General features: G+C 34.4%; 1 protein-coding gene across 1 annotated transcript; it reads right to left on the reverse strand.

The window, feature by feature from the left end:
- Positions 1-31,299: 31,299 nt before the first annotated feature.
- Positions 31,300-179,905, reverse strand: EYS (eyes shut homolog; the record flags this gene model as incomplete). The annotated part of the gene is made up of 8 exons (XM_080700069.1): positions 31,300-31,516; positions 34,767-34,927; positions 47,116-47,255; positions 91,809-91,927; positions 104,934-105,058; positions 107,543-107,712; positions 176,240-176,353; positions 179,158-179,905. 8 exons carry the CDS (start codon positions 179,903-179,905, stop codon positions 31,300-31,302), a joined length of 1,794 nt encoding a protein of 597 aa, XP_080556195.1.
- Positions 179,906-288,358: the final 108,453 nt, after the last annotated feature.

Consider the following 288,358-nt stretch of genomic DNA (forward strand, 5'->3'; position numbering starts at 1 on the left):
TGTTCATCTGTGATTTCTTAATTACTATCCTTAAAATGGTAAAATATATAGTAATAATTATCAGAATTGACAATTATTTAGTAGATTATAAAATTGACTTGTAATCTAAATACTCATCAAAGATTTTCAAATAATTCTGGATTTAAAGTTGAAATCAATAAAGATCATTTGTCTCTTTAAAATATGGACTTACATGCACCTTTCTTTAGTAATGTAACATCATGAAAATTTGTAATATGTTATCATTTTATAAAAAAGAGATAGTTTATTTTCTTATTAATAAAAATTAAATTTTATGATTTTGACCTTTAGTAACCTGAGAAATAGAGGCAGGTTCTTCAGACCATTTTATTTTCTTAGAAAGAAAACCTTTAAATAATAATTATCTAAGGCAAGGAGTTTTTCTTTGAGCATTTTGAGTAAAACTGAAAACAAACTCAGTCCAACAACAAATTAGCATCCTCCTATAATATATTTTAATAAAGCACTGAATAAAACAACCCAATTCACATTCATTCCTGCTGCTCTTACAGCATCCAAGTTTTAAAGAGACTTAACTCTGACTTTTCCTACCTATTAAACAGCCAGTCTCAAAAGAAATCTTGGTAAGTTTCAAGTTGTCAGTAACTTATTAACCCTGCCCTTCATCCTGCTACTGCTGTGTTTTCTCAGAATGAGGCCTGTGTGCTCTCAAAATACATGCTCACAGCATGAAAGGACCTGATTTCAAATTATAGTACAGAGTTTTTGTAACAAAATTAGGATGATATTAGCACAAAAACAGACACACAGACCAATCAGATAAAAGATATAGAAACAAATCCCCACATGTATAGACAGTAATTTTTTTTCTTAAAGGAGCCAAAAATATACACTGGGAAAAGGACATTCGTTTATGCAAAAAAATGAAACTAGATCCCAATCTCTTACCCTGCACAAGAATCAGCTCAAGATGCATCAAAAACTTGGAAATAAGACAAAAAAACCTTGTAATTACAAAACTGCACAACAAGAGGGCATGGGACCAACTCTCCAACATTTAGGTAGCGGTAGATATTTCCTTAATAAGACCCACAAAGCTCAGGAAACAAACCTGACAATTAATAAGTGGGATGACATTAAATTAAAACTCTTTTGAGCAATGAATGAAACCACCAAGGGTCTGAAGAGTGAGACTGTAGAATACTAGAAAATATTTGTCAACTACATTTTTGAGAGAGGTCTAATAGCTAAAATATCTTTAAAAAAAGCTTAAAATCATTTAAAAAAAACAACAAATAACCTCATCAAAAATGGACAATTAGTTGTCTCTCAACAGATGAATAAATAACAAGAATGTAGTGTATATAAATAATGGGACTTTATACAGCCATAAAGAACAACAAAATCATGTCATTTGAGGGAAAATAGATGGAGCTAGAGAATATTTTGTTAATTGAGATCAGCCAGTAGCAGAAAGTAAAAAGATGAATGTTTTATTTGTAGAAGCTAAGAAAAAATAGGAAACAAATGTAACTCTAGATAATTTGAGCAGAGTGGCCAGAAGAATAGTGGAAGAGGATAAAGGTGGGAAAGGGGTGGGGGAGACTGGTGAATGAAACAGTTCAATGAAGACAGAAGGAACACAGGTTCACAGCCAGTTTCAGCAACCTAGTGAGGCCTAAAAGTGTGACCCTGTTTCAAAAAAAAAAAAAAAAACTAAAATAATGTCCATGTGTTCATTCCCCAGTACCACATATACAAAAAGTATACAAAAAAGTATACAAAAGTATACCACATATACAAAAAGTATATATTTATGTATTCTATTCCCAAAGATGAAGGTATCAGTTCCAATTATGCAATTGTGTGTGGGGAAAGGTGGGTAGCCTAGTAGGATCTGAAGAACACTCCAAGATCTGTGTGCATATTTGCTTGTATAACTTGATCCTCACTAGAGTGATGTGGACATGTATGTTTCTACTATTTTTTTTTTATTTTTTGGTGGTACTGGGTTCCTGGAAACCCTTCTACCTCCGGGCTACACTCCCAGACCTATTGTATACTTCTTTGTATTTGGAAACAGGGTCTCTTAAGCCAGCTCGGCTAGCTTCAAACCTGTGTGATCCTCCTGTCTCTGCCTCTCAAGCATGGGGATTACAAGCATGCGCCACCACACCCGGCTGTTTCTACAATCTTGTACTTAAGATGAATGACTAAAATGCACCAATAAAAACTGAAAAAAAGAAAAAAAATGCCATAGACAGCAGACAACTTGGATATATTATAAAGTTAATTTTTATGAGGAATTACATTTCTCACATACACTAGGTAGTTAGAAGCTGTTAATAATTCTACAGAAGGTACCTCTTTTAGGCAATGTTATACTTCTAGTGCTAGTTTAAAGCTATAAAATGAATTGTATAAATTTTTATCATATAGACCTAATATATATAACTGAAAAAAACTGTGTACACATTTTGTGAATATTTGTAAGCTATTTGTACATGACTATCATTTATGCTATTTGTTCATGAAAGTAAGTCTTTAGGGCGGTAATATTTTACATTCTTATAAAATCATAACCCCTAGTACTATTTTTAAAAATTTTTATACTATTGATTGATTTGATATTTTATTAATAACAGTTTTTGTTATATGTATACATATACATAAACATTTACATACAATATATATTATATATACATAAATACTATATATACATATATAATGTTTAAAACACTTGGATATATATATATATATATATATATATATATATATATATATATATAATCACCTTTTCTATGTTTGGAAAAAGTAAATAAAATTAATCTTTGGGCTATTTTAAAATGTTGAATACATTTATTTGATATTCAACCACTCTTATTAGAATCAGTTATCTATAAGTTCAACTAGAAATATTAAAGGTAAAGTTACATGCTTTTAACAAGCTCAGATACATTTTTGTTAATAACTAAACAAAGCTCCTTTAACAATTCAACAAGTACGTAGTTCTAAGTTTAGAATAATAAAAATTTTTGCTTAGTCACTGAAACTTAGGCTTTGAAATAAAGTTGTAAAAGTTGAAATAGTGTCACTATGCTATTTTCTTGTATTTCAGAAAGATCAGTCTAAATATAACTCAGTGAAAGCTCACAGCTGCACATTTTTGAAAGATCACATAAATGTACACTTGAATGTGTAATCATTTTTGCATTCTTGCATATGCCAGTATCACTTGAAATCTCAACTAAGAAAGGCTCGTGACTTGATCACATATAGCATCAAAGAAAAAAATCATGTACTTTCTCTAGGCACCATACGATAAGGGTAAGTATGAAATGGAATCAAGTGACATTGGGCATTTCTTCCTGTAGGCCCTAAAGAAGAGAATTCTGTTCCTTAAATAATAATAAACCCAGTTCTTATCTCTAAGATGGTGTTTCCAATTATATCTAGTGGTTTTTATAATTATAAATATTTAACTTATGCACCCATCTTAAAATTTCAGTTTTCTGAATGGCTAAAATACTAAAATGAAATGCAGTAAGTTGTCTCTCAAAATATTTAAAAGAAGAAAAATAGGAAATTGAAAAGTTAAACAAAATGTTATGATTATGTATACACAAATTTTTAAGTAAGCTCTTGTGTATGATCTTAAATTTTAATTTTACCAATTAACTAAGTAATAGAGAATGGACTTGTGGAATATAGTAATTTCTTTTTTATAAATAATATGTTTTCTTTATCTTCTGGGGCTAGATGAGTTATTACATTTTAAATATGAATAAGTGATTCCAGGGATATCAACAGCAAATCTCACTGATAGTGGCTTTTCATAAAGGCAGATTCATGTTACAGTGTTAAGTTTCAGGTAAGATTATCTATTTATTAAGTTATTTCTCTATGCCTGGCAGATATTTCTGAATAAATGCAATAGTATTTATATTACTGATTTTTGGTCTTATTTGTAGAGTTAAAATGGCTTCATCTGGAGAGTTTCTTAAACTACTGGGTTACTCAGTAAGTTTTATACAGTTTAGCTTATTTCCCCCCAAAACCATTGGCTTTAAAGGTAAAATATGTTTAAACTCAAGAGTATATTATGTGGCATTGCTTTTGTCCATATATTGATCTCTCAATTTATATATATATATATTCATTTGTACCGAACTACTCATGAAAATAGTCTGCTGTAACTCTCTTCTGTTACTTGTAGAGGATCTGAACTTCCGCTATGAAATGCTCTGTATACTGATGTTTTGTAGATGCCTACAAGCGATAGAATACATAAAATTCAGTACAATGACGATCAGAAGTCTTTCTTGGGAAAGACATATGCATTATATTTGGTATATTAACTAAATGATAATAAAAATATTTTACTCAGAAAGACTGGGAATATATAATATAAATATAATTTTTCTATATCTCTTTGCTTTTCCTATAAAAGGCATATTTTAATGATATATAGAATATTAGTAGTGTATTTTGATCCTAAAATATGTATTGATATTTTGTAGATGCCTACAAGTGACAGAATACATGAAATTCATATAAACTAAACTTGATAATAGAAATTATTTTACTTAGAAAAACTGGGAATGTATAATATAAATATAATTTTCTACATATCTTTACTATAAAAGGTATATGTTTAATTATGTATAGATTATTATTATTTTTTTTTACGTTACTGGGAATGGAACCCAGGGCCATTCTACCTCCAAGCTACACACCCAGAACTATTTTTTATTCTTTATTTTAAAACAGGGTCCCACTGAATTGCAAAGGGCCTCACTAAGTAGCCGAGGCTATCTGTGAACTGCGATCCTCTGGTCTCTGCCTCCTGAATGCTGGGATTATAAGCATGTGCCACCATGCCCGACAGATTAGATTATTAGTATTTTGATCCTAAAATATTTACAAAGTAAATTTTATATAAAATCATTAGAAAAGTACAATAAAATAAATTATAATTTTTTTTACAACTGTCAGTTTTTAAACTATGACAATTTGCAGGAGAAAGAAGTTATGAACTAAGTAGTATACACATGTATATGCTGCTTTTATAACTATTTAATTTTTTTCCCCAGTACTAGAAATGGAACCCCGGGGCATTCTACCTCCAAGCTACACCACCAACCCTAATTTTTATTCTTTATTTTGAAAAAGGGTCTCACTGAGTTGTAAAGGGCCTCACTAAGTAGCTGAAGCTTTCCTCAAACTGCGATTCTCCTGTCTCCCAATTGCTGGGATTACATTTGTGAGCCACCATGCCTGGCTCAAAAATATTTATAATTAATAGTTTTATGATCTATCATAATACACAACTGATTATAAAAAATAGTCCATTGCAGAAAAACAATGAGATGCATATTTCAGATACTCAATAATCCAGAGAAGCATAACATATTGTTCTTCTTGCTATAATAATTTAAATTATTAATATGATAAAATAACAAGAAGTAAAATTAAAATTAACATTCCAGAAACAAAAGCATTTTACATAATATCATTCTATAAAGGAAACATACTGGCACTCATAAATTTAAGATATATATTATAATTTTCAGTAAGTAAATAAATACATGCGTCCAAGACAAAATATTTATAGTAAAAAAGTATGTACATAGTCAATCTTTACAGGCAACAATTTCATAAATATTATTCTAAGGTCTTTTACTGCCAGCTGTTATAGCACAGGGGTGGAAAAACCTAAAACCCAGGGATCATATCCAGCCAATCATCTATGATTATAAATAAAGTTTAATGAAAACACACACCAAAAAAATCAATATTAATATTCTTATTAAATATATTTCATTAATGTATTTCATTAATATTAAATATTTCATTAGTTTCCATCTAGGAGACTATCTCAATGTATTAAAATAATTTATTCATCTTTCCTTTTCATTAATTCAAACCTATATAGACATAAAAAGAATATACACATGCAACTGAAAACATTTAAAGCATATATCATTAAATAATAGGTGTTTTCTATCAAAATTCTAATTTATTTGATAAAGATGATTTTATAACTAATATATGTGTTTATTTACTTAAGCACATGATCATCTAATAAATTCCACTATTATACATATTAGACATAGCCTCCTAATATTAAAGACAACTTCAATATTTTACTTCTGAATATAAATATTGTTCTTTTATTTTATTGCTACTAGGGTATCTATAATAAAATTTTTCTACAAATGAAACAAAATGTGAAAAATTTTCATCAAAAACTGAGTGTATATTTTATTTCGATAAAGTTTAATCATTCATTTGAAAGTATATACCATTTTTCCATTGTTATTTCCAACACTTGTCTTTAAGTGCTCTTTCTTTGTGGTAAGTGATGAAAACCCAAATAATATCAATATTGGTATGCAACATATATAAAAATTAGATGAATTTAATTTACATGTATATAAACAGAAACACTAAGTTTTACCATTTTAGTGACCTTATATATTATTTATCATGGTCTAATAATAAAATGTATAATTATAAAATCATTATTTGTTAATATATTGAACTTTCAACTACTCAGGTTGTGATCCTTCCATTTAAAAAGGCGAATTAAAGCATATACTATATTTTTACTTGTCTTTCTATGAATAAAATTATATAAATCAGCATTATTCATTAATCATTTATTTTATGATTAAATTAATTGTTCTACTTGCTTTTTCAGCATTAGAATTTGAAAAGTCCTATTCTTTTGTGGTCTTTATTTTTAAAAAATATTTTAAGCTAAGCTGGGCATGATGGCACATGCTTGTAATCACAGCATTTGGGAGGCTGAGACAGGAGGATCAAGGTTCCCAGACAGCCTCAGCTACTTAGTGAGGCCCTTTACAACACAATGAGACCCTGTTTCAAAATAAAGAATAAAAAGTAGGGACGGGGATGTAGCTCAGTGGTAGAATGCCCCTGGGTTCCATCCCCAGTACTGCCAAAAAATTATATATTTATATGCTCATAATATTCAATTGTGTATATTCATGTACAAGTCAAAAATTTAAATTATATTTTAGTTTTTTATTAGTAATAAAATTTTTAATATTTTAATGTATTTATTTATTTATTGCCATATTGGGGATGGAATCCAGGAGTATCATGCCTCTGAGGTACACTCCCAGACCTATTTTTTAATCTTTCTTCTTCTTCTTTTTTTTTTTTTTTTTTTGCAGGTCTTGGATGAAATACAGGAGCATTCGACCTCCAAGCTACATCCCCTGCCCTATTTTTTATTCTTTATAATGAAACGGGCTTACTAAATTGCAGAGGGCCTCACTAAGTAGATGAAGCTGTCAGTGAACCTTGATCCTCCAATCTCAGCCTCCCAAATGGTGGGATTATAAGCATGAGGCACGATGCCTGGCCTCTATTATTTTTTTCCTTTCAAAATTTTTATTTGTGCATTGTATTTATACATCATGATGAAGCAAAAAACTTGTATAGACATAAATGCACATATCACCCAGCCAGCACCCTTTGAATCCCCACCTCACTCCCTCCTCATCCCTCCCTCTCATTCTTAGCTTAGTGGTTGACTATGATATGAATTAGTACATCTTGCACTTTAAAGAGTTTCCTTCTCCCTTCCTCCCATCCCCACAGTTAGGTTGCCTTATTTGCTCCTCTATAGGATCTCCTTTTTCACCTGGAGTTCCTCCTATGGCTTCTTTCACCTTAGCTTTCACATATTAGGGAAAGCATTTGTTTCTTTACTTTTTGTGACTGACTAATAATGCTTTAAGAATGAAAGCATTCTTAAAATATGTGTTTTGCTTTCATTTATTAATATTAATTATCACTATATTAGAAGTTGTCTCATGTATTTTTTAATTTTTTATTGAACATAAATAGTATACATTTAAACTATATTTGGTGCCCTCTCCCCCCCCCGCCCCCGTTTTCCCTCCCCCCTCCCACCAATGGTTGTCTAGGTTAACCATGTCATGTTCAAATTTTACACATGTTCAGATGTAGACCCTCATTAATCAAGATCAGCCTTCCTCCTCTCCTATCTTTCCATTCAAGCTTTGCTGATATTTCCCCTCCATTATCTGGAGTCCCACTGGTATCCTTTGTGTTTCCTAGTTTGGGCATATTAGAGGAAACATATGTACCTTCTCCTTCTGTGCTTGGCTGATCTCACTTCAAACAACCCAATCAAGAAATGGGCAACTGAACTAAATAGACACTTCACTAAAGAAGAGATACAAAGGGCCAAAAGATACATGAAAAGATGTTCTTCATCACTGGCCATCAGGGAGATGCAAATCAAAACTACACTGAGATTCCATCTAACCCCAGTCAGAGTGGCAAACATAAAGAAGTCAAACAAGTGCTGGCAAGGATGTGGGGAAAGAGGAACTCTTTTACACTGTTGATGGGAATGCAAACTAGTTCAACCACTATGGAGATCTGTGTGGAGATTCCTAAGAAAGGTGGGAATAGATCCACCATATGATCCAGCTATACCACTCCTGGGTATCTTTCCAAAGGGGTTGAATTCAGAGAAATACAGCAACATATGCATACCTATGTTCATAGCAGCACAATTTGTAATAGCCAAAATATGGAACCAACCCAGACCTCCATCAACAGATGAATGGATAGCAAAACTGTGGGAAATACACACAATGGAATTCTATTCAGCCATAAAGAAGAACAAAATTATATCATTTGCAAGAAGATGGAAAGCCCTGGAGAACATTATGGTAAGTGAGTCTCATGTATTTTAATAGCATATCTGACTTTTCTATTTTCCTTATATTTACTAAAACCTTCATTTATTCCTCATATCAAGAATTTGACTTTTCTAGTACTAATCCCATTCTTCATTGCTCTTAATGATCACTCAATTTGGCCTCTGCACTCATGCCAGGTTCATATCATAGGCTGTTCCTTGCTATAACCAAACACTTCATGATGAATAATGCCTTCCAGTTAAATTGATAACCCATCTTCTCAAAAAGAAATCTAGTCTAATTTTATGCTTTTTATTCTACTAAAACTAGTCGTGTCAAATTGTAATTTTTGCTATTTTGCATTTAATATGTTTTAAGTAATTGTAGTTACAACACCAATAAAGATGGTGAAATTTTCTTGGAGTTAATAAAAATAAGTTGGAAGCCACCTATCAAGTAAACTTCAAGAAGAAGCAATATTTTATAAACTAAATTGTGCCAAGTGGGGTTATCAGTATTAAATGGATAAGTTAATGTGTATTAAAATCAGCATTATCAAATACTATGTAATGGAAAACTATCATTTATTATAAAACCCATAATAATTTTATAGATATTTACAGCTTGAATTTTGATAATATAATTATATTAATCTTTTGGTGTTTAACTGTGAAAGGCAAAAAATGACTAAGTAGTTTGAAATATATAACTATTCCTCATGACCTTGTTATATTTGATACCTTGTATCAAGCTAAATAAATATATGCATGAAACCATAAATAGGTTGTAGATAAATAAATGTATGCATGATAGATAATACACAATTTATGAAAGCACATTTTAAAATGCCTGATTACAAATTGTTTATGAAGTAATAATCTTTGATTACTCTGTAGCTCATCATAACATATCTGATTAATTCACATTTCTTTTTGTACTGTTCCTATAAAAATATTCTATACTTTGCTAAAAGAAAACAATGAAATATTTAAGAACAAAATAAACTTTAGTATATTTTATTTTTAAAATGTGCACAGTTATTGTAGATGTTGGTGTTTTCTGGCTATTTTCTTTCTTTTTTTTTTTTCTTTTTTTTTACTTCTGAGTGAATTTGAATAACGGCTTTCTGTCCTGTCTTCAGGTATAGTACAAATGGCTATTGTCATCTCCTTATATATTCAGGCTAAAGATCTCAATTAGCTTTAATATCCTCCTTAAAATAATTGCTTTAAAAAATCCCCACATTTATAATCAGTTGATTTTTGCCAAAGGTGTTGTAAACACATTCTAGATAAAAGACTCCCACTCAAAGCACAGAAAATTTAAAAGAAAATTAATACATGGGGTAACATTAAACTAAAAAAGATAATATACTGCAAAATAATCCATCAAGAATATAGAAACCTTACAGAAAACTTTTACCACTATTCCTTTGATAAAGGATTAATATCTAGAACACACAAAAAACTAATTTTTTTTTTTTTTTTGGTGGCGGTACTGGGGTTCCTGGAAGCCCTTCTACCTCTGGGCTACACTACCAGACCTATTTTTACATTTTTATTTGGAAACAGGGTCTCCTAAGCCAGCGTGCTCGGCTGGCTTCGAACCTGCACGATCCTCCTGTCTCTGCCTCCCAAGCGCGGGGATTACAAGCGTGCGCCACCACGCCCGGCAAAACTAAATATTTTTTAACAATGAAAAAACAACATAATCAAAAACAAGAAATTTAGCTTAGTAGACATTTCACAAAAGAAGAAATACAAATGACCAATAAATATATGAAAAATGTATTCAACAGCCTTATCAATCAGGGAAATGCAAATCAAATCTCTACTGAGTTTCTGACTCTGACATTCTATTAGAATTAAACCATCATAAAAGTAATAACAAAATCTGATGAGGATGTGAGGAAACAGAATCACGTACAAATTGTTAGTGGGATTGCAAGTTAGTACAGCCACTATGGACATCAGTGTAGATGCTCTTCAGAAGACTGGAAATGGAAGCAAATTATGACTCAACTATACCACTCCTGAATATTTTTTAAAAAAATTAAAGTTAGAATATTATAGTAATACATGCATATCCATGTTTATAGCAGCACAATCCACAATTGCCAAACTATGAAACCAAGCTAGATGTCCATCAACAGATGAATGAGTTATAAAACTGTGTCATGTGTACACAATGGGATTTTATTTATCTATAAAGAAGAACAGAATTATGTCATCTGTAAAGAAATGGATGGAACTGAAAATTATGCTAAATGAGATTGGCCAGTCTCAGACAGTCAAGGGTTATGTTTTTTCTCATAGACAAAAGAGAAAAATTGGGAAACAAAGGGACTTCAGATAAAATGAGGAAAAACTCCAGTGGAGCAATGGAAGAGATTTGGGGAAGGGAGACAATAGAAGGGAAGACTTGATGAAAAGAATAGTTCAAATCATTCTATGTACATATACAAAATTATCAATACCAATTTCAATAACATGTATGGGGAAGAGGAAGGAGAGGGATCTGGTAGGAACACAAGTGCTATGAACATGTATGCTCCTATCATTAGGATCCTCATTATGATGCAATGTACCCGTAAAAGTACATATCAATAATGTTGAAAATCTGTATTCATTTATAAAACTAAAATATAATTTATTGTTTTATAGCTATTGTTGATCCTGGAATACCTTTTCTAAAAATACAAAATATAGGTTAAATTTTAAAACATTAAATTTATCTTTGAAGGATAGTACTATAATTTCTGCTGCTTTTTGATAAATTTTATGGCATAATTCTTTGAAATTTTACTTTGCAAATACTGGTGTTATATTTACCATGGACAATTAGTTTATTTTTACATAGAATTTAAAGTATAACCCAATAATTTATTATTTGTTAGACTAGACTAGGATTATCATTACACTGCAGCCTAAACAACAGAAAATGCCAAAGTCACATTATTTTCTAAAAAATACAAAAATGCATCTTTCCTCTCTTATATTTTTGGCAACTACTTGCTTTGTACTATTTGATTTGGTCAGCATTTTTCAAGCTTGTTCAGATTAGAACTCTCTTAAGAATTGTCCTGAGAGCAATCATAGCCATGCTCTCATATATTCATAAAAATGTTCAGTTTGAAGAAGTACTTTCCCCTTGCCAGCATTTCAAATCTTGTTTATATAATGTTGTAACAGCAGAATTTCTGAAAAAAAATAGAACTCTACAAAAGTATTAAAGAAATTGTGTGGTGCCAGCAATTAGAACAGTTAACTGATTAAAAACCCAGATTGAGATCAATATTAGCATATTACATTGAGTTGTGAATGCAGAGGTAACTTGGGTTCTGACAGAAAGAGAATAAGATTTGACAAGTACATTAGTAACCCATAATGGTATGCAAAATCCAGGAGAAAAATGTTCCTAGTATTGCTGGAACTTATATATTTTGTATCAATGTTCTGGGTGATGATCAAATTAGTTATTAACTGACTACTTTGATCTTCACCAACAAATCAAGGTTACTTGGGCTAACAACTAATTCTTCCTGAAATAATAAAACCACCATTGATTTTATTATTCCAAATGATTTTGGCAATCAAATGATTTCCAAACTGACTGCCTTATAGAAGTTACAAACTAAAAAAATATTTGTTTTTCACCAGTAAATTCTGATTGAAGCAATATGATTTTTATACCCACATCTGTATTTCAGTCTTGTTTTCATTTATTTTTGTTTGTTGCTCAGTTGTTTAATAATTAAAATTATTACACAGTATGATTGCATCATACTCTTTGTTTTCCATTTATTTCATCATTTCTGTCATATTCTCCTGTTTTCAAAATATTATTTTAAATTATTTCATCATTTCACACAAACACCCCTATTAAATTGATATTCATACACACTAATACTACTTTTAAAAAATGTTTTCCCTGGGGATTTCAGCATTTATAAATAGTTTAACATATTTTATTATAAATTTATACTGGCAATACATCCCAGACAATGTAAGTACCTTGAATATTTTAAATACATTGAACAATTCTCAGACATGTGAAAAGGACTTTGTTTATGTTTTCCTGCATATAGTTTAGGTTGCTCAAAACATTTTTATTAACATTTTGTATAGTCAGTATTTATTTTGGCTAAGCCACATTGTGGACTTTTATTCTTGCTGATTTGAATTTGATTTCTCTGCCTTCAAGTTTTGACTATCTTTTATAATATGATAATAATCATTTAACATATAATTTTTACTTTCATGGTATATATTTAAGGTATACAAATGGTTTATATATTTTACTATGACATAAAATATAAAATTTGTATATTTAATGGGGTACCCTATAATGTTTTGATACATGTATTTATGTATAGTTTAAACCAGGTTAAAATAATTATTTCCTCAAATATACAGAATATCATTATCAATAATGATCTTACTGTGTAATAGCACACCAGAATATCTTTCATTTATCTAACTGAAAATTAGCTCTCAATTGTCAATGTTTCCCAAAATTGTTTCCCAACTTCTGATATATACCCTGTCTTCTCATCTTCTATGAGATTATTTAGATTTCACATGAAAGAAAGATAAAAGCATATCTTTCTAATAATTTTGTTATGATTAAGTTTCTAATCTTTGTTTTAATACTTTTGTTTCTCTCTAGTCTAAAAAGACATTTAAACTAGGCATGGTGGTATATGCTTGTAATGCCAGTACTTGGAAGGCTGAGACAGGATGATCACAGGTTCATCACTAGCCTTAGCTATATAGTAAGGCTCTTTGCAACTTAGTGAGACAATGTTTCAAAATAAAAAAAAAATATTTAAAAATTGAGCTGGGGTGTAGTTTGGAGGTCAAATGTCCCTGGATTCAATCCCCAGCACCACACACACACACACACACACACACACACACACACACACATTATTTATTTAATAAAATTATTTTTAATTAATTTTTTTTAATTTACTTAGCTGGGCGTGGTGGCCCACACTTGTAATCCCCGTGCTTGGGGGACAGAGATAGGAGGATCACACAAGTTTGAAGCCAGCCTTGCTGGCTTAAGAGACCCTTGTACTGGTATTGGGAAGAGAGTTTAAAAAGTATTAATGTATCAATCCTGGGAAAGATGTCCAACCTTGAAACAAATCTTCTTTACTAAGAAAGCCAGGGTTAGCCAACATGTCCTTGAATTCCTAAGGACAATTTGACACAGTTTGGGGGAGAAGACGAAATGTAAAAGCCTGTGTTTGAAGACAGAGATGCCTCCCCCCTCCGGCCATAAATCTGGGCCTGTGGTTGAAGATAGAGATGTTTCCCCCTTTCAGGCCATAAACCCAGCTGGAGAGATAACAGAAGCAGAGCAGGGGCTGGCGATAAGGTGTAACATGATCTCCAAAAATCAAAGGGACCTGCTGGACTTAAACAGGATAAAAACTCAGTAAACTGGAGTTCTTTGGCATTTTCACTCAAATTGCCCCCCTGTGCCCCGCTCCGGCACAGGGCTGTAACTATCTCTATATTTCTATCTTTTTAATAAACTTCTTTAAATCTTCAGAAGCTGTCCAAGCGATGAATACTTATTCTTAGCTTAGGACAAGAATCCACGGTTTTTCTGTTTGTCTCTGTGTGTCTGGTGGTGGGGGGGGGATTATTTCACATCACACACCTTTCCCCCCCCAACCTATCCCCTGCAACAACCCTGTTTCCAAATAAAAAGTATAAAAATAGGTCTGGGCGTGTAGCCCGGAGGCAGAAGGGTTTCCAGGAACCCCAGTACCACCAAAAAAAAAAAAAAATTACTTAATTAATAAATAAATAAAAATAAATGACATTTTATAATAAGATATTTCAGATAAATGAGGGGAGAAAGGATGGGTTGAAAGGGGAGATCTGATGTTGCAAACGGCTAAAATCATTCTCTGTTCATATATGAAGTTTTCTATGTCAATTCTAATATTATCTACTGGGAAGTGGGAAAGATTCTGAAGAAAACACAACAAATGTAGTGTGCATATATGTTCTTGTCACTCTGAACCTCACCGTGATGTATAAGTAAAATACACCTATAAAAGAGAAATGAATAAATTATTTAAATGAATGAAAGAGCTATATCTAAATATGAATGTACTACAATGTTAAGGACATCGTATATTAAGTGGTGAAAATATATTCATATTTCAAAGGTTACTGAGTCCTATTTTTACATTCAAAAATATAGAAAACATGTTTTAAAAATATTTAATCAATCATCTACCCTGAGCCCTATAGGGCTCTTTACAACTCTGGAAAGATAAAGAATATATAAAAGATAATAGCCCTTGCTGTTAATATGGGTTTGTCAGGCGTATGCTGGGTTTATTTTAAATAATAAAAGTATTTAGTAACCAGCTGGAAAGTTGGACCATATCAATTTTATACTATGTAATTTTTTTGAAACAGTCTTCATAGACTGCTGAGAGTCTTACTACATTACTGAGGCTGGTCTCAAGATTACATTCCTCCTGTCACAGCCTCCCAAGTCCTGGGATTAAAGACTTGTGTAGAAATATTTTTTTAATTTAATATTAAAAAGGCTATGGGGAAGTAAACTGCTTTTTTAACACTGGGAGGTTGATATTTTTTATCAACACTGGTAGGTTTGAATAATTAAAATTGATCATGCAAAAGTTTTTACAAAATTAAACTGAAATTATTATTTTAAAGGGGCAAAAGGACTGCAACCTCATCAAAAGTGGAGTGTGTTACTGTGATTGAATGATAACTCTTTAGCTATAGCACACCACATTTCTTTCAGATTATGACTTAATTCTAAATTGTCTTCCAACCTCATTAGAATGTAAAATTTAGCCAAAACATTGCTTACATGATTATAAAATAATTTACTAAATGCTTCATTTTAGGAAGAAAAAGGTTATGTGCAGGAATTTAATTAGTAATCTAGCAACAAACAATATTCAACAGTGGTTTTAATTGTATGTGCATCTGGGATTTTCTCCAAAAGAACTACATTTTGAAAGGTCAAACATTTATTCTAAAGTGTTATGAAACAAATATCTTATAATATGGAGGATGAACAGCTTTTCATCGGAGTATTATAAATTAACTTCCAAATGAGAATATCCAAATGTGTTAATCTTATACATGAGATATCTATATTGAGATATTTATAATGTATGCTGACTGTAGAGTATTTCAAAACAAATGCATGTGTTTACCACTGACTCTACATCAAAGTAGCAAAAGGAAATCTGGTTTCTGGTCCTGTATCAGTTAGAGAGGACTCTATCAACTGCCTTAGACGCTTTTCAGCTTCATCATTATATAGATTTGCATTTTATTTCCCTGCATTGCTCTCAGAAAAATGCTGGAAGTCTGAATTTCCTGAGGAAAATCCATTCATTAAAATAATATAATAACACTGGTAGAACATAAGTTTCCTTTAACTATACAGGCTTTTTGTAGTTTTATGCATATAAATCTTAAATACATAGGTAATATACTTGTATTAATGTTAAGGACATCATATATTAAGTTCTGAAAATATATTCATATTTTAAAGGTTACTGAGTCCTGTTTTTACATTGACAATACAGAAAACATGTTTTAAAAATATTTAATAAAGGATCTACCTTGAGCCTTATAGGCTCTTTACAACTCTGGAAAGATAAATAATATATAGAAGATAACAGCCCTTGCTGTTAATATGAGTTTGCCAGGCTTATGCTGGGTTTATTTTAAATAATAAATGTAAAATAATGTATATTTAGTAACCAGCTGGAAAATTGTATACTATGTATTAAGGTAAACAGTACACATTTTGTGCATTTATAGTATAACTATATATAATACATAGAAAATAATACTTTATTGCATAATTTATAATCATTATTATTTGACTATAGAAAAATGAACTATTCATTGATTTTATGTGTACAAACACATACATATGTAAGTGACATCACTTAATAATGGTATTAGAAAGAGTTAAACTTGTTCTTCTATTTTCCATATAATTGCTATTTTAATTTATGTGTTCAATGAATTTATAGAGTCTATGTTATGAAAGCAGAGACATATATATTTTTTCCCAAAGACAGACAACTGCATTTTAATAACACTAGAATTTTTATGCCAGTTTAAGTTTTTACTTAGAACATGTCTGAATGGGACCAATTTTTAGCAAGCTTACAGAAGTTATGCAGTCTAATATATTTTCAATTTTACAAATATTGATCCAAATGAACATAAATTTATTTCAATGATATCACCATTGTCATTTTTGGGACCTATCATTTTAAATTTCTTTCAACATCCTCAACATATTACTTTAAATATAAAATATCAAATATTTTAATCTTTAGATACAACAAATAACTAGAATTGGAACTTCTAAATGTGTTATTAGTCAGGAGAACACTTATTTCACTTAAGGTTGGTATGAATCAATAATGATAATTTTGTTTTCTTGTGCAGCAGCTTTCTTTTTATAAGGCAATGATAAACATTTGAAAGATATTTTGAACAATAACATCAATGTAACAATCATTTAAATAAATAATGTCATATTAAAAATTCTCTACTAATATAAACTTGAGTGCTTAATTTCTGACATTATTATGTTAAAATCTACCTCATTACCACTTAGTCACCATGAATTTTGTCCGTTCTTACTCTGGGAAGGATATAATGTGTATGTGATCTTTAAAATTTTAATCTAAGTACTATAATGTGAAACTATTATGCACCAATATGAGTATAAAAACTAAAGTTATTGCAAGTGAAAAAAAATGTATCTTATTTATTTAAGGGCATCAAAATGACCTAAACCAATACTGAAATATTTATTTTATTCTTAAAGAAAAAATTGGCACACATTGTTTTTATGCAGTCAAATAGGAAGTCAAAGTGCAGAACTGACCATGTTTAAGAAAAATTATTAGGAGTTGGGGGTTGCCGCAGATACACCATCATATTATCAGTAATTCAATCTGGCCTTCTTAGCCTCATTTGCATGAGCAATACTTTGTAGTCTGCAATGAAATTGCCTAAAGAAGAGTTCTCTTAGTCTACTCAAGTAATTTTTACTTTGACAAATTAGAATGCATACATTTGACAGATATGAGGCACTCCAAATAAATATATTAACAAAATTACCTGCTAGAGAAATTAGTTTCTCAGGGAGCACTTGCCTGTAAATCCTGGAACATAGCTGCATAAATGTGTACTGGTGGCTCCATTTTTGCAGGGCACAAGTTTGAAATCCTCATTTTCTGTTTCACAAATGTTTCTTTCACATCTTTGCCAACAGCTACAGCAATAGTTGTACAAATGGGCAAGGCAGAGGCCATGTCCTGAGGAATTATGGTTTTCTGAGAAATGTCCAATGCTGACAATACAGACCCTGCCAATGTGACCAGGAGAACACCTACATCTGAAAAAAGCAAAAGTGAAAATCCTAATTAGCATGTACTTTATTGGGTATTTAATTTGCACATTTATTTATATAAAGGAAGAATTGTTTAATAAAAAGTTTTAGGTGAACTTTAAAGCTTTTATGATAGAAAGTGTCCATTCTTGGCCAAGCAATTTTATTTATTGTGGAAAATTATGAGAAAAAAAAGAAGTTTGATGCCAAATAGGTCTAGCATTGAATACACATTCTGACACTTAAATACTATATGAGCAAGTATAATCTGAATTCAACTGATGCTAAATTATAGAATTGTGTGTATGTGTGTGTTAGATTATTCAAATTTAATTTGTTACTTGATACAATTATTCACTTAAAATGTAACCAAAGGGTAATGGTGTTGAGAGAACTGGCTATCCATTTGTAGAAAAATGAAACTAAATCTTTATCTCTCTCTCCCTGCTCAGGAATCAACTTGAAATGGATCAAAGACCTAGAAATCAGACCAGAGACTGTGAAGGTATTAGAACAGGACATAGGCTCAACACTCTAACATATAGGCACAGGTAGCAACTTCCTAAACAAGACCTCAAAAGTGCAGAACATTAAAACACGAATTAACAAGTGTGATGGAATCAAGCTAAAAGGTTTCTGATCATCAAATGAAATCATAAACTGGGCGTGGTGGCACACACTTGTAATCCCTGCACTTGAGAGGTGGAGACAAGAGGATCATGCAGGTTCGAAGTCAGCCGCGCTGGCTTAAGAGACCCTGTTTCCAAATAGAAAAAGTTTAAAAAGAGGTCTGGGAGTGTAGCCAGGAGGAAGGGTTTCCAGGAACCCCAGTACCACCAAAAAAAAAAAAAAATCATAAAGAATATAAAGAGAAAGCCCACAGAATGGAAGAAGATCTTTCCCAGCAATTCCTCTGATAGAGAACTAATATCTAGAATATACAAATAGCTTAAAAGACTTTACACTAGCAAAACAAATAACCTAATCAAGAAGTGGGCAACTAAATTGAATGGATACTTCAAAAAAGAAGAGATACAAATGCCCAATAAATACATGAAAAAATGTTCATCATTAGCAATTAGGGAGATGCAAATCAAAAGTACACTGAGATTCCATTTAACTCCATGCAGAATGGCAAGCATAAAGAAGTCAAATAACAAATGGTTGCGAGAATGTAGGGAAATAGGAACTCTTCAACACTGTTGGTAGGTGTGCAAACTACTCCAGCCACTATGGACATCAGTGTGGAGTGTCCTTAGAAAACTGGGAATGGATCCACCATATTATCCAGCTGGGTATTTTTCCAATGAGGTTGAAATCAGAGAATTACAGTAACATATGCATACCCATGTTCATAGCAATACAATTCACAACAGCTATAATAAGGAACCAACCTAGGTGTCCTTCAACAGATGAATGGATTACAAAATTGTGGGAATATATACACAATGGAATTCTACTTGGGAATAAAGAACAAAATTATGTTATTCATAAGAAGATAGAACGACCTGAAGAACATTGAGTGAGATTAGCCAAGCACAGAAAGAGAAGGAACATAGATTTCCTTTAATATGCTTAAGATACAGATATTGGGGAAGCTAGAGGACTCCAGATATCCTCAGTGGACTCAGGGAGGAATAATAGGAAGGAAGAAGGCTGAGTTTCATTAATGGAAATGCTACCTGTGACTATGTGTACACTTGTAAATATAACATTGTTAACATGGACACTCAATATTGGGATGAGGGAAAAGGGAAGGTGGGGGGAGAGAGCACCAAGTGTATTTACACATATATATGCAGTTGTCAACATGATCTACATTATAATGTGAGACTATAATGCAACAATAAAAACATGAAAAAATAAGACAAAAAATCTAAACCCTTGAATTCAATTGATGGTTTTATTATTTTACATTTTAAATATATAAATGATAATAAATGTATTTGAAAGTTGTGTAACTTTTTCTTAATAACATATACAGATTAATTCCTATAATAGTTTTAATTTACTCAATATATAGTGTTTTGGTGCTGTTGTCTATAATTCAACATAATTTTGAAATATAAACATATTTCATATGCATATATTTGAAATATTTTAGGTTTATTATTAAAAATCATGTTGGCTAACCACAAAGTAATAATGATTTTCTAAGTTAGAAAAAAAACCTTTGAATATTTTCCTTTATTTAGTAAACAGACACACAAACATGCCCACACACATAGATTTTCAATAACTCACTTATGTTTTCAAGTGTATATGGAACAAATATCCCTGATCCTCTCTTGTGGCACTACCTTAAGTGATATGGATTATGAGATACAATTTTAATATTGTTATACATTAAATAATATTCCCATATATTATATTTAATTACATATATACATACATAAATTGAAAAAAAAAACATTGAGGTAAAAAAAAATCTAAGTTATTGTGATAAAATTAGCTCCAAAGTAAATTATTGTGATTTTCAAGCATCATTATTAAGTATTGAAAGAGCACTTAAGAGCCATATAGAATGTCAGTGAGTGAAGATGAACAATCCCAAATCACTTCACTTGTTATTCTTAATGTAAGTTAGCCCAATGAACTTAAGTCATTACACCTATAAATCTATATGATGTTAAGTGTTTGGAGCTAACCAAAATGTTAAAGGTCAATTAGTTCAATTCTTTTTTTTCTGTGGTCATATAAACCTGGCCGCTTAGCAAAATTTTTTAAAGGTTGCTATGACTGTTCAAGGCAAGCAGCAACATATTTGGAATTATAGGTAATGGAAAGATAACCTTAGTGCTAATTCTATTCTAATTTTGTTGGTAAATAATATTTTGTGCCCTAGTTTCCTCGGTTGTAAAATTTTCAACTGTACATCTATTTCACAGAGGAGTGTGAGATGTAATTATTACTGGGCTAGCGGCTTCTTTGCTTCCTCTATCAAAATCCCAGCAACAGAATTACCAAAAATAAAGTTATGAAACATGTTATTTTTCTTTATTAACCCCTGAAAAGAGAAAAAGAAAAACTAGATTAAGTTGAGAAAAGTGTCACATGGCATTTAAGTTTGTCTGTTCCTGGCCCTGTTTAGATATTTGTGGATTACTTAATAATGCCCTTTTACTTTCAAAAGTGCTTGTACTGGGGTAGCAAATTACATGTTTTCCTACACATAAAGATAAGATAATAATCTATTTATGTATATCAGCTATATCAGTTTAAACCATAGTAAAATCATTCCATAGGAACAAAAAATAAATAAAAACAAGTATTTAAAAGTCCAAAACCAAAATACCTTCTTTAAATGGACATTTTATCTCATGCAAATAGCATGAAGATATACTGATACATGCTAATCATTTATTAAAGATTAATAACTTTTGAATAACTTTTTAATTAAACTCTTGAATAGCTTCTCCAGAACTCATGTTGAAATTGAATTGCCATGCTGGGCCTGGTGGCACACACTTGTAATCCCTGCGCTTGGGAAGCTGAGACAGGAAGATTGCACAGGTTCAAAGCCAGCCTCAGCTACTTACTTAGGCTCTCAGCAACTTAGTGAGACCCTGTATCCAAATAAAATAGAAAATAGGTCTGGGAGTATAGCCTGGAGGTAGAATGTCCCTGGGTTCCACCCCCAGTATCAACACCAAATAAATAAATAAATAAATACTAAGAAAATAGGGGTGGGGCTGTAGCTCAGAGGTAGAGTTCCCCTGGGCCCCATTCCCAGTACCACAAAAAAAAAAAAAAAAACGGAAAGAAAAAAGAAAATGAAATTGAATTGCCATGATGAGGTGGATCTTTAAGAAATGATTAGCATGAGGGTTCTGCCTCCTTTAATGGACTGATGACATCATTCTGGAAATGAGAATCTATCTCCAGTGTAGATTTGTTCTAAGGTAGACTCTTCTAGCCTTCTGTCTCATTCATGCTTAGGCCATGTCATGGTGCAATAACAAGACCATCACCAGATGCAGTACATCAGTCTTAGACATCGCAGGCTCCAGTGGTAAGTCAAATAAACATCTATTGTTTATGGTATACCCAGTGCAAATTTCCACTAGGAATTTACAGTATAAAACACCATCTGGTGTTCTATGATAGAAGCAGGAAACAGATTAACTATATTAAATTTTTTCTACATTGATCTTCATAAGTATATTGGTTAAATAAAAATACCAAAGTTTCAGAATTAGACATATTTCACATACAAAGGTAAATTTAAGGACTCTAAGATTTTTTAATTAAGAGTAATAGATGAACACAGTGGTACATACTTATAATCTCATTTACTAGGGAGGTTGAAGCAAGAGGATTGCATGTTGGAATCTCGCCTCAGAAACTTCTCAAGACCTACTCTCAAATTAAAGCTAAAGTAAAAAGTAGCAAGATATAGCTCACTACAGAACACTTCTGGGCTTAATTTTTAGAATCATAAAAAAGGTATTTGTAGGTGATAACCTAATTAGTGTTATAACAACTACTATTAATAACTAAAATAAAGTTTCTGAGTTATCAGGTGCTTATCATTAAGTCTCTAAAATCTCCAAACACTATAAAACACAGTTTGAATGTTTAGAAGTTTCAAAAATATATCTATAAGAAATTTGGTTCATAGCACACATGGAACTGATCATGTTTTTTCCTGTAGAAATCGAGTTTTATCCCACTTGCTTGAAACATAGTAAGAAATGGTAAATGCAAAAATTATGTTTTTATGTAAAATAACTAATGAATTAATTAACTAGAGAATACATGGAAGTGGTTAAACATTTCCAAATAATCTAAGAATTAGCATGTATGTGGCAGTTACAAAGCAGATTATAGTTTTATATTAGAAAATAGAAATTAGAAAGTAAAATGATGTGAACTTCCAATTTAGTTAAAAATTCTAGGAAATTGAAGCAAATGAAATATTTATTTGATTTACATGGAAGTTTCACTTCTGAAAAAATCTAATAATTATTAAAAGTTGTATAAAAGTAATTTGCCTGAATATGTAAAATAAAATGATGGGCTAGGCTTAAATATTTATAAAATATTTTACATACACACTAATATATAATGAGACTTTTGAAAATTGTGCCAACTATAGAAACTACTTCCTCTGCATAGAATTAGTCTGTCCTTAGAAAATTTATGACATTCATTTTTCACAACTCACCTACTAAATATTTGTTCTTCTAGCCAATTATTATAAATATCTGAAATCGTTTTAGTAGTAGCTAAAATGTCTCCCCAAATCCTGACTTTCCCCTTAAAAATGACTGCCCTAAAATATATTTATCCAATTTACATAGGTACTCACTCTTTCTGGCCATGTAATATTATGTTAAGCATCTTGTCACTGTAATCAATACTGCTCAATTTAACACTGTTGGATATGTGGATTTGGAAACTCAGTGCTAAGACAAATAGCTTTTAAATCAAAAGCTACACAGTGACAAGTGCATCAATATGTTGATAAATAAAATATTATTACAATCATAGTGTTCTACTGATTATTTTTATTATTATTATTATTATTATTATTATTATTATTATTTTGGTGGTAGTGGGGTTCCTGGAAACCTTTCTACCTCTGGGCTACACTCCCAGACCTAATATATATATATTTGGAAACAGGGTCTCTTAAGCCAGCGAGACTGGCTTCAAACCTGTGCGATTCTCCTGTCTCCCCGCCCAAGCGTAGGATTACAAGTGTGCTGCCACGTCCGGCAACTGATATTATTGATAATTTTTAAAAATTAAATAAACTCGCCGGGCGTTGTGGTGCACGCTTGTAATCCCGGTGCTTGGGAGGCAGAGACAGGAGGATTGCACAGGTTCAAAGCCAGCTGCGCTGGCTTAAGAGACCCTGTTTCCAAATTTTAAAAAAAAGTATAAAATAGGTCTGGGAGTGTAGCCCGGAGGTAGAAGGGCTTCAAAGAACCCCGGTATCACAAAAAAAAAATAAATAAATAAAAATAAAAGAAAAAAAAGAAAAAAAAAGAAAAGAAAAAGAAAAAAAAGAACCTCAAATAACTTTTTCACTTTGATAAAATTAATTGAATTGACTAATAGACATCATAAATATTACTAATTTTATTACATAAAGATTCAGAATTGTATTTAAATTTGAAATATACTATGAAAAAAGAAAAGAAGAATCTATTAGATGAGTCTATAATTTGAAAATATGATTTTTTAGATGTGATTAAGAGATTTTGTCATTTAAAATTTAATGAACAAATTTATTCTAAAGAAAAAATACTGACATTACTTGTCACCTTAAATTCTAAGATGGTATTTCATATATCTTATATACAGTTGATGTTCCATCAATACTGTTTGACAAAGTAATCATTAAATGCATTTTAAAATTGTGAGATATTTTCAAGAGAAAGGTCATCTTATAAGCACTACATAAACAGCTTCATGAAATTCAAAGTTTTAAAGATAATTTGAAAAGCAATGTAAAAAGGTTAGACCTATAAAATGCTATTTAGATATTATGAAGTAAAATAAAAATCAGTCCCAGGCAGCACAAAATCATATAACTTACATAAAAACCTTTTATTGTTTGAGATAGGAAATTTATTTATGAAAAGCCATAGAACGTGATGCTATAATCTAGGGAAACCTTGATTTAAATGCATAACTTATGTACTGGTTTGCACACAACTGAAAAAATATGGGAGATAATTGTGTATATATGAGCTCAGCTTCAACTCATACAACAGTTGAAAATTAATTATACAAAAATGCTTATTGTAATTAATCTTGGCATTCATACAGATGACAGAATGATATCTGTTTTTAATGTGGTTAAATGACTTAAGTAGTGACCTTTATATCATCTTATAGTAAAATTTAAGGAAGCAAGGTTATTTGGTTTTCCAGGGCATAATAAAAAGGAAAAATAAATCAGTGCATGCAAATCTAATACACCAAAGTACTCAGCCAATAGATAAAAGATGACTTAGTATAATCAAGACTATACAAAAGCATACACACAGAGACACACATATGCAGACACATATACAGTAATTCACTTTTATAGGGAATCTGGTTTCCATTTTTTTTCTCTACTTTTATGTTTTCAGAGGCAGGGGGAGGAAATATAAGCACATAAAACTTTTTCTTGGTATGTAGAAAAATTTACATGGTATAGCCTAAATGAAATAGAAACAGAAACAAATCAACTTATTAATAAGAAAAAGTTAGTTGGGTGTGGTGACACATTACTGTTATCCCATTATTTGGGAGACTGAAATAGGAGGATCACAGGTTCCAAATCACCCTCATCAACATAGTGAGACACTCAGCAACCTAGCAAAAACCTGTTTTTTTGTTTGTTTGTTTGTTTTTGTTTTTGTTTTTGTTTGGTGGTACTTGGGTTCCTGGAAGCCCTTCTACCTCCAGGCTATACTTCCAGACCTATTTTTACATTTTTATTTGGAAACAGGGTCTTCTAAGGCAGAGAGCGCATATGGCTTGGAACCTGCGCAATCTGCCTGTCTCTGCCTCCCAAGCCAGGGGATAACAAGCCTGCGCCACCGCCCGGCCAAAAACCTGTTTAAAAAAAAAAATGGCCGGGTGTGGTGGCGCATGGGAGGCAGAGACAGGAGGATTGCACTGGTTCCAAGCCAGCCATGCTGGCTTAAGAGACTTTGTTTCCAAATGAAAATATAAAAATAGGTCTTGGAGTGTAGACCGAAGGTAGAAGGGTTTCCAGGAACCCCAGTACCACCAAAAAAAAAAAAAAAAAAAAAAAAAAATGGTCTTGGTGGGATAGCTCAGTGGTAGAACACATCAGGTTTCAATCCCCAGAATCACATACACATAAAAAGTTGCTGATGTCATGACAGGAGCCACAATAGTCTTAGAAATAATAAATTATTGGAGTTCTTAGAGTTTCTAGTTCAGAAACGTTTAAGAAAACTTCAATTAAAGTATATTTATGTGGTAAATTCTCATAAAAGACAAATCTTCTGACTTTACAGAAATAGGTTTTGAAACTATACCTGATTTCTCATGGACTTTGAGATCTTACACTTGGAAATAAAATCTTGGTTATAACTGAAAAATAGAGTTTGCGTTACATTTAGCATGACATACAAAATGTGAAGCTTCTAAAATTACCTATAAAAAACGCAAGTTTGAAGTTTTCAGAAAGAAAGCCAAAAAATGCATTGCAATAGCACATAATACTTGTATGTTCAGAAAGTGAAATTAATAACAATATTTTAGAAAGATCTTTGATTTCTAAATAAAATAGAACATATAAAATTTTTTCTAGAGAGAATATAAATTTACTTAGGTAATATTTACCTGGGAACAGGTGTCAAGTTGCATTTCTAAATGTTGCACAATGTCTTTCAGTTGAGATAAACTTCAATAAATACTTGGTGATTGTATAAATCAATATTTTTAAATTGCTATAATTCTGGTAGCAGTTAGGAGTTACTAATTCAGTATAAATTAAATATGAAATAAATACGAAGCTTCAAATAAAAGTTGGAGTAATGAATACTTTTGTCTGTAACTGGTACAGAAAGTATGACCTTAAAAGCTTTCCTATGATCTCAATTTATAATATGCCTGTTAGGATTATTTTTATTTTATTCATATTTTACTCTAAAAATTTCCCAAATACTCGGAAACTGTCTTTTAATCATTTTAGGGCAAAATTTGGTAGTTCTCAATCTTGTGGGAAAAACTGTATTTACATTGTGCAATTTAAGCTGAACTCACATAAAATACACTTCAAAAGAAAAATATTGATGTGATATTTATCAATTATTTGTTAACATTATTATTACTAGTGTATTTAACTACACACAAAGCCTATCATTTAATGTCATGAAAATTCTATGAACATTCTGCTTTTGATATATACTTTGTGAATTTAGTTTAAAAATTTCATCCCAGCCAGGCGTGATGGCACACACTTATAATCCCAGCATTCAGGAGGCTGAGACCAGAGGATAACAGTTTGCAGACAGCCTCAGCTACTTAGTGAGGTCCTCCCCAACTCAGTGAGACCCGGTTTCAAAATAAAGAATAAAAAGTAGGGCGGGAGGTGTAGCTTAGAGGTCAAATGCCCCAGGGTTCCATCCAAGACCCCCCCCCCCAAAAAAAAAAAGAAAATTTCATCCCAAATCCACACGCATTTTTTTACATTTCTACATTTTTCTACATTTTCTTAAAAATAATATATATTGTACCTCTTTTAATATTAATATATAATGTATATCCTAATATATATCATATATCATTTATTATATATAGCATATATGTATATATATGTTAGTTTTAATTTTTTGGTACTGGAGATAAAACCAAGAGAAATTTTAACTCTGAACTTCAACTTCCAGTGCAAATGTTTGTTTGTATGTGAAAGGTTCCTATACAGGCAAAAATCATGAAGGAAACAATCAGCCAGCATTCTGTTTTATTCAGTGCCCTTTGGGATGTGTCCGGCAGCCATGGGAAAGGAACTTGTCCGAATCGGCCATTGGAGTCATCTGGGTTCCAGGGTGGAAGTAGTCCTTTTAAGCCAGTACTTTGGGTGGTGGGACTAATCATGGGAACACTGCTCCTCTCACGATATCTGTAATCTGCGGAACTGACTCTCTGCCTCCAGAGTTTCACCTCCTGCTCCCCTCCCCCCGCCACTGTGAGATCACATGGGTGAGGGACCTGACTTATCATACCAGCCTTTTGGTGATAATGGGCCAAGACCCAGTCTTAAGCTACTTCCTGCTATCAGGGAGCATCGTAGGGGATTCCTTGGTTGAGAAAGATTGGGTTCTCCAGAAGTGGGCAGGTGGGATTATGGCTGCAGCGGGAGTCAGAGGTTACCCTGGACAGCTTGATTATGTGTATTCTAGGTGACTTTAACAGATGAGGAGATTTTAAAAGAAAAGGCAAATTGTGAGAGCGGGTCCCAGTTTGGGCAGGAGCTCAACAGCTATTGGCCCTTTCCTGGAAGAGATGGAGCCCAGCAGAGATGGAGCCCTTTCAGATATGAGGTAGACTGTCACTAGATTTATTAATATGATAGCAGTATTTATTCTGAGAAAACATGTTATTGGGTCAGCAGCATCAGTAACCAATTTTAGAGAGTTTAATACTATGGCTGTCTGGCATCTGGAGAGGGAGAACACCTTACTATCTAAATGAGTGGACCTGCTAAAATAAAAAAAAAATTAAAGAGAATTATGCTGAGAAAAATGAAGCTTAGTTGGCCCCAACAATGTATAAGAGAATTTGTCATGAGGCTGTATAGGGGAGCCCTTTAAAGACTTGGCCTGAGCATCAGGCAGAGCAATTTTGTCCAGTAAAAGAGGACCTGTAGTGCATGGACAGGAGAGCTTGTCGTCAGTCCCCTGTACTGAGATCAGAAAAGGAATACTAGAATGGAAGGACTGAGCAGGCAACCAAAAAGGAGATTGGCTTACCCACTACCTGTAGAATTACCTTGGGGTGGCAATGAGGATGGAGGTTGAAGGATCCAGGAGCCCTCAGACTTTGGCCAGGCTGAGTAGGATCAACTACAGAGCCTGGTCTGGAAAGGTGATCCCCCCTATGTTGAGGCACCTGGTGCTCACCACTTTTCCAAGGGCACTCACTTTTCCAGTGTCCTTCCTGGCCACACGCCAGGCAGTCTGGTTGGTGGACACAGCTGGGGACAACTATGTGCCCAGTGGCCAGTAAGTCCACACTTTAAACAGGCTCCTGGAGGTGGTTGTTGTTGCTGTCCTACAACCCTAGGTGGCACTCGTTGCCCTGAGGGCTGAGCCTCCTCCACTGGCCTCAGGGAAGCTATCAGGGTTAGGGCTTGCAAATCTGGCTTCTGGCAAAGTCGAAGCATATGCTTCACTTCTGCCTGTTCATCTCTGGAATTACAAACTTTAAATGCCATGGTTACCAAATCTCAGATAGGGGTTTGAGGACCATCCTCAGCCTTTTTAAATTTTCTCAGAATATCAGGGGCTAATTTCTTAATAAAATGAGTTGCTAATACTACAGAGCCTGTCTCAGAAGATGGACCTAAGCGGGTACAGAGGGTAAAAGCCTCCTGCAGGAGATTAAGAAAAAGAGCTGAGTTTTCATCCAGACCTTCAGCTTATCATAATTGACCACTTTGTGGGAGGCATCTCACATGCCATTAAGAAGGCATAGTATCATGTGATTTCTGTTTTTTATTCCCTCACACCTATCTTTAATAATTCCAGTGAGGGTCCTCAGAAAGAACTGTAGCTGCTCCAGTAGGAAGCTGTGGGTTGGTTAGCTGAGCCTGGTCATCCTGCTCTTGGTCAGCCTTTACAATATGATCAAGTTCATCTGGAGTTAAAGCAGAAGTTAAAATATAATGAACCCACCAAGTTAAATTATATGCTTGCACAATATGTTGAAATTCTTTAATAAAACTAGATGGATTGGCAGAAAAGAACCCAGTTTCTTTTCAACCTGAGCAATGTCAGGGAGGGAAAAAGAAACATGGATGTGAACTATACCTTCTGTACCAGCCACCTCATGAAGCAGGGTCAAGAGAGAAGGGAGATCTCTGGAATGGTTAAGGTGACCTACAGGGGTATGTAAGGGGGAGGTAAGGGTTGGTCCCTTGAGAGAGGAAGGTGGGGGGGGAGGAGTGTGTTAGAGTGGGAGGCTGCCCAGAACAAGATGGTGCCATGGTGGTGAGGGAAGATCTTATGGGTCAAGGTCTTCAGAAAATGGGGCCTGTAACTCAGCCGGACCAGACTCCAGCATCCACATGTCACTAAAAATGATGATTGTGAGTCAGCAGAATTGCAGGCCTATGAACCAGAAAGACCACCAGGTGGTGCCTGTGAACTACCACATGGCGACCAAGATGGCAACTGTGACTGAGGAAATCCCCAGCCAGCATGGCATGGGCAGTAGAGCAGGGGTGGAAAGGGAAAGCCAGGAACCCTTGCAAAGAAAAGCCTGTATGTAAAAAACTTCAGACCATTTATGAGACTGTTTGCAAAAGTTACTGAGACCAGTCAACATTCTAATATTTAAAGTACCAAATTCCAGCCATCATAAACCATTACCCAGCTCATAAGTAGGCCAGATCTTGTGCAGAAAAACATTACCCACTTGGACACAATTTCCCAGATAAACCCAGAGTTTGGAGATTAACCAGGACATGACCTAGTGGGGTCTGGGAGTCGATCTTGAAGGGTTGGTCAGCAGGCTAGAACAAAACACAGGAGACAGGTGTCCCTGAAAATCCTGTCTAACATCCGGAAACAGGGGGTTGTGGTTGAGAAGGACATCTCCACTCTGTTTACATGACCAGAGGGCAGCCGAGCTGCCCCAGGGGACAATGGATACCAAACATTTGGATTTTTAACAGCTGTGAGCCCAAGTCTGAGAGAGGCAAGAAGCCAGGACCCACTGGCCCAGGGAAGGGGAAGAAGCTTACCGAAGTGAAGTGTTGCCATCTAGTGCCGGCTGCGGCAGAAGCGCTGAGAAACTGATGGGGGTGCAGTGGTGCCAGGCCAAATGGCACAGCTGCTGGACGGGCGGTGTGGGATTAAAATGGCCACTGGGCAAAATTAAAATTGTTGTGCATGGGTGGTGTGGCTGCTGGGCCTGTGGCATGGAAATAAAATGACTGCAAGGCACCCCCAGCAGATGCTGAAGCTGGGCCACATGGCGTGTGCACCCTCAAGCTTGGCTCGGATGGGTGGAAGGGCCTGTGGCTGGCGCCAAGTCTGGGCTGTGGAGAGCCTGGCTCAGAGTGGGCAGACAGGAGCTGCGGCAGCAGCAAGTGAAAGCAGGGGCACGGAGCAGGGCAGGGCTGGGGCTTGTGGGTGATAAGTTGGGTCCCTCCTCCATGTGATCTCACAGAGGAACAGGAAGCGGAAGCCAGAAGTGGAGATATCGCAAGACTCCAGGTACCTCGAGACTCCAAACATTTTGGAGACTCCAAAAGACTCGGGATGTCGCGAGAGAATAAAATATCAGTGCTTCTGATCTGCCACGTGACTCAACCAGCTGATCAGGACTGCATAGCTCTCCAGTTGGGTGTCCCGTCGGTCCCTTCCCCCATGGCTGGCTGACTCCGGAGAGTGCCGGGTCCAAATAAAACAGCAGTCTCTGATAACCCGGTTGGTGTTTTTGCCTCCCTCCTAAACCCCCTAACCCTATTTTCAACTTAACAGTGGGGAGCCGGGGACAGAGGCAGATGGCAGATGGAGCAGAGGCAAGCAATTTTCAGTTTTGGGGCAGATGCAAGGTAGTTGGCACTGGCGGCCTCAGGGCAGCAGTCAACAGCAGGGCAGCTAGCAGCTAGCAGGGAAGGTGTTCGCTGCGGCCAGGGAGTAATAGTGGACAGGTAGGTGGAGTTTTCGGCTGCACCTGTGCAGAGCATGCTGCAGCGTTGACAATGGGAAGTTTAAAAAATTAATAATAAAGTAAAAAATATATAAAAAAATAAAATAAAATAAAATAAAAAATAATCGTTCCAGGGTTGGCACCAGATTAAAGGTTCTGATAGAGGCAAAAATTATAAAGGAGACAATTATCCAGCGATCTGTTTTATTCAGCACCCTTCAGGATTGGTCCACCAGCCATGGGAAAGGGCCCAGTCCTAGGGCATTATTGGAGTCATCTGGGTTCCAGGGTGGAAGTAGTCCTTTTAAGCCGGTACTTTGGGGCTGGGAATAAGTGCAGGAATGCTGCTCCTCTCCCAATATCTGTAATCTGTGGAGTGGACTCTCAGCCTCCAGGGTTTAGTCTTCTGCCCCCTCCTTGAATTCACATGGGGGAGGGACCTGACTTATCAGTATGTTTGTTTTGAAACAGGATCTCACTAGGTTGATGAGAGTCTCACTATTTTCTGAAGTTGTCCTCAAACCTGTGATCCTTTTGTTTCAGCCTCCCAAGTACTGTGATCACAGTTGTGCAACATAATCACTTTTTCTGTTAGATAAAAATTTTGACTTTTTCAGTTCTCTAAACACATCTTGGATCTGTTTCTATTCAAAGTCCAAAGATGAAATCCAGTTGCATTTTGTCTCATATACAACTCATAACTCTAACAATTACTAAATCCCCTGTGCATTCACATCAAATTATGATCAAATTTCTTATATATTAAGATCTGAAGTGATATGTCTTCTCAGACCGCTAGGTTGTACCATTGGTGGCTCTTACAAAGTCTCCACATTGGTTTTATAGTCTCTTGTACCAGATGGAATATGAAGTTTTACCCTGCTATTCTTCCTTATCCAAAATGACTTAGCAATTTATATGACATTTGGATAGATTTTAGAATAAGATTGCTAAGCTCTACAATAACCTATAATATTTTTCTGGTTCAACTGAAGACATAATGCATATGAACATGGATAATATGTTCTTCTATTTAGAGTACACGTAATTTCTCCTCATTTTGAATTATTATATAGAAAGTTTTTATTACAGAGAACTTGAGTATATTTTATTCATTCTAAGATTCTGTATTAGAATGTGTCTTTTGAAATTATAGAAGCTAATATCACATTTTAAAAGTTAACATAAAGAACATTAATTTTATAAAAAGTACTTAAACCTAAAAACTTTGCTGGGATTCATTGTTGGTACTGATTTTGAGACACTAATAAGTCAAAAGTGCTGATATTTTTTGCTGCAAATTGTCAAGATTTTCTAGATATCAATAAAATATTACTATAAGCAAATACAGAATCATGAAAAAGTACTATTATATCACAAAATAAATGATTATTTCTTAAAAAAATAAAAAGATCCTGAAAATTATTGTTTCATTAAGAATATTTATTGGTATATATATATATATATATATATATATATATACACACACCAATAGTATACCAATAATATATATACAATACTATATATTATAAATTATAAATTATATATATAATATATATAATATACCAAATATATATATACATGTATATATACATATACATGTATATATATGTATACATATATATACATATATACATATATATGTATATATATACATATATATACATATATACATATATACATATATATACATATATACATATATATGTATATATACATATACACACACACACACACACACACACACACACATATATATATATATATATATATATATATATATATATATATATACTTTTTACTGACTTTTCCCTTATATAAATCCTTTCAAGATTAATCTATGTTGTGGCATGTATCAGTAATTCATTTCTTTCTAGGAATTACTCAAAATTAATTGTATTTATTTATTCCATATTTTTTTATTTTTTTATTTTTGGTGGTACTGGGGTTCATGGAAACCCTTCTACCTCTGGGCTACCCTCCCAGACTTATTTTTTTTTATATTTTTTTTAATTTTGAAACAGGGTCTCTTAAGCTAGCGAGGCTGGCTTCGAACCTGCACAATCTTCCTGTCTCTGCCTCCCAAGCACAGAGATTACAAGTGTGCGGCACCATGCTTGGCGTTTATTCCATAATTTTATGGACAGTTGATTGTTCCATTTATTTGTCTATTTTGAGTAAAACTGAAAAATTCATGTCCATGATTTTTTGTTATTTTCCTAAGTAAATAAAAAGTGGAATTACTGAGTCATTTACTATTCTACAAGTAAACTTTTGAGACACTGGCAGACTATTTCCAATACATTCCATAATTTTACAGTCTTACCAGAAGTGCATGAAAGTCAAATTTCTCCATATCTTTGCAAGAATTAATATTTGTTTTTAATCTATCTTATTTAATAGCACCAAAATTGTGGGTGGAAAGTGTTATATTTATGTTTTTGTTTAAATTTCCATTGCTTCATCAGTATCTATAATAATTTTAACTTAGCTTTTTTATATCCTAATGTAAATACTTTATCAGATTGTGAAACTTTTCCAAACTTTACTTTTTGGATGTTTTTATCATAGAACAATATGGAACTTGCAGGGTTTATTTTCTTCATCAAATAAATTATCATGTTTTGTGACTTCTTCAATTCTATTGCTAAGACATATTGCACCAATTGATTTTAGGTTCTTATAATTCTTTCTAAAATTACTTTAATAAAATTGTTTTATCTTCACATTTCAGAATATGCCACAGATTTTTACTAGCTTAATTCTAGAGTGATTTAGAAAAGTTTCACTTGTATGGATCTACTCCCTCTTTCCTTTCTTTGTTGTGCACAAAATATATCTTTAATGTAACAATATATTTGTAATTATGTATAAATATGTAAATGTATATTTACATATACGTTTGTATGTATATTGTATGTATATTGTATGTATATTTGTATGTATAATGTATATGTATGTATACATATACATTTATATGTATATTCCAAAAATGGTAAGCAAAACAATTATGTTGTAAAAATAAAAATGATTCAGAAATTATGTACATTCACAAACATATTAGTCAATTACTAAGCCAAACATGAGAGGGAAAGGGGAATGGAATAGGGTGGGAACTGGGTAAGAGTTAAAGGAGTTATGCATGCATTTATGCCTCTACCACACCGTACCTCATTAAGATGCATGATAACAATGAACCAATAAAAAATAAAATAAAACAAAAAATTAAATCTTTATTAGCATTTTTAAAGTTTAGAGATACTCTTTGCTTAAACAATGCATAAGTACCTTGATCTGTTAATCTGATCATTGAAAACTTCATTTTGGCTCACATTTTCTTGATGTTTAGTTGTATTTTCCAGATACATTTTGGCAGTCCATTTGAGAACACAAAGATGCCAATATTCCTGGCTATCTTCATTCAAACAACTGTACTCACTTGCAGAAATCTACAAAAAGTAAGAAATAAGAGTTTTCTCACTTCCCATCATATAGTAAAATATTGCAACTTATTCAAATTAAAATGTCAAGTTATTCTTTATTTTTTTCCAAGATTGGGGATGAAACCCAGGGGCATTTGACCTCCGAGCTAGACCCCACCCCTTGCCCTATTTTTTATTCTTTATTTTGAAAAATATCTCACTAAGTTGTTAAGAGCCTCACTAAGTAGCTGAGGCTGTCCCCGAACCCCAAGTCTCCAGTCTCAGCCTCCCAAATGCTAAAATTATAAGCATACGCCACCACACCCAGCTACAAGTTATTGTATATGATTTAAAATCATTTATTCCTTGAATGATTAAAAATTTTTGTATTTTATAATCATTTTCTTGAGCTACATCTAGTTAAAATCAAACATCAAATTATAAGACAAATGTAGATTTACAAAAGCAAAATAGGTAATCATTTATTAAACAAATATTTTCAATTAATTTTTATTTTATTTTTATTACATTTTATAGATATTTTCTAAATATTAAATGATACTGTAGAAATAACATAGTATTCAGAAATAGATAATGAAAATTACATTTTTGTTGTCAGAATTTTGTTCTCCTTGCAATTGTAATTTGAACTACTAGTAAAATTTTACTGGACCATTTATTGAATTATCTTTGATACATATTTATTTTATATTTTCTTGAGGTTATAATTTTATTTTTTTGAAAATTATTCTTTTGATAATATTGAAAGTATTCTAAATATATTCCAAATGCATTTTTCTAACATAGATAAATTTGTTTCCAGTAAACTACAACTCTTTAATAGATTTCTTAAAGTGAGGTATTGTCTTTTCTTATTTTTACAAATAACTGTAAAATAGCAATAGAATTTTAATAAATCTTTTTTGTAAAATTTCTACAGATTTTTCTATGTTTTATTTTTGGTTTGTTTACAGTAAATAAGTTACTTTTTATCAGTAAAAACAATGACTCAGTATTTGGTTTCATAATTTGATTCTTTGGTGATCTATCAAAAGGTTGTTGGCTTTTAGAAATCCAGTCTCTGAGTGTACTCATTCGAGTCATCCCTCTGTGCCAGTCTAGTATGGAGCTGTACGTATTCCCTGTATTTCTATCTTTTTAATAAACTTCTTTAAATATTCAAAAAAAAAAAGAAAAGAAATCCAGTCTCTGTTGGACCAGAGTAAACTGAAAATGTGTCTTTTTATAGTTATTTTGAATTAAAACCAAATAACAACATCAGCCCAACAGTAAAAAGAACATCTTATAGACATGGCCAGAATTTGATTCAAATGCTATTTACACTTGCCTCATAGCTAAAATATTTTAATTGAAACTAAAGCATATATACACACACACACACACACACACACACAAACACACACACACACACACACACACACATATATATATATATATATATATATATACATATATACATATATAAACATATATATGTCTGTATGTGTATGAGTTTGAGATTCAGAAAGTCCTTATTTGCAAGTATTTGTATACATTAATGATTTCTTAGATTAAGAGGACATTAATTATAAAGTTGTTTAAAAACAGTTATAAAATATTTCAAAATTACAAAAGTGCATGTAAAATTAATATTAGTATTTTATGAATCTTATTTATATGTTTATTTATTATTTTATTGTTTGTGGTTCTGGGCAGGGACATTCTACATCTGAACATCTGAGCTACACCCCCAGCCACCACATATACATATATATATATATATATATATATATATATATATATATATATATATAATTTTTTTTAAAAAAACAAGGTCTCACTAGGTTGATGAGAGTCTCAGTACTTGCTGAGGCTCTCCTTGAACTTGTGATCCTACAGTCTCAAGCCCTCCAAGTACTGGAATTATAGGGGTATGCCACCTTTCCAAGCTTATTCTGGCTTTCTGAAATTTGAAATTATATTGCATTTCATGCCCTCAAACTTTAGTGTGTATTTCTCAAACAAACAAAGATGTATATATTTAGATGTATGAATTAGCCTCTATTATGTAAGCTTGGACAATCCAGGTGAACTATCTATCACCAAGTCCCTCTTTCTTTCATTACTTTCTAAGGTGAGTGAGTCTATAAGAAAAAGTCAATTGGGAGTGGATAAGTGTAGGTCTCATGATCTTATCATTTGGATGGGCTAAATGAGTAATGAATTCAGATGTTCACTCTAGTCAGAAATACCTTATTCAACATTTTTCTTGCTACCTTTTAAAAATTTTATAAATAGTTTCTGTTGGGCCCACACTTGGAAATGACTGGCTTTTGGATGGTTCTGGCGACATGACTGGTGAAAGTTCTGGCTGATGAGAATTTTTTTGGATTCTCCTCAGACTCTTACAACTTAACACCACACATTCCTTTCTTTCTATTACAATTCATGAACACAGCTATTTAATTGGCATAATTTCTCAAAGGATAATCTAAAATTGCATTGACCACTCTGGGGAAATATTGACATGAATAAGATTGTTCATTTGACAGATTCAATTTAGAAAAAGGGAGAAATACTCATGAGAAGATTTTTGTTTCTGTTGGTCAAATAAAGCGATTAATCTACTTAATGCACAATACTTTTGTTTTCATACTTCTGAGATTAATAAACTCTAAGTTTTTAATTATATGTCTCTATGGAATTGTGAAATATGTGAGATATTGTTTAAACTGTCCATAGCAATTGTTCATTTATGTGTAAATGAATGTACACATCAGAATTCAATTTTTTTTTGTTTTTTTGAGGGAAAATTTTATTTTTATTTTGCATTTAATCATCTGCTTCTCTTCACAAAAGAAGAAAATGCATTTCTTACAATCATAATGGAAACATAATTATTGTGGGGTTTTTTTTTTTTTTGGTGGTACTGGGGATGTCACCCTTGTACCTCAGGGCTACACTTCCAGACCTATTTTTTATATTTTATTTGGAAACAGAGTCTCATAAGCCAGTGAGGCTGGCTTCGAACATGTGCGATCCTCTTGCCTCCGTTAAGTGTGTGCCACTAAGCCCGGCTTAATTGTGTTTATAAATATGTTTTGCTCTTTCAAAAACTTTAAGAAAACATAAAAATCATATTATTATGCAGGGTAAGATTATTAATCTTTCATATAGGAATGATACTAGGGCTCTTGGTTTAAAATTGAAGGTATTTATTTAACAATATATAAACATACAGAAAAATGAATTTAGTTATCTATATAAAAGTTTTATATTTATAAAAATCTCATATAATTTTTTTAAATTTTATATTGGTACATTGTAGTCATACATCTTAATGGGGAACAAGATAGTAGAGGCATACATGCACATACCACTCATTTAGCCCTTCCCGAATTTCCACTCCATTTCTTCTCCCTGCATTTTTCTCTATTTGGCTTAGTGATTGATTTTGTTATATTTATGAATGTACTTTGTGTACATTAGAGAATATTTCTTTTCCTTCATTTTATCTCCCTCAGTAAGGCCTTCTAATTTTCTCATTTATTGTTTCTTCTTATTACTTAAGAGTTCTTCCTGTGACTCCTTTTTCTCCCTAGTTTTCACATATTAAGAAGAGCATCCATTTTTTTTTTTTACTTTTTGTGACTGACTAATCTGAGTTAGCATAATGATCTCCAATTTCATCCATTTCTCTGCAAATGACATAATTTTGTTCTTCTTTATGGATGAGTTAAATTCCATAGCATACATTGCCCATAGTTTTGTAATCCATTTATTTGTTGATCCACATCTTGGCTGGTTCCATAGTTTGGCAATTGTGAATTGTGCTACTATGAAGATATATGCACATGAATTAGTTTGGTAGTTTGGTTTCCATTCTTTTGGGTAGACAACTAAAGTGTTATTGCTGGATCATATGGTAGGTTTGTTATCATTCTTCAGAAGATCCTCCAAACTGTTTTCCAAAATATTTGCACTAATTTGCAATACCACCAACAATGCATTAGTATTCTCACTTCTCCACATCTGCCTCAGCTTTTGTTGTTGTTTGTATTTTTAATGATTGCCATTGTGGTTGTAGTTAGGTAAAATCTCAGGATAGTTTTGATTTGCATGACTCTGATTGCTAATGATGTTGAACATTAGAATTTACTGACCATTTGAATTTCTTCTTTTGTGAAGTTTCTATTTATGCAGATACTTTTCTGAATTTGTTGTTCAGTTCTATAATCTGTTTGATTGAGTTTGTTGGATATTCTAAGTATTTTATCATATCATCTGCAAAAAGTGATAATTATAGTTCTACTTTTCTTATTTGTACGTCTATAATTTCATTCTCTTGCCTTATTGCTCTGGCTAGAGTTTCAAGTACTATATTGAAAAAAAGTGGTGATAGTGAACATCCTTGTTTTGTTCCTATTTTTAAGGAGAATTCTTGCAATTTTTCTGCCCTTAATTTTTTTGGTTCAGTTTAGGAAAGACTTATGTGTCTAGAATGTCAATTTTTTCTAGGTTTTCCATTTTGTTGGAATATAGTTTTGCAAAGTAGTTTCTGATAATCCTCTGGATTTCCACACTGTGAGTGGTATGTTCTTTTTTATGTTTTATTTTAGTAATTTAAATTGTTTTTCTCTTTTGGTTTGGTTGGCTAATGGTTTATTCATTATAATTATTTTATTCAAGAAACCAGCTTTAGATTTTTGTTGATTCTCTGAATTATTAATTTATTATGTACTTCATTCATTTCTGATCTGACTTTAATATTTTCCTATTTTCTACTGGCTTTGGGGTTAGATTGTTCCTGTTTTTTAAGTTTTTGAGGTGTGTCATTAGGTTATTGATTTGGTGATTTTTTTGTTCTTCTTATCTGGTCATTCAGTGCTATGAATTTTACTCTTAATACTGCCTTCTAGGTGTTCCAGAGGTTTTGATATGTTGTGTCTCTATTTTCATTTGTTTCTAGAAATTTCTTAATTTCATTCCTTACTTCTTCAATGACCCATTCCTTATTAGAAGTTCTGTGTTCAGTCTCCACATGTTCATGTGGCTACTCAGGGTCTTCTTATAGTGATTTCTGGTTTTAGTCCATTATGGTCTGAAAAAATTCAGGATAGTATGTCACGATTTTTAACTTTGCTAGTGCTCAAGTTGTAACCCAGGACTGGTCTATTCATTGGAGAGTTGAGATCATTTATGTTCAGCCCCATTATTGAGAGATGATTTTTAATTCCTAACATTTCAGGTTTTAACTTCTGTTTAAGGTATTGCTTTTCTTTGTCGTGTTATTTGTTTGATGTAAATTATTGTTTCTCTGGATCTGATATATATTGCTTACTTTTTCTTTAGACTTAATCTCTTTGAGTATTTTCTGTAGTGCTGGTTTGGAAGACATAAATTCTTTCAGCTTCTGTTTGTCATGGAAGATTTTTATTTCCATGTCAATTTGAGAGATATTTATAATGGTTGAAAATTTTTAGTTGAAAGTATTTTGTTTTCAGAGTTTGGAATATGTTGTTCCAGGTCCTCCTTGCTTTTTTTTACTTGGTTTGGGGAGTCAGGAATGATTATAATTGGTTTACCTCTGAATTTCACTTGGCCTTTTGCTTTTGTTGCCTTTAAATTTTTTTCTTTGGCTTCTTGTCAGTTTGACTATTATGTGCTTTGGCGACCCTTTTCTCTGATCTTGTCTAAAGGGGATTTTATAAGTTTTTTGTACTGTATACCCACTTATTTTTCTATATTTGAAATTTTTTCTAATATTAATTTTTGAAGATTGCTGATCCCTTTGGTTTCACCTTCTATTCCCTCTTCTATGCCCATTATTCTTAGGTTATCTCTCTTAAGATGGGACTATATCTCTTTGATGGCTAATCATGCTATTAAACTTTTTTAAATTATATACTATATGTTCATTTATTAAGTGGTCATCTTCTAAGAGTGAAACTCTATCTTCCATCTGGCTTAATATATTGTTTATAGTTTGTATTGATGCCTTCAATTCACTGATTGCATCCTTCAGATCTTCAGAGCTACATTCTGATTCCTGTTCAGGGCATCATATTTTTTTGTTTATTTGGCTCTTTATTTATTTCAGCTTCTTCACAATTCTTTTAAAAAATCCTGCCTGTATCATTTTTATTTTTAAAATTTTTATTTGTCCTTCTGGTGATCTCTACAATTCTATGTTGTTGAGTTCTTTTATTGTGGGATTGTGGGAGCTCATTGATTCCTTGCTCTTCCTCCTCATCATTTCAGGTTTCTTAAGTTTGTATCTTTGTTGCTTTTGATAGCTTTCCCTCACAGTGCAGCTATAAACAAGGGGAAGTTGTGTGCATTCAGTGATTTAGGTTGAGTGAGGAGGAAGTTGATGGAGTAGTAAATGCAAGATTTGATAAAGTAGCAGATAGGATCAAATATAATGAGAGTTTGGTAGATAATATATGGTAGAGATTAGAGATAGTGAATATGTAGTAGGATTTCAGTAACCAATGTAGTGTTTTGTAGTGATATAAAGTGGGTTTAATACAAAACAAAGAAAAAAATGAAAAAGATATGGATTGAAGAGAAGGAAAAAAGCTTTTATTTATTTTTATTTATTGCTTTTATTTATTTTTATTTATTTATTTATTTATTTATTTTACTGAGCATCTATTATTTATTTATTTATTGTATTTATTTATTTTTATTGGTGCACTGTATTCATACATCATAGTGGGATACAAACTTTTGTAGACATACATGCACACATCACCCAGTCAGCCCCCACACAATTCCCACCCCATTCCCTCCCCATCCCTCCTTCCCATGCTTGGCTTAGTGATTAACATCTAGTATTATAGCAATTTATCCAAAATTAAAAATGATAATTTCACATAACAGTTTCATTTGTCTGATACCAAGCTTTTGATGACTTAAAGATAACATTTCAATATTTCTTTTTGCTTTCTTTCTTACCAGAGAATATTTTTTTCTATTTTTTTAGGTGAAACTATCATGTATTTATATATTTATTTTTCAGGAAAAAAAATCTATCCTAATATGGAATATGGACTCTAGATACCCAAAACGATCTTGAAAAAGAACAAAGCTAGAAGATATATATTTTCTGATTTCAAACCATATAAAGCTACAATAATTGAAACAGTGTAGTACTGTTCTAAAGGCAGATATATAAACCATTGGAGTTAAATACAAGCCTAGAGCTAAATTCTTCCCTATATTGTCAAGTTATTTTTGACAATGTTTCCACGAACATTTGGTAGTAGAAATATTAATCTTTTAACTAAATATTGTTGAAGAATAATACTTACATGGAAAAGAATAAAATTGGACCCTTACCTAATCCCATATACAAATATTAACTCAAAATAGATAAAAGACCTAAATATAAATCTTAAGACTATAAACTTTTAGGAGAAAATCTGGGTCATAGAACCTCACAACACTGAAATTGGCAGTGATTTCTTGGATATGATTTCAATGGCACAGGCAACAGAAGAGTATGCAAACTCCCTAAAAAAAAAAAAAAATATTGTATATACAAAGACAATGTAAACAGAGTTAAAAGTTACTAATAGAATGGGATAAAATATTTCCAAATGCTATATCTTAAGGTATATTAATATTCCAACTAGAAATCCTAAAAATTAACAACAATAAAAGCAAACAATACAATTTAGAGATAGGTAAAAGACTAAAATAAATAATGAATCTCCACAGATAACCAATCTTAGTTGTCTGTTGGATGGAAAATCTTGTTTCTCTGGTTCTGGTGTGTGTTACCTATTTCTTCTTTGTAGTTAATCTCTTTGAGTATTTTCTCTAGTGCTGGTTTTGAAGACATAAATTCCTTCAGTTTCTGTTTGTCATGGAAGCTTCTTATTTCTCCATCTAATTTGATAGAAAGTTTTGCTGGGTAGGAAATTTTTGGCTGGAAGTTGTTTTCTTTCAGAGTTTGGAATATGTTACTCCAAGCCCTTCTGGCTCTCATGACTTGGTTTGGGAAATCTGGAGTGATTCTAAGTGGTTTGCCTCTGAATGTCACTTGGCCCTTTGTTTTTGTTGCCTTTAAGATTCTCTGCTTGGCTTCCACATTGGTCATTTTGACAATTATGTGGCGTGGGGATCCTCTTCTCCGATCCTGTCTAAAGGGAGTTCTATAAGTTTCCTGGACCTGTGTATCAACCTCTTGCTCTATGTTTGGAAAATTTTCTGCTATTACTTCCTTGAAGAGATTGTTGATCCCTTTGGTTTCACTTTCTTTTCCCTCCTCTATTCCAATTATTCTTAGGTTAGCTCTCTTAAAATGGGCCCATATTTCTTCAATGTCAGATTCCTACTGTCAGATATTTTTTTCTAGATTAGAAACTATGCATTTATTTTTGGAATGATAATCTTCTAAGAACAAGATTCCGTTCTTCATGTGTTCTAATCGGTTGTTCGTGCTTTGAAATGAGGCCTTTACTTCATTAATTTCATCCTTTATCTCTTTTTGGCTCTCTCTGAATTCTTTCAAAGCACCTCTATTATTTCTACAGTTATTTTCCTGATTTGATCTTCTAGAAATCTCTGATTTTCTATTTTAGCGGGTTCTGATGTTGTGGGCATTCATTGCTCCATTGTTATTCGTCTTTCCCATGATTTCGGAAGTTTGTGCCTTCTCTGGGTTCTTCCCATGGTCACTATGACTTCGCTTAAGGTGCTCTGGATCTCGAGTCTGTAGTATCTCTGACCCCACTACTCCTTTACTGGGTTGTATCATAGAGTCCCCGACCCAGGGAGTCGATAGAGGCTGCTTTAGACTATGGGGGGTGCCAGGTTGCACGTTCTCCTATGGTGTGATATTTCTGCCACCTCCACTCCCCCACTGGGTCAAGTCCCAGGGAGTACAGTACTGGGATTTCTCCTCTGTGGCCCACAATTTGACTCACTGTTCTTGAGTACGCAGATGTAGCTGTACTGGACTCGGTGAATTAACTGCTGCTGCTGCCGGTGGCAATATGGTGCCAGTGCCACGCCGTCGGCCGTGAGGCTGGCGTATTTTTTCTTCTCTGGTTTTGAGTTCCACTCTGAGTCCCTGCAGCATGTGCTGAGCTCAGCCACTGGGAGCTTTAGATGCTCCCTGCGCCGAAAGATCCTGCCTGGCTGTTCCGCAGCAGCTCACCTCGGCTTGCTGTAGCTGTCTGGTGAATTTGCCACTGCTGCTGGCAGTATGGCGCTGCTACCGCGTCCTCAGGCGTGAGGCTGGTGTATCTCCTCTGTGGCTCTGAGCTCTGTTCTCAGTCCGCTTTCTCTCTGGAGCCTGGTGATTTTTTTGTTTCTCTGGTGATGGTGTTTTCTGGCTATGAAAGGCACTGATTTTGTGGTAATGGAGATTGGTTGTTAGCGGGGCTCTTAAGCCCCGCTTTTCTCAGTCGCCATCTTCCCGAAAGTTCCCCGGAAAAAAGCTTTTAAAAGGGGTAAGGGAGAGCACAAACAAAGAAACACACACAGAAAACAAGCAAACAAAAAGCAAAACAAAAAAATAATAATAAAATAATACAACCTTACAAATATATAAACACTAAGTAGACTTGGCTTCTGCAGTCTTCCTGCATCTGCCTGGATTCTTTCAGGCACTTAAGGTTTACATTCTATAACAGGTTCTTGAGTATGTTCCAAGCACTCTTATTTACTTGTTACTTATAGTAATACTGTCAGTTTATAGCCTCTCTTTTTTGTCTCCTTCAATTATTGGAACCCTAGCCTGGTCTGTGCAGGCGCCAGGTGCTACTGGCTCCTTTCCCACTATAAATCACAAGTCTCCACACTTTCCTCCAGATGCTGAGCCTACATCTCCCCCTCTTGGGTAGAGGGTGGGTGCCCCTGGAACCAGAACCAGTGTATAAAAAGAAGTCCTCATTCTTCACAGCTAGGACTGGGTTAGTCTGACTTTCCCTGGACACCACAACTGGGTGGTCAGTGAAGATCTCTGGAGAACCCTGAGCCCTTCAGACTATAACCTTCTCTGCCTGGTTGGCCCAGGGGGCTGTCTGCTCTGCTGAGTCTAATAGCAGACTCCACTCCACTTCACTAGGGTAAGCAGCAAAGTCTCAAATGCTGAGTCTATTGTTTGCTGTGCAAATACTGTAGCTACCCTGGACAGTTTCCCTCAGGGAAGATAGGTTCACTTACAGTGTTGTTGAGCACCTCTATAGATCCTTTAAGAACTCAGTAAGATAGACTACCAGCATTGCAATCTTTTGCCAGGATCCATGCAGGAGGAGCCAATCACTTACAATTCCTATGAGCTGCAGCCACTTACTTTGTTTCAATTTGTTGGGTTTTTGCTGGGGTCTCTGGAGGATCAGTGCTGGCAGTTCTGGCCTTCTGAGTCAAACTGGTGCTGCTGTGACTTGTGAGCTTGCAGCCTTTGAAGGCAGTGGGATACTTTTCTCTCTGATCTGCCTTCTAGTCTTGTTTCTGCCACCTTTTAAAATTTTGGTGCTCTATTCAAATTAATGCTGGTTTCTTTATTTTGTCAAGATGCTGTCTTCACAGCCATAGAGATAGAGTGTCAGCAGAACTGATATGTGCTGCTATCCTTAGTGGCCAACTTTCCAGAAGTCTATAGATTTCTTAATAAATAAATGCTGCTTTAGGTAAGTTAGAACTATTTAATTTCACTCCAGAATAACTGGTCTGTTATTATTTACTCAAATTATATGATTATAAAAATATGATTTTGAAAATATTAAAATTTTAATGGATATAATTTTAAATAATCTTATTAATTTTTATTTATTCTAGTATATTTGTATACTAAAATTTCTAATAACTGCTTACACTGATGAAAATATTTACGATTTTCAAATTTTCATAAGAACATATGATGATTTACAATGAATTAATAAAATCATTCTTGAATACCTAAACATATTTTATTTAATAAAATGTAAAACTAATAGTCTTTAGGCATAGCTTTTAATTATCTCTATTTTTATAGAATGAAAATGAGATGTAGAAATGTCTTTAAGTGATATATGTTTGTTTTTTGGTATCATAAAAGTTGTTAAGGTTATATGATATGTGTGATCATGAACAACTAAAATAGGTAAGATACTCATGAATTGCTATGATTATAAATTTTCCTGATTAAAAAGAAAAGCCTTGTTCTCTTTAACTTGCTAATTATTATAAGACATACAGAGAAATACAGTAGGCTAATAAATATGATTTGCTTGTTTGTACAGCTGACTCAATGTTAACACATATATTCCTAAGAAAAACAGATTAGAGCTTTATTTAAAGTGTTATATAAATTATGTAAAAAACATAGTTAAAATATAGTTTTCTGTGTCATGACAATGTTGTTATATCTAAACCAGAAATGTTACATATATTTTATGATTTCTGAATTTTTTTAAAAAACCGTCAATTTTTTAACATGTCTCTAATTCATAAACGAATACTCTAAAATTTGTGTTACTTTCTTGTGTTTAGTATATAACCGTAATTTTTTATAAGATAGAAGTAAATGTATGGAAAAGATTGTCTTGCTTTTTATTCTTACCATAGTCCTCACAATCATTAGTGGTAAAGTGGTATAAAATTAGAAATGTTAGCCAGGGATGGTGACACAGGCATGTAATCTCAGAACCTGGGAGGCTGAGAGAAAAGTATTACAGGTTTGGGGATAACCTCGAGAATTTTATGAGCAACTTTGTGAGACCCTATTTCCAAGTTATAAAAAATTTTAAATGGTAAGGGTGATCACTTGGAGGTAGAACAGTCATGGGTTCAAACCCCAGCAATACACACACACACACACACACACACACACACACACACACACACACTATAGAAATACACTATAGAAATGTCTCAAATACTCAAAATACCTCTAATACTCAAATACCCAAAGTACCATGGCAGTTTATTATGATGTTCAACAAAACATTTGAAAAGAAAAAAGTAATGATCACAACTGTATTTAAAAGGTTGGTCATTCAACCAACAGTAACATGAACAGAGCAGAGAAACTTATCACCTTCTAAGCATAAATTAATATATATTTCAAGTATATTTTAATAATTTATTTTGTTATTACATTTAAACTATTCAAGTAATTAGAATTACAGAACTTATAACCTGAACATTTCTAGCTTTTTTTCAAATTAGATGATTAGAAGTTACCAAAACAAACAAATTCCTACATAAGTTTGCCATACCTCTGTAGGTCTTCCACATGGAAACACATGTGAAGGGTTGATGTCTTCAGATTTGTTGATATTGACTTCACCTACTAAGCCTTTAGTGGCCAGAATAAAATTGGCATCAATAGCCACTTTGCATTTTTTATCTTCAGATCCTTTTAAACAAAAATAAAAAAACCAAAATTCATAAACTTGAATGTGTTTGTGTGTGTGTGTGTGTGTGTGTGTGTGTGTGTGTGTGTGTGTGTGAGAGAGAGTCTGGTGATAGAACCCAGGGGCATTCTACCTCTGAGCTACACCCTCTGCCCTAAGATATTTTTTTTAATTTATTTTTATTGGTGCATTGTAATCATACACCACATTGGAATATAAGACTTGAGAGGATATATAAGCACACATCATCCAATTAGCCTTCATCCAGCTCCCATCCCATTCCCTCCCCCTCCCTTGATCCCATGCTTGTTTGGTGATTAACTTTGATACATATGTTTATGTACATCCTGCTTTTTAAAGAGGCTCCATCCTCCCCTATTCCATACCCTCTGATTGGTCACCTTAATTGCTTCACTATAGGGCCCTTTCTATAGCTCGACCACTTCCTATTGCCCATTTTCTCCTAGTTATTGCTGATTAGGGGAGGCATCTGGTTTTAATTTTCTGCAATATTTCTCTGTACATGCCACGTTGCAAATACCGATCCCACTCTTGAAGGCCCCAGTTGTGGCCTGGCTACCCGGTGGACTGATCAGACCTCACTGGCTCAAGCAGCGGCCTTGCCTCATGGGAGGTCTGGTTCTGGCCTCGCTGGCCCCAACACTGGCCTAACCCCTCAGCTGGCTCCGATCCCAGCCTCGGAGGCCCCAGCACCGGCCTTGCCTCACGGTAGGCTCTGATGTTAGCCGATGGCCCCGGCATCAGACTAACCCCTTGGCAGGCTACGATCCAGGCCTCAGAGGCCTCAATAATATCCTTGCCTCACAGAAGGCTCCGACGCTGGCCATTGGCCCCAGAACTGGCCTAACCCCTTGGCAGGCTCCGATCCTGGCCTCGCTGGCCCCAGCAATGGACTAACCTCTCGGCAGGCTCCGATCCCAGCCTCAGAAGCCTCAATAGCAGCTTTGCCTCACAGAAGGCTCCGATGCCGGCCATTGGCCCCAGCACCGGCCTAACCCCTCAGCAGGCATGATCCCGGCCTCGGAGGCCCCAGCATCAGCCTTGCCTAGCGGCAGGCTCAGATCCCGGCCTCGCTGGCCCCAGCAATGGCCTAACCTCTCAGCAGGCTCCGATCCCAGCCTCGGAGACCTCAATAACAGCCTTGCCTCATGGAAGGCTCCGATGCCAGCTGTTGGCCCCAGCACCGGCCTAACCCCTCGGCAGGCTCTGATCCCAGCCTCAGAGGTCCCAGCACTGCCCTTGCCTCACAGCAGGCTCTAATCCCGGCCATGCTGGCCCCAGCACCAGCCTGACCCCTTGGCAGGCTCCGATCCCGGCCTCGGAGGCCCCAGCACCGGCCTTGCCTCATGACAGGCTCTGATCCTGGCTTCGTTGGCCCCGGCACCGATCTTGCCTCACAGCAGGCTCTGATCCCGGCCTCGCTGGCCCCGGCACCAGCAAACCCCTTGGCAGGTCCGATACTGGCCTCGGAGGCCCCAGCACCTGCCTTGCCTCACGGCAGGCTCCGATCCCGGCCTCGCTGGCCCCAGCAATGGCCTAAACCCTCGGCAGGCTCCAATCCTGGCCTTGGAGGCCTCAATAACGGCCTTGCCTCACGGAAGGCTCCGATGCTGGCCAGTGGCTACAACACCGGCCTAAACCCTCGGCAGGCTCTGATCCCGGCCTCGGAGGCCCCAGCACTGGCCTTGCCTCATGGCAGGCTCCGATCCCAGCCTCGTTGGCCCCGGCACTGGCCTAGCCCCTTGGCAGGCTCCGATCCCGGCCTTAGAGGCCCCAGCACTGGCCTTGCCTCATGGCAGGCTCCGATCCCGGCCTCGCTGGCCCTGGCACCATCCTAACCCCTCGGCAGGCTCTGATCCTGGCCTCGGAGGCCTCAATAACAGCCTTGCCTCACGGAAGGCTCCGATGCCGGCTGTTGGCCCCGGTACCAGCCTATCACCTCGGCAGGCTCTGATCCCGGTCTCGGAGGCCCCAGCACCGGCCTTGCCTCACGGCAGGCTCCAATCCCAGCTTTGCTGTGTCCATCACTGGCCTCACCTCTCGGCAGGCTCTAATCCGAGCACCCTCTTTGTTCAACTATTTGTACCATGTTCTTGAGGGTGCATGGTGGTGGTAGCATTCTGCCTTCGGGGTCATTATTTCTAAAGTTCCAGGTGTAATGTATCAGATCTCTGTCTCCCCTAAGTACTGACCACTGCCATTGCCACTGCCTCCACCATTTCAAATCTTTCCCAAGCTCTTTTTCCACTCTGAATGTTGTCCAATCTTCCTAAGCACACGTAATGGTAGCTTTCAACCTTTGGTGTAATTTCTCCAAAAATTAAAAAAAACAATTAATAATAATAATAATAATAATAATAATAATAATAATAAGGTTTGTAGGCTCCGATTTCTGCTTCTCCTGAATACAATTCTCAACCGCCAACACGGAGACCGCTTTCAGCACCACCTTTCTCCTTGGTCTCCACTAAAGTCTCTCTCCTTACAGGTGATGTCCAAGATTCTTAACAATGTAGAGAAGAAGCAGTCCTCCTTAGCATGGAATTTTTCCAATAATTCCAGTTCATTTGGATAAGTTTTGTCTGCATCTCCAGTATCCTGGCATCCACCACCTCCTTGACCCCTCTCCGATATTTTCCTTTTTTCTTTTTTCTTTTTCTTTTTTACAGGGTCCTTCCAGGTGGAGAGGGGGGTTGCCTAGGGGCGCCCCGCCGGCGCCTGCCCACCCGCCCAGAGACTGGGGCCCGGGGTCTGCCCTAAGTTTTATACTTTATTTTGAAACAGAGTCTCACTAAGTTGGGGAGGGCCTCACTAAGTAGCTGAGGCTGCCTGCAAACCATGATCCTCCTGTCTCAGCCTCCCAAATGCTGGAATTACAGGCATGTGCTATCATACCCGGCTACAAACTTGAATTTATCATGAATTACTTAAGGTAATTGTCAAATTACTTGAAAAGACAAATTTGATAGTACCTGTCATAAAATAAGCTTCAATATAGATAGAAGCTGTGTGTGGTGGTGCATGCTTGTAATACCAGCATTTGGGAATTGGAGACATGAGGATTGTGGGTCACAAACAGCCTCAGCTACCTAAAGAGGTCCTTCACAACTCAGTGAGATTCTGTTTCAAAAATAATAATAAAAAAAAAAAAAACTAAAAACTAGGGCTCAGAGTGTAACTCAGAGGTAGAATGCCCCTGGGTTCCATCCCCTGTACTGAAAAAAAAAAAAAAAAAAGATAGCCAGAAGTGATATATTTGAATCATATTATGAATCCATTCTCAGTATTCTGAGGAATCTCCACACTGATGTCCATAGGGGCTACATTAATTTTTAGTCCCAACAAAAGTGTAGAAGAGTTCCTATTTTTTTCACATCCTGACCAGCATATTGTTGATTTCTAGATTATTTCAATTGTGATTTGGGTTAAATGAAATCTAAGTGTAGTTTGATTTGCATCTTCTTGATTGACCATTTTTTATGTATTTATTGGTCATTTGTATTTCTTCTATTGTGAAATGTCTATTTAGTTCAATTGCCCATTTCGTGATTGAGTTGTTTTTTCTATGCTTTTGTATAGGCAAAATAAATATGATCACAATGGCCATTGTACCAAAAGTGATCTTTAGGGTCAATACAATCCCTGTCAAAATACCAATGGCATTCTTCAGGGACCTAGAAAAATCAGCCCTAAATACCATATGGAGAAACAGAATAGCCAAATCAATGCTCAGCAATAAGAACCATGTAGAAGGAATCACAATTCCTGACTTCAAATTATACTACAGAGCTATGCTAATAAAACCAGCATGGTATTGGCACAAAACAGACACAAAACACAATAAAACAGAAAAGAAGACACAGAAAAAAAGCCTATACACTTGTAGCAAACTGATTTTGGACAAAAGTACCACATACTTTGGAGAAAAGACAGCCTTTTTAACAAATGGCGTTAGGAAAACTTGTTATGCATTTGTTCAAAAAAATAAGAAATAAATAAATTGATTTACTACTTCTTACTCCTCAGCTTGAGGAGGATGAAAGACCTGAAAATTAGACCAGTCTCTTAGACCCAAGACTAAGATCTCCAAAGCTTAAGAAATTAAAACAAAAATTAACAATTTAGATGGCATTAAACTAAAGTTTCTGCTCATTAAACTTGATAATTTCTATCAAATGTCTAAATAAGGACCCTACAGATGGGACATGTTTGACAATTTTTTTCTGATGGAGAATTAATATCTAGAATTAATATCTAGAATTCACCAAGTACTTTAAATTCTTAACACTTTAAAAATCACTTTTAAAAGTAATCATACAGTCAAATTTAAGATGGAATAAGTTTGTAATGGCAGTATGAAAATCAGTCATATATTTAGTATAAAGGTTGAAAAGCAAAACTTAAAAAATGATTAGTACAGATGGTATAGCTTTAGACTTTCTTTTTCAGATCTTGTATGCAAAATTAATAGAAAGAAAACATTGACTAGTTTTTCTGTCAAAAGAATGCATATACTTTCACAACAACAACAACAACAAAAAAGGAAGAAAAAGTGAAGGAGAGAGGCCAGAGTAAAGGAGTAACAAACTGCCCACCAAGAAAAGAAGGCCTAACATGTTATTGAGGGGCTGGGCTGAAAACATTGGTATTTTTATAATAGTTTCTTATAAAATATTCTTTTTTGTGGAAGAGACTCTTAACTATCTTGTTGTGGCCCTATACGTGGTATTTAGGGTTGCTTTAATTATTAATAGGATTAAAAAAAAGGTACATTCAAATCAGTGAAAGAATGAGGGAGAAGGAAGACTTTTAGCAGATAAACATTGTAAATTATAACCAGAAAATGTACCCACCATTTTATTTCTTGTTATGTTTCTTGTATCACCTATTAGTACAGCCACATTTAAAGTTATCTCCATTTAGAATTTGCATATTTTAGCTAATTTTAGTCTTATCTCTTTTAATATCTAATACATAAAATCTATTCTATTATACAATATAATTAGATTTAATTTGTGATAAACATTTATTTTAATTTGTGTATTAACAGACATTTCTTACTTTAAACTTCCTTTTTTTAAAATTTTTATTGGTGTATTGTAGTCATACATCTTAATGGGATACAAGATGGTGGAGACATACATGCATACATCACCCAATTAGCCCTTACCCAATTCCTGCCCCATTTCTTCCACATTCCTCCTTCTCATGTTTTGTTTGATAATTGACACTGATATGTTTGTTAAAATACATCATGTGTATTAAGAATTTTTCTCTCTCCCCTCCCATTCCCTCAGTTAGGTCACCTTATTTTCTTATCTATTTATTTTAAACTTTCTTTGAAGGCTACTATTAAACAGAATAATAGCTCTAAATAGCATTTGTTTATTAAATAAGTTTTCTTTTAATATCTTGAACTAAGGCACTAAAATCCTAAATGGATATTATCAATAACAGGCATTTTGTGTGTGTGTGTGTGTGTGTGTGTGTGTCTGTGTGTGTGTGTGTGTGGTACTGGGGTTCCTGGAAACCCTTCTACTTCCAGGCTATACTCCCAGACATATTTTATACTTTTTATTTGGAAACAGGGTCTCTTAAGCCAGCGAGGCTGGCTTCAAACCTGTGCAATACTCCTTTCTCTGCCTCCCAAGTGTGAGGATTACAATCTTGTGCCACCATGCCCAAAACTAGACATTTATAAAAAAAAAAAAAAAAAAGCTTGAAAGTGTGATGATAAGGTAAAAAAAAATTGGTTTTTGATAAACATTTCTTTGGAGATATGGAATTTCCTACTCACAATAATTATTACAAAGTCTCAAAAGTGATTAATAATGAATATATTTCAATAATAGCTTGCAAGATATTTTACCACAAGCAAAATCCATTAATTCATAAAGAAAAGTAAAAAGTTTAAATATTGATTTGCAACATCGATTCACAAAAGCAGCAATCATTATCCATTTAGAAGAAAACACCAATAGTAGTATGCATTAAATTATCTAAATATATGCATTTAATTTAGATAGGTAAACTGTAACAATAATATGCTAAAATGCATTCAGTGAAGTTATCTTTTTGGAGATGATTTCATCTTAAGTATGATATATTTTTTATTTCATTTTGCAGCTTATGAATAATTGCCAGTAGCTCTTTTTCTCAAAACCAATAAAACATATAATTAACATAGATAATGACATTGAAAAGAAACAGTGCGTGTCAGCTCTTCCTCAGGTTGTGCACTCTAGACCAATTGTCCTTGAAGGGCTTCTTCTAATTAACTGCCCCTCCTACCTTTGTAGAGTAATCACATTGGTAAGAATTGATTGGGTGTGTAAGACACTTCATTTAGTTGGTAGAAAAATACCTTAATTAAAATAATTCCACTGCTGGTAAAATTAATGCCACCCATGCAAAATCACCAGCTTGATTTTCAAGTTCATCTTCAATTATCTTTTATGTGGAAACAAAATACAATCTTAATGACAACTAAAACAAATAAAAAATCTTGCAGAACATAAAATGTATAATTCTATTTACATATTTTCACTTACTCATTATTCTATTTTGTCTTAAAAACTATAGAATGAGAAGTTTTATTGCAGAATCATAACACTGACATTCAAATTGTGTTTCAGTGACTTTGTAGTCATCAACTACTGAGATTTAGCAAACTGACTTCTTTCCCTTAGAGAGCCTGAGTCCTTAAGACACTCAGATCTAAGAGTTACATAATTCTTATTTTTGTCCTAATCAGATATATTCAGTAAACTCAGACCATAAATTTATGAAGGGAACATGATTGAGTATACTTAAATTACTTTGATGATAATTGCTAACCAGTGAGTTATCTGTAAGCAATTTGGAATTTTTATTATACCCCCATGTTCTGAAAAATATATTTATTATTTTACTAACATTCATAAAATTGACTATATTTACTCACAGCTGGTTCCTCCATGACCAAGTAGATTTTTTATTATTTTCACATTTTCTCTGAAAAACACATTTCTTATTACATCATTATGAGCATGTTCCCTTTGGCCATTTTTAGTTCTCAAAACAAGTTTGTGTTTAAAAATAACCAGACATGTACAAGAATTATTCCTACCTTAAGAAAAAATAAAATCAATTATAAAAATGATGTGTGCACTGAAGTCCCTGAACTGATTAGGAGTGTAACCTGAGATGGTGTTTCTCAATCTGTATTTGAGTATAGGCATTGGGGAAGTTTTTAAAGGTCTCCTGAATCCACCTCACTAGCAGTTCAATTTGGTTGTCTGTAGTAGAAATTCAGCATCAATATATTCCAAGAGGTCATCATGGCTCTCGCATGTTGCCAGGGTTTAAAATTACTACACTAATGAAATTCCTAAACAGTCCTGAGACCAGGTAATCTATTTTTCTCTTGTTTGTTCAGTTCATTTGTTCTTGTTTGTTTGTTTTGCTTGATTGAATCATTTGTAAAATAGTATTCATAACACAGTCTCTGAAGTTCCTTTTAGCACTCACATAGTATAATCAACAAGTCATTGCTCTCTTCTACCACTTCTGGTCTCGAGTGTGATTTGCTTAATGAACTGATAACTATTTCTGTCATTAGAGGTTGTTAACTCTACAGAATACTATTTTATGAGCATGATGAAATAAATTATCATGTCTTCTGCTTAAAAGGCTAATTGTTAGTTTATTTCAACACTGTTTAATGTAATAGTAATCTTATAAATGCAGCTGCTGTCTTGTTAAATAACAAGACTTTGTTGAGAACAGGCACATCAATTCTACTAATTTACTGATTGTTGATAAACTCTAATATTAAAATATCAATGTCAGAGAAAATATTCTTTAAAATAATTGAAGTACCATAGAGTTTGAAGAATGTGAATCAAATTTGCATTAGCTAAGTCATATAGTATTAAAAATGTAATCAAGAAAATTATGCTCATCAAAACAGACTCTAAGATAGAAATTGATATTCTATAAAACAATTAAAATATATTTAATGAAATATGTGTTGAAATGGTTTCCTTTGAGCTGTATAAATCACAAAACTAAGATTCCTATTGACCCCTGTATTTACTTTCTATTTACTAAGTGGTAAACAAGAACTTCCATTTATTTCAAGTTTTCATTACCTTAGATTATGACTTCAAACAATTTCTTACATTATATTTGGAAAATTAGAAGTCACTTGCAAAGTAGATTGCCTTTTTTGCTGACAATCTCTTTTTAATATGTTAAATTTTATAATGACTTACTATTATTCTTAGAATAAAAAATCAAAATATTTACCTGGCATTTTAGTTATAGTTCTGCTCTCCCCCACATCAAGCCTTACTTTACCTTTTTTTTTTTTTTCAAAGTCCTCTGAAGATTTCAAAAAATCTTTCTCTCTCCTCTTCTTTTTTTTAAATAGTTTTTTCAGTACTGAGAATTTAACTCAAGGGCATTCTACCTTTGAACATCACCCCCAGATTTTAAAATTTCTTTTCTGTTTTGAAACATGGACTCCCTAGTTTCTGAGAGTCTTTCTGCATTGCTGGGCTATACTGAAAACTTTGATCCTCTTATCTCAGCCTTCCAAGTACTGTGATGATAGGCATGGACCATCATTGTCCAACTAGAATGCATCATTTTTAGTGTAGCATTTTTACAATAAATCTCCCTCAATACAGAGTGCTTCCTTCCCAATTCTCCAACTCTGTTTTTTTCTCCATATCTGTTTTCAGTGCTCATTCTCTCTGGAGGACTTGTCTGACTGCCCAACATGCTATGCCACTCACCCAATAATTTTTCTAAGTACTTTATTAATATATATATATATATATATATATATATATATATATATATATATATATAATGTAATAATTTTTTTTCATGGAAAGCTGTTTCTTCTGAGTATTTGTCCAATAACCTCTAATAAGTAGATTCATAAGAGGAGGGAATAGCTTTAGTGTTCTTCACCTTCATATATCAGGCACCAGGCAGAATTTGTAGTATTTAATTGGTATTAAACATATAACTTAATGGAATAAATCAGAAGATAAGGTAATTAATTTTACTTTTACATTGCATTGTGTTTTGAGATATGAAATTCTTTGTGTGATCAGAAAATAGTTATTTAGTAAAGTTTAAACTGCCCCAGGCAGATTTTATAAAGTAAAATAAAATAATTACCTGTTAATCTCAGATGCCACACATATTCATATTGAAGACAGCCTTTAGTTTTGCAAATATTGTGGAACATTGCTTCACAGTAGCTGGGAAACTGAAGAATTAAGTAAACATTCTGCACAAACCAATAAAAATTTCTTGTGCAATCTAGAGTGCATACATTCTGAAAAAAAAAACAGTAATGAAAACAATGAGAATATCTAATTACATATAATCCTAAAATGCATTTAAACAATGTATTTAGATTTATATGAACTATATCTATGTACAAATGGCTAATTTTTAAGATGCATATTTTAAAAATATGATATACAATTTTATTTTACCATCCTTGGAACTTTTTTTTTATACTGAGGATTGAACCCATGGGCCTTCTACCTTTGACCTGTATGCCCAGCCCTATTTTATTTTTTAATTTGAAATAAGGTCTCATGACGTTGCAAAGGGTTGCACTAAGTTGTGACTGGCCTTAAACCTGTGATCCTCCTCTCTTAATCTCCCAGTACTGTGATTAATGCATGTACCACCATTTCAGGCTCAATCATGATTTAGTAGTCTTATTAATTTATTTTCTCTTTCTATGAAACCTTTTATCATTTTTTCAGGTTTGTAAAATAACTTTTATTTTTAAAGTTAATATATGCACTACAGGAAACAAAAATACAAGAAGCAAAGAACAAGTCATTCAGTCACAAGCAGTTTAGTTGGCTGTGGCCTTCCCACTCCTGTGTATACTGAAAAACATGCCATTTGTTTGATTAAGATCATAGTATGCTTTATGCTTTTCCACACACCAATATTCAATTCAAAATCCTAAAGTTACCAAAGTATTTTTAATAAGCAAGGATTATCAAAAAAGTGTTTCCAGGAACCCCAGTACCACATACATACATACATACATACATACATACATACACACACAAATACATAAATACATAAATACATAAATAAAATATCATTGTAATTTAATTATATGGAATGAGTTCTAAGAGAATACAATTTTGTGATATATTTTAAACTATTTAAAAATATTTTTTGTGGTACTGGGGATGGAACCTGAAATATTCTACATTTTAACTAGCCTCATAGCCCTATTTTATTTTAGTTTAGTTTAGTTTTTATTTTGAAACAAGATCTCATTATGTTGTAGAGGTCCTCACTCAATTGCTGAGGTCATACATGAACCTGCCATTCCCCTGTCTCAGCCTATATTTTAAACTTTTAAAATCACCAAAAGCACTGGGTGTGGTGGCACATGCTTGTAATCCCCGTGCTTGGGAGGCAGAGACCGGTTTGAAGCATATATATATATATATATATATATATATATATATATATATATATATATATATTCACCAAAAGCTGTAGCCCATTGCTTTTATTACAAGATATAAAATTTCAAAAGCTCTAAATGGCATTAATCTATCTTCACTGTCAAGGAACATTATCTCTATTAGATTTGTAATTTTCACTTTGATTGAATATGAAAGACTAATACATTCTGAATCTATGCCTATTTTAGTCAACTCTATTGTGCCAGTGACCGAAATACCTGACAAGCACCACTTGGAAGAAAAAAGGTTTATCTGGAGCTCATAATTTCAGAAGTTTCAGTCCATGGCTAACTACAACAGAGTACAAGGTTAGAGAAAAGCCACTCTCTGTCATGGTGGATATAAGAGAGAGTGACAGCAGACAGGTAGGAATATATACAGTCCCCAAGAACTGGCTTCCATTAGCTGCCTTCTTCAGCCATGTCTTGCCTCAGAAACTTGATCATTGGGAACACACTTTTGACAAATGGGGCCCTGGGACACTAACACAAACCATAATAGTGTCAGTACAAAATTAATTTAGGAAAGTATCATAATATTTATAGAATTTTATTGAATTATCTTTTCACTTAAGACAAAACAATAGCAATGAAAAAAACCTAAGCTTAAGCCAGTCATCTATTAGGCATTTTATTTTGTGTTGTTTTTGTGACTTTTTTTTAAAATTTATTTTATTTTTTTGGTGGTACTGGGGTTCCTGGAAGCCCTTCTTCCTCCGGGCTACACTCCCAGTCCTATTTTATATTTTTGAAATAGGGTCTCTTACGCCAGCACAGCTGGCTTCGAACCTGTGCGATACTCCTGTCTCCGCCTCCCAAGCGCGGGGATTACAAGCGTGCGCCACCACACCCGGCTGTTTTTGTGACTCTTTGTTTAAAGGAAGAATAATAAAAGCAACTACACCAAAGATATACAATTTCCATTTCTTTTTGTCAGGCTCAGGAATAAGAAAGTCATTTGAAAATAAGACTTCAGATTTTCTTGAATAACCTTGAGGGATATAATAGACCAGTAAGAAGCAAGTACCAATGAATAAGACATACAAGCAAGTTGATACTGGTAACATGGATGTGTGAGCACAAGACGTACTGTGGGTGCTCTTGCTGCTACCTGGAGGACAAATTAAACTTTCTGGTTTTCTGTATAGAAAATCTAGGTACTCCAAAAGAGATTTTAATGGGTATCGGAAAAATTGATTTTGCACTAGGCCCTTCTATCCTGAATAAACATATAAAAGTACCATGATTTAACTGTGGATATATAGGAAGGTATTTTGGAGGAAAGTTGGAGCTCTCATTGTTTTCTTTTTAATTATTAAAACAGCACTGTATTTCCTCTCAGAAAGAAAAAAGAAGAAACAAAAATATAGTATAGTTCTTTATATTAATTCGTTTATTCTGCAAGATGCATTTTAATTTATTGAGAAAATACTATATTTTCATATGATATTTTTGAGGATGAATTGTCATTTGTTTAAGAATATTGAATTATGGATAAAACTCTAATAATATTCTATAAAAGTATTAAATTTATTGTATATCCATTATGCATTTTCTTCATAGTGCTATAGTATTAGATGATCTTTACTAAGTTAATTATTTTTAGTATGAATTTTAAACAAAAAGTAATCATTCTGATTTCAATATGTAAATAATAATTAATATAATACGAAGTACTTATTAAATTACTATTTTCATAACTTTTGTAAACTTAGATAAAAAGAAAGTATAGCCAGGCATGGTGGCGCACGCTTGTAATCCCTGTGCTTGGGAGGCGAAGACAGGAGGATCACGCTGGTTTGAAGCCATCTGTTCTGGTTTAAGAGACCCTGTTTCCAAATAAAAAGTATAAAGTAAGTCTGGGAGTATAGCCTGGAGGGCTTCCAGGAACCCCAGTACCAATAAAAATAAATAAAGTATAATGGCTCAAGGTTTCTTGAATGACAAATAAATGTCATTGTAGAATTCAGCCATTCTAATGTAATCTATATGATAATTAATTTGAAACAGAAAGATGTTCCTCCCTGTCAGTATCTGAAATTCCACATCATCTTATATAACATGTTAATATTAATTTGTCTTTATAAATTTTATAATTTTATCATTTAATTTACCCAAAGGCATTAAACTATTTTACATAAAATATTTAATCTTATTTTTAAATCTACTCAATATTTTGAATTAGTGATCTAAAATAATTTTTAAACTGGGCTTGAATTAGTGATTTAAAATAATCTTTAAGCTGGGAAAAAAAATGGCGACTGAGGGACACAGCACTTCTCAGTAGCTGAAACAAATAAAGTTCAACTACTTAGATAGCAGTGTCTTAATCAACAAAATAAATACATCCCAGGAACCAAAACAGATCCAGGTACCTCAGCAGAAATTCTGAACTCAAAGAAGAAGAACAAAGATCGGGCACCAGACCTACTGCAGATACAATCAGGATCCCTGCCAGTGGGCTGCCAGCCCACCCAAACTGCATTGCCAAGCTCTGACTGAAACCACCGCGGCAGTAAGTGTGGGCATCCAGGAACCAGCAACCCTTTGCCCAGGGCACATCTTTGGACCACACCAGCTAGCCCAGTTAGAATTTCCAGAGACACAGGAAAATCCAACGAGACACAATATCTGCACAGTGCCACAGGGGGAGGTTCCAAGTATACTTTGGACACCCTCCACTCCTGCTGTAGGGAAGCACAGGCCAGAGTCTAGGGTGGTGAGTGCAGAGGTGCTAACTACAGGTTGGGATTACACAGTACCTGGAAATCATACAGAATCTAATAACAGTGACACCAGACATCCTGACACATAAACTCAAAGCAGTTAAAGGAAAGAAAGGTGTCCAAACACTCAGAGTGACGTAAGAAGATAAAAATAGAGTACAAAGAAAACTAAGAGACACTGGATTATATTCTGAAAACTACCAAAGCAATCAGATACGCAAATATTATATGGATCTGACCCCATATTCGTAAATAAGTAGAACTTTTGTTTTTTTGTTTTACTGTTACTGTGGATGTTTTGTTTTGCTTTTACAGTGCTTTTGTTTTGTTATGGTTATTGCTGTTTTATTTTTTTTCACATCCTTCTTTTACTTTAACTTGATATATATATATATATATATATATATATATATATATATATATTGATATATTGATATATATATATTGATATATATATATTGATATATTGATATATATATTGATATATTGATATATATATTGATATATTGATATATCAAGATAGCTTGTCTTGTTTTCTGATTTCACACAGCTGCTAGTTCCTTTTATTTTATTCTTGTCCTTTTTTCCTCTTTCACTCTTCTCCCCCAAAACTTATCCCCATAATATACCTCCTTGTTTAATGCTCAAAGTATTTCATATCTTCTTACTTACTATACTAACAACAAGAGTCCTACTAGTTAACTCTCTCTCATTCTCAGCAAGATATTACCTTATCATACTTAAAGTCTTTCTCAACCTAAACATATCCTCTACTTAATCCGACTCCTTTACCCATCACCCCAGCTCCTCCCACATCACCCACCCTCAACACTGGAAAAGCTCAGCTGACTTGCTGATACCCCTAAACTCCTAATATTAAGATTGCACTAAGAATAATACTCAGAAACATTGGGTAGAAATCAGAAAAACAGGAGAGAGAATGCTACAAATATGAGAACCAGGAATTATAAAGAGACAGCAGAAATCATGAATACTGACCTACTAGAAATGCAAGAAGGGGAGTTCAGAATCTTGATGTACAATATGATGAAAGGATTTAAAACAAGTATAGAGGAGGTGTAAGGTGAGTTAGAAACATTAAAAAAAGAATCAAAAGGAGGTCTGGAATGAAATGAAAGAGGCAATAAGTGAAATGAAGACAGCAATAGAAAGAAATTCTCGGGGATTAGATGAAATGGAAAACAGAATATCAATATTAGAAGACAGTACATTCCAAACCGAAAACACAGTCAGCGATATACAGAAATCTTTACAGCAACAAACCTAAACATCCAGCAAATATGAGATAACATGAAGCATCCTAATTTACGGATAATAGGTATTGAAGAAGGGATAGAGGTACAGACCAAGGGCATCTGTAATATCTTCAAGAAAATAATCTCAGAAAATTATCCAAATATGGAAAGAGACTTGGACCTTCATGTCCAGGAGGCATACAGAACTCCACTGAGACAGGACCAAAGAAAGACCACTCCACACCACATAATAACCAAAATGACCAATATAGAGGCTAAGGAAGGAATCTTAAAAGCAGTGAGAACAAAAGGATGGGTGACATATAGAGGCAAAACAATAAGAATCACCCCAGACTATACAACCCAGGTCATGAATGCTAGGAGAGACTGGTACGATGTGATTCAGACCCTGGAAGAAAATAACTTCCAGCCCAAGCTAATCTATCCAGCAAAACTACTATTCAAGATCAATGGTGAAACCAAAGTCTTTTAGGATAAACAGAATCTCAAAAAATTCATGAATTCAAAGCCAAAGCTAGAGAAAATTCTTAAAGAAATAAACCATAAGGAAGAAAAAAGAGGCAGACATCAGAATCAGAGAAGAGAGGAAGTTAATAAGTGGGACATTTAAGTAAAAAAGAAAGATCAAACCACCCAAGAGTAGACAGAACACAAAATGGCAGAAAACAAAAATTGTATTTCAATAATATCTCTTAATGTCAAAGGACTTAACTCATCAATCAAAAGACATAGACTAGCAATGTGGATTAGGAAACATAATCTAAATATATGCTGTCTGCAAGAAACTCACCTCACAGCCAAAGATATTCACAGGCTGAAAGTGAAAGGATGGAAAAAGATATACCATGCCAATGGTGACCAAAAAAGAGCAGGGGTAGCAACCCTGATAACAAACAAAACAGTCTTTAAAGTAAAACACATCAAAAGAGACAAATCAGGGCACTTCCTTTTATTAAAAGGAACAATACACCAAGAAGATATAATGATAGTAAATATTTATGCCCCAAATGTGGGTGCCACCACATTTGTAAAACAAACCCTTCTGGACATAAGATCCCAAGTAGACCCAAATACAATAATTCTGGGAGACTTTAATATGCCTCTCACACCACTGGATCAATCTTCAAGGCAAAGTATGAGTAAAGATGCTTTAGAACTAAAGGAAACCATAAACCAAAAGGACCAAATAGACATTTTCAGATTATTTCAACCAGGAACTACAGAATACACATTCTTCTCAGCAGCCCATGGAACCTTCTCCAAAATAGACCACATCCTGGGACACGAAGAAAATACCAGCAAATTCAAAAAAATGTAATATAATTCCTTGCATCTTTTCAGACCACAATGGAATAAAAGTAGAAATCAACAACAGGAAACTCGAAAGAAAGCATTCAAATTCATGGAGAATGAATGATACACTATTGAATGATGAATGGGTAAGAGCAGAAATTAGGAAAGAAATAAAGAAATTTATGGAAACAAATGAAAACAGAGATGCAACCTACCAAAATCTATGGGACACCATGAAGGCAGTATTAAGATGAAAGTTTATTGCATTGAGTGCCCACATAAAAAGGACAGAGAACCACCAAGTAAAGAACCTAATGACACAACTCAAGGACCTAGAAATTCTGCAACAGTCTACTCCCAAAGCCAGCAGAAGGCAAGAAATCATTAAAATTAGAGCAGAAATAAATGAAATAGAGAACAAAAAAACAATTCAGAGAATCAAGAAAACACAAAGTTGGTTCTTTGAAAAGATTAATAGAATTGATAAACCCCTGGCCAACCTAACCAAAAGAAAAAGAGAATCGACTCAAATTATCAAAATTAAAAATGAAAAAGGAGATATCACCACAGATAGTGAAGAAATTCAAAAGAGTATCAGAAACTACTTTAAAAATTTATACTCCAATAGACTTGAAAACCTGGAAGAAATTGATAGATTTCTAAGCACAGTTAACCTTCCTACACTCAGCCAAGAGGACATAGCAAGCCTAACCCAACCAATAACAACCAAAGAAATAGAAACGGCAATAAAAATGCTTCCACCAAAGAAAAGCCCAGGCCCAGATGGGTTCCCAGCTGAATTCTACAAAACCTTCAGTGAACAACTAATACCAATACTTCATAACATGTTCCAGGAAATTGAAATAGATGGATCTCTCCGAAATTCCTTCTATGAGGCCAGTATCACATTAATCCCCAAACCAAATAAAGAGACAAACCTTCAAGAAAGGAAAACTACAGACCAATATTCTTAATGAACATAGATGCAAAAATTCTAAACAAAATGCAGCTATATGCATTCAAAACTATATCAAGAGAATAATACATCATGACCAAGTTGGTTTCATCCCAGAAAAACAAGGCTGGTTCAACATACGCAAATCAATACATGTTATTCACCACATAAATAGAACCAAGAACAGAAACCACATCATCATAGCAATAGATACTGAAAAAGCATTCAACAAAATCCAACACCCATTTATGTTAAAAACACTGCAAAACATTAGGATAGAAGGAAAATACTTCAACATCATTAAGGCAATATACTGTAAACTCAAAGCCAACATTATATTGAATGGGGAAAACCTGCAAGAATTTCTGCTAAAGTCAGGAGCAAGACAAGGATGCCCACTATCACCACTCCTTTTCAATATAGTCCTTGAGACTCTTGCTGTAGCAATAAGACAAGAGAAGGAAATCAAAGGGATTCCCATAGGAAGAGAGGAATTAAAATTATCCTTATTCACAGATGACATGATCCTTTATATGGAAGACCCAAAGAACTCAACCAAAAGACGTCTGGAGCTGATTGACAAATTCAGCAAAGTCACAGGATACAAAATCAACCTAAAGAAATCAGTGGCTTTTCTTTATGCCAACAACAAATCCACAATGAAAGAAACAAAGAAAACAATTACATTCACTATAACCTCAAAACCAATAAAATACCTAGAAATAAACCTAACCCAAGATGTAAAAGACCTCTACAATAAAAACTATAAAACATTAAGGAAAGAAATTGAAGAAGACCTTGGAAGATGTAAAGATCTCCTGTGCTCATGGATAGGCAGAATAAATATCATCAAAATGGCCATTCTGCCAAAACTGATCTATATATTCAATGCAATCCCCATTAAAATACCAGTGACATTCTTCAGAGACCTAGAAAAATCAATCATGAACTTTATATGGAGAAAGAAAAGACCTAGTATAGCCAAAGCAATTCTCAACAATAAGAAACATGCAGGAGGCATTACAATCCCAGACTTCAAGCTATACTATAGAGCAATAGTAGTAAAAACAGCATGGTACTGGCACAATAACAGATATACTGACCAGTGGATTAGAATAGAAGATACAGAAACAAACCCACACATCTTTAGTCAATTAATCTTTGACAAAGGGGCCAAACTACATTCACTGGAGAAAAGACAGCCTTTTCAACAAGTGGTGCTGGGAGAACTGGCTAACCATTAATAAAAAGATGAATCTAAACCCCTATACCTCATCAAACACAGGAATCAACTCAAGATGGATCAAAGACTTAGACATTGGACCTGAGACTGTGAAGTTAGTAGAGGAGAGCATAGGTTCAACACTACAACATATTGGCACAGGCAGTAACTTTCTCAACAAAACCTCCAAAGCTCAGGAAATTTAAGCAAGAATAAACAAGTGGGATAACATCAAACTAAAAAGTTTCTTCTCATCCAAGGAAACTATCAATAACCTAAAGAGGAAGCCTACAGAATGGGAAAAAAGATCTTTACCAACCACCATTCTGATAGGGGGCTAATATCCAGAATATACAAAGAGCTCAAAAAACTCTACACTAGCAAAACAAACAACCCAATCAAGAAATGGACAAATGAACTAAATAGACACTTCACAAAAGAAGAGATACCAAGGGCCAATAGATACATGAAAAGATGTTCTACATCACTGGCCATCAGGGAGATGCAAATCAAAACTACACTGAGATTCCATCTAACCCCAGTCAGAGTGGCAAGCATAAAGAAATCAAACAACAACAAATGCTGGCGAGGATGTGGGGGGAAAGGAACTCTTTTACACTGTTGGTGGGAATGCAAACTAGTTCAGCCACTATGGAGATCTGTGTGGAGATCATCCAATCACAGAAGTGAGATCATCCAATCACAGAAGGAGAAGGTACATATGTTTCCTCTAATATGCACAAACTAGAAAACAGAGAGGATAGCAGTGGGACTCCAGATAAAGGAGGGGAAATATCAGCAAAGTTTGAATGGAAAGATAGGAGAGGAGGAAGGCTTATCTTGTGTAATGAGAGTCTACATCTGAATATGTGTAAAATTATGAATATGACATGGTTAACCTGAACAACCATTGGTGGGAGGGGGGAAGGGAAAATGGCAGTGGGGGGGGAGAGGGCACCAAATATAGTTTAAATGTGTACTATTTATGTTCAATAAAAAATTGTTAAATAAAAAAAAAGAAAGGATCCCATCAGTGGTTGAAAAAAGATTATGTACTTTTAATAAATTTTATTTAGAATCATGAAAAACAATAAATAAAATAAAATAATCTTTAAACTGGGCATTGTGGTGCATGCTTGTAATTTGAAGACGTGGGAGGCTGAGACAGGAGGATACCAGGTTTGTGACTTGCCTCAGCAACTTATTGAAGCCCTTTGCAACTTAGTGAAACCCTGTTTCAAAGTAAAGAATAAAAAATAGGGTTGGGGATGTAACTCAAAGATAGAATATCCCTATATTCAATCCTCAGTACTACAAAAAACTAAATTAATAAATCTTATCCTTAATGTTATTTTCCATTAAACTAATGAATTTAAAAAATATCAGAAAATCTGCTGTGATCTGGGAATGTATTTTAAAGTTCAATATTTTCAAATTTCTTCTATTAAATGGAAATGTGACTATGGAACATTGGTTCATTTTTCTTGTTAGAGTGTATCTTGATTGATCAGCAACTAATTTTTCCTGGAAATTTTTTTTTTTAAAGTACTCAAAGTCCTGTGTCTAGTGAAGGCCCTCAATCCCAGGCAAACTGGGTGTTTAATAGCTATAATTCACCTAAATTATTCTGAAATGAAGAATTAGGAAGAATGAGAAGAGTTGAAGATGGTATGTAATGAGAGAGAGAAATTAATCTCAGTATGTATAAAATTTATTAAAGTATCTAAACATATATATATATATATATATATATATATATTTTTTTTTTTTTAATTTCTTTAAAAAATATATATATTTTTTTTTTCCCTGAGGTAATGTGGATGGAAACCAGGGGCATTTTACCTCCGAGCTACATGTCCAGCCTTATTTTTTAGTCTTTTTAGTTTTGAGAGTCTCACTGAGATGCGTAGAGCCTTACTAAGTCTGAGGCTGTCTGCAAACCAAAATCCTCAGATCTCTGCCTCCCAAATGCTTTACCACTCCTGGCTGAAAAAAAAGTATATTAATTGTAGCAAACAAATGTTTATTAAATTGATAATACAAATATGCATTAACTATAATAATTGTATTGTCCATGACTTTCCACTTTATTCATAACAATTATAAAGAAGAATTAATTCTTCAGGCATGATGGTACATACCTATAATCCCAGTACTTCGGAGGCTAAGACAGGAGGATCACGAGTTTGTGGCTAGCTTCAGAAACTTCATGAGGCCATTTACAACTTAGTGAGACACTGTTTCAAAATAAAAATAAAATAGGGCTGGAGGTATAACTCAGAGGTAGAATGCCCCTGGGTTCCATCCTAAGTAACACACATGCACACACACACATACACACACACACACACACACACACACACACACAAAATGAAAAAGAATAATCAATTCAAGTCTATACTTATTGTGTTTTTTTTTTTTTTTTGGTAGGGAGTAAAGTGTCAGGCTATTGGAATATATAAACATATTTTGAAATGAACATCTATCTTATTGTTGGCAGTGAACTAATTAGGTGGAACATATTAAAAAATATAAACTTGAACTGACTTTGAACTTCAGTAAGATTGAGAGGCATAATTTGATAAGTAAACAGTGAAATTAAGACAGTGATGGAGTAGTTTTATAATGAAATTAAAAAGAAGCAAAAGAATAAAGAAAATTGTTCATAAACCTGTTTCTTGTAACCATGTCAGTATATGCTACATTAGAACAGAACAAATCTTTAAATAGCAAATTTCTGTTATTTTTATTTAATTGACATAAGATATACATTCATAACAATTTTAAACTTTATCAACTGATTTATCATATCATTTGCCAAATATATTTAATGCTTTCCTAAAGGATTTTTATAAAAAAATACTGATTTTGATTGATAACATAAAAAATATTTTAAAGCAACTCTAGATGCTTATTTTTTATTTCAGCAGCTAACTTTCTTAGGCAAAATAATGACTTCTTTTTGTAATCCTGTTTTTTATGATGTATTAAACAATGTAAACTTATCTCTTAAAAAACAACATCACAAAAGTAAGACATATTTACCTTTTGGTAATTCTGTTTATAGCCATTTTATGAATTTATTATTTTTTTGTGGGTCTGAGGTTGGAACCAAGGGGCATTTGACCTCCAAGCTACACCCCCTACCTTCTTTTTTATTATTTATTTGAAACAGGGTCTCACTAAGTTGTGGAGATCCTCACTAAGTAGTTGAGGCTATCCGCAAACCATGATCCTCTTGTCTCACCCTCCCAAATACTGGATTACAAGTGTGCATCACCATGCCCAGTTTGAATTTATTAAGTTTTTGTTTTTGTTTGTGTTTTTTGGTGGTACTGGGGTTCCTGGAAACCCTTCTACCTCAGGGCTACACTCCCTGACCTATCCTATTATATATATATATATATATATATATATATATATATATATATATATATTTTTTTTTTAAATTTGGAAACAGAGTCTCTTAAGCCAGCAAGGCTGGCTTCAAACCTGTGCAATCCTCCTGTCTCCGCCTGCTAAGTGCAGGAATTACAAGCATGCACCACCATGCCCAGCTGAATTTGAATTTATTAATTTTTAACAACTATATAGAAAAATATTTTTCATTTATATAATAAAATTTATATAGGGAGAATTTCACCACACCTTTACACTCTCCTGTCTATGTGGCCATTTTACAATATAATAATTCAACATTGTTCAAATGAATTCAAAACAATACTTCATTTAGTTTATTTCATTAGGTTATTTTTAGTTCAATTGCCTAGACAGGATATTTGAAGACCTTGTATTTGAAGGTAATTGAATCTATTTGAAGGCAAGGTACTAAAAATGTTGATCCTGCTGAGAGAGAAAGAATGTCTATGAAAAACACAGATTTACAAAAGACCTCTGTATGCAAATACTATGTTATTCCATTAGTTAATAATAATCACCTAGCTGATAGAAATAATGAGAGAAGATATTATTATAGAGAATATCATTATGATTTAAATGGATCTCTCAGATATAAAATCAATGGGATAGTGTTTAAATAAAGGAGTCAATTAAAGATGGATCAACGACTGACTGTTGCTGTCTTTTTTTGTCCTTGAGTTGTGTTATTAGGTTGTTTGCTTGGTGACTTTCTGTTCTTCTTATGTGGGCACTCAATGATATGAACTTTCTTCTCAACACTGCCTTCAAAGTGTCCCATAGATTTTGGTACGTTGTTTCTCTATTTTCATTTATTCCAGAAATTTCTTTATTTCTTCCCTAATTTCTGATCTTACCCACTCATCATAACCAAAGATGTAAAAGACCTCTACAGAGAAAACTACAAAACATTAAAGAAAGAAATTGAAGAAGACCTTAGAAGATGGAAGGATCTCTCTTGTTCATGGATATGCAGAATAAGTATCATCAAAATGGCCATTCTGCCAAAAGTGATCTATAGATTCAATGCAATCTCCCAATATACTTTTAATGGCTGTTGTTACAAATGATGACCAGGTGGCCAAACCTCCCTTCTCTATAGATTTGGTTGACCCTATAGTATGGGACACCACTCCCCCGATTGTGGCAACCCACCACACCCTGGTTTGGATTGTCCTTGTGTGTCCACTATTTTTCCTGCCCACTCCCAGTTTCCCATATCCCTCCTTCACCAATGTGGGCTTAAACTCATCATTTCTCATCTCTTGGCCCAGAGATTACTCATCCCTATCAATTCCCCTTACAATACAATTACAATTACAATTCTTTAAGTTAAAAAGCCTAATGCAACTTATCATTTAGTCCAGGATATCCACTTAATTAATGATGCAGTGGTCCCAATCTACCCAGTTGTCCCTAATTCCTATAGCCTCTTATCTCAAATCCCCCCTCTACCACTTATTTTTCTTTTTTTTTTTTTTTTGGCTTGAAGGATGCCTTCTACACTATCCCTCTGCATCCTGAGTCATTTCCCTTTTTGCCTTTATGTGGAAGGACCCTGACATGCAGGTTGCTCAACAATTAACCTGGTCCATTCTCCCTCAGGGTTTTTGAGATAGCACACACCTATTTGGCCAGGCTCTAGCACAGGACCTTCTCTAGTGCCCTTTAGATCCTAGTTCCCTTTTTACAATATGTAGATGATCTTTTACTTTGTAGCCCCTCCTTTGAAGCATCCAACTGGCACACTGCTCTTCTCTTTAATTTTATTGGAATCAGGAGTTAGAGGGTGGCCATGAAAAAAGCTCTTATCAGTGCCAGAGGTGCAGTATTTAGGCTTAAATCTCACCCCAAACAGCAGGGAACTAACTGTTGACTGGGTCAAGGCCTTAAGAGACCTGCAGCCACCCACCTTGGCTGATCAAATCCAATATTTCTTGGGCTTGGTGGGATTTTTCTGGCCTTGGATCCCCAAATTTTTCATTTTAGCTAAGCCACTACATGAGGCATTCAAGAAACCCTGATTGGCCCCTCACATCATCTTTGGTTATTCACTGAGCCTTCCTGGCTCTCCAGGAAGCCCTCCTTAAATCCTCTTCCCTGGCACTCCCCAATCCCAGTAAGACCTTCTTGTAATACACTGATTAGAGGCAAGGGATAGCCACAGGAGTGCTTACTCACCCTCTGGGACCAACCCAGGCACAAGTGGCCTACTTATCCAAACAGCTTGACACTACTTGGGGGAGGCCACTCTGCCTTAGCACTCTGGCGGCAGCCATCACACTCAAAAACGAGGCTCTCAAATTTGTCTACAGCTGCTCCTGCAAGTTTTTTTCCCAACATAGCCTCCAGGATTTACTCCCTCCTTGAGCACTTCCTCTTCTGTTTTTATTCTCTCATTTAGGAACTTTACTTGTTGTTCATAAAACATCCAGAGATTAAACTGTCTCACTCCCCAGCCCTTAACCCAGCCACTCTTCTACCAGCAGGCCAGGGTTCAGGTCGTGATTCTTAATCACCTAATGATTTTCACTCTAGTGTAGATATGATTGAGGCCTTAGCTAAGCATTGGGCAGACCTTCAGGACACCTCCCTTCTTAGTCCAGATGTTACTTATTTTGTTCATGGCAGCTCTGTTCTGGACGCCAGAAGTAAGAGAAGAGCAGCTATGCAGTGGTCACCTTAACTCAGGTTATTGAGGCTGCCAGGTTACTGGATGGCACTACCTCTCAAAAGACTAAACTGATTGCTCTAACTCTAGTCTACACCTAGCAAAAAAAAAACAAAAACAAAAACAAAAACCAAGCATTTGAACATATATACTTACTCTAAATATTCCTTTTTAATAGCACATTGCCATGCCTCAATTTGGAGAGAATGGGGATTTATCTCCACTAAGGGCTCACCCATTGTTAATGCCACCTTAATTAAGAAGCTCCTACACTCCCTCTCTTTATCATCTCAGCTGGCCATCATCCACTGTCGGGACCACCATGAAGAATCCTCCTTAGTGGCCAAAAGAAACAATAAAGCTTATTATACAGCAAGACAGCTGTCACAACAACCTCAACCAAGCCACCAGCTTATGTATTACTCAATGATGCCTAATTACAACCTGGCTGAAAAAAAAAACACCTGGCCAAACTTGGGGTATTCAGCACAAGAGATGAATGGCTCATGGTGCAGGATAAGATTGCTCTGCCTGAGGCTCAGGCCAAAGAGGTTATTAGCCTAATACATAACTCGCTACAAGTGGGGCTTATGGTGCTTAAACATTTACTAAGCCCCTTGTTTTATTTTCCATTCCTGGAACAGCTTAGTAAAGTCAGTGCCTCCTGTTCTACTTGCGTTACTGTTTCTCCCCGAGGAGAACTTCACCCCTCTTTTCCTACCCACTAAATGAGAGAACACATGCCAGGACAGGACTGGCAAATTGACTTTACCCATACCCTTTTCACAAAAACTAAAATATCTTCTTACCAATGAATAACACCCTAACAGGTTGGGTAGAAGCTTTTTCTTCAAAGGATGAGACAGGCAGCCCAGTGGCCAATGTTCTATGCTTGGACATCATCCCTCAGTTTGGACTCACTAATTCCTTATAATCTGATAATGGAAAGCTAGAAAAAAATGAATGGGTTTCTTAAAAACCACCTAACAAAATGTTCCTGGAACTCCTGAACTACCACTGTCTCTGGAGCACATACGAGCCACCCCTCAAAGCCCCACTTTACTGAGCCCCTTTGACTTGTTGTATGATTACACTATTTGCTTAATCTCTCTCTCTCTTTCTCTCTCTCTCTCTCTCTCTCTCTCTCTCTCTCTCTCTCTCTCTCTCTCGATCCCCCTCCTTTGTCTTCCTATCTCCCTTACTTGTCTTTTCTAAGGCATCTCCTTAGGGAACATGCTGAACAATATCTTCCCCAACCTCGTACTGAAGAAGCAGCTTCACACCTGGAAGTCAAGGCTCTTAAGCCAGGGGATCAAGTCCTCCTCAAGTTCTCAAGTTACGCCAACCAAAACATCTCAAACCAAAGTGATCCTCACCATACCAACTACAGCCAAACTGCTGGGGGACCCCAACTGGCATCACATTATTTGGCAAAAAAGGACTCCATTACAGAAACACCATGACAAATTCTCCTGTACAGTGGCAGGGCCCACTAAGCTCCATTTTTCTTGGCATAATTTTCTTTAATGCTTTTATTTCAGCAGGTCCACTTGTTTACATAGTATAGTGCTCTCCCCCTCTGGATGCCAGACAGTCATAAGTATTAAACTCTCTAATATTCGTTACTGATGCTCCTAACCCAATAGCATGTTTTCCATTTGACCAGACTGACCCATACTTACTGCTGAAAAGGGTTATATGTGTCTTTCTCAGGGAAAATGCTGCTATTACATTAATGAATTAGGTCTAAAGAAGAAAACTACTGAAAAAGATAGTGTATGTCTCTCAGGAAAAATGCCGCTATTATATTAATAAGCCTGGTCTAATGGAGGAAAGTGTCTAAACTCTGACCAGGTTAAGCAAGAATTTAAAAACATGATATTGACAATCTACCTCATATCTAGAAGGGCTCCAAGGGCCAGTAGCTACAGGGCTCCTTCCCTTTCTGGCAAGGGCCAGAAGCTGAGGGGCTCCTTTCCTTCCTGGGATCCATTCTCATGATTTGTATTTTCTTTTAATAGCTCCTCAACTGTTAAAGTTTATTCCCAGATAACCTCCAATCTACTCCCACTGCAGCCATACTCCCACTTGCCCACTTCCAAAGGACCCAACCTCTCCTGGCTTAGAGGCTCATTGGTCCATTCCCCCATGGTAGGCAGATATTGTCTGAAAGTGCCAGTAGTTTATTAAAGGGGCCTTTAATAACCTGGTTGGTGCTGGGGGTGGTGGCACACGCTTGTAATTCCCACGCTTGGGAGGAGGAGACAGGAGAATCGCACAGGTTCGAAGCCAGCTTCGCTGGCTTAAGAGACCTATTTCCAAATAAAAATATAAAATAGGTCTGGGAGTGTAGCCCTGAGGTAGAAGGGTTTCCAGGAACCCCAGTACCACAAAATAAATAAATAAATAAATACATAAATAAATAACCTGGTTGGTGTTTGCCTCCCTCACCACTCCCTTAACTCAATTTCAACATTACAAAAACAAACTGCCAAACTAATGCATGTGTATCTATTGTCATAGATGCACAACTCACAATTGCCAAAGTAGGGAATCAGCCAAGAGATCCATGAACAGATGAATGTTTTACAAAACTATGGGACATGTACACAATGGAATTTAACTCAGCCATAAATAAGAATAAAATTATGTCCTTTGTGTGGAAATGGATGTAATTAGAGAATATAATAGTGATAATCATTACAAAAATAAAAAATGTAACATTATGGTAAGTGGTAAGCATTCACAAAACGTTAAGAAAAAAATGGATGCTTTCCTTAATATGTGGAAGCCTGGGAGAAAAAAAGGTTATAGGATGAACTCTAGACAAGGAAGGAGAATCCATAAATGATCAAGTAAGGTGACCTAACTGAGAAAGAAGGGAGAGAAGAAGGAGGAAATTCTCTAATTTACATGAAGTACATTCATAAACATATCAAAGTCAATCAGTAAGCCAACCTTGAGAAGGAGAGAGGGGGAAATAAATGGTGTGGGAACTGGGGAAGGGCTAAATGAGTAATGTGTGCATGTATGTTTCTACCATCTTGTACCCCAGATGTATGACAACAATGTACCAGTAACAATAGAAATATAATAAATAAAACTTCTTTTATCATTTATGTCACAGAAGATAGCCCATCTTATTCATCAACTTTAGCTAATGAGTAGAAAAAGTGCTTTGGAGTTTAAGAAAATATCCATAATAATCACACAAAAATATAGTTTCCAGAGAAGATAATTTCAGAAAATTAATTTAAAAATTAATTATTAATTTTATTTTTATTTAGTTTAATTGTAAAATATGACAAGAAAAAATAACCTATTAAGCACAGAATTCTAAGTAAAAGGATGTTATATATGTAGCTAGTGTTGGGATGGGATTCAGCATAGGCAAAGTTACTGAGTTGGTAGAGTACATCAAAGACTCAGTCGAGACTCAATAGGGAAAAAATCAATTTCATAGGAATTATAAGAGGAAAAAATGAGATTATTCTGGAGAATTTCACAGAGAATATACAACAAATCCATACTAAAATGACTAAAAGAAAGAAATAAAGTAGTATAGATAATTACAATAATAATAATAAATTATGATAAAATGAAAGCAAATCTTTCCCCTCTTAGATAAAAAAAAAATTTCTTGAAATTAAGCTCATAAATTATCACAGTTTTATAGGTTGGTTTCTTAAAGAAAGGTAATGGATGTTTTTAAAGAATGTTTATTTCTTTTTGTTTGAGTTCTATGAAGTTCTAGTAAGAAAAAAAAAAAAAATAGTTACCAAAAGTTAAACAGGAAGCAACTAAAAAATCACCAAAATGAGTGTTTATTTGCTGCCACTGAATTTTTCTTTAAAGAAAAGCTTGAGAATTATTTATAAGTGAGAGTGAACTTATCAAATCATGTACAATGCATAGAACATTTTAAAGGTCCAAATATTTTACATCTTGTCTATTTTGATTTTTCCAATGTTCATGTTCAGATAGCACTCAGAGATTAGAATATAAAAGTTATGTACAATGCTATTACAAGAGTTATTTGAAATATGCAGAGATTAACATGGATGATGAGCAAGAAAATTCATGCATTCACCCAGTGCTGCAGATTTTACTTCCCTTTTCTAATTTTCACCATAGGAAAACAAAAACTGTAGTAAATGAAGTGACATCCTTTTGTGGCCCCTTTTGGATTTAAACCTCATCCAAAACTTCCTTCCCCTCTTCTTGTGTGTGTAATTATATTTTTATCTGTAATAACAACAATGTAAACAACATAAAGTGTACATATTTGTATACTAAAATAACTGTACTTTTTATCTCAATGGTTTGAGAGGTATATTGTTCTTTTGTATTATATGTAGATTTTAACAATTATATTATAAATATATTTAAATACAAAAAATGTTGAGTACATAAAAAGATTTGGTTGGAGTTCAATAAATGAGAGAGGTGCTTATAAATTATTTAATGTCCTGCCTTTTAACCAATGGCATCATATTGAACTGATTTACAAATACCCTGAAAGTGAAAATTAAAATATGTTTTCTTAGATACCAATGGCATATTAGCTGATGTTTCCATAAAAATAAAAACAGATGACAAAAAGCAAAACAAATATCTATCTTCATACTGTGATAATGACTAAAGAAATTGAGGAAATATAATTTTCACCATTATGGAGCCATATCTAGCATTCATTGAAATTATTTGAATAATTAAGTTGTTAGTGGCATCCTATAATAGTACATAATTGCTAATGGCCAGAAAGCTTGTTCTTCCCCTGTCTATTTTCCTTTATTTTCTTTCATGTTTTTGTCTTTGATTTTCAATAGTAATGCAAAAAGAACAAAACATAATTACCTAACTCATCACCACATATTTTGTTTTCACATTTTAAGATATAATAACACTTACTTTGCAGGATTGCTTCTCTATTCATTATATATTTATTGCATTTGCTCTAGTAAAGACAAAGTTAAATATACACATAGTGGGGAAAGGAACAAAATTTCCCTGGTTATCCTAGCTGTAACTTTACGATAAAGATGAACATCAAAATGTAATTTCTAAAGACAAAAAATTCTAGGACATTAATATATGGTGTAACAAAGTTGAATGACTGTTTGAAAATGTCTAGGCATATTTTACTATTTAATATAAAGTAAAATTATATATGTATATATTAATGTATGACCATGTATAATCTATCTGCTTAACTTATTACTTATTAGGAGACATTTTCTTCCTTTTCTTAAATATATGTACGTAAATATATATATATATATATATATATATATATGTATATATATACAGTTTAAAAAAATCAATGTGGATATTCTATTAAGTATAGAAAAAGTGCAAAAGAGAATAGAGATATCTTGTTCTGCGATATATTTATTCTTTCTCAAAGATATACTTTAAATCTAATATGTCTGCCATTAAACTCCTATTATTGTTTAAAATTAAAAGAAAATTAGAAAAAATGTGGAAATTTTTTGAGAGTGGAGTCAGTCACTCTTATTTTAATAGTGAAACAATCAACCTTAAAATTATGAAAATAATTTGATTGCATCTATTTTAAATCAGTTTCTGCTGCTGGCTACACATGTCATTGCCAAGGTACCAAAGTATAGTGGTTGCCTTACATATCTTTTGACCTTGTATTCCAAATGTAATTCAGCTTCTGATTTGATAATCTTTGATTTGTTCAATATCCAGTATCAAGAGCACAAAAAATTTATTACCTTAATCAATTACAGTAATAATAAAACTCTCTTTCTCTCATTCTCTCCATCTCTTCTCCCTCTTTCCCTCTACTGGTATAGAACCCAGGGGCAATCTACCTAGGAGTTATCCCCCAGAATTTTTTATTTTTTTTAATTTTGAAGTAAGGTTTTGCCAAGTTGCTGAGGTCTAATTTAATTGCTGAGTCTGCCCTTGAATTTGTGGCCCTCTTGTTTTAGCTTCCCAAATTGTTCTAGGTTTATAGGCACTTTTTTTTTTGTACTGAAAATCATCCTCTTTTCTAAAACATTCATTTTTTTTCTTATTCTCTTGTCAAACAATTGTGAAAACCCCAAGTTCCCCAAATTCCTAATTTCTTTTCTGGGATAATTTATGCTATAAACTTTCTATAATAGATTTATAACATTAAAAAAAATATTAAGATATTAATTGCTTTAGGATTAATATTGTGATGTGTCTTTTTCTTATTTAAATTTCATTATTTGAGAGAAAGAAAACTATCTCAACTTTTGTAAATGTAACATTTTTGTTTCAAAAGTTATTTTAATTTTCTAATTGATGTTTTTCATAATATAGAGACATATTTGATAAGGATGTCAGCACAAGAAGAAAACATCTTTAGTAGGTTAAAAGTCACTTCAATGTCTCTTTATTTTTATAAATAGCTTAAAAGATCAATACTTGATTATTCATCTTTTTTAAACTAAGTGAATTTGTTTCAGTAGCATGTTTAGATTACAGTGTTTGAGCAACTGATATTTTGTTGTTCAAATAATGATTTAAATATATGTGTTAAATGTTTTTCCATTAGTAGAATTGTATTTGAACTAAATTTTCTACTTCAAATGTCTTACTATATTTTAAATTTTATTTTTAAATAATAAATTATTACCTCATTGATTTTAGTTTCTACATCCAGAAAAATACCTTGACGATATTTTTGCATTTTGTTTTCTACATTTTTATTACTTTCATTTTCAATTTTATTTCAATGACACAATATTTTAATCATTCCTCATTTTTCCACTTGGACATCCACTTATATTCTTCAAGGTTGCATTACATATTATATATTATTTAACTAATTTTCTCAAATTTTTTTTTTTTGTGTGTGTGTGTGTAGTACTGGGGGTTGAAATCAGGTGCATTTGATCTCTGAGCTATACTTCCCATCCTATTTTATTATTTTATTTTGAAACATGATCTAACTAAATATCTGAAAGCTTTGCTAAGTTGCAGGGCCTTCAAACCTGTGATGTTCCTGTCTCAGCCTCTCAAGTAATGAGATTAAAGGTATGTGCCTTTAATTTAGCTCAAAATGACTTCTTGAATATTTATTGGGTGTGGATTTTATAAATCACTTTTTTTTTTGGTGGTATAGGGGTTCCTGGAAACCCTTCTACCTCCCGGCTGCGTTCCCAGACGTATTTTATATTTTTTTATTTGGAAACAAGGTCTCTTATACCAGCAAGGCTGGATTCGAACCTGTGCAATCAATCCTCCTGTCTCCTCTTCCCAAGCGCGTGGATTAAAGCGTGCACCACCATGTCTGGCCATCATTTTTCATTTTTTAGTACTTTAGGATGCTGATAAGAAAATTGTATTGTATAAAAAGTATTGAAATAAAAATCTGAGCATTCTATTATGCACTAAATAGAAAATAATCAGAATCCAGTTGTGCTGGCACACCCCTTTAATCACAGCTATTTGGAAATCTGAGGCAGGAGGATCTTGAATTAGAAGCCAACCTAGACAACACAGTGAGACTATCGAAAAATAAAGTATAAACTGCTGAAGATGTAACTCAGTGGTAGAGTATTTACATAGCAGGTGTGAGACCCTGGGTTCAATTTCCTACTATAGATTTACTAGAGCATTAAAACACAAGTAAAAATAAATAAAACTGTTAAATAATACTCTGGCATGAGTTGAAAAAGTTATTTTTCAAATAGTTCACTTTATTGCCAGGTATTATTTTAATATATATTTTATTCTTGGCCCTCATAAAGGTGGTCAAGATTTGAGTTAGACTGCAGTGAGATTAGTCAGTTACAAAAAGTAAAAGATCAGATGTTCTCTCTAATATGTAGAAGCTAGGGAAAAAATGGGTCATAGAAGGAACTCTAGATGAAGAAAGAGAAACTGCCATAGATAAGCAAATAAGGAAAGCCTAATTTAGAGTATGGAAGGGGGAAAAGGACATTTCCTATTGTACATGATGTACATTCACAAACATATCAATCACTAAGCCAAACATGAGAAGCAAGGATGGGGGAGGGAATGGAGGGGGACTGCAGAAGGGCTAAATGAATGATTATTTTAAACAGTTATATTAACTGTGAAGGACAGCTAGAAGAATAAGCAGAGATAGAACTTCAAGTGACCATTAGGCTGGGAATGTTTGGTAAATTAAAAAAGCATAAAGTAAATTACTTTCTCTACCCTTAAAAATAATGTCAGGAATTGATCTGGGTTTTCAAATAGTAAGCATATTCAAAAAATTTAGCAACAACCAACAAAACAACCTTTCATTCTTTTTCAATACCTAGAAAGATTCCTTTCTGGTCATCTATTTGCCTGTAATTCTTACTTCTGAAACATTTTCTGACTTATCCCAGATTTAAGTGGAAAAAATTATGAAGATTTTGAAAAGGAAATAGGAATATAGGCTTGTGAAAATTTTCATTAAAATTTATTGAAGAGGAATGACAAGTATTTAATCTTTGACCCCCTGAAATTTTTGTGATATATCTGGAATCAGGTTTTTAATTCTGTAGTAAATTATATTTGGTTTTCACTTTGCATTATGGATTGCCACAATTTTAACCAATGGTTTGTTAGTCTTTTAATGCAAAGTGAAAACATCACTCCAGAACTGTTAAAGATAACATTGGAATCATGTTAATCTAGTTTATAAATAGTGTATGTCCATGTTGAGAATAATATACCAGTTAACCAGTGTTCTATGTATATTCTAGACTGAGTGTAATGGCTTTTTATTCCATCCAAGTAGCTGATAAGACTCCATTTCATTCTCAAATGCTTATTAACAAGGATGACAGATTAGTAAAATATTGACCCAGTCAGGATTCTCACTCTCATAATCTAAGACAATTGACCACATAGTCTAGATGAAGGATGATTTATTTTGTCATTTTTTGGATATTCTAGGTTCAGTCCAAGGGAAGCAAGGGTCTGAAATTCAGGGCATGAGTGGTGGAAAGTGGAGCGAGAACACAAAAGCTCTATTTTTATATCATGGAGGCAGGAAGAAGCAAGAGCAAGGGCGTGGGAAGCCTATAATTTCCTGTAACATACACCCGGAGATTCCCTCTTATCAACAAACTCTGGCTTCCAAGATTGTTACCTGGTTTCCAAGAGGGCTTGTAGGACATTCTAAATCTAAACCACTAATTCTGCCCCTCCCTCCTTACACATCATACCCTCTTAAAATGCAAAATGCAGGCCTGGCATGGTGGCACGCTTGTAATCCCTGAGCTTGGGAGGCGGAGGCAGGAGTATCAGGTTCGAAGCCAGCCTTGCTGGCTTAAGAGACCCTGTTTCCAAATAAAAATATAAAAAATAGGTCTTGGAGGGTAGCCCAGGGGTATAATGGTATCCAGGAACCCCAGTACTACCAAAAAAAAAAAAGCAAAATGCATTTAATTTATTTATTTCCAAGAGTTTGCTTAGTCTTAATAGTTCCAGCATCACTTGAAAGTACCAGAATCACTCTGAAACTCAAGGTAAACTCTTGGCCCTGAGCCCTTGTAAAAACAAAAATCAAGTTACACACATCCAATATACAATGGCACAGAGTAAACATTTGCATTTCAAAAGGGAGAAATAGGTCCATTAATGGATCAAAACAGTATTGAAATCCAGCACAGGGAGCTTTTGATACTGCATATACATTTCTGGCATCAAGGGCAAATGGTGGTGAGATGTGATCTCCAAGGGATCTTGGCAGCCTTCCCCCCCACAACCTCATAGACTGCAATGGGTGGCATGCGTGAGTTTTCTCAATCACAAAAGCATTGACATTTTAGACAAATATTTGTGTGTTGTGTGAGGCTGTTAAATACATTGCAGGATGCAAAGTAGCAAACACGGCCTGTTTACCAAATACCAGTGGCAGCCCCATCTTTATTTGAGACAACCAAAAATGTCTCTATTGTCAAATATCACCAAAGGGAAAAAAATTCAAGTTAGTTTCTCAAATGTGCTTCTTATATCTCACCCTAACTATGCTTTTCCAGAGATTCTGGGATTTCCAGTACAAACTATAGCAATAACTGTCCAGTCCCAAAGCTTAAAAAAAAATCTCTAAATACTAGTTCAAGAACAATACTAAATTTATCAAAAGGTAACTTTACAGCCAAGCACAGTGGTGCACTCCCATAATCCCTACACTTGGGAGACTGAGATATGAAGATTTTAGTTTAAAGACCAGCCTCAGCAATTTAGTGAAACCCTGTTTGTTTGTTTGTTTGTTTGTTTGTTTGTTGGTACTGGGGTTCCTGGAAGCCCTTCTACCTCCAGGATACACTCCCCGACCTATTTTGTTTTTGGAAACAGGGTCTCTTAAACCAGCTCAGCTGGCTTTGAACCTGCGCAATCCTCTTGTCTCTGCCTCCCAAGCGCTGGGATTACAAGTGTGCCCCACCATTACTGTGCATGATACCCTGTTTTAAAAAAATCAAAATAAAAAACAGCTGTGGTTGTAGCTCAGAGGTAGATTATCTCTGTGTTCAAACCCTAGTACTAACCTCACATACACAAAGGTAACTTTGCTTGCTTAGTATGTGTTTCTTGGGTTGCTAGAACATGGTCTCAGTGTTCATATTTAGGCATTAGCTGATTATAGAGAAATTTCAGGTTTAGAAATATTGTGTATCTATTCTAATAATTTCAGTGTTTATAACACATTTAATACCGAACATATTTTTATTTAATTGCTTTTATAATTATAGAAAAAACACATGAATGATGCTTTAATGTATCACTTAATTCTTTCTACCTTCCACCAAATGAATTTCTCGTAAAATCTCATTTCTGTGAAATATAATCTACCTTCCTTGCTTTCTCAGGGGAAGTCTGACTATCCCATAACTAAGGCAGTGGTCTCCTGCTGGTCAGTTCACAGTTCAAGGGTTTGTGTTCTTCTTGTACAAAAGAATCCTTCCAAATAGATTTCATCTACTACATGTGGGGTGATATGCCTTTTAGCAATATTTTTGCCCCTTCTAATAGGTTAGTGTTCTACAAAGAAACAGAGGCACACAATTATAAAGTTTATGGGTTATCTTTTAAATATTTACTATTTTCACATCCAATAAAAATGACACATGAAGAATTGTACCATGAGGAGGACTGGTTATGTAGGGAAGGACTAAGAAGGTAACATCCTCAGACCCCCTCAAGAGAAGTAAAAACAAATACCTAAACAGAAGAAAGAAGTGTAGAAATTATAAATTTGGGTAAAAGTATTCAAAACAAAAGCCTGATGTAGGGGCATGTCTGACATCTTTTCAGAGCTTCAGGAAGGACACCACTGCTAATTTAAGAAAATTAAAAGGAATATGATGACTTTGAACCTCTGGTTAAAAGCTTACAGAGTTTGATGCCTGAAAAGCTTAATTATGTGAGCCTTAAAAATCTTCTCTGTGTATGTTGTAGGTAAGGGAATTTTTGGCAGACAGAAAGATACAAAGATGGAAGTTCTATTTAAGTTTTCTATTGTTGCATATAAAATTTAAGTCTTTCAATTCTATCCCAATGCAAATTGGAATCATATGGAATTCTAATTTGAGGTTTACTTTTTCAGAATGAATTTGCATAAGTCACTCTTGTTGAAGATAATTGTAAAAAATTCAACTAGAGAATAGAAATAGAAGATAGAAATACAGCAGATGGTGAAGTTAAAATAGACGAAATTTAGATTGTTTTTCTTTTGTTGGTTCTCTAATGAATCCTTATAGAAGACTTAGAAAGATGAGATGCAACATTAACTGAGAACTTATATCTGCATCCCTGTTTTTCTTCTTTGTTTTTAAGAAAAAAGAAACAAAGCAGTATTGGGTAAATCTCTAATGACATGTCTTTGAAGGTACAAAAGTAGCAAACAACAATTCTAAGTCATACATTAGAGCATTATAAGATATATGACACTAACCAGATATTATGGCTCTAAATATGTTTATTATCTAATGAAATAAAAATGAATTAGTCACCAAATGGTTTAGTCACTAAACCTCTAAGGCCAAAGCAGTCTTGAATTATTCTTATAAGGCACATTTATTATTTTTGTTACTAGGAATTGGACATAGTAGGATTCTACCTCTGAACTATACCCTCAGCCCTTGTTCATTCATTCATTCATTCATTCATTCATTCATTCATACTGAAACAGGGCCTAGCTAAGGTGCTTAAGGTTTTGCTGAGTTACTGAGTCTAGCCTAGAACTTTCCATCCTCCTGTCTTAGCCTCCCAAGTACTGTCATCACAGGGGTGCCGGAGTGCCTGTGTCTGCTTTATAAAGTGTTTAATATCAATTAATTTTTACATCTGATTATTCATTTTATATACAGAAAATAATTATAAGGATACTGTGCATGAGTTCTTAATTTTTTGATGGCTTACTCTTATTTTGGAGTTGTTATAAACCTAACTCACTCAACTGGGAAGCAACAATTGTTTATCATAGAAGATTTATTTTATTAATATGGAGAATAAAATTGAGATTGTGAAAGTGCTTGATTATTTATTTCTGACCACAAATTCAATACTTCAATGAGAAAGTTTGGTATCCTTATGAAACGGGGCTTTCTTGAGAGAAAACCCGGCGAGTTCTTGCCTACGGTGAGTAAAGAATGACAACCGCAGACCTCAGGAAGGGGAGTAAAAGGTTTATTGGAAGCAGCAGGGAATGGGGGAGGGTGGCTGAACACCCCCAAAGGGGCTGGAACTCTGGGTCCAGCAGCTGCCTTCAGGACAATACTTGAGAGTAGCCCAAGCCGAATTGCCTTCAGGTGCAGGCTGCTTTCTTCCAGAGTCCACGTGATCTGCCAGAAGGGAATAGAGAAAAGTGGCGGAACACCCCATAGGGGCGGTCGGAACTCCAGGGTCCAGTAGCTGCCTTCAGGGTCACTACCCGAGTGTCGCCTGAGCCAAGTGCCCATCAGTTGCAAACTACTTTCTCCCAGAGTCCACGCGATCTGCCAGAAAAGAGGTATAGGTCACCCCTAGGGGCCTGGTCAGCCATGATGTCCAGCAGAGGCCTTCAGGTCACTATTCGAGAGTCGCCCGAGCCACGTGCCCTCAGATGCCCTCTGCCTTCTCTCAGGGCCAACATGACCTGTGAGAGAGAGAGAACAGCTCCCCAAAAGGGGAGGGGGTCCCGAGCGGGAAAGTCCCCCCTTTTGCATCTGACTGGCCTTGCCTGACTGCTTACAAGTTCGCTTTGGTTAGGGTGACTTTTGGGATTCCAAGGAGAATTTGCATAGGGCATTTGCAAGTCCTTTGAAGGGTCTCCTTTCAGGAATGCCAGACTTGCTAGGTGGGTTTGTTGATTAGGAAACTCAGGATGGCTTTGTGAAGCTCTGATCCTTCTTATCTCTGAGCCTTTGGAATTTCAGGCATTTGTTGCCCCTCAGGAAACTCAGGAAATTAACTTTTTTTCTACCAAGGTCTTTTCCCTATCTGCCTATTTCCTTTCTATCTCCTCACTTATGCGCCTTTAATTATTTATTTTATTGATTTCTTTGCAGGTCTGGTGATGGAACCCAGGGACATTCAACCTCCGAGGTACACCCCCTGCCCTTTTTTTATTCTTTGTTTTGAAACAGGGTCTCACTATGTTGCAGAGGGCCTCACTAGGTAGCTGAGGCTGCCCGCAAATTTGGATCCTCAGGTCTCAGCCTCCTGAATCAACTTAAATCTTAATGAGGCCTGACATGGTGGTGGCACACCCTTGTATATCAGCATCGGGGAGGCGAAGACCAGAGCATCCTATTAGTGGACAGCCTCAGCTACTTAGTAAGGCCCTTTGCAACTCAGTGAGGAGGACATTATGCTAAGTGATATTAGTGGTCACAAAAAAGAATAAATAGGATGTTTTCCCTAATATGTAAAAGCTAAGGAAAAATGGGTAACAGGAGGAACTCTAGATGAAGAAGGAGATCCTATAGGAGAAAATAAGGCAGCCTGACTGGAGGGATGGGAAAGGGGAAGAGGAAACTCTCTAAAGTGTTGCGGGGTGAAATGTGCTTGGTGTGTGTGTGCGGGGAAGTAATTCCCCCATCACCACCACACAAACAGACAAACAGAAAAACCGTAGATTCTTGTCCTAAGCTAAGAATAAGTATTCATCGCTTGGACAGCTGCTGAAGATTTAAAGAAGTTTATTAAAAAGGTAGAAATATAGAGATAGTTACAGCCCTGTGCCAGACCGGGGCACAGGGGGGCAATTCGAATGAAAATGCCAAAGAACTCCAGTTTACTAAGTGTTTTATCCCAATCAAGTCCTCGGCAGGTCCTTTGATCTGGAGATAATGCTACCCCTTATCTCCAACCCCTGCTTTGCTTCTGCTATCTCTGCAGCCGGATTTGGGGCAGGAGGGAGCAGTCCTGTCTCCAAACACAGGCCTCTACCTTTTGTATTATCCCACAAAATGTGTGAAATTGTAAAGAAACCTTCTTTCCTGGCTCCAGCCTTCTTTCCTTTAAAATGTAAACTACTTCTTCCTGCTAGCTAGCCCTGGCTTTCTTAGTAAAGAAGATACATTTTTTAAAATTTGAAATCTTTCCCAATACTGATACATTAATACATTTTAAAACCTCTTCCCAATACTAGTACATAAAGCACATGACTTACTTAAACAAACATATTACAATGAATCACTAAGCCAAGCATGAGAAGGAGGGATGGAGAGGGAGTGGGGTGGGGGTTGGGTAAGGGCTAATTGGGTGATGTATACATATATGTGTAAGGAAGTCTTTTATACCATTAAGATGTATGACTACAATATACCAATAAAAATAAGAAAAAATAAAAGTGTTATCTACATAAAAAAATTTAAAAAAAAAAGGAATAAAAAATAGGGCTGGGGGTATAAGTCAGAGATACAATGGCACTGGGTTTCATCCCTGGTACCACAAATAAATAAAAATAAATAAATAAAATAAATAAAATAAACCATAATGAAGATTATAGGTACAAATTAATAAGATTCTGATGTGATTTGTGTGTGTGTGTGTGTGTGTGTGTGTGTGTGTGTGTGTGTGTGTGTGTATGTGGTACTGGGTTCCTGGAAGGACTTCTACCTCCGGGCTACACTCCCAGACCTATTTTATATTTTTTTATTTGGAAACAGGGTCTCTTAAAACAGCGTGGCTGGCTTCGAACCTGCGCGATCCTCCTGTCTCTGCCTCCCAAATGCAGGGATTACAAGTTTGCGCCACCACGCCCGGCTGATCTGAATTTTTAACCAGTTTTAGTCAGTAAGAAATTTCTGATTTTTATAATTTATTTTATTTTTAGACATTTACTGATGCATTATAATCTCACATCTAATATAGTTACCAATACATCGCATTACTCAAAAAGTTCAATTAAATGTATTTTCAAAAAAAAAGTTATTTTTCTGATTATAAACTACTATCAAGTTATTATCTTATTTTTTCTAGATAGTTTTATTCTTAATTGCATAATATAAATATCATCCAGTTATTCTGGCCATCAAAACTCTGATTTATCTTGGAATTCTGTAAAGTTTTTATATTAATTCAGTGTCAGTCTCTGATTTTCCAGTTCATTCTTTCTCATGTTTCTCTCTGGTTCCTTGATTCAGTTTTTTGATTAATGACTCAATTTTTCTCTGGCCAGGTAAGTCACAGGCTTCAGAAACTATGCCTTTTACTTAAAAATCAATATTTAGAATTTTTGTTAATATAAAATTAAAAAGTCCTATATAATTGTAGGGATAGATTACATCAGAATCATATTACTTTACTGGCTCCCCATCATTCAGGCTCTGCTGTCTATTGCATCTGTCCATAACTGGCTCCCCTCCCTGGTACTTCCTGCTCTCTGGGAATATATTTCCTGATGTCCATAACACCTTGAGAGGTAAAAAGCAGTCAATGATTTCAAGAGGAGCAGCCGTGCCTTGACAATCTTCCTGACACCTTAGAAAATGAATAAAAATTCTCTCATTTTGTTATAAGTGGATAAATAGTTGTATATATCTTCAACTAAATTAGAGTTGAAATTGTACAGCATTTTCTCTGGAAAATTTAATTTAAATAATGTTCCAGTTGTCACTAGGCTTCAAAAACATGCTTCAAATGGATGCATTTTCTATTATATGGGAAACATTATAACTATTGTTATTACTTAATTTAATTATTTCTATTCTAAAATGAACATATTAATATAATCATGTGTATTTTAGGTATTTTTAGACCTTGAGTTGTTGTAGACTAATCCAGTTTAGTTTCATACTTCTGAACTGCCACGCAGTGGGTTTTTTCATTTCATATTTTTCTTGCATACATGTGAAAATGCTTTTCATTCTTCCATTATAGTAATAGATGTCTAAGTTTTATACTTTTGTGTTCTGTGATGCAACCCATAATATGATATGCCATATTGCCTTAAATAAAATTTCATCCAAATTTAAATACTTTGAACATTATAAAAGTATTTTTACATTATATTTGCATTTTTCTAAAGATTATATACAAATACCTATTCCCTAATTTTATTTCTCCTTTTCTTTAAACATTCCCAATATAACACACTGAATTTGTTTCATGAAGGGATGATGAATTTTTTATTTTTGAATTGCTTGTTCCTCTAGATAGATGAGCATATGGCTTGTCCCATATACTGAATATAATACTGGTCTAGAATTATATATATACACATACATACATATATATAATTATATATATTTCATAATATTTCATCCCTAAGAGAAAATATTTCTTGTATTTTAACATTGCTTTATATTACTCAAGCCAAATAATTTTGCATTTTTCTTAAAGTTTCTGTGCATTTATTAATAGGCTTGTATAGAATATTGAATTGTAATCAATTTTCCTGTAATGCTACTTTTCACATTCAGTATCACAGAGTACCTTTATAAATCTAGTTAAGATTTAATCCTTTTTTTTCTCTATTACTTGTAACAGTTTATATATAACTGATATAACATCTTCCTTAAGTATTTTATAAATTTCACCAGTGAAGCAAATCTGGAAGATTTTTTATAGAGATTATATTAAAATTATAAATTTAAGCCAGGCATGGTGGCACACACATGTAATCCCAGCTCTTGGGCAGCTGAGACAAAAGGATCAAACAGGTTCGAAGCCAGCCTCGGCTACTTAGTGAGGCTCTCAGCAACTTAGTGAGATCCTGTTTCCAAGTAAAATATAAAATAGGTCTGGGAGTATAGCCCGGAAGTAAAAAAGCCTCTGGTTTCCACCCTCAGTACCACCCCCCAAAAATTATGAATTTAATTAGTTTGATACAAAAATAGTCTATTCATGTTTTTGTTTTCTTTTGCAACATTATTCTTTTCAAAAAATTTTTCACATATTTTTTCAGTGGTCAAAATTATAGATATAAATATTTTAAAATGTTATATAATTTATCATCCAATAACTGAATAATAGAAAACTTACATTTTAGATTACTGATGTTAATAATTGTAATTTCTAATCAAGTTTTTGGAAGATTTATGTATTTTATCAATCTCAACAAATAAATATTGATGTTAGTGAATTTTATCTATTATCTGTTCTTTAACTCATTATTTTACATATATCTTAATTATGTTGTACTTTATAATATTTTTATACTTTTTATGCTCATACTTAGAACAGACTATTGACTAAAGAATAGCATTTCCAATTTCCTATTTTATAGGTTGCTCAGGAATAACTTGTGATAATTGAAGCAAGGAAACATTAGTAAATTAATATTTGAGTCAATTTATTATTTTTTTATTTTTTTATTTTTTTATTTTTGGTGGTACTGGGGTTCCTGGAAGCCCTTCCACCTCCGGGCTACATTCCCAGACCTATTTTTTATATTCTTATTTGGAAACAGGTTCTTTTTTTATATTCTTATTTGGAAACAGGTTCTCTTAAACCAGCGAGGCTGGCTCTGAACCAGCGCGATCCTCCTGTCTTTGCTTCCCAAGCGCGGCGATTACAAACGTGCACCACCACGCCCGGCTATTTGAGTCTATTTAACAAGGGATAAATGTTATAAAGTTTTGAGGTAAAAAATCATTGTCAAAAGAGAAGATTAATTGATAAGAGTTATGGAATAGGGAGAATTCCTGGATTTTGAAATAAAGTAGCTAATGGTGTTGTTATTAAGTCCATTCCAAGTTCACACTGACTTAACGAGTTTAATGTGTACAAGAAATTTAGGAAAACATGGTTCATTCCTTGTGGAGTTTAATCTATGAAATGATAATGAAAATCCCATTAAATGTATTAATAAAGAATTAATATTGGTTTTAGAATTGATATCAAATAGATTATTGACGTTGAAAATAAGCGAGATCTTTTAGGAAAAAATGGTGGACAAAAAATAGTTTTAAGAGAAAAATCAGAAATAAATACTTAGAGACTATATTGCGGGAAAAAAAAAAGGAACACTAAACCAAACAAACAAATATTAAATATATTTAGGAGAAAGATTTCAACTAGGTAGTTTTTTAGTGCAGAAATTCTACATAAATTCTAAGGATAAAAGTAAGGTTGTATATTCTCTGTGTTAAAAATATGCATGATGTAGCCGGGTGTGGTGACGCACACTGGTAATACTTGTGCTTGGGAGGCGGAGACAGGAGGATTTTGCTGGTTGGAAATCAGCATGGCTGGTTTAAGAGACCCTGTTTCCAAATACAAATATAAAAATAGGTCTGGGAGTGTAGCCCAGAGATAGAAAGGTTTCCATCATGCATATAATAAAAATAATAATACAAAATATGCATGTATAAGTGTTAAAAGTATGGATTCTGGACTCATTCAGGCTAAAAATAATCTGGTTTCTTTCATCTGTATCAATATGCATAAACTTGTTAAAATTTTTGAAAGCTCAGTAGATATTTTCTTTTTTCATAAAGTGAAATGGGATTTTTGAAAGTAGCAGAGGAGGTAATTATCATAAGTTATGATAATTTATGTCCAAAATAAACTGACAACATATAAACATATATTACTAATTTGGGGGAGTAAAATTGATTACTCTTTTATTTATGTGCAATTTTGCTGCAAAATAAACCACCATTCTGTATATGCTTTAAAAAGAGTAAATGGAAAGATAATATAATCATGAAAAACTTTAAGTATTGCAGATATGTTAAAAGTGTCTTCTGGAGCTCAGTAGAGGGCAGAGATCTTAGGGAGGAATGAGGGGAAGAAAGAGAGGTGGTGGGAAGAAAATTTATCTAATTATGTGTGGTGCAGTAATGAATATGTCACAAAGAATCTCACTTTTATATATAACTGAAATGCACCAATAAAAATAAATAAAATGACATAACTATCTGTAAGTGGTTATTTCAAGCAAAAATCTTAAGTAACAATTGTATAAAAAATTATGGCCAGGCGTGGTGGTGCACGCTTGTAATCCCCGTGCTTGGGAGGCAGAGACAGGAGGATCGCATAGGTTCGAAGCCAGCCAACCTGGCTTAAGTGACCCTGTTTCCAAATAAAAATATAAAATAGGTCTGAGAGTGTAGCCCAGTAGAAGGGTTTCCAGGAACCCCAGTACCACCAACAAATTATAAAATTATGAAGATAATTTTATAAAATCATAAAACCTTATAAAACTATAAGAATTATGAAAATATTTTTTAAAGTAAGTCTGTACTCTCCCTGGTTTCACTCCCCCACCAGTTACACAGTGGCCAGCCATTCTAGTAAACCAAGCATGTATGTTTCTCATGTGTATGTTTTTACTTTTGTTATATATATCAGTCCAATTATAGGAAATATTAATATTTATCTCTTTAAAATAGTAGTACTTAATAGAGTTTAGAATTAGAATGAGCATGCATGTGTTTTTATGTATCAATTGTTTATTCCTTTCAACCATTCTTTGCAATTATATAACTATACCGTGATTAATTATTGATCCTCCCATCCAGAAGCTATAGCTTGCTTCATATTTGGAAAAATTTATGTTTTTAGCACATACCTGATTAATTTCTCCAATAGACAAACTTATATATAAAGTTTTAGAGTTGTGAAATAAGACTTACTCTATGTAGTTCATATATTCTGTATTTGCAAGAGGATTTAAAAAACTATGCAGTAAAAGAAAACTATCTTAAGTATTTTGCCAAATATACAACAGAATAACTTTACTTCCCGTGTACTCTCTGATATAAAGAGATTATAGCACAAGGACTCGGTTATATTTTATAAAAATATTGCCTAGAACACTTATTAATGCCTTCAAAATAAATCTTATAAATCAAGATACATATTAATAAAGTGTAGATATATGTATTTATGAGGATATATTTATATTTGAATATATGTGAATATGTATTACTTTATGAATATATATATATATATATATATATATATATATATATATATGAAGTTATATATCTCTGGCTTAGCTCAATAAAATATAGACTGGCTGAAGCTATTGTATTTTGTAGTGTTAAATTACTTTGCCACACATTGAATTACTTACACTGAATCTTCCAATTACATTGAAACACCATCCTTCATCCCGACAGTTGACGCTGAGCATTCTACAGTGGTCAATTACTTTCTCACAGTTTTTCCCAGTAAATCCTGGCATACAACTGTAAATACATCAACATAAATTAGGAAAGTTGTAGTTTAAATATTCTTATAAGAGTCTATTTGCCATTTTCCAAAATAATAATGCTTTTTTCAGTTACATATATATTAGTATACAATAGTGTCAATCCTTAATCTTTTCCCTCACATATTGTGGTCTTTGCCAAGAACAGATTGATTTATATGGAAATAATTAGATTAAACTATATTTTTATTGAGCATTCTGAAGATTATCATTTGAAAATTTAAGAATGACATCAAATTTGTTTGCAAATAGTACTTAGTAAAACACAGTTTGGGGAATAAAGGAGACTGCTACTAAAATGTGAAAAAATATGACAAAAAAGACAATTATTTTTATAGTGCCACTATATAATGATTTTTGTGCTAGCAATAGCTAATTATGATGCATGGATTTGAAACAATGTAGAGAGTTACAGTGAACAAAAATGGTATATTTAGTTGGTAATATAGGATTTTTTTACATTTTATAAGCAATCTGTGTTTCTGTTATCAAGGTCCATTAGTTTCAAATTGTAAGTTGATCTCTGGCTTCCTTTGACCCTATACTCAATATATACTAGAAGTAGAAATCTAATAATATTTTGTTCTTGAGCTACACTCTCAGCCCAATTTTATTTTTATTTTGAAACAGGGTCTCACTGAGTTGCTGAGGCTGCCTTGAACCTGTAATCTTTTCTCAGCTTCCCAAGTCCTAAAATTACAGACTTCCACCACACTCCCAGCATCAATAATTATAGACAAATATTCATGTAACTAAAATTATATCTAGTAATCTCTTTTTATAAAGTATATGAGTTGCTAAATTAGAGAAAAATTCCCTCTAAGGTAGATATCATAGATATTAAGACTAAAAATAGTTCTCAAAGTGGCACAAGCATGTAACCACAGTACAAGGGAGGCTGAGTTAGGAGAATCCCAGGTTTGAGAGCAGTGAGCTGGAATACCACAAGACCCTATTTCAAGGATGAGAGGAACCTAATTGAGTGAACATAAAATGTTTAAGGTGCCATTTTACTGGTAGTAAGGTAGAGAAACACATAGAAGAACAGAAAGAACCCAAGAATATAAAAATAAGGGATGAAAATAAAGATAGTGGATATAAAATATTTTAGTGGTAAAGATAGAACAAAGCACACCTTTATATAGTTTTTTATATTTCCCCCCTGAAATAGCTACTGAAAATCTCTCCATTATTGGTTGCCTATGGACAAAAAGATCAATATTTATTGGACAATTAGGTTTACTATGTGTTTTGAAAAGAGTATTTCAAGCTTTGTTCAGTGACCTATGGAATGCACACTGCTGATTTTAATGAGAACTGTTGAGCTGTTAGGGAGCACCACATCAAAAACTCTAGTGACAGCAGTATCACAGCAAAACCCTCACATAAACTTTGTAAATATTTAAGGTAATACAAAACTAGGGGTGCTTATATCAGCTGTTTATTTTTATATTAATTTTTCTATTCATTCATTTATTCATTCATTCATTTTTGCTAATGAAGATTGAACCCAGGAGCACTCTATCTCATAGCTGTAAATCCGGCCCTATTTTATTTTATTTTTTTTTAATTTTTTATTGGTGCACTGTATTCATACATCATAGTGGGATACAAAGAAAACTTTTGTAGACATACATGCACACATCACCAGTCAACCCCCACCTGATTCCCACCCCGTTCCCTCCCCATCCCTCCTTCCCATGCTTGGCTTAGTGGTTGACATCTAGTATTATAGCAATTTATCCAAAATTAAAAATGATAATCTCACATAACAGTTTCATTTGTCTTATACCAAGCTTTTGATAACATAAAGATAACATTTCAATATTTCTTTTTGCTTTCTTTCTTACCAGAGAATATTTTTTTCTTTTTTTTTTTAGGTGAAACTATCATATACTTATATATTTATTTTTCAGAAAAAAATCTATCCTAATATGGAATATGGATTCTAGATACCCAAAACGATCACGAAAAAGAACAAAGTTAGGAGATGTATATTTTCTGATTTCAAACCATATAAAGCTACAATAATTGAAACAGTGTAGTACTGGCCTAAAGGCACATATATAAACTATTGGAGCTAAATAAAAGCCTAGAGCTAAATTCTTCCATATATTGTCAAGTTATATTTGACAAGGTTTCCACGAACATTTGGTGGAGGAAATAATAATCTTTTAACTAAATAATGTTGAAAATTTAAAATTACATGAAAATATTTCAATATTTCTTTTTGCTTTCTTTCTTACCAGAGAATATTTTTTTTTCTATTTTTTTAGGTGAAACTATCATGTATTTATATATTTATTTTTCAGAAAAAAATTCTATCCTAATATGGAATATGGACTCTAGATACCCAAAACGATCTTGAAAAAGAACAAAGCTAGAAGATATATATTTTCTGATTTCAAACCATATAAAGCTACAATAATTGAAACAGTGTAGTACTGTTGTTCTAAAGACCATTGGAGTTAAATAAAAGCCTAGAGTTAAATTCTTCCCTATATTGTCAAGTTATTTTTGACAAGGTTTCCACGAACATTTGGTGGTGGAAATAATAATCTTTTAACTAAATATTGTTGAAAAATAATACTTACATGGAAAAGAATAAAATTGGACCCTTACCTAATCCGATATACAAATATTAACTCAAAGTAGATAAAAGACCTAAATATAAATCTTAAGACTATAAACTTTTAGAAGAAAATCTGGGTCATAAAACCTCACAACATTGAAATTGGCAGTGATTTCTTGGATATAATTTCAATGGTACAGGTGTAAGACCCTAATGAAAAATTATAAAGCCCCTAGCAACTAGCCAAATACATAGCAAATAGTTCCTCATTCCTGTTAAAGTGCAGATTTGAGAAATCTTTCTGCTATGGGTTAAAAGTGCAAGCTTAGGACATATTTCTGCTGCAGTTTGAAAAGTACAAGCTTAGGACACATCATGATTAAGGGTACAGTGATAAAAAATGTATGACCCCCAGGTCAGTGTGACCCCCAGGTCAGCCCGCCTTGTTCCAGAAATCTGCTGACTACAAGATGGACAAACCTAGCATCTTGCCCAACGTTTGAACCCAGATTGTGCTTTTCAAATGGTTTTGTAATTATCCTTTGACCTATGTAATCCGGCCCAATCCCCTCCCCAGCTTGCGGTTTTTCCCTTTAAATAATCCCAGCCCCTAGTACTCGGGGTCAATCTCAGCTCCTGTGTGAGTCATGAGACTACCCCAGTGCGCACTGGCTCCTTAATAAACCTTTTGCACATTGCATCAAGGATAAGTCTCTCGTGGGTACTTGGCATCGCTAATCCCAAGGCTTGAGGGTCTCCCCTCTGCGGAGATCTTTCACAGGCAACAGAAGAGTATACAAACTCTCTAAAAAATAAACAAAAATATCGTATATCCAAAGACAATGTAAACAGAATTAAAAGTTACTAATAGACTGGGATAAAATATTTCCAAATGCTATATCTGAAGGTATATTAATATTCCAGCTAGAAATCCTAAAAATTAACAACAATAAAGGCAAACAGTACAATTTAGAGATAGGTAAAAGACTAACATAAATAATGAATCTCCACAGATAACCAATCTTAGTTGTCTGTTGGATGGAAAATCTTGTTTCTCTGGTTCTGGTGTGTGCTACCTATTTCTTCTTTGTAGTTAATCTCTTTGAGTATTTTCTCTAGCGCTGGTTTTGAAGACATAAATTCCTTCAGTTTCTGTTTGTCATGGAAGCTTCTTATTTCTCCATCTAATTTGATAGAAAGTTTTGCTGGATAGGAAATTTTTGGCTGGAAGTTGTTTTCTTTCAGAGTTTGGGATATGTTACTCCAAGCCCTTCTGGCTCTCATGACTTGGTCTGGGGAGTCTGGAGTGATTCTAATTGGTTTGCCTCTGAATGTCACTTGGCCCTTTGTTTTTGTTGCCTTTAAGATTCTCTGCTTGGCTTCCACATTGGTCATTTTGACAATTATGTGGCATGGGGAATCCTCTTCTCCGATCCTATCTAAAGGGAGTTCTATAAGTTTCCTGGACCTGTGTATCAACCTCTTGCTCTATGTTTGGAAAATTTTCTGCTATTACTTCCTTGAAGAGATTGTTGATCCCTTTGGTTTCACTTTCTTTTCCCTCCTCTATTCCAATTATTCTTAGGTTAGCTCTCTTAAAATGGGCCCATATTTCTTCTATATCAGATTCCTGCTGTTGGATATTTTTTTCTAGATTAGAAACTATGCGTTCATTTTTGGAATGATCATCTTCTAAGAGCGAGATTCTGTTCTTCATGTGGTCTAATTGGTTGTTCATGCTTTGAATTGAGGCCTTTGCTTCATTAATTTTATCCTTTATCTCTTTTTGGCTCTCTCTGAATTCTTTTCAAAGCACCTCTATTATTTCTACAGTTATTTTCCTGATTTGATCTTCTAGAAATCTCTGATTTTCTGTTTTATCAGGTTCTGATGTTGTGGGGTTGTGGGCATTCATTGCTCCAGTATTATTACTCTTTCCAATGATTTTGGAAGTTTGTGCCTTCTCTGTGTTCTTCCCTTGTGTCACTATGACTTCGTTTAAGGTGCTCTGGATCTCGAGTCTCTAGTATCTCTGACCCCACTACTCCTTTACTGGGTTGTATCACAGAGTCTCCGACCCAGGGAGTCAATAGAGGCTGGTTTAGACTATGGGGGGTGCCAGGTTGCACGTTCTCCTATGGTGTGATATCTCTGCCACCGCCACTCCCCCACTGGGTCAAGTCCCAGGGAGTACAGTACTGGGATTTCTCCTCTGTGGCCCGCAATTTGACTCACTGTTCTTGAGTACGCAGATGTAGCTGTACTGGACTCGGTGAATTCACTGTTGCTGCCGCCGGTGGCAATATGGCGCCACTGCCATGTCCTCAGCCGTGAGGCTGGCGTATTTTTTCTTCTCTGGTTTTGAGTTCCACTCTGAGTCCTTGCAGCGTGTGCTGAGCTCAGCCACTGGGAGCTTTAGATGCTCCCTGTGCCGATAGATCTCGCCTGGCTGTTCCGCAGTGGCTCACCTCGGCTTGCTGTAGCCGTCCGGTGAATTCGCCGCTGCCGCCGGCAGTATGGCACTGCTGCTGTGTCCTCGGGCGTGAGGCCGGTGTATCTCCTCTGTGGCTCTGAGCTCTTTTCTCAGTCTGCTCTGGAGCCTGGTGATTTTTTTGTTTCTCTGGTGATGGTGTTTTCTGGTTATGAAAGGCGCTGATTTTGTGGTAATGGAGATTGGTTGTTAGCGGGGCTCTTAAGCCCCACTTTTCTTGGTGGCCATCTTCCCGGAAGTCCCCTTATTTTTTCATTTTGAGACAGGGTCAGGCTAAGTTTCTGAGGGTCTAAGTTGCTGAGCCTGGACTAAACTGATTACAGGTGTGTGCCACCACATCTGGCTACAGGTGTTTATTTTTAAAGCTAGAGAATTCACATATGAAAACTAGTGAAAATAAGAATTTATATTCTTTTAAGGATAAGATTTTAACAAGTATTTTTTCAAAATATCGAAGAAAATTTGTACATTTAAATTTAATTAAATCATACAAATGCGTAATATTTTACTAAAATATTAGAAATCATTAGTAATATATTAAAATAATGACCACTTCACAAATAAACAATAAAAATTAAAAACAAATTGAAGAGTTAGCATTGAGATCAGCATGGCAACATGTCACCCTTGGTCGGGAGTGCACTCTGCTTCCTCTTTCCCTACTGGTGACATCGTTCTTTGAGACTCTATTTTATTCTAGGAAATGAGGATATAGCTATGCATTCACTCCAGTAGATTTTTCTTTCTCTCTAATCTAGAAATACATCATCACTTGTTTGAAATTCAGGGGGGATTTTTTGGTACATTTCCCCCCGCTATTTTTTTTTTTTCAGGGCCTGAACCTTTCTATTGGACCAGTGTGTTGTAAATTTTGTCTCAAACCAAGCCTTGCTGCTCACTTTTGTCTGCTTTGGTTTCATCACACCTAGACTGGAGATTCTGAGGCAGAGCTACTTGTATCAATTTCAGCAATGTCATGTACTCATTGTACTTCTTAGAAAAGAGCCTGTGAAGTAAAGAAAGACTTATTCTACAATAGAAGCTTTGCAATACTACTATACACTTGTTTTTTGACTTGTATGGGCAAATGCAGATGTCTAATCTTATAGACTTACTCATTTTATCAACATTTCTCTCTCATTATTTTTCTTGGCAGAATGGATTGAATTCAGAGGCATCTTGCCTCTTATCTAAACCCCAGCATTTTTAAAAAATAAACTTGCTAAGTTTTTGAAGGTCTTGTTAAATTGCTGAGACAAACCTCAAATTTGTGATCCTCAAGTCTTAGCCTTCCAATACTTGGATTGTATTGCCTTGTGCCACCATGCCTAGTTTTAATTTACATTTTTGGCATAAATTAAGAAAGTGTGTCACTATTTGGATCTCAATATATTAATTATTCATATATTAGTTCACTGAACCTTAAAATAATCTTACTAGAAAGAAATCTGTATTAAAAGTAGCATAATTGCCAGGCGTGGTGGTGCACGCTTGTAATTCAGGAAGCGGAGACAGGTGGATCGCGCAGGTTCGAAGCCAGCCAAGCTGGTTTAAGAGACCCTATTTCCAAATAAAAAAGTATAAAAAAAATAGGTCTTGGAGTGTAGCCTGGAGGTAGAAGGGTTTCCAGGAACCCCAGTACCACAAAAAAAAAAAAAAAAAGAAAAAAAAAGAAAAGAAAAGTAGCATGATATAGTTTGACTCTCTAATATAGAAATACAATATTGAAAGACTTTTAGATACTTTAAATTCTATTGTAGTTTATAATCTGAATCTTTAGTTTCAAAACTAAATTTAAATTTAGCAAACTTTATCTTGTAAAATTTTTGAATGATTTATTCAAAAAGGGAAATTAGTATAAATATGACATTGATTTCATGCAAAAAAATCACAACAGGCCAGCTTTTGAAAATATTAACTCCAAAATTGAAGTATTCTCCTAGCTGAGTATTATTGACTGTCCAAATAGAAACATTCCATTAATTAATACCTTTCTGATCTGAATATGCAATTACTATTTTAAAAAAGCATTGTTCCAAATCAATGTGAAATTACAACTTTGTCATATGTTGAAGGGAAAGATGTTGACTTTGCATTTCTGCGGCTACAGTGTTCCATTTAAAAGTCACAGTGCATGCTTAATTAGCTTCACTTGTGACATAAACTGAAAACTTTAACTCTACCCATGGCTGACATGGTGAGACTTATCATAGCTTAATGAAATGATAAAACTGAACTGAGGAGTAAAAATTAAAAAAAGAATGCTAATGCACTGAGTTGACACTTCAGCAGTACAAGCTATAATTGCAATTCAGTGACTAGAAAACAGTGACTTAAAAAACAATAAGTTGAAAAAGGACCCTCATTATCCCATAAAATAATTTAGAATTTGATTAAAAATATAAAAGGTCTGTAAAACAAAAATCTGCATGCCATAACATTTTTTTATTTACAAACTACAGCATTTGTAATTTTAATATATAGTTTATCTTGTATTTTGATTGATAATTGAATTTTCAGACTTGAAAAATTATTGAGGCCAGGCGTGGTGGCACACACTTGTAATCCCCATGCTTGGGAGGCAGAGACAGGAGGATCGCACAGGTTTGAAGCCAGCCGCGCTGGCTTAAGAGAACCTGTTTCCAAATAAAAGAGTATAAAATAGATCTGGGAGTGTAGCCCAGGTCATTATTTTAATGTATTGCTAATGATTTCTAATATTTAGAAGGGTTTCCAGTAACCCTAGTACCACCTCCCCCCAAAAAAAGAAAAGAAAGATATTATTGAGTGAGAGAACAGCTTTTTTATACTTGTATTGGTGAATTAATTTATTATATCATCATGTACTCATAATGATAGTGACATACATTTACATAACACTTGGTGGGCTTCCCCCCAGCTATAACCCATCCCACGTTCCCATACAGAATATTGAGATTGACACTGGTGTTCTCACATATGTGCTTAGTATCAGTGGTAATGACTCCTTCATTGATTCTTCCTCTCTCACTTCCTTCCCTTTGACCACCTCCCTCTCTGTACTGGGAGTTTTCCATTTTCTAAAGTTCCTCTGGTATGTTGATAACTTCATAGCTTCCACATATGAGAAAAAATATATGAACCTTCACTTTCTGTGACTGACTAATCTCGTTTAACATAATGTTCTCTAGGTCCATCTATGTTCTTGCAAATGAAATACTTTTTCCTTGTTTATTGATGAGTAGAATTTCATTGTGTGTATTTCCCATAATATTTTAATTCACTCATCTGGTGAGCTCTTAGGTTGGTTCCATAACTTGGCTTTTGTGAATCACGTGGCTATAAATATAGATATGCATATATTACTATATATTCTTATTTCAGTTTCTTTATAATGATGCCCAGGAGTGCTATAGATAGTTCATGGGGTGAATGCATTACAAATTTTCTAAGGAATCTCCACAATGATCTCCATAGCAGCTGTACTAATTTGCAATTCCACAAACAGTGTCGAAAAGTTCTTTTCCCACACCATTGCCAGAATTTATTGCTGTTTTACTTCTTGATGATTGCAATTCTTATTGTGCTTAGATGAAATCTCAGTGTAGTTGTGTGTATGACCACCTCTCCCTCATTGCCAAGCTGTTGGTTGCCAGTAACTGTGCACATCTACATGGGTTCACACTTTGGATTCAAATATATTATACTGTAGATACAGTTCTCTATTGGTTCCTAGTAATTACACACTTAGCATAGGGTCTTTGGCATAGGGTAGAAAAATATATACAGAATATTTCTACACCAGAGTGATTGATTATATTTTTTGGTTTCCTTTGGTTTTTCCCACAATCAGTAGTCTGTAATTCAGCTCTCCAAAGCTACTGTTTCTAAGTTGATTCTCTTTTCTGGCACACTCATAGCTCATTTACACTGGATATTAAGAAAATTGTTTTAAATCATTTGTTTAACTATCAATAATTGCTGTAACTCACAGATTTTATTTTATTTTCAAATTAGCAGCCAAAAACTTACATTGGAAAAACATAGCCTATTCGACAAATGTTGTTGGAAAAACTGGTTAACCACATGCATAAAAATGGAAATAAATCTCACTTTCTCACCCTGCACAAGAGTCAATTCAAGATGGATCAAAGACTTGGAAATTAGACCAGAGACCTTAAGGCTCCTTGAAGAGGACATAGGTCCAACACTGCAACAGATAGGCACAGATAAAAACATTCTGAACAAGACCCCAAAGGCACAAGAAACTAAACGGCAAATCAATTTGTGGCTTTGCATTCAACTGAATTGTTTCTGTGCAGCAAAGGAAATTATAAAGAACCTCAATCGAGGCCAACAGAATGGGCGAAGATTTTTGCCAATTACTCCGATAGAGTACTAATATCTAAAATATATCTAGAATATACAGGGAACTCAAAAAAAAAAAACTTAGCACTAAGAAAACAACCCAATCAAAAATAGGCAAGTGAATGAAGGAAAAAATTTAAATGGCCAATAAATGCATGAAAAAATGCTCAACATCATTAGCAATCAGAGATGCAAATCAAAACTACCCTGAGATTTCACCTAACTCCAACAAGAATTGCAATAATTCAAAACACAAACAACAACAAATACTGGCGAGGATGTGGAGAAGTGGGAACTAATAAATTGTTGGTGGGATTGCAAATTAGTGCAAACATTTTGGAAAACGGTATGGAGGAGCCTCAGAAAAATGAGAAAGAACTTATCATATGATCCAGCAATACCACTTATGGGTATCTACCCAAAAGTAAGAAAACCAAACTACCAAAGTAATGCATGTGTATCTATGTTCATAGCTCCACAATTCACCCTTGCCAAACTATGGAACTGACCAAGACGTCCATCAACAGATGAATGGATTACAAAACTATGGGATATATACACAATGGAATTGTGCTCAGCCATAAAAATAACACAATTATGTCATTTACAGGGAAATGGATGAAACTGGAGGACATTATGCCAAGTAAGATTAGTCAGTCACAAAAAATAAGAAATCGGATGCTCTCCTTAATATGTGGAAGGAATGCTAGGTGAAGCAGGAGATTCTGTAGATGAGCAAATAAGGTGACCTAACTGAGAGGATGGGAGAAAAGAAGTATTACACCACCAACTGACATCTTTCAGTATTTTCAGGAAGCCACCATAGTTGTATTCCACCTGTCTGATATTTACACATCAAACACCCCATTTCCTTTTCTATTCCACTTGGTGCCAGCGGCTCCCAGCAATGACATTTTGTTTGGTCATTTTACATGCTGCTCAAAACACCTAGAGCTCTCCCATTGTCTAGGTGGTAGAGGAACTACTAGTTTGTAACAATAGGTAGTTACTGGTTATAACTAGTTACCAAGTGTATTCTCATCCCTCCTTGTCTCAATATCTTTCTCAAGGAGACACTTTTGCTTCAGCTCCTTTCTCCTCTAAATGGAGGCCATGGTGGAAACTGGTATCATTGGAACTGCCCTAAATACTTCTCCTTTTCATTGACTCAACACTTCATTTTATTTGTTTTCTCTAAGATTCAGAAAAGAAGAGTTAAAACTTTGGTGGGTGGGTAGATACAATAGAGAAAATGGTGGAATCAGGTTTTTTGCATTGATGCTGCTGGTTTCAATTCTCAAAGTGTTTTCTCTACATCTGCAGCATCAGCACCTGGGAGCTCATTAGAAGAAAATATTTGCATCTCCACTCTGGACTTCTATTACAGACAAAATTAAATAAATAAATAAATAAATAAATAAAACAATGACTTGTACTTTAGACAGACATTCTGGAAGTACTAATTCAATTAAAGTTTATAATCACTAATCTAAAATATTACCTTCTAAGTTATGAATAGACATAAATTCTTAATGTAAAATCATTTATTAGTGGTTTTGTTTTATGATTTGCAATGATTTTTCATGTACTATGAGAAACAGAAAATGTATTTTGAGACTACTTTTCTGTTAGTGTTTCAATGCTATCCTTTATTAGTAAAATTTTGTATTAATTATAACTTTAATACTTTGACTGGATTAGAATTAACAATGCTCTGATGGTTTTGATAAATCTGGGGAGAGATGGTTAGGAGCTGAAACTTCTGCATTTGTGCCCCCATTTCATCCACATTCTAATTGTTTCTGAGGCTTTGCTTTTCACTTCTTTTTCAAGTTAGACTACATGTTATTTCTACCTGGTTAGAGGAATTTTCTTTTCACTCTCTGTCACTTGCATGTTTTACTCTCTATTTATCAGGAGTATAACTCAACTAAAGGAGGGGACAATGTTTTCACTTGAATTGCTGTAGTCAACTGTACTCCAAATTCTTAAAGAATGTGGGTAGTCTTAGAATATCTTGTTCATATTATTTTCATAAATACATTTGCTTCAAAGTTTTTAAAACTTTGCTTACCTACTTCATATATTTTTTCTTATGTAGGAAAACTGAACCTGAATTTTATAATATCCATCCCAACTAAAACATACTAACAAGGCAATTTGGATTAATTCCATTATTTTAAAATTAAATTTATTAATTAATTACAGAACAATAAACTGTAACAATAAACTATAACCTCGGTACCACCAAAAAAAAAAAAAAAAAGAAAGAAAAAGAAAAAGGATATCAATTGGGTATATTGGTAATTTGATAACAGGATTAAATGCACAAAATTGTTGAATGGATTAAGCCTTCCAAGATCTTGCTATAATGATGAGGTTTCTTTTTTTAAAAAAAATATTTTTCAGCTGGGCGTGGTGGTGCACACTTGTAAACCCAGCGCAGACAGTAGGATGGCACAGGTTTAAAGCCAGCCTCAGCTTTCTAGTGAGGCTCTTAACAACTAAGTGAGACCCTGTTTCCAAATAAAATATAAAATATGTCTGGGAGTATAGCCCGGAGGTAGAAAAGTTGCTGGGTTCCACCCCCAGTAACACACACACACACACAAAATAAAAAATCTTTTTTTTTTTTTTTTGGTGGTACTCGGGTTCCTGGAAGCCCTTCTACATCCGGGCTACACTCCCAGACCTATTTTATATATTTTTTTAAATTTGGAAACAGGATCTCTTCCGAACCAGCGTGATCCTCCTGTCTCTGCCTCCCAAGAGGGGGGATTACAAGCGTGCACCACCATGCCTGGCGCTAAAAAAAAAAAAAATCATTTTAGCAGCTTAATTTATTTTTTAATTTTGTGTTTTGATTGCTTTGAAATTGTTGAAAATACTGTAAACATCTGTATGGTTTTTTTGGTGTATTTAAGGCTATCTTGTTCCCCAGCTTCAAATTTTTTGCTTTCATAAATACTCTAACATTTTGAGGATATTTACTGTCTTTTCATAATGCCCAACAGAACTTATTTTAAGCAGCCAGATAAAACTCAAGCAAGTGTGAAGAGCACAAATTATATTTCTTAATGATGTGAGAAAATATCTATAAAGCTATTTAAAAGGAACTAAAATTATATGCTTAGATATCTGGGTCACTTCTGTCACTTACAAATGAGTAATTCTTAGCAAATTCCTATTATGAGAAAGTACTTTCTAAAAGTCTGAATATACCCTCAGTAAAAACTATCAGCTGAAGACTGATGATTTGAGGAAGAGATGGCTATTCTAGCTTCAAAATATTTTAACATCACATATTCTTAATAGTAATCATGCTGTGGTGACTAACATTGTCAAATAACATTGTCATTTCTATCTGAACTTTTAAGTATTTTATCTTAAAGTTTTCACTATGAAATGCAATTTTATAACAACATACCCAAATTATTTTTGAGAAACTCTAAATACCACAACAATTAGTCTAAAACATGCAAAATTGTTAATAAGTTGGAAAGAGAAAATTATTTGTTTCTCTCTTTAAATTATTCTATTTTGTGTTAAAAATAATCAGGAAAGTAATTATACCTGCATTGGTAGTTTTCTCCAGATTTAGCACATGTGGCACTGTTCTTCCAAGAAAATGATTCATTTGATGTTTCATTTATCTTATGAAGCTTGCCTCTAATCAGGGAACAGATGCACATAACATCCTAGGAAAGATTAAAAATATTTTTACAAAGATTTTAAACATTTGAAAGATAACAAATGGTTTATTTACCTGGAAAAGGGTGAAAATTATTTTCAAAAATATGTAAAAGTATTTCTCTCTGCAGAAATACAAGAAACAGATGAGTTTATCTTCCAAATATCAAATATCTTCCTAATCATTCATTCTTCCTGCTATATAAAATCAACTACTTGAGATTTGAAGACTGTCCCCCCTTCTATTTTTCTTTCTTTCTTTCTTTCTTTTTTTTTTTTTGGTACTGTGGATTGAATAATTCAATAGTGCTCTACCATGCAGGTACATTCTTATCTATTTTTATTTTTTTTCCTGAAAGAAGGTCTCACTAGGTTTCTAAGGGTTTCTAAGTTGCTGAGGCTGACTTCAAATATGTGATCCTCCTGTATCATTCCTGGCTCCCTTTGTTTTGAAAGTAAGCCTGCAACTATTGAAATGTGATGCTCTGTCATTTAGGAAAATGGCAATCAAAACTGCATTTAAGTTATATCTTACTCTGCTTAGAATGCCAATCATCAAAAATATAAGCAATAATAAATTCTGATGAGTATGTGGGCAAATAGAAACTCTTGCACACTGACTGTGAGATTACAAATTAGTATAAACACAGTGGAAAACAGTGTGAACTTTCTTCAAAAAACTCAGAATGGAACTACCATATGACCCAACCACTCCTTGGTATCTTTTCAAAAGAATTAAAGCCAGAGTACTATAGGGATATATGCATATTCATGCTTATAGGCATAACCTTCACAAGAACAAAATTATACAACCAACCTGAGTGTCTGTCAACATATGAATAAAAATATAAAATGTGGTATATATATACACACACACAATGGAATTTTCCTAAGCCATAAAGAAAATAAAATACGCCTCTTGCAAGAAAATGATTGGAGTTGTTTTCTGTCACATGTGGAAGCTGGAATTAAAATAAGAAACAAAAGGGATTTCATTCAAATGAGGAGAAAGACCAGTGGAATAGTGGAAAGGGCTTGAGGGAGGAAAGCGGGGGAGAAAAATGAGGCTTGATTAGGGAACAGTTCAAATAAGATTATATCCATACATGAAAGCATCATTGCCTATGTCAGTAACATGTGGGGGGACGGTGGCAAAGGGAGCAGGGCGGGATCCTGAGGAAAAGACCCCAGTGATATGTGGATGTACTTATGCATAATTTTGAATTCATTATCATATATAATTACAGTGCACCAGTAAAAATATTTTTTAAAAAAAGAAAGTGATACTATGATGATTTCCAAAGCCGAGTTTAAAGGCCACACAGAATCCATGTAATTCTTTCAGGATACTTGCGTGGAACACAACCACCATGCTCTGAGTGAGTCCATGGAAAAGTCCTGTTCAGTATTCTGGCTGGAGCCCCAGCTAAGAGCCAGATGATAGCTCACATGAGCCACTAACCACATGGACATGGCATCCTTTGAGATGAACTGCAGCTCCAGGCACTTTCTGACTGAAACTTCATAAGAATATAAATAAGTACCTTCTCACTGAAACAAGTCAACTCACAATACCATATAATGTAATAATAAAATAATCTCCTTAAGGCACCAAGTTTTAATGTGATTATACTTGGAAAATACAAGATTGGAACAAGTTGTAAATCCATACATCTACTGTTAGGTAAAACTAAAATTAAATTTGATGGAATTATGTGTTATTGTTTTCTACAATATAAACAGATACTGGCCATCACATTTCTCCTTTTCTTCTTATTTATACATTTAGAGAAGATTTTTGCCACCTACACCTCTGATAGAGGACTAATATCTAGAATATATACGACAAAGGGGGAGAAACCTTAGTGGAGTGAAGGAGGGGAATTAACTGAGGGGGACAGGAATGGGAGGAAGACTTGAAGAGGACATGATGTACAAACAAACTTATCAGAGCATGAAAGGGTTGGAAGGTAGAGGGATTCAATGAGAATTGGGGAAGAGATCATGGAGTCCTGTGTGCATGTATGCCTCTATGACCTTGAACTTCATCAAGATGTATAATTACAAAATACCAATTAAAAAAGAAAGAAAAATTGTAATATCTTAATAAAAATTTCATTGTACTTTCAAATTCTTGGCTATTTATTTATTTATTTATTTATTTATTTATTTATTTATTGTAGTACTGGGAATTGAGCCCAGAAGCATTCTCGTTGTGAACTACACCCCTAGCCCTACTTTTATTTTACTTATTTGTTTTCATTTTAAAACAGGATTTCACTAAGTTACTGAGCACTGGCCTTGAACCTATGCACTTCCTGTCTCTGTTTCGCAAGTACCAACTCAGTACTTTTTCTTTACTTTTTAAAATTTTTTTATTGGTGCCTTGTAGTCATACATCTTAATGAAGTACAAGTTGGTAGAGGCTTACATGTACATATCTCTCATTTACCCCTTTAAAGTGCTCACTTGTACATTACATTCAGACTTACATTTGGTGTATTGATGAAGCCATCACCAGTCTGACATGGTATTGATGAGCAGTCATTGACATCAGTTTTACAGTTTCTACTGGCAAGACCTTCTGGATATTTTTGCCAAATTTCCTCTTCCCAACAAGACTGAGAAACACAAGGTTTCACTAATTCCTCACAGAATGGACCTTGCAAAAGCACATACAGAAAGAGAGCAATAGAAGATGTTGAGACAGGGAAATGAATACAGAGAAAAGGAAGAACAGAAAGGGAATACATGGTTTAAACATGAATATAAGTATGCAGAAAAGGTCATTATAGAGAAAGTGTCTAAAATTCAAAGATACTTTTTAAAGCAAGATAATTGCAGTATAATTCACAAATCAAAATTTGCACATAGAGAATCTATTATACAGTATATTCTGCAAAATTCTGTAAACATAATTTATAAAATCAACAGCTATTTTCTTTAAAAATATGATTAATATTAAAAGCATTGATACTTACATGTTCAGTCTTCCTATGTGATCAAAAGAAATACTTGAATAATATTAAAATTTATTAATCAAAAATTAAAAGTTGAATCATTTTCATGTAATAATGTAAATAGTATGATTACTCAAGATTTTATATATAGCCTTCACATTTTTATGTCTTAAAATTGAAACTGGGCATGGTTGCACAAGTGTGTAATCCCAGTACTTGGGAGACTGATACAGGAGGATAGCAGGTTTGCACCTGCCTCAGGTATTTAATGAGGTCCTCAACAATTTAGTGAGACCTTGTTCAAAAATAGAGAAGAAAAATAGGGCTGAGGGTGTAGTTTGGAGGTAGAGTGGCCCTGGTTCAATTCCCAGTACCACAAAAAAAATTCAACATAAAATCCAAAATTCAAATAAATTAACATCAATTATCTAAGAGGTACCTATCTTTTGTGACATTGCCAAGAAACTTAAATTATTTTTAGCTGAATGTTTCTTGAAGTTTCTGTTCACAGAAAAAGTCAATTAATGTGATACAGAAATTGAAAAATATGTGCTAATAATTTTTGAGTAGGATACTGAACTGGGGGAAAGATTTATATACTTTAATTTCTGGATCTAAGTATGCCATTTTTTAGCAGGAAGTGGAATATTCCCCATTAAGTTATTGCCAACATGTATGAATTCTCTAAAGTCCTCTTCAGGCCAAGAGGAGTAAAAGAATAAAAACTTGCTTTCAAAACCTAGGAATTCACAAAGGTAGCAAGTTTGTCAGTATACCCCTCTAGTGACTGTCCTTGTTCCAGTGATGTGGCTAAGTACAATGTGGTGAATACCAACACAAGCTTTCCCAGTGAGCAGTGAAATATCTTTTGATACAGGTTATATGACAGCTAACTGTGGATCACTTGCTTATGTCTTAAAATAATTCTTTTCTATTAATTCTGTTTACATGATTGATTTCATTTTGGTGAAGCCTAGTGGGAATTCATTACTTTTCTAGGGTGCAAAGTTCATGAAATTATCTAATCTCACATTCCCTCAAGAACCAAAGCCTATCAATACACAGGCATGGCCAATAAGAATGCCGATCATAAAAATTCAAATAATAATAAATGTTGATGAGGACGTGGGGAAATAGGAATTCTTCTACACTATTGGTGCGATTGCAAACTAGTTGAGCTGCCATAGAGATCAGTGTGAAGATTCCTTAGAAAACAGAGAATGGATCTATCATATGATCTGGCTATACTACTCCTGGATCTTTCCACATGTTTTAAAATCAGAGAACTGCAGTAATAAATGTAATAGTGTTCCTAGCAGCACAGTTCACAACAGCCAAACTATGGAACCAACTTAGGTTTCTATCAACAGATGAATGGATTAGAAAATTAAGGAAAACTATGGAATTCTAAAATTCAGTTTTATGAAATTCTACTCACCAATAAAGAAGAATAAAATTAAATCCTTTGCTAGAAGATGGAAGGACCTGGAGAACATTATGTTAAGTGAGTTTGGCCAATCAGAGAAAGTGAAGGGTCATACCTTTTCTTTAATATGTGTAGGATAGGGAGTAATTGGGATACAATTACAATTGGGACTCCAGAATGAAGAAGAAAACTCAAGAAAGTGCTCTAGGAGTAGGGGAGGAGGAAGAATGAGGTTCATTAATTGAAATACTATCATAGACTATGTATACATATGTGAATATACCAATGTCAATCTGGGTATTTTGTACTGGGAGGAAGGAAAGTGAGGAGGGGGACACCAAGTGCTGTGTGCATGTATGTAATTGTCAACATGATTTACAGTTTTGATGTGATACTATAATGCTCCAATAAAATCACAATAATTAAAGATTAATAATAAAAATTTTAAAAAATCTAAAGGAATTCATATGATATATGTTCTCGAGCCTTAGCAGAATTACACTACATATTATCAGCAGAAAATTTTTAGTAACCTTCAAATATTTGCAAATTAAACAAGAAATGTCTAAAATAAACAGCATCAAAGAAGAACAAAAAATACAATGGTTACTTGGATTACTTACAGTTTTTTATTTTTTCTTATTACAAATTGCTATGGAGTGAATGTTTGTGTCCTTCTCCAATTATTATATTTTATGTTAAATTCTAATCCACAATGGAATGGTATTTAGAGGTGGGAGTTTGGGGAGATAATTAGATCATGAGAGTAAAGCCATGAGATTATAAGATTATCCTTATAAAAAGAGATCAAGGAGCATTTTCTTCCATTCTCTGCACTCCACCACATGAGCAATAAAGAAACAATTGGCCATCTGCAATACAGAAGGGGGCCTCATTAGACATCATATTGCCAGCACCCTGATCTTGGTTTTCCCAGGCTCCAAACTGTGAGAAATAAATATTCTAATTACTTGGTTTGCATTAATTTGTTATAGCAGGCCAAACTACCTAAGACAAAAAATGTTATCATAAATTCCAATGCAAGATTTTAGTGTGGAAGTATAATTTTATTCATCTGAAATAAACTTCTCAAATTGAGATTACTCTGTTATGGGTTAAATATGTTTAGTTTTTAAAGAAATTATCAAGTTTTTCAGAGTGACTATATCAATTTATTTATTCATTTTTTATTTCAATTTAAATTTTTTTCTCTCTTTTTTATGTGTATGATTTGGGGATTGAACCCAAGGCATTCCAGCTCCAAATGACACCCCAAGCCCTTTTTAATTTTTTTTTTTCTGAAACAGGGTTTCTTTAGGATGTTGAGAGTCTTTCTACTTGCTGAGGTTGTCTTTGAACCTGTGGTCCTCCTGTCTCAGCCTCCCAAGTACTGGGATTACAGATGTGCACCACCATGCCCAGTTGGTACCATTTTGTATTTCCTGTAGCAATGTATGAGTCTGCTGTCCTCATGATTACCAGCATTTTATATTGTCCTTATTTTCTAATTTTAACTATTTTAATGGGTGTTTAGTAATGTATCATCTTGGTTTAATCCCTAATAATGATATTGACTATCTTTTTATGTGCTTACTTATTCTCCTATACCCTTTTCAGTAAATTGTTTCTTCATATTTTATCTAATTTTAATTGGCTTACTTTTTAACTAATGAGTTTTATGAATTCTTCATATAGTCTAGATATGGGTCTTTTATCACATATGTGACATGAAAGTCTGTTGTTTGCTCTTTCTTCCTAATGCCATGTTATTTAAGAATTAAAATATTTTATTTTGATGAACTTAAAATTGTCTATTTTTTTCTTTTACAGATTATTCTTTAGGTATCATGGCTAAAAGCTCTTCTTCAACAACTAAGTCGCAAAGATAATTTATTGTAAAATAGACACATAAACAAATATAATTCATTTTTAGATAGCGTATTGTATGAAAAGCAAACAAAAATTTAAGAAACTGACAAGCTGTGTTACATGAGCGTAAAACTTAAAAATAATAAAAATTTTGTGGAATATACTTCAATTGTTGCTATTTTTTGTTTGTTTATGTGGCTTAAGAGTTTGAAACTACAGACCAAACTTTAATTTCCAAAACCTAAATTCAAATGTTCTTTTAAAGCTTCACATGTGCTATTATTCCAGAAAGGATGGCCACATTCAAGGACCATCATTGAGTTACCTGATAGATTGCTTTGATGGAAGTTTTGAAGAGAGTATTGCTCAGAGGAGAATGGATATTGGTGCTGCCATTTATCACAAATATTAGTTTGGTTAAAATGAAGGAACTTCAAAGTGATGAAAAGAGGCTCTTTGCTTGGACTCAAAACCTAGGCCTGCACTCTAATGGAAGAGATATATAGAAACTCTTTGTGAAGGAAGATCAATGATCCCTCAAACTTAATGGAACCTTGGTGCAAGGTGATTCTTTCTATGATCTAGTCTAAATATCGTCTAGAGGTAAACTATATAATCAGTTCATCTAGTGTGCATGCTTACATTTCTTGATTCAACTCCTTTTTAACATCCTCTTGGTAAGGCCACAATATGGCTATGATGGTGTATAAAATTAAAAAAAGAAATATTTTTACAAATTTGCTGCAAAGTAGCATGGGTTAATGATACTCAATGGTTCCCAGAGGTGATGCACTGAAGTGCACAGAGTGAAGAAGCACTCTGCCCTGAATATCAGGCTGTGATCGAGATATATGGTAATAGCCTGGTTTGGTTTTGGAACATATGGCAGAAAGAGTCAAGCTCACAATTACTTTAAGGTATCAAATGATGTAAGTATGAGAAGATTTTGGAAGCATGTGTAATTAGACAGCTAGATCAGAAGTTAGAAAGTAAAGAATTAGTAGGGCATGGTGGCACACCCTTGTAATCCCTGCGCTTGGGAGGATGAGACAGGAGGATCACACAGGTTCGAAGCCAGCCTCAGCTACTTTGTGAGGCTCTTGGCAAATTAATGAGACACTGTTTCCAAATAAAATATAAAAATAGTTCTAGGGATATAGCTTGGAGGTAGAAAGCCTCTGAGTTCCGCCCCCAGTACCACCAAAAAAAAAAAAAAAGCAAAAAATTAGTAGAATATTTTTGTTGCAACTGATTGTTTATGACAAGGTAATATAAAAACTTTATATACTAGAGATTATCTGCAAAATTAAATAAGCAAATTGCTATTTTAGCAACATTGAGGACCAATGCTAGGAATAAAAAATAAAGGTGACTGCTTATGATTATAGATTGATGGGTCCTAAATTACATGGGTACTATTTCTTTTTCTTTATATAGTGACATGTTTGTGTAGGGCAATATATGAAATAAACCATTTCATATAAAAAATGGAACATTATAATGTTCAATGTGAAAGGAATTATTAAAAAAGTGAAAAAGTAGGTACTTACTTTGAAGACATTTGCAAAAATGCTTGCTTCTGAGAGCTATTCTTCTAAGTTCTATCCTTGTAAGTACTATCCTTCTAAGTTCATCCCCCAGTCCTTCTGAGAGAGATGAACATGGTTTTATCCTAATCTGTGGTTTATTTTCTATAACTTTGTTCATCTCTCCATTCTCTTTACACAGAATTGGCATGTCCCTGCTTTGTATCTGATTTTTTCTCTAGCTTTATTGCAAACACTAATACAGTTTTTAAAATAGTTATCCCAACTTTTTCTGCAAGGGTTGTCTGATAAATTGTCTTAATGATTACATAGTGATTTACCCTCACAAGTTTGGCTATGAGCTTAGAAGGCCTTCAGTATTTCAATATAAGAAGAACTACTTTTTTTCTAATATCAATGTATTTTGTTCACATTTTAAGCTGTGATTTTTTCTGTCACCTTTCGATTGATTTGATTCCATAACCTACTGAAGTTCATACAATTCTAAGCAAAAATGTCTAATAATACTATTTATTTTAAACTCTGGCAACATCATATATATTAATTTTAATAGTGTATATTTGATAGAAAGGAAAATAAACATATATACTTAAACTCCCAAGTAAATCAAGATATCAGCACTTTTCTTACTTAAAATAGTCTTCCCTACAAAAATGAGACAAGGAACATAATACTTTGATGAATAATTTAGATTAATACTATATGTGTCAATGCTTATTACGTGCCAAGAGAAAATTTAGGTGTTTAGCTTATGGGATCATACAGAAGAGACTTTTACCTGATATTAACTTTACATAGAAATAGAATTGATATAAAATACAAAATCATATAAATATAGTAGGCTTAATGGTAATAAATACTGTGGAGAAAAATAAAGAAACATGTCCAGAACAAAAAGTTCTGAAGGGGATGATTTATTTTGTACAGTGTGGTCAAAGAAGAACTCCATGATGGAAAGAATTCCTAGGACTTGTGGAAGTAAGTAATGAATACCTTGGAAATGTTAGAAAAGAAAAATGCGAATGCTATCTGCCCTCACCATGCATTCTTTTATATTTTAGGAAGGTCTCATTTTCTAAAACAATATGAAAATGTGACATGTCATGATTTATCACCTTCATTCTAATATAAACTCTTGTTTAGGCAGGTAATTCTATTTGTTATGTTGGCTGGTTTTTCACAAGCAAATAGAATGCTGCTGACAAGAGATTCTCAAAAACATTTGCTGAGCCTTGCGTGGTGATGCATGTTTGCAATCCTAGCATTTGGGAGGTTAAGACAGGAAGATTGTAGTTTGCAGACAGCCTCAGCTACTTACTGAGGCTCTTTACAATTCAGTGAGACCATGTTTCAAAATAAAGAATAAAAAATAGAACTGGGGGTGTAGATTGGAGGTAGAATGCCCCTTGATTCCATCTCTAATATAAAAAAAGAAAAAAATATTGTTGAATGAACAAAAAAAAAAGAAAATCACATGAATGTAGCAGATGAAACAGACAATTGAAAGGCTTTGAGTTGAGAGCATGTATGTGTGTTTAAGACATAGAATGATATTTTGGAGATCAAGTCACCAAGGGGAGGTGAGATCAGAAAAGACATAATGAGGTATTTCAGGGACTCTACATTTTACAGCTTTTAGCTTCTATGTAAAGATTATGAAGTACTTTTGTAGAAATAATGGCACAATATCACATTAAAAATGTTTTGAAAGTAGAATATGTCCAAATATGTCCAACAGAAAAAGCTGACAGAGAAGTCTTTATACTATTGTAGCTACAGGAATATGTGGACTGGATGAGGATGCTAGTGTGATCATTAGAAAAGATATGTTCACTAAAATATTTGAAAAATATAGTTTACTAGAGTTGCAGATAGATTTAAAAGCTGAAGAAAAGGATAACTCATCCTCATATTTTCTTAATGTGAGAAACAAGAACATAGGGATTTGTCTTTTATAGAAAACAAATTCTAGTGAGAAAATCAGAATCGGTTTCAGACATATTCATTTTGAGATATCTAGCATATACAGAAAGAGGTAATTCAGGTGGTTTGTTATGATAATCTGAGGTTTAGGGGTCAGTTTAGAAGTAAAGGAGGAAAGTTAAGATATAACTGTGCATAGATAATACCTAAAGCCACGGAACTGGGTACAATTCCCTAGGAAATAAAGATACAGAGAAAAGGGCAGAGTTTAAATTACAAGTATACTTTTGCATATAGGATCATAAAGATCTAATACTTGAAAAGTGATAAAAAAACAACCAAGTATAGAAGAAAAAGAAGTAAGTCTCTAATGTTTCAAAATTATATAAATATGTCAAATATTGCTAATAGCTTTTATTTTTAAAAATCTCTTTTGAATTTTATTGTATGAAGAATTAGCAATATAAAATAACAACCAAGAAGGTATTTGAAAGCTGTCAGAAAATGTTTGTAAATAGGCGGGATGATTGACTAGAGGGAGAAAATTAATAACAAAAACAAAGAGAGCAGATTCCACAGGGAAGCATTTGAATAGTGCAGTGACACAGAATTCTGTCCACAAGTAGAATTAACACTAGTTAGGAACAACTAATGTAACTGGAGAGGAGACAGCAGAGAAGTAAAGAATCAAACTGGCTGATGGGATTAAGGCAGACACAGGAAAAGTTATAGTTGTTTCTGTGTTTTATGAAAAAATTAAGCAAAGAATGTGAATAAAACAAATGGATGCTTGAATAAAAGGTGTTGGAAAAAGTGGTTAACCATATGCAAAAAATGGAAATATTCCCACTTTCTTGCCTTGCACAGTAGTCAATTGTAGATAAGATCAAATGCTTGGAAATTAAACCAGAGATCTTGCAACTCCTGGAAGAGGTCCAACACTGAAATACACAGGCACAGGTAAAAACTTTCTCAGCAGGACCCCGAAGGTACAAGAACCTAGAAGACTGGTCAGTATGTGGGATTGCATTAAACTGAAAAGCTTCTGTACAGCAAAGGAAACCATAAATAACCCCAATAGAGAACCAACAGAATGGGAGAAAAATTTTGCCAACTATTCATGCAATAGAAGACTAATATCTAGAATATATATAGAACTCAAGAAGCTCAGCTCTAAGAAAACAAATATCCCAATCAAAAATCGATAAGTGAACTACACACTTAACAAAAGAAGAAATTTAAATGGCCAATAAACCTCTAAAAAATGCTCAACATCATTAGCAATCATAAAGATGCAAATCAAAACTATCTTGAGATTTCACCTAACTCCAACTAGAATGTCAATCATTAAAAACACAAACAATAATAAATGCTGGCAAGGATGTGGAGATTTGGAAACTCTAATATATTTTTAGTGAGATTGCAAATTAGTGAACCACTTTGGAAAACATTATGAATGATTCTCAGAAGAATGGGACACCAAGCATGGTGGCACATGCTTGTAATCCCAGCATTCAGGAGGCAGAGACCAGAGCACCCAGGTTTGCAGATAGCTTCAGCTACTTAGTGATGCCCTTCGCAACTCAGTGAGACCCTGTTTCAAAATTTAAAAAATGATAATTTAAAAATAGGGCTGAGGATGTAGCTCAGAGGTAGAATTCCCTTGGGTTCCATTCTCAGTATCCCACACACACACACACACACACACACACAAAAATAAATAAATAAATAAAATGATTATAAAATAGGGCTGGAGTTATAGCTCAGAGGTGGAATGCCCCTAGGTTCCATCCCCAGTACCATAAAAAAGGGAACAATCCTATCGTATGATCCAACAATACCACTTCTGGGTATCTACCCAAAAGAATTGAAACCAAACTACCAAACTAATGCATATATCTATACTTATAGCAGCACAATTCACAATTGCCAAACTATGGAACCAGCCAAGATGTTCATCAACAGATGAATGGATTACAAAACTATGGGATATGCACACAATAAAATTTTACTCAGACATAAAAAAGAAAACTACATCATTTATAGGGAAATGGATGGAACTGGAGAACATTATTCTAAATTGTATTACTCAGTCATAAAAAGTAAGAAACCAGAAACCGGATGCTGTTTCTAAAATGTATAAGCTAGGGAGAAAATGAGTCATAGGAAGAACTCCAGACAAAGAAAGAGAAACTATAGATGAGAAAATAAGGCAACTCAACTGAGGGTGATGAGAGGGGGAAGGGGAAAATTATTTTATGTACATGGTGTACATTCACCAACATATCAATCACAAAGCCAAACATGAGAAGGAAGGTAGGGAGAGGGAATTGGGAAAGGGCTAAAGGAATAACTTGTGCATTGATGCCACTACCATCTTGTACCTCTCCATAGATGTATGTCTACAATGAACCAATAAAATTTTAAAAAATGGTAGTCTAAGAGATTGAAATAAAGAGTGTATATATTAGAAAAACACATTAGAATTTAAGGGCAATTTTTAGAACTTCTTAAAATTAATGAACATGCATTTTAAGTGGCACCAAAAGGAGGATTCATGTATGTTTTACTGAAAGCAAATAAGCTGAGAGAAATTTAACAGATTTGGAATTTTATAGAGAGTATAATGCAAGGATAAGGAAGTAACAGATGGGGGTACATAAAATTATCAGTAATGGCAGATCAAATAATATAGTTGCATAAGAAGAGAAACACATAGAAGTTCAAATATAAAAATATGGTAAAATCTCAATGGACTTTTGTTTTTGAGAGAATAAAAATAAATAAATAGAATTTAAAACCCTAGAATAAATAAATTGGAAAAATGAGATATGGCCGTATGTTTATAGAATACTTGAAAATTATGGTAGTGTTACTTTTATTAGAACTGCACCTTTTTTTAGTGTGAGAAGATGTGTTTATGATAAAGCAACAATACTTCAACTGTAATTATTATTTTACTTCAAAAAATAAATAAAAGTACACACACACACACACACACACACACACACACACACACACAACGAGAAAGAGAAAACCCAAATATTTAAACTCAGAATTTAAGCAGAAATCCTATTAAAATAATCTTATGTAATTTTGTTTTAATATAAATAATAATGAGGCTTCTAAAAAATAAACCACCTCTATTATCCTAACAAGGCATTTTTTTTAAAACACAATGAATAAAAAAATCACTTAAGACTGCTATGTCTTATTATGATTTCAGTAAATTCTTTTGGTCAATCCTCTAATGAAGTGTCAAAAATTTTCAAAGCAATTCTGTATAAAATAATGCACTGCCATTAGTTGAACATTTCATTCATGTAAATTTATTTTAGCCTGCTTTCTTATAAGAATGAAGCTATTATACTCAGAAGATAGACAACACAAAGACATCACAAGTAGAAGCAATTTGCCTTTCATTCCTATGGGGAGAGAAAGAAGTGGTTGCTAGGAGCTCTGCTCAAAGACTAGAAAAGTGAAATAATCAGCAAATACAAGGAAATTGAAGAAAGAATTTGTTTACCATATTTGATTACATATCTAAGAATATTCCAAGATGAAAAACTGCTTCAAAATTAAAATGCAATTTGATGCAAATACTGAGTTAATCTCACCTGTGAAATTATATATATATATATATATATATATATATATATATATATATATATATAATGTTATTGAAGCTTTGAGATAAATTAAAAATATATTATTCTTTATACACATATTTTTAAAATATTCTACTCATGTACACTTATCATTAATAACTCATGTTATTAATTTATCCAGCCATGCATTTTAAAGCTAAGAATATTGACTTTTTTAGAACACTCTGTTGGTTCATTCAAGACACCAGGATTAGATTTGGGGCTGGCAAGAAGTCAAATGCCTAGTATGTTTCACTAATACAGGAATCACTTGTGGGGAACAACTTTGAGCCTAGAAAGTATTGGCATATAAATCTATAGTTTTCTGCTTGCTCTGATGGAAGGCCATCACAAGATGTCACCGAAGGCCTGACTTCTGCTCTTGCTTTCTCTGCAAATATTTTTTCTCAAGCATAACAAACAATTATCTCAGCTTCTTGTTATGGTAGCCTTAAGTTAAATACACCCTTGAAATGCTTTATTAAAAACACTATGCAAATTCTTTGTTCTCTTTCAAAGAAAAACAACTTAAATTTTGTATGCCTTTGACAATAAAAAGAAGGCTTGACATTTGTTCAAGAAGATTGGCTCTTTTCTTTGTTTCCTCTCACCTTTCAACTCAAAAACTTTGTCTTGAGTGAATTGAATCATGCCAACCTGGGACTCTGCACGTTCAGAGCCCAGAAAAAGAGCCACAACAGTCAGTGATTCCCTTTCTCTCAACAATAGATAATATTGAGTTTAGGCTTTCTGGATTACAGAGTCCCTTAACCTATTCCACTCTGCCATCGCACAATATGGGCAGCCAGCAAAATAATGCTTGTATTATGTTACTTTACATTTATTTATTTAATGAAAACTGAGAGGGATCTCATTAAAATTAAAAGATGAGAGGGATTTAATTATTCTTAATTTAGCAATTTTATAAAGTAGATTTTATTCTTATAACCTTACAAATGAGGTAACTGAGTCGCAAAAAACAGTTCAAGAAATATAACATTCTGATATCATTTGTCAGAAACTGAAGAATGTGTGCAAGAAATGTGTGTAGATCTAGAGAAGATCTAAGAGACATGAGAATGATGCATAGAAAAAAACAACTCCACATAGGAATGCTTGGATATGACCTTAAAACAAACCCGTTTACATCGCCAAACTCTAAGAAGAAAGAGGCAAAATAAAAACAGGTTTCTAGATGATTGGATTATGCTCTGTGGAGAGTGTGGTGAAAGTTTAAATCAGACTTTAAGCTGGGTGTGGTGGTGCACACTTGTAATCCCAGCATTTGGGAGGCTGAGACCAGAGGATGACGGTTCGCAGACAGCTTCAGCTACTTAATGGGGCCCTTCACAACTCAGTGAGACCCTGTTTCAAGATAAAGAATAAAAAATTGGCCGGGGGGTGTAGCTTGGAGGTCAAATGCCTCTGGGTTCCATCCCCAGACCCGCAAAAAGAAAATAAATAAATAAATAAATAAATAAATAAATCAGACTTTAATGGTATATCAAAAGAAGCACATAAGCCATGAATCACAAAGTATGATTTAAGTTAGTCTAAATGAAGATAAAAAATTTATCTCAACCAAATTTCCATTTATTAAATACAAGTTTTCTTAGTAGAACTACAATTCTTGTTAGAAGACTAATTTTCAGGAACGACAAATTAACATAAAAGAAGTGTTGAGATTTGTGATGAAGACTAAAATAACTGCTTCATGGTTACACTTAGGAGAGTAAAACTACAAATCAAATAAAAATAAACGGCTGCCACACCCTTGTCAGAGTGACTCACTTTGGTGACCCTCAGGATAATGCCGACATGCAGGGAAAAAAGAAGATTCATACTCTTCTTACATAAATGCAAGCTAGAGTAATCCTTTCAGAGCCATTATATTACCGTTCACCAACATTTAACAGAGGGATGAACCATGATTAGAAACTCTACTGATACATACATATATCTGTACTTATCTACATCCTTATCTACACATACACAGATATTTCCACATTTATGTCTGTATACTCACAGAGGAGCGGCAAGAATCAAGCTTATAAAAGTTTATAAAGACATCATTCATTTCTCCAAACTGAAGATTATTTGATTGTGTCCCCCATCATTAGAGCACATATGTAACTTAACATGTTCACACAAACAAAAGCACACAGCCATGGATGTCATTGATGAACTAAATACAATATGGATGAATCACATAATAATGTGACTTAGGGACCACATAAAAATCCTTGACCAAATAGAGAACATACTACATAATTTTATCATACCAAGACAAAATTAGAGAAAACAAAATTAAAATGTAAAAATTCATTTTGGTACTTATTTTGCAACAAAATGTTAGAGAACAGTTTTCTTTAAAGGAGTGGTAAAAAAGCTTCTGGAATTTGGGCAACATTTTATGTCTTGACCAATGTTCTAATTGCATTGAATTTTGGCTTTTTAGGATGTATTTATTTACAGTATGGGGAATTTAATATACAAAATAAAGAAAAAAATTCTTATTTTGAAACAGTGTTTCACTGAGTTGCAAAGCATCACTATAGCAGCTGAGGCTTTCCACAAACCATCATTTTCCTGTCTCAGCCTCCCAAATGCTGGAATAGTGTGTGCTACCACATCCGGCTGAGGTTTTGTATTTAAGATATTATATTCAACCTTAAAGTAAATGCAATTAAATAAAGCACCGAATTAAGAAGCAAGTATTTTATAATACTTTCTATTGTTTGTGACAGAGCAGCTCTTCATCACTTTCAGCCATTTGTTTTTATCAATATTAATTTAATTTTAGCTAACATCAGAATCACCTACAGGCCTTATTAAAATATATTGCTGGACTTTGCTCCAAAGCTTTGGAGTCTATGGATTTACTGCATTTGGTGACAAAGCCTGAAAATTGTCATTTCCAGCATTTCAGGTGCATAGGACGTTGATGCAGAACCACACACTGTGAACCCCTCTTTATACTCCCTTTGAAGTACACTTCTCTCCACCTCCACAGACTTAGTTAACTGTCTGTCTCTGGCATCTCCCATCCCAGATCTAGCAAGGCCACATAATAGAAGGCTTCCTTGTTCCCATGGCCACCATTACTTCCTTAAAGGGCCCACTGGTATTCTTTCATTCAATTTCTCTTTTAGGTTTCTAAACTTCTTGTCTTAGTTTGTCCAATTGCAAAATCAAATTTTAACCTGAGTTTTTTTGACATCCCTTTATTTCCCAATTCCTATTGTGTCATGAATTTAAGTTGAAATTTGTGTTCTACAAGTTTCCTGCTTCATTAACAAAGCCAAAGGTTACACAAGTTTTATTAGATATGAAAATATCACTTCTTTCCTGGTGGGTGCACCATCTCTCTTATTAAATTGCCAGACGATTAACAATCCATAACTTTCCTTTCATTAGGTTTCCCAGTAAGTTTGCTTATGTTTCTTTCTCCATTTCCTCACTTAAAGATACTCTTAAGACGTGTCTAGTGGTCTGTGGAATATCTAATTTATTTCAGCATTTTATTTAATTTATTCTTACTCTCCATTCAAACACTTTCATTGAAATTAGATTACACTCCCAGACCTACTTTTATATTTTTATTTGGAAACAGGGTCTCTTAAGTCAGCACTGCTGGCTTCGAACCTGCGCCAGATCCTCCTGTCTCCACCTCCCAAGCACAGGGATTACAAGCGTGTGCCACCACCCGGCGCCATTACAACCTTTTAACACTATATAATATTGAATACGTGCAGTCATTCCCCTGTGCCTGAAAAATATTATATTTTCTTGAGGGTTGTATGAAAGGTGTTTGTTTTATATTTGATCATTTTGTGTCTCCAATTACTGTAATGCTAATTATTTTAAAAGAAAGGTCTGGGGCACATTTTATTTCAATAAATGCTTTAAAAGTTTGCTGCTGTCACAGGTATATTTATTTTTATTTATTTTTTATTTATTTATTTATTTTTTTATTTTTTTTTTTTTTTTGGTGGTACTGGGGTTCCTGGAAGCCCTTCTACCTCCGGGCTACACTCCCAGACCTATTTTATATTTTTGAAACAGGGTCTCTTACGCCAGCGCGGCTGGCTTCGAACCTGCGCGATCCTCCTGTCTCCGCCTCCCAAGCGCGGGGATTACAAGCGTGCGCCACCACGCCCGGCTTAAGTCACAGGCATATTTAAATAGTGTGCTATTCAGATAATATGTCATCTCTTAATTTAAGCACATATTGGTTAATGTATCTTTCCTCTCTGTGTAGATGACAAAAATATTATTCAATCAGTAACATTCCCATCTCAAAACTACATTTAATAGAATTCAGATAGAAACTTTTTCTGACTCTCCAACCTCAAGTGTACATTCAATATTATTATAAACATTTTTTTGGTGGTACTGGGGTTCCGGGCTACACTCCTAGACCTAATTTTTATATTATTTTTTATTTGGAAACAGGGTCTCTTAAGCCAGAGAGGCTGGTTTCGAACCTGCGCGATCCTCCTGTCTCTGCCTCCCAAGAGTGGGGATTACAAGCGTGTGCCACCACGCCCGGCATTATAAACATTTTTGCTCAAGTGAAATCCATGCTAGGAAAGCAAACAAATCAAAGTTTCTTTGTTTATGTATTTGTGTGTTTGCATTGGGGCTTGAACTCAGGAGAGACCTATTTTATTTTGTTTTTATTTTAAAACAGGGTCTCACTAAGTTGAGGAGGACTTCATTAAATTGCTGAGGCTGACCTCTAACCAACTATCCTCCCTCTGCCTCCTCAGTATTGGTATTACAGTCATGCACCACCATATTAAACACAAACCTTGACAGAAAAATATTTAGAGAAACCACACCCCTATGTGGACATAGCTGCTCATCTCTGGCGACACTGGAGCCCTTGATGACTTCATGATGTCACATCTTCTCTGGAATATTGATGTCGGCCAAGGTATCTGATATTTTTTGGCTCTAGTTACCATCACACTCAAGTGCATGTACCTAAATTGTCGATTTGACTACAGAAATTTTAAGTCAAACAGAAGAATTTATTTTCTTCTATATTTAACTTTTTTTCCCCATACTAAAACAAATTGATGTTTCTTCATTTGGTTACTAGATTGAATTTAGTGTCTTTCCTAGACTGGCCTCGCATTTGAGGTCCTTCTGCCTCAGCCTCACCAATAGCTGGGATTATGTGCGCATGACCACACCAGTCTGAACATCTGATTTTGTGTGTATGTGTGTGTGTGTGTGTGTGTGTATGTATATATACATATACAAATATGTATATATATATATATATACATATATATACATAAATACATTTAAGTATATATTCATAATGTGTAAAATAGAAAAAAAACAATTTGGTAAAAACTCTCAGCACAGTGAAATTATTATTGGGTAATTAAACTGTATATAATTAACATAATCTACAAATAAAAGGTTTTTTGAAATTTTTTCTATTATTGATTTCATTTATTTAAAAATGCTCTGTGCATCCTTCTAAACAGTAAGCACATAGCAATTAAAGAGAGAAAACTCCAGGCCTAATAAATCTTTTATACATGACTCCAAATTCCAAAGCTCATTGGTATGGTATTACATTCCTTTCTTGGGAGAAAAGCAAAGCATGATAGAATTCTCTTGTGATTAACATGATAAGCTCAAATATCACATCAATGTCTTTCACTGGTTTATTTTGGAAGACAACTTTTACCTCTTGCATATACTTACTTTAAATATATGCATTATTGATATTATGTCTGGGACATACATATAAAACAGAGAAATGTATTTTTCATACACATATCACTTATACTCTATAATGAAATAAGGGTGGTGAGACAGGCAATGATGGAGAGGTCACTGAGTGCCAGTGTGATGAAGAGTACAGGAAGCTTCAAGACATACTTGAGCGTATTGACTAAAACTTTACAAATTTGAAAATCATTCTGTAAATCTGATATCTAAATAATTAATAGAAACTAACTAGTAGTTTTAATTGAAAACTAAAAATTGTTCAAGTCACAGAGAAGAGGTAATTCTAAATGCATCAACTAAACTAAACCTTGCTCAAACAGGAACTTAGAGTCAAAGAGATTTAAAATTCCTGAAAATAGTCTGCAGAATTTTTGTTTTGTTTGCATTGTTTTGCTCTTTTCTTTTCTGTTCAACAGCATAGTTTTCTGGAAATTTCAATGCTTACATTTTTTTTTTTTTTTTTAGTTTCTCACAATATTTAATACCAGCAATATCATGAAAACTCTGAACATTATTTACCCAATGGTTTGTTATCCACACTCATAAACATTAATGAATGTCAATAATGATGAAAACGATGATGAATATATACATACATATGCATATATAGGCAGTCAATAATGCTATTTTTAATATATGTATATTTTCTGATTTTCAGAATCATGTGAAATGAGAGATCACCATAGTGACTCACTCCATGGACATTCTAATGATTCAAATAAAATTGTCTCTACTTCAACTGAATTCAATGATATTAACTGCCAAAACTTAATATCATAGTATATGTTAACAAGATATACTGTTTATTTGGTCCCTATACCTTTTTGAGAATCAAGGGCAACTATAAATTAATGGCTAAAAATATAAATTATTAGTTTTATTGAATTTTTTGAAATATCTGAGGAATATTTGGTTCTTAAGTACATATCGTCAAGTTTAAAATCTATTTGGTTGTTTTTAGTATCTATTACAACATCCAAAAATACAACTTGTTTTTATTTCATTCCTAAATAAAATTTTATCATAAATATTTGGGATTTACAATATGATGTTATGAATATATTAACACATGTAATAAAATAGTTGCTATAATAAAGCAAATTAACATGTCTATCATCTTCATGCTTATAATTAAAAGCAATTGGCCAACCATGTTTTGAATCTAACAGCTCTGCAACATTTTACGTATAAACAAAAGAACCTCAGCTAGGCGTGGTGGCGCGCACTTGTAATCCCAGCATTTGAGAGTCCGAGACCTGACAATGGTTCTCAACCAGCCTCAGCTACTTAGAGGCCCTCATAACTTAGTAAGACCCTGTTTTCAAATAAATAATTAAAAATAGGGCAGGGGGTATAGCTCAGAGGTCGAATGCCCTTGACTTCCATTCTCAGACCAAAAAAAAAAAAAAAAAAAAAAAAAACCAAAACAAAACAAAAAACAGAACCTCTCAAGATCTGCTCAGAGATGGTTTTACTTTTTAAAAAAGCTGTAGTTGTAAACAAAAACATTTTCATCAAATATCTAGAATTTTATAAATACTTATGTCTTGTAAAAATTATAGTATTTATAGTATATATTATACAAACATGTATTTACTATATATACTGCATATGTATACTATATAATTATATAAGCTATATAATTATAAAATATATACATTGCCTGTATATGTATACATATATGTATACATATACATATATGCCTGTATATATATACATACATATAATTATACATATAAATATATGCAGTCAATATTGCTGCCTTTTAATATTTTTTATAATTAACAATTTTTAACTTTTAATTTAAATACATCTTTTTCATTATGAACACTTACAAACACTAACCCACACTGCATAGACAGAGAAAAATAAAGGAAGAAAGAAAGGAAGAAAGGAAGAAAGAAAGGACAATAAAGGACAGAAGGAAGAAAGAAAGGAAAGAAGGAAGGAAGGAATCAAAACTTGTGAGTCCTAAAGTACAGACATACTCTTAAGAGTTTTAAGAAAATGCCTTGAAAATAACTCTGGGTTCTGAATCAAGCTTGGTTATATCCTAAAAGTGTTATTAATATTTTATTTTGAACAAATCACTTAATGGAAAATTAATAAAGCAAATATTGAACTTCTTCTTTTGTTAGGAAACATTACAAGCATATTTTACTTACATTTTCATAATAGACATAAGATTTTTTATATATTATGAGGTCATTAAGCTCATTTAAAGCTCTCTCTGTCTAGATTTGCTTGCTATTTATCTGGTAAAGAAATAATACTACTAGTGGAGAGCTATGTATTTCTCTTTATTCCTCAATTTCTATATATTAGAAACTATATATTTTCTTCTAGATGCACTAACATATGGTGGGATCTCATTTGCAGTCCTTCCAAAACCTAAATAACTCATTGTTTTTAAGTTATATAAAATTTTAAAATGTTAAGCTATGAATTATCAACTAAACAAATGTTTTATCTAAGGAATTAAAATTAATAGTTTGTTGAAGAAGTTCCTATGGGCCTTTAATAGAAAGAAAGAAATTAATACTATGTTTAATATAGATTTATATGTTGATCCACAGGAAAAAATATGGAGGGACTCATCTTAATCAGATATTTTCATAGAAGTTAATAATGAGAGGGTCCTACCTTTTTCTTATTTCACAATTCCAATTCCCAGATGATAGGATTCAAATCTAAAATTATTTCTTAACAGCAAGTGGAAAATTGTTGGTGATATGGTAAATCACTAGATTAAGAACCTTGATGTAATGTTCAGATTATTAGATTAAAACCAGGAGGATGGAATATGAAAAAAATGAAAAGTCATGAAATTTTAGTTAAATGCTTATATATGTAATGGATATGAAAATATTTGTAAGAAATCCAAGAGGATTTTAGCAAAAATGGAATAAGATTTAAAAAAGTTTGCTGCAAGTAGTAAAACTTTATGGGAACACTAGTATCAGCAGCTGACTTTACAGTTTACCATTTCCCACATGGGTAAAAGTTTTAGCACGTACACAGCTGCTCCCAGAAATCATAGAAATAAAATCTTCCATTGGAAAATATCTAGCTTAACAAGCTACTTGTAGAAAATTACTGCTGAGTATATGAATGCTAGCATATCCTGAGGTAGGAGGATAATAAAATTAGTTAGGTAAGTTGGGTTTATTCACCTTTTCCTACTCCAAAGAAAAGGACAAAGAAAAAACAAAAGAAATAAAATAAAATAAAATTGAAAGAGGGAGCAGAGTCAGAGAATTATTTAGGAATGTAAATGGAAAATCCAAATCAATAAAGCAATTTGAGAACTTCTAAAAACTGATGCAGTTAAACCCAATTAAAGGTTCCAGTGTCATGCAGACTCTTTTTGCAACCACTATCAAATCTTCTAACAAATAGTCATTCAAAGAAAATCAAGGTTCATATGCTTTCTCTCATATTTGGAATCTACAGAGTAGCCCGGATACAGGAGGGACTTAGATAATGGAGGATAAATTCCAATGGAGGAAGTCCAAGGGAGATAGTGGGAGGGGGATTGATGAAAGAAATACTTCTACGGATGTTTTATACATATATCAGAATACCAAGGCCAGTATCAATATTATATATTGAGAATGGGGGAGTGAGAAGGGAATTGGAAAAGACCACTAAGTGCTGTGTGCATGTATATCCTTATCACTATTATAATGTGAGACTATAATGCACCAATAAAAGTATTAAAAAAGAAAATGTGTTTCATGCACTAGATTTGGTAGTACAGTTTATGTGTTAAAGAACAAGGAAATTTGCTCATTCTAGTAGGAGCATGACATAGAGAAGTTTATGCAATTGCAATAGCATTGGGAAGTTTAAAATTGCACCCATGTTCACAAAATATAGAAAACAGTTTTATGCCAATTGTACCTACATTTTATAGCCACAGCCAACAACTATAGTCTGTTTTATGGCATAAATGTTATAGTAACTATTTTGCATAAATAATCTTATGTAAACCTTATTTGATTCCTTTCTAATGGAGGAAAAATATTTATGCCTGTTTTATATTTCAAGCATCTGATGGAGAGATTGCCTATTTCCCAATGGAAAAAAAAAGGATTAATAGTGCAAATATTTGCCAATGAACCAGTGTATAATGGCTTACAATACATTAAATTTAACCTCCATGAAAATATACTTTAAATGCAACTCTTAATCACATATACAAATATTATTGAGAACAAAGTTAAAAAGATAATTTATGTTTTGGAAAATTAAATGCATAAATCAAAATGTTGAAGTTTTAGAAAATCTTAAGATAACTTAAGGGATACAATTTTACATTGAAATTTAAAAATTTAGGAACGTATTACAACTATTTTGAAGAGTAAAATAGATACCATATACCTGAAAAATAGTGTATTTTATTTCATCGTTCTGTTTCATAACTAGAATTGCATGGTGGATAGACAGCATATTGGTGTCAACATGAAATAGTTTCTTAACAATTACAGACATTTTCAGACATGCAACAGGAGAAGAGGCATCCATATGGTACAGTTGTATCCTGTTGGATGCTAAATGTCAGCATTTAGATCAACTCATGATTCACATGAAATTTACAGAAGACTCTCAGAGGATTTTAAATGATTTTAATTATATATAAACTGAATATATGGTGCAGTATATAAATGAATGTCATGAAACAAGGATGAGTAAAAACAGGAAACATAAAATTATTCATTTATTATTGTTTTATTTAGATAGGATATATCAAGAATAGTATTCATAATTAAAATGTGCAGGACTTTTTATGATCAGAAAATATAAATAATGGAGCTTTATTTCATTAGTAATAAAACTAAATTAAAGGCAATAAGGTGCTATTAATGTCAAATTAGATATTATACTCACTGATTTATCAAATTTCTTTTCATTCATTGAATGAAACTCACTGCTGTTAGTGATAGCAGAGTATTATGACCTCTTTTGTATAGATGTAGCAGAAATAAAAATGTGTTCATCAATTCTTAAAGTAGATTTCTTGAGATATGCATGTCAAGAATTTTCAAATTATTCTTTTTTGATCCAGTGATTTTATTGCTAAGATTTATTCTAAATTTTATTCTAAAAACCAATCAAATATATACTAAGATACTAATTTTTATATTTTGCATATTTGGGAATGCAGTTTTAAAATGTACAAATAGAAGAATGGTTAAAATATGTTGATATGGTAGAATATCATATGATATGCTCAATATATTACAATTTGGATAAAATTTCAATCAAGGCATCAAGAACTGTCAAATGCATCAAAGAGACACCTTGCTTTGTTACTAATAAATCCCTTTTCTGAAACAGCAATTTCAGTGATGGTATATAAATAAAAGATGTTCTGGTGGAAAACTTCTGGCAACAGTTAATTGGAAGAGAAATTACTTGGGACCAGATCATGGTGTACAAACAAAAATACAATACACAGAATCTCCTTTGAATAGCCAATAAAACTCAACAGCACTGTAGAGCAGCTTATCCTTTCACCTCTTGGGTTCTTCCACTAGATATACAAAGTTGGAAAAAATCAGTGAGGCAGAATTACACAATGAATTTTCCAGCAACTACAGAAAGAGCTGATTAAAACACAAAAAGAAAAACAATTTAAAAAAGAGGTAGTATAACCTTGGATTTCATATCTAATACCATAAAATAAATAAATAAATAAATAAATAAATAAATATTGATTATTTATATGAAAATACAAATGCGTTAAGATGATTTTTCTAGGGACTGGAAATAGAGTAATAACTAGACATAAAATTCTCCTAGCTTTCAATTTTAATTCTGGTGAGAAGAAAGCACTTAAATACAATTGCTGTTATTATTATTATTATTATTATTATTATTATTATCATCATCATCATCATCATCATCATCATCATCATTATTGTAGTATAAAGTTAAATACATAAAAATTTATGAAAATAAAGCAATAAAAAAAGAGTATAGTTGTTCCAATGGGGTCACCTGTTTGTGTGAGGAAATAACTGTGTAGAACAAGTTTGACTGAGAAAGAGTTGAGAGGTGAGGGGTAGGGAAGGTCAGAGAAGGGAGGCCACAGCAGGCAGGTGTTTGTGAGCCATTGTAAGGGTTCTTTTCCTTAGTGTTATAGGAAGTTTCTGAGGAATCTCCAAGAAAAAATGGATTTAGCCAGGTGACATGTTTTGACTTATATTTAAACACAACTCATCTCTCTGCTGCAGAAGATAAAGGCCAGGTGGAATGATAAGTGAGAAGTGTGAGCCATAAACCAGGTGAGAGAAGATCGCCCTGACATGGTGGAAATTCACATGGTGACACATGGGTGGCTATTTTTTTTTTTTTTTTTGGTATGGGCAACAAGTGTTTCTGAGATATTCAGTATGTATACAAGAGAAAAAAAGAAAGTCCAAGAGAAAAGGCAAGGACTTTCCTGTTTGATCACTGGCCTAAATCCTCAGCAGCTGTTAGTCCCAGAGTTGACCACTTCAGGCCAAAATCTCCCACACAGTGGCAAAAGGCCTTTGTTGCACTCAGTGGATGGACATTGGAGCTGGGCTTGGCTGACTCCCAAGACAAAGACCAGAGGAAGCAAACTGTCCTGGGTCCCGTTTCCAGGACAAGATCAGTGGAATTGTGGTACTCAATTTTCTGAATGGGCCTGCAGGGAATCATACCAGTCCCAGTAGAACAATCCTTTTTTGCTAGTCAAAAAGCCAGGACCCAGGGCTACCAACTGTCGCAGGACCATACCACTGTCACCCTATACCCCACTGTACCTAACCCAGAAACGTTTCTCAATGAGCTCCATGGACAGCTCGAGCAAGAAAAAAAAATGTAGTACAGCTATGGGTAACCACTAACAAAAATACCCTCAGAAAAGAACTGAGATTCCTCCCAGAATACAGGCATTGGGAGAAGCTTCCTCTAATAAAGTGTAAATGTTTCCAAACTGCTAAAATGTAGTGGTCACTGATACTGCCTAGTTATAGCATGCATTCACACTGGATGGGTAAAATTATATCCCTCACAGATATAAAAGGCCTAAAAAGCAACTCATACCATACTCAGAAAAGTCATTCCTAAATATGAGCTGCCCTTCCTTATAAGGTTAAACAATGGACCAGTTCTTCATCTCAGAAGTCACCCAGGACATGACAATAGCCCTGGGCATCACCTGAAAACTACATTCCACATATAGGCTACTGAGTACTCTGTATTAGGGGAGAGGGATGTGGGGTGATAGGGGCCCATCAAGTGAGGTGTGCATGTATGTCATTGTCCACATGATTTAAATTATGATATGAGACTAAAATGCATCAATAAAAGCACAAAAAATAAAACTTAAAACTTTTTTTAATTTATTTTTTTATTGGTGCACTGTATTCATACATCATAGTGGGATACAAACTTTTGTAGACATACATGCACACATCACCCAGTCAGCCCCCACCCAATTCTCTCCCCATCCCTCCCTCCCATGCTTGGCTTAGTGGTTGACATCAAGTATTATAGCAATTTATCCAAAATTAAAAATGATAATCTCACACAACAGTTTCATTTGTCTGATACCAAGCTTTTGATGACTTAAAGATAACATTTCAATATTTCTTTTTACTTTCTTTCTTACCAGAAAATATTTTTTTTCTATTTTATTAGGTGAAACTATCATATATTTATATATTTATTTTTCAGAAAAAAAACTCTATCCTAATATGGAATATGGACTCAGGATACCCAAAAGGATTCCGAAAAAGAACAAAGATAGAAGATATATATTTTTCGATTTCAAACCATACAAAGCTACAACAATTGAAACAGTGCAGTACTATTCCAAAGGCAGACATACAAACCATTGGAGTTAAATAAAAGCCTAGAGCTAAATTCTTCCCTATATTGTCAAGTTATTTTTGACAACATTTGGTGGTAGAAATAATAATATTTTAACTAAATATTGCTGAAACATAAAATTACATAGAAAAGAATAAAGCTGGACCCTTACCTAATCCCATATACAAATATTTACTCAAAATATATAAAAGACCTAAATATAAATCTTAAGACTATAAACTTTTAGGAGAAAATCTGGGTCATAAAACCTCACAACACTGAAATTGGCATTGATTTCTTGGATATGATTTCAATGGCACAGGTAACAGAAGAGTATACAAACTCCCTAAAAAATAAAATATTGTATATCCAAAGACAATGTAAACAGAGTTAACAGTTACTAATAGAATGGGATAAAATATTTCCAAATGCTATATCTGAAGGTATATTAATATTCCAACTAGACATCCTAAAAATTAACAACAATAAAAGCAAACAATACAATTTAGAGATAGGTAAAAGACTAAAATAAATAATGAATCTCCACAGATAACCAATCTTAGTTGTCTGTTGGATGGAAAATCTTGTTTCTCTGGTTCTGGTGTGTGTTACCTATTTCTTCTTTGTAGTTAATCTCTTTGAGTATTTTCTCTAGCGCTGGTTTTGAAGACATAAATTCCTTCAGTTTCTGTTTGTCATGGAAGCTTCTTATTTCTCCATCTAATTTGATAGAAAGTTTTGCTTGGTAGGAAATTTTTGGCTGGAAGTTGTTTTCTTTCAGAGTTTGGAATATGTTACTCCAAGCCCTTCTGGCTCTCATGACTTGGTTTGGAAAGTCTGGAGTGATTCTAATTGGTTTGCCTCTGAATGTCACTTGGCCCTTTGTTTTTGTTGCCTTTAAGATTCTCTGCTTGGCTTCCACATTGGTCATTTTGACAATTATGTGGCGTGGGGATCCTCTTCTCTGATCCTGTCTAAAGGGAGTTCTATAAGTTTCCTGGACCTGTGTATCAACCTCTTGCTCTATGTTTGGAAAATTTTCTGCTATTACTTCCTTGAAGAGATTGTTGATCCCTTTGGTTTCACTTTCTTTTCCCTCCTCTATTCCAATTATTCTTAGGTTAGCTCTCTTAAAATGGGCCCATATTTCTTCAATATCAGATTCCTGCTGTCGGATATTTTTTCCTAGATTAGAAACTATGCGTTCATTTTTGGAATGATCATCTTCTAAGAGTGAGATTCTGTTCTCCATGTGGTCTAATTGGTTGTTTGTGCTTTGAATTGAGGCCTTTACTTCATTAATTGCATCCTTTATCTCTTTTTGGCTCTCTCTGAGTTCTTTTTGAAGCACCTCTATTATTTCTACAGTTATTTTCCTGATTTGATCTTCTAGAAATCTCTGATTTTCTGTTTTATCGGGTTCTGATGTTGTGGGGTTGTGGGCATTCATTGCTCCATTGTTATTCCTCTTCCCCATGATTTCGGAAGTTTGTGCCTTCTCTGTGTTCTTCCCTTGGGTCACTATGACTTCACTTAAGGTGCTCTGGATCTCGAGTCTCTAGTATCTCTGATCCCACTACTCCTTTACTGGGTTGAATCACAGAGTCTCCGACCCAGGGAGTCGATAGAGGCTGGTTTAGACTATGGGGGGTGCCAGGTTGCACGTTCTCCTATGGTGTGATATCTCTGCCACCGCCACTCCCCCACTGGGTCAAGTCCCAGGGAGTACAGTACTGGGATTTCTCCTCTGTGGCCCGCAATTTGACTCACTGTTCTTGAGTATGCAGATGTAGCTGTACTGGATTCGGTGAATTCTCTGCTGCTGCCACTGGTGGCAATATGGCGCCGCTGCCACGCCCTCAGCCGTGAGGCTGGCGTATTTCTTCTTGGTTTTGATTTCCACTCTGAATCCATGCGGCGTGTGCTGAGCTCAGCCACTGGGAGCTTTAGATTTTACCTGTGGCGAGAAATCCCTCCTGGCTGTTTCGCAGCGGCTGACCTCGGCTTGCTGTAGCCGTCCAGTGAATTTGCCGCTATCGCCGGCAGTATGGTGCTGCTGCTGCGTCCTTGGGCGTGAGGCCAGTTATCTCCTCTGTGGCTCTGAGCTCTGTTCTCAGTCCGCTTTCTCTCTGGAGCCTGGTGATTTTTTTGTTTCTTTGGTGATGGTGTTTTCTGGCTATGAAAGGTGCTGATTTTGTGGTAATGGAGATTGGTTGTTAGCGGGGCTCTTAAGCCCCGCTTTTCTCGGTCGCCATCTTCCCAGAAGTCCCTGAGGTGTCCATCAATAGATGAATGAATTACAAAATTATGGGAAACAAACACAATGGAATTCTAGTTACCAATAAAGAAGAACAAAATTAATCATTTGTAAGAAGATGGAAGGATCTGGAGAAAATTATGTTAAGAGATATTAGCCAATCATAGAAAGTGTAGGATCTTATATTTTCTCTAATATATGCATGTTAGGGAGTATTTGGGATACCAGATAATAAAGGAGAACCTTAGTGGAGCCAGGATAGAAGGGTAGTTGTGGAGAAATATTGAAGTTCATTGATGGAAATAACATCGACTGTGGGTATACATGCGAATATACCATTATCTATCTGGTCACTTGATAATGGGAGAGAGGAAAATAAGGAGGCAAGTTGGAGGCACCACATACTGTATGCATGTGTGTCATTGTCAACATCATTTACATTATGATATGAGACTATAATGTACCAATAAAAACAAAATAAAATTGAGTTAAGAAAGATGTGTCAGGAAGAAAAAACAAGCTAACCCAGGTTAAAGTGTTATTTTTTTGTCCTGTTCAGTATTAGATTAACTCCTATCAGAAGACCAGTGTATACAGCATACTCTTCATATGAGATAATGTTTGCTTGACCTACTACTATCTTCCACAGGCTTCCAGGAAGGCTGTATAAAATGGGAAAAAAAATTTTTAAAAATCATAGGCTTAAGAGGAAACTGAAAAAGGTCACCCATGATTTACATAAATGGGTGCTAAGAAGAACACCAGTTAGTTTACTCCAATCCATCCTTAAAAGCCTGGAAACTTAGTTTGGGTAACAACTAGAATCAGGCTTCCCTCAAGGCAAAATGAAGAGGGTCCTTCACTGTTATTCTTACCACCCCAACAGCAGTAAACATCAAGAATATTGCAGCCTGGATCCATCACAGCTGCCTGAAGCCAGTGGCACTGGAGCCAAGAGCCACTGAGAGTACTCACTGGACTGCTCACGGGAAACCTGGAAAGCCAAACAATCTAATCCTGAAAATGATGATCTGCTCTGCAACACTCACACCCAGAGGTTGACTGGCTTACACATAGCAGAAGGTTGAGAAGTGTCACATCTCTTGCCATAAAATTGATCTCTTAGTTCTTAAGCCGTAAGTATTTTAGGATTGACTTTATTAGGATTTATGGTGGTCTTACTTTAATCACTTACATATCTGCCAAATTTGACTTTGAATTGCTAGAATGAAGAAAATTAGTGATTCTTGTCCTGTGGGGAGGACTATTAGAGTTGCTGTAGCTGGCCTCCTGCAATCTTCACCATTAATATGACCAAAACTAGTAGCCTTCTTGTTACCAAGTTTGATACATGTCAGGTTTTATCTTATTACAGCACCTTCCCCCAAAAAAGACCCATGGCAACTCACACAGGCTAGCTCTAGATATATTACTGGCTTAAAAATAGGTGTTTGTGTGATGCTTGACACTAAATAAACCTGATGAAACCATAAGCTGTGCCTTAAAGTGACTGCCGACCTTGGCCAGTATATTGGAGAAAACTCTGGAGTTGACAACCCTTTTAGCAATGTGCCCCAAAACTGGTTTAGAAACTGAAAAATTTTACTGGCCTCAGCCTTAACCTCCTTAATATCTGTAATGAGAATTTTCATTCTGATTGGATGCTGCCTCATACATGAATCAGGGTGTTACCAAAAGTAATGAAAACCTTGATAGCTAAAAAGGACCCATCCCCATATGCCAATCATATGGCTCCTACTAAAAGTAATCTCAAAAATTGAGAACTTCTCATTAAGCATGTTGAGAAATCTCAAAAGCAAGGGATTAGGCAGGAGCCTGGTTATGTCCTTGAAGACTACTATTGGATAGAAGCTCAGGAACAAGATAGAAGAATAAAGCTTTCTTCGCAGACCTCCTCTGAGGTGAACAAATCAGTGCCTTCCAGACAGTCTACAAGATAGGGCATGCAAGTGCTAGAGAAAAGAAAAAATATATATAGACTAACTGTTCTTCTGCTTGTATAACTTGCTTACACTAGGCAAAAAAAACTCTTAATCTCACCTCTCCTCTTCCTTATGAAAATTAAATGACTAAATGCATTAAATAACAAACATGTTCTAAGCTTAGGGCTCAAACCCAGAACTTTGCTTACTGAGTCACACTGGTGAATAAAGATATCTGCATTATCCTACTCCAGCCTCTGTTTCTTGTTTTCTGAGAACAAAGCCTCCTGAAACATATGATTTTCAGCTGTATTATTTTGTGGGAATCACTAGAGTAAAAGATTCAAAACAAACAGAATGACTCAACAAGATAATGTTTCTATGAACATTTCCTTCCGTGATATAAACTTATGTCTAACATACTATTTGAGATTAGAGATATCCCAAAATAATTAAATTGTGGTCAAATTGATCAGAAAGTAATAACACCCAGTCAAGTTTAGGGGCCATAAAGCATCCTAAAATTTGAGTCAGCTTTCAATCTCTGAAAGGCATATTTATCACATTTTTCTAAAGACAAAAAATACAAGTATTTCAGAAGTTGCTAATAAGATGATGGATTTATTTATCTAATAAAATATAACAGAAAGAATTATAGTGACTTTAAAATTAGAATATGCACTATTTTTTCTATTATTTATTTATTTATTTATTATTGGTGCATTATGGTCATACAACTTAATGGAGTACAAGATGTTATAGGCATACATGCACACATCACTTTAGCCCTTATCCAATTCCCGTCCCATTCCCTATCCCTCCCTCCTTCTCAGGTTTGGCTTAATGATTGACATTTATATGTTTGTGAATGTACATCATGTACATTACAGAGTTTCCCTCTCCCCTCTCTCATTACCCCCAGTTAGGTATCCTTATTTGTTCATCTGTGGTTTTTCCTTCTTTGTCTAGAGTTCCTCCTATGACTCTTTTTCTCCCTAGCTTCCACAAAATTCAAATGGCCAATAAATGTATGAAAAAATGGATGTAACTGGAGGACATTATGCTAAGTGAAATTAGTCAGTCACAAAAAATAAGACATTGGATGCTCTCCCTTATGACTACAATGTACCAATAAAAAACTTTTTTTAAAATGCTCAACAACATTAGCAATCAGAAAGATGCAAATCAAAATTACCCTGAGATTTCACCTAACTCTAACTAAAATGACAATCATTCAAAACACACACACACACAAAAAAAAATGCTGGCAAGGGTGTGGGGATGTGGGAATCTAATACATTGTTAGTGGGATTGCAAATTAGTTCAACTACTAACTTTGCTAAACAGTATGGAGGATCCTCAGAAGAATAGGAATGAACCTACCACATGATCCAGCAATACCAATTTTGGGTATCAACCCAAAAGAATGGAAACCATATTACCAAACTAAAGTATGCATTTCCATGTTTATAGCTGCACAATTCACAATTGCCAAACTATGGAACCAGCCAAGATGTCCATCAAGAGATAAATGGATTACAAAACTATGGGATGGGTACACAATAAATTTTTTTCAGCCATAAAGAGAACAAAATTGTGTCATTTACAGGGAAATGAATGGAACTGGAGAATATTATGCTAAGTGAGATTAGTCATTCACAAAAATTAAAAGATGGAATGTACCAATTTTAAAGATTCCAAATAAATCTATACTTATCTCTTTAACTTATTTAATTAAATTTATTCATTGTTCTGATCCACAGAAAAACATACTGAGTATAAATATATGTTTTGAGTTTATCTTTCCCCTCATCCTTACCAGCATTTGTTGCTATTTGACTTCTTTATGCTTGTCACTCTGAATGGGGTTAGATGGAATCTCAGCATAGTTTTGATTTGCATCTCTCTGACGGCTCACGGTGTTGAATATTTTTTCTTATATCTATTGGTCATTTGTGTCTCTTCTTTTGTGAAGTGTCTATTCATCTCAGTTGACCATTTCTTAACTGTGTTATTTGTTTTGCTGGTGTAGAGTCTTTTGAGCTTTTTGTATATTCTGGATATTAGCTCTTAAATATTCAGTAAATATCTTCTCCCATTCTATAGGATTCCACTTTAGGTTCTTGATGGTTTTTCTTGATGGGCAGAAACTTTTTAGTCTGATGCCATCCCACTTGTTAATTCTTGTTTTAATTTCCTGTGCTTTGGAGATCTTATTGAGAAAGTTATCATCTGTTCTTATATGCTGGAGTATTGAGCCTATGCCCTTCTCTGATAGCTTCACTGTTTCTGGTCTAATTTTCAAGTCTTTGTTCCATTTCAAGTTGATTCCTGTGCACAGTGAGAGGTAAAGATTTAGTTCCATCTTTATACAAATTGACAGCCAGTTTTCCCAGCACCATTTTTTAAAAAGGCTGTCTTTTCTCCAATGTATAAGTTTGGTCCCTTTGTCAAAGATCAATTGACTATAAATGTGTCAGTTTGTTTCTTTATCTTCTATTCTGTTCCCTTGGTCTGTATAGTTATTGAGCTAGTACCATCCTGATTTTACTGCTATTGCTTTGTAGTATAATTTGAGGTCAGAGATTGTGATGCCTCCTGCATGGTTCTTATTGCTAAGAATTGCTTTGGCTATTCTGAGGTTTTTCTTTCTCCATATAAAATTCATGACACTGTTGGTGGGAGTATGAACTAGTTCAGCAGCTGTAGAGATTGAAGATTCCTTAGAAAACTGGGAATGGATCCACCATATGATCCAGCTATTTTATGTATCTTTCCAAAGGGGTTGAAATCAGAGAACTATAGTAACATATGAGTACCCATGTTCATAGCAGAACAATTAGTAATAGCCAAAATTTGGAGCCAACTGAGGTCTCCATCAACAGATAAATGGATTGTAAAATTATGGGAAATATACACAATGGGATTCTAATCAGCAATAAAGAAAAACAAAATCATGTCATTTGCAAGAAGGTGGAAAGACCCAGATAACATTATGTTAAGTAAGATCAGCCAAGCACAAAAAAGAAGGGACATATGTTTGCTCTCATATGCCCAAACTAGGGAGTATTAGGGATATCAGAGGGACTCCAGGTAATAGAATGGAAACCTCAGCAAAGCTAGAAAAGAAGGGGAGGAGAGGAAGAAGTCTGGAGTTGATTAATAAGGAGTTACATTTGAATATGTGTATACATGTAAATGTAGCACGGTCAACCTGAACACTCATTGTTGGGAGGGGGGGGAGGAATGGGAGGCATCAAGAACTGTGTGACTGTATCTCATTTTCAATATGATCCACATAAAAATAAAATAAAAAATGAAAATAAAAAATGCATGTTTTGATTGAGTATGTCAATGAGACTAGAAATAGAAACACATCTCCTTTTCACATCATTTCAGTGGCTCAGACAATGAGAGCCAAAGACCTCTATTTTCATCTGCCATAATCACAGCTTTTCTTGAACATCAGACATCACTGGAATCTCAGATGATTTTATGATCTTTGCCTACAGACTTGACTCTTTTGAATGCACAGAACTTTGAGTGAAAATTAAAAATGGCCAAATGGCTGGAGGAGTGAAGGGTGCAGGTCACATGACACTGAAGGGCATCAAAGCTAAGCTCCAGTAAGCTTTACTTAGTGGGAGACACTAAGAATGTTCACATAATATGCTGCAGATAGAGGGGTGATATTAAAAAAGAAAATGGGACATTTTCCTAAATTTGCATAATATTTAAAATAGAAAAAAAGAAAATATTACTCAAACTTAAAAATGTATTACTTGTGAGAGACTGAATTGGGTGTAACCTTTCTTCTCCTATATTGAGAGATGTACCTACTGCTAGAAATATCAACATCTGTCTCCCTTATACCTGAGATGACCACTTTAACACAACACATTCATATATTTTAGAGATTTATTTATATCTTTACTTTAACACAACACATTCATATATTTTAGAGATTTATTTATATCTTTACCTCTCTGTGAAGACATTTACCTTATTTTAATCAAAAATTTATCTTTCTTTTTCCATGCTTTTATAGCCTAATTATCTCTACAATTCATGGTATGCTTAATATTTATCAGACATAAGCTATTGAGACAGAGGGGCCAATGTCCAGCATGGCTTGTCTTCTGCATTGTTGATGAGTAAGTAATTTAGATAATGAGTGAATGTAAAATCTGCATCACTTCTGTATCTAAAGTCACTAAGTTGTGTTTAAAATAATAGACCTTTTCACTGACTTCAGGAGACAATTGAAAGATACAATTCTATAATGATTGTGTTTTATTAACTGGTTACAGAATGATTAAAATGTTATCAATATTTTTGAAAAGTAATTGTGTGATGAAATTTTGTCCTTGTCCCAGGATAATGAAAGGACTGATGCAATTTTGATTTTTCCTAACACTTAGCAGCATTTCTGTAAGTCAATGATGGTAATAATTCATATTGTACTGTTTTGTATTTCTCAGTGGTATTTGTACTGCTTTCTCATTATAATTAAGTTTTATACTTTATATATTAAAATACAAATATATATCATTTAATAGTAAATGATATCATTATAGGATAAAAACCAGAGACAATTACAAAAATAATACTGCACATTTTTGTAGACACTGGTAGAATTATTAAAAATTAAAGAGAGTTAAAGATTGAAGTGTTGAACTGAAACTGGATAAAGAGCTTACCTTTATTATTTTCCACTATTGCATGTGAACCTGTAGTTATTTCTAAATGAACAAAAACCCTAACAAAATATTTTCTCACTTGTTATATGCTAAACTGTGATTTCCTCTCTTTAACACACATAAATATATGTTGAAGTCATAACATCCATTACCTTAAGAAATAGCTTTGCAGATAGGGTTTGCAAGGATGTAATTACAGTAAATGAGACCATGAACATGAGGTTTCATCCTATATGAAGACTGTCTTTACAAGAAAAAATTACAACAAAGATACACAGGGGAAATACCATATTAGTCTACAATGGCAATACATCTATCTGTAAGCCAAGAGACAGTTGTCAAAAGGAAGAATCTCTCACAAACACTTGAACCACCAATGTGCTGCATTTAAGTCAATGTGTGACACCTTGTTATGGCAGCCCTAACAAACTAACAACACTGAATACAATATTTGTTACAGTATATGGTGACTAAGAATACAAAGGAAGCAAGAAAAACTATTAATGCAATTGGCCACATTAATATAGTAATAAAGTTAAGCCATCTATTATCTTATTTGATACAGAAAAAATATAAAATACTACATATTCTGAATATTAAAAGACATTAATAAATATGAGGGCAATTTCTAAACCTGATAATGATTATTTACCAGCAAAAAGTACACATTGGTTTTTTATTTTATAATTTTCAATGATGAAGCATTACATTTTTTTAAATATTGGGAACAAAAGAAGGTAGACCCAAATAACTATCTATATTAAATATCATAGTTGAGGACTCTGCCACAGAAATTTGTTGAGAAAAATTAAAATAAAACAGAGAGCAAATGATGTTATGATTGTCTATTCAGTGTTTCCCAGCATTTTTCATTTCAGGGAATACACAGAAATCACTAATGACATCAGATCAATATCTCACCTCAATTTATTGGCACAGCAATGTTCTGCTGCAAATACTGGGAACACAATTCTATAATATAAATCCACAACAGAAAAACAATTTTTTGAAAGAAAGAGTTCAACTATGCTAGATAAAATATCAATATAAAAACTTAGGTCCCTATATAACTTTAGCTACTAGGCAAAAAATGTTCAAGACATCCTCAGAAATAATCATAATTTTTATTTTTATTCTTATCTTATAGTATTGGGGTTGAATCTGGGGTATTCTACCTCCAAGCTTCACCCCCAGTCCTATTTTATTTCTTATTTTGAAGCAAAGTCTAAGTTATAGATGGCCTCAGTAAGTAGCTGAGGCAGGCCTGGTACCCATGATCCTCCTTTCTCAACCTTCCAAGTATTAGGATTACAAGCTTGTGCCACTTGACTTATAATTTTTATTTTTAATTAAAAATATTTAAATAAAATGAGTTGAAGCCAGGCGTGGTCGCACACACTTGTAATCCCCACGCTTGGGAGGCTGAGACGGGAGGATCACACAGGTTCAAAGCCAGCCTCAGCTACTTAATGAGGCTCTCAGCAACTTAGTGAGACCCAGTTTCCAAATGAAATATAAAATAGGTCCAGGAGTATAGCCTGGAGGTAGTAAGACAATGGGTTCCATCCCCAGTACCACAAAAATAAATAAATAAATAAATTTAATAAATAAATAAATAAATAAATAAATAAAATGAGTTGGTAATGGAATTAAATTGTAATATTTGGAGCCAGGAGTGGTGGCACATGCTTGTAATCCCAGAGCTTGGGAGGCGGAGACAGGAGGATCGCTCAGGTTCGAAGCCAGCCATGCTGGCTTAAAAGACCCTGTTTCAAAAATATAAAATAGGTCTTGGAGTGTTGCCCAAAGGTAGAAGGGCTTCCAGGAGCCCCAGTACCACCAAAAAAAAAAATGTAATATTTATAGAAACTACTCATTATTTTACAAATATGAGGAATTTTTGACCAAAGGCTAATTGAGTTGATGCTTTAAAATAGTTAAAAATATTTAAGACAACATTCTAGCAAGAAAGAAGGAATAAAATCTTAGAACTATTTAATTTTATAAATTTCATAAATTTATAGTAATTATGAAAGTATATTTTGTTGTAAGATGGCTGATTAATAGAAGAAAGTAAACTTAATTTATTATGTTTCTTTTTTGTCTTCACTTACATTACACAAAATGCTACAGAGGTTTCTACTGAATTTATAAAATCTGGTATTTGTTAAAATGGTATATAATGAAGATCCTTTTAAAACAATGAAGCAATATTCCAACAATTACAATTATGAGTATGCTCAGTGTTGAAATTTAATTACCAAGTTAAAGAGAAGAAAGCATACATCAGGGTTATATAACGGTAATATGAACTTGAAAGCTGTTTTTGTGTTAGGATATTTACCAACTCATGCAGGAAAATTAACTCTTAGAGGATTATTGAGAAACATGAAAGAAATTAAGAAATTTTGGAGTTTTTCAAATTTCCTCAGTATGTAGTTTTTAAATGTAAATTACTTTCTTTAATCTTTCTTGCCATAGTTGTAATGGAAAATTGAGAAAATAAAGCCCAGTTTAATTAGTTGCCATATGGTATGTAAATATAGAATTCATTTTACACACAGAATAATATATTAACATACTACTGCAATTAAAAGTTTAAAGAAGACTTCATGTATGTTTTCTTTAAGAACTGGGGCTGGGGATGTAGCTCTGTGGTAGAACACTTGCTCAGTATCAGGAAGCCTTGGGTTTGGTGCCCAGCACTGGGAAAACAACAATAGCAGCAAAAGCAAACAACACAAACTGGGATACAGTGGCAGGCACCAGTAGATCCACCTACTCTTTGGGTGGCTGAGCTGGAAGGATCCCTTGAGTCTAAGAGTTGAGACCCTTCTGGAACTCTATGGATTTTATACCCCGATACCCCAAATATTTTTAAATAGAGATTTATCTCTATTCCTATTCTAATTGATTAGCAGTTTTGATATTTATGTAAACATCTGATAATATAGTATCTTCCATTATGCTTTCTGCTAATTTGCAGATTCTTTACAAGCAAACAAAAAAATGTGTGCTTGCCTTCTTGAATCTGAAGGATCTCAAAATGGCAATTATCAAGGATACAAATAATAAATACAAGCAAGAATGTTGAAGAAACAAACACACACACAGTTGATGAGATTTTTTTAAAATTTTATTGGTGCACTGTATTCATACATCATAGTGGGATACAAACTTTTGTAGACATACATGCACACATCACCCAGATTTTAAATCTGTACAACCACTAGAGAGATCAGAATGGAAGTTCTTCAAAAGACCCACCATTTGATCTAATGACCCCACTTCTCAGTATCTTCCCAAAATAATTAAAGTTGCAATACTATAGTGATATATTTTCATATTTACAGTTCATCATTTTTCTCCAAATTTAAACATTCACTTTCTAGGGTGTTTTTCAGGGTTTTACTTGGGGAGGGTGCCTTATTGATGCACTCACAGTTTCAGTTCCAGTTTTGCTCAGTTCCCATTTCTGCTTTTCAATTTAGTTACATTTAACAAATATTAAGATAGAATACACTATAAATTATGTATTGCAACAGATAAATCTCTAAAGAAAGAAATGAATAAATAAGATTCTGAGAAATCGAAGGTAAAACATATGAACATAGAATCCTTAGGATAGTCAAGGTAGAGGAGATCTGTTCAAGCAGAAGAAACAACTTTGTTAAAGAATTATTTGTGTATAGTACTTTAGAAAAATATAAATTGTTCCATATATGAATGAAACACATAATTGCTTATAAAGTCAGTGAAATGGTGAGTTGACAGAGTCAATTATTTCTTTTTATTTTATTTTACTTTATTTCATTTTAGTTTTGCACCAGTATGAGCCCAGGGGCATTATAACTCTGTGGTACACCCAAAGCCTATTTTATCTTTCATTGTAAAACAGGGTCTCACTAAGTTTTTGAGGGCCTCCCTATGTTGCTGAGGCTGGCCTTGAACCTGAAATATCTCAGCCTTCATAGTACTGATAGGACAAGTATGTGTCATCACACTGGCCCCAATGGTTACTTTAGCACTCATTTAAGTCTACACATTACTATTTGTTATTATATACTGGAGATTCCTAAATATGGGACAGGGTATTATGTTATGAAGATATGTTTGAATCAGTATTGAAATCTATTTGATGAATTCAATAATGTGTTTATACCTATCCTAGAGATATATCTTGTATTTTAGCATATGCATATAGTCAATTTGTATTAACACAACTTTCTAAACTTTATGAAAATGAAAAATTTTTATTTGGAATACTTAATGCAATGCCAACATTTTTTTCTAAGGAATTTATTTTGAGAAATATGGCTTATAGAATGTCAATTCTATTTTTTAGATGTAATTTTCTTTTCTCTCTTTCTCTATTTATCTTCTTTTTTTTTATTTTGGTGCTGAGGATTGAACTCAGGGATGATCTCTGCCTCTGAACTACATTCCCAGTTCTTTTTACTTTCTTTTATTTTGAATTAGGGTATCACTAAGTTGCCAAGGGCCTTGCTAATTTACTGAGCCTGAGGCTGACCTCAAGCCTGTGATCCTATGGTCTCAGCCTCCCAATTATAGGCTTTCTCTTTTTTTAATGAGAATTTTCAACATCTCTTCAAAAACCTTCATAATTTTATAACATAATGATAAAAATTTTTAATATACTTTCCCAATTAGCTTATGAAACCCATAAGATTTATGATTACTACTCATAATTTAAGGTTTATTTTGGATTAAAAGTGTGGGCTCAGAACTATACATTTTAAATTCTCTCACAGTACATATAGTATAGTTTAAACTGAGTGGATTTTTGCAAAAATCATAAAACATTTCAAGTTTCAAAGCCTGTCATTTTTTTTAACTCCAGTGAACTGGCATAATTTATCACCTGATTTGTCATATGTCTATGATATGTATAGTTCCTTTTTTATTAAAAATGTATTAGGATGCAAGATACAATATATTAAGAGAGAAACAATTACAGAAACAATTTTGGAAAAACTCAATGAAGACCTAATAAGCTTTTAGTTAAGGCACAATTTTTTTCTATTTGCAAAATAACCTTCAACATTTATGCTTAATTAATAATTTTTATCAAGTAAAATTTTACCTGATAGTGTGTTTAAAATATATCACTTTGAGGAGAAATTGTTTGAACCAAAAGTATATTTAAGGCTGAAAGTTTGAATGATATTTTTTTTTAAAGTGTTTGATTCGAAGAGGCACCAGCCTCTGTTTTCATGACTTTGATTCATTGCTGTGTAGACAGTTACACTCCAGATAACACTGAGAGGTGTGCTAGCTGTTAAAGTTACAGTGATTAATGGCAAGGCAAAATATCAGGTATCTACGAGTTGCGAAATTATTACCTTTGGAGAAAGCTGGAAAAGCCAGAGGGAAACAAGAAGAAATACTAAAAGAAAGCAATGAAAGAGCAAGACACTGCTCTTCAGTATATTTGGATATATCTCTAAATCCATGCTTATTTTCAAAAGATATTTAAAAGTAGTGTTAATTTTTTCTAAATCTATATTTGCCTATGAAAATTGTAGCTAGAATTAAGAAATAACATCTAAAAGATAGTAACCAAGTATTAGATATTTTGTTTCTTAGAAGATTTAAGACTCAAAACAATAAATCTTATGAGAAAAAGAGCAGGTAGAGGAAAGTCATGCTAATTACCAATTGAGTACTGCTTGCATTCCAAATATTGTTTGATCATTATAAAAGCTTTTTGAGTTTTTATAACATGTTAAAAAATCAGGTGCCTGTTTCATTCCACATATGTTATAAATTTCATAAATTTTGAATTTAGAAACATCAAGTACTTCCTAAAGTTCTGAAGAAGTATGGAATCTCAGTGCAATTCATCAACTAAACATTATTTTATTAATTCTCTATCTTCCTCAGTTGTATAACACTTATAATAGCAGGTATCATAATTGTATTTTCTACTTCTAAACTTTCAGAAAATTAAATGGAATCTGATATTTAGAATATTAAATGTACATACATTTAATAAATAGATTAATTTTAAATATATATTAGAACAATTTAGGAATAAGTATATAGGAATAATAATTTCTCATATGCTATTGTAAGTAGTATGCTATAGATAAAAATAATATACTATATATTTCAAAAAGCTAGAAAAATGTAGATTTTCCTCATTAAAAAATTGATAAGAAAATAGATATGTTCAACCTGAATTTATTTTTATTATTTTGTGTGTGCGTGTGTGTGGTACTGGGGTTCCTGGAAACCCTTCTACCTTCGGGCTACACTCCCAGACCTATTTTATACTTTTTAATTTGAAAACAGGGTCTCTTAAGCCAGCACAGCTGGCTTTGAAACTGTGCGATCCTCCTGTCTCCGCCTCCCAGGCGCGGGGATTACAAGCATGTGCCACCACACCTGGCTCAACCTGAATTTAACATTACAAAATATATACATGCACTGAAACATCACAAGATACAACTTTTATGTTTTTATGTATCAACTAAAATTTTTAAAAAATTAAAATGTAAGTAATTAAAAAAATACTACTCTTAAAATTTCCACACACTTTCATTTGGAGCACTAAGAATTACTTTTTTTTCACTGATATTCATTGGGTTCATAATGTACACATATATTTGAAAGTCCTGAAGTTTCCATATGCAAAGATGAATAAGAAATTATTCATTATCTGAACGCAATGACAAGAAAATGTTCATTTGGAGCAACAGGTGCGCACACAGGCATTAGTGGAATAATATTTTGTGGATGTACAGAGACTTAACTAAGCAAAGCTGAGGGAGACAGAGAACCCTTTGAAAAAGACAGCCTATAGGATAAAACTGAAAAAAAGAGTGAGTTGTCTAAGTTGGTGGTGGCAGGGAGTTGAAAAACACTTCAACAAAACAACCTACAACGACCTATTTTTATGATTATATGTTCTTTAGTTTGTGGTGTAAAGCATCTGAATTATAAATGAGACAGTTCTATGCTTACAGAGATATGAAAAAGTTGAATTGGGATCCATCACTGTTTGGCAGAGGTACTACTGGAGATTTGGACAATTCTTTGTTCTTAGAATAAGATTTTGGGAGAAGCTCAACGTTGATAATTACCATTGCTAATGGGAATTCACCATTAGTACTATCAACAAGCTAAAAATGCTCCTGGCTCACCCTTTACACTACTTTTCAGATATCACCTAGGGTAATTGTTATCCCACACATGTACACACACATGGCTTTGGGGGCACTGTACAGTACTGAAAATTTCAGACAATATTTACTTGAAAATGGAACATAATATTAGGTGATTTATGTGACATCCCCCTATAATATATGATTCCATTATACTTTACAATATTCAAAGTATAATTCCTTTATTCAAAAAGTAATTCAAACTGGAATGAAAAAACAAATTATACTTAAAATGTAAAATTATTTATTAAAACGCATTGAGAACACAGTTATAGAATGTGCTAATTTTCAGGTTATATTAGCTTAACACAATTACTGCTTCAATGGCATGAAACTGCATCTGAGCAGATCTTTATTTTATTAACATGTCTTCAAGGTTTCAAAGATAAACATGAAAAGATATTTTACTTACACACACTCGCATACATCTACACTTATATGGTGTAGATATATGTGTATATCTTATATATCATATATATATCTATATAGACATATGTCTATATAGATATATATCTATCTATCTATATATATATAGATAGATAGATAGATAGATAGATAGATAGATAGATATATGGTCTAAAACTGCTTTTAACACATTTATGAATCTAGTTGTTAAAAGCAAATTATTAACTTATTTATTTAATTTTATTGGGTGCATTGTAATTTTACATCATAATGGTGTATAGAATGCTACAAAAATACATGCACATAACTCTTGTTACCCTCACCACTGGGTTGCACCCCATGCAATTGTTGAGAATGGAACTGGTAATTCTGTGTAAATTATTTGTGTATCATTATTCCTACTCTTGCATTCTTTATGATTTTGTTCCCTCCCTTCTCAAATACCTCTTAGTCACTCCCCTGGAGTCTCTACTCATCTATCTGATGTTGCACTCATTACCAAATATCTCTCTAGCTTCCGCATATAAGAGAGAACATACATCTTGTTCTTTGGGACTGGGTATACTCTGTATAATATTTTTGAGTTCTGTCCATTTTTCTGCAAGTGGTCCAATTTTCCTCTTTTTTATAGCTGAGTGAATTTACATTGTAAGTATATACCAAAGTTTTTTGGTCAATCCATCTATTGATGGGCATGTAGGCCGGTTTCATAACTTGGCTATAGTAAATTGTGTTGGTATGTATATGGACTTGCAAGTATCATTATAATGGTATAATTTCATTTTGGGGGGAAGATGCCTAGGACCACTGGGTCATAAGGTCATTTCATTCCTAATCTGAGAAACCTCCACACTAATTTCCAAAGCAGTTGTACTAGTTCCACCAACAGAATAATAGGTTTCCAGTTTTCCCACATCCTCACCAGTATTTGTTATTTTTTTGTGTGTTCTTGATGATTGCCATTTTTGAAATGATTTTTCCAGGTCTTCTTAACAATATTATAATTGTACATGAAATATTTTAGCACCTGCACTATGAAAACCAACTTAAGCCCTGATGAAAGTGATGGCCAAAATTAGCAAAGTCTATATTTCAGCCAAAGTATTTCATTCAGTCTTTGTTTACAAAATATAGTGATTTTCAACATAATTGAAATATGTGTATTATACATACTGTTTATTTCAAGTTTTGTAGTTTTTAAGGTGACTCTGTTGTGTCTGCAAGTATGAAGAGATAGATTCATTTTTTTCCTTCAATATCCTCATATAAAGTTTTTAAAGTTTTCCTGACTGTCTGGAGAAAAGAAGGTTTGATTACGTTCTGTTCTTTTAATTTTGCCATTTCTTTTCATCATTAGCATTTGACTGCAAATCATATGGCACATTATCTGGAAGCAATAGAGCATGGGGTGCTAGTTAGAAACAACAGTTCTGATTAAATGTTAGGTTTGAGAATTTGATTCTCACCTTAAGAAACTAACACCCACATCCATATGTACCAGTTAATTTGTTCTCAGCACATTTGCTTTCCATCCTAAGCTATGGCCTTGGTACAAGAATTACCTACTCCAAAAGAGTCTTGGGCCATCTGCTGTATTCCGCCTTATGAAATTTCCCTTTTTTTCTTTTACAAAAACATAGCTTCATTGATATCCTCAGTGACGAGTTGCTTCTCTGCTGCTTCTTTTGGCTTTCTTCCTGTGAAGAATTCAAGATTCTCCAGCTGCCTACAGTTTAGATAGCCAATTACGTAACTTTTGCCTTATTGGGCGCAAATGGGATATGTAAAAGATTCATTAATTAAAATCTTTGAATTGTCAACACATAATAAGAATAATTTCTTAAGGGATTATCTCGATTTTTATTGTTTGTTTTGGGGGGTCTGGGGATGAAAGCCAGGGGCATTCGACATCTGAGCTACACCCCCTGCCCTATTTTTCATTCTTTATTTTGAAACAGGGTCTCACTAAGTTGCGGAGAGCCTCACTAAGTAGCTGAGGCTGTTCGCGAACTGGGATCCTCCGGTCTCAGCCTCCAGAATGCTGGGATAACAAGCGTGTGCCACCATGCCCGGCTTTCAATTTTTTTTATAACAAGGCACTCATTTTTCTGAGCTTCCTCAAACCTACTCATTTGCATTTAAATTTGTTCAATTTAAAACAACATAAGAATAAGATTGACAGTAAAGTTGTATATGTTGTTTGTAATAATTAGCTATTTTTTCTTGTAGTACTAGAACTTGAATCCAGAAGCATTCTGCCTCTGAGCAATATCTCCAGCTCTATTCTATATTTTTATTTTGAAAGTGTCTCACTAAATTATGGAGGGCTTCACTAAGTTGCTGAGGCTGGCCATGAACCTACAATCCTCCTATTTCAGCCTCCCAAGTATTAAGATTACAGGCATGTATCACCACACCCTGCTAATTATTAACTATTAAAAATAGAATTTTCCTCTGATAATATGCAATTATGGGTTAAAAATAAAGAAGAAATGAAACAATTTCAGCAACTGAATGAAAATTTTTTCAGAATCTCCCTTAAAGAAAAATTTTAAAGCCTTTTAAAAAATTAAGACTGTTTATCTGTTTCTTTTCTATTCTCAGAATATTTGTTTCTTTTGTTTATCCTCTCTTCTCACACAGTATGTGTTTCCATTCTACCCTTCTTTGCATTATTAGTAATTTCTTTTTCAGTTCAGCCTCTCAACTTTTTATCTTCCTGTTTTTCTTACAACCTCTCTGGGACCTTTTCCTCATTTTAGATGCTAATTAGCACTTGCTAATTGAAATGTTAAAAGCTGAGTATTCTAAGCACTTCAGCACATCACAAAATTCTGTGATCATAGGCAGATTTCAAAATAGTATAGTGTGTAAAATAGAAGATGCTAAGGAATCTGCTGTCTCTTAATCAAAGTGTGAAAAACAAGATATGTGTCTAAATTTTACACTTATTTTATTTTCACAGTGAATATCTAATTCTACCATCCCTACATAGTTTGAAAACAAACCATGTTTTTGTTGGGTTCTGGCTTGTGTGAAGACTATCATCAGAATCTTGGCCTATTGCCACCTTGAAGAACACCACAATATAATGGAATTTATCATATCTCCTTTGTCTGGATGTTCCATATACTATTACAGAAAATAAGGTATGAATAAATATAATTTAATCCTATTAATCATAAAATTTAATAAAAATAAAAATTTTAATAAAATAAAATTTAAAAATTTAATAAAAATAAAAAAATAAACTATAATTTAATCCTATTAAACAAAAGTGACTATCCTTAGAAAGCTGCATAGTCAGTGACAGTGCATGCCTGCAATCCCAATACTTTGGAGGCTGAGACAGGAGGACCACAGGTTTAAGCCCTGCCTCAACAACCTAGCAAGGCCTTTAATAAGACCATTTCAAAATAAAAAATAAAGTAGGGCTGAGGGTGTGGTTCGGAGCTAGATTTTTTTTTCTGGGTTCAATCTCCACTACCACAAAAAAGAAAAGGGGAGAAAGAAAGAAAGAAAGTCACATATCATACAACCTTTTTTACTTAAATTGTATTTATAAGCTGTTGCAGATTGGATTTTCTGAAAATCATATTTGACATGTTTCATGTATGAAAGACAGTTTATACAGTATAGTGTATGAAAGACAGGGAAGAAGCAAGCCCACCTGGACAGTTAGAAGTATTTTTCACATATTTACTAGAGGTTCTGCTAACCCAGGAACATCTGGAGCCAAATATAGCCAAGATTTTTCCTGCCTGGAGTGGAGATAGCTAGGCCTTTATACCTGTCCCCCTTAGAGAAGTCAAAGTGAATAAAGATAACCTTGGCAAATTCTTAAACTGAGGGTAAGTTCTCCTGCCATTAGCACTAAAAGGAACGGGGGCAAGAATTTCTTCCTTGAGGTGTGTGAGTAACTCATCTCCAGATTCAGCATCTAAGAAATATTTCACATCTAGGGCATCATAATGTAAAACATGTTGATAGTGACATACAGGCACACTCTTTTTTTTTTTTTTTTTTTTTCTGGAGGTGCTAGGGCACTAAACCAGGGCTTTGCATGCACCATGCAAGTTCCTTATTAATAAGCTCATCTTCAAATTTTTAAAATATTCCTATGTGCAATATTTAGTTAAAGTTAACAATAATTTACTTAAATAAATTTATATTTTATATAGCTGTAACAATTTTTTTTTGTGTGTGTGTGGTACTGGGGATTGAACCCAGGGGCTTTTTTACCTATGGGCTATACTCCTAGACCTATTTTATACTTTATTTGGAAACAGGGTCTCAATAAGTTGCTGAGTGCTTCACTAAGTATCTGAGGCTGGCTTCGAACCTGTGTGATCCTTCTGTCTCAGGCTCCCAAACGCTGGGTTTACAAACATGCACCATCATGCCCGGCTTATCTGTAACGATTTTTATTCAGTAAACAAAAGCAAAGGTCAAATCTTATTAAAAGCATCTAGGTAAGCCGGGCGTGGTGGCGCACGCTTGTAATGCCCCCACCCCTGCCCCAATTTGGGAGGCAGAGACAGGAGGATCACGCAGGTTCGAAGCCAGCCTTCCTGGCCTAAGAGACCCTGTTTCTAAATAAAAATATAAACTAGATCTGGGAGTGTAGCCCGGAGGTAGAAGGGTTTCCAGGAACCCCAGTACCACAAACATAAATAAAAGCATCTATGTAAACAATTATAGTGTGATAAATATTTTGAATAAGATTATTATATTCTGAAATATAAGTATTTTTATCTTTTTACTAAAAGTAATTTATTTTGACTGTAATAAATCTAGAAATTATCTTAACAGAAATAAGAACATGCAAAAGATGAGTTTTACTAAATTGAACTTTTTCTAAATTAAATGTGATTTTCTAATACTGAGCCAGATCTATCTTCTTAAAATGATTAAGCTTCCTAGTGCATATCAGATATGTTTATAGAAACCATTAAGGTAAGATTAATTAAATTACAGTTCAGAATATATTACCTCATTCCAAATAATAATACGCAATTAGTTAATTTCACTGGACATTTTAAATTTATATTTCTAATGAAAAATGCTATGTAATTAAACTGCCATCTGTCTATAGTCAAAATGTCATTCAAAAAAATTGCAGACTAGTACTGGAGTAAATGGACATTGTTCCTATGTAAGCTCTACAAAAAAGAAGTGTCATGAGAAGCCTTCTATGCATTGTTTCAGACACAGGAAATTATGTGTAAGCAAGTACCATCCCAATCTAAGATACTGGTGTCTTCATAGATGAAAATGGAGTAAATCATTGTATCTGCATATATTACTTGCTTTGTTTCATATATATTGGCAACCAGAAATTGTCTAAATCTTTTGAGTTCAAATATGAATAACCATTGGTTGAAGTACTAGCAAACTGCAATGAGCAATCAGTTTCAAAATGGGCAAAAGAGGACCTTCCTTTCAGTAGAATTTGAAGGTCACTAGGTCACAACCAACATCTTCAATGATGTCTAAAATCAAATATCTTTATAAAACAAAAAAAGTTTTCATAAGTACACAACCTAGGATTACTTAATAAGTCATATCTTTCTAATCACGTGATATCAATTACAATCCTTTTATTTTATTTTTTTTTTTTTGTGTGTGTGTGTGTGTGTGTGGTACTAGGAATGGAAACCAGAGGCATTCAACCTTCGAACTACATCCCCAGCCCTATTTTTTTGTCGTTTTATTTTTGAAACAGGGTCTCACTGAGTTGTGAAAGGCCTTTCTAAGTAGTTGAGGCTGTCCACAAACCATGATCCTCTGGTCTCTGCCTCTGAATGCTGGGATTACAAGTGTGCGCTACTATACCCAGTTCACAGTCTTCTATAATATGAACTGAAAATGTAAACAACAAAATTGCTTGCAGACAGAACAAAAGTGCTTGCAAACAGATTCAGTGTTCAAAGTCCACATGCTATACATCTAAACACAAAACCAAACTTCACATAATAACTGTATCAATTATAGCCATAAAGACTAGAAGGTCTAGAAAATATTTGTACTTTAATATAAGATGTATGAAGAATATCAATAAACGAAAACCTCATAAAAATCAAAGATTCATTCATAGTCTAACCCCCCTTTAAAAAAACTCATAATTTATGTTAAAGAGAGTACTCTCACAGCTTCAGATATTTGAGACTAATTTTTCAATTGTTTATCACTTCAAAGATGAAATGAAGTTGCAAATTATTATTAACCAAAATTTTGAGAAATGAATTTTCTGTAGTTAGGTTTAAGGTTAACTCAAATTTATCTAATAAAGAGGTATTTTTAATTTAAAATTTGGAGTATGCACAATATATTTACATTGTCCAGAAAGCACACACGTTATTTATCCTATAAGATGATTGCAAATGGCTTTGTTAAACAAAGAAACATTTTTATTGTCACTAAAATCATTTTATTTTGCCAAGCTCAGAGGAAAAAATTTACAAAGTTGAAAATTAAAGATTGTCTGTGCTATTTTAAACTAAAATTTAATTCAAGAGAAATATGTGTACAAATATATATATATATATATACACACACATACATACAACATACTTTGCAAAAATAAAGAAGTTTGCTAAGCCATAACACTGTAATGAGAAAAATGTACTTTCAAAATAATCTTATCAAAACACTTAAATATAAAAACTTGTGAAATTCTAATAATGTTAATGTTTGGGATAATTTGTGCCCAGAATTATTTTTATGCATTATTCAGCTCAATAAAATCAGAGAGAAACACTTCTGTTATAGTAGAATTATATACACAGTTGTCAAGAGCTGATAAGATGTCTCCTGCTAAGTGAACTTTGCCAAAATTAATTGAGCAAGATATACTACCGATTTCAAAGGCCAGCTGCAAGATTATATGAAAGTGAGAAAGAATGTGTAAGTGTGTATGTCACAGGGACTGGGGATATTCAATTAGTGTTTTTACTTATTAGAAAAGATGAGCCAGTGGATATTTCTAGTGATGTTTTAAATACCAGCAATATGAGTTCAGAATAGTTGCTGTAATTATCTGTAAATTCTGCTGTGTAGGTAAGCAGGGTGATTTTAAAGACTTTAGTAATTTAGAAAATGACTAAGGGACCAACTAGTTTCCTAAATCAACATTCAGAATAAACAAATAATTAGCCAGGCGTGGTGACGCACACTTGTAATCCCAGCATTTGGGAGGCTTTGAACAGAGTTATCGCGGTTCACGGACAGCCTCAGCTACTTAGGGAGGCACTCCATAACTTAGTGGGACCCTGTTTCAAAATAAAGAATAAAAAACAGGGCAGAGGGTGTAGCTCAGAGGTTGAATCCCCCTGGGTTTCATCCCCAGACCTGCAAAAAAAAAATAATCAAATGATTAAGAAAAAATGTATATTATATATACATATGTGTACATATATTATCTTCACTACATATATACATAAATGTATTTATATATAATCCTCAGTACTATATATAAATATGTATATATAGAACATTATGTGAAGTGAGATTATTCAGTCAGAGAAAGTTAAAGATCATATTTTCCCCTCATATGCAGAAGTTAGGGAATAACTGGGAAACCTCACAAGTACTGTGTGCATGCCTGTCACACGCCTGTTAATTCTGAACTACAATTTGGTGTGAGAGTACAATGCACCAATAAAAGTATATAAAAAACAAACAAAAAAACAAAGATTATGTATCTTTGTCCCTACATTCTCCACTTTTGTAAAGAAAACTGAGACTGTTAGCCCCAAAGCCTAATGGTTACAAACTCAAACTTTTGCATATATAATTCATTTAATTACAGATAACCCTAGTAATTATAATGTTTACACACATTCTCTTTCCATAAAATATCACAATACATTGCAACCCTTTGGGGTTTTCTCACCTCCAATCTTTCAGCTGCATTGCTGAAAATTCAGCAACCTATACACCAAGATACCTATGAAATCTCTCTTCCCTGTGTCTCCCTCACACTCTTTCCAATCTGCATTTCTATTTTTGTTTTTGGAAGTTTTTTTGATGTCATTGGTTTCCTCTTGCATATAATCCTAGTCCACCCCAAATAAAGCTCACTTTGAGCTACTGACACTGTATGGACATGTCTTTCTCTTTAATCAGCTCTATCATTTTTAAACTCATACTATCTTTTCAAATTTTAAGTATATTTAATATACTTTAGATTAATTTTGAAAACATCTCATACCACAACTCACTACTGCTACATAATTTCTAGAGTGGATGAATGAAGAGGAAAAATTACAATACCAGCAATAATGAAAATGTCCACTAACAAGGTCTCTTCTACATTACTGACCATGTGGAAAATAGTTTGACCATTTCTTATAAAGATAAGCATGTAATTCCATATGATCTAGCATTCCAGCCTTGGGTAATTTTTAAAAAGAATGAAAACTTATTATCCTGAAAATGAAACATAAATCATATAAGTCTATATAATAGTTTTATTCATAATAATAATAATAAATGAAATAATTTCCATATTCTTAAATGAGTGAACACATTATTTTATTGTCACATAAAAATTGTGATGACATTCCTGTAATGGAATATAATCAGCAATAAAAGGAAATTAACTATAAATGCAAATTAGTGCAACCACTTTGGAAAACAATTTGGAGGGTCCTCAGAAGAATGGGAATGAACCTAACTCATGATTCAGCTATACTACTCCTTGGTACATATGCCAAAAAATTGAAAACTGACTACCATAGTAATGCAAACATATCTATATTAGCTGCACAATGTATTATTGTCAAACTATGGAATAAACAGAAATGTCCATCAACAATTGAATGGATTACAAAATCATGGGATATATAAAAATGCAATTCTACCAATCCATAAAGAAGAGCAATATGTTATTTGAAGGGAAATTAATGGAACTGGTGAATATTATACTAAGTCAGATTAGTCAATCACAAAAATTGAAAAGTCAGATGTTATCTCTCATATGCTGAAACTAGGGAGAACTTGTGGCACAGGAGGGACTCCAGACAAAGAAGAAAATACCTTACTGGAAAGATGGAGGGGACCTAACTGAGGGAGATGGGAGAAGGGAGGAAAACTTGAAGAAAAAAGAACAGCTCAATGGACCTAATGTACATACACTGATCAAAGCCAATCACTGTGCTGAGCACATGAGAGTAGGAAGAGGGGGTGGGTGGAAACTGGAGGAGGGCTCAAAGAGCTCTATGTTGATGTATTCCTCTATCACCCTGAACTGCATCAAGATGTATGCTTACAATGCACCAACAAAAGAAAGAAAATGGAATAAATATGGTTCTGATATAATACAGACTTGACATATTAAAATAAAAGAATAATTTTAATTTAGTGGAATTCTTTTAGTTATACTTTTTAATATCAGATATAAAATAAAATATTTCTAATATAGCAAATGTAAATAATATATTTACATATTCTATTATCAAATATTGTAGGTCTGTGATTCTAAAATGGGATAAAAACTCAAAGAATTTAAGAAAACATATTCGTTTACTTTAACTAGAGGTAAAATAAACACTTTCTGGAAAAGCTAATGTTATTTTGCCTTAAAGGCATATTCTATCCTTTACTTCTTTCTAATATTGAACTTAGATTTTAAAGGAGAGATGGGAATGCTTTTCCTTTAATATTTGCAAATACTATTCAAAGAAGAAAAAAAATGGTCAAAAAAGCTAGAGGAATTCAAACTTCAACAAATCTCACTATCCTCAAAGAACTTTCTTCCTCAGCTATACATAGCTATCTCTTCTGCCAAGCATCTGTTGAGGAAGTGATGAAAGTAAATTTCCAAACATTTTAAATCCCTAGCTTTAGCCTAAGTTTAGAAATTACCAGATTGTACTGTGACTTCACATCATATCAAAGAAAAATGCAAAAGCTTCTCCCATGTGACATTTTCAAATGTTATTTCTGGATCTTTAAAGTTTGTATATTAGAGATTTGGATTATAAAATAGCTCCTTCTCAGAAATGAGTACTTCTAGAAGACTGCATGTTGATACCATCTTCTTTAAAATGTACCTACTTTAAAAGACCAATAACCAGCAACAAAAGGTTCGATGCCAGCAACTGAAATATCTCTAGCTGAATATCAAGGAAAAAAAACATGCTAATATCTTTAATCCTTTCTTCTACCACTGGTAAGCAGTGGACTTGAGGCATATTTGAACTCATGAAAAATTTTTGATCATTTATTTTTAATAAGAGAAGTGGGAGATATAATAGCAGTTACTATATAATATTATTTTGTGAGCTACATAATGCATAACACACAGTGACCATAGTCCCCAGTGCATAGCAAGTATATAATAATCAGTATTTATTGTTATCAGTCTTGTTATTGTTTAATATATTAAACTGGTTTTAAAAGTCATGAAGCCAGGCATCTTGATATAACCTTTTCTATCTTACTGTATTCTAATTTTTCAAAAAATATTTTAATTGCTAAATGTTAATATATGGATTCTACGTTAGCTAGTACAGAAACAAAACAATAATTTGAAAATCCTAAGCAACTGAGCTGATATAAAGATTAATGTTATATATTAGTATAATCAAAAAGAACTAACTAAATCTTTCTGGCATTTGAAGTCTAAAAGTTGTTAAATACGCTATCACAAAATGTTATCTGGGTACTAAGTTTTTATAGAAATAGGGATGTAGATCTGGTTTTTAGTTCTGGATGTAAAGGTAGAGCTATCCAAAAGATGGAACAGAAAATTTGGAGGAACTGAAAAGAAAATGGAGCTGAATGTAGATAAATGCTAGAAATGGGATTGTAAAGTAAATGCGGAGAATGGGTTGAAATAAATGGGTTTACAATCTTGGACAACTTGCTTTACATATCACAACCAACTTTACACTAACTATTGTTTTGATATACTGTAAATTATATTTAAGTTTGCCATTATTCAGGGAAACATTAAACTCAAACAGAAGAAATTTGTGATACGTTATCATTATCTCTGAACCCGGAGAAAAAAGAAAAATATTCTTTGTTGTAAATACTACAGAATATGTGTTTTCTGCATTTTAAATTGCAGAAATTTTGTATTCTTTTTCAAAATAAAAATTATTGGATTATATACAAATGTTATTAATCTTCATTAAATTAATTTGTTATTTCTAACCTTAGAATATATTAGTCATGTCATATTCAACTTTGTATTTCATTAAATGCCCAAAGGTATTTTAAATATAAATGTAACAATCCAAAAGTAGATATAAGACTTGAATTGAAAAAGAGATTTGGTAGATTATGCTATACTTTATGCTGTTAACCTTTTAAATATAGAGCAAAGGCTGATGATTGTGTTTAGTTGCCATAAATCTTGTCTGAATTTATTTTATAGAACTTCCTCAAGGAAATCCCCAAACTTAAGAAAATTAAAACAGAAATTAATAAGTGGGATGGCATTGAAATAAAAAGTTAGCCAGGCATGGTGGCATATATATGTGATCCCAAAAGGGAGGTTGAGACAGAAGGATTTGGGTTTTGGGCCAATTTCAGCTTCTTAGTGAAGCCCTCTGCAACTTAGTGAGACCCTGCTTTAAAATTAAAATAATAAAAGATAGGTCTGGGGATGTAGATTAAACTGGGTTCAATCCCCAGTACCACAAAAAAATAAATAAAATGTTTATGTTCAGCAAAGAAATGCACCAATTGTCTAAAGATGGAACCTACAGAATGAAAGATTTTTGTCAGCTATTTCTCTGATACATGACTAATTTCTAAAATATACAAAGTACTTAAGAATTAACACTAAAATCAAGTAACTCAATCAAGAAATGGGCAATTTACCCAAATAGAAATTTCACAAAAGAAGAAATACAAATGATAAGTAAATGCATGTGCAAATGTTCAACATCAGGGAAATGAAAATCAAAAGTACACTGAAATTCCATCTAATCCCAATTAGAATGCAATTATCAAAAAGTTAAACAACAATTAATGCTGTCGAGGATGTGTGAAAATAGGAACTCTTCTACACTCTTGATGTAATTGCAAATTAGAGCAGATATTACGGAGATCAATGAGGAGGTTCTTCAGAAAACTGGAAATGGATCCTACATATGATCCAGCTTTATTTTTCCAAAGGGAATGAAATAAAAACATTATTGCAAAGTATGAATATCCTTCTTTATAGAAGCCGAATTTATAATAGTAAATTTATGAAACAAACTTTTGTGTCCATGAACAGATGAATGGATTATAAAATTATAGGACTACACATGATGAAATTCTACTCGAAAATTTTTTAAAAATTATGTCATTTATAGGAAAATGGTTGGATGTGGAGAACATCATGTTAAGTGAGATTAGCCAGTCACAGCAAGTGAAGGATCATATCTTTTCTCTTATATGGGAAGGCTAGGTAGTAATTAGGATGCAAGAGGGACTTAAATTATGGAAGAGACACTTCCATTTAAACAATGCCAATCTCAGTATTCAAATAGGAAAGGGGTGAGTGGAGAAGGAGCCTGAGAAAAGCCCACCAAATGCTGTGTGCCTGTATGTCACCATTACCATGAACTGCATTATTATGTGACTATAATACATGAATAAAAGTATAAAAAATAACTATTATAAAAAAGACAAAAAAAACAATTCCTAGCTATGTTTGGGGGAATATAAATTTATATATTTATTATCTAAAGCATATAGACTTTCCTCAGAAAACAGAAAAAAAATCTAACAAATAATTCTGAATTATCTCACTACTGAGTATACAGCAAAAGAAAATTATATCAGGGTCATGTATGATGTATGTCAGGGACACATGGATTTCCATGTTCATTGCAGCACTCTTCACAATAGCTAAATAACAGAAACAATTAAAATGTACAAATACTGATGAATGAATATAGAAAGTATAGCATACACAGCAGAGTAATACTCAGTCATAAAAATAAATCCTGTAGCCATGACAACATAGAATGAACTGCAAATCACTATGTTGATTGAAATAAACCAGGCACAGAGAGTCTAGTAGCCCTCCATCTTGTACATTTATTAACTAAAAATATTGATCTCATAGAAATCAAGGGTAGAGGGGTAACCAGAGACCAGGGAGAGCAGGAGAAAAGGAAAGTTCAGGGAATGTTAGTCAATGGGTAGTGTGCTACGGTCAGACAGGAGCAAGAATCTCTGGTGTTCTATTCTATAGCAGAAGGATTATATAAAACATTAATGTACTGTGCATCTTAAAAAGTTAGAAAAAGGATTTTGAAAGATTTCAACAAAAATAAAGCCAGATGTGGTGGCACAGGCTTTTAATCCCAGTACTTAGGAGACTGAGACAGGAAGATCGCAGTTTCAAGGACAGCCTCAGCAAGCAGTAAGACTATTTCAAAATAAGAATACAATAAAGCTGGGGAGGTAGCTTGGAGGGAGAATGCTCCTAGAAAACATAAACACACACACACACACACACACACACACACACACACACACACACACACAGGACCGCTTGAAGAGATAGATATTTTTAACCAGACTCAAACTTTACATAATGCATATACATATCAAACAATGACATTGTTACTTCACTAACAGGCTGCTTCTTTGTTTCTATGTACTGATACAAATAAACTATAAGATTAAAATGTTGTAGGTGCAAAATAGTTTATTTGGAAATTTTATATTTCACTGGTGATAGCTGAATAATAACTTTCCTAAGAGCCATTTCTGAAATAGTTATGGTTATATTGTGATAATAAGGATGTGACCCAGGGTTTCTTTAGCACATAGCTACATTCCTTAGCCCTTTATGTTTTAGTTTTAGTTTTTTAACCTTGTCTCATTATATTTCCCATGCTGTCTTCAAATGGGTGACCACTCTGCCTCAACCTTCAAACAGGCTGGTATTATAATTATTTGCCACCATGCCTACTTAACAAAAGCAATATATTAAAAGTTAACATCTGAGATTTAATCAGAAATTTATTGATCTGTGACAATGTCTACCCTTTGTTGGGAGAGTGACACTTGAGAACAAACCCAAAGACATTCAATCTCTGAGCTACAACCCAAGCCTACATTTTATTTTTATTCATTCATTTATTTATTATTTATTTATTTTTTGTAACAATGTCTCCCTGAGTTACTATATGCTGGCCTTGAACCTGCAATCCTCCTGTCTCATATTTTTAAATTATTTTTATTTTGAACTAGGTCTTGCTAAGTTACCATGTGATCCTCCTCCTATTTTACTCTTCTAAAACTAGATTTAAAGGTATGCATCACTGTGCCCAGTAAGTATATACTATTTATGTAAATTTTATCACTCCCTCACAGATACACACACATGCATGTATGCACATGTATAGGCACTTCTTTCAGTTATTACCTCTTCTCAGAGAAATTTAAGTTCTGTCTCCTAGATTTAGAAAGCAGTATATACACGGGGCATGGTGATGCACACTTGTAATCCCCACACTTGGTAGGCGGAGACAGGAGGATCGTACAGGTTCGAAGCCAGCCTCACTGGTTTAAGAGACCCTGTTTCCAAATAAAATATAAAATAGGTCTGGGAGTGTAGCCTGGAGGTAGAAGGTCCCCAGTACCACCAAAAAAAAAAAGGCAGTTTAGTAAGTTTAGTACATACACAATTCCTTAGGTATTATAGAACTATTTGTTGCATGCTTTAAGTAGCTAAAAATTGTTTGGTCTTTAGTTCTTAACAAATAAAATTTTATTATGTGACAGGGTCCTGACCCCCGTCAGTGGCGGTGCTGATCAAGAAGGTTGAATGCCGATGGCTCGAACACACAAGCCGGAAGTCAAGTCAAGTCAAGCAAGATCTCAAGCAACATATATATATGTATATATATGTATATATATGTATATATATGTATGTATATATGTATATATGTATATATGTGTATATATATATATATATATATATATATATATATATATATATCACAAAACCACGAGGGGAATTTCCAATGGGAAATAGCCTAACCTATTGGGATAAAGATCACTAGCACGTAGTTCACAGCCAATTCCAGGCCAGTACATGAGCCATTCATATGTGCGGAAGCTCCTTTAAAGGTAAAAAGGGAAAAACTGCTCAGTCTCCCAACCCATAATGAATGGGGAAACCACGCCTTTGTAGCTTCCTCCAGGCGCCATCTTAGCCCCTTTTCTGCTGAATCATTTTACTGCAGAAGTTCTTAAACTTTACCTAAAGCTTTGCCTTAGCCTGCAGGTCACTCAGGCCGAGGGAGGCTGCATCTCTTTAGGCGCTGTATGCACACACCCCAACATCTATGCAAGTATAATAACCAATAAGAGCAATACGTTAAGTAAAATAAGTAGAAAAATGTAGATTACAATACCATAGGAGGAATTGCTTGCCATCAGGCAAGCATGATAGAATCAGAAAAACTATAGTTCCTTACAACCTTGTCCCTGATGTGAAACACAGAGCTTTAAAAGCCAAAATCAAGTTCATCTGGCATAATACACATATTTGTTATGGGAAATAGAAAGAAATCTATAAACTGTGTTCCATAAATTCTGACTCAGTACATTTTTTTCATAGACATCAATATGTCAAAGTTATTTAGACAAGCATATAAGAATACAAGAAAACTAAATACATAAATGACAGAAAAAAACTTTCTTTTCCATACTTACTCAATGGATGTGCTATTGAGCTTACATCCTTAGTTTAATTTTCTGATATCTTTTAAGTTATGTGTAAACTTCACTAAATTTTCACTGAATTATGGCATTTTGAGTTCAGAATGTATTAATCATTGGCAAATGGTTGTCTTGAATGTGCGAGTTTTCATATAGTTCAGTTCATTTCTAAAACTACTTCTGAACCATTACAATATAAGGTTGATTGGATTATTAAGGTAACCCTGATCATGATGGAGCAGTCTGCAAAATTTTGGAATTTGTAATCACTCAAGCAAATGACTATTTTTAAAGAAATAAGGTATGAATCTATGTATTGAAAGAGATATGATACATTAGTAATTTTGCATAATGGTGTTAGAGCCAGCATTTGAAATTGTAATGTAATTGAGTATCAACAGACAAAATAAAGTAGGCAAGTTTCCTACAAAACAAACGTAAAATTTTTGTAAATTAAACTTTCTCAACTTTCAATTTCAAAGTTTTATACTAAATAAAAATTGAAGCCATATGTTCAAAAATGTTCATGTATCTAAAAATAAGTTTGTAGTTTTTTTCCTCATAAACCACATTTCAAAGTCCCAAGATGGAGTAATTAGATAGATGCTTCTACATGGAATTCTATAAACTGTCGCACCTGTTTAGTTGAACAAAGAAAGTATTCAGCCTCCAGCACAATTCAAGAATGCATTAAAAGACTTAAACTTTACCAGCAGAAATTACTTAATATAAGAAAAACATCAGTCATTTTCAGGCAGTTGTCAAGTGATTTGTAAATCACTGAAACTGACAAATCAAAAGTGGAAAATTATCACAATTATATAAGCAGTATCACTGCAATGTATAGAACATCTGTCACCAATGATAGCTTTCTACAATTCCATATTACAAAGCAAAAAATAGTTTTTGCATCTTTTCACTCTAAAAACAAAGAAATCAGTGATGTAATTTTCATAGTATGAAAATTGAGCATACTGAATAAAAAAATAAGGATGTGCTAATATTTTCCATATGGCTGTTTGTAGCCAGGGCATATATTTCACTTTTAAGAGATGACATATTTTTAAAATATTTCCTCTGACATCCTAATAAAATATGGAGAGAAAACCCCGTTTTCTTCTTCTACATTTGGTAATAAGAGTATATTTCACTATAAGAGTGTATTCACTATAATTCTGTGAATCCCGGTTTCAAAAAAGTTGCTTCATACTTACTCCAAAGTATGTCTGTCAGAAGAGAATCATAATACTTTGAAATTCCTTTAAGATTAAGAACATCCCCACTATTTCTTACTGTCTTCATTATCAAACATTTATTCAATACCTTATATGAGCTACTTGATATGGCTATAAATTTGAATAAATTCCAGGTCCTGCTGTCAAGGACTTTGTAAATCAAGAGGAGGAATAAAGAAGGTAGATTTTGGAGAAGTAAAGGAAAGAAAGACTCCATTTTAGAAAATTTGAACAATATGAGCAATAGAAAAAAATGTGACATGCTTTTAACACCAGCATTAGAATTATTTTATTAGAGCAGATGATTGGTTTAGAAAAGTATTAAAACCTGTTTATAAAAGTAGATGGAGGTCAATTGCATAATGGAATGTCAGAAAAAAGGATCATGGATTTGATTGGTCTAGCAAAACAAAAGAAATAAACATTGAATGACAATAGCCAAAGTAGCAACAGATAAAATTGACTGCTCATTGCACATATATTGATTTACCTAGTACTTTAGGTTTTTATTTTAATCTTCAGGAGAATTACTGAGATTGATACTGATACTTTTCATATAATTTTACATATTAGAAAATTGGAGTTTAGAGAGCATAAATACTATTCTAAAGATAAAGTAGCCAAGAAGTTGTAGAGATAATCTCAGAGCACAGATCCCTTTAATTCAAACAACAGCACTATTAACCATGGCTATGCAGTGTGTTACTCATTCCACGTAGGACAGAGGAAAGGTGTACTTTATTTCCCTCTTAATATAGCTGAAATAATAAGAGATCAGAGAAGTAAGATTTGCGTATTAGTGTTCTAGAGCTTCATAATTAGGCTTATGTATCTTCTTTCTTCTTTCCACTATATAATATAAACAAAATGAAAATTGTCTTTTAAGATAGAAAGTAACTTAAAAGCACATTTGGAAAATTAAGATGTTACACACACTTGATTATAGTTTGTCTTAAATGTCTCTTCTTTTGAAGCATTTTCTTAAGAGTCATTAAAGAGTTACCTGATTCAATGAATACAGAAAATTTCTGAAGGACAAGGGCAATCATCTGATTAATAATTGGATATATAACCTGGATTTTTAGCATTATGTTACTGTGTTTTATGCTATGCTTGGAAATATAGTCCAGCATCAATTGATAAGGATCATAGTGATCAGAGAATAAAGAAGAAAGAAAATACTGTAACATGAAGTCTTACAATTTAAAAGCAAGAATAATTTATTATAAACTTTATGAACTCATTTTTATTCAATTCCTTGGAAAACTATATACATAATTCTTTATATTGTTTCAAAAATAATATGCTAGGTGGTTCGGGCCCCTGGGCCCCCGACCCTGGGCGGGTGGGCAGGCGCTGGCGGGGTGCCCCTAGGCGACCCCCCTCCCCTCCACCCGGAAGAACCCCGTGGTCCAGGCCCCTGGGCCCCCAACCCTGAGCGGGTGGGCAGGCGCTGGTGGGGCACCCCTAGGCAAACCCCTCTCCACCAGGAAGGACCCTGTAAGAAAGGAAAAGAAAAAGAAAAAAGGAAAATATCAGAGAGGGGTCAAGGAGGTAGCAGATGCCAGAATACTGGAGATGCAGACTAAATTTATCCAAATGAACTGGAATTATTGGAAAAATTCCCTGCTAAGGAGGACTGCTTGTTCTCTACATTGTTAAGAATCTTGGACATCACCTGTAAGGAGAGAGACTTTAGCAGAGACCAAGGAGAAAGGCGGTGCTGAAAGTGGTCTCTGTGTTGGCGGTGGAGAATTGTATTCAGGAGAAGCAGAAATCGGAGCCTACCAACCTCTTTTTTTTTTTTTTGGAGAAATTACACCAAAGGTTGAATGCTACTGTCGCGCATGCTGAGGAAGACTGGACAACAATAAGAGTAGATAAAGAGCTTGGGAAAGATTTGAAATGGTGGAGGCAGTGGCAATGGCAGTGGCAAGTACTCAGGGGAGGGAAAGATCTGATACATTACACCTGGAACCTTTGAAGTAATGACCCCAGAGGCAGAATACTACCACCACCATGCACCCTCGAGAATGTGCGACAAATAGTTGGGCAAAGAGGGTGCTCGGATTAGAGCCTGCCGAGGGGTGAGGCTGGCAACGGACACAGCAAAGCTGGGATCGGAGCCTGCTGTGAGGTAAGGCCGGTGCTGGGGCCTCCGAGGCCAGGATCAGAGCCTGCTTAGGGGTTAGGCCGGTGCTGGGGCCACTGGCTGGCATCGGAGCCTTCCATGAGGCAAGGCCGCTACTGAGGCCTCCGAGGCCTGGATAGGAACATGCTGAGGGGTTAGGCCGATGCCGGGGCCATCGGCTAACATCGGAGCCTGCCGTGAGGCTATGCCGGTGCTGGGGTCTCCGAGGCCAGGATTGGAGCCAGTTGAGGGGTTAGGCCAGTTTCGGGGCCAGCGAGGCCAGAACCAGGGTCTTCTGTGAGGCAAGGCCGCAGCTTGAGCCAGTGAGGTCTGATCAGTCCACCGGGTAGCCAGGCCACAACTGGGGCCTTCAAGAGTGGGATCGGTATTTGCAACGCGGCATGCACAGAGAAATATCGCAGAAAATTAAAACCAGATGCTTCCCCTAATCAGCAATAACTAGGAGGAGGAAACAGGCAACAGGAAGTGGTTGAGCTATAGAAAGGGCCCTATAGTGAAGCAATTAAGGTGACCAATCAGAGGGTATGGAATAGGGGAGGGTGGAGCCTCTTTAAAAAGCAGGAGGTACATAAACACATGTATCAAAGTTAATCAGAAAAAAAGCATGGGATCGAGGGAGGGGGAGGGAATGGGATGGGGACTGAATGAGGGCTAATTGGATGATGTGTACTTGTATATCCTCTCACGTCTTATATTCCAATGTGATGTATGATTACAATGCACCAATAAAAATAAATTTTTAAAAAATAAATTAAAATAGGTCTGGGAGTGTAGCCCGGAGGTAGAAGGGCTTCCAGGAACCCCAGTACCACCAAAAAATAAATAAAAAATAATAATAATATGCTATAATTTCAACTTTATAATGCTAAACTTTAGAGCTGATTTGACTTGCAGTATGCTTATCAACTCATATAACTAAAATATATTTTTAAAATTTCACTTATAAGAGCAAGAAAGAGTTCTTTACATGGAAGGGGGCTTGAGATAGAATTGAGTTGACCAAGATTAATTTTCCAACCTTTATTAGAACTGGCTCTCAAAATAAGATTATAGCTCACTTCTTAAATATTAAGAACATGATATCTGATTTAGAACCAGGCAGCTTTCCTTTCTGTGAGATAAATTCTATTCTCCATAAATTCTACCCACTGGTGAGGATTATGCAAATGTGGTCTACTTTATATTTGAAATAACTCTTTCTACCTTCTGATTAAAGCAAAATGCCTTGAACTATTCTCCACTAGTCAGATTGGAATTCTTGCTTCTTGTTAAAAATAATCCCTGAAGATACCACACTCTGAAAAACAGTTATTCCTCCAATGTCATGTCAGTTTCAACATCAAATTCATATTTGAAATGTGTGTCAGAAACTAGTAATATATAGCATGAGCACTTTAATGTTTTTTGAATTTCTAAACAATCACATTTTTATATTTTTTGCAATAAATCTTATGAAGTTATCAAATTAGACTAAATCAGTTTGTAATGAGTGAATTAATATTTTGAGGTTACAACAAATAATATGTTTTATGGAATTTATCTAGACTTTAATTCTTAATTTTACTTTTATAATCTCTAAGATTATAGTTTGAACTCAAAATTATTATTATTCATGCTACTTATAGTCTATTTCCCTACAATTGAAGTTTTGAAAATTCAGAAATATGTTTTTTTATTTTATTTTATTTTTTGAGTTGATTACCTGCTTCTGGTAACATTGGATAATTTATTTATTTATATTTCTAATTTGCATTTATTGATGCAATTGAAATTATGCAATTATACATTATAGTGAGTTTGAAAGAGATAAAAACATAAAGGCACATAGAGGAATAAGTTTTTCTAAAAGCTCATCAGTTTTTAAATAGGAGTAGTGTATGCTACATGATTATTTTTGCTGTAATGATTAAAAGCTGCATTTGAAATAGGTCATTAAACTGTTTCAATTCATGATAGCTTTAATATGCTAAACAATGAATTCAAAATTCTCAGTTGGAAATAAAATTAAAGAATGCTATAACCACATAAGTCTCCTCAAAATCCAAAGATTCTGGACTTTTAATATGATTCATTGAAGCCTGATCTCAATATATAAACTTTGTTTTATAAATCACATAAGATATCCATAGTTAATTATGATTTATTATATATATATGTATATATATATATTTATATAAAAGTTTTTGAAGAAACCAATAAGAAAATAAAAAGGAGATAACAAAATAAATATATGTTTTGTAAAGTTTAAAAATAGGTTACTTTTTGTACACCTTTGGCTGTCTTTAATTTATAGAATAATGCAAAATAAAACCCTTACTATAGATAATAAGACCTTTAATTGTGTCATCATCCTACTTTCCTCAGTATAGCACAGTTTATATTCACAGAATCTGAATATAATTTAAAGTAATTCTTTCAAATATCAAATTACCATTTGTTCTAGATTTTTAGATCAAGTACTATTTTTCATAGTTGCATTAAAATGAACAAAAATGGGTTCAGTGAATTATTAAATTAATATACTTTAAATCTCATGACTTTTTAGGAGTTTGTTATATAATGAAAAAAATCATTTTAATATGAGGTCTGTCTGAGAAATTAACTCTGATGACTTTTTTCCCCAATGCTTTTCAGGTTCAAGTACATTAGATATCTCATTTAAGGATAATTTGTGGGGCATTGAAGACCCCAGAAGTCACAAAGAGCTAAATCCTTCCGGTGGCAGAACAGAAAGATAATGAAAATTCTGCCCTGCCAGTGTACAGCCACCTGATTATCATCAAACTGATTCGGTGGAACCTTACAAAATTTTGAGTTATCTTCATGTTATATATGACAGGAAAATTGAGTCTGAGTATTCTTGATATAGAGCTTAATCTATATGTTCTTGCAATACAGGTGATTTGGTCATTCATTGAAAGCATGAAGAAAGTATTGTCAGTATACCATAATGTGAGCCAAACATGACCTTCCTTTTATTTTTGAAATGAGTTTTAATAAAAACAGCAAAGTTCATTCATTTACATAGTCTATGACTGTTTTCCTACTTCAGCAGAATATTTGAGTTACCGGGATACAAACCATATGGTGCCAAAAGTCTAAAATATTTACTGTTTGACCTTCATAGAAACAAAGTTTGGCAGCTATTGGTATAAATATACAACTATTTACATATTTTATTCTATACCAATGAATGTTTCTTTCTCTAAAATAAATATATACAATGTAATAAATTCAAAAGTAAAATTTACATTTTAATAAAATTATGGTTTGAATTTGGTTCCCCAGAATATGAATAATGAATATATAATTCACCCTTAAATTATGTCTCTATTAATGATTCACCATAGGGTACTATTGACTTATGAAAACTAAAAACACACATTAGCTGAGGAAACATCAACTACTATAAATGTTGGTTTTGATCTAATTCAGAAAATTATGGAACCTAAAATAATTCTTAGAAGTTATTTTTGTGTACATACAAAACATATTTGACCCAAATCAGTTGTAATATCACATAATTCAAGTAAAGTTATATATGCAACATTTATAAATGTTAAATATACATAAAGTATTGGAATTGTATTTTCGTCACAAACCTATTGGAAAAATTATAACATGAAGAATGTATTTTTTCTTACTGCTGTTTATCAACATCTGGATTGCAGAAACTTTTAGGTCTCTGAAGAATAAGTATGAAACTAAGCATGCCATGGAGGTTTTCGTATCTAGTGAAAGAATCCTTCAAATATTTTATCTTGTTAAAATATTTTTCATGCTAGGCATGCATGGTGGCAAATGCTTGTAATCCCCGGGTTTAGGAGGCGGAGACAGGAGGATTGCGCAGGTTCGAAGCCAGCCTTGCTGGCTTAAGAGACTCTGTTTCCAAATAAAAATATAAAAAATAGGTGTCTGGGAGTGTAGCCCAGAAGTAGAAGGGTTTCCAGGAACCCCAGTACCACCAAAATAAATAAATAAATAAATAAATAAATAAATAAATAATTTTTATAACTTTCATTAAAAATTTTCATAAAAACTTCCATAATTTTCATAAAAAATTTTCAAAATAGCTTTTGAAAATTTTAGTGAGTTGCCTTTTATTACATGAAAATTTATTCCTTCATACTACAAAGAAGACATTTAAATTCAGTGATGAGAGTTCAAAAGTTTGTTTGATTTTAAATATTGTAATTTTCCTTTGAAATAGCTAGCAACATTTGAGGGACTCATATTTTCTGGATAAATTGATGTAGAAAACAAAATAGAAATGAATTGAAAAGACTGTAACTATGCAAAATCTAAATTTAGTTAAAAATTTAAAAGAGTCAAAATAGAAATTACTTATTTCATGAAAATTGCCTTGGTAAATGCTTATCAAAAAAATTCATGATGTTTTACTTAGAAGATCAATAAACAACACACAAATAAACAAACAAATAAACAAAATAAACATCTAAATCATCAAACAGAAGACTTCTAAAGATGTTTAACAGATTCAGCAATGGAACTAAATACAAAAATCAATTTAAAAGATCATTAGCATTTCTATACACCAACCATGAATGTACTGAAAAAGAAATTCAGAAATAATTTCATTCATAATAGTCTAAAAATACTTAGGATTAAATTTTATGAAGGAGATAAAATGCTTTCAATATAAAATATAAATTATTTTTAAAAATATAATATCTTAGAAGATGGAAAGACCTTCCATTCTTTTTGTAGGCAGAATAAATATTATGAAAGAGGGCCACTCAACCAAAAGTGAACTATGAATTCAATGCAATTTCTATTAATACCAATGTCATTCTTCACAGAGCTAGCAAAACCTATCTTAAAATTCAAATGAAAAAACAAAACAGCCAGAATAGCCAAAGCAATTCTCAGCAATAAGAACCATGCTAGAGGCATCAAAATACATAGTTTCAGATAATACTCTAGAGCTATAGTAATCAAACAGCATTTGTCAATGTGACAATTGACACAGAGATAGATAGTCACATTGACAAATGGAGCAGAATAGAAAATTCAGAAACAAATCCGCATACTTACACCCATTTGATTTTTAACAAAGGTGCCAAAAACATACACTGGAGAAAATATAGCCTTCAACAAATGGTGCTGGGAAAACTGGCTATTCATTTGCAGAGGAATGAAATTAAACCCCAACCACTCACCTTGCACAGACCTGGCAATTAAACCAGTGACCTTGCATTACAAGAAAAGGCATTGGAAGAAACGTCCTCAATAAGATACCCAAAGCTCCGGAAATTAAAGCAAGAATTAATAAGTGGAATGGAAAAAACATTCTGTGCAACAAAGAAAGCCATCAAAAGTCTGAAGAGCATACAGCATAGGAGATTTTTACCAGCTACTTTTCTCATATAGGACTAATAAATAAAATATACAAATAACTTTAAAAATGTAAGACTAAACAATACAAATGACCCAATTTAAAATGGATGATTGAACTGAAAAGACAATATACAAAAGAAATATAATGATCAATAAATACATAAAGTATTCAACATTATTAGTAATCAAGAAAATGCAAATCAAAACTACATTGAGTTTTATCTAACCCAATCTGTTAGAATGGTAATCATCAAGAATATAAACAATAAGTGCCAGCGAGGATGTGGGAAAATAGGAACTTTTTTCCATTTTTAGGAAAAAAAAACATTTATACAACAGTGGATAGAATCAATAATTAGTCCCTTTGCTATAAAGACCAGTATGGTGGTTCCTCACAAGACTGAGAAAGAAACTACTATAGGACCCACATATACCATTGCTGAGTATCTTTCCAAAGGAATTAAAGTCCAACTATTATAGTAATGCATGCATGTTCATATTTATAGCAGCATAATCCACAATGGCCAAATTATGGAGCCTGCTTAGGTGCTCATCAACAGATGAATGTATTACAAAACTGTGGTGTATAGAAACAATGAAATTTTACTCAGCCATAAAGAAAAACAAAATTATGACTTCTGCAGGAAAATAGATGGAACTAGAGACTATTATGTTAGGTGAGATGAGCCAGTGTCAGAAAGTGAAGGGTTATTATATATTTTCCCTCACATGTGAAAGCTAGAGAGGAGGAAATGAGGACTTGAGATAAAGGAGGAGAAACCCCAATGAAGCTATGGAGGAGATTAGGGGTAAAAGGTGGGGCAAGGGGAAGAAGGCTTGTTAAAGAAAACACTTCAAATTTTGCTATATACATGTAGAAAATTATCAATGCTAATCTCAATAACAGAGCAAGAGGGGAAGAATAGGGAGTGCAGTGAGATCTGGGGAGAAACTCAATAGGTGCCCTATGCATATATGTTCAATCACCCTGAACCTCATTACAAATACAATGTATAAATACAATGTACCATGGAAATTATATTAGAAACAAAATAAATAAATTCTGAATAGAGCAAATAGAGTAAATGTAAATATTTCATCTACAAACCACAATAACAAAAAGATTGAAGAGAATACCTTTCCTTTTGCAAACATTTTTTTGAGATTAACACGGAGGCAAACGTGTATATAATGAAAATGTTTCCATTGAAAAATGGTATGGCAGAAGAAGTGTCAATGAAAGTATTTAATAATTTCAAATTAATGCTGGGCATGTTGGCACACGTTTGTAATCCCCGCGCTTGGGAGGTGAGACAGGAGGATCGCGCAGGTTTGAAGTCAGCCGCGCTGGCTTAAGAGATCCTGTTTCCAAATAAAAAAATATAAAAAAATAGGTCTGGGAGTGTAGCCCGGAGGTAGAAGGGCTTCCAGGAACCCCAGTACTACTACTACTACTACTACTACTACTACTACTACTACTACTACTAGTTTCAAATTAAGAATAAATGAAAATGTGAAGAGGATTGTAGTTAATTTTATAAGAAAATTAAAGAAAATTATTCAAATGATGGTGTTTGTGTATAAAGTATCATTATCAATCTTGCTATTATGTCCAAGTTGGGGTGGATACTCATCTAAGGGAATCATAGAAGGCCTGTGTGCATGATTATTTGTAGGATTTAAAACCTCATTATGAAGTACAATTCTAATGCACCAATAAAATATAAAAAATAGTAATATATTAAAAATTTAATCTTCAGGAAATAAATTTCCACTTAATTTTAACATTTAAATAATCACTATAAAATATTCAAATTTTGCTTATTTGCTTGGCAGAGGTAAAGTCACAATTATTTTCTTCAGAAAGTATTTTATTTAGAATATTCTAGTAGAGAAATATTCTTTGCCTATTTAATGAAATTGATCTGCCAGCCAATAAATATTTTAATATAATGTGATTGTAACTACTTTAACCTACCTATTTTGGTGAGAAGAACATGGTAATCAGGCTGTCTAAAGCATGTTTTAAGTCAAAACCTATCTTGAGAATAGAAAAAAACTTGAGAGAAAAACATTAAAAAAGATTTTTCTAAAAAAAATGGGATTCTTACTTTTTGTATTGTAATTACCAACTCCTTTTACTAGGAAAAGTAGCCAAGGTACTATGCCAAAATTTCAAATCACTCTCAACTCAAGTGGACATTAACAGTCTCTGGAATATGGTAAAAGAAATAAATATTATTTTAGCTCCTGTGAAAGTAGTCTTTACATTTCTGATTCCCACTGGAGCTAAAACAGTCCAGAAGCATTTTGAAGAGGGACAGATACTCTGAAATTAAGCTACATTAAAAAAGAATGGGATTGAGACGGGCGTGGTGGTGCACGCTTGTAATCCCAGCATTTGGGAGGCTAAAACCGGATGCTTGCTGTTTGCAGACAGCCTTAGCTACTTAGTGAGGTCCTCTGCAACTAAGTGAGACCCTGTTTCAAAATAAAGAATAAAAAATAGGGCAGGAGGTATATAGCTCAGAGGTCAAATGCCTCTGGGTTCCATCCCCAGATTTAAAAAAAAAAAAAAAAAATGGGATTCTTAAGAGTTCAGGGATGAAAGCCAGGCGTGGTGGTACAGGCTTGTAACTCCAGTACATGGGAGGCCAAGACAGGAGGACCACACAGACTGAGCTATTTAGCGAGGATCTCAGTAATGTAGTGAGACCCTGTTTTGAAATAAATATAAAATAGGTCTGGGAATGTAGCCCGGAGTTAGAAAGCCCCTAGGTTCCATCCCCTGTAACACGCACAGCCAAAAAAAAAAAAAAAAAAAAAGAGCAGAAATGAGATGGGAATGGTTTAAAGATACTTTCACCAATTAAACTTTTAATAGCTAAGAAACTATTAGTTTAAACAAAGATTTAATTTTCTTTCCTTAAATTTATTTGAGATGAATAAAAATTTACTTTTCATAAAATAAGTTTTTCTCTAATTATATTATCTAAAGAAATGTTAGATATAATTATGCAAAATGTGCATTGTTTCTAAAAGTATTTTAGTAATTAGGTTTGAAATATATTTTATCATGATAGAAAAGAAATATGAAAGCTTGTTTAAATTCTTCTTATATTATAGAACACTTAGCAGAATCATTTAAACCCATCCATAATAGATGTCACAGTACATAACCTCTAAAATTATATTTTTCAATTATTAATAAGCTGCTTTAACTTATGTTTGAAACAAATAAGATGAAGTTAATTTTTGTGTATATGTATATAAAACATACATATGTAAAACTTTTACCTGAAAATTGCTCATCACATTCACAAATAAAACTACTTGAAGTAATGTTGCTGCAGTTCCCATGAAAACAGATATGTGGCTGACATTGTCCAATTATCTCTGCACAGTTTTTACCTTTAAAAAATAAAAAATATCTCAGTGTATCTAAATAGTTGATTATTATCATCGTTTTTTCTTAATAATTTAATGGTTAAAATGTGAAATGTTAGGTAATATATAATTTTAATTATAAAATATTACATAATGTTATATTTAAATTGAGACAAAATATTAGCTCTAATATTTAACATCAGGGCTTTTGTCATTTCATACCATTATAATGTTCAAATATTTTCAGTTGTTGATACTAGAACTTTAATTTTTATAATTTAAATCTAATCACATTTTAATGATATTCTTATGTAAGTATTATTGTAGATTATAACCACAAGAATGGTAATTTACAAAGTGAAGTGTTTAAATATATTTAAATATATTCGCTAAACAAGGAACCAACTCAAAAGGAGAAACACCGAACTGGATTCTCAAAAGTTGTAAAAACTAATGAATTCTACACTTGCACTTGCTGTTATGCTAAATTTTCTAAATCCCACTTACATATACTATTGTGGTCCCAATATATAACATGTGATAGCTTTTCATATCATAGTTTTCTCTATATATATTTAATTAGTTTATAATATACTTAGTAGAGGAATGTTCCTGGGAAATCCTATGGTGGGGCAAGGATACAATGGTTCCTATAAACAGCTGCATATAATTTGGCAATTTGCTTGCATTCACCATGTTTAAATGAGTTCTAATTTAATTTGTAAGCAGTTTTTGCTTTTGAAATATTTATCTACTAAAATTTCTGCTACAGGAATGTTAAGATGTCTCTTCATTTATCTCCAAATAACCTTTGACATATTGGAAATATAAATAAATATCAGCTGAATTAACAGTGGAATATTCAGTAACCCACTTCTGATTTCAATTTTAGTGAGTTTTATGGCCTCCTCTATTTTTCAAATTGACATGTTGAAGCCTTGACACCCAGTGTCTTAGACTATAACCTTATTTTATAGATATTGAGTGTTTAGAGAAGTGATTACAGTTAAGTAAAGTCATAAAGATGAGTCTTAGTACATTTGACTAGTCTGATTGTAAGAAGAAAAAATTTGAACACAGATATTAAAAAATAAAAGCCAGTGTGAAGATCCTGAGAAAAGATATCATTCCATGAATCAAAGAGAGATACCTCAGAACAAACTAGTCCTGCCAACTTGATATTGAAAATTAAATTTCTATTGTTTGAGTTATTCAACCTATGGTACTTTCTATGGAAACAACTGCAAACTAATACAGTTGATATTCTCAATTTCTAATATGTTAGTGCCTTCTGACATTTTAAAATCAAAATAATTATATATAATTAAAATGGTATAATAGAGTATGTTTAATGTAAAAGTAAGGTTTAGATATTTTATTGTAGTTATATTTGATTATGTAATTCTCCTATAGTTGTTTTTACAAAAAAAAAGTTGAATAATGAACAAACCACTCTACTCAGGTACAATAAGACCACTGAAATAATATTCCATAAAACATATGAATTAGGTAACGCAAGTTAATTTTCTGAGCATGAGAGAAAGTCTATAAAATATTCTTTGGGTAGGTTAAAATGTCTACATCAGGAATTCTCAAGAAAATAATCTTTATTCACCCAAACAGAAAGTTAAGTGTTTTGTGCTTTCACATTTTCTTTTACTTGCCTTAATTTTAATTTCTTGATATATGACAGCATGGATAACTGAGGAACTTGCACCTTTTCTTATCAATGTCAGAACAGTCAATTGCCAATTTCATTCCAAATATGAAATCACAATTTCTTCAAGCTTGGCTGCAGTAGAACCAGCCCCTGGCCCAGGGGAAAAGGACCTGGCTGCAGTTGCCTAGGGCCTGACCAGCAGCATTTCAGTTCCATCCCACTCCTCTGCTCACCCTCTTCCTCTTTGATGACCAAAACCTATGACTAGTCTGTTGTTTTCTGGTATTATTATTACCAGCCATGGGAAATATTTCACTTTGTTAGATCATCTTGGATTTATTCATTTCCCTTGTAATTTTCAGTGTCAGGTCTGAACTTTATTTAAAAAATTCAAAAATTTCTTACCATTAAATATTCTCCACATTTTTTCAATCTTTCTCTTTAATTATCTAAATTTCCCTAGTAAGCTCGCCAGTAGAAATTGCTTATATTTTTTTTACCTCTTACTTTAGCATCAAGTAGCATAATTTGCATTGCTTTTAGATTGCTTTTATCTGGTTTCATCATCTATCAAACTTCCCTTAACTTTATTAAAACCATTTATTAACAGGTTATTATAATATTGTTTCCATCCTTGGCATCATAGATGACATACATTATCTGTAACTTTATAGATATCCACTAGAAACATTTTTTTGGCTAAAATCTTTTCTTCTCCAACTCTAGTGAATAATTTCAATATTTCAGTGTTCCTCCACAACCACATAACTTATAACCACATAACTTGTTCTATTCAGATACGTATTTCTTTTTCACCTTATATAGAACTTTCTATGCAAATATCATGTGTATAGGAACTGCATCATTCAGTGACTAAGATCTTTTATATAATTCTGACATCTTTAATTTTGATATATTGATATCAATAGCAGATATAGCAAAATATATGAAAATAAATATTTTAGGATAAAGAATTCAAGTTTCTAAGAATTGTTTCAATATGCCAAAAATAAATTAGAAGGTTCCTGATTGCTTTTTATGTCCAGAATCCAAATTTTTCTCATTCTAAAAAAAAAGCCCCACAATTTAATGTGTAGCTTGTTTTATACTAATAGCTTATGAAATCTGTTTATAGTTCACAAATATTTAGGACTTAAATAAATCTTACCTGTAAATGGTGGGTGACAGATACATTCATAACCTTGCTTATTCCATTTTTCTCCTTTATTAATACAACTGCCATTATTTTTACATGGTGTAGAATAACATGAATCAAGTTCTTGACAGTATTTTCCAGCAAATGGAGGCTGACAGTGGCAGCTATATGTCTTTTTCCAAACTTCACTAAGACATTTACCATGCCCAGAGCAAAACTCTGAACTTTGAAATTCCTGACAGAACTGTTGTTTCACTGTCACGTTTAGCCGCAGTCCCAGTTGACAAAGTGATGGACCACTTGCTGTTACTGTGATAAAATAATGTGTCCCAGCACTCAACCACAGAGGATTAACAGTGTGAGTCCCTTTTAGTTTGCAATCAAAAAGTAACTGATCTTCAGTTGTGATATTTTGAAGACAGTCAATGAAAGATGTTTCAGAAACATTCATCAAATTTATCTCAGAAAATTGAAGAGATGGTTCAGAAGAAATTACAAGAATGTCTCCTAACTGAATCTGCAAAGGGCAAATCTGTGGAATAACTTGATTGCCCCAAATATTTATTTCGGTGTTTAAACTCCCAACGCAGAAATCTCGGTAGAAGTCCAGGCAGTTGTTTGTTAGTGTCCAGTTCACCACATGTGATGAGGGCCATGGATGCCATTCTCGAACCAATGGCCATTTACATGTTGTTTCTCCATTTATAAAGAGGTAGTGAAGCACCACCAAGCTCATAATGATGATTGATTTGTTAGTCATTTTTTGTGAAATTTTATTTTAGAGTCAATTACAAAAATACAAGAAAGAATTTTTGTAAAATTGTATTTCAAGTATTGCTGAAATTTCCAAGGAGTGATGCTCTTCAAGGATCCTTGTGATTTTTTTCTATTTCCTTTCTATTTGATGACAGCAGAATTCGATCAAGGAATTGTGGAGTTCATGTTTTAAACATGCCTTTAAACAGGAAAAAAAAAAACTGTTAGTGATGTTTTAATGATAGAAAATGCTTAGCTTTTTTGTATTTTTATTTTGTATTCTTTTGCTTTGTTTTGCTGTTTCAGAAAACCATATTAAAATAAACAAAATAAGAATGAATAGAGATTAATAAAATGTTCATGTAATATTTTCATATAAACATGTCTTTAAAGTTGTGTTGTTGACAATCATGTTCTTTTCAATAGTAATATAGTATATGGAACTCCCAAATACATAAAAGACTTACAGAAATTGTGTTACAAAAAGCACTAAACTAAGAATGAGTCTTTATCCAATGTCCCCAAGAAATGGCAGAAGGATGACAATTACACAGAGAAAAGAAAGTATAAAATGAAGCCGGGCGTGGTGGCGCAGGCTTGTAATCCCAGTGCTTGGGGGGCTGAGACAGGAGGATTGCACAGGTTCAAAGCCAGTCTCAGCAACTTAGTGAGACCCTGTTTCCAAATAAAGTATAACATATGTCTGAGAGTATGGCCTGGAGGTAGAAAGCCCCTGGTTTCCACACTCAGTACCAAGGAAAAAAAGAAAGGAAGGAAGGAAGGAAGGAAGGAAGGAAGGAAGGAAGGAAGGAAGGAAGGAAGGAAGGAAGGAAGGGAGAAAGAAAGAAAGAAAGAAAGAAAGAAAGAAAGAAAGAAAGAAAGAAAGAAAGAAAGAAGAGAAAGAGTAAAATGGATGAGCAAAATAATTATAAGTGGTGTTGTACTAACTTCCTCTTTCATCCTTTACATCTGTCGTGAAAGAATAATTCAGAGAATGAATTGTATTTGAAGGCTTCATTGCTTTCAGATTACAAAAAACAGATATTCTGCAAGTTTAAGAACTGACCCAATTTTTAAAGTAATCAACTATAGTGAGGATTTTCTTCGTGAAAATTAACTTAATAGTTGTTTAACAAATAAATTGTAATATTCACAGCAAAAATCAAATCCTAAGAAGAGCAAATGAATGACATAAAAATATATACCCCTAGGCCGGGCGTGGTGGCGCACGCTTGTAATCCCCGCACTTGGGAGGCGGAGACAGGAGGATCGCGCAGGTTCGAAGCCAGCCGCGCTGGCGTAAGAGACCCTGTTTCAAAAGCATGGGAAGGAGGGATGGGGAGAGAATGGGGTGGGGATCGGGTGGGGGCTGACTGGGCGATGTGTGCATGTATGTCTACAAAAGTTTGTATCCCACTATGATGTATAAATACAGTGCACCAATAAAATAAAATTTAAAAAAATATATATATAAAATAGGTCTGGGAGTGTAGCCCGGAGGTAGAAGGGCTTCCAGGAACCCCAGTACCACCAAAAAAATATATATATATATACCCCTTGGATCTCAATTATGTCATTTATTCGTTCTGTGTTGTTAGGCAACATGGGTTTTAATTTCCCCCATTTTTATATACAAAAGACAAGAGAAAGGACAGGTAAGTGACAAGGTAACACTAAAGATTTCATTAGACTTTGGAAAGATGGATGAGTCACTCAATGGCAAATTTTGGGGGGTTTTGTTTTGTTTTGTTTGTTTTGTTTTATTTTTGTTTGTGGAACTGTAAATTGAACCTAGGAGGATTCCCCCAAGGTACATCCCCAACTCTACTTTTTATTCTTTATTTTGAATCAGGGTCTCACTAAGTTGCTGAGAGCCTCATTAAGTAGCTGAGGCTGGCTTTGAACCTGTGCAATCCTCCTGTCTCAGCTGGAATAACAAGCATGGACCACCATGCCTGGCTCAGCTTTTGTTTTTATATTGATTAATTTTACTTAATATACCATAAGTTAAAATTCAAAATTGTCAAATATCAAAATCCAGTATTTTCTATATACAAGAAATTTTAATGTAGTATTAAAATTATTTAAAATAATTATGTGATTTAATGAATTGATACATTTATATCAGTTACTTATAGTAAATTTAATATCTTAATGGCTCATGTAAAAATAAAATCTGAGATATAAGCTACCATTTTTGAAATTCAGTTGTGGCCATCATAAGTCTATAAATATAAGATTATATAATTGAATTGTAATACTAAAATACATCAAAAGTTAAAAGTGTAACTGTCATAGAATTAAATGTGAAGTACAATCAAATTTATATCATCTGTGTTAACCATCGCAGAAGTTTCTGTACAAATAATTAATCACAGTAAAAGTTTAAAAATTACCCTAAACAAATATATTTGAGCCCAATTTATATGCAAATCAATATGACAGACATTATGAATTGTCTAAAAAGAAGATTATATTTTCGCTGAAGTCTACTGAGAGTGTCAGTACAATGCTGGGTCTTGAAAAGTGGACATAAGGAAAGAGAAGGAAATCCAGAAGCACCAGGTGGAGAGACAAACTGGCAAGATGAAAGAGATGTCCAATCACATAGGCATTTACTGCATTTGAAGTATGCCTGATGTGAATTAATTGTCAGCAAGTTGAGGAATATATCTTCGGATAATTCTAATTTTTATGAATGAGGAAATGTTTGGAGGATATGCTGAGTATGGAAGAAACAAATACAAGAATTAATTGAAATAAACTGAATAAAATATAAGAGAATTTTAATTAGAAAAATCTGAAAGAAATTCTAGGCAGTCTTGAAAAGCATTTATGGCTGTAAATCACAAGTTTACAGTAGTAGCAACCTGCCTGCACAGGTGTATTGTTTTCCCAGTAGCCTAGTTAAAACAGATAAAATAAAAATAAGTAGTAAATGGGCTCAAACCGTCACCAATTCAGTTCCCCTTGCAAATGCTGAGAAACAAATTATGTTTGCATTGAAGCAAAATTAGGTCTGTGTGACATTTTTAGATGGGCTGCAGATGTGAGCCTGCATTACTGCAGGGCTAATCCTGTGCTTCTCAGAACTCTCTTGGTCCCTTATTATTGTGCATTTATGTCTTCAAAGAGAATATGACTTAATTTATTGCATTTACGGCTCATGAAAAGTTTAAATAAATAAAAATAGCATAAAAAACAAAACTAAGAACACAATGAGATCATTTTGCTTCTATACACACTGAATAAAAAATGCTTTGTATTTAAATAGAAACTAGAGTCATATAAGCTTCAGACAGGAATAGATTTAAATAAGGTTCTATAATTTGTACTCTTGAAGTAAGAATAATGGTGTGTGACTCTTCCAACACTCTTCAAACCTTTTCTAAAGTGGCAAGTCAGATGGTAATCTGTTCATTTTGAAAAAATACGTACATACTCAGTGTGTTCTGGAGTTATGATTAGAAAGTAGTTTTGTTCTTTATGATATTATCATTACTGTTTTATAAATTCTTTAGCCAAGAAATCTAGAAACCCAAGGACTATGATAGAACCATTCATAACATTGTATATAAATTTATCTATAATATTACTTGATAGCTATGCTTAAAGGATATAATAGAAAAAATACTATAAATTTTAGATGACGTGAGTAGTATTCATTTTATATTAGATTGAAGATAAATACTGTAACAAAGCTGAGCTTAGACATAATAGTTAAGATACCATCATCAATATTTTCCTATACATTTATAAAAATCTTCAAATACCTTTGTAAAAAAAATAAGATTATAAATTATGCTATGGTGCATGCCTCTAATCTCAGTACTTGAAAGGCAGAAATAAAAGAATTACAGAGTTGAGTCCAGAGCACAGTAATAGTGAGACCTTGTTTCAAAATAAATAATAAAAAGAGATGAGCCAGATGTGATGAGACACACTTGTAACTTGGGAGGCTGAAATAAGAAGATCAAAGGCTTGTGGCCAGCCCCAGCAACTTGTGAAGTGCTCCACAACTCAGTGAAACTGTGTTTAAAAATAAAAAAAGTGGGTCCGGGCCGCCAGCCCTGACCCTAGGCGGATGGGCGGGCACGGGCGTGGCACCCTTAGGCGACCCCCTCCCCACACACCCGGAATGAAAAAAAATTTTTCATCTTTACCGTGTGCCTGATCCCACATCCTCCAAACCACACATACTCTCTTCTCTTATTTAAAAAAAGAAAAAGGAAAAGAAAAAAGAAAAATATTTGAGAGGGGTTAAGATGGCTGAGGTGGCAGCTAGAATATTGGAGATGCAGACAAAACATATACATCTGAACTGGAACTTTTGGGAAAATTCCCCGCGAAGGAGGACTGAGGCTTCTCTACATCTTTAAGAATCCTGGACATCACCTGTAAGGAAAGAGTCTAACGGAGACCTAGGAGGAAGGCGGCGGTAGCAGCAGTGGCCAAGATGGCGGTGGAGACTTGTCTTTGGAAGAGGCAGACACCTGATCCAACCCACCCTGATCCTCTGAAAATTACCCCAAAGGTCGAATGCTACTGTTGCACATGCTTAGGAACACTGGACATTATGCGTTATGGGAAAAGAGTGTGGGAAAGATTTGAAATGGTGGAGGCAGTCGCATTGGCAACGGCAAGTACTCTGGGGAGGCAGAGATCTGACGCAATACCTGGAACTTTTGGAGAAATTACCTCAGAGGTAGAATACTACCACCACACACCTCGGGAACGTGGGACAACCTGTTGGGTAAAGAGGGGGCTTGGATCAGAGCCTGCCATGAGGCAAGGCAGGTGATGGGGCCTCTGAGGCTGGGATCAGAGCCTGCCATGGGGTTAGGTCAGTGCTGGGGCCAGTGAGGCCGGGAATGGAGCATGCCGTGAGGCAGGGCTGGTGCTGGGGCCTCCGAGGCCAGGTTTGGAGCCTGCCAAGGGTTTAGGCCTGTGCTTGAGCCATCAATGCCAGGATCGGAGTCTGCTGTGAGGCAAGGCCAGTGCCAGGGCCTCAGAGGCCTGGATAAGAACCTGCTGAGGCCTGGATAGGAGCCTGCCAAGACCTGGATAGGAGCCTGTTGAGGGATTAGACTGGTGCTGGGGCCAGCGAGGCCGGGATCAAAGCCTACCTTGAGGTATATCCGGTGCTGTGGCCTCCGAGGCAGGGATTGGAGCCTGCCGAGGGGTGGGGTCAGTGCTGGGGCCAATGAAGCCAGATTCAGAGCCTGCCGTGAGGCAAGGACACTACCGAGGCCTCCGAGGCAGGGATCGGCGCCACCCGAAGGGTTAGACCAGTGCCGGGGCCAGCAAGGTCGGGACTGAAGCCTGTCGTGAGGCAAGACCGGTGCTGGGACCTCCGAGGCTGGGATTGGACTAGTGGTAAGGCTAGTGCCAGGACCAGCGAGGCCTGGATCAGAAACTGCCGTGAGGCAAGGATGGAGCTGTGAATTACGAGACCAGGATAGGAGCCTGCTGAACGGTTAGGCTGGTGCCAGGGTCAGCAAGGCCGGGATCGGAGCCTGTTGTGAGGCTAGGCCAGTGCTGGGCCTCTGAGGCCTGGAGAGGAGCCAGCCGAGGGGTTAGTTCGGTGCGGGGGCCAGCGAGGTCAGGATCGGGGCCTCCCATGAGGCAAGGCCGGTGCTGGAGCCAGCAAAGTCGGGATGAGTTCTCCGGGTGGCCAGGCCACTACTGAGGCCGTCAAGAGTGGGATCAGAACTTGCAATGCTGCATGCACAGAGAGATAACACGGAAAATAAAATCCAGATGCTTCCCCTAATTAGCAAGAACTAGGAGGAAAGGGGTAACAGGAGGAGGTTGAGTAGTAGAAAGGGCCCTATTGAGAAGCAATTAAGGTGACCAATCAGAGGGGATGGGATGGGGGAGGATGGAATCTCTTTAAAATTCATGAGGTGCGTAAACAGTTATATCAAAGATAATCACCAATTAAGCATGAGATCGAGGGAGGGGGAGGGAATGGGATGGGGATTGGATGAAGGCTTATTGGATGATATGTGCTTGTATATCCTCTCAAGTCTTGTATTCCAAAGTGATGTATGATTACAAATAATAATAATAATAAATTAAAATAAATTAATAAATTAATTAATTAAAATACATTTTAAAAATGAAGGCCGGGCTTGGTGGCGCATGCTTGTAATCCCAGCATTCCGGATGCAGAGACCAGAAGATCACAGTTACCCCGCAGCCTCAGCTACTTTTGCAACTCAGTGAGACTCTGTTTCAAAAATTTAAAATTCTAAAACATAGGACTGGAGGTATATATCAGAGGTACAATACCCCTGGGTTTCATCCCCGGTACCACAAAAAATAATATATAAATAAATAAATAAATAAAAGAAATAAGGCTGGGGGTGTAGCTCAGAGGTACAATGCTCCTGGGTTCCATCTTTGGTACCAGAAAAAAAGTAAATAAATAAATAAATGGCTGTGGTTGTAGTTCAGAAATAAAGAAACCCTGGGTTTAATCACCAGCATATCAGTGTGTACAGATTTCTAATCAGTTTGTAGTTGATTTTTCCTTTTTTTTTTTTTTTTAATTTTGCTGTACTGGGGATGGAACTCAGGGGCATTCTACCTTTAAGCCACACCCCCAGCCCTATTTTCTTATTATTTATTTTAAAATAGGGTCTCATTGAGTTGCAAAGGGCCTCATTAAGTAGTAGTTGAGGCTTGTCTTTTAACCAAGAGCCTCCTGCATCAGTCTCCAAAATGCTGGGATTACAAATGTGTGCCACCACACCTGGCTAGTTTGTAGTTGATTCTAAACGTCAGTTATTCTTTTTAATTTTTTACTCCATTGTAGGACAACCACAATATTATTTTTTTAATTTTTTATTTTTTTGGTGGTACTGGGGTTCCTGGAAGCCCTTCTACCTCCGAGCTACACTCCCAGACCTATTTTTACATTTTTATTTGGAAACAGAGATCTCTTAAGCAGCACGTTTGGCTGGCTTCGAACCTGCGTGATCCTCCTGTCTCTGCCTTCCAAGCGTGGGGATTACAAGTGTGCGCCACCACACCCAGCTTATTTTTTAATTTATGCAAATTATTTATTATACATTTAAAAGAGTCATAAAAGGGAGAGTCAGAAATGAAGGACATGAAATTAATAGTAATAAAACTTTTAACTCTATGCACATATTTGGGATACCACATAATGGATTAAAATTAAAGGCAGAAAATTAAAATGTATGTTTTAAGTGCCAATATAGCTAAATAGATACCAGCAGCATGGACCATAAAATTCTAATAGGGAGTACACAAAAAGACAAAATGGTAAAATTTTATGGCAAAGGTAAAATAAAAAATAGAGAAAAGAGAGCCAATTTAGAAAAAAAATCAGATTTGTGAACATTTTCATTAGTCTGTCTAGCAGGATATAGGATTAAGCAAAGGGGGTTAGGTAAAAAATAATAGATTTTCTAAAAATATTTTTAAAGATATAGATGAAAGAAGATATTTCAAAGTGTATTCATTTGTTAAGGAAAGCAAAGGATAAAATATTCAGGATTTTTTATGAAATTAGTACTTTGTATATTATTAATTTGTAAATTATAAAATGAATTTACTAAATACAATAAGTAAAATGTTGATAACAACTGAATTGAAATAAATTTAATAAAACATATATATATATATATATATAATATACATATATACACTTTTGGGGGGAGGTACTAGAGTTTGAACCCAGGGGCATTCTACATCCAATCTATAATTGAAACCTCCATTCCTTTTTAAAAATTTGAAACAAGGTCTCACTAACTTGTTGAGGGACTCACTGAGTTCCTAAGTCTATCTTTTAACCTGCAGTCTTGCTTTTTTAGCCTCCCGGTTACTGGTATTATAGCCATGTGCCTGGTTATTTATATACATAATACCATGGTCTTCTTTGGATTGGGAAGAAGAAAAATAAAATGTCAAAAACTATTGCAAAAACCCAACCAAAGAGAAAAAATACCTTAACAAGAAACACTACAAAAAATTGAAAACATAAATTGAAGAAGACATTAGAATATAGTAGAACTTCATATGCTCTTGGATATGCAGAATAAATATCAAAATGGCCATTTATTTTCAAAGTGATCTGCAGAATCAATACACCAAGGTAATTCTTTACTGATATAGAAAAATCAGTCCTTAAATTCATTTGAAACACCAAAATTCCAGAATGGCCAAAGTACTTGTCAGAAACAAGAACTATGCAGGCAGCATCACAATATCTGACTTCAATGTATACTATAGAGCCATAGTAATAAGAACAGTATGGTTTTGGCCCAAAATCAGACACATAGACTAATGGAGAAAAATAGAAGACTCAAAAATCTATACACTTACAGCCAACTGATTTAAAAAATTTTATTGGTGCATTATAGTAATACATCTTAATGGAGTACAGTATGGTAGAGGCATATAATCACACATTATTTATTTAGTCCTTACCCAATTTCTACCCTTTTCTTCCCCCCTCCCTTCTAATATTTGGTTTAGTGATGAACTTTGATATGTTTGTGAATGTACATAATGTACATTAGGAAATTTATCTTTTACCCCCTTTTACCCCCCTCAGTTAGGTTGCCTTATTTGCTCATCTATGTTTTCTCCTTCATGTAGAGTTTCTCCTATGACCCTTTTTCTCCCTAGCTTCCACATATTAGGGAGAGTTTCTGATTTGTTACTTTTTGTGATTGATGAATCTCACTTATGATGTTCTCCAGTTCCATCCATTTCCCTGTAAATGATATAATTTTATTCTCTTTTATGGCTGAGTAATATTCCATTGTGTACATATCCCATAGTTTTGTAATCTATTCATCTGTTGATGGGTATTGTGGGTGTTTCCATAATTGTCAATTATGAATTGTGTGGCTATGAATGTAAATACATAAGCATTGTTTTGGTAATTTTGTTTCCATTCTTTGTTTCCATGATATTGCTGGATCATATGGCAGATTAATTCCCATTCTTCTGAGGATCCTCCATACTGTATTTCAAAGTGGTTGCATTAATTTGTAATCCCACCAACACTGTATTAGAGTTGTCACTTCTCCACATCCTCACCAACATTTGATGTTGTTTGTGTTTTTAATGATTGACATTCTAGTTGGTTGAGTTTGTTGGGTCTTCTAAGTATAGTATCATGTCATCTTCAAATGGAAAAATATTTAGTTTTTTTTTCTATTTGTACTCCTTTGATTTTCTTCTCGTGCCCTATTGCTCTGGCAAGAGTCTCAAATACTCTATTGAAAAGAAGTGATGATGATGGATATTCTTTTCTTGTTCCTGTTTGTAAGGGGAATTCTCACAGTTTTTGCCCATTTAGTATGATGTTGGCTGTGAGCCTATCATAGAATGCCTTTATATTGTTAAGGTATGTTCTTTCTTATTCCAATTCTCTTCAGTGCTTTTAACATAAAAGGATGTTGCATTTTGTCAAATGCTTTTCCAGTGTATGTTGAATTGATCATGTGATTTTCGTCTTTTGTTCTGTTTATGTAATGAATTACATGGATTGTTTTTTATATGTTGAACCAGCCTTGTATATCTGGGATGAACCCTATCTGGTCATGGTGTATAATTTTTTTGATGTGGCTTTAAATTTGTGTTGCTAGTATTCTGTTTAACAGTTTTGCATCTTAGTTCATCAATACTATAGGCCTGTAGTTTTCTTTCCTTGATTTGTCTTTATTTGATTTGGGTATTTATGTGATGATGGCTTCATAAAGTGTATTTGGGAGAGTCCTGTTTCTATTTCACAACGTAGATTAAGGATATTGGAATTAGCTTTTTTATAAAGGCTTTATAAAATTAACTCGGGAACAGTCTGGTTCTGGGTTTTTGCTTGATGGTAGGCTCTTTATTACTGCTTCAATTTTATTGCTATTTATTGGTCTAAATTTTTTATATCTTCTTTATGCAGTTTAGGTTAGGTTGTATTTATCTAGAAATTTGTCATTTTCTTTTAGATTTTCCATTTTTTTGGAGGATAGTTTTTCAAAGTAGTTTCTGATCATCCTCTGAATTTCCACACTGTCAGTGGTGAAGTCTATTTTTTACTAAAATTTATTTTTGTAATTTGGATTGATTCTGTCTTTCTTTTGTTTAGATTGGCTAGTGGTTTATCTATCTTTTTTTTGAGAAACCAGATTTTGGTTTTGTTGATTTTCTGTATTTCTTAAATTTCTTTCATTAATTCATCTCTGATTTTAATAATTTTATTTCTGATTTTAATAATTTTCTGTCCTTAATAATTTTTTGTCTAACCATGTTTGGGGTTAGACTGTTCCTGGCTTTCAAGGATGTTGAGGTGTGTCACTAGGTTATTTATTTGAAAATGTTTTGTTCTTATGTGGGCACTCAGTGCTATGAATTTTTCACTGCATATTGCCTTCAAGGTGCCTAAGAGGTTTTGATATGTTTTATCTATATTTTTTGTTTTTTTTTTCTAGGAAATGTTTTTATTTCACCCTTACTCCTTCGATGATCGATTATTTGTTCAGTAGTATGGTGTTCAGTTCACACGTTTATGTGGTTACTCTTGGTCTTCTTATAGTTGATTTCTAATTTCATTCCATGAAAAGACACAGGGAAGTATGTCACATTTTTCTAATTTGCTAGTGATCATTTTATGGCCCTAGGTATGATTTAAAGAAGGTTTTGTGAGCAGCTGAAAAAATGTGAATTCTGCTGTGATTGGGTGGAATGTTTTGAATGTGTCAAATTTGGTTTATGGTGTTCTTTTGTCTAGAAACTTGATCTGGTGGTATTAGAGAAATATTTAAGTCTATCAGTATTATTGTGTTGGGATCTATGTGTAACTTAGTGCTACAAAAATTTCATTTCATAAAAGTGGCTACACCTATGTTTGTGGCATAAATGTTGACTATCATTTTTCTCTTGCTGGATTGTTTATTTTACCAGTAAGAAATGACCTGCTTTGTCTCTTCTGATAAACTTGGGCTTGAAGTCTAATTTGTCTGATATCATAGTTACTATTCCTGCTTGTCTTTGAGATCTGTTGACATGAATTACCGTCCTCTAGCCTCTTACCATAGTTTACGACTATCTTTATTTGTAAGGTGTGTTTCTTGCAGGCAGCAGATAAATGAATTCTGGTTTTTAATCCACTTTGCCAACTTATGTCCTTTTATTGGGGAGTTGAAGCCATTTATATAAGTTCAGTGTGATTATTAAGAGATGATTTTTATTTCCTAATAGTTTGAGTTTTAACTTTTGTTTGAGTAGTGTTTTTTTTTCTTTTTTGCTCAATTGTTTGATAGAAATTATTGTTTCTCATATCAATGTCAACCACTAAACCAAGCATGGGAAGGAAGAATGGTGAGGGGATGGAGTGGGAATGGGATAGGGTCTAACCGGGCAATGTGTGCATGTATGTCTACACAAGGTTTTTTATCCTATTATGATGTATGAGTACATTGCACCAATAAATATTTAAAAAATAAAAAAGAAATTATTGTTTCTTTTTTCTGGTGTTTATTACTTATTTTTTCTTTGTAATTAATCTCTTTGAGTATTTTGTCTAGTACTGGTTTAGAAGACCTAAATTCTTTCAGTTTCTGTTTGCCCTTGAACATATTTATTTGTCCATCAAATTTTAGAAATAGTTTTGATGCAATTTTTTTTTCAGAATTTGGAATATGTTGCTCCAAGCCCTTCTGGTTTTCATAACTTGGTTTGTGAAGTCTGGAGTGATTCTAATTGGTTTGCCTCTGAATTTCACATGGTCTGTTGTTTTGTTGCCTTTAAGATTCTCTTCTGGGATTTCTACATTAGTCAGTTTGAATATTATGTGGCATTCTGAGCCTTTTCTATGATCTTTTCGAAAGGGGGTTATATAAGTTTTCTGTACCTATTTATAGACATCTTTTTCTATGGATAATTTACTGATATTACTTCTTTGAAAATATTGTTGATCCCATTGGCTTCACTTTCTATTGCTTCTTTTATGCCTATTATTCTTAGGTTAGCTCCTTTATGATGGACCCTAAGCTCTTTGATATCCATTTCATGCTGTCAAATAGGTTTTTTGCTATATTATATACTATGTGTTGATTTTTGGAATGCTCATCTTCTAAGAACCAGATTCTATTCTTCATCTGGTCTAATTTATTGTTTATAGTTTGTATTGATGTCTTCACTTTAATGATTGTATCCTTTATTTTCTTAAGGCTCTTCCAATTATTTTTTTAAGATACTGTATTGTTTCTACTGTTAAACTTTTTATATGCCCTTCTGGCAATCTTAGCAATGCTGTATTGTCAGGTTCTGTTATTATGGTGTTGGGGGAGCTCATTTCTCCTTTGTTATTTCTCCCTCTCATGATTTCAGGCTTTCTAAGTTTGTATCTTTGCTGCTTTTGATATTTTTTTTCAATGTGTAGATGTCCACCGGTATATACAAGGGCAAGTTGTGCTGTATTCAAAGGTGAAGGTTAAGTGAGGAGAAAAGGGATAAAATCTTAAAAAATAGGGTAAAGTCTCAGATAGGATTAAATAGGATGAAAGTATGAGTTTAGTAAGGTGCCACCAGCACCTTTATTACTGCAAGCCCGAGTCTTTGATCTCTCAAGAAGGACCTGTCTCTGAGACTGTGTTGGACTGTACAAGCATCTAGTATCAGTAGGGCTGGATCTAGTATTAAGTGCAGGTCTCCATGCTTTTCTCTGATACTGAGTCCGATTCTCTCTCTGCCTGCTTAGGTGGCGGGTGCCCCTGGTACCAGATCCAGTGTATATGTAGGAGTCCCAATTCTCCACAGCAGGTTCAAAGCCAGCATCAGCAGCTTACTGAGGCTTTTAGCAACTTAGTACGACCCTGTTTCCAAATATAATGTAAAATAGGTCTAGGGGTGTAGCCCAGAGGTAGAAGGCCCCTGGTTTTATCCCTAGTTCCACCCACATACAAAATAAAAAAAATGGAAACCAAATTACCAGAGTAATGCCAAACTATGGAAACAGTAGAGATGTCTATCAACAGTTGAATGAATTATAAAACTATGGGAAATATACACAATGGAATTCTACTCAGTCATAAAGAAGAACAAAATTATGCCATTTGCAGAAAAAATGAATAGAACTGGTTAACATTATGCTAATTGAGATTAGTCACAAAAAGTGAAAGGTTGACTGCTCTCCCTCATATGTGGAAACTAGGGAGAAACTGGGACAAATGGGAGGGAGAAAGAGGGAAGCACCTCTGTGGACATGATATACATACACAAATTTTTCAAAACCTATCATTGTGCCGAGTATGGAAAGGTGTGGAGGGGGAGAGAATAGTATAACTATCTCTTAGTTATACCCATCAGCTCTTTTATTTTTAATTTTTGTTTTGAAATAGGGTCTTGGTAGGTTGGTGAGGCTGGTCTCAAGCCTGTGGTCCTCCTGTCCCAGCCTTCAAGTACTCATATTACCCATTTTAAATGCATACTTTCTTTTTTGTTTTTTGCAATACTGGGGATTGAATCCAGGGGCATTCTATCAGTCTGAGCTTCAACAGGATGTATGATTACAGTGCACCGATTTAAAAAAAGTATCTCCGAAGAGTAAATTAATTGCCACAATGCAATAGAAATCTTATTTTAAATATCAATTTCTATACAAAAAGCTTTGTTTAAAATCAGTACTGTAGGTTGTTTTTCAAATTATAATATGCTTCTGAATGCCTTTTAATAAGAAATAGAGTGTAAAAATGCAACTTTTTCTATTACCTGAAATCATTTTATTTCTATCTATCACCTTTATATAGGTCTAAGCAGAAGAGTCAGGAATGAAGTGAGTGTAGAGAGTAGTGGGTTTGGAGATGTTAGCAGGTGGATTGAGCCACACAAGACAATGTGAATCTCACATAGGAGCTGATGAATGAACTGCATTATGGGATCAGGTTCAGGTATAGAAAAAAGTCAGCAAATTTTGGGTTTTGCTTATTACTCAGCTGCTTATGAATGCATACTTTGTTTTGTTCTGTTTTGGGGGCACTTGGGATTGAATTTAAAATCAGTCTATCTCTTAGTTATACCCACCAGCTCTTTTATTTTTAATTTTTGTTTTGAAATAGGGTCTTGGTAGGTTGGTGAGGCTGGTCTCAAGCCTGTGGTCCTCCTGTCCCAGCTTTCAAGTACTCATATTACCCATTTTAAATGCATACTTTCTTTTTTGTTTTTTCAATACTGGGGATTGAATCTAGGGGCATTCTACAAATGAATTGTACTGTAAGCTCTATTTTTTACTATTTATATTGAAACAGGGTCTCACTAAGTTGCAAAGGGCCTCATTAAGTAGCTGAAGCTGGCTGCAAACCTGTGAATCTCCTGTTTCAGCTTTTAAAGTATGGGAATTACAAGCCTGAATCACCACATCCTGCACAAATGCATACTTTTATGATGTATTTTTAACAAACTTAAATTGTTAGAAATTTAATTTATTTCACCATTATTTTAAAACTATTTTTGGTTTTGGTTCACATGTTCAGTGAATAAGCCTCATAATATTAGTTAGTAGCTATTATGTAAGTGTATTTATTAGAAGAATTTATCTGTTGTGAAATCTCAGGGTAATTTTGCTTTGCATTTCTCTGATTGCTAATGATGTTTAACATTTTTTCATACATTTATTGGCCATTTGAATTTCTCTTTTTGTGAAGTGTCTATTTAGTTCCCTTTCCCATTTTTGATTGGGTTGTTTTCTTAGCAGTGAATTTCTTGAATTCTCTGTATATTTTAGATATTAGTCCTCTATTGGAGAAAGTTGGCAAAAATGTTCTCCTGTTGGCTCTCTGTAGAGGCTCTTGATAGTTTTCTTTGTTGTATAGAAACTCTTGAGTTTCATGCAACCCCATGTATTGATCATCCTTTTAGTTTCTTGTGTCTTTGGGGTCTTGTTGAAAAATATTTTTACCTGTGCCTATGTATTGAAGTATTGGGAGCTATAAGGTCTCTGGTCTGATTTCCAAGTCTTTTATGCATCTTGAATTGACTCTTTTGCAAGGTGAGAAAGTGGGATTTATTTTCTGCATATGTTTTGACAACACCAGTTTTTGAAGAGGCTATCTTTCTTTCAATTTGTCCCCCTTGTCAAAAAAAAGAAAAGAAAAAAAAAGAATGGCTGTAAGTGTGCAGATTTGTTGCTGGACTTCTATTCTACACCATTGGTCTATGGTTGTTTTGTTTTGTTTTGTTTTGTTTTTTGCCAGTACCATAATGTTTTTATTACTATGGCTTTATAGTATGTTTGAAGTCAAGTATTGTGATCACTTTTACAAAATTAATGAATATTCATATCTATGCTTATAGCTGCACAATTCTCAATTGCCAAATTATTGAATCAACCAAGATATCCATCAACAGATAAATGAATTACAAAATTATGGGAAATGTATAATGGAATTCTACTCTGCCATAAAAAAGAACAAAATTATGTCATCTGAAATTAAATGTATGGAACTGGAGAACATTATGTTAAATGAGATTATTCAGTCACAAAAGTAAGAAATCAGAAGCTCTTCCCCTGCCGGGCGTGGTGGCGCACGCTTGTAATCCCCGCGCTTGGGAGGCGGAGACAGGAGGATCGCGCAGGTTCGAAGCCAGCCTCGCTGGCGTAAGAGACCCTGTTTCAAAAATATAAAATAGGTCTGGGAGTGTAGCCCGGAGGTAGAAGGGCTTCCAGGAACCCCAGTACCACCAAAAAAAAAAAAAAAAAAAAAAAAAAAAAAAAAAAAGAAGCTCTTCCCAATATTTGGAAGCTAAGAAGAAGAAAAAAAAGAGAGAAACTCTCTACGAATTAGAAGAAATCATAGATGAGCAAATAAGGCAATCTAACTAATATTAGGTTAGATGGGAGGAGAAAAGAGAGAAATTTTCTAATATACATGAAGTAGATTCATAAACATGTCAAAGTCCATCAGTAAGCCAAACACAAGAAGAAGGAAGGAGGGAGGAAATGAGGTGGGAATTGGGGAAGCGCTAACTAAATAATGTGTACATGTATTTCTCTACCATCTTGTACCCCATTAAGATGTATGATTACAATGCACCAATAAAAAATTTAAAAAGTACTATCTCAGAAAATTTTCCCTTATAGAAAGGGTAAAAATATTACTGTTAATTAGAGAATGAATATTATCACATTATATCTTTACTAACATGGTGATTGCCTTTCAGGAAACAGATATTTCTTTATAAATTAGTTTTTTGGGATAAATTATGCAATAGTTATGCTTTCTTTTTTTACTAACATTTACTTGGATTATAAAATTGAGATTCTTAATTTTTTTTAAATTAAATAAAGCTTTTCTTTTTTTGTGGTACCTGGGATGGAACTCAGGGGCATTCTACCTCTGAGCTATACCCCCAGTCCTATTTTTTATTCTTAATTTTGAAACATTTTTTATTCTTTATTTTGAAACAGGGTCTCCCTGAGTTGCAGATGGCCTCACTAAGGAGTAGCTGAGGCTGTCCTTGAACTGTGATACTCCTGTCTCAGCCTCCCAAATTCTGGGATTACAAGTGTTCACCAACACACCTGGCCTAAAGCTTTTCTTCTATGTTCATACATTTTAGCTTCCATTCAAAATTGTCATCTTTTAAAATAATGACTTTTCATTGAATTTTTATATTTCCATTGGTTTTATACTTCCATTGGTGCAATATAGTTTCACAGTAATAATGACAAACATTCAAAGGGCATTTGGTAGTGGGTCATTGAGATTTATATGCTAAAATACATTAAAAATCAAAGTTTATATGAGCACAGTCAAAAATACTGTGAGAGTTTAAATGAGTTTTTCAATTTCAGGTACATATTTTTGCTTTTTAAATTTTATATTTTGAAAATAACAATGGTGCAGAAGTAATAAAATGTCCTACATCTTTTAGCATCACCTAAAGAGGCAATGCTCTTTCATTAAAGTTTTGGATTAATAATTTTAAGTCCCATGAAACCTGATTGAAGCCCATATTTTTGAGGATCTCAATGTCAGGATAAGCAATGAAATAGTGGCACAGTGGAAAATTTTTCTCATCTGTATAGAAACAAAAATGTTTTTTATATGATCATGTGAAATGTAAACCCAGTAATACAAAATTTTAAAAAAAATTTGTTTTCTATATTTTCTATATTATCTGTTACTATACAACTTTCAAACACAGTGATACATGCTTGTAATCTCAGTACTTGGGATGCTGAGACAGGAGGATGACAGGTTTGTGGACAGTCTCATTTACTTAGTGAGATCTTATTTCAAAATAAAAATACAAAATAGTGCTGGGTATGTAGATTATTCAATATGGTTTTGAGGCCAAAACATCACTATAAAATTTGGGATATTGAGTCTAAATAGGAAAAATAGCTCTATCTGCAATGAATTTATGTTAAAAGAAATATATTGTTACAGAAATAAACTCAAGATGACTCATCCTTCTTAAATTTCTTAGGAAAATTAAAGAGGTTAATGTCAAGAAAGAAAAGTGTAGACACACAACAAAAATACTTGAAAAAAATGAAGCTCTATCATAATTGTGAGGAGAAAAAAGATACATAGAAAAAAATAGAATTGACATGTCAGTAATTGAGTATCCCAATCAGTGATCAAAAGTATCTCTTCATATATATAATTTATTTTATCAAAGTTTATAGTTGTATGAAAATAGGCTTATATTTTTAATGTATATTGTGCATGTGTGTGTGTATGTGTCTGTGTGTGTGTGTGTGTGTGTGTGTGTGTGTGTGTGTGTGTGTGTGCATGTGTGTTTTACTGGAGATTGAACTCAGGTAAATTTTATCTCTGAGGTACACCCCCAGTCCTATTTTATTTTTATTTCTAAACATGATCTGGCTAGGTTAAAGAGAGTCTCACTACGTTGCTGAGACTGTCCTTGAACTTGTGATCTTACTGTCTCATCCTCCCAAGTACTGGGATGACATGCATATGCCACCATGCCTGGCTACATCCATGTATATGTAGCCATGTATATATGCATGTGTATGCATGTATTTCATATCTATGAATTTTATTCTTTTTATTGCTGATTTAAAAAGAATTATTTTTCATTTGATTAATTGTTCATTGCTACAATATACAAAAGCAATTGACTCTAAATTTATTTGTATTCTGGGACTTTATTCTACTGACTTATTTGTTCTAAGATATTGTTTTTAAAGTTGGAAATAGAAGCAGTTTCATCTTTTATTTATTTTCTTATCTAATTGCATTACTTAAGAATCTAAGTATGTATTGAATTAGAGTGCTGAGAAAACATTCTTAATTAGTTCTTGATCTAAGAAAGAAAATATCCCATTTTACTATATTAATCATAACTGTAAGGTTTTGTCCATGTTATTTACTAAATGAAGGATCTCCCATGCTTCACTATCAGGGAGTTTTTATACAATTAATTTTAAAATGTAAAGGCAAATTTGCAGATATGAAATAAATACCATGCACAAGAAAAAAATAAAACTAATAACTTTTCATTAAAAAACCTTGCCTATCTGAGTCCCTTGTGAATTTTAGCAATAATTCTGGAAAAATGCTATAAATTATTCATAATTTCTCCTAGAAAATAGAAACATAAGAAATACATCATAAGCTATTCTCTGAAAAGATTATTACTCTATGGTTTTCACTCCAAAATTAGACAAAGATATTAAAATACAGGAATAATGCAGACAACTACCTCATAAATAGATACAAAGTGCTTAACAAAATATAACCAACTTTAGTCAAATAATCAATAAGAAAAAATACTCAAGCCATGATGTCCCCTGAAGACTTTTGTGTCAGAATCCCGGAATCTGCACTTGTTCTGTGGTTGATACAGCCCAGTATCCTTCTAGAATCTCCTATCAGCATCATTCTATATTTTATTTTTGCCTTATACTTTTGCTGAGTCATTGTTTTCTCAAACACATTTACTACTTCTTATTAAAATTGTTTATATTAGTAAGAAAAATTTCCCAAATATCTATCAGAAAGGGGACATGGGAGACATTTAATAATATTTTAATTTTAACATACTTTTATTGGTGCATCATAAGTATACTTCATAATGAGGTTAGATCATTGAAACATACATGCATATAACAGTTGGTGTGTTGGCATTTTTGACTGTGTACAGAGAGCTGGGTTGAATATTCTTGCAGACAAGACATTTCATTTTCCTCATTATCTTATAAAATAATCATTGGTGTTCTTAATTCTACTTTTTTGCACATGACCTTCATTTTGGTTTGTTTTTCTTCGACAAATCATTACTGTTACATGATCATCAATGATTATGATATAAAGTATTCCATTTGTCCTTTATATCTATCAAAATAAGGTATGTGTATATTTTTAATTTAGAAGCTCAAGTAATTTAATTATAAAACAGCCTCTGCTACTTTGTGAGGTCCTCTGTAACTGAGATCCTGTATCAAAATAAAAATGGAGTAGGGGGTGTAACTTAGAAGCGGAATGCCCCTGGATTCCATCCCCAGCTCTGAAAAAAAAAAAAAAGTAGGACAAGTAGGACAGAGGACTCCTGGGTTTCATTCCCAGACCCACACACAGACACAAAAAAAAAAACGGGGGTCAGGAGCATACGATGATAACACACATGATATTCTCCATCTACATTGTTCTGTCTTTGAGGCTGAACTTCAGAAGCATTTTTTGTGCACTTAAAGGATTTTAGTGTTTTTATTTGTGAATAAGATATTTTTTGCCAATTCCATAAGTATATATTTTTAACTTTTTACCTAGAGAGAGTACAATTCTATACTAGTAGTAATTCAGTGAAAGTGATGAACAACATCTAAGCACTGTTCTTTTATGTTTATCATTATTTTTTATAGTAAGAATGCATTATCCATGACATTACTTAAAATAGCTGCAGGAAAATAACACACCTGCTTATTTTCCTCCTAATTGTACATGATATTTTAGCTATTAGACATTTTCCTTTTACTGCTATATAAATACTTCTATTTTAAACCATAGAAAAACTAGATTAATCAAATTGTTTTCACTTCTTATTTTGGTTTTCAAGTATGTATTTTTTCCAATTTAAAGATAAGCAAAATTCATGTCAAAGGATTTATTTCATCATCTAGAATCATATAGCTCATGTGAGATAAACTGCAATCCAGGCATTGTATATTATTCTAAAATACTAGTCAATTTAGGGTCATTGTTCCTGTGAAATTCTCTTTCTTCCTCCCTTTCTCTCTTTCTTTCTTTCTTTCTTTCTTTCTTTCTTTCTTTCTTTCTTTCTTTCTTTCTTTCTTTCTTTTTCAGGTCTGGGGATGGAACCCAGGGGAATTATATCTCCAAGCTACACCCCCAGCCCTATTTTTTTTATTTTTTCTTTTGAAACAGGATGTCACTAAGTTGCATAGAGCTTAAGCAGCTGATGCTGTCCGTGATCCTCCTGCCTTAGCCTCCCAAATGCTGGGATTACAAGCATGTGTCACCATGCCCAGTCTTTTTACTTTTTTTTTTTTTTTTTTTTGGTGGTACTGGGGTGGAACCCAGAGGCTTTCTACCTCCAGCCTACGTTAGCAGACCTATTTCATATTTTATTTGGAAACAAGGTCTCACTAAGTTGCTGAGATCCTACGTAACTAAGGCTGGCTTCGAACCTGAGCAATCCTCCTGTCTCAGTCTCCCAAGTGCTGGGATGACAAGCATGCGCCACCATGCCCAGTGAAATTCTTTCTTAAATTATTTTTAGATATTACTTCCTATGCCCATCATACCTTACACATATTCATACTATAACAATTAAAAAGAAGAGTGGTTTTAATTGTAGCTGTATTTCCTCAATATACTATAACTTGTGTGTGTGTGTGTTTGTATTCAAATTTCCTGGCACACATTAAAAATAAAACTATTTATAATATGGCTAGAAAAAGAATAAAAGGTAATAAACAAAAGAGAAAAAGAAAGGCAGAAAAGCAGAAAGGCTAGAATGAGGGAATGAAAGAAAAAGGATCTGAAAGAAAAAGATAAGGATAGGATAAGGGTAAGAAGGGGGAAGAAAATCTGTTTTGAAACAGAACATTATAATTATTAATGCAATAATTTATATTGAAACTCAATTTATATATCCACTCAGGTAGAACACAACTGTATACCTGACCAGTACTTGGGATGATGAAACAGAACAATTGCAAATTTGAGGCCAGCCTCAGCAACTTAGAGATATTCCCAACATCAGCAACCTAGAGAATTTTTTTCAAAATAGAAATAATAATAATAATATTATTATTATTACAATAATAATATCATTATATAATAATATATTATAATATAATATAATAATATTATATATTATTATTATTATATATTATTATTATTATTATTATTATTATTATTAAGGCTTCTCACAGGTAGAATGTTCCTGGGTTCAATTCTCAGCCCTCCCCCAAATAAACAGATAAAACTCATTCTAGCACATATTAAATTCTCATTCAAGTTTTATAACTTAAAACAGATTAAATAAATATACTTATGCATATGAGGAAATCATCAATTTATACACTTATACATTCTATATGTAAAACAATATTTTTATACAAATTCACCAAATTTCAAGCAATATAGCCTATGATTAGATGAAAATCATTGTTAATTCTTATAAATATAAAGCCTTTTAAAGTATGGTAGCTTTGCTCTCTCTACATATTTAACTTTAACAATGGAAAGAGAATTATAATAAGTAAGCAACACTTAGCAATCTTTTCTTAGGGTTACAGCTGCTAAGGCATAGAAGCATGAATGGAATTTATATTTTAGGGGAAAGTGTGGACAAATAGGAAACATAAATTTCAGTGTAAAGTAAGATAATATTATAAAATGTCAGAATAAGGGTTAACACTTTATTAAGGGTTACTTTGCATTAGATCTTATGCTAATAATTTTATATGTATTATTTCTTTATTCTTCAATTTTTTAAATTAGTATATGTATGTCCATTTCAGATATGAAGACATGGAAAGGTACCCAGATTCATACATATTGCTAACTCCTAACTCCTCTTTCCTCATGAATTCCTCTAACGTTAATCTCCATAAAATAATCTTCTTGGAAGCAATATTGTGTAAAATAAATAAGTGGTTATGAGAAAATAAGAGAACAAGAATTCAGCCTAGATATTTCCACTTATTTGTGAGAGAGCTCATTCTTTGAATGAAAAAAGAGCTGATGTTTAACACACATCATTAAACTCTAACAATGTGTGGTGTCATGTTTTCTTTAAAATAACAATAAAAGTTACTATTATTATAGATCATATCTTACAGGTAAACAGCTCTATGAGAGTGGACTGCTCAATGTCTATTGCATGAATTGAAGTGTTAATAATTTGTAAATGATTATAAGTCTCAATTTCCTTACCTAAAATGTGGCACTAATAAAAGACATTTGCTTTTGGAACATGCAAATTGGATTATAAATAAAAGGAAACACTGCCAGTGAAAGTTTTGTATTTCTAATATAGCACACTATTTTCATTGCAAATCTTAAAAAAATTTATCCTTCATATTTAATTATTTCTAGTTGCATGAAATATAGCTAATAATAATAATAACAATAATAATACATAACAGAGGTAGTTCTTATTATAAATAATAACAACAAATATCCTAAATCTATTATTTTGACACACTATTCATTATTCAATTATACTTAAAAATCAACTAACTCAGTAATTGGGAGGCCAAAACCAGTGGATTGCAGGTACAAGGCCAGCCTCAACAACTTAGTGAGACTGCTTAAAAATAATATATATTATTTTTAATATATATATTAAATATATTTAATATATTATATATATATATATATATATGGGCGGGGATTGTATATCTGAGGTAGAATGCCCCTTGGTTCAATCCCCACTACCCCCAAAAAATTATCTGAATTTACACTGATATTAATAAACATTCATAAAAATCACAAAAAGGCACATTACCTGGGCATGGTGGCACACGTCTGCAATCCCAGCATTTGGAAGGCTGAGACAGGAGGGTGGCTATTTGCAGACAGCCTCAGCTACTTAGTGAGTTCCTTTGCAACTCAGTAAGACCCTGTTTTAAAATAAAGAATAAAAAATAGGACTGGGGTGTGGCTCAGAGTTAGAATGCCCCTGAGTTCCATCCCCAGTACAGCAACAACAACAACAAAAACGTACATTAAAAGAGAAAAAACCTGTAAATGATGCAAATATTTCTACATTATGTCTACAACTATGCAAAACAATTTAGGATTTCTATTTGTGTATTTATGCTGAAGAAAACCAACAATTCATAGGCCTTAAATTTTACATTTTTAAATTACTAAAAGTATAGTGGCATAAAATTGCACTTCGATTCTTTGAACCAATCAAAATACATGAATCCCAATGGCTCATTTTTCCAATGCTATAAATTATATGAATTACTTAAGAGAGAGAATAAAAAGTAATTCAATGTTGTTCTGATTTGCATTCCTTGATTGCTAATGAAGTTGAACATTTTTCCATGTAGCAATCTGTTATTTGTATCTCTTCTTTTGTGAAGTGTCTACTCAATTCCATTGTCCATTTCTTGATTGAGTTATTATAATTATTAAATTTTTTGATGGTACTGGGGTTTCTGGAAACCCTTCCACCTCCGGGCTACACTGCCAGACCTATTTTTTATATTTTAATTTGGGAACAGGGTTTCTTAAGCCAGCAAGGCTGGCTTGGAACCCGCAAGGTCCTTCTGTCTCTGCCTCCCAAGCGCGGGGATTATAAGCGTGTGCCACCATGCCTGGCAAATTATTATTATTGTTTAGGGTAGATTTTTTTAAGTTCTTTGTATATTTTAGATATTAGTCCTCTATCAGAAGCTCTCCTTTCCCTCTCAACTCTTGGTGGTTTTCTTTGATGTGCAGAATTTTTTTAGTTTAATGCCATTCCATTTATTAATTATTGTTTTAATTTCTGAGCTTTGGGCATCTTGTTGAGGAAGTTTATACCTGTGCCTATGTGTTGGCATGCTGGACCCAAGCTCTCTTCTAGTATCTTCACAATCCCTGGTCTTCTAGGGCTTTGATCCATCTCCAGTTAACTCTTTTGTAATGGAGAGATAAGGATTTAGTTTCATTTTTCTACAAATGAATAAATAGTTTTCCTAATACCATTTGTTGAAAAAGCTGTCTTTTTTTTTCTAATTATGTGTTTGGCACCTTTGTCAAAAATCAGTTGGCTGAAGTGTGTAAATTTGTTTCTGTATCTTCTCTTCTGTTCCATCTAACCCCAAGCATTATGCTAATCATCAAGAAGTAAAAAAGAAAAAATGCTGGTACAGATGTGAGGAAATAAGAACTCATCTCACTCTTGGTGGGATTGCAAATTAGTTTAGCTACTATGGAGATCAAAATGGTGATTCCTCAGAGAACTGGAAATGTATCCAGCTCTACCACTCCTCTGTATCTTTTCAAAGGGGTCAAAATCAAAGAACTACAGAACTATATGTATACCCATGTTCATAACAGCAGAATTCACAATAGCCAAATTATGGAACTAATTTAGATGCCCATCAACAAATGAACAGATTACAAAATTAAGAGAAATACACACAGCAATAAAGAATAAACATGTCATTTGCAAGAAAATGGAAGGATTGGAGGCCATTATGTTAAGTGAGATTAGCCAGTCATAGAAAGGGAAGTGGTATGTTTTCTCTAAAATGGGTAATCTAGGGAGTAATTGGGATACCGGGGGGCTCCAGATGTGGAGGAGAAATTTCACTGGAACCAGGAAGGAGGTCTAAGGGAAGTGGACTGGGAAGACTGAGGTTCATTAGTGGAAATACTACTATTGACTGCTTGTACATATATGAATATGCCAAGGCCAATCCCAGTACTCTCTGTGGGAAAGAGAGGGAAATGAGGAGGTGCACCAAGTACTGTGTGCATGTATGTCCCTGTCAACATAATTTATGCTATGATGTAATATTATAATGCACCAATAAAAGCATAATTTTAACAAAGCAATTAAATAATATGTGATATTGAAAGAGTGTCAATTTAAGGCCAGATAGTGAAAATTCAACTTAGAACATATTCTATATAAAAGTAGCCAATAATCTTCCTGTTTAGATAGGAGAGAAAGAGAAAGAGAGAGAGAGAGAGAGAGAGAGAGAGAGAGAGAGAGAGAGAACTGATAATAACAACTAACTATATAACTGGAATAGACTATTTTCTTTTTTTTTTTTTTTTTGTGGAACTCAGAGGCTTTCTACCTCCGAGCTATACTCCCAGACCTATTTTATATTTTATTTGGAAACAGGGTCTCACTAAGTTGCTGAGAGCCTCACTAAGTAGCTGAGGCTGGCTTCGAACCTGTGTGATCCTCCTGCCTCAGTCTCCCAAGTGCGGGGATTACAAGCGTGCGCCACCACGCCCGGTTTGACTATTTTCTTTAAAATGTTTACTATACCTCATGCAATTTATCTAAAACTTACAGCAGGTTAAAGAGATAGGACTTTGTAAAACATCGAGTCCCAAAGGAGAAATAATATCTCCAACCTCTCATAACTGGCTTTTGACAGTCTACAAATTTGGATTGAAGCATTGTGCACATTGTTTCTGTTCTCTAAATTAATTTTTACTATAAACTAACTTGAAAAAATATTTTCATTTAATTAAATTAAGAAACATGAAAAGTTTGCAGAATAACACATACAATATGATAACTGTATTTTTCCCTCTGATTTTTCACCTTCACATCTTACATGCAAGGTCAGAAAAGACTTTTCTTATGTCTCACCAGTAAACAACAAGTTACCAAATGCATGATAAATATTCAATAATATATTTGTTGAAACATCACAGCTTATGATGTACATTAAAGAAGTAAGTAGGCATGCCAATGTCCACATGAATGCATTATCTAATCAGAAATGTAAGATTTGTTTCCCTGTTTCTTTTATCTTTCAAGTTTGAAAAATTGTGAAAACCTATTAATTTCAGAATGTAAATAAACTTTGTCCTGATAGATGAAGACAGTTTTGTTTCTTCTCCATTGTTATATATATAGTGCCAATGTTAGAAAGATGTGAAATATTTTAAAGAGTTTTCTCTTATTTATTATGAATAGAGTAGAAGAGGAACTAGTCACATTGAGTTATTGTTTTGTATATCCTAATTATAAGTTTCTAGGCAAACTCAATATTTTTTTACAAATGCCTAACCTTTACATAGCAAATTGGATCAACAACTTTCATGTTCCAATTTTGTTTTCAAGAGTGAATCCATAAATTAATTTAATTTCTATCATCCCAAATTTTAATATCTAGAGATATATATTTGCCATTAGAAAAAATTATTTTAGGCATATGTTCTTGATTTTTATTTTCATATAATATAAGAAAGTAAGTGTTAGGTCCTCAACCCCCATATGGGACAGGGGCGGGGCTGACCCGCCTCCTTACCCTGCAAGTTCCCACGGAAAGCCACTCCCCTTTGATAAAAAGGGGAACGCGGCGATCTCGAGACACACAGAGAAGCCACACACAGAAGAAGCCTGTGAGACGGAGAGATTTTCTATATCCGTGGAAGGCTCTCTTCCACGCCCTCTCCCACCCCCAACCCGCACCCGCGACACGGGGGTGGGGGAGGGAGCTGCCTGGGACTGATGGGCCGGTCTAATAAAGACTTATGCCGCCTGCATGGCCGATCTCGCGTGTCTGTGGATCTATCTCTCGCAAACCATACACCTGGTGCCGACATTGGATCCCCAACTTTGCCATCATAGCTAAGCCACTACATGAGGCAATTAAGGAAACCCCGGCTGGCCCTCTCACTTCGCCTGCGATCGTTCGACAAGCTTTCCAGGCTCTTCGAGAGGCTCTCCTTAATTCGCCTCCACTGGCACTCCCCAACCCCACTAAGACCTTCTTGTTATTTACTGACGAAAGGCAAGGAATAGCCACAGGAGTGCTCACGCAACCCCTGGGACCAACTCAGGTGCCAGTGGCCTATCTGTCCAAGCAACTGGACCCCACCACCCGGGGCTGGCCACCCTGCCTCAGGGCTCTGGCAGCAGCAGCTGCACTCACAAAAGAGGCTCTTAAAATCTGCCTTCAGATGCCCCTGCAGGTCTTCTCCCCACATAGGCTCCAGGATTTGCTCTCTCCACGAGCACTCCCTCTTTTGTCACCATCCCGTATTCAGGAACTTTATTTGCTGTTTATGGAAAACCCAAGTGTTAAACTATCCCATTCCCCAGCCCTTAACCCGGCCACTCTGTTACCAGTGAGCCAGGGTCAGGGCCCTGATTCGGGTTCATTTAGCGATGTTCACTCATGTGTTGATGTAATTGAAGCTCTAGCCAAACCTCGGGCGGACCTCCAGGACACCCCCCTTCTTAATCCAGATGTCACTTATTTCGTTGATGGCAGCTCTGTTCCTGATGCCAGAGGTAAGAGGAGAGCAGCCTATGCAGTGGTCACTTTAACTCAAACAGTTGAAGCTGCCAGATTACCGGACGGTACTACCTCACAAAAGGCTGAGCTGATCGCCCTAACTCGAGCCTTACAGCTGGCAAAAAACAAGCGGGCAAACATTTACACCGATTCTAAATATGCCTTTCTAATAGCACATTGTCATGCCTCAATCTGGAGAGAGAGAGGGTTTCTCTCCACCAAGGGATCACCCATTATCAATGCTACCCTAATTAAAAAGCTTCTAGACTCCCTTTCTTTACCATCCGAGCTGGCCATCATTCACTGTAGGGGCCATCGGACGGAGTCTTCCTTAGTGGCAAAAGGAAACAATAAAGCTGATTATACAGCGCGACAGCTGACACAGCAGGCTCAGCCAAGCCCGCCGGCACCTATACTGTTTCTAACACTCCCTACAATGGTGCCTAATTACAGCCCGGCTGAACGAGAACACCTGACAAAACTTGGGGCGTCCAGCGCGAAAGATGGCTGGCTCATGGTACAGGATAAAATTGCTCTGCCTAAGGCCCAGGCTGAAGAAATCATCAGCTTAATACATAACTCTCTTCACGTGGGACCCATGGCACTAAAGCATTTTCTGAGCCCCTTGTTCTATTCTCCTCTCCTACTACAGCTAATTGGTAAAGTCAGTGCCTCCTGCTCCACTTGCGCTGCTGTATCCACTCAGGGAGGCCTTCGCCCCTCCTTCCCCACCCACCAAATGAGGGGACACCTGCCAGGACAGGACTGGCAGATTGACTTCACACATATGCCTCCCCATAAAAAACTTAAATATCTTCTTACCATGGTTGACACCCTAACGGGTTGGGTGGAGGCTTTTCCTTCAAAGGATGAGACAGCCAGCACGGTAGCCAATGTTCTCTGCTCAGATATCATTCCTCGTTTTGGCCTCCCTAACTCCTTGCAATCTGATAACGGTCCAGCTTTTGTTTCTAAAGTCATTCAGCAGGTGACACAAGCTCTGGGCATTGCGTGGAATCTCCATGTTCCATACCGACCACAGTCTTCAGGAAAGGTAGAAAGGATGAATGGAATTCTCAAAAATCACTTAACGAAACTCTCTCTGGAACTACGGGTTTCATGGCCGGAGCTCCTGCCACTAGCTCTGGCCCGGGTGAGGGCCACCCCCCGAAGCCCCACCTTTATGAGCCCATTTGAATTGCTATACGGCCGCCCTTTCTTGCTTAATCACACTCTTCCTTCGGACCCCCCTCCTTTGTCTTCCTATCTCCCTTATTTGTCTCTCCTCAGGCACCTTCTTAGGGAACATGCTGACCGATACCTTCCCCAACCGGGGACTGACGAAACAGCTCCACACCATACAGCTAAGGCCCTCAAGCCGGGAGATCAGGTCCTTCTCAAGTCACTCCAGCCAAAACAACTTCAACCACGGTGGACGGGGCCCTTCACAGTAATCCTCACCACACCCACCGCAGCCAAACTGCTGGGGGACCCCAACTGGCACCATCTTACTCGGCTGAAAAGGGCCCCACTGCAACAGTCCCGGGACGAATTTTCTTGCACAGTATTAGGACCTACTAAGCTTCGTTTTTCTCGACATAACTCTCTTTGATGTTTACATGTTAGCAGGTCCACTTGTTTACAGGTTATGGTGCTCTCCCTCTTCGGATGTTGAACTGCCATAAGTATTAAACCTTGGAAGTCGGGTACTGATGCTCCTGACGCAGTAGCAGATGTTCGTTTGACCAGACAGACCTATACCCACTCAGGGAGTTGCTGCTATTAATAACTCTGGTCGAATAAAAACTGCTGAAGGGGCAAAAGACGTTCTCCTCAGGGAAATGCTGCTATTTAAATAATAGATCTAGTGACAATCTACCTCATATTTAAAGGGCTCCTAGGATCTGCTCTCACAATTTTTTTCTTTTTCTAATAGCACCTTGCCTGTTAACCAGGGTAACCTCCAGCTCTCACCGCGGCCACGCCTGCCTGCCCCCGCCCTTCCAGGGGATTGGACCCTGACTCCCGGCCTGGGGCCCCTGACTCCGCCCACTCTGTCAGCAGGAAGTAGTTCGATAGAGTCGTCGCCCTTATGACCAAAAAGGCCGGGATGTTAGGTCCTCAACCCCCATATGGGACAGGGGCGGGGCTGACCCGCCTCCTTACCCTGCAAGTTCCCACGGAAAGCCACTCCCCTTTGATAAAAAGGGGAACGCGGCGATCTCGAGACACACAGAGAAGCCACACACAGAAGAAGCCTGTGAGACGGAGAGATTTTCTATATCCGTGGAAGGCTCTCTTCCACGCCCTCTCCCACCCCCAACCCGCACCCGCGACACGGGGGTGGGGGAGGGAGCTGCCTGGGACTGATGGGCCGGTCTAATAAAGACTTATGCCGCCTGCATGGCCGATCTCGCGTGTCTGTGGATCTATCTCTCGCAAACCATACAGTAAGACTTCATTAAGGGAAGTAAAATTGCAGACAAAATTGGACTACAGGTGCTGCGCCAAAATTTCAGCACATGCACTTCACTACAAAGGCTATGAAATTTTTTGTTTGTTTGTTTGGTGGTACGGGGGATGGAACCCAAGGGCCTTCTACCTCCGGCTACATTCCAGACCTACTTTATATTTTATTTGAAAACAGGGTCTCTCAAGCCAGCTGAGGCTGGCTTCAAACCTGCGCGATCCCCCTGCTTCAGCCTCCCAAGCGTGCGCCACCATGCCCAGGTAAGGGTTTGAATTTAAAAAGCCTAGAATTGAGTCTCGGTATCCACACTTTCCATTTCCTTTATACCAAAGAAATTTGTCAGGCATGGTTGCACACACCTCTAATCCATAGATCTGAGAGTCTGAGACAGAAATCTGTTTCAAAATAAGAATAAAATAAGGCTGGAGGAGTAGCTCAGAGGTAGAACACCCCTAGGATCAATCCCCAGTGCCACAAAATAATAATAGCAACAATAATAATGGAAATAATAAAGAAATTACTTAAAACAGTTTTGTGATTGCAAAATAGAACTAATTGTTAATTTTTCACGACATTACATGACAACCAAATTTAATGTTCAAATATTTTTAAAACTCCAGTCTTCAAAACCAGATTTTGTTAAAAATTTTGTCTGTCCACTTTCTTAGTTGAATTTATACACTCGAATATATCTAGCTGGACATGATGGCACACACTTGTAATCCCAGTCCTTGGGAAACTGAGACAAAGGATCTCTGTTGGCCAACAACCGAGGCAACTCTGTGAGACCCTCAGTAACTTAACAAAAACCTTTTATTTTTTCAACATAAAAATAATAAAAAAGGACTGAGGTTGTAGTTCAAAAGTAGAATACCCCTGGGTCCAGTCCCCAGTTCCCCATCCAAAGGGCCATATTTTATAGTTCACATTACATGTTATATATTAAGAAAAGCTACTCAACTCAATTCAGTATGGTTTCTTATGGAGTTAAGGTTCATAGTGTTATAATAACATGACTTGTTTGATCAGCAAAATTTATAGTTTCGGCTTTTTCCAATTTTTATGTAATAATTAGTGCTATAAAATAACAATTATAAATATGTTTTTATCAGTACTGGCAACTGAACACAGGGGTTCTATAGCCAAGCTCTTTTATTTTATTATGTTTGGGGGGCAATGAGTTAATGTTTATTAAATTAAAAAAATCCCAGCTATAAAGTATCAATATTTATTTGAGTATCATGTAGAAGAGTTGACATATTTGAAAGAATTGTTTCTTTTGTTGTTGTAGTTGTTGTTAAATAAATTTTTATTGGTACATTGTAGTCATACATCTTAATGGGATAAAAAACTTGTGGAGATATACACACACACATCACCTAATCAGGCCCTACCCAATCCCTAGCCCTTCCCTCTCCCTCCCTCCTTATTTTATTTTCTTATTTGGAAAAGGTCTACTTACATCACTGAGGTTATCTGTAAGTTGCTGAGGTTGGCCTTGCAGTTGTGACCATTTGCCTCTCACTAAGGAGTCAGTGGAGTTACAGGCATATGCCACCATGCCTGATTATTAGGATATTTTTAATTAAATCACAGATAATTTAATATCTCACATTCATAAATATAGCCCCAGTATCTTGTAGGGTTTATATAACGTTCACTTAATAGGTATTTGTATTTTAAAGTTAACAAAATGAATGAATGATAATTTAACACTGTCTAGTCATTCAGTTATTTTTTGTTGAGAGTTTTAGAGACTCTTCAAATTTCTGTTGGTCTTATTCTTACAAAATGATAGCTATAGCATTTGTAATAATTCTCTCAAATCTTAATGTCATTTTGTGTTTTTCTTAACCCTTGCAAAAACTCCATAAGTTATAAAATATAAATCAACTATCAATGCTTTATATTATATTTGAAATATATAAGTTAATATTTTGGAAATAAGATTCTATATATATATATATATATATATATATATATATATATATATATATATATATATATTTGGTGGTACTGGGGATAGAACCCAGGGGCCTCTAACTCCGGGCTACACTCCCAGACGTATTTTATATTTTTTTAATTGGAAACAGGGTCTTTTAAGCCAGCGGAGGCTGGCTTCGAACCTGCGAGATCCTCCTGTCTCAGCTTTCCAAGCGCAGGGATTACAAGGATTACAAGCACCACCATGCCCGGCAAGATTCTATATATTCTAATCTCTATAACCAATTATATATGGCTCTACAGTTGTAAAGGATCTTCTTTATAACTATAAATTGAAAGACTAGTGGAAAATTTTTGTGGGATTATTCTTAAATTTTGACGTATACTTATATTTTGACGTGAATTTATATTTATATATAAAAATATGCACAGGGTCATATATTTTAAGAATTTTTATCCATTTTTGCTTCCAAAAGAAATATTTTATGTGTTCTGTTTATAATTCAATCTTCCCTAAAAACTATTAAATATGTATTTCATTTAATTTTATATTTCCTTTTATTTTAACATATTTTAACATTTTTGTGCAGGTATCCTGTAAAAGGTAATGCATTCTGAATCTTTTTTATAACAACTGAACTTTTCACATTTTATATGTGATTCTGTTTTTTAACTTATAATATGTCTGAAATTAACAAACCATGAAAATAAAATGAAATCAAGGCTATCACATTTTAATATTCAAAATTATTTCAATATTTAGCTTGATTGCTGATTATATTCTGGAAGTTACAGAAAAAAAAACACTAATGGAATTTTCAAATACATAGAATAACTAAATAAAAATAATACCTGTCATATGATAACTTCACCCCCAAGATAAAACCTGTTATATGTGATTTTTAAAATATTTGCATATTGGGCCGGGCGTGGTGGCGCACGCTTGTAATCCCCGCGCTTGGGAGGCAGAGACAGGAGGATCGCGCTGGCTTAGGAGACCCTGTTTCCAAAAATAAAATAGGTCTGGGAGTGTAGCCCGGAGATAGATGGGCTTCCAGGAACCCCAGTACCACAAAAAAAAAAAAAAAAATTTTACATATTGTTGGGATGAAAAATGGGTACAAATTATATAGATAATTTGTATATTATCAACAGCCTACATTAAGAAAACAAATTCTTTGGTGTGAGGTTTGATGAATGAATGTCTCTTAAAGAAATTTTTTTTTAAATGGCATCAACCGCTAAATTTAACTAGTTGTCTTATCAATGCCTTCTAACTCTAGCATGTTACCATTACTGATGTATGGTTTGCATTTATTATACTATCAGGTCTTTGGTGATATAAACATTGGTTCACTAAACCCAAGCAAGATACATTCTGTGTGCTCATGAAGATTTAGGAATTGTCATCTCCTTGTCTAGTAGACTGAGGCACACTGTAATATCAACAGTTTAATTTTATTTCTGGTAACAGTCTCTATCTAATGCATAAAAACTTCTATTAAAAATGAATGATTAATAAATATGAACATGCTTAGAAATTAAACCATTTTATAAATATTCCATAAGCCATAAGACACCCTGCAGCCAGGACCTATACTTTTGTAATCTGTCTTTATCTCTCAAACTAATAGGCATATCTTGCCTATTATGAGATTACTGACCATTGGTAAGGAACTAATGAATCTATGAATTATGCACAGTAAGTTTTTTCAAAAAAAAAAAACTACATTGGGTAATAAACTCTATTTTGGAGAACAAAGAAAACTCATTCCTAACTAAAATTCTGCTGTTTTCTTACAAAATTGGCACTAACGACAACACTTAGAAATTATTCTAATTTTAGATATGCTTGATATAAGCACATGCATCAGGCTGTAGTATTTTACGGCTCTTTCTACTATTTTCTTGCCTACACCTGGTTTCTTAAAAGTTTAAGTGCTTATTGCAAATGAATCGTTCCAGTGCCATTTCGTTTTATGTAGTTCTGTTGCATGAGGATAATAGCCAGAATACCTGACTCTTCCTACCACAACTATTATGCTTCAAAACAGGAAATAATGGTTTTCAAGTGGCTGCCAAGTGGGCCAGCAGATACATATATAGAACATTTGGTGATGTTAAATGCATTATTAAAAAAAGTTTGAGAGTTAAATGAGTGTATACAGCTGAATTAAAGTCTTACTCTGTTGTGCTATTCCATGGACTGTTCTAAAGCATGGTTGTACTTTAAAGCCTATCTTGTAATGCCTCAGGTAAGTTAATAACTTGGCTTCTATATTCCATCTGAAATTAGACTATCCAATAGAACAGTATATGTGAATTATATCAGTTTTTTCCCCCAGGGGACCTCAAATAAAATAAAAAGTTATATACAGATAATAAAAAGGAGGTTACCAAAGACTGAAGGGGGTAGGGAACTGGAGAAATGGTAGAAAGGAAGACTTGGAGCAATGGGTAGACATTATCAGTTAGATTCAATAAGCGTTAGTGATATATTTCAATGTATATGACCACAATTAATAATACATTAACTGCATTATGTTGTACTATATATGTTGAATATTATATACTGCATTAAGATATTATATATTTCACAACTACTAAAAGATTTAAAATATTCTCATAAAATTATACGCTAGTAAACTTGGTATGGTGTCACATGCTTGTAATCCCAGTACTTGGGAGGCTGAGACAGAAGAATCGAAGTTCGAGGCCAGCCTCAACTACTTAGTGAGGGCCTCTACCACATAATGAGACCCTGTTTCCAAATGAAGAATAAAACATAATAGGGCTGGGTGTGTAACTTAGAGGTAGAATGCCCCTAGGTTCAATCCTCAGTTCTGCAAAAAACAACAAACAGAAAATAAGCTGGTGAGATGTTATGTTAATAAGCTTACTGTTTCCTTCTTATAATGTATAGATATATCAGAATATCACAGCACATCTTATAAATATACATAAAATTGTTCATCCATTAAAAATCATTAAAATAAATATATTTTGAACTCTTACAGAATTGTCCTAGTAAGTGGTCACACGGGATGAGATTAGGAAGTCAATGTTCTTCTTTATTTGAAATCAATTGAGATCATATTATTGATGAACATGGGGTGGAAATAACCTTTAACATGCAGGTGTGCAGTAGCAACATAATCACTTAAAATTTTACCTGGGGGAAATGTAATAAAGTACATTCAAAATAAAGTGCTTTGGATAATCATTTTACCACAGTGCTTAATTGGTATGCAAACAATAATCTTTTTGAAAATTTTACCATTAAAATGCTCTTTTGGTGGCACAAGAGGTTTTGGGCAAAAACCAATAGTTACAAAACAGCTATTCATTGGCTTAAGCCATAATCTGAAAATTATACCAGCCCTTTGTTACTTTAAAATTCACTCAGAGAACTAAAATTTGGTCCAGAATATGAGCACAGGTGACAGAAGTACAAGACAAACTAAATGCATAAACTTGACAAATGTCCTATGTAATAGATTGATGAAAAAAACAAGTAAGTCACTTTAAGCTGAGAATTGACATTTTAAGTGAGCAATCTTGAAAATGTGTAGTCTGCAGATTTCTCAAAGATATCCTAAATTCAAGAGTAGCACTTCACTTCCAGCTACAAAAATGTCTCTTTTTTTTTTTAGTATGGCTCTTGTAGGAACTTCTTTGTGAGATGATGTTTGTTCTTTTCAATAACTGTTTTGCTCCTAACCTAAATGGACTCCAAACCTAGAGGTAACAATTTGCTCTTAAATAGAAGTACGAGTCACACTTCCAGAAGAAATACTCTGTACACCAAGAAAGTGCCATGATCACACTAATATGTGCTGACAAGAAGCTGAGAAAAATACCACAATGAATTTTGAGGGTTAGAGATTGTGGAAAAGTGGAATAGAAAGGAGAGATGTTTGAGAATTCTTTAACATTTGAGCACCTTCTCTAATTTATTTACCAAGGCCATCTGTATTTGGTCCTAACTCCTTGTGGATTAAAAAAAATAATGGCCAAAATAAAATTAAGTTCTGAAGATGTCATAGCTTCCTGGCATATTATTGAAGTTTCAAGGAATAGAATACATTAGAATATTTCAAATGTATAACATTGTAGGAATGGACTACTTGAGCATTCTCCAACGGATGATAGAAGATATTTATTTACCAGTGCAATGAAGAGATATTCCACCAAAAGAAACTTTCATGACTATGAGCAAGCCGGTAGTGAGTATTTACTGTGCTTGTGCTGAAATCTGGGGATACTGCCATGAAGCTTTTTTCATATCAAGGGAAATTTATGACATTTCAGAATGCCAGAAGATAGGTTGCTCCAATTTTTTATATTAAAATCTATGGTTGTCTTTTACCTTTATTAAATATATTCTTGAGTAGATATGTTAAGTATGGGAACAATTACATGTGTTTGCAAATGCAGATTTTAAACATTATAGAAGAAAATTTTGCATAGAAACTTTTGTTTTCCCTATGATCTGCCAAGACAAGGAGTCAGAAAAAGTGAAAAATGCTTTGTTGGTTGTCCCTGTAAAATTCCATAAATATTTGTTTGCTTTGCCTTGGAACAAGATTGATAAATCATGAGAAATAATGATGACTGGCCATAATAGAACTACACAGTCATTCATATCATGGATGCTCTGCTGTACTACATGTAGCAATGTTTGGAATACACCGCCTGGACCTCTAACTACAGGTATCTTAGTCGAGCAAGGGCCTTACATTCTGAGATCCAAAATGTATCATTGTATTTTCACTAAGAATGTGTTTCTCATATGATGCTCTCCAACCATTCACTGAATATGACAGTAAAACTGTGTCTGAGCTTCGTGGCTAAGATTAAATACCATAAACTGGGCTTCTTTAAAAAACAAAGAAAAAGAAAAGTTATTTCTCACAGTATTGAATGCCTGAAATGTGAGAACACATTAGTCAGGTTCCGGTGAAGGCCACCTTCTGGGTTGCAAATATTCTTCATTGTATTATCCTCATGTGGCAAAAAAAATAGAGCTATTTGGATCCTTTTTAAGATATTAATCTTATTAGTCTCTCAGAGGTCCTGCATTTTAATACAATCATATCAAGATGAGGTTTTCACATATAAATTTTAAGGGCACCAAACCGCCAGTCCATTGCACCAAGGCAGACCCATTTCTGAGAGACAGCATTCTAATGATGGCCAACTTTGACTTCATGACTTTCAAATGGCCTGTGTAAATCTTGCTGTGATAGAAGAATAATCTAGAATGTTCCTACCTGATCTTCATTATTTATCATAATCTAGTGTAATATTTATCCAGAGACACAGAGCCAGTGGAAGAATATTTATTTCAAAGACTTGGTTTATGTGAATATATAGACTCTCAAATCTGTAATCCACAGAACAAATTAGCAGACTAGAAACTCTTGAACCTAAGTTTATGTTGTAATCCATAGTCAGAATATCTCTGTCCTCTAAGAAAACCCAGATCTGCTCTTAAAGCCTTTCAACTGAATTGAGTAGACTCACTTTTATAATCAAGAATAAACTTTTTGCTTGAAATCAATTGATTTATTTAATCATACCCACAAAATACCTTCATAACACACCTAATTTATTATTTTATTGAATAAAGAGATACTATGGCCTAGTTATTTGGATACATACAACAAACTAGTTACACATAAAACCATAGTCTAATCCCATTAACAATGTAGAGGAGTGCCTATTGGTAGGGAGGGACATGGGGAGGGGGGGCACCAGATTGTGTGCATGTATATCATTGTCGACATGTTTAACATTATGAGGTGAGACTATAATGCACCAACAAAGGCACAAAAATAAATAAAATTAAATAAACCATAGTCTACCTGTGTTAATTTCACATTCACACATACATATACATACATACATATACACATGTGTATATATATATAATATATATATACATACATATATATATATATATATATATATATCATCTAAAGCCATACTTAATCTCCAAATGAAGACATTAACAAAGTCATATTACAGCCTCACATGATACAACTCTTACGTGTACAATCAAAACCAAATTCAACAGATAGAGATGAAAATCTCTGGATAATGTTCTCTTTTTAATATCTTTAATGTAAATATTGTGATGTTTACTTAGTCATTATTAATACATTTTGTTAGATTATAAGTAGATAGTAAAGGATATTACTCTCAGTAACATAAATAGGATTTCTCAAATCAATTAAAGGTCTTAACAACAAACACCAAGGTATTCTAGAGAAGCAGTAACCTTTGTTTCTAGACGGTGGGCTTGCCTCACAAATAGATTTTGGCCTTGGCAGCCTCCACAAAACATGTATGCTTTTTTTCTGCTTTTTAGGAAAACTATGCCTAAAAATATATTAATAAGGAAAAAGTAAGGAAAAAGTATTATGACAAAATCCCCATTTATAAAAAGGCCAGTGGTCATAGTGCTTTACACTTATTTATAGTTAATACATTTTATTCTTTATTTCATATTTTTTTTTCTTCTATAAGCATCTAATTTGGTTGTGATGCTTTACCCAGAGGGGTGACTCATCTTCATTTCTGGAGAGTCTAGCCATTACTAGTCCAGGTATAATTAAGTTGTTTTAATTGTGGACATCAACTACTGAGAATGGTAATACTAAAAGAAATCTAGAGAAATCTCTTTGAATCCAGACTTTTGCTTCTTTATATCCATTGTGTAATAGGATTTCAGTTTCCCTCTTGACAGAGGAGACCAATAACCACAACCAGCACAGTAACTCTGTATTTTTTTTTACTTGTTTACTGTCTATTGATTTAGATGCATGAGGAGTCCAAAGCAGCCTGGTGGCAGTTTCAAATCCCACTTCAATTGATCATTTTTGTATCTCCTGGTAGAAGGATTGTACCCTTTGGAACTGAGACCTCTAGGCCAGTAGATCAGAAGGTCTCAGGAAATAAAAAGGAAATATTTTGCCAGTGGATGAATAGACAAATATTGAGGGATATGACTCCATTTTCTATCCCTCATATCTTGGGCCATGACTCTTGGCCATGGGAGAAAATGTCCAAATGTAGCCTTCTATACAAACTTTCTTCTTCCTGCTGAGTATTGCCACATAGATAGAACTATAACTTTTTCTTCAAAAAATTATTCATTGTTTTATCAAAACATTTCTTTAGAATGGTGAGGAACATAGTAAGACCAGTGAAGTCTATGAACATGGATCTAGAACTGTACTTTATGTGACATGAAGGAAAGTTTTTGATCAAAAACAATGTTGTATATAATATTATGATAGAAAGTAATGGACTTTATAAGTCCATGGTTGGTTGGTCTGGAAAAAGCATTATATTCAGGGAAGGCAAATCTATATCCAGACTAAGTGTCTGTTTCAGTAAAAGCAAAATGCTACCACCATCATGATAGACACTTTTCATTGTAATTATGCTACCATTAGGTAGCTGGTAGGTCACTTTTAGCAAATAGTGCCATACTGGGGCCTCAGTCTATCCATACACTTCTTGAAGTCTCTTTGTCACTGACTTTCTAATTATTTCATTCTAAGTTTTAGACTATCTATCCAAATATATAAATTCAGTCTAAATCATGATCTAACAGATCATTTCCGCCTTCCTGGAGACCCTCACAACTACTCTCTCAGGCATCACTCTCGTCAGTTTAATCTTGTTCTGTTGTTGTTTCACAAAGGATTCAAACTAACAAAGGCATCTTTATTAGAGAAGAGCAACATAGATATGGTGTTTGGTATGAAACAACTAATAAGTATATAGCTCCTTATACATAGTCATAAACTAGAACTATTAAAAGCTCTGTATATGTATGCGACACAAACGACATCTTATCTTTACAATCCTACATCAGAGCTTTTAAGTCCCCTACATATGTTACTTAAAATATTGGCCAGAAATATTGATTATCTTGGAATTGCACACATAGTACTCTTCAGTGAGCATTAGAATAGTACATTTATAGGTGATATTCTGTTAATTAGACTATTAAGAAACAGAGAAATGCCTTAAATGTTCTAGCAATTATGTGACAGAGAGTAGAAGGAAATAGGAGGACTCAGATTTCTTTAAAAGTAGCTACTAAGGCTGCCTAAAAAGTAGTTTTTTCAGGCTTTGTTTCCCAGAAGTCAGCCACGTAGCCATGCAGAGGTCACCATAGTCATGGCTAGAAGGAGCCCAGATCCTGCTTACACTGGCAGCAGACCTTGTTGATAACTGCAAGGTGCTGGTTCTGTGGGAGTGCAGGACCCTAGAGTTAAGAGGTCAAGGGGTCTTCCTCTGAGGTTTCAAAGGAAGGCCTGGGAGCCCAGGAAATGGGCAGCAGGATTGGTATTCTTGTGTGGAGCCCCTGAGTGGTGATGAGTGAAACTGAGAGTGAAGTTGAAGTTGCAGTGGAAATCCCCTAAATTTGAGTATATCAGGATCATGGAACATCCGCCAAGGCAAGATGAAGGCTACCCAGAGCCAGGTATGAGTGAGGGCTCCTGGGCTGTAGCCAGCAAGGCCAGGTGGGATCCCAAAGCCTTTGGGGCCACATCTAACACCACATGCCCAACAACCCAGTGGATTTACAGGACTTAAAGTCTGCACTGCTGAGTCCTATTGCTTTCTTTTATACCTCTACTCCTTTCTTTTGAAATGGGAATGTTTACTCTATGTCATTGTATATTTAATATATGTCATTTAATATATGTATATTTAATATATGCTTTTCAATTTTTTAGGGACTCATAGCCAAGAATTTGCTTTGAGTCTCAAAAGAAACTCTGAACTTAGACATTGAGCAGTGCTGAAACTCTTAAGACCATAGGGCCTCTTAGAGATTAACTGAAGACATTTTTCTTTATGAGATGGACATGAACACCTGTGGGTCAGGCATAGTACCACAAAAAAATAAGCAGATTGCTAGTAACCTTCAATATGCTAATTAATATTTTCTTTCTTTATTGGAAACACTGAATAAATGAAAGAGTTTTGATTTGTTATATCTACTTAACTGTTTATATATATGCATACACACTTAACATATATACAATATACATAAACACACATATAACTATGTATGTGTGTATATACATATATGTACACATGAACACATACATATATGAACAGTCTTTGTTATTTTATGGCATATTGAAGAATAGATAGTCTTACTCAAATTTAATTATTCAATTCTTCTAAAACTCTTAGGTTTCTGATGCTTTATTATCCTTGATCAGGAAATAAACAGAATACCATCAGAATTTACAATAGAAAATCTTACTAGAAATCAATGTTCTCCAGAAAAAGGATAACAGAAATTTATTATATTTTAGGGCAAATAACTTCAAGAGATGCATTTATTACATTTTAAAGCAAATGACTCCAATGTCTGTGTTGTCACATTGGACTGGCTACATTTACCATGTAATTGGTTATATAGAAAATGCTTTATAACTGAATGAGTGACTGAAATATAAATGCCTCTGTTAAATTCTCCAATCTGGATATGGGGATTATCTGAAACACTATGCAAAGAGGATGAAAAAATATGGTCTCTAGGCATTCACTATAATCTGACAGAACCAGAAAGATGTAGCCCAATAAAGACTTGAAATCCAAAGTTCAAACTACATTAAAGAAAACATTCAAATTCTAGTATGCAGAGAGGAACTTATAGTCTCCAATGGATAGGGTTGCCTTCATGTATTATATAAATAATTAAGGCAGAACATGGTCTATATCCTCTTAATTTTTTGTGTACTGCATAGTATTTTCAAAAAGAATTGGCATGTATCTATGGGCTGGGTGCCAGAGCTCAGAAGCAGAAATGAACAGGTGCCTGCAGCTGTTGATTGAAAGACAGTAAGGGGAGACAAGATTGATCAGAGATAACTAATTAAGAGCTACTATTAGAATCAACTGATGTATTAACCTTTTGCTTCATCAATGGGATTTAGAACTTCTTGATTTTTTCATTCCCTTAATTAACTTAATTCATAAAATCTTCTTTGATGATGTAAATTCTCCAAATATTAAACAGAATTTGCTAGCCCTGTTTAAGTTGCAAGGCAATACACTAAATGTGTTAATATATATTTAAAATGCTTAAATCTATATTAGGCACTTCTTATGCACTCTGTTTAAGTAGGCTATTATTTAAAATTATTTTTATTGTCTTTATCATGGAACATTCATAAAAATAAATTTTAAAGACATAAAAAGTTGTGTTTTTGTTTTATAAAAATTTTACTTTGATAACTAATTATTAAATTATTTAAACTCATGCACTTAAGAAGAAATTTTAAAATTTAAAACAATTTAAAATAAAATCCTCATATTATAGTAAATATTATAAATCAAGATATAATTAAGTCCATATTCTGTATATATTTTAAGGCCCCCATATTCCTGTAAAATTCAAATGCTCTAATGTCATATTTTTTTATCCTGAATTGTTTGATCCTTATGATATATGATTCTTAAAGTACTCATTTTTTTCTGCCATGGTTTGGTGAATTAATTATATCTAATTTTTCTTGTTCTGATTTAGCCTTTCTTCAAGATTAGATCAAAACATAAAGTATTACAGCCATAGGCCCTGATGGATTGGTTTAAGAAGCAATGTAAAATCACATTTGTTGCTGGGCGTGGTGGCGCACGCTTGTAATCCCTGCACTTGGGAGGCAGAGACAGGAGGATCGCACAGGTTTGAAGCCAGCCGCACTGGCGTAAGAGACCCTGTTTCAAAAATATAAAATAGGTCTGGGAGTGTAGCCCGGAGGTATAAGGTTTTCCAGGAACCCCAGTACCACCAAAAAAAAAAAAAAAAAATCACATTTGTCACTTGTTTTATCAAACTATTTATCTATCTAAAACACTTCATAGTTAAATGTGGAAAAGTAAAAATTCTAGCTAAGGAGCCCAGAGTTTGCAATGGACTAATCAGGAATATTTCCTCAATCCTGCTGCCCTCAAGGACAATCCTGCAAAATGAGAGAAATTAGAAATGATCTCAACACTTTTTTCCACAGTTTCTAGAAAAATGTAGTAAAGAGCTTCAGAGCAAATATAATTATCAATAAAAATGTATTGTAGGCTTATTTTGAGATAAACTAAAGAATATAATCACTAAAGGATTCCATTTAGGTAAAGTTTAATATAGAATTTTTAAAAAACACATTCACAATTGCTTATGTGTATTTATTCCCTCAACTTCATCTTTATAAGTTCAAATTTTAGTCATTTTAATGCTAAAAATAAAAAAATGAGAAATATACATTTGAGCTAGAAATAATTGTAAAAGTTATCAGTAGCTACTTTTAAAGAAAGCAGGGCATTATTTGTTGTAACTATTTGCCAGTATGAATAAACAAATAAATGTTTCAATTATAATTATTTAAAACGACTAAACTTGATATTTCTAATGAACACTTCATCCTTCCCTTCTTATCAGCCTCCAGTCTGAGCATACCCGAAGCCTTCAATTTGTTTCCAGGTTAAAGCTTCCCCATCCTCTGCTTGCCTTTGAGCCTCTGCCAAACACAAGTGATGTTTCCTGACTTTCTTGACATAGCACATTCTAAAAGAATAGCTTTCACTTGTTCTTATTTGGGTGGGTGGTATGGGCTGAATTTTACCAGGTCACAGTATAGATACTGAAGTCCTGATCTTCAGTCTTTCAAATGTTATTGTCCTTCAATGGAGAGTGGGTAAAGAGGCAAAAAGAGGTCATTCAGGTGGTCATCCAATGTGACTGATGTCTTTATAGGAAGAGAAAATTCAGACACAGAGAGAAACAAAAAATGACCAAGTGAAGACAAAAAGAGAGCCACGTAGACCCAGTGCTGGAGGCTCTCAGAAGAAGCCAGTTCTGCCAATACCTTCATCTTCAACTTCTATCCTCCACAATCATAAGAACATGAACTTGTGCTTTTAAGCCCACCAGTCTGTAGTATTTCTCATCTTGATCACATCATATATAAACCTAAATTTGAATTCAACAAACTTTACAGAAAAACTGATAGAATATTTACCACCAGAAAGAAACTAGTAGTCAATATGTAATCTGGCTAACTTCACAAATACCAGAGCTGGAGATTCTGCCTCAGATATGAGCTCCAAAATAATGCCATGCTAACAAGTCAGGCACACTACCTGGAGAAATTACTGACTTATTTTTTATACAAACAATGAGACCATTATTCCCACTGGTGACAATCATATAGCTAAAAATGTTGATTAAAAACCTATCAGTTAATGCCATGAACTCATTGTTCCCTTAAAAAGCATATGTTAAAATCTAATCTTCAATGTGGTGGTATTGAGAAAAAGGGCTTTTGGAAAATGATTGGGTCAGAGTACTTCCCCCTTGAATGGAATTAGTTTATTTGTAAAGAGGTCCAAAGGACTGTGTTTAGTGTTCAACTCTCAACAAAGTGAGGAAACAGAGAAGTCACCTTCCATGGGGAACAGTTTATCTGGCACCTTAATCTTGGGCTTTTCAGCTTCCAGAGCAGCAAAAGAAAAGAAAAAGAATTCATTTGGTTATAAGCACCCAGTTCATGACATTTTTTGATATGACAGCCCAAATGTACTGAGATACTTACTCTGACATTTTATTGATGATGTCATCTTTGCCCTAGATGGAATACATTGCCTTAATTGCTGTGAGTGGTGATGGACAATAACATTATCCTAGATTTCCTATCATTCATGGTGGTGTCTGCACCATTGCTAGTCATTTCTGTGGTACTTTCAAAAAATTGGAATGGGTACAAAGTGGCTTAAAATAAAGAAAAATATCTCTCTTAAGTTGATCCTGATAACTTTTTAATTTTATTTTTTCAGTTGTCCTGGTTGAGCAATTTTGGTTCCTGAATCCAAAGCACCTCACTATTAGTTATACTATATTTTGTCACACTAGATTGTGATTGTCTGCTCTGTATTATCCAGGTACATACATGCTTCTACACAGTAAATATCTAGTTAGATAATCACTCTAATTATATAAAAACAAAGTGGCAAGAATATTTTATAATATAATTGTCTATGACAATTACTAAGAAATTAGAAATGGTGCAATTCTCAATTTTTAGCTAAATGGCTCAACCTCTCACAAGTTACACTGACCAAAAGGAATGAAAGAAAAAATGAATATAAAAATGGGCGATGAATAGATAATAATTAAAAATATAACATTGAGTCGGAGCGGAGCGGCCAGAACAGCTGAGCTGAGCGGCCAGAGCAGCCGAGCAGAGCGGCCAGAACAGCCGGAGCGGAGTGGCCAGAACAGCCGGAGCAGCCAGAGTCGCGTCGCGGAACGGCCGGAGCGGCCGGAGTGGCCAGACCCGCGGTGCAGAGCAGCCAGAGCCGCGGCGCAGAGCGGCCGGAGCGGCGCGGCCTACATCTCCCCTAGCAGCACCAGAATCCAGAGAGGAGGGAGACTCAAAACAGAGCTCAAATCCAGAGAGGAGGTACTTTGGCCTCGCGGCCTAGGACGCAGAAGCAGTGTCTTACTGCTGGCGGCAGCGGTGAGTTCACCTGACGACCCTAGACCAATCCACTCAACCAGCCACCAGGCGCCTGAGAGGAGGGGTGGACAGCGAGCCGAGGTGAGCAGGTGCTGAACAGCCGGGCGGCAGTCAGCAGTTTTGTTGGTGCAGGGAACATCTAAAACTCCCAAGGGCCAGGCACAGCACAACTGGCAAGGACTCAGAGCGGAGTTCAAAACCAGAGAAGAAATACGCCATATCACGGCCGAGGGCGTGGCAGTGGTGCCAAATTGCCAGTGGCGGCAGCAGCGAATCCATCGAGTTCACTACAGCTCCATCAGCGCACTCAATAACCGTGAGTCAAATTGCGGCCCCTAGGGGAGAAATCCCAGTTCTGCACTCCCAGGGACTCGCGCAGATAGTCTCCCTGGGTCGGAGATTTTAGCAGTGCAGCCCAGTGGGGGAGTGGCAGTGGCAGAGATATCATACCATAGTCACAACTCCCCACTGGAGAACGCCCAACTTGGCACTCCCCACGGTCTAAGCAGCCTTAATTGACTCCCTGGGTCTGAGACTTTGTGATACAACCCAGTTAAGGAGTAGTGGTGACAGAGATACCACAGACACGAGATCCAGAGCATCTTAAGTGAACTCGTAGTGACTCAGGGAAGAACCCAGAGAAGGCACAAATTTCCAAAATCATGGGAAAGAGAAATAACAATGGAGCAGTGAATGCCAACAACCCCACAACATCAGAATCCGATAACACAGAAACCCAAAGATCTCTAGAAGATCAAATTAGGAAAATAACTTTAGAAATAATAGAGGACTTTCGAAAAGAATTTAGAGAGAGTCAAAAAGAGATAAAGGATGCAATTAATGAAGTAAAGGCCTCAATTCAAAGTATAAACAACAGATTAGACCACATGGAGAATAGAATCTCGCTTCTTGAAGATGATCATTCTAAAAATGAACGCATAGTTTCTAATTTAGAAAAAAAAACCCGACAGCAGGAATCTGACATTGAAGAAATATGGGCCCATTTCAAGAGAGCTAACCTAAGAATAATTGGAATAGAGGAGGGAAAAGAAGGTGAAACCAAAGGGATCAACAATCTCTTCAAGGAAGTAATAGCAGAAAATTTTCCAAACATAGAGCAAGAGGTCGATACACAGGTCCAGGAAACTTATAGAACTCCCTTTAGACAGGATCAGAGAAGAGGATCCCCACGCCACATAATTGTCAAAATGACTAATGTGGAAGCCAAGGAGAGAATCTTAAAGGCAACAAAAACAAAAGGCCACGTGACATTCAGAGGCAAACCAATTAGAATCACTCCAGACTTCCCAAACCAAGTTATGAAAGCCAGAAGGGCTTGGAGTAACATATTCCAAACTCTGAAAGAAAACAACTTCCAGCCAAAAATTTCCTACCCAGCAAAACTATCCATCAAATTAGATGGGGAAATAAGAAGCTTCCATGACAAACAGCAACTGAAGGAATTTATGTCTTCAAAACCAGCGCTAGAGAAAATACTCAAGGAGATTAACTGCAAAGAGGAAATGGGTAATACACGCCAGAACCAAAGAAACAAGAATTCCCATCCAGCTGACAACTAAGCAAAGAAGAATAAACAGTATCTTAAACAGAAATAAGATCTTAACATGTTGGGAATTAAAAATTATCTCTCTATAATCACACTGAATGTAAACGGCCTCAACTCCCCAATAAAAAGACATAAAGTGGCAAAATGGATTAAAAGCCAGAATCCATCCATCTGCTGCTTACAAGAAACACACCTTACAAGTAAAGATAGGAACAAACTCAAGGTAAAGGGCTGGAGCAAGGTAATCCATGCTAATGGCACTCGAAGACAAGCAGGATTAGCAACTATGATATCAGACAAGTTAGACTTCAAACCCAAACTTATTAGAAGAGACAAAGAAGGTCACATCTTACTGGTAAAAGGAATAGTCCAGCAAGAGGAAATAACAATAATCAACATCTATGCCCCAAACATAGGGGCAGCTACTTTCATAAATCAAACTCTCTGTGATATGAAGTCACACATAAATCCCAACACAATAATACTGGGAGACTTCAACACACCTCTCACAATACTAGACCGATCGTCCAGACAAAGGGTCAGTAAAGATGTCTCAGAACTAAAGAACACCATTAACCAAATGGACCTGTTGGACACATATAGAATATTTCACCCAACTACAGCAGAGTTTACATTTTTCTCAGCTGCTCATGGAACCTTCTCCAAAATAGATCACATCCTGGGACACAAAATGAGCACTAGCAAATTTAAAAAATGTTACATACTTCCCTGTGTCATTTCAGACCATAATGGAATGAAACTAGAAATCAACTATAAGAAGACCCAGAGAAACAACATAAACATGTGGAGACTGAACACCACACTTCTGAATGAAGAATGGGTCATAGAAGATGTAAGAGGTGAAATCAAGAAATTTCTAGAAACAAATGAAAATAAAGAAACAACATATCAAAACCTCTGGGACACTTTGAAGGCAGTATTAAGAGGAAAATTTATAGCACTGAGTGCTCACATAAGAAAAACAGAAAATTCTCAAATAAATAGCCTTATGACACACCTCAAAGCCCTTGAAAAGCAGGAACAATTGAACCCCAAAGCCAGCAGAAGTCGGGAAATTATTAAAATTAGAGCAGAAATTAACGAAATAGAGAATAAAAAAACAATACAGAAAATCAACAAAACCAAAAGCTGGTTCCTTGAAAAAATTAACAAGATTGATAAACCACTAGCCAACCTAACTAAGAAAAAGAGAGAATCAACCCAAATTATGAAGATAAGGGATGAAAAAGGAGACATTACTACTGACAGCGTAGAAATCCAGAGGATTATCAGAAACTACTTTGAAAAACTATACTCCAACAAAATGGAAAATCTGGAGGAAATCGACAACTTCCTAGATAAATACAACCTTCCTAAACTGAGTCAAGAAGATATAGAACACTTAAACCAACCAATAACAATCAAAGAGATTGAAATAGCAATAAAGAGCTTACCATCAAAGAAAAGCCCAGGACCAGATGGTTTCCCAAGTGAATTCTATAAAACCTTTATAGGAGAACTAATCCCAATACTACTCAAACTATTTCGGGAAATAGAAAAAACCGGGACTCTCCCAAATACATTCTATGAAGCCAACATCACACTAATACCCAAACCGAATAAAGACAGTTCAAGGAAGGAAAACTACAGGCCTATATCTCTGATGAACTTGGATGCAAAACTATTAAACAAAATACTAGCAACACGCATTCAAAACCACATCAAGAAAATCATTCACCATGACCAGGTAGGGTTCATCCCAGGGATGCAAGGCTGGTTCAATATACGAAAATCAATCCATGTAATTCATCATATAAACAGAATCAAAGACAAAAACCACATGATCATCTCAATAGATGCTGAAAAAGCATTTGATAAAATTCAACATCCATTTATGATAAAAACACTGCAGAGAATTGGAATAGAAGGAACATATCTCAACATTATTAAGGCAATCTACAATAAGCCCACTGCCAACATCATATTAAATGGGGAAAAACTTCAAGAATTCCCCCTAAAAACTGGAACGAGACAAGGATGTCCACTATCACCACTTCTCTTCAATATAGTACTAGAGACTCTAGCCAGAGCAATAAGGCAAGAAAAGGAAATCAAAGGAGTACAAATAGGAAAAGAAGAACTTAAGCTTTCACTATTTGCAGATGACATGATACTATATTTAGAAAACCCAACAAACTCAACCAAAAGGCTTATAGAACTGATCAACAAATTCAGCAAAGTATCTGGATACAAAATCAATCTTAAAAAATCAGAAGCTTTCCTGTACACCAACCATAAATCCACTGAAAAAGAAATTCAGAAAACACTTCCACTCAGGATCTCCCACAAAAAAATAAAATACCTAGGAATAAACTTGACCAAGGAGGTAAAAGATCTCTACAAAGAAAATTATAAAACACTGAAAAAAGAAATCGAAGAAGATCTTAGAAGATGGAAAGACCTTCCATGTTCATGGATTGGCAGAATAAATATCATTAAAATGGCCATCCTCCCAAAAGTGATCTACAGATTTAATGCAATGCCCATTAAACTACCAAGATCATTCCTCACAGACATAGAAAAATCAGTCCTTAAATTTATCTGGAATAACAAAAAGCCCAGAATAGCCAAGGTAGTTCTCAGCAACAGAAACCATGCAGGAGGAATCACAATACCTGACTTTAAACTATACTACAAAGCCATTGTAATAAAAACAGCATGGTACTGGCAAAAGAACAGATATATAGACCAGTGGAGCAGAATAGAAGACCCAGAAACAAGTCCACACACTTTCAGCCAATTGATTTTTGACAAAGAGGCCAAAAACATACACTGGAAAAAAGATAGCCTCTTCAACAAATGGTGTTGGCAAAACTGGTTAACCATATGCAGAAAATTGGATGTTAATCCCACTTTTTCACCCTGTACAAAAGTCAACTCACGATGGATCAAAGACTTGGAAATTAAACCAGAGACTTTGAAGCTCCTTGAAGAGGGCATAGGTCCAACACTACAACACATAGGCACAGACAAACATTTCCTCAACAAGACCCCAAAGGCACAGCAAATTAAAAGGAGAATCAATACATGGGATTGCATGAAACTGAAGAGCTTCTGTTCAGCAAAGGAAACTATCAAGAATCTCAATCGAGAGCCAACAGAATGGGAGAAGATTTTTGCCACCTACACCACTGATAGAGGACTAATATCTAGAATATACAGAGAACTCAAGAAACTCAACACTAAGAAAACAAAACATCCAATAACAAAATGGGCAAATGAACTAAATAGACACTTCACAAAAGAAGAAATTCAAATGGCCAATAAATGCATGAAAAAATGCTCAACATCACTGGCAATCAGAGAGATGCAAATCAAAACTACCCTGAGATTTCACCTAACTCCAACTAGAATGGCCATCATTCAAAACACGAACAACAACAGATGCTGGCGAGGATGTGGAGAAGTGGGAACTCTAAGACATTGTTGGTGGGATTGCAAATTAGTGCAACCACTTTGGAAAACAGTATGGAGAATCCTCAGAAGAATGGGAACAAATCTACCATTTGATCCAGCAATACCACTGTTGGGTATCTACCCAAAAGAAAAGAAACCAAACTACCAAACTAATCCATGTGTATCTATGTTCATAGCTGCACAATTCACCATAGCCAAACTATGGAACCAGCCAAGATGTCCATCAACAGACGAATGGATTACAAAACTGTGGGATATGTACACAATGGAATTTTACTCAGCCATCAAAAAAAACTCAATTACATCATTTTCAGGGAAATGGATGGAACTGGAGGACATTATGCTAAGTGAGATTAGTCAGGCACAAAAAATAAGAAATCAGATGCTTTCCCTAATATGTGAGAGTTAGGGAGAAATGGGTCATACTTTTAACTCTGTTTACATTGTCTTTGGATATACAATATTTTTTTTATTTTTTAGGGAGTTTATTTACCCTTTTGTTGCCTGTGCAATTGAAATCATATCCAAGAAATCACTTCCAATTTCAATGTTGTGAGGTTTTATAACCCAGATTTTCTTCTAAAAGCTTATAGTATTAAGATTTATATTTAGGTCTTTTATCTATTTTGAGTTAATATTTGTATATGTGTTAGGTAATGGTCCAATTTTATTCTTTTTCATTTATTATTATTTTTCAACAATATTTGGTTAAAAGACTAGTATTTCCTCCACCAAAACTTCATGGAAACCTTGTCAAAAATAACTTGTCAATGTTTGGAAGAATTTATCTCTAGGCTTTTATTTAGCTCCAATGGTTTATATATCTGCCTTTAGAACAGTACTACACTGTTTCAATTATTGTAGCTTTATATGGTTTGAAATCAGAAAATATACATCTTCTAGCTTTGTTCTTCTTTGAGATTGTTTTGGGTATCTAGAGTCCATATTCCATATCAGGATAGATTTTTTCTGAAAAATAAATTAATAAATGTATGATAGTTTTACCTAAAAAAAAAAAGAAAAAAATATTCTCTGGTAAGAAAGAAAGCAAAAAGAAATATTGAAATGTTATCTTTAAGTCATCAAGAGTTTGGTACCAGACAAATGAAACTGTTATGCGAGATTATCAATGTTAATACTGTATAAATTGCTATAATACTAGATGTCAACTACTAAGCCAAGCATGGGAGGGAGGGATGGGGAGGGAATGGGGTGGGGATTGGGTAGGGGCTAACTGGGCGATATGTGCATGTATGTCTACAAAAGTATTTTCTTTATACCACTATGATGTATGAATACATTGCACCAATAAAAAATAAATTAAAAAAAAAAAATAAAAATAAAAATATAACATTGACCCATATCTGCAGCTTCTGGTCTAGGAATCCAGACAGCAACCTGACACCAAAACGAGACTTTATTAATCATTTAGAGCTTTCATAATTTTTGTTTCTGCTCCCAACTAAAAACCATATGAAAAAGCCAAAAGTACATCTATATCCAATCACAGTGAATGCCTTACTTTAGTTTGCTTATCTAAAATAGTCTCATGCCAATAGTCTCCAACCCAAGCTTGTCTGAAGCTTTACCTTTTCTTCACTGTAAGGGTAATTTCTTTTGCCTACCTCAGAAAATTAAATTTCTACCAAATATACATAATTATTACTGAATAAGGCCAAGAACAAATAACTTTTGCATGTTTTCATTTCGATAGCTTTTCTTTTATAGTCATATAACTGATCTAGCTATTGCTGGAAAATATACTGTTTTTGTCTTCAACTTTCAAATGAATATCATTGGTCAATCAAAAATAACACTGATGGAAGACAGTGTGGGAAATGTTTTCAGGGTTATCCAGAGAAAAAGAATCAATAGGAATTATATATGTATGTATGTATTTATAGTATTTGACTTATGTGAGTAGAAAGATTAGCAAATCCCAAGGTTCTTGGGTGAATAAGCAAACCAGAGACCCAGCAAAGCTGATGGATATTGTTCCATTCAAAGACAGCAGACTTAACACCTAAAAAGTGATCTTTTAGTTGAATAAAAAGGTATGTAAAAAGCCAATTTCCCAGTCTGAAGTCTGGTAAGCGGGGGAATTCTCTCTTAGTCAGAATAGAACAGTCTTTTTATTTTATTCAAGCCATCAGAGGGTTGGATGAGGCTCACTCATATTAGGAAGAGATATCTTCTTTACTTGGTCTATCAATTTATATGCTTATCTCATCCAAAATACCTCCATAAAAAATAGAATAATGTCTGGCCAAATATCTGTATACCCCATTGCCTGCTCAAGTTGATAAATAAATTATCATAGTACTATACAATTTTCTAATTGTTACTGTGCATGGAAAAGCAGACTTGAGAGTTGTAAATAACACAAAGTGCCATTGTCCAAAATGAGGAAAACAGGGAGACTGTGTAAAATTGAAACTAGATGATGTGTCAAATTTAATTTGTGACCCATAAAGTTTGACCCATTTTGTGATCTATTAAGTGAGTGATCAAGGTGACAAAATAATGGGTAGCATAAATGTGAGTTAAACAAGATACTGAAGATAAAGCATGGAAACAAGATTAATGCTTGTAAAAGACTAGAGTTAAAGAAAATAGTAGACCTGCAACTGAGTCCTGTTTTTTTTTTGTTTGTTTGTTTTGTTTTTTTGTTTTGTTTTGTTTTGTTTTGTTTTACTATTTATATGCTAGATAGGAAGGTAATAATAGAAAAAGTGACTGAGAAATATCTTAAGGATGACTTAGAAGTAAACTGTCACAAAAACAAGTAAAGAAGTGTCTTAAGATGCTAGATGGTATCTTCACCAAGTGGACCTGGGAGGTTTAATAGGAGATAAATGGATACGAGCATTTTTTTTTCCACTATGAATGTCATATTTGACTCATCAAGTGCAATTTCCATAAAATGATTCAAGTAAAAGCTAACTTGATGTGGTTTACAATGCCTGCAAATGTTTGGTTTGAATTTTATAGAGACCTAGGTGTTTGTATAATATCTAAAAATACTATAAAATATGATATTTTCAAATATTTGCCTTACATTGTGTGAAACATATAAGTCATAGAGGCCAGAAATCATACAAGAATTATGAAAGACCTCAACAGAGGAAACTGTAAACCCTATAAAGGACAAAACGCCTAGGGGGAATATAGGCAATAAAGAGACATACAAATTCAGTATCGTCAGATTGTTAAATGTCTCTAAAGTAAACTGTAAATTTTAATTCATTGCACTCAAAATCAAAATCAGAATTTATTTTTAGTGGAAACCAAGGATAGTATGCTTAAACTCATGAAAAAATACTAATACAAATAATTGCTAAGACAATTTTTAAAACTATTTAAATGGTATATATTTTCATTCCCATACATGAAAGCATATGTTACATGGACTATGATATTATTTAAGTAAGAATGTGAATGAATTTGTGTGTACTCAGTAAATAAATTCCACTTACCCCTAAATCTGTTTATCTGGAGATGAATAGCCAACTGTTAAGGGCATCCCCCTGGGAAAGGTGACTGAGTCTGGAGGTAACATAAAAGGAACAATGGTTTTATCAGTAATATCTTACAGTATTAATATATTCACTATTGGTTTGGATATTGGAAATGCATTTTATAAAGTAAACAGGAACTGAAAAATATAAGACAATTGGTATATGAAAAAGATTAGTCCTGAAAAAATATTGCTATCAGAAAAGATTTGCAGATATGCAAAATACTGAACATATTTGAATATTCATGGATTGGGCGATTGAAGCAGGAGAGTTAAAGGATCAGAAGTTGAATAATGGAGGAATCAAGAACCATGAATTGGTCTTTGCTGGGAGCAGAAACCCTGCAGAAAATGCCAGTGCTGATAGATTTTCAAATTTGTATTTGAGGAGAATGCTTGAAGGGCAGGTCTCTTGGGTCAGACTGAATCTGAATCTGAAGTCTCTGCTTAGCTGTGTAAATCTGGAAATGTTACTGATACTTTTCTCTGTGTCAATTTTCTTATTAACTAGCAACAAAGAAAATAGACCTCACTTTAGAGAGTTGTCAAAACACTAATGAAATGTACATTGCACAGTTTCTAGCAAAGTGTTCAATATAAGTTGACTAGTATTATTATCTTTTCTCCAGAAAAGATATGATAAAGTTTTTAGTTTAGGATAAAAATAAACATGATAAAGAGATTTTAAAAGGAATGACTTGGTTGAAGAGTAAGAGAATAAAAATTAAGAAAAATAATTTGATAACTGGGCTGTTTCAAAGGTCCTCTAAATGTTGCCAATCATGAATATATAGTATAATAAACTTTGTAGGTATAAAATTTTTATATTTACTCAAATCTAAAGAAGCTTTGCAAATATCTGCTAAATTCTAGTATATAGTATTCCCTTTTTTCCTATGTATTGTTGATAGAAGGAGCTTCATAAATATTACCTCTTTTAATCTTCAAAAATTGGTATATAAAAAGCAAATAAACCCAGCTTCAACTTTCTAACAAATATGATTATCTGTAATGAGTTCCTCAAAAATACACATGATTAAGCACTGGGGTTACTATTAACCATCCAAACAATATAACACACCAGTACTCTCTTCATATAAAAGCAGCCGCAGCAAACCTTTCAAAATAAAGAGATTATATTACTTTCCTGTAGCAAATTACCCCATGACCTCAGCTGACATTCAAAATCCTATACCTTAGTAAGACTTTCCATGTCCTATATGATCTGGAAGTCTGCTAAATCTCTGATGGATGTCATACCACTGTATCTTCATTCTCTATTCCAATCACCCTACTCTTGCAAGACCTTGAATATTGCAAGAATCTGTGTCAATCTCAGGGACAGAAAATGTAGTTTCTCTTAAAATACTGGCAAGAAGTTAAATGTAGTTTAAAAGCTAAGTGAGCTAAATGGAAATTAATAAAAAGAAATAGAGAAATTATTAAGAAAAAATTTGTATTTGTTAAATTATTCATTGTTTTGTTTAATTTTTATTTTGTATTCTATTTCACTGCAAAATAAATACTCTGCAGATTAGGGAAGTATATATATGTAACACAGTTTCCACTTCTGTGAATGAAAATGTGTTAGTTTGGTTTCTCCATTTTTGTAGCTGGAGTACAAAAATATAGTGGCAGGTGAATCATTGAGCAGATTCAACCTTTTGTGAAGTTATTTGATTTAGTAACACATCTTATCTGTTTCCAAGTAAAAATATTAAAAAAAATAGGTCTAGTAGTGTAGCGTAGAGGTAGAAGGGGTTCCAGGAACCCCATTACCACCAACCAACCAACAAACAAACAAACAAAAATAGTTAATTTATATAGAGAAGCACATTTCATTAAAATGGTGCTTCTGTGTACCAAATATCTGTTGTATCTCTAGACCTACTAAGACTCACATAAAATTAATGTTTGAATATATAATCATAGTCAAGTGAAGTATTATTGTCAGTGCAAATAAATATTATAAAACTTTGACATAAAATTAAGATAGCTGTAGTTTTTGAAAATTGACTTGAATGAAATTTAAATCTTGAAAGTATTAACAATATTCATGAACTGTCTATTGATCCAATTCTCTCTGAAGTAAGTCTTTCAAATACCTTCTGTCATGCATTTGATCCAACCAGATGTGTATGCTCAAGTCCATGAAACCAAAGGGGAAAAGCTCATAAAGCTTTGCTGCCATCTGTGAAGCCTAGTTTTAACATTATTGCTTCATTGGGTATTTATCTTTGCATAAGGAAGTTCAGATTGATATATTCCCATGTCTTTGCACATACTAAACATTAACAAGTGAAGAGAAAAACATAGTTTTGGTTTTTAATCAGTCTTTTTCAAAGAATCATAGATTGGGAAGAACACAACAAAGATGGGTTTCAAATGGAAATTTTTTGGACCCAGCTCATTGCTTTTTTCATGAAGCCGTCATTCCAAGAATGATACCAAATCCATCCTGGTCTAGGGAGTGGAATAAAGTTCTGCCTTGCCCCACTGTCTAGTCTCAGCAGTGTAAATACTCCAGAAAATTAGAAAAATAAGTAAGAAGGGTGATGGCAAAAGGTAAGAAAAGAGAGATGCCAAGCTTCTGAGTGCTCTTTTGATAACTTTTTTATTATGCCACAACTGTTAAATGAAAGCAGACATTAAAATGTCAAATATTGGAGCAAAAGTGTTCCTCTGGAATCCAGAACTGTAAAGTTCATGATCTAGATAAAGTACTCTTAGAAAATAAGTGCTTTAACTGATGCTAAACACATACAAATACTTTAGCATGTGTATAAGTGCAAATTTTTATAGAACAAAGTAGTTGAGTGCATATTTTTATAAAACAGGTAGCAATATTATTTTAAAGTTTAAGAACTAATACAAAATGAAAGTAAGTAAAGTGTCATTAGAGTGATTTTAATGTAGCATATGTTTTAGTCTTTTAATTCTATAAATAAAATTACCCAAATGACTTCCATAAATTTATTCATCTCTTCAATGACTTTGCTACTTTATATTTTTGTTGGTCTCTTATTTCTGGTCTGAAAAATATAAGATTTTTCAGATAAATTTATCTTAAAATTAGATAATACTACTTTATCACACATACTCTAGTACATAATTATTCTACTTTCATTATATAACACACATATATGTATACACATACACCCATTGATGATTCTGAATTGATTTAAATGTTACCATTAATTAAATATAAAGTTTAAAAAGTTATTTTTTGAGCCAGGTGTTGTGGCACACATTTGTAATTCCAGTACATAGGAGGCTTAGACAGAAGATTGCAGATTAGAAGCCAGCCTCAGCAACCTAGTGATTCTCTCCACAATTTAGTGAGACCCTGTTTCCAAATAAGAAACAATACAAGTTCTGGGATATTACTTGGAGGTAAAATGCCTCTGGGTTCAATCCCAAGTATATAAAAAAAAGCCTTTTTTTTTAGAAAGCATATTTGATTCCAAAGGTTGTTGAAGATTACTGATAGTTGTTGGTGAATAAATATTTAGCCATTATGAAATTCTTATTTTTAAATATAACCAAATTGCTATTACAAATTGTGCTGCTATGAACATAGGTATGTTTAAGTTACTGTAGTTCTCTGATTTCAACCCCTTTGGAAAGATACCCGGGAGTAGTATAGCTGGATCATATGATGGATCCAGTCCCAGTTTTTGAAGAAATCTCCACACTGATCTCCATAGCGGCTGAACTAGTTTGCACTCTCACCAATAGTGTAAAAGAGTTCCTCTTTTCCCACACCCTCACCATCATTTGTTGTTATTTGATTTCTTTATGCTTGCCCCTGTGATTGGGTTTAGATGGAATCTCAGAATAGTTTTGATTTGCATCTCCCTGATGCAAATGATGTTGAACATCTTTTCACGTATCTACTGGCCATTCGTATCTCTTCTTTTGTGAAGTGTCTATTAAGTTTAATTGCCCATTTTTTCTTGGGTTATTTGTTTTTCTAGTGTAGAGCCTTTTGAGCTTTTTGTATATTCTGGGTATTAGCTCTCTATGATAGAGTGGTAGCTGGTAAAGATCTTCTCCCATTCTGTAGGCTTCTTCTTTAGGTTCTTGGTAGTTTCCTTTGATAAGAAGAAACTTTTTAGTTTGATGCCATCCCACTTGTTAAGTTTTGCTTTAATTTTCTGCTCTTCAGAGGTCTTGTTGAAAAAGTTACTGCCTGTGCCTATATGTTGTAGTGTTGAGCCTATGCCCTCCTCTAATAACTTCACAGTCTCTGATCTAATTTTAAGTCTTTGATCCATCTTGAGTTGAATCCTGTGCATGGTGATAGGTAAGAATTTAGATCCATCTTTCTACAAATGGGTAGCCAGTTCTCTCTGCACTGTTTGTTGAAAGATGAATGGATTGAAAATTTATGGGAAATACACACAATGGAATTATATTTAGCTATGAATAAGAACAAAAGCACGCATTTGCAAGAAGATGGAAAGACCTGGAGAACATTTTGTTAAGTGAGATCAGCCAAGCACAGAAAGAGAAGGGACATATATTTTCTCTAATACCCCCAACCTTGGGAGAATTGGGGATTCCAGAAGGACTCCAGGGGAAATCTCAGCAAAGCTAGAATGGAAGAATAGGAGAGGAAGAAGGCTGAAGTTGATTAATGGAGGAGCTACATCTGAATATGTGTAAAAGTATGAATATAGCATGGTTGATCTGGACACTCATTGTTGGGTGGGGTAAGGGAACCAGGAAGGGGGAAGGCACCAAGCACAGTCTAAATGTATGCCATTTTCAATATGTTCCACTTAGTTTATTTTTAAATAGTTTTTAATTATTTAATTATTTTATTATATTTAATAGTTTTAAATATTTTTAAATAGTTTTTAAATAGTATATATATATAATCAAGCTGAATTCAGAGGTGTGAAAATTAACTGATTGCAAAGATTTCACGTTTCAAAATCACAGCTAAGTCATCGTTTTTATTATGCTCACTATTATATTTCTTTTTTTGTGGGTCTTGGGATCACTACTATATTTCAATGCATCTTTATCTCAATTGATTATTTTGAAATGTGAATACTGATTGTTTTTATTAAAAATTTTGTTTGTACAGAATTTAATTACTGGATGCATCACATTCTTTGTTTTCCTGAAAAGCTTTCAATTGATTTATTAGGTAACTAATCTTGCACCATGAATATAATAATAATTCATTTCTCAGAAATTGTAGTTAGAGCTTGATGGCAGGTCCAAAATACTATTTCTAGATATGTAAATGTTATTGTAAGCTAAGTATATAAACTATATGTTTAAATGGTATATATATGAGCTAGATATTTAAGTGGTATATATAAACTATATCCTTACTAAATGTGAAGGCATGTCCCCAAAAGACTTGTTTGGTGAATATTTACAGAACATTTAGAAAACACAGATCATATTGGTGTCCACTGAACACTATGGAAGAAAAAATATTATTTCACTGGAAACTGGAAATTCAAGAGGAGAGCAATATATCAAATATAGTTGGAAAGCTTGAAGTTTACATAAATCAAATTAGCAGTGATTTAGTTTGATATGAAAAATCCTTAATATAAATATACATATGTACTTGGAGTTGTACTTCATACTTTACCTTTATTCTAAACATTAGATTTGTTTAAGTTGTTTTGATCAAATGGTTTGTAACTTCTTAATCATTTCTAATTATATAACTATATCCAGATCCAGGTAACTCCTTTATTCCCAGTTGATTTCAAATACATAACAAAAACTCTTAAAATCTGTGAGAAATAAGCTGGGAATGGTGGCACACACTTGTAATCCCAGCACTGGGGAGGCTGAGACCAGAGGATTGCAGTTCACGGACAGCCTCAGCTACTTAGGCCCTTCGCAACTTAGTGAGACCCTGTTTCAAAATAAAGAATAAAAATAGCGCAAGGGGAATAGCTCAGAGATCAAATGTCTCTGGGTTCCATCTCCAGACCCACACACACACAAAAAAAAAAAAAAAAAAAACTGTGAAAAATAGAAAATTCAAGCTGGGCGTTGGCTCACGCTTGTAATCCCAGCATTGGGGAGGCTGAGACCAAAGGATCGAGGTTCACGGACAGCCTCAGCTACTTAGGCCCTTTGCAACTTAGTGAGACCCTGTTTCAAAATAAAGAATAAAAAAAAGGGCAGGGAGTATAGCTCGGAGGTCAAATGTCTCTAGGTTCCATCTCCAGATCCACACACACACACACACACACAAAAAAAAAAATCTGTGAGAAATAGAAAATTCATCTGTATGGCAGTAATAACTAGCATTTGACTCAGATGTAGTATTTTATCAAGTGTTTAAACTATATTCACTAAATATATATATATACATATATATACAATACATACATATAATATATATAATACACATACACACACACACACACACACACACACACACACACACACATATATATGTATATGTATATTGGGGTTCCTGGAAACCCTTCTACCTCCGGGCTACACTCTCAGACCTGTTTTATATTTTTATTTGGAAACAGGGTCTCTTAATCCAGCATGGCTGGCTTTGAACCTGCGCCATCCTCCTGTCTCTGCCTCCCAAGTGTGGGGATTACAAGCGTGCACCACCATGCCCGCCCTAAATTTATATTTAAATTAAGTTTTTAATGTGCTGGAATCTAATTTTAAAGTATCTGATATTCTTTTCCAAATAGTCATTCATTCTGGGGAATTACAAAATCTGTTGCTAGAAATAACAACAGTGTGTGTGTGTGTGTGTGTGTGTGTGTGTGTGTAATTATTATACTTTCAAACATAAAAATTCCTTTTAATACAAAACACACATTCACTGCATTAAAAAAGAATATCCTTGACCATATTGTAAATTATATTTTTATTTACAGGCTGATCATTTCTAATCTGAAAACTCAGAAATAACTTCAAAATTTAAAATTTCATTCCAATATGCTGCCATAAGTTGAAAATCCCACACTGACCTCCTGTGATGGATCACAATCAAAATGCAGGCATCCAATATACAATTTTTTCAGGTTTCCAAGGGTAAAAAAGGCCCTCCAGAGCCCAGTTGGCTGATGTATCTTTTCTATTCATGCCCAGATACCCCCACCAAGAGGCAAACCCATAAAGTTAATAAAATGATAATTGTGCAGGCCAGATGCATCCATGGCAGGTTCCTCTCTACCGGAGGCCAGACCTATGTCCCTTACTCACTGGGTCTTTTATTTATTTTTTATTCTCTGCTTTGTGCTACAAATGCATTGTTGAAAATGTCAGAGTCCTACAGATGTCCCTATAGGTAACAATGATAAGAAAAGAGGGAGCACTTTTCTTTATAAATAACACAAAAAGTCAAGCTGCTGGAGATGCCAGACAAAACTCGAATAAGTGTGAAATATTTTATGAAAGAGTCTGGTGTTAGAATAGCCACTATTTGTGTCCTGATGAAATAAACACATAAACTGTTGAGGTTTTGTGTAGAAAGTGGTGAATTGAAGTTAATGAAAATAAAAAAAAATAGTTCATTCTCTAAAAATGAACATCTTGATCATGTACTGACAAAATACATACATCAGCATCACAGAGAACACGGCCAAATTAATGGTTGGATGGTCAGAAAGCAAACAACAGTGCTTCACAACCAACTGAAAATTGAAGAAGACTGGATCTTCAATAGACTGGTTGCAGAAAGTTTAGACAATGCATGATTTACTTTTTGTGTGCGTTTGTGGGGAAAGAGGAGCAAAACTGGACCTTAAATCTAGTGAGCAGTGACAAATTGAATATTTATACCTCTTCTATAAATTAAATAAATTTATTACACATAAAATTATACTGGGGAGTTAACTGCATATTAGAACCCATCGCCATTTTAATTTTTGCATTACAATTGTTTTTTCTACTATATTTATTATGTTTTGATCTTTTGTTAGGTTTACATTATAATCTCAATACTAAATAAATTTTATCATGTATACACTGGTAAGATATTTCTGCTTCTAGCCAAGAGATTCTTACTCCAGTTCTTTTTAAGTTTTGTTTCTAAAAAACATTTTGCCATTCACTAATTTTCTCCCTTTGACAAAAGCAAACGTATAGTAAGCACTGAACCCACAGAAATCCACAATTGCTTAAAATTCAGATTAAAGTAGACTCAAAATGACATACATTTTTTGTTTGTGCTCTAATATTGTGACATGACTAATTTCTATACAAATATAGCAAAAGGACTTTGAGAAGAACAATTTTTGTTCTGTGAATGTTGTCTGCTGCAGCAAACAGTAATTGGGCTACTTTTCTCTCCACCACATCTGCCGTGAGTAGAAAGAACACAGTAGATATGGCTTGCTTTGGGATTAGAGTGAAAATTTTATTGTGAGCACTGAATCAAACTTCTCTACTTATTTTGAGAGACTACTGTTAGAACCCACATGGAGGGAGAATTTGTTTGGTTTCCTTTTGTCATGTTGAGGAATACTTCATTCTAAAGAAAGCACATGCTTTTGAAAATTTTAACACACTCGGTACTATTTCATATTTTCAAACAGAATCCTGCTCCATTGATGACAGTCTCACTACTTGCTGAGGCTGTCCTTGAGCCTGTGGCTCTCCTGTCTCAGCCTCCCACGTACTTGGCTTACACGTGTGAGCCACCATGCCTCTCTAGACTGTTTTATTTTAAAATCATTGATGGTGTTGGCCATGGTGACTTACATAATCTCAGTACTTGGGAGGATGAAACAAGAGGATCACAGGTTGGCAGCCAGCCTCAGGAACTTAGCAAGGTTTTGTGCAACTTAGTCCCTGTTTCAAAATATACAATAAAATAGGACTGAGGGGGTAGCTCAGAGGTAAAATGTCCTTGAGGGTGTGTCTCAGAGTTTTGATTCTTAGTAACACACAAACACACACACATACAAACAAACACACATACACACATTTATTAGTAGAGTTTGATTGGAGTAGATGAAATCATGTGACAATTATTGAAAATGAAAATGTATTTCAGATATTGAGTCAATTTAAAATTTTTTCAAATGTCAAAGAAGAAAGTGAGATGAAAGAGTATAATTTCTGATTTATAGCAATAGGCCAAATTATAATCTACTCTATTAAATTTAATTTACATACTGTATGTGACTATAATATCAACAAATAAATAATGTAAATAATCTTCAATAAAATAGCTAACTTAGAATGTATATTTATGGAAGCAGCCCACTTCAAAGAACCATACTTTCCACTGTGGCTTAGGTAGAATTGGAGATGACTCTATTACCTCTGAGGAAGCAACACACAGACCCTCCAAGTTCACATTCCTTGTCTCATAAATAATTAGCTGTACTGTATTCTCATCTCACCAATCAGCACTTGATGCCCAATAACTGGACTATAATTTGACCAACTTGTTTCCTCAACCCAGGCTTCTGAACATTGACTCACACTTGAATATTGAGATATTTTTAACATTTGAAAGCAAAATAAATGTATTTACTCTTTTTATGAATATAGAAGATAAATAATATATTTATTTCTGATTATTGATTCTGCCTTATCAAATCTCATATTCTCTTTGTGAAGTACTTTATTTTTTCATTATAATCATACTGATATTCATTACTAATAAGCTACAAAAGTTAATAAATCCCAAGAAATGTTTTATAACTACTCTGACATGTCATACTTGTTACTTTATAAAGAAATGGAATATCTTTTTATTATTTTAACAACTTCTATTTAATGACTTTATATGAGGGGCATAGTAACTAAACCTGGTGAGGAGATTTAAAGATATACCAGAAAACACTCATGGGAAATAGTTGGAGATCAGATATGTTTACCTTATAATCTACTTCCAAATATTTTCAATGAATATTTTATTTTATACCACATTTTGGTAAACTGCAGTCTGAGACCTATTCTAGTCTACTTTCTACTTTAGTAAATAAGATTTTACTAAATTTTATTTTGATTTTGTTATTTTACTGCTATCCACACCTTTTTTTATGATACAATGACATAGTTCAGTAGTTTCAGTAGTTTCTATGAAGGATATATGTGTGTGTGTGTATATATATATATATATATATATATATATATATATATATGTATATATATATGGTACTGGGGTTCCTGGAAACCCTTCAACCTCCAGGATACACTCCCAGACCTAGTTTTAATATTTTTTTAAATTTGGAAACAGGGTCTCTTAAACCAGCGAGTCTGGCTTTGAACCTGTGCGATCCTCCTGTCTGGACTCCCATGTGCAGGGATTACAAGCAGGCACCACTATGCCCAGTTTACCATTATATTTTTAAACATGTAATTTCTTTAATAATGCTTTTCTTAAATTCCTTTTCTCTTGACTCCATCTTTAATTTTTGGATGGCTTTATGCCAATATGATCCAAGGAAACTGTCCATTTCCCACAGAGATTCTGCCCTACGTCACTTTGTTTGGGTAGGTTTCTTTTCTGTATCTCCCTGTATTACAGCTCCATAGTTTGTCCATACTTTCATGAATCTTCCCACTGATTCATCTGTGATCCTCTTTCCCTCTCTAGCCTATGAAAATTTCTTCTGTGGCATGTGCCCCACTACCAGAAATATTGCTAATAATCAATTTTTTGTTGAATGGTTGAATGAAGTCTTGAGTTAAAGCTATTCTCAGGATGTTCTATCAGAAAGGTTATTGAGTCATAGCTGTTTCCTTTTTTCATAAAAAGAGATAAATACTAAACACTGAAAGCCATGTCTGTCCAGGAAAAAAGCAAAATAAATTAATCTCTCAGGGTGAAGCATAGTAAAACTTGGAAATATTCTACCAGTTTAGCCTGGTGTCAGTATTAATCTCAACAGACATATTATGCCAAAACTCTAATTTTCACACTCATGTATTTATGTGGTGTTTTCATTTCTATTTGATCTTAAAAATATTGAATTTTGTTTTGTAACTTTGGGAAAAAATGAAGATGCCATATTCAAGTACCTAGTTTAATTATATTTTAAATACTGGTGCAAAGAACACTTCACAGCACTAGACCAAGGTAGTCAGCAAACTACAGGATTGGATAGTTACGGGAGTTATAGTACTATCAATCAGAAGTAATAAAAGTGATTTCTGACTAAATAATAAAATTTATGTTTTCATTATCTTTATAGTACCGCTAAAATGACCATGAAATAAACTAATTCAGTCTTCTTTATGGGATAAACTGAATTTATTTCACACTTCATCACTGGCAATTCAACTTTAATCGATTTATAAATTGCCAAATAACATTCCTGAAGGTGTAGTCAGAACTAAATTTACCACTTAAGGTTTTTATCTCTTGTCTTTTGCCATGCATATTGTAGCTTATTCTATTTGGCCTTTTCCATTATACAATATCCTCACAATATAGTCATTCAAATTCATTTGCATTATATCTTTTATTATTATGAATTAATTTCAAAAGAATGCTAATATATTAATTTTACTGTAGTTAAATCTGTATTTTATACTTGTATTAAAAGAATCAGTAGTGAGAGAAAAATATCTATGATACTTTGAATAAAATACAGTTTTTATTATTTGAAAGTGCTTATTGATTACACATTATTTACATAATTAACAGTTAACATTTTTGTATAATATTTGGTATTAAAGTAGTTTCTAATTAAAATGTTTATGAAAAACAAGACTATGTTTGTCTAAATCTTAGTTCGCATCCTCTTATTTTTTCCTGCCTAAATTTCTCATTATAAAGTTTCTATCTATTTTTTGCTTAGAAATATCTTTTCAGAAAATACACAAAGATCCTTTTAGAAAGAAAAGGATTTCCACCCTTTCAGAAAATATATAAAAGTAACTGTATGCTTAGCTCACATACATTGTAGAAAGTGGGTGGCTTGGTTTTACCACTTGATTAATCAGTTTCCTCTGTAAAACAAACAAAAAACTGTTTTAAAAAAATACTGTTCAATATTTTTTACTTGTAAAAAGCCCTTAGTAACATAAAAAATTAAGAGTATATGTGAAAATAAAATAGTAAAGGAAGAGAAAATATTATATCAGTATGAGACAGTTCAGCGGTAAATCCTTTAGCAGAACATCCCTTATTCATCCGGGAGTAACAGCCATAGACTGAAGGGGAAGGTTTAATACCATGGCTACCTGTAACATATTGTAGTGCAGTCACATGTTGTTGCCACAGTTTTTAATGTAAGAGTAGGACGGGTGGATAAATAAGTACAGAGGAATTAAATATCAGAAATATCCCAAATTAGCCAGGCACTTGGGAGGCTGAGAGAGGAGAGTCGCAGATTTGAAGCCAATGTGCAGTAACTTATTAAGACTCTGTTTCAAAGGAAAATATAAAATGGGCTGTGGTGGGAGGTAACTTACTGATAGAATATCCCTGAGTTCAGTCTCCAGTACTACAAGAAATATTTTAAAAGTTTAAAAAAAGCCAGGCGTAGTGGTGCACGCTTGTAATCCTAGCATTTGGGAGGCTGAGGCGGGAGGATCGCAGTTTGTGGACAGCCTCAGCTACTTAGGGAAACCCTCTGCAACTCAGTGAGACCCTGTTTCAAAATAAAGAATAAAAAATAGGACTGGGGGTGTGGCTTGGAGGTAGAAAGCTCCTGGGTTCCATACCCAGTACAAAAAAAAAAAAAAAAAAAAAAAAAAAAAGAAAGAAAGAAATAAAGAAAGAAAGAAACTCTAGGGTTTGTCTGAGATGTCAGTTTCCCAGTAGAGATGAATAGACATTTGGTTCTATTTTATGTTAAATTTCATAGAGATAGAGTGCCCTCAATGCATATAACTTATATGCAATTTGCCTTACTGAAATAAGATGGAATAAATAACGTTTATTACTCATTTCTATAGTCAGTTGTAAGTTTCCTGTGGTAACTGTTAAAAATAAAATGTGCCATGATTTAAACAGTCTTCTGCATGAAGTACAGTTTAAATACTTTAATTTTGTAAAAATGTGATATTAATTGGCTAAGACTGCCAAGACCATTATAATGTCTGTGGGTGGTTTGAAAGTGATACCGATCATTGATGCTTCGTCAAGTTTAATAAAATGATACTGCTTTTTCTTTTGCCTGAATAATTTCAAAGCCAGTGAACCATGTAGTATCACTCTTTCAGCAATATTTAGGGCACTCATAAAAGGCTAACTTTAAAAGGACTTAGATACCCTTTAATCTACTTACTTCATTTTACTGATAAAGAAACTGTGGTTTAAAGAATCTGAATAAATTTTCCAAATATTTATATAAAAGACTCAGCTTATGAAAAAGACATAAATTTATGTCTCCAGCTTCCTGGTTTTGTGTATACTCCTTTAAATACAAAATATTAACTTTGATGCAGTGAAATACTATCAGTAATTGACTACTAATTTTACAATGTAAAAAATTAAATAGTAACAATATTATTATAATTCATTTGAAAATTATTTTATATCTTAGTTATACAATAGAATATCAACTAAGCATTTTAAGTATATTTGGTATATGTAAAATATAGTTAAATTATAGAGAAGTTACAGGAGAAACATTATGTGAAAATTGAATTATATTTCAATTTTTAATTAAATTAACATTTACCTAAATTTTTGTATGTGACTCAAGTTTGGAAAAATATGGAAAGTTTGGAAAAACTCAAGCTATGGAAAAACCACCAAATTTCAACAATTTCAATTGAGTGCAAAAACTACTCAATTTCAAATGCCATAGGGTATTTTAAAAACATGTAAAAAAATTAAGATATTACTAAATATATTTATAAAGTTAATTTCTTTAAAAATCAATACTTCTTTCAAATTGATGTCCATGATATCACTGTGCATGGACAATATGAAAATTCAGTTAACTAGTGCCTGAGACCTAGAAGTGTGAATAAAATTTGTTTGGCATAGTACAAACAAATACATAGTTTACACCAGTATTCTAAAAGTGAACTCTCAATTTAATCATGGTGTTATCAGATGAGCTTTGCGATGTTAAGAAATTAATTAAATTGTCGGGTCTAAATTCACCATTTTTTGGAAAGTAAGAAAATTTTATATAATGACTTCAGTGCTTTTCCTCTAAAATTATAGAATTTCAAACTTTAAAAGATCATAACCAAGAGAAAGTTTAGAAATGACCAGTAAGTAAAAAGGACAGATAATTGCTTTTTTTTTTTTTTTTTTTTTTTTTTTTTGGTGGTACTGGGGTTCCTGGAAGCACTTTTACCTTCGGGATACACTCCCAGAACTCTTTTATACTTTTTTTATTTGAAAACGGGGTCTCTTATGCCAGCGCAGCTGGCTTCTAACCTGGGTGATCCTCCTGTCTCTGCCTCCCAAGCGCAGGGATTACAATCATGCACCACCACGCCTGGGCAATAATTGCCATTTTTTAATCAAAGTAAGTTAGTTTACTACAGAAATAGTTTAAATAATGATATACACATATTCCTAAAATTGTGGAACAAGTAAAATTATAAAGTTAATTTATATTTGTATAGTAATAAAATAGAAAAATAAATATTTTAAATTAAAATATGTTTAAATACATGTACATGTATGGTGTTGGCCAATATCTCATGTAATTATAATTTGTACATTAAAATGTAGAAAATAGTTACGAAAAAAATGTCACAAAAATTTTTTTTCAAATTATTGCTTGGGAAGTCACACAGGAGTTATTCAAGTTTCTGTAAGATGATATATTATGGCTTGGTTTTGATATTCACTATTAACCAAGAACTTTGGCTTAGCGAATTTATAAGTTAAATTCTTATTAAATTTCTTATTCTAAAACTCCTTTTGAATATTGTTCAGATTCCTGGGTTCTCAAATCTTGGAATTGCCTAACTAGTCCTGTGGTTAGTTTATAAGGAATCTTTCAGAAATGCAAATATTTTAAACTTTTTTAAAGTTATATACTTAATAAATAACAGAAAAGTAATCCCAGCATTTAGGAGGCTGAGACAGGAGGACCATGATTTGGGGACAGCCTCAGCTACTTAGTGAGGTTCTTTGCAACTCAATGAGATCCTATATTAAAATAAAGAATACAAAATAGGGCTGGGGGGTTAGCTCAAAGGTAGAAACCCCTGGGTTCCATCCCCAGTACTGCAGAATAAATACGTAAATACATAAATAAAAATATAAAGAACAGAAAACAAAAATAACAAAATAATTGAGAAGAATCATTTAAACACAAAATTAGGCAGACTACTCATGTGGTCAGGTCTTCCATATGCTTGTGTTAAAAAATGACTCATTTATTTCGTTTTCTCTGCAGAAGAGGTGAAGGGGTAATTTTGTGTTTGTCTTTTCTAATTTGTGAGTCATGTGTCTTAACCCTGGCAGAAGTCACTCATGACTTCTCAAGAATACAAAATTGAATTAGAGACAAATGTATCAATTCAAGACATTATAAGTGGGGTGGAAAGACAAGGAGGAGGGGCAAGTGTAGTCAGAATGCAAGAGTCAAATATCCTAAGGGTAAAATATTAATCTACACTGGATGTGGTGGTGCACACTTGTAATCCCAGCACTTGGGAGGCTGAGACAGGAGGATCATGCAGGTTTGAAGCAAGCCGCAGCTACTTAGTGAGGCTCTCAGCAACTTAGTGAGACCCTGTTTCCAAACAAAATATAAAAATAGGTCTGGGAGTGTAGCCCAGAGGTAGAAGTCCCCTGGGTTCCATCCCCAGTACCACACACGCACACACAAAAGAAGAAAAATAGAAACACAATACTTGGCATGTTTTAGTCTTTCAGGCCCCCACCTCATACACACACACACACACACACACACACACACACACTAGTTGGTTAGTTGTTGCTTTTTTTCCTAGGGAATAAAGAGATTTAAGCAGATGGATTTTCTTCTCCTACTCTGCTTTTTTAGCTGAAATTATTGAACGATTTCCTAACCAACTAAATGAAGCTTACAAAGAAAGCAGAATCTAGACCTTTCTTAAGAATGGTAATGAATTGACATCACTCCTTATAAATGGCCTCTGCAGAAAACATGCTAAATTATACTTAGCAAATAGTTTTCCCATACTCAATGATTTACTAGGACCTTTTTCGGGAACTCATCAGCAACTCATTTTGAAGTTATCATGCTGTGATTAACTGCTGTGCCACTTTTCCCCTCATAACTCATGAAAAATGCAGACTTACCACCTATTTCACCCATTGTATGAGTTTCACAACTGATTTTATCATGATCTCTCCTGCTGGGTTTATAGATTGCTTGAGCTAGGGGTGAGAATGCCTGCTGGTACTGTCACAGAGCAATCCAGGCAGGTTCTTCTAAGTGAATCGGTTAAAGCTGTCAACAAGTAATAGCCATTAACTCTGAAGATAAACAGAGATGGACTCTTTCCTTTAATGTGTCTGGAAATGGAAGCTGAAAAATAAGTTCTCAAGAAAAAGGATAGTTTTTTTCTTTCTTTTTATTCTTTCAACTACTACTTGAGACTTGACAATACATAGAAGTCTTGGAAATACATAGAAGAGACACTTTTTAAATGTAAATGTCTTTATTACTGACCAAAAAATAATTGTTACTTTTTTGCATGTGGTAGTTGCCTTTTCCTTTGTTTATATTTTAAAAGAAATTTATGCTGAAAATAATATATTTTAAAAATCCAGTTGTCAACATACAGTTGACTTATTTCTTTTGAGGTCCTAGATCCAGGGTCCTAGAATCCAGGGCTTACTACATGCTAGGTAAGTGCTTTAACACTGAACTTCACACTCTGTCCTTTAAATTTTTTATCCTCAGACAGGGTCTCCCTTGTGACCTCTGACTGTGATTCTCCTGCCTCAACCTCCCTAAGTTGCTGAAATTACAGGCACACATCACCATGCCCTGCTTTAATTGATCCTTGTTGTTCACAGCAATTATATTTTCTCAAGTTGCTACAAACATGAATTTAGTAAATATTAAACAATTGTTAATGGTGGGAGAGTACAGAAGGCATATAGAGTCATTCTTGGCATAACAACATTTCAAACATGTGCCGGAGCCAGCCGGCAAAAGTACAGGGTTCAAAGAGAGGCGTGAGGATGAAGAATTAATTCTAACGTGGGGGACTGCCAGCCTACTATCTCTACTATCTCTACAGCGCACTATCCTGAACCCGACTGGATCTTCCCTCTGGTCATCTCTGTATGAGAGCTAAAACAAGAAGGCAGAGTTCCACCTTGTTTGATCTCAGCAGAGAATGAACATGTGAGAGAATAAATTTTTTTCTTGATTTGTACAGGAATGACCACAAGACACAAAAATATTACTTTGGAGGTTACAAATATGTTTTAGCAAGTAGGTAAATTTGCAAATAAGGAATTTGCAAATGATGAGTGTCTGTACAGGTAGTTTAGAAGAAACAATTACACACAAATACACACAGAGAAGAGTGGCAAATGTAAAAACTGTATTGTGTCTTCTTCTAGATGTGAGTTACTGTAGATATGGATTCATATTAGGGAAGATATGAATCTTTATACATAGGACCTGTCATCATGATGATCCTGGATTGTTTGAAACTGGATTAAATTTCTACAGTGTATACAGTGATATGTAGGTGCACTTTTGTACATGCATACTAGAGAAAGAGAGCTTTATTTTGAATTATATAGTAGTTCTATAATTGATAATGGGAAATCCAAATTTGCTTAAATTTAAAATAACATTTTAAGCCAGGCGTGGTGGAGCATGCTTGTAATCCCAGCATTCGGGAGGCTGAGACCAGAGGTTGTGGTTTGCGAACAGCCTCAGCTACTTAGTGAGGCCCTTTGCAACTCACTGAGACCTGTCAACATAAAAAATAAAAAATAGAGCAGGGGGTGTAGCTTGGAGGCCAAATGCCCCTGGGTTCCATCCCCAGACTCACAAAAAAAAAAAAAAAATTTAAAACTCAACTCAAAAGCCCATAATCCAAAGGTGATTCTAACAGGTGCTTTGGCTGTATTGAATCTTGTTAAATACCAGTTTCTAAATTAGCATAATAAATAGAAAAATTATTTTGCATTTGTGAATTGAGAGGTGTTCAAAGTACATTAATAGTCTGGAGATGCCGGTATTATGAGTGAGAGCCACCATGCCCAGCTTATTTCATTAATTTTGATTGGAAAGTAAATTTGCATGTGGGGGCTTACCTCCTTTGCCCTGCAGAAATTCTACCTCAGTTAGGCAAATATGTGTCTTTAGGGTCTTCAAATTGATCAAAGTATTAGAATTTCTGATTCACTAGTTTGTGTACATCAGTTTGATAGCATCTACTTTAGAAGTAATATACAAGCAAAATGTATAATAATCAAATGTTACCTATAAAACCTTTTTTGTTATTTTGTTTTAAAGTAGAGCCGGACATGGTGGCACATGCTTATAATCCCAGCATATGGAAGGCTGAGACCAGAGGATTGTGATTTGTGGACAGCCTCAGCTACTTAGTGAGGCCCTCTGCAACTCAGTGTAAACTGGTTTCAAAATAAAGAATAAAATATAGGGCAGGGGTATAGCTTGGAGGTCAAATGCCCCTGGGTTCCATCCCCAGACCCACAAAAATAAATAAATAAATAAAGTAGAGTCGTGTGTGTGTGTGTGTGTGTGTGTGTGTGTGTGTGTGTGTGTATAAAATATAGGTCAAAAAGTAAAACTCAATTTTCTAAATTTCAGTAAATCATTACAAATGGCAATTTTTCTTCCAAATCAGTTATATGTCCTAATCATGAAAATTGTTCTCTTTTTAAATTCTTCTTAAGTGGACCAAACTTTATCACTATATAATTATCATATTCCAATGTGCACATTTTAATAAGTAGGTAACTAATCCAGGAATAATATTATTAAGCTTAAAGTCTCTAAAGAACCATAAGTATTTTAAATTATTGGATTGTCTGATGTAAAAAGGCTTAAATTGTCAAGGATAAAGCTAATCAGTGAACTGACAGGTGAGATAATATTTTTCTTAAAAATACATTATGAAAATCCTTAATATCTGAGGTGTTTAATATACTACTGATTTGAGTACTATTTTAAAATGCTTCTTATATAGGTAACAATTTGTGTATCCTTATATTTAGTTTTTGGTTTAATACTTTAAATAATACTATAGATTTTTAATATAAAAACATTAACAAATGCTAAGCTTATCCTGACATTACGGATACTCAATAATGAGACAATAATATGTTCTCAAATAAAAACTTGACTCTTCATCTCCAAAAAATAAATTACTTATAAAGGACTTATGAAACAATAAACTTGGAGGGATGAATATATATATATATATATATATATATATATATATATATATATATATATATATATTTGTCATTGGTGCTTTGTAGTCATACATCTTATTTTATTTTATTTTTTGTGTGGTACTGGGGTTCCTGGAAGCCCTTCTACCTCCAGGCTACCCTCCAAGACCTATTTTATATTTTTATTTGGAAACAGGGTCTCTTAAGCCATCGCCACTGGCTTCGGACCTGCTTCATCCTCCTGTCTCCGCCTCCCAAGCACGAGGATCACAAGCGTGCGCCACCACACTCGATGGTAGTCATACATCTTAAAAGGTACAAGATGACAGAGGCATGTACTTTCCCACTTCTCACCCCATTCCCTCCCCTCTTAGTTTTTTAGTTTTGTTTCCAGTTTTTTGGGATTACAAGCATGCAATATCATGCCAACCTCTCACTTGCCATTTATTATTTATTTATTTATTTATTTATTTATTTATTTATTTATTTATTTTAGCTATGAGTTTTTTGAGTTCTCTGTACACTCTAAATTTTAGTTTTCTATCAAAGTAATAGTTGGCAAAAACTTTTACCCACTCTTTTGGCTCTCCGTTGAGGAGCTTGATTATTTCTTTTGCTTTAGAGAAGCTCTTTAGTTTCATTCAATCCCACATACTGATCTATCTTTTAATTTATTGTGACTTTGGGGTTTTGAGAAAGGTTTTACCTGTGCCTGTGTATTGAAGTTTGGGACCTATTCTTTTTTCAAAGAGCTGCAACATCTCAGGTCTGATTTCCAAGTCTTTGATTCATCTTGAATTGACTCTTGTGTAGGATGAGAAAGTGGAGTTTGTTCCCATTTTTCTGCATATGGTTAAGCAGTTTTGCCATACCATTTGTTGAAGAGGTTATTTGTTTTCCAATGTATGTTTTTTGTGCCTATGTAAAAATGCAATTGACTGTAAAGGTATGGATTTGTTTCTGAGTCTTCTATTCTTGCTTTTTGATTTGTATGTCTGCTTTTTGTTGTTTTTGTTTGTTTGTTTTTTTGTTCTGCCAGTATTACACTGTTTTTATTACTATGGCTGTATAGTATAGTTTGAAATCAGGTATTGTGCTGCCTCCTCCATAAATTTTATTGCTGAAAACTGGTTTGGGTATTCTGTGTATTTTGTTGTTCCATATAAATATAAAGACTGATTTTTTAATGTCTGTGAGGAATGACCTTGGTAATTTTATTGGTATTGTATTCAATCTGTAGATCACTTTTGAAAGAATGACCATTTTGGTAATATTTATTCTATCTATCCTATTCAAGAACATGGAAGATATTTCCATCTTCTAAGGTCTTCTTAGATTTCTCTTTGCAGTGTTTTGTAATTTCCATTTTAGAGGTCTTTTACCTCCTTGGTTAGGTTAATTTCTAAGTATTTTATATTTTTGTGGAATATTCTGAGGTACATGTTTTCTGGATTTCTTTTTCAGTGGATTTGTGGTTGACATATAGAGAAGCTTCTGATTTTTTAGGATTGATTTTTGTATGTAGACACTGTTGAATTTGTTAATCAGTTTTATAAGCTTTGTAGTTGAATTTGTTGGGGCTTCTAAATAGAATTCCATGTCATCTGCAAAGAGTGATAACTAGTGATAGATATCTTTTCCTATTTTTTTATTCCTTTGATTTTATTTTCCTGTCTTATTGATCTGGCTAAAATCTCAAGTACTATATCAAAAAAGTGATGAAAAGAGATACAACATATCAAAACTTCTTGAACATCTTGAAGGCAGTATTAAGAGGAAAATTGATAGCACTGAAGAAGTGCCCACATAACAAGAACAGAAAATCACCAAGTAAATAACCTAATGACACACCTCAAAGTCTTTGAAAAAGAGAAACAGTGTAACTTCAAAGGCAGTATAAGACAGAAAATTATTCAAATCAGAGCAGAAATCAGTGAAATAGAGAAAAAAATTAACAAAAACAAAAGCTGTTTTCTCAAAAAAATTGATAAACCATAACCAAATTAACCAAAAGAAAGAATCAATCCAAATTATAAAAATAAGAGATGAAAAAGAGTTATTAGCACCAACAGTTTGGAAATCCAGAGAATATCCGAAACAACTTTGAAAACTTCTCCAAAAAAATTTAAAAATCTGGAAGAAAATGATAGATTTCTAGATAAATACAACCTTTCTAAACTAAGTAAAAAAGATAAAAAAAATGCAAACCAATCAATAGAGATTAAAGTAGCAATAAGGAGCCTACCATCAAACAAAATCCTAGGACCAGATGATTTCCCAAGTGAGTTTTATAAAACCTTTATAGAAGTTATATATTTTAAATAAATATTTTATAAATAAATTTTATATGAAAGAAAAATAAATATTTTAAATCTGTTTATTATGTTTTGAAATTTGGCCTATTAATTTTCTTATTTCTTTTTTTTTGGGGGGGGGTACTGAGGACTGAACCCAGGGCATTATACTTCAGAACAACACTCCCAGCCCTATTTTTTATTCTTTATTTTGAAACAGGATATCACTGAGTTGCAAAGGGCCTCACTAAGTAGCTGAGGCTGTCCTTGAACTCCTCCTATCTCAGCCTCCCAAATGCTGCAATTACAAGCGTGTGCCACCACACCAACCTTGTTTATATTCTTGATGATTAACATTCTAACTGGAGTGAGATAAAATCTCATAGTAATTTTTATCTGAATTTTTCTGAATGCTAAAAGTATTGAACGTTTGTTTCGTGTGTTTATTAACCTTTTTTTTTTTGAGAAATGTTCAACTGCTCATTTGTTGATTGAAGAAATTTTGGTGTTAAGCTTTTTTAGTTCTTTATACATTCTGGGTAATAATTTTCTGGCAGGCATATTTGGGTAAGATATTTTTCCCATTCTGTTGCCTCTTTATCTTCTTACTTTTTCCCATTTCAGTGCAGAAGCATTTTAATTTAATATCATCCCCTCAGTCTTTCTTGGTTTTATTTTCTGAATATTAGAATTTTCTGAGGAACTTGCTTCCTGTTTCTGTATGTTGGAGAGTGGTGCTATGTTTTTATCTTGTTTTACCAAGTTTTTTTAATCTAATTTATTGGTTTCTGACCCACTTTGATTTGAATTTTATGCAGAATAAGGGATAAAAATCTAGTTTAATTCTTCACCATATCTAGTTTTCTCAGCACCATTTGTTTTGAAAGCTCTTTTTTTTCAATGTATGGTGTTAGCACCTTGGTCAAAGATTAGCGGCTGTCCAGTGAGGCCGGGATCTGAGCCAGCCGTGAGGCAAGGCTGGTGCTGGGGCCTCCAAGGCTGGGATTGGAGCCTGCCAAGGGGTTAGGCTGGTGCTGGGGCCAACAGCCGGGATCGAAGCCTTCCGTGAGGCAAGGCCATTATTGAGGCCTCCAAGGCCGGGATCGGAGCCTGCCGAGGGGTTAGGCCGGTGCTGGGGCCAGCGAGGCTGGGATCGGAGCCTGCTGTGAGACAAGACCAGTGCTGGGGCCTCTGAGGCCGGGATCAGAGCCTGCTGAGGGGTTAGGCCGGTGCCAAGGCCACTGGCCAGCATCGGAGCCTTCATTGAGGCAAGGCTGCTATTGAGGCCTCTGAGGCCGGGATCAGAGCCTGCCGAGGGGTTAGGCCAGTGCTGGGGCCAACAAGGCCAGGATCGGAGCCAGCCATGAGGCAAGGCCGGTGCTGGGGCTTCCGAGGCCAGGATCGGAGCCTGCCGAGGGGTCAGGCCAGTGCCAGGGCAAGCGTGGCTGGGATCGGAGCCTGCCGTGAGGCAAGGCCAGTGCTGTGGCCTCCAAGGCTGGGATCAGAGCCTGCCGAGGGGTTAGGTGCAGATACCAGCTACAGCTACGCCCTCTTGGCATCTGCATGCAATTTACTCATGCAGTCCATAGGCAAAATCTCAACGTGAGAAATAAGCCCCGAGAGAAGGTGTGGTCGCTGGCCAAAAGTATTCTCCACTTTCAGATATTCTTTCATAACTATTATTCTTTTAACAATGATTCTTTTAACTCTCCACACGAATTGCTCTGGTGGTGTAAGATCAGGACTGTGAGAGAAACTGAGTCCGTGGAAAATAAACTTTCTGGTAAACATCCTCGGCTTTGTTCAAATGGTAATAAAAACTAGTTAGAATTTAGATGCAGTGGCAGCATTCCATTCTGTAATTACAAATGCAGAACTCCTCCCTATCTTTGACCTTCATTCTAATAGAGCCATGGGCTGAAAGGAATCTTGACCTTTGCACCTAGTGATAGCGCTGCCTGGAGGCAGGGCGACACCACCTGGTTAATAAGCCTATCATTTGAGGAAAAGTGCTCAGCTGCTAGAGAAGTACATCTGACAACTAAATCTAAAAACTTCATGTTATTTCTTGGTGTTTACCTGCTAAACTGTGTTATGAGTTTGCTTAAGCTTTCAGACAGCAGATTGTATTGCAGACAGAATCCAGCAAACATTCATCAAAATCCTCTAAATCATCATAAATGTACACGGATTTCCCTACGCCAACTACATATATGAAAGCTGGAATCTTGGACTTCGCCCCCCATTCAGCTCAAAGGAGGTTGCTAGATAGAGAAGGACATTGGACTAAGCCCTAGGAATAAAAGTTCCGAAAGGTTTAAAGAAAACTCTTAAAAACTGGATTCCTCAAGTGATTTTGGGTGTGACTTTTGTTCTTCTGGAATTAGCCCACTAAAAGCCTCTGCAGCTGCAAGGCCAGAGGGGCTGATTCGGAGCACAAGACCCACCTGGGGTCATGGGACTGATTTCAATAGACCTGTGATATCACAGGACTTACTTTTGTCTTGTTCAGGGTTGGTAATCTGCATGTGTATCTCTCTATTGTATTTTGGGTGTTTGCACTTTTTTACTAGAGAATCACTGGGAAATGGGAATATATAAAAAATCTTGTGTCTAGAATAAAGTGTTCGATTGCACAAGAAGCATTGATCCATGTCAGATTCTTTCCAAAAAGCGCTGCAAATAGGAACTTAAAGAAATTTATTTTCTAGAAGGGAAAGAATCGCTGCAGATAAGTGGCTGCAGTACGGGCAGCCTATCCTCCCCCATCTTTTCTGAGATCGATTGCGAGTGGACTCGCGCCCCAACTGAGCAAAGTCTGTGGCAGGCCGGTGCTGGGGCCAATGGCTGGCATCGGAGCCTTCTGTGAGGCAAGGCCGTTATTGAGGCCTCTAAGGCCGGGATCGGAGCCTGCCGAGGGGTTAGGCCCGTGCTGGGGCCAGCGAGGCCAGGATTGGAGCCTGCTGCAAGGCAAGACTGATGCTGGGGCCTCTGAGGCCGGGATCAGAGCCTGCTGAGGGCTTAGGCCGGTGCTGGGGCCACTGGCCAGCATCGGAGCCTTCTGTGAGGCAAGGCTGCTACTGAGGCCTCCGAGGCCTGTATCGGAGCCTGCCGAGGGGTTAGGCCGATGCCAGGGCCATCGGCTAACATCGGAGCCTGCCGTGAGGAAGGCTGGTGCTGGGGCCTCCAAGGCTGGGATCGGAGCCAGCTGAGGGGTTAGGCCAGTGTCAGGGCCAGCGAGGCCAGAACCAGGGCCTTCCATGAGGCAAGTGAGGTCAAGTGCTTGAGCCAGTGAGGTCTGGATCAGTCCACCAGGTAGCCAGGCCACAACTGGGGCCGTCAAGAGTGGGATCGGTATTTGCAACGCAGCATGCACAGAGAAATATTGCAGAAAATTAAAACCAGATGCCTCCCCTAATCAGCAATAACTAGGAGGAAACGGGCAACAGGAAGTGGTCGAGCTATAGAAAGGGCCCTATAGTGAAGCAATTAAGGTGACCAATCAGAGGGTATGGAATAGGGGAGGATGGAGCCTCTTTAAAACGCAGGAGGTACATAAACAAATGTATCAAAGTTAATCACCAAACAAGCATGGGATGGAGAGAGGGGGAGGAATGGGATGGGGACTGGATGAGGGCTAATTGGATGATGTGTGCTTGTATATCCTCTCAAGTCTTGTATTCCAATGTGATGTATGATTACAATGCACCAATAAAAATAAATTTAAAAAAATAGCCGGGCGTGGTGGCGCACGCTTGTAATCCCCGCGCTTGGGAGGCAGAGACAGGAGGATCGCGCAGGTTCGAAGCCAGCCGCGCGCGCTGGCTTAGGAGACCCTGTTTCCAAATAAAAAATGTAAAAATAGGTCTGGGAGTGTAGCCCGGAGGTAGAAGAGCTTCCAGGAACCCTAGTACCACCAAAAAAAAAAAAAAAAAAAAAAAAAAAAAAAACAGATCAGCGGCTTGATTGTAGATTTGTCTCTGTATCTTCTATTTTATTCCATTGGACTATGAGTATTTTTATGCTACTACCATATTTTGTGTGTGCATGTGTGTGTGTGTGGTACTGGAGATGAAACCCAGTGGCATTCTACCTTCGAGCTACACCCCAAGCCCTATTTTTTTATTCCTTATTTTGAAACAGAGTCTCACTGAGTTGAAAGGGCCTCACTAAGTAGCTGAGGCTGGCCGCGAACCACAATATTCCTGTCTCAGCCTCCCAAATGCTGGGGTGAAAAGCTTGAGCCACCACACCTGGCACATGTCCACTTTTGAATAACATTATACTTTGTATAAGTATAAACACTTTATATTATCAAAATATTCTCAGTACTTCCTCCATTCCTTTTTGTTATTGCTTTCATTCATGTATAAGAATACATAAACACACGTATACATACTGACATATGCATTCATATTGTTGCTATTATCATTTTGATTAAACAATTAGCATGTGGATAAAATATAGAAATATGAGTGCTAATTTTATATTCACTTATTTATTATCTAGTTTTTTCTTCTTAATCAAATCCATATTTCTAAATTAATATTTTCCCTCATTTATGAAAACTTCTTTTAATACTTCTTACAAAGCAAGTCAAATGATAATATAGTTGTGTATTTTTGTTTGTTTAATGAGTCTTCATTTCTCCTTTACTTTTAAAATAAAATAATTTTGCAGAGCACAGAATTCTACATTGATAGGGAATTTCTTATTTCTTTCTTTCTTTCTTTCTTTTTTTCTTTCTATTTTTCTCTTTCTTTATTATTTGCAGTACTGGGGATGGAACCCAGGAACATTCTAACTCTGAGCTACACCCCAGCCCTAATTTTTTATTTTTTATTTTGAAACAGGGTTTCACTGAGTTGCAAAGGGCTTCACTAAGTAGCAAAAGCTGTCTGTGAACAGTGATGCTCCTGTATCAGCCTCCCAAATGCTCGGGTTACAAGCCCAGCTTGGGATTTCTTCTTTTAATACTTCATGCATTTTATTCCATTCATTCACTTTTGTATGGTTTCTGAGGGGAAGTAAGACTTAATCTTTGTATTTGCTTGTTAAAGATAAGATTCTTCCCATCCTCTGGCTACATGTATTAGTTTTTCTTTTTTCTTTTTTCCTTTCTGAAGATTGAGTACAGTATGCCTTGGGGAAGGTTTCCATTTTTTTTAATCTGTTTTTTTGTAGCCATCCTGCTTAGTGTCCTCTGAGCTTCCTCAAAGCATGGTTTGATGTTTGGTACATTACCAGTCATTGTTACTTCAAACACTGCATCAGTTCTGTCTTCCTTCTCTTTCTGCACTTATGCTATGAATTCATAAACCATTTTGAAGTTGCCTCAAAGTGTTTGGATATTCTGGTTTTTTTTTTTTTTTTTTTTTTTTTTTTTTTTTTTTTTTTTTTTTTCCCTAGACTTACTATTCCCTTGGTTTTTCATTTTGGAAGATTTTTATTTTCATGTTCCCAGTGACCCAGTGGCAGGTTGGGTCCCTCCCCTCAGGAGCAGAACCCTAGAAAAGGAGGAGGAGACTGCTGGGCGATATTGCGAGGCAAGCTATGTCATGAGAGGGGCGGCATTCCTACACATAGCCCCACCCACAAGACATAAACCTTAAGAACAGAGGCATTTCCTCTCCAGCAGCTGAGGGGCTTGCAGGTCTCCAGGGGCGGTCCAGCCCCTATCCCCAAGAGAAGACCACATTATAATTATTTTCGCGTACCCCAGTCTCTCTCGCCATTTTAGCACGCCAACCTAATGTCTGGTGCTGACCCCGGGACCAATTTTTTTATCTTAATTTTTTAAATTTAAAAATGAAGTTTTAAATTCCCTGCAGCATGCTCTGGGGGGCCTTGGCGGAAACCTCTGCCTTCCCGGATCTGCTGGGGCACACGGATCCGCACCGCGCCCACCCTGCCCACTGCTCCAAAGCCCTGGGACCACCGCCACTCCAGGAACGCTGCTGCCTTGGATCCGCCACTGCCCCATGCCCGCTCTGACCAGAGACCATAAGCCGCCATTTTCTGGCCAGGAGTCCAGTGGCTGCAGCTCCATAACACTCTGCCTGGGCCCAAAATTCAGCCAACCTGGGAGCTTGCCTGGGTTCCTTTCCCTGTGCTTCCTCTGGCCCTGCGTCCTGCCCTTCCCAGACTCTGGCCATCCTACCCACCCGGGCAGACTCGCGTGGGCGCACACCACGTGACCCGGCCTCAGCGTCTGGTTGGGGCCTGGCAACCATTTTTATGTATTTATTTTTTTTGTATCGCGGACCCAGTAACTACTACATCTGGCCGCACACTTGCCCTGAGAGCCGGTGGCCATCTTCTCCAGCCACATGCTATCCGGGAGAGCTGGCGACACCCCCACCCCACCCCCGTCCCACCCTCTCCCTAAGAGCTGGCGGCCATCTTCCCCGCCGTCCTGCTCTCTGGGAGAGCCAGAGACCATCTTCCCAGCCCTAGCCCAAGGCTCTGCCTGACAGCCGGAGACCATCTTGCCATCTTCCCCAGCCCCACACTCTCTTCCTGAGAGCCGGCGACCATCTTTCCAAGCCCTAGCCCCAGCCCTGTGCTCTGCCTGAAAGTTAGCAGCCATCTCTCCAACCAGCCAAGCCCAGAAGGCCATCTTAAACCTCATCCAGCCCTGATTCCACCCAACAGCTCCACAGCATGCCCTCCCAGGTCTGCAGCCTCTCAGTGCTTCGGTTTCAGTCAGCACTGGCTGATAACACTATACTGTGGTGAGCTTCCCTGTCCTTGGACAAGCAGGTTCCGGCTTTTTTTTTTTTCTTCTGTACTTGGGCTCACGGCTGTTAAATAAACCCAAATATTTGGTGCCCAACTCCTCTGGGGGTAGCCAGGCTGCTCTACAGTTGTGTAAAGGGAATGGAGATATACTTCTCTAACACAACCACCTTGTTTCCGGACATTAGGCAGAGTCTTGGGAAGCCAAATTTCTGTTTTTGTCTTCACCTGCTGACCAGTCATGGGGGGAAGCCAGCCATCAAAAATAAACACCCAATCCATACTAGGCCATGTTCTGGTTAATCTCCAGACTCTAGGTTCATCTGGGGAACTGTGCCCCAAGCGGCTCGTATTTTTCTGCACAATAGTCTGGCCCACTTATGCATTGTGTGATGATCCTCAGTGGCCTGAGATGGGTACCTTAGATCTTAAAATGTTGACTGATCTCAGTAACTTTTGCAAACGAGCAGGTAAAGAGGTTCTGCATGTACAGGCTTTTCTGTTCATGTGTTCTCGGCTCTCCCTTTCCACCCCTCCTGACTCTACTGCCGCAGCTGCCATCTTGATCGCCACATGGCAATTCATGGGCACCACCTTGCTCACAGGCCTGCAATTCTGCTGACTCATGGTCACCATTTTGTGATGACACGTGAATGCCAGAATCTAACTAGGCCGAGTTACAGGGTGAAGTGATGGGGCCAACTGGGGTTTCCTTAATTGCCTCATGTAATGGCTTAGATAGAATGGCAAAGTTGGGGATCCAATGTTGGAAAAATCCTAAACAACCCAAGAAAGATTGAATCTGGTCTGCTGAGGTGGGCAAGTCCCGTAAGGCCTTGACCTGGTCAACAGTTAGTCCTCAGGTGTTTGGGGTGAGATGTAGGCCTAAATACCACACCTCAGGAACTGGCAACTGGGCTTTATGTGGGGCCATCCTTTAACCCCTGCTTCCAAGGAAATTAAGGAGAAGGGCAGTGTGCTGTTTGAACACTTCTAGGGAGGGACTACAAAGTAAAAGGTCATCCACATATTGTAACAGAGAAGTAGGCTCCAAGGGCCACTGGAGGAGGTCCTGTAGTAGAGCCTGTCCAGAGAAGTGTGGGCTATTTTGAAAACCCTGGGGGAGGATGGTCCAGGTTAGTTGTTGAGAAACCTGGGTATCAGGGTCCTCCCAAGTGAAGGCAGAAAGGGGGTACAATTCAGGATGCATAGAAATTGTATAAATCACATTATTTAAGTCAAGAACTAAAATGTTGGGTGGTATTGGGGGAAATCTGAGATAACAGGGTATAGTGAATAGGAACAACTGGGTGTATTGGGACCACCACATCATTAATTAAATGGAGATCCTGGACTAAACAATAAGTCCCATTAGGCTTTTTAACTGAGAGAATGGGTGTATTATAAGGGGAATTAGTAGGAATAAGTAGTCCCTGCACTAGGAGATCAGAAATAATAGGTTTAAGCCCATGTCGGTGAAGGAGAGATATGGGAAACTAGAAGTTGGCAGGGATAATAGTGGGTTCACATAAGACAATCCGGAGTGGGATGTGGTGGGTTGCCACAACTTGGGTGCTGGTATCCCATACTATAGGGTCAACCAAATCTATTGGAAGAGGAGGTTTGGCTTCCTGGTCATCAACTGTAGCTGCAGCCATTAAAAGTATATTAGAGGAAACAGAAGCCATGGGGAAATTAAATGAAAGTTCAGCACCAATTTTGGCTAAAAAGTCTTTACCTAAAAGGGGGGTAGATCACAAAGGGATAATCAGGAATGGATGGTTAGCCATAAAGGTCTCTAAATGGCATAAAAGGGGACCTGTAGTATGTGGGCAAGAGAGCATGCTGTCAATCCCCTGAACCGTGATTTGGGAAGGGAAACTAGGTCCTGAGAAGGAACGGAGGACAGAGTATGTAGCTCCATATCAATCAAGAAGGAGATTGGTTTTCCTGCTACCTGGAGGGTTACCCTGGGCTCAGATTGAAGGCATAGTATTATGTGATTTCTCCTTTTTATTCGCTGACCCCTGTCATTATAATCCCAGTGGGGAACCTCAGAATGAACTGCAGCTGTTCCGGTAGGGAGCTGTGGATTGGTTAGGTGAGCCTGATCAGCCTGTTCCCTGGCAGCCTTAAGAATAGGATCTTGTGATAAGAAAAAAAGTAGCATTTGGAAAGTCTTCACAGTGTGTGTGTGTGTGTGTGTGTGTGTGTGTGTGTGTGTGTGTGTGTTGGTGACACTGGGATTGAGCCTGGGAACATTCTACCTCTGAGTTATACCACTAGCCTTATTTTATTTCTATTTGAAAACAGTCTTGCTAGGTTGATGAGAATCTCACTACTTGCTATCCTTGAACTTGTTATCCTTCTGTTGAAGTCTTTCAGGTACTGGGATTACAGGCATATGCCAACACACTTGGCTTCATATTGTATTTTTGAAGCAATGATTAATGATCAAGTAATACCTTACTCTCTGATGAATTCAAATGTTAATGTATTAGTTAGAATTGTGTACTGCAATGTAATACTTGAGCCAATTAACTTCATAAAGAGGAAAGTTTTTTCTCATGGTTCTGAAGTCAAAGATTGGTTGGCTCCATGGCTGTGGGCCTCTGGTAAGGGAAACAGATAGAAATTGCAGGGAGCAAATCACAGAGCAAGCCATTCACTTCAAAAGCCAGGAAGCAGAGAGGGACTGAATTAAGCAGTCTCATAATCTTCTATGGCTTACTCCCAAGACCTTAGGACCTCCCACTAGGCCCCACCTTTTCAAACTCCACACTCTTTAATACCACCACCCTGGGGATCAGGCTGGTGACCTGTGTTAGAAATATTTGGAGGACATTCAACATCTAAACCATACCTATGTTGCTTCTGCAAAAATATTAAAACTAAATGAGACACAATCCATTCAGGATGGTATAACATATAATTGGATGTAAATTTAACCTAGATTCTATTTTATAATATAGAGCTACTATTTCATATTAATGTAATTAATGCTTTAACCATTAACTTATAGTGTTAAATACTTCAACCTAAGATTTCAGGTCATGTCTATTTAAGAGATATTAGAGACCATCTTTATCCTGAGGTAAGCCTGGATTTAAAATAATATATTAATATGGTAATATTTCAAACTGTAAGCATTAAAATGTCATATAATAAATTTTGTGGTTAAATATACTTTGACATATTTTAGTCTTTTCAATTGCAATGAGTAATTCTGGTGCTTTGTCTCAACTTTTAAAAAGTAAATTTCTCACAATGGGTCTCTTAAGTAATTATCTTTCAACATAATTATGAATTAATATATGTTATCATGGCTAATCATAAAGATTATAACTGATGTGGAACTTCATTGCTACATCACTGTGTGTCCTTTACCCATTTCTCAACACAACACATCTTGCATTAAATATAGGAAAATAGGAAGCTCATGTGGACTAGGACCAGCTTATAAAAAGTTTTCAATATAGGCGATCAATAAAGTAACAAACAGGAAAGACATAAGAAAACCTCCAGTGTATTATATAGCAAAGGTTTTATAAGCTCCTTGAAATTTATCTATTCAAATAAAAAGCAAGGCTGTTTTTGTTATACTTATATACAACTAAACTATTATACAAACACGTTATAAAACACACTATAGTGATAGACTTGTTTTATATCTATATTATGAGACTGTACAGTGTTATTCTTAGCAGACAGAATTATCCTTAACAGGCATCAGAAATTTTGAAGTAAAATGTATGCTAATTGAAGTCAGTAATCGCCCACTTGCGCTCCATTCAATGAGGAAAACATAATTGTGCTTCACAACAATCTCTCGGAATTCTTTAATGTTACTGTTAATTGTTTTGTGTAAGTTCTAGGATTTTTTAATCTTTATAAATGTTATTTACAAAATTTATTTAAATATTTAATAAAATCACATTTACAATATGCATTTAATATAAAATATGCTTTATTGGTAAACATTAAAGTTTACTGGAAATAATTAAATAAATTTTTAATATAGGTATATTTAGTAAAAATAGAAACCCATATTTTCTTTCTTAATTGATTCCAAGTCTTTAAAAATGCTTCCTATTGGTGATCTTTTCAAAAGAACTTTAAAATTTAAAAGCTGTCTGTAAATATTTGATCTTTTACTAATATTTGGTTGGAAAAGTAGTTGAAGTCATTTGGTTTTTAGTAATTATCTTCTGTTATCTCAGAAGTTTGGAATTATATATAAAGACATCACCATAGGAACCATCAGAATATAATAAATAGAAGCTGAGTTTTAAGACTTTCAAATGCATTTATAATATTCCTTCAAACTTGCTTACAGAGGCTTATGCAGATTAGCTTTCAAAGAAGAAAGACTGGGTGTATTCATTTGAGTCACCCCTCCATGCCAGTCTGGTATGGAGCTGTATTTCTATTTTCTGTATTTCTATCTTTCTAATAAACTTCTTTAAATCTTAAAAGAAAAAGAAACAAAGAAGAAAGACCAAATCTCACTTTAGGTGCAGTCTCTTTGCATATTAATCTGAATCATGAATATATGTAAAAATACTCTCTACTTTTTGCTATCACTGAAAAATGGAATAAAATGATCTTTCTTTTTGCTCAAAAAATTGACACACATTGTTTTATCACCATTCATGTACCTTCTTGACTCTAATCGATTTATTGTATGTTAATGAGTGATTTTATGTGATTGAAATAAAATAACTAGTTATTTTTGAAGACACATGCACATACAAGAAATATTTTATATGGAATAAAAGAAAGAGAAAGACATCTGAGAAATTTTATAATTACATATTATAAAATATATATCTCTATATATAATACATGTATTTTACTTTGTCAAAGATGTAATTGTGTAAAATGTTTATTCCTACTATGTAAATTGGAAACAATGTTTTATTTTATTTATTTAAATATTTAATTAATTATTTTAAAATTTTGTGCTACTTAGGACTAAACCCAGAAGCAGTCTACCTTGAAGACACACCTCAAGCTATTTTTTAGTTTTTGTTTTGAAGCAGGGTCTTGTTAGGTTTCTGAGAATCTCACTAAGTTTCTGAGACTGGTCTTGAACCTGAGATCCTCCTGTTTTGGTATCCCAACTACTGAGATTATAGGTATATACCACTAGGCTTGGCTTATTTAATTTATTTGGTACATCTTGAGTTAATTCCTGGGCACTTAATTTATTTTGGTGTTGGAGTTTGGTATGGATTCTAAGAACTTCCTTCACTGATCTGTAACTACACCCAACTATAATTTACTAATAATATAAAACACTAATGTTATTAGTGGAATGATGATGATGCAGTACTATCCTCTTTCATTTTAATATAATAATGACTAGAAGCCTTTCACTCTGTGTGTGTGTGTGTGTGTGTGTGTGTGTGTGTGTGTATCTTTGTGTGTGTCTGTGTTACTGGGTTTGAAGCCAGGAGCTGCTGAACTACACCCCCAGATCTTACTATATATATATATATATATATATATATATATATATATATATATCTGTATGTATACACACACACACACACACACATATATATATATATATATATATATATATATATATATATATATTTTTTTTTTTTTTTTTTTTTTTTTTTTTGCGGGTCTGGGGATGGAACCCAGGGGCATTTTACCTCCGAGCCACAGCCCCTGCCCTATTTTTTATTCTTTATTTTGAAATCGGGTCTCACTGAGTTGCAGAGGGCCTCACTAAGTAGCTGAGGCTGTCCGTGAACCGCGATCCTCCGGTTTCAGCATCCTGAATGCTGGGATTACAAGCATGTGCCACCACGCCCAGCTTTATTTTATATTTTGAAACAGGGTCTTGATAAGTCATGGCATGCTATCCTCCAACATGTGATTCTCTGGTCTCAGACTCCTAAGTACTTTAATTAATGAAGTGTGCCTGGCTTAGAGATTTATTATTGGTTCCCATGTTAATATTTGAAGGTTGAGCTTAATTTTAATTAAATTTGCATAATTAGCACAAAAATAAATTTGTATCCAAATTCTCTAACTCAAAGGTGATATATTTTTTATTATGTCTGCATTCCATTTTATTTCATTTTTTCCTCCCTCTCTGAAAGAAAACTTAGGTTAAAATACTCTAGATATAAAGTGGAGAACCGGGTCTCTTTTATCTTAGTATTATTTTACTTGATCTAATTTGTCAGTTAAGCAATTTCATAAAGGGATATTAAATACAAAAGGACAAAGTAGCTTTTATTAATGATATATTTGTTTTGTTCTTAGTAAGGTAATTACTATGTTTTTCGATATAAATTAATCTCTGTCAATTAGTCAGAGTTTAGCTATAGTATTACAGTTTCCTTAAGAATGCAAAAGGTAAAACAATAAACCACAACTGAGCCACCGGTCACCTGTGGAAGGTATTTCATTCTGTGACTGTCCATTTACTTGAAAATTTGGGACTAATCTCCTCATATTGGAAAATTAATAGTTGCATAACAATGGAAAGCTTCAACTACTGACAAATCAACAAATATATTCATAAGATAAAACTCACAGGTGTAATGATGCTAAGTGGCTACTATTCTCATAAAGCAATTGATAAAATTAAATCACACAGATATGCTTCTCTTTAATAATTAAGTATTTTAAAAATAGAAGTGAGGGAAATTTCCTAAGGTACACAAAGACATTTATAAACATATCAAAGTCAATCACTAAGCCAAACTGAGAAGGAGGGAGGGGAAGGGAATGAGGTGGGAATTGGAGACGGGCTAAATGAGTGATGTGTGCATGTATGCCTCTACCATCTTGTACCTCATTAAGATGTATGACTTCAATTAGTCCCCCCCAAAAAAAAATACAAGTGGATTTTAATTTATGATGACCTATACAAATGGATAATATTATATATTTTATTTTTGTTTTACACAAAATGAGACTTTGACAGATTTTTAATATCTTACAGATACATCACCAAAAATATAATTTTAGACTCCAGAAAGTAGAAATAGGGACAGGAATCTTATTAACCTTGGATAAATACTAGAGTAATAAAATATTTATTTTGGTTAGCTGTGCCAAATAGGGAAAAGAAAAATAGGAATTCTCAGCTATCTTCCCTTAATGTTCTGCCTCTAACTAGCTTTTCTAATTTGATAACTAATTGAATATCTCTGCACTATAATTCCAACATCTTTAAAATAGAGGGGTTGTACTAGATCCCTGGTTCTCTCCTGGATAACTTTACATTGTTTTGGGACTAAAGGCATTTTTGGTATCACAACAGTGGAAAGGGGCTCAGGTTTGGTGAAATTGGCATCTGGTAAAAGAAAAAAAAAAAAAAAAAAAAAACAGTGCTGCTAAATACATAAACACCCTCTGATGTTCCACACAATGAAATTCCACAGGTAAAAATGGTGACTGTGTCAAAATCAAGAGACCTGGGAGCAGGTTGATTTTATGGTTTGTGTGTCTATGATCTTAACTGTACAGCATCAGGCACAGGGGAAGTCTGGTATATATTTTTATCGATAAGTTTTATTTTCTGATAAGTATTTGGTGAATCAGTAACTTTAAGATCAAAATGATTTTACAGGAATCTGTCTCTAAAGTAGCATCAAATAAATTATTATTCTTTAAAGGTAACATGTTAAGGCTACTATGTTACTTTCATTTTTCATAACAAATCTATTTTTACACCATTTATGACATTCATTTACCCAGCATTTTATAGTAAATATATTTTAACATTTCTATAGAAATTAAGTATATTATGAATAAAATGTATATATCTTTAGAATCAACTTAAAATTATTTCCAAAGTACAGTGTTGTATACATATCTTTCATAAACACACATTAACACAAAATATCACATACCTTCTTATATTAAGAGTACATTAATTTAGCACCATAGACAGAATATATATTTGTGTGTATATTTGTTTATGTGTACGTATATATGTGTACACATATATATGTGTGTATATATGTATATGTGTGAGTTTATATAAGCATATCTCAGTAGTCCATTCTAGTAAATAATATATGTACTTTGTTTCTCTCTACTTTTCTCCAAATAGGTAGATGTATGATCTTCATTTATAAGTACAGTTTTATTCAAATTATATTTGTATATCATGTTTCAAGTCAGAGATTTTACAGAACATTTAACAAAATGAAATTATGGTCTTTTGTTGTCTCCTTTAATGGAAATTCTAATTTTTTATTTTTTATTATTTTTATTATTTTTATTATTTTTTTATTTTTTTATTTTTGGTGGTACTGGGGTTCCTGGAAGCCCTTCTACCTCTGGGCTACACTCCTAGACCTATTTTATACTTTTGTTATATTTGGAAACAGGGTGTCTTAAGCCAGCATGGCTGACTTCAAACCTGTGCGATACTCCTGTCTCTGCCTCCCAAGCGCGGGGATTACAAGCGAGCGCTACCACGCCCAGCCGAAATTCTAAATTTTAAGTAGCGTTCAGACCATCAGAAAAAAAAGGAGAAATCTAATTTCTTAAGAAACATTTAATATAAAGTACTGCTTCATAATTCAAGAATGCCACATGTAAATATATAAAACTGCTCACAGCAAAAAGTTAATATAAAAACACTCATATAAATTATTACATTTGATCATTTTCAGTATTTACCAAGGCTATATCTTTTGAAGAATTATTATTAATGTATTCAGCTCTGACAAAACACAATTATTTATTTTTAAAAATGCACAAAAGAAACAACCCCACTCATTTTCATAGGTGACTGACTGAAGGAATTTAGAGCTTGCTTCAGTAGCCCTCAATTAAAAATCCATATTTTATAAAAACAAATTGACCATTTAAAAATTAAGAAAATAATCAACAATGTATTTTAAAATATTTTAAAGAATAACAGAATTATTCTTCATGTAAAGATTGTGAAATGATGTAAAATTAATGTTAAATAGAGAATAAAAGAATAAAATACAATTCAGTATCATTATTACAGTGACAGTTGCTTCTGCTCTTTGAAGCAGAAATATTATAATATCCTTTCTGGCAATGAGGGAGCAATTTTGAACAACTTTTCAGAATATTAAAGTTGTCTGGCATATGAAACTACATTCACATTATGAATATTACCAAAAATAAAGCTTATTAAGGAAGATTTTAATAAAACAACTATATAAAAGTCTTACTTTAACTATTATTCTAAGAGCTAAAATAAAATGTTATTTGTATTTGGTACTTTGCTTACGGAAGAAAATGCTAACAAATATCTATTCAATGTAAATTATCATCTTAGTAAAATATTCTTCTAGAAGGGAATATGTAATTAAAATTCAGTGTCATGCTGCAAGTCTAGTATTTGGTCATTCTCCAAGAGCTTTAGTGATTTGGGGGAGTTCTAGTGTTCCTTGGTGACTCTTCAGGAGGAAGGCTTAGGAAGGATTTGTTTGGTTGCAATTTCTCCATCCTACTTTAATCAAAACAGCAGCTGTTGTAACTGTATACATACTAATTTTCTGAAAAATACTTTGAATAAAGAGAGAGAATTAGAGAACAATAAAGACAGAATGGTTAGAAAGTTATATTTACTGTAATAATATACCCTACATTAGACTAACCTATTGGAAACTTAAGAATTTGATATAAAATTAAAATTGTCATTCAATTATGTAAATAATTTTATAATCAGAAGGGACATTGCTAGAAATATGAGTGACAGAGGTTTTTTTTTTTCTCTTAAGCAATGTGACCTAGGTGGAATTAGAGAACATTGCAACATAAAACACACCTGCACCTGCTTGCTTGTTAAGTTTTCCGCCAGAATAAAACTAATTTTTCAGAAATGCAGTGCATCTGAGAAGCAGAATACTCTTTATGAAGATAGTTAAGTTAAAACAACTGAAGAATGAAATGCCTAGAAAAGTTTTTTTTTTTAATTCTCTTCCCTGGGGAAAAAATATCACATTTACGCCGGGCGTGGTGGCGCACGCTTGTAATCCCCGCGCTTGGGAGGCGGAGACAGGAGGATCGCGCAGGTTCGAAGCCAGCCGTGCTGGCGTAAGAGACCCTGTTTCAAAAATATAAAATAGGTCTGGGAGTGTAGCCCGGAGGAAGGAGGGCTTCCAGGAACCCCAGTACCACCAAAAAAAAAAAAAAAAAAAAAAAAAAAAATCACATTTAGGAAATTAAAGGGATATAATTTTGACAGAAAACATTTGTTATTGGAGCAATAAATTACTTTTCAAACAAAAGATTAGCCTACTGACATATAGAATAGCACTATGAACATTCCCTGTCAAATTATATTCTATATAATCCTAAACTTAGAAGTATTATAGTTTCTTTTTTCTTTTTCTTTTTTGCAGTACTGGGAATGGAACCCAGGGGCATTGTACCTCTGAGATACACCCCCAGCCCTATTATTTATTCATTGATTGATTGATTGATTGATTGATTGAAAGAGGGTCTCATTGAGTTGCCAAGGGCCTTGCTAAGTAGCTGAGGCAGTCCATGAACTGGGATCCTCAGTCTTCCATCTCAAAATCTAGAATTACAAACATATACCATCATGCCTGGCCTTATAATTTCTAAATTAGGAAAATTTCCTTAATTAAAATATATTTTTTCTACTCAAATGACTTAAAATTTTCACCACATTTTTTCCTTTTTGTTGTAATCTTGTTTTAAAATTTGCATTATTAATTACTTGATTCTAAATACATTTTCTTTTTTCATCTTCAAAGCATTTTATTTATTTCATTTATTTGTTTTTGCAGCTTAAACAAGTCTTTATTACAAAATCAGTAGGAAATAGAAAGAGAAGGAAAAGCAGTGTGCAGGCATGCTGGAGAGCCTGGAATGGAATTTGACTCCTCTCAGTTCCCCGCCCTTAAATAGATTTTGTATTGTAACGTTTTTATCAGTTACCAAGGCAATGGGCTAGTAACTCATTATTCTTAGCCAGATGGTGCCTCTTTGCCCCCAGCCAGTGCACTTACCAAACGCAGAGGCCAATGGCCTTCTTTCTGCCTCTATGGATTTGGCTGTATTTCAAAGCTTATAAGGTAAGCATTATGTAATTTTGAGTGTTCAAATATAATTGGTTAGAAACTTATGAGTTAAATGGGTCCACATTGTAGGTACTATGAGAGAATGCTTCTCACAGTGCCTAAGAATGAGCATTACTACCCATCTATATAAGGGCCATCCTTGCTGAGATGGGCCACCCTGTTCTGATCAGCTGGATTAGAAACAATCCTTGGGCTAAATTAATCATTTAGCGGATATTTCTGAAGAATACTAAGAAATTAGAAGTACATAGTATATCTCTTTCTACTGAGAAAGCACTGTTTGCAATTAATAGTAAAAAAAAAAGACATAAAAGGCTAACCATACATAAAGTTTAATTCATTGGCAAAAGTGTGCATATTTTCAATGCACACATATAACTATGTTTGTAAAAGTACTGTTAAGTGTATATTTATGTCAGAAATGGCAAACTCATTCTACCTGCAATTTTGTATTTCAGATATTCGGATAAACCTTCAAGATTTGGTATTCCTCAGCTTCACTATGAAAGTTAAAAATGGCAGTGATGGCTTAATAATGACTCTAGCTTTGAAGCGTAAATCATTTAGGGATTGGTGCCCAGCTGTTTGTTTACTTTACCCTGGAGAAAAAAATTGAGAAAATGGTTTTTAAAATCACTTTTAAAGAGATGTTTAGAGAAATGATTTTATGACAATGATTAAATTCTGGATCTCTGATCCAGAAGGGAATTAGAGGTATGAAATTAGATAATGGAATTTCCTGCTGTGTATCTCATGCCATCTACTGAATAAATGTACTTGCCACATTTTTACTTTATTTTATTTTCCTCTATGTCATATACCTCTCCCCACTGTTTTTAGCATCTCACTGACTGTTTTCTTCCACAAATCATTATTATCATTGAGGCAAATACTATTATAAAAAAAAGCCTAAAATAAAGAAAGAAGTGTTACTTTGTTCTTGAGGGTAGCAGCAGGTGAGGGTCCATTATGTGTTGGTGAAGTATCTGCTGAACTTATCAAAGTTGTGTGGATGTAGAGGCAGTTTTATGCCTTCAAGTTTCTAAAAATTGGCAGAAATCATACTTCCCTGTTTCCTTCACTGGTTTCTTTTAAGCTATTTTGAAACCTTCCCCCTGTTCGTACTATGCCTTAACATTCAAAATATATTACTAAAAATAGTCTTTCACTTTAAAAGTGCCAACTAAAGGAAAAATAATGAGTCCACTTCTCAAAGAAAAATCATTCCTAAATTCCTGCCAAAATAAAGAGCCACTCCAAGCAAACTTTTAGAAAGGCAGACTGACAGAATTTTATACAAACAAATGAAGGGGATGTATGATAGCTCCATACATGCAGATTTTTATAACCCTTAAACTAACAGCATATAGATGATACACAAATTTATTCAAGAGAAATCTGACATAATTTTGATGTATTTGATAATTAATAAGGTTAATTTACTAGACTTTTTAAAGCAAAAGCCACATATAATCTTGGTATCTAGAAAACTGTTTAAACTTTTTAAAATTTTAAATTAATTATTTAACTATAAAAACCTATTACATGATAACTGTTATTCTGTGAAAATTTCTAGCCAAGTGTGGTTGTACACGCTTGTAATCCTGGTAGTCGAAGAATGAGACAGAAGGATACAAAGTTTGAAGCCAGCTTCAGAAATTTAGTAATACTCTTAAAAAAATGTGAACCCTAGGTTCAAACCCCAGTATTTCAAAAAAGTGTTAGCTTTATTTCTTCACATGCTGATTTACTTTCTTCTCTATCACACCACTTATATTTCTAGGCACCTCCTAACAGTCAGTTAAACAGTCTTTTCTTAATGCATGCCCTTTGCCTTTCAAGCAGAATTTGCTCATACTGACTACTCCTGCAAGAAAACTATTTTCCTCTGAAGCCAAGTACATAAGTAAGATTTTCTAGGCACATTGTGCTCTACTTTCAACCAAACTTTGAACACACCAGACCCTCTCCTGTGCTGTATTCTGGCTAGAGATCCTCTAACTTTCTCACAGTGCCCCTCTGCAGCCTGCTTCATCAAACTGTATGATTCCTCCTATTTTTTTTTTTCACCTCCAGTTGAATTGAATCTCATTTTTATTTGTTTGTTTCTATATTAAATATGTTTTTTCTTTGAATTACCTTCATATTCTCACCTAAACACACAATACACACACATTCACACACTCACACAAACACAAAATCTCTTTGTGTAAAAATAGTTAATTCTTAACTTGGATTCTGCTTGTACTCCTACATAGCAATTTATGTGTTTACAACATATGTATGTGTTTATGTATAAATGCATGTACATATTATATGCATTTAATATGTGTATTGCATGTATATGCAGGGTATATGGATGTTTATTTATGTATATACTATATTGAGCTGTGCAGAATCTACTTCTGTCAAACAATTAGTATTCTCTTAAGTATTAGGGTAGTGTCTTAGTTATCCTTATCAAAAGTTTAGTAATCCTTTAGTTATCCTTATTCAAAGTTTTAGTAATTGCATCAATTACTAATACATTTGTTGAATTATTCCTTAAATCATCAAAGTTGTGTAACCTGTGGAATAGCCTGAAAAAAAAAAAGTAACCCATTTAAGTTAGTAGTATGCAAGGAATGCTTTTTGTTCCCAACAGTACTCACCAAACTTGATGTTCAAATTAGAAGTGTTAGGGAAAACCATTATCCAAGAACTGAATCTGAATTTATCTCATCAATATATCTGAATTTCTGTGTTATATGTATGTTGGTCTCTGTATGTCTGTCTTTGCCGCTATCCATATCTTTCTTCTTTCCTTCTCCTTCCTTTCTTTGACTGGTATTGGTCATTTTCTCGTTAATAAGAACATCTCAACCATATTGGGATGCCAGTTCTGAGTCATAAGCCTTATCACTTGTAAAGCCTGGAATAACAGTGTTTACAGGTCTTTGCTTGCCTCTGAATTGCTGTGAAACTCTATTTTTTACCATTGGAGTTTGCTCATGTTTAAAGAATAGTTTTTCTATTTATGTGCCTTGTACATTTCTGTCCATGGTGTCTTCTAGCTTAATGCCGAGTGTTTGTGTCAATGATTGTCACATTTTTTAAAATATCATTTGAGCTAAACACAAAAGAAAAGATAGCTCTAATTTCTGACTGGGGAATGAAATGAATTCACCCAATAAGTAAAAATCACACGCCATGGAAAACTTTAAGCAGTATTATGAATTACCCCATGTCTACAAGCAGGGAGGGCTTTTCTTGTGTGATAATTTCCTACTTTGTCTTGATCACTCAGGAAGCACTGTGTATCATAAAGAATTTGAATATAGTTCCACTACCATGACTGCCTTATGTTATTTCTGTATCTAGCTCTTTCCTCCATCCTGTCATCTTTTCCTTAACTAATGAATGTAACAAATATTCTTGTCCATTGTTATGATTTTAAGCAATGGAAAATCTCAATGGTAAACTCCTAAGCATTCTATTCAATAAACGGTAATCCATGGTTCTACTCTGGTGTCATTGAATTGGGTGTTTATATGTCTTTAACAATGTTTATATCTACTACTATAATGCTTAGAAAACTAAATAGGCTACATCCTTCTTATAAATTTAAGTCAAATATTACAAATATATAATATTAGCATTTATAATATTTCAAAATCAAAAACTATGCTCTCTACTCAGATACATTTTGCTATTTCTAGACCATCTCAATTTTGTGAATGTTAATGCCCCTTTTTATTTAGTGTGTGTGTGTGTGTGTGTGTGTGTGTGTGTGTGTGTGTGAGATATGGTAGCTTGAACCCAGCTACACCCCTAGCCCTGTTTTATTTTCTATTATAAACAGTGTCTCACTAAATTACATTTCTCTGGCTTAGAATATGTGATCTTTATGCCTTATCTTTCCAAGTACTGGAATTATAGGTGTATATCACTGAGCCCAGCTATTAAATATTATCTTATTAGAAAAAAATTACTTTATATGCCTGAAAACAAAACATATGGTGAAATTAATTATAAATGTGTTAAAATTTTTATAGCAATATCAAAGGAAAAAAATGAGCACCATCTACAGACTTTGGCTCTTAATCAAAGTTCTGTTTAATCAGACTTCCACTTTGATATTAAATGGTCATGGAAATGTTTCTGACCAACAGGTATATGCAAGCAAAATGAGTGCTGGCTCTAGGCAAAACTAAAGCAGAAAGAGTTTGCAATCTTATAGCTATTTCTTCTACTGTGACAGGAACCAAGAAAACAATGTGTTGCAGATGGTAAAACCTCTATCAACTTGAAGCAGAATCCCTGTTGCCAAGAATAGGCATAAACATGTCAGTAAAGACTCCCTTGTTGTGCCTTCACCCAAGTCGACTTAGCCTACCCTGAGTTACACAATTGCAAATCATGGAGCAATCTCTTTGCTCCACTCATGCTTGTCAGCTGCTATCCTAATTTATAAGACTACAAATCACATAATGTTCTTTTTTTCTCTTCAGTCTTGTCAAATGTATTTTCTAAATCTATCTGGAATCTGTCACTTTCTTTCAACCTCCACTATGGTCACCACAATCCCAAACTCCATCATTTCTTACCTGTTTTCTGCAGTAATTAGTTACCTGAATCCATGTGTACATTTTGAAATGTACACTGTAGCCATAGTTTAAAGAATAAAACTCTGATGTTTGCCCACTATTTAAAAGCTTCAATATTTTTCTAGTTTCACAAAAATGAGGCTGTGTTATGAACATGGAAGACTTTACATGAGCTTTCCCTTGCCCTTCTCTGTAGCCTCCTGTTCCTCAAACCTCCTAAATTTTCACTTTAAGCCAACCACAACTTATTATTATTACTTTCTGCATACAACCAGATCCTTTCTCATACAGAGTTGTTTTTCCTTAATTGACTTTTTTCCCATGGGCACTCAACACTCTAATGCTTAGATTGCTTTGAGTCCTTACACAGTTTACAAAATATAAAATCAATAAATGAGAGGAGAAAGAGAAAATCCAATGTGAATCTTGTGAAACTTGCTGGGCAACTATGGTGGCTTAGGCCTGTAATACGAAAACCAGTCATGGGAGACTGAAATGAGTGGATCAGAATGCAGGTTTGAGGCCAGCCTCGACAATTTAGCAAGACTCTGTTTCAAAACAAAAATAAAAAAATGGAGCTGGGGGTGGGGATAAAGCTCAGAGATAGAATGCCCATACACAAATACACAATGTGAATATGAAATATATTTGTTCAAAATTATGAGATTTTTATAACATCATAATAGTATTCATTATTATAGAAAACACTTTTCAGTTCTATAGTTTTTATTTTACTTTTCTGAATTCATTGCAAAAGATTTTTTAACTGTAGTGTTTTCTAAGTTAAAAATACTTTATTCATTATTAAATTCTTACTAGTTATAAAGTTATTAGTTATTACTAGTTATAAGGAATGAATTATTAGTTACTTAATAGTCTGTTGATTATTATTTAATAGTTATTTATTATTAATATGTTAATTTTAATAGCATTCAAGGGCTCAGGTAAAAGACATTGAACTTATTTGTTTTATACTGCTTTTAGTTAAAAATGAAATTGCCAAATCATAACAAAGTATATAGATAATTTTATGTATAAGTTATGTATAATTATACATAATTTATAGTTATTTATAAATTATTTACTGAATATACATGAGAAATATATAATTTTATGATCTAAGAAATCTTGAGTTTTAACATTTTACATTTAGTCATTTTTAAGAACTAGACATTTTAATACCATGTGGTAACATTTATTTTTTAATTCATATTACTTGCATAAAAGACAGGGTGAAAACAATAATAAGGACAAAAATAAGAGCTAACATTTATCATTAGGTGGCATGGGACACAGCACAGAGAGCCATTCTGTGCATAGCAACATTAAGGCCACCTCTGTCTTGATTCTGCCTTCTCATTTTGGTACCTCTAGAAAGAGGAATCTATGCTGAAGATTATATGCAAATAAATGTAAGTAATTAACCCTAAGAGTGCTAAGAGAGAACACAAGTTATTTAAACACACAATCCACTGAATTTTTGTTTCTCTTCTGGAAGTATAATATCATTAAGTTGCTGAGACTGTGATATTCCTACCTCAGCCTAACAAGAACTGAGATTACAGGTGTGTTCCACCATGCTTGACTCATATACCATTTATAATTACAAAACCCTATTCTATACTTATATATTTGAGTAGTATAAAATATTTTATAGACACAAAAATAGAAACAAAAAGCTTTATATTTTTCAGAAGCAAAAAATATTCATCTTATGAATAAATTGAGAAGTTTTACTTCTCTATAAAGTTTTATTATTTCTCTGGACTATGTTTTTCTTTTTAATTCTTTCTGCTACTCCAGGCAAATCTTCTCCTAACTGCAAGTTGAAAATCAGCACTTTGGGGAACCGGCTAGTTATGCTTCTACATTGTAGAATCACCTTGGGACTACAAAATACATGAAGGCTGAGGCCTGCCTCAGAACATTTAAGTTCCAATTGGATGGGGCAGTCATTGTTCTTGTTTTAAAAGTTTTTAGGTATTTCCAGTTTGCATACTCTTTTCAAAAGTACCTTTATGAGCTGAGTCATCACAAAATTCTTTAGATTTCTCTAAAAGTGTATGTTCCAATTCAAGCATTTTCTAATGTAAGCATTTATCAGAATAATCTAACAGGTTTATAAAGCACACTTTCTGGATTCCACTTACACAGTTTCTGGTTCGAGAGGCTAATACAACCACCTGAAAAAAAAAAAAAAAGCCAGAACTATACTGCTACAAGCTTAAGCAAATGTTATTTTTACAAAGGTAGAAGAAGGGACAGAATAATAAAGCACTTCATCAGAATAATACAGTGGAGTGCCTTGAAAATAAGACACTAATGTTTTTGATCATAGAACAGTTTTTATGAGGATTCATTATCTCCCATTCTACTTAACCAATAGTCTTTTTATCTGTCCAACTTGATGTAGGTGTGGGTCCACCCATTATCTTCATTGCAAGCATTTTGGTATGATTATGAGAATTCAACTATCTCCCATCCTGCTTGACCAAAACAAAAAAGCCTTATTTTCTGCAGGTGTGGGACCACCTATTATCTCGGTTGCAAGCTTTTGTTATAATCAAGATGTGTTACTTAGTTAACAAAGTCAGACATCACATGGAATATGCCCTCTTTGATGAAATCCTATATCATCGTCCAGTGTCCTTGGGGAGTTTTAGCCTATCTGCAAGAAGTTTTTTATTATGTAATGTTTTCTTTAAAATATGAAGGCCCTAGGCTCCAACTCTGTGTACTTGATAATCACTTTTGGTGAGGGGAACAACTGCCTCTCCTCCCTGCCTGAGTGCCTGTGCAACACCCAGACCCTGCCTACTTTTTACATTTTGAAATTAATTCCAAAGCAATTTTCCAATACCGGCACATGATCCACCTCGTGACCATGACCTGAGAGTGATTCTTTCATTAGAAATGAAATGAATAAGTGTATTAAGAAAAGAAGGAACTAAATGGAAGAAAGCAAGACTAACATTTTATAAAATTACATATGGGAAATATGACTCTCTTTCCTCGAACTGAACACAATGAAATAATGCTGTGCATCATGACTTTTGTAAAGAGTATGCTACTGTTTTCAGTCTTGAAAATTTAAGTTTTGTTGCATTCTTTGTATAGAATATGATTCCTAACTCTTCTTATTATAATTTCATTCATCTGTTGGCTGGGATGTGGAAAACCAGAAACTTTTGTTTATTGTTAGTGAGAATGCAAAACTGTACAACTACTTGGGAGTACAGCTTAGCAGGTTCTCATAAAATAAACACACTTTTATCACATTATCTGGCAATTTCAGTCCATGATCTTTACAAAAAGTATGAAAAATGTATGTCCACACAAAACCTGCATATATGTATATATTAGATTTATTTAAAATAGCCAAAATTTAGAAGAAACCAAGACTTCTTTCAATAAATGAATGTATACATATACTTATTTGTATTTACAAAATGAAATTTTATTCAGGGCTTTAAAAGGATAAGAAGGAAAGAGCAGCGAGTCATGAAAAGGCACAAAGGGAACTTAATCCTTTATCATTAAATAAACTGACTTGAAAGGCTACATACTATATGATATCAACAAGATGACATTCTGAAGGAAAAGAAAACTATTATAAATACAGTAGAAAGAAATCAAGAATATGTATACAAAAACATTTTGGGGCAATTTCATGTATTTTACATTCTGTCATCTCCTAATTCTTCCCATAGATAGCAGAAAGATGTCACATTGATATGATTGTATTGACACAGTAGGCTCTTTTTCTTGATTCAAAAAATAAATTGAATCAGAAAATTAAAACTAATAGCTTAGTTGTAGCTTTATAAAGTCTTTATTACAAAATCAGTAGGAAATAGAAAGAGAAGAATACCTGGCAGATATGCTGGAGAGCCCTCCCACACCCGGGCACCTTATATAGAGATTTTATATTGATATGTTCTTATCAGTTTTACCAAGGCTTGTAACCCCCCCCCTCCCCCGACTCTGGAGAGCATACTTACTAAGAACAAGGGTCTACCTGTTTCCACCTTGTTCAATCTACCTTGTTTCCACCTCTATCGTATTGGGCAATATTGGTTGCCTATTGTATTGGACAATATTGGTTTTGAAGTAGCACATGGAGTTTATCTTTCCAAATCGCAAAGAATTACGAATTAAATTAAAACCAATGGTGCTGTGTGTAATCTCTAAGAGCAGTGCCAAATGCTTTTGGTCTTCTTCTTCTTCTTCTTCTTCTTCTTCTTCTTCTTCTTCTTCTTTTCTTCTTCTTTTTTTTTTTTTTTTTGTGGTACTGAGGATTGAACCCAGGAGTATTCTACCTCCAAGTTACACTCCCAGGCCTATATTCTTTATTATGAAAAAAGGTCTCACAAAACTGTGGAGGACCTCACTAACTACCTGAGGCTGGCCTCTAAGCCTGATCTTTCTGTCTCAGTTTTCCAAGTACTGGGACTACAGGTATGTGCCGACATGCCCAGTGGCTCTGAAATATACCAGGCAGATTCACTGCAATCTTAAGGTTTTCAATTGTCTCTAGTACTTTTAAGCCTAAAGGCTTTACCATGGGTAAACATTAGAACAAAGGGCCGATAGGAGAGGGAGCTCTGAGGATTAAAAGGCAAAGCTGCTGCCCCCCCCCTCCATCTGACTGCCTGCACAGCACCCAGACTCTGACTGCTGTTTACATTTTGGAAATAAATATCAAAAGAATTTTCCAATACTGGCACAATGTACCCTTATTATATCTTTGTTCTCTTTGGGAAGTGTTTCTGTCATGTGTTACAGTTATTTGATTTTGTGATTATGATGAAATAATAGTTTACTTTAAAAACTAATAAATGCATAGAATGTACCAGGAAGCATTCCATAGATTTTTACAATATTGACTCCTTACAACACTACTGTTATTTTAATTTGCCAACAAGGGGATTATGGCATAGAGGAAATCTAATAATTTGGTTCTAAGCACCCAGCTATTGAGTAGTAGAACTATGAGTCAGTATACTATATTTCTTGACTAATAACAAAATTCATAGTCACATAGCACTGAGATTGACTTCTTGCAAGTGTTAGGTTATTGCTAAAAATTATCATTAATGTTCCTCATTATTATTATTGTTATTCAAAATGTAGGAAGCATTGTGTTAACAACTTAGCATAGCTGTATATTCATATATGCAATTATTTGGTCTTCATACCAGTTTATTTTCACAATAGCCCTGTGAGATGGGAACATGTATTATCCTAAGAAGTTTATCTCAGTCATATAACTAACAAGAAGATGGGCCTAAGTCATCTCCACATTTAGGATCATTGTCTCATTTCACTTTAATTTTTTATCTTATACATAAATTAAAGTATTTACTTAACAATTATTACTTATTATTTATTAACTTGAATTAAATATCATATATTTATGTTTTTTGTGGTAATGGGGATTGATACAGGGGCATTCTATTCCCCAGCTATACTCCAAGATCTTTTTATATTTTTATTTTGAAACAAAATATCAATAAGTTGTTCATATCTTCACTAAGATGCTGAGGTTGGCCATGAACTTGGCTATTCTTATGCCGTATCTCCCAAGTATAGACATGCAACACCATACTTGGCTATGTTTTTAATTAAATTTTATAATTTTATGTTACTTATAGGCATTTACATTTTCTTGTGAATTTGTTGTTGACTTAACTCCTCTAAGTTTGAAGTTCTGAAACATACATAAATTTAATAATATGATACTTCCTCTATTGTGAAAGAGAAATATGTTAATTTAGAATTGAAACAAATAAAGACGAAATATGTGTTAAGTAAACAGCTTCTCTGCTTCTTGATATTACTACGGTTGAGTAATCCTTCTTCCTTGAAACTTGGTTCAATTCATTACCTGTTCTAACAGACTATACCAAAAGCAATGGGATATTACTTTTGAGAACAGGTTACAAATGTCTGTGGTTGCAGTTTTGAGGTTCAATCTTTCCATCTCTTTTTCAAGAAGCAATGACTATATTGAAGGCAACCTATGGGGAGAGAGACCTCTCACTAAAACCCAATGAAAACGTCAGGCCTGCTTACAGCTATATGAGTGGATTCAGAAGAATACCCTTGAAGCTTGCTGTAAGTCAGTACTGATAATGTGGTTGGGAGCAGATTATCTCCCAGTTAAGCCATGAGTTGACTGTTGCCCACAGAATGACTCCAGCATCATGGGAGACCTTGAGCCAAAGGAACACAGCTGTGTTACACTCAGAAGCTGTGAGATAATAAAAGATTTCATATAGATTTCATATAGTTAGCAATCTATATTTTGCATATATATATATATATATATATATATATATATATATATTACATATATATATTTTGGGAGCCTTGGCATAAGCGATTTTTATTTATGGACAAAATCTTGTTTCACTGAGTATTGAAAAAGACTTGATTTTTGCATAAATGTTTCATATACACAGATAACAAAAGTGATGGCAGGGATGATGCTATATATTGAGAGTTTTAACATTCGATAATAATTTTCTCACAAAGCCAGTTCTTCGTAGTATATTCCACTTTAAATAGGAGGAAGGTTTTGTTTTTTTTTTTTTTAAGATGCTTGATATTTCTTCTGAAAAAAATGCCAAATATGTTGGCTGGTTTGTAAATTTAAAAAAAGTATAAAATTTTATCTCTTCATTTGCAAATCTAGAAACATTTATTAAAATTATTTTACCCTTAAACATTTAAATTAATCAAAAAGTATCATTAACTACCCAATAACAATTTACTGAATTGATAAGATTTTTGTTTCAGTATCTCTAGTAGGAAATTGTCATTAATTAGGGAAATGACAGTCTTTTAAGAATATTATTAGTGATAAACTTCTGCCTTCAGCAGATAAAAGAGAAGCAAGTGAAATAACTTAAATCTGATGCAGATTCACAAAGAAATGGAAGTTTGAAAATGTGATAAAAAGGAGAGAGGAGGAAATGGCGACAGAGAGACGCCCCATATCTCACTACCTGAAGCAAATTAAGTTCAACTACTGAGAAGGCAGCATCTTAATAAACAAAATTAAATTCAGTTTATGACCCAAAGCAGACTCAGGGACTATGGCAGGAGAAATCCAGTAACTCTGATCTGCAAGATTCACCACAACATAAACAAAAAAGCATGAGTGAGCTGCAGACATGAAACGGCCGCCAGCCTAAACAGCCCAAACAGCCTGAGAATTGCGTGGAAAAAACCCAAGAGTCTGAAAGTGGCCATAGAGCTCCAACATCTTAAGCTGCAAGCTCACCCAAGCACCTGAGCAGCACCCTTTGCTCACCAGAGGTGGCACCTGCAGAGGTGCAGGGAAACATTCAGGGACCCAGAACTGGGCTTGCTAACTGTGTGTGCTGAGAATCAGTGGGATATGGAAGAGCTGTCAGCCCTTCAGCGTCCCAGACCGGGCTGCCAAGTAACAATATGAGCTCAGATGAGCCACGGAACCCAGTGAGTACACAGTGAGTGCCACCAGATACAGTGATAACTGTGGGCACCAGTGTGAACCGAAGTGGGTAAATTCAACTCCAGTGACACAGGAAGGGTGCTTATGGTGCGATACCTACACAGGACCACTAGGGGACACTGCAAGCAAATATATGACATTGGAATATACTCCAGAAGCTAATTTGTAAAGTAGTAGGATTGTTGCAAATGGCCTCACTAAGTAGCTGAGGCTATCTATAAACTGTGATCTTCCTATCTCAGTCTCACAATTGCTTAAATTACAAGTGTGTGCCACCACGCCCAGCTGGAAATATTTCAATGGTCACGATGTACAGACACAAAATTACCAATGACAATCTCAATGTCCTGCATGGAGAGGGTAAATGACATATCATTACAATAAAAAATGAGCTAAAGCAAACATTATCTTCTTTAAATTATTATGAGTTGTTTAGTCGCAGTGAATTTTAAACATGGTAGAACATGAACTAGCATAAGTATTTTAAACCTTTGAGAAGTCAGACACAACAAACATTGTGCTCACCCACAGGCTCATGTGTACAGACTTTCATAATATGCTCATAGTGCTGAAACTTTGATATTTTTGAGGCATCCTTCCCTGAGCCTTAGAATCTCAGAATTCAGAGACTTATTGTGCTCTTGGATTCTGATCTAATCTTAATTTCTACCTCACCCCCGCTTGGTTTTATCTTAATGACAACTAGATCTCTTATTATCTTTCTACCAGTAACTCAGTCCTTCCGTCCTTTAGAAGTATGGAAGCTTGTATAACAGTATACAGTCAAGGTAAGGATAAGTAGGAATGATCTGTCATCTTTAGGGTCCTTGAGTGCTGATGTCTGTAGAGCTTCTTTCCTGTAAAAGGTACTAAAATTATCACCACTCCAGTAAACTAAATATCTAGGTCCCTGCTGCCAGGTGTGGAAGATTATTGTCATTGCCATTATTTTTGTAGAAGGATGTTGGTCATAGATTTCTGTTATACAGGAGACCCAAAGAACATCTGTTCTTTTCCTTGTATTTAGGAATCCCTTCTTCTAACAAACCCTGAGAGACTATCTCCAACATGCTTAAAATTAAAATAGATAATTGTAAACTGGGTGTGATGGCGTACACTTGTAATCCCAGCATTCGGGAGGCAGAGATCAGAGGATTGCAGTTCATGGACAGCCTCAGCTACTTAAGCGAGGCCCTTCACAACTCAGTAAAACTCTGTTTCAAAAACTAAATATACTAAAAAATAGGGCTAGAGGCAAATATATATACAAATATTATATATATATATATATATATATATATATATATATGTATGTATTATGTATTATAGAGATAGTTTCATAGAGATATTCAGTTATTATTTGGTCTGTTTGCTTCTCCATATATTTCCTCCTACCTACCCTGAATCCTTTCCAATACTCTGTTGGTCTTAGAATTTTTCAAAGGAGAGGAGATAGAAAATAATTTTAGCCTGCTTCTGGAAGCCACAGTTAAAAATTGAAACTAATGTTTTTACCATAAACATTTCCTAAATTAGAACAAATCACAGTATATGCATAAAAATAATCACATAATATCTACATTGATGTGCTACTAACATAGAACAGATTGACCTATAAAAGAAGAACCATGGACTCCCAGATGCCTCTCTCATTCTGAAGATAGCCCGTATCTCTGACTGGAATGTACTGAATTTTTTTTCCTTTATGAATTCTGCCAGTCCTATGGTGGTCATATGGTAGCCCTATATGAACTTTGCTATTCCAAAATAGATGAGAGCCATACAATAAATATCACAGGGCTTCTTCTTAGATATGCAATTCACAAATGTAGACTGTCTATGTATGTGGTGGCCAAGTTTCTTGAATTGGAGATATATCTAGTGGCACAACCAAATTTTTGTCTAGGAGAGGAAATTAAAACCTTGCTTTTACCATAAAAAATAAAATCTTGAATTTATGCCTCTATTTCAAAGTTAAAGAATGAATAATATTAGTATTTAATAAGTATGTTAGTTGTGTGAAGTTTCTAAAATTGGACTTCAACAAAGATATGTAAAGAAATCACATTAATCAAAACAACAGTGGCAATCCTCCCAGTAGCACCCTCTACCCTTATAGATTATTCCATAGAATTCCTTCCATTTTATTTTGACAAGCCACAAAAATATTCATTTTGCAAAGAAAATTATAATAATAAGGAAATTTATTTAGGGTTCATGTTGATTTACAGATATTAATTTGTGATTTCTTTGCAAAACTTTATCATTTAAAATAGAATAAATGTGTGGGTTTGTTTCTGTATCTTCTATTCTGTTCCATTGGTCTGTATGCCACTTGTGTCAATACCGTGCTGTTTTTACTTCTATTGCTTTGTAGAATAACTTGAAGTCAGGGATTGCGATGCCTCCTGCATTGTTCGCATTGCTAAGAATTGCTTTGGCTATTCTGGGTCTTTTTTTTTCCTCCATATAAAATTCATGACTGCATGACTGATTTTTCTAGGTTTATGAAGAATATTGTTGGTGTTTTGATAGAAATTGCATTGAACCTGTAGATTGCTTTTGGCAGAATGGCCATTTTGAAAATATTTATTCTGCCTGTCCATGAGCAAGGAAGATCTTTCCATCTTCAAAATGTCTTCTTTAATTTCTTTCTTTAATGCTTTTTTTTTTTCATTGTAGAGGTCTTTTACATCTTTGATTAGGCTTATTCCTAGGTAATTTAATGGTTTTGAGGTTATTGTGGGTAGAATTGTTTTCTTTATTTCTTTCATTTTGGATTCATTGGTAACGAAAAACAACTGATTTCTTTAGGTTGATTTTGTATCCTTCAATTTTGCTAAATTGCTTAATAGGCTCCAGTAGTCTTTTAGTTGAGGTTTTTGGGTCTTCTAGATAAAGAATCATGTCATCTGCAAAAAAGTATAATTTTAATTCTTCTTTTCCTATTTGAATTCCTTTGATATCATTATCTCATCTTACTGCTGTGGCAAGAGTCTCAAGGACTATATTGAAAAGGA

The sequence above is a fragment of the Muscardinus avellanarius genome (assembly GCF_963383645.1).
Source record: "Muscardinus avellanarius genome assembly, chromosome: 8".
Taxonomy (NCBI): Eukaryota; Metazoa; Chordata; class Mammalia; order Rodentia; family Gliridae; genus Muscardinus; species Muscardinus avellanarius.